Source organism: Bos javanicus, chromosome 3, assembly GCF_032452875.1.
Source record: "Bos javanicus breed banteng chromosome 3, ARS-OSU_banteng_1.0, whole genome shotgun sequence".
Taxonomy (NCBI): Eukaryota; Metazoa; Chordata; class Mammalia; order Artiodactyla; family Bovidae; genus Bos; species Bos javanicus.
This window is the reverse complement of record NC_083870.1, coordinates 84,976,926-85,265,283: the sequence shown is the minus strand read 5'-3', so window position 1 is coordinate 85,265,283 and position 288,358 is coordinate 84,976,926. Positions and strand designations below refer to the sequence as shown.

General features: G+C 40.5%; 1 long non-coding RNA gene across 1 annotated transcript; it reads right to left on the bottom strand.

The window, feature by feature from the left end:
* Positions 1 to 66,066: 66,066 nt before the first annotated feature.
* Positions 66,067 to 230,707, bottom strand: LOC133244508 (uncharacterized). Its single transcript, XR_009735427.1, has 3 exons — positions 230,327 to 230,707; positions 82,560 to 82,639; positions 66,067 to 66,956 (listed from the first exon to the last, which is right to left on the bottom strand). It is a non-coding gene; the product is annotated as an uncharacterized LOC133244508 (long non-coding RNA).
* Positions 230,708 to 288,358: the final 57,651 nt, after the last annotated feature.

Genomic DNA, 288,358 nt, shown 5'->3' with positions numbered 1-288,358 from the left:
ATTGAGGGATAGGGCTTCAAGGTATGACTTTGGTGGTGAGGAGTAGACATAAGCATTCAGTCCATAGCACACAGGTTTTACCTAAGGACTTTTCTTCCACAGGTGTATTCTTTTACTGTTCATGGAAATCAGACATGGCTTTAGAGTCCACTTAATATATTTTAGCCTGGTTTAAAACTTTTGAAAGAAGTTTTCTCTACTGCTCCTGCAGGACTAACACCTGCCTTCTCTTTGCATCTGCTAGAACTTTCCTCTCCAATAGCACTTAGCTCATTATCACTTTTCTGTTTCCCTTAGGAAAAGTAGATGTTTCTCTGGGTCAAAACACCACTTCTTTTCAATTTTACATAACCAGACTATTGAGGATTCTCAATATGGTGTGGTAAAAACATGCATATGTTTTAGCTTTTTTGTCATTAATACTTTCAACCCAATTTTGACAGATCACCCTTTCTGATTTCCTTACAGATATCTTGGGCAGATTTATTTCTAGTTATTTTTCATAACTGAGAGCACAGTTTAAAATTTTAATCTCAAGATTGATTGGAAACCCATCTCTTTCCTTTTCTCCAACTAAGCTTTGGGCTCTGACCCTTGCTTATCAGTGTTAGAGTCAGAGATAGGCTGGGTTATGAGATTCATGCAGGCAATGACATAGATCCAAGCAGGACATAGAATGCTCAACTCTGGAGAGCTGGATTCATACAATATACCATAGGACCTTCTCCTTGTGTTGTCCAGTACACAATCTGCACAACCATAGAAGAAGCCCTGAATACACAGTCTTCTACCCCCTTGTCTAGGTCCAGTTATCCCAGAATTTGATATGGACTGAAAGAAGAATAGGAGAATCAGGGGTCATCTTATAAAACATGTCATATTATCAGTAAAGGGAAGTCATCTTTGACCTTGCCCTGATTTTGTTCTGTTCATCATCTCCTGGTGATTTTCATAAATAACAATAACAACTCTAACAAATAATAACTGTAATTATAATGATGTACTACCTAATGCTTCTTGAGTATTCATTACCATACTACATAAATTCTAAAATACATTCTTTCATATTCCAAAATTTCTGAAATAGCAATGTAATTTACAATTGATGATGCATCATAGTTTAATTGTCAGAATTCTTCTTTCTTTGTGGTACATAAAGGAATACAGAATGTACAAGACAGTTCTAAGCACTTGTCTTAATTCATCTGATACAATAATACTGTGAGATTAGCTATGATTATCATAGCTATGATTACTATCATTCTATTTTACTGGCATGAACTCTGTGATGATGAGATTAAGAAAGCTACCCAAAGTCCCACCTACTAAGGATTTAGAGTTGTTGTTGTGTTTAGAGAATGAATACCCCACATTGGATGCTGGACCTACACAGCTGTGTGACCTTAAGAGATACATTCTCACAACATCTGAGCCTCAGTTTTCATTTCTGTAAAGAAGAGATAATAATGAATACTTCCCCAAAAGTACTATCATTAGGATCACAATACCAATACAATGAGTGCATTCTGTCCTCTTCTTTCTTTGCCCTTTCCAGTTCAGCACTATTGATAATATCCTAAGTAAAACTCTCAGCTCTCTTCTTTCCTTTTGTATTTCCTATCTTACTTACTTTCATCACAGTTGCTGAGTCACCCACACCAAAATCTTGGATGTGACCTTTGAGTCAGCCTTCCCATTTATCCACCATTTCCAATTACTACTAAGTCCTCTGTACACTTAGCCTTCTATTGGGCTGCAACTCACAGGCTTGACTGCCTTGTGGTTGCCTGGCCTTGAGACTGAAGAGCCTGGAGACAGCAGCAGTGACATCAGTGGTTTATGGGACAGGGGGATCTTACATACTTGAAGAAAAGTCCTGGAGCAACACCCCACTGTGTGCAGCAGACAGCATGAAGGACGTGCCAGCAGTCTTTGCTCCTTGGGGGAGACTAAGCCTACAATTTATAGGAGGATTTGACATCAGGTGGGCTTCCCAGTTGCCAGAGACTAATTAAGTCCTATAATTAAGAGGATTGGATAGTCATGTGAGTGAAGCAGGGCCTGGTGAAGCAACCGATGTACAGAGAGAGAGAGAGAGAGAGAGAGAGAGAGAGAGAATAGCCATCTTGAAGAGCCTGACCATATACTTTTAAAATATTTTATATTTCCACTAACTTTAGCCTAGTTTAGGCCACCATTACCCCTTAGATTATTATAATATCTTATCAGCAAATAACTCATATCTCTGCTTTTGGCCCTAAGTCCCTCCAATCTATTTTCTATACTAATGTCATAAATCTGCCCATGTCATTCTGTCACTGAAAATGTTTCATGGCCACCTACTAACATTCAGCAGGCCACCTGCTGAATGCTTGCTACCTGCCTAACAACAAATCTGTTAGGTAGGTATTGTTATTATTCCTATTATGCAAATGAGAAAGTTGAAGCACAGGAAGGGTAACAACTTAGCAAGTTACCAATATTTGAAATGATTTTGTCTTTCTCAAGAGAATTATACATCCCTGTATACAATATTTTCCCTACTTGACCGCCTTTATTTAAATTTCAATAAAACTTACGTTTCAATAGTGCTAAACTGCTTTCCTGAACATTTAATGCTCTATCTTGACTCAGTCTTTGTTCATGCTATTTCTGTGACTGAAATTCACTTTCCAGGCAAGTCATCTTCCTTTTCCTAGTTAACTCCTCTAATCCCACAAGAGGATTAATTCTTCCTGCTTAGTGTTCTAATATCCCCATTAAATACATTTGTCATTGTATTTGCTATGATATATAGATGATCGATAATAGATATATAGACATATATGTACATTTATGTACCCCTCTCTCACCCAACATAGATTAATGATAATGATCATATAATAATACTAATAAGACTATTCTGCTAGTAATAATGTGTATTAAGTGAATGGATGATACAGCCTAGAAGTATGCATGTGTTAATTCCCAGTAAGGTTATCTTTAACCAGTGAGATAAAGGAAATTGGAATGAGCCAAGAAAATAGTCTCACTCCTTCTCATTTCTTCGGAAATGCTCTGAGGCCTCAGATCTTTGTATAGCCTGATGGGAAATGTTTCATGAGACCAAGTAAAGCCAAGTGCTGATAGTTGAAGTTCATATTTGTGGCATTTGTAATGGATAATGAGTAATATAGCACTTTGCCTTGTTTTCCAACTTCCAGAATATGGAATATGCATTGAATCAAAACACAGTTTATGGTACTGTGTCTATAACTGTTAGAGTTCAAGAGTCAGCTATCAAGAACTGGATGTAGATGTGGCCTCTTTTAACTCCAGTGGTTCACTAACAGAATTGTGCTTCTTGCCCTCACAACTTTGTTCCTAGGAATAGGGAACATATCCACCAAGGAAGTCAATGAGGATTCCACTGAACAGGAAAACCTGTGACTGTGACTTGGCTACTTTAGGCACATCCTTCCAGTGGACTAACAGGAGAAAGAAAAAAAAAATGTTACAACAAGGTAAGGTCAGCAGGGAAAACAGTATGTGTAAGTAAAGAAATCCACTAAAGATACTTTTAATAATTGCTGTAAGTTTATATTACAGCAAGTAATAATTGCTGATGGGCAATGGCAGCAACCCCAACCCAATAAGAGTTAGGCAATTAAGGGCTCCTTCCCATCAGGGATGAAGGTCTGTGTTTCTCCACCAGGAAACTAACCAGACTGACTAAAATACTGGCCAACAGTGATTGGAAAGTCTAGGATGGTAAAGGATGGAGCTACATTTCTCAAGATCAATCCCTAGTAAGAACCTACACATGGCAGAATTTTTCACATCTTTCATCTCACTTAGTGCTGCAAATTGACTAGTGATACAGGAACATTACTACACATCTATTCCATAGAGAACTAAACTGAAACCAAGAGAGATAGAATGGAATCTCAGAATGGATATCGATTTACCTTCAACTGGAAAACAATATTAAGCAAATTATTTAATACATCTGAATCTTTTAAATGGTGCTAATTAATGGTAAATGTCCTAACTTTCTTGATGCCAGGGTAAAAATAAACTATTCTAGAAGTGCCATTTTCCATATATTGATGAGGAAATTCAGATTCAAAATATACCATTTAATGGGACCATGTAGGGTCAATGTCCTACAAATTGAATAGCACACAGTTGAATAAGACTCTTAATCAACCACCTGCACAATTTATGCTACACTTGGGTAAAAGTGGAGAAGAGATCTCAGGTATTCTCATTCTAGTCCACTGTGTTCTCACAGAACAAGTCCAGTGGCAGCAGATAGGAAGAAATTGTGAAAGGCATGTTTTAAAGGACTTGTGTATCCTGACATCTTTCAAAAAAGCCCACAGAGTAAAGGAGAGAAACAGTTTACCAATGTGAACACAAAGTTGTCTGTATTGATACTAAGGAGGTACTTGGTACTCCTCCAAGGTCTTTTATTTATTTTGGTGGTTAGTTTGTAAGGTTAATTCTATATGCCAAATAAAAGAGAAAGGTGTGTGCAGACAATACTTTCAAAGCTAGAAAAGCATTTGGGTGGTTAAGAATAAGGTCAAAGGAAAAATAATAATAGTGAAAAACAACACAATTAACATTAACAACAACAGAAACTGTCCATTTACTAAGTAAAGGACTCAGGTTAGTAACATACAATAGAATTCTGTGTAAAAGACATAGAGGTAACTCTTACGCACATGCCCAGACTCTTGCACTTCTAAGAACCTTTCCTTCCTTAAGACTATTACAGATGGTTGGGCATGGACTGAAGGAACATGCTCTTAAAGCATAAAATGTGGAATATAATATTTACAGAGTTCGGAGAAGGCGATGACACCCCACTCCAGTACTCTTGCCTGGAGAATCCCATGGACGGAGGAGCCTGGTAGGCTGCAGTCCATGGGGTCGCAAAGAGTCGGACACAACTGAGCGACTTCACTTTCACTTTTCATTTTCACGCACTGAAGAAGGAAATGGCAACCCACTCCAATGTTCTTCCCTGGAGAATCCAAAGGACGGGGGAGCCTGGTGGGCTGCCATCTGTGGGGTTGCACAGAGTCAGACACGACTGAAGCGACTTAGCAGCAGAGTTAGGTCTTATAATGTTTCATCAAAGGAGATGTTGAGAGGGGACTGGAGTTCAAGGAATACTATGTATCCTCTGTAGATTTCACTGGCCCACATAGGTACACAGCTAGAATTCTAAAAAGTAAAGCAACTTGAACAAAACCACAAAAGTTAGATTTCCTAAAGCAGGTTAGATCCCATTAGGCTCAAGCTTATATATGGGAAGTATGCCTGGAAGTGTTGCTTTTGGTAAAATTACAAGAGGGCTTTTAAGGCTTTGCAGGCATTTGTAAATCTTCAGGAGGCTATGAGAAATTAATATTCTTGACAAATTAAATAGCATGATGTGAAATATCCTTTAGAAAAATTAATCTTGCCTGTGTGTAGAAGGAATTGGACTGCAAGATGCAAATAAACAGGACAAGCAGTTAAAAGATGATAATATAGTGCAAACTATATTACAGTCCAGTCGAATGTATAGTATAGACTCAGTAGAATTATTCTACTCTTAGTTCTCAGATTGTGTTATGGAAACCTGGGGTAGCCAGATAAGAGACCTCTAAATAAAAAGTAGATTTCCTTCACTTTCACTGAAGATCTCATAGTAACAGGAAAAGATAAAGAATTCTAGATAACAGCATCTCTGGGAAAAGAAGGTGGGAACACAAACCTTTGTGACAGAGATTGTTGGATGTCATCTAATAAACATTTCTACCTTTTTTCACTGTAAAATAATCTTATTATTTGAGATGTCAATGAACCAAGCTATAAGATTGCCTTCTTGCAGCTGAGTGCGGTAAAGTTGAAAAGATCTAGATAATGAAAAGTGAGTAGAAAGCAGGAAAGCTGCTTAAGGAAGCTAACTCAGCTGAAACTGAGTCCATTTTACCTGTACTACTTTCTCCTGCTGCCAGCCTGGAATGCAGATGTGATTATTACTCCAGCAGCTATTTTGGACAATCAGCTGACCTTGAGAATGAAAGCCATATGATGTAGAAAATACCTGGCCCTGAATATCTTTTGCATGAGAGATAAACTCCACTCTTAAGTCATTATTGTTTGGTATTTCCTATTATGTACAGCTGAACCCAATCTTAACTGATAATGCAAATTTGCAAAAATAAACCTTGGGAACCTTGGATTTGGACACAAGTCCTTTAAAAGCAATGACTAGGGGACCATCATGTTAAAGAATTCCAGGGATAATATCTAGCCTAACTCCCACCTCCTACAGGGCCCCAGCTATGAAATCTACTCCAAATAGCCTCCCTCAAGATGATATTGTTTTCAATTCTGTTTTCTAAAAATCTTAAAAACATACCCTTGGCTTCCCACTACCGTTGCAGGTCAGGAAGCAACAGTTAGAACTGGACATGGAACAACAGACTGGTTCCAAATAGGAAAAGGAGTACATCAAGGCTGTATATTGTCACCCTGCTTATTTAACTTATATGCAGAGTACATCATGAGAAACACTGGACTGGATGAAGCACAAGCTGGAATCAAGATTGCCAGGAAAAATAACCTCAGATATGCAGATGACACCACCCTTATGGCAGAAAGTGAAGAGGAACTAAAAACCCTCTTGATGAAAGTGAAAGAAGACAGTGAAAAAGTTGGCTTAAAGTTCAACATTCAGAATACGAAGATCATGGCATCTGGTCCCATCACTTCATGGGAAATAGATGGGGAAACAGTGGAAACAGTGTCAGACTTTATTTTTCTGGGCTCCAAAATCACTGCAGATGGTGACTGCATGAAATTAAAAGACACTTACTCCTTGGAAGGAAAGTTATGACCAACCTAGATAGCATATTCAAAAGCAGAGACATTACTTTGCCAACAAAGGTCCGTCTAGTCAAGGCTATGGTTTTTCCTGTGGTCATGTATGGATGTGAGAGTTGGACTGTGAAGAAGGCTGAGCACTGAAGAATTGATGCTTTTGAACTGTGGTGTTGGAGAAGACTCTTGAGAGTCCCTTGGACTGCAAGGAGATCCAACCAGTCCATTCTGAAGGAGATCAGCCCTGGGATTTCTTTGGAAGGAATGATGCTAAAGCTGAAACTCCAGTCCTTTGGCCACCTCATGTGAAGAGTTGACTCATTGGAAAAGACTCTGATGCTGGGAGGGATTGGGGGCAGGAGGAGAAGGGGACGACAATGGATGAGACGGCTGGATGGCATCACTGACTCGATGGACATGAGTCTGAGTGATCTCTGGGAGCTGGTGATGGACAGGGAGGCCTGGCGTGCTTTGATTCACGGGATCGCAAAGAGTCGGACACGACTGAGCGACTGAACTGAACTGAACTGAACCGTTGCTTTAATTCAGTTTCTCATCTTGTATATATTGAAATATCGCCACAACTTTCTAATTTGTTTCCTATCTTCATTTGCTAACCCCATATCCTATACCATTGCCTACTCTCTTAACTCCAGCTGCTGTAACAAAGTCCCATAGACTGGGTACTTATAAACAGCAAACATTTATTTTTCACAGTCTAGAAGCTGCTGCTGCTGCTGCTAAGTCACTTCAGTCGTGTCTGACTATGTGTGACCCCATAGACGGCAGCCCACCAGGCTCCCCCGTCCCTTGGATTCTTCAGGCAAGAACACTGGAGTGGGTTGCCGTTTCCTTCTCCAATGCATGAAAGTGAAAAGTGGAAGTGAAGTTGCGCAGTCGTGTACGACTCTTCGCGACCCCATGGACTGCAGCCTACCAGGCTCCTCTGTCCATGGGATTTCCAAGCAAGAGTTACTCCAAAAGCTACCAGCAGATCGAATGTCTGATAAAGGCCACTTCCTGGATCATAGATGGCAACTTTTCGCTATGTCTCTGTATGGTAGAGAAGACAAAATATCTCTCTGGACCCTCTTTGATCAGGCAATGATCTCATTCATGAGGGTTCCACCCTTATGACCTAGCCACCTCCCAAAGACCCCACCCTCTAATCTCATTACCATAATATCATATAGATTTGGGGGGAATGCAGACATTACAACACACACCCACTTTCCATGCTGCCAACAAAGTGCCATGTCTAAATCCAAATAAAATCACATTATTCTCTTACTTTAAAAGTTTAAAGTCTTCTGACTGACTGGCAGAGTCCTTTCCTACTTCAAACTTTCTCTCCATAATCTGTTCCACATACTCCATTTCCATCTGCATGTCTTCTTAAGGTCCTGAATAGGCCACACAATGCTTCATGTCTTCTTGTCATCCCACTGGAATGTGCTATCATCTCTCATCCACCTTACTTGCTCTGATCCATATTTAAAGACTATAGTGAATACATATGGCAGTAATGATCAAACCTTTTGATCTCAGAATCAGTCTAATCAAATGTTATTGAGGACCACAAAGTCATTTGCTTGTGTCAGTTGTATACATTAATACCATTTAGAAATTTTAAATGAGAACAATTTCAAATATCTATGTATTAACATATTTACAAATAATATATGCTAATATATAAAATCGGAGAAGGCAATGGCACCCCACTCCAGTACTCTTGCCTGGAAAATCCCATGGATGGAGGAGCCTGGTAGGCTGCAGTCCATGGGGTCGCTAAGAGTCGGATACGACTGAGTGACTTCCCTTTCACTTTTCACTTTCATGCATTGGAGGAGGAAATGGCAACCCACTCCAGTGTTCTTGCCTGGAGAATCCCAGGGACAGGGGAGCCTGGTGGGCTTCCGTCTATGGGGTCGCACAGAGTCAGATACGACTGAAGTGACTTAGCGGCAGCAGCAGCAGCAGCAATATATAAAATAGTTTGTGAAAAAAAACTACATTTTCAAAAAATTAATAAGATGAGTGGCATTATTTTACATTTCTGAAAATTTCTCTAATGTCTAGCTTAATAGAAGACTTTTCTGGCTTAAACGATTTTTCACATCTTTTTTTTCCACATTTTTCACATCTATAGTCAATCTATTTTGATACACTATTTTGACCGAAGTATGTAAAAATTTGGATAATTTTATGGATTTTATTCTTTGAATCTAAGCGAACAGTTAATTAGTGATATCTTAAAGGTTAAGCTGCAATGTAGAATCTGAAAACATACAAATAAATTTTCTATACTCTGTTACACTGACATCTATTGGTCAACCCTGTATGGATTTTTATCAATGATCTTTGTAGCATTGGGCTTCCTTGGTGGCTCAGAGGGTAAAGCATCTGCCTGCAGTGCGGGAGACTGGAGTTCAATCCCTGGGTCAGGAAGATCCCCTGGAGAAGGAAATGGCAACCCACTCCAGTATTCTTGTCTGGACAGTCCCATGGATGGAGGAGCCTGGTAGGCTACAATCCACAGGATCGCAAGAGTCGGACACGACTGAGCAACTTCACTTTTGTAGCATCAGTGCATGAGTCATTTTAAAAATATTAGTTTAGTCATGTAGATCCTCCAAATGTTGATATGTTGACTCTATAATATTAATAAGTCATATTTGTTACTCTCCCCTCATATTCCATCAGAGAAACAGTTAAGTATTATAAACCATCAAGTTCACAATAGTAGATACAAGCTTTCTAAAATTCTGATTTTTATTTGAAAGCTCTAATTTCATCATTGGTAACAAGTACTGTAGTTGTTTCCCTTGAAATAGCAGCCTTACTTTGTTCATGAATATGTCTTCCAAAAGCACCAGTTTTAATAGTCATAATTTTTCTGTAAGTTACTCTACGAAGTAAAAACTGCATTCCATGAAAAAAGGCAGCTAGTTCAGCTTGCAACTCAAACAACTGTGCAACTACTTTTCCTCAAGGCAGACATTTTACTACAGTATGCAGTGAAATAACTTTATGGCAGAACTAATTTGGTACATCGATATTAAAAAGCATGTAAACAGGATTAATATTTAATGAAATCAATAGTTTTACTGTTTATTCAAGGGCATTCTAAATTAAACTGGCCTCTGTAGCTGTGAGTACAATGTAAAGAATACAATGACGACTTGAAAGTGTTGGTGCTTTGATTCATACTGAGGTGCTTGCAGTTTTGCTGCTTTTGTAACATTACACTGCTTTTGTAATATCAGTGCAAATGTCAAGATAGCGGGAAAAAGGTAAAAAGCATTTTAGGATTACAAAGAAAGTAGTTTTAACCTCATGGATCTTCTAAAATGGCCTCAAAACCCGTGTCCCCTGAACCACACTTTGAGAACCATTCGTCTATAGAATCTGATCCTACTTCCCCTATTTTGGAAACTGACTCTTGCAAGTCCTCTGATATAGTTTCTGTGGATGTTGCCTATTTCTAAGTAACTATCTTAGAGATACATCCAATTGGCTGAGAAGTACACCAATGAATTCCTCTCTAAAATTCTGGACAGAGAACTTTGGAATGTGGACAGTTCATTAAAGCAGCTTCTTTCCAGTGTCTGAAGATGTAAGATGTAAAATTTTGAAGTGTCAGTGATACTACTCCCCGTCAAAGACACCAGGAAACAGAGACAGCCAGTCTGAAGCAAGAGCAAAACAGAGATTAGAAGGAAGAGACATCTTGCTGCTGCTGCTGCTAAGTCGCTTCAGTTGTGTCCGACTCTGTGCGACCCCATAGACGGCAGCCCACCAGGCTCCCCTGTCCCTGGGATTCTCCAGGCAAGAATACTGGAGTGGGTTGCCATTTCCTCCTCCAATGCATGAAAGTGAAAAGTGAAATTGAAGTCGCTCGGTCGTTTCCGACTCCCAGCAACCCCATGGACTGCAGCCCACCAAGCTCCTCCATCCATGGGATTTTCCAGGCAAGAGTATTGGAGTGGGGTGCCATTGCCTTCTCCAGAGACATCTTATTAATGTTCAAATAAATGGATCCAAGTTTACATAATCATGTTGCTATACTTGATTGTGATAAGATCTTTATTAAAAGCGCCTTTGAGATAAAATCATTTATATAGGTTTTCTATCATTTGCAATTCAAAGCATCTGAAAATAAAATTCTCCTCAAGGGACTCCTCATCTGTGAAGCCCCCTAGCTCCATTCTTTAATCAGAATTGATAGCCCACCTTTGAGACAACATTAGGCCTACCACTCACCTCTGGCACAGCCTCTGCCTTACTGCAATCACACACACTCTAAGGCTTTCTCACCTGGAAGTCTCCCCAATATATCACAAACTCTTCGAAAGCAGTGAAAGAATAGAACCATTGTTTTAAACTTTAGCAAATTAAATGTATGAATGGATATAGGTAGGGGAAGAAGAAGGAATGAAGAAGAAAAAAAGCTATTGACATAGACATAAAACCTTGCTCTATTCCTTTCTGGGTAAGTCATTTAATGTTTCTGTGCCTTCATCCACTCATGCTAGACTGAGTGAATTAGGTGAGAATCGTTTTTAAAATTTACTTTTAATTGGAGAATAATTGCTTTACAATATTGTATTTTGTGTTGGTTTCTCCCATATATCAATATGAATCAGCCATAGGTGTACATATGTCTCCTCCCTCTTGAACAGCCCTCTCACCTCTAATCCCAACCGCCCTGCACACACCCCCCCCCACCCCAACCCCCAGCTCCAGGTTGTCACAGAGCACCAGATTTGAGCTCCCTGAGTCATACAGCACATTCCCACTGGCTATTGTATGTATGGTATGGAATGTGTTTTCGTGATACTCTCTCAATTCATCCCACTCTCTCTTTCCCAGACTTACTCACAAGTGGGTTCTCTAAGTCTGGGTCTCCATTGTGAAAGTTGCTCAGTCATGTCCGACTCTTTGCAGCCCCATGGTATATACAGTCCATGGAATTCTTCAGGCCAAAATACTGGAGTAGGTAGCCAGCCGTTCCCTTCTCCAGGGGATCTTCCCAACCCAGGGACCGAACCCAGGTCTCCCGAATTGCAGGCAGATTCTTTACCAGCTGAGCCACCAGGAAAGCCCAAGAATACTGGAGTGCGTAGCCTATCCCTTCTCCAACGGATCTTCCTGATCCAAGAATTGAACCAGGGTCTCCTGCATTGCAGGCAGATTCTTTACTAGCTAAGCTACCAGGGAAGCCTTGCTGCCCTGCAAATAGGTTCATCAACACCATCTTTCTACATTATATATATATATATATATATATATATATGCATTAATATATAATATTTGTTCTTCTTTTTCTGACTTTATTCACTCCATACAATAGACTCTAGGTTCATCCTAGGTGTGACTCTTAAAATGCCTTTAGTAAGTAAAATTTTCCGAAGAAACTCCATCCTTGCCAGTTCACTTAGAAACAGAAACCATATCTATAGTATTTCTCTAGGAATAAGATGAAGTTTATTAAACTTTCCATTTTGTAGATTTGAGGCCTCCAAAGAGAACCACCTACCTTCTCCCACCTTCATTCCATTTTAAGAAACTTGAAAATTAAGTCCCCCACACTATCAAGTATAAATTTTATAACTCTTCAACAAATCTTTTAATTTCTATTTTGTCATCTGTTCCTGATCTGTAACTTACCATCTTATGAGTTCTCTGAGACAATTGTTTGACCAATGTGTTCACATTGCCAATGTGAAATGAAAATATCTCCTGCCATATTAATAAACAAGAAATGTCACAGCCTTTGGTGATTTCTGGCCATGAATGAGGGCTCCATAAACTGCAAAACAGTGATGCTGCCACCCCCCAAGGAGATTGCTGAGGAGCTCTGGGGAACTGAGAAGCAAGGTGGACAAGGAAAGAGGATTGGCCCCAGAGCTGAAGTGCGTATAAAAGGAATGAATTCAGCGAGTCCAGAGGCTTGTATCTTCCCATAAATAGAATGGCAAATTCCTTAACTTGCTACATGATCTTTAATATTCAGACTGCCTGCTCCATGTGTTGCAAACTTGTATATAGCCTGACTTCCCCTCCTGCCTACCTGGAATGGTTTTCTCAGAGCAATCACTGCAGATGGTGACTACAGTCATGAAATTAAAAGACGCTTGCTCCTTGGAAGAAAAGCTATGACAAACCTAGACAGCATATTAAAAAGCAGAGACTATTTTGCTGACAAAGGTCCATATAGTCAAAGCTGTGGTTTTCCCAGTGGTCATGCACAGAAGTGAGAGTTGGACTAGACCATAAAGAAAGCTGAGTGCCAAAGAATTGGTGCTTTTGAACTGTGGTGTTGGAGAAGACTCTTGAGAGTCCCTTGGACTGCAAGGATATCCATCTAGTCCATCCTAAAGGAAATCAACCCTGAATATTCATTGGAAGGATGATGGTGAAGCTGAAGCTCCAATACTTTGGCCATCTGATGCAAAGAGCCAACTCATTGAAAAGGACCCGGGCCACCTGATGCAAAGAGCCAACTCATTGAAAAGGACCCGGATGCTGGGAAATATAGAAGGCAGGAGGAGAAGAGAATAACAGAGGATGAGATGGTTGGATGGCATCACTGACTCAATGGACATGAGTTTGAGCAAGCTGTGGGAGATGGTGAATGACAGAGAAGCCTGGTGTGCTGCAGTCCATGGGGTCGCAAAAAGCTGGACACGACTGAGGGACTAACACACACACGATGAGGTAAGCTAAGGCTTTTATTTTAAGCTCTTTTTTCCTAGGTGTTTCTCTCCTAGAAATACCATGTACTTCGGTTTATTCTCAGGAAGTTCAAATTGAAATAGCATTTATCTCTGACCTGAACTGAGAGAAGTCACAAGACTGGCCTAAATTCACACAGCTAGTAACCACTGCCTGGAGAAGGCAATGGCACCCCACTCCAGTACTCTTGCCTGGAAAATCCCATGGACGGAGAAGCCTGGTGGGCTACAGTCCATGGGGTCACTAAGAGTTGGGTACGACTGAGCGACTTCACTTTCACTTTTCACTTTCAAGCATTGGAGAAGGAAATGGCAACCCACTCCAGTGTTCTTGCCTGGAGAATCCCAGGGACAGGGGAGCCTGGTGGGCTGCCTTCTACGGGGTCACACAGAGTCGGACATGACTGAAGCGACTTAGCAGCAGCAGCAACCACTGCCTAAAAGCTCAATGGAACTTCCTGACTCTAAACCCTGCTCTCTCCCGACGTGTGGTCAATTCCACTCAGACAAAGGGCCCAAAGCTTTTAGTTCAAATAAAAGACAAGGATTTTATTCCATCTGTGGGTATTTAAGGAAATGAATTTTGTAAAGAACTGAAAAAGAGCTGAAAAACAATGGTGAGCATTTAAAGATATTACAATTTGACTGAAGCTAATGGCAAGGAGATAGGAAAGAGTAGGGTGTGGATTTCTGTCACTGCCCTAACACTAGCTTGGTGACTTGAGCAGATTAAGCAAAACAGACAATTTCATCGTGTATAAAATGAAAAAAAAAAATCTTATCTTACAGAGAAAGAGAACAAACTCATTTTCTGAGCCTACCCATAGTCTTGACAAGCATTATCATACTTAATTTTTACGTCTTCTACTTATCTGCTTAGTAGGCATTATAATGCATTTTTTTTCCTAACAAAGAATTTGGATTTGCAAAATTAAATTTTCCCAACATCACAGAATTAACACCTGTGATTCCCACCACCACTGGTCTATAGGCCTTAAATGAAGGTTGTGAGATAAAATAGCCTAAGAAATGAGAATAAATGTGTGACACTGTCCAAAATCTGGTACCTTTGGGTACATCAGCAGAACCATCCCTGAATGTCAAATCAGGAAATTTACTCTTATTTCACCACTTACATTCAATTGTGACAACCTCACTTCATGTCTCCAAGCCTCAGTTTTCTCACCAGAAAAATGGGGCAAATGAATCACAGTCCTAGATTCCTGCCTTACGGAGCAGTGATGAGGCCTCAGCAAGATCACAGTGATAAAATGCTTTGTGTTCCATAGAGCCCTATACAAACGTGTGCTATTATTATTATTATTATTGCTATTATGATTATTATTACACCATGTTCTTTGGGCAAGACATTTATGTTAAACTGACACAGCACATAATTGGAGTGCTCAAGTTAAATAAATGAAGTCAGCTGTCTGACTCCTTTAAGATAAATGATGTTATTACAACATAATTGTATAACCCCATATAGCTTACAGCAGCAAAAGGATGTGTATTTCACATGCCCTCCTATAATTACATCCCCATTATAATTTTGCAGTTAGTTGCGATGAGCTCTGGTCATGAAAACATGCCAATTTTGTATGGGATTGAAGTCTGCCTAATTTTAGCAAATTGAGAGTCACACAAAAGAAAAGAGATAAATACTATGTTGTTATTTTTCATTAGAGAATTGCTATATTAAGAGGCTGCGATCCAGCTGTGTTTGTTTAAATAAAAGTGTGATTTGAATACCTCCTACAGCTAATGTTCCTGCCAATGAATAAAAGATAAAATGTGGCTCCCCTCTCGTTGGATGGGAGTCTCTGCATTCTAGCTGACTTGGAGATTTATTGTTCCACACAAGGAAGTTGAAAGCGTGGAGGGCAGACCACACGCAGGGGCCTTTTGTGTATTGTTTCAAGCCATACCACTAATAGATTTCTTCCACTGAGGCTCCCAGCAATTCAGCTGTGCTCAAATGCTCCACTTATCTGTGAAAAAATAATAATAAAATAGTAATTATGCCTCAATGGCAAATGCAGCCCAGCTCGATGCCACAAGGAAGAAAGTAAACAGGAACAAATACCATTCAGAGAAGGAATGCTGTATTGAAGTCATTGTGATAATGGATTTATGCCTTCTTTATTTCTTCCAAGCAGACGCTCTCACTTACAGCTCAGCGCCTCTGTCTCCCAGTGTCCACCCAAAACTAACAATATTCTCCTGAAATTCACTGCCTTGCAAGTTGGCCAACCCAGAATGAAAGACCAGAGGTGAGATCGAAGATGGAGCTACAATGTAGTTAAAGTTAATTTTAAAATATCTGCAATGATGTTCTAGAGGTCTGGCATACCAGGATATGGACAACATGAAAGTCTGCCATCAGGTAGACCACAGTCTAACGATGCATGTAAAATATATACATATTCTCCAAGCCATTAAGTGTGACCTTTTCAAAACCCTGTTATCTGAATACTTGCTCTTGACCACTCAATTCTTGCCCACCATTTCCTCTCATATAGCTATATCAGATCTCCCCTCCCACCTCCTCAAACACACACACACAGCATTCTGTATTTTATCTTCAGGCTTTTTCAGGCATTAACTATCCCTTCTATCTGACTTGACTTTCCTCCTTTAGTCATGTAGTTAACTTATCTTCATAATTTGGTTCAAACTTTAGCTCCCAGAAGTTTTCCCTTCAAAAAACTCACCCGCCATGAGGATGCTCCAAATGCGGGATAAACATACCTCCTCTCTGTAGCAGGAACACCTGTGCTAACCTCACACACTGGTGCCCAGCTGAGGAGATTGAGCTAGGGAGACATATATCATGTGTTCCCTATCTCCATCCTGGGTGGAGTGGGGAAGGGGAGGAGGGGGAAGGGAGGATAGCTCTTCTCTTTTTTGTTCCTTCTCCTTCCCACCACTCCACACCATCCACCAGAACCATAGCCATCATGAGTAACTCTTACCGATAGGAATGCATTTTTCACATGTGTTGAGCTGGAATAAAAATAAGAGAACTATATTTGTATTGAAATATTCTGTTCACTTATCTGCCTCTTTTCCAAGTCTTTGAGGAGGATCTTTTTGTCCCTGTATCCTAAGGCATTACAGTGACTAAAGCTTTATAGACATATAGTAAATGATAGATGGAAGAGTGAATAGATAAATAATCAAATAAACATCGGAGGAAAAGGTGACTGGTAACAGGGGCCACAGCCTCCAGGCTGCAGACTGGTACCTCTTATCAGATTGCTGGCTGCATTAGATTAGAATTAAAGTGCACAAAAAACATAATTCGTATGAATCATCCTGAAACCATCCCCTCCAACTCCCTGGTCTGTAGAAAAATAATTTTTCATGAAATCGGTCCCCTGGTACCAAAAAGGTTGGGAACCGCTGACTGGTAACATGAAAAGTGAGGACAAAATGCAATGAGAACCAAAATTAGGCACAGATCATTTGCAGCTGGGAAAACTGGAGGACTCTTATGGAGAATGTGGCTGTTGAGCTAAGACTTCAAAAACCTTGTGATAAAGGACAGGGCATTCCAAGCATAAAGAACAATAAAAGTGACTATTTAACAAACCTACAGTATCCACAGGGTGTAGTTACAATACCCAAATGGTGTAGTTACTTCCAAAGTAAAAACTCTGAAAGGCTACACACCCTTCCAATAATAACCCATATCTGAATTTTTTTTGGAATGGTCTTCCAGGTCCACCTAATAGGCACTGAACTAAATCTAATTCAGATTGCTTTGTTTTTTTTTTTTTTTTTTTAACCCAAATCTGGACTGCCTAGCTTAATTTCCCACTTCACTGTTTCTTCAAAAGTTGAATATATGTGATTCACATAAACAGCATGTGCTCAATATATTGAATGAAGTCAGTGAAGTAACAAACTCAGAACTGCCACCACTGGGGACAATAAAAGTGTCACGTTACTTCGTCATAGTCACCAGTTCACAGAGAAGAATTGCCTCGGTGAAAAAGGAAAAAGCACACCAGTTATTGACTGCTTAACCCTGTGCATATTATATAACCTAGCTAAGCTTCAATTTCCTCTTTTGCAAAATAACATTAACAATAGTTGCTTTGTAAAGATATTGTTAGGATCAAGTCTGACTTTAAATTACATGATATTGCTATTTTGTAGGTAAAAGATCAGCAATTTAATGTGATTCAAACCAATGTAACTGTGATTAGAAATATAGTAAATGCTCAATTTAGGTTAAGAGTGAATCTTCATTCTGTGTAAACGATGAATGCCTATTTAAACCTTAGTTATATCATTTAATAGCAGCAAAAAAGTAAGTCACCACTGTCCTAACCACAGTTTCCTTATCTGGAGTTTATGTTATTTCCCTTGTAGATATAAAAATAAAAGAAATTAAAGATAGCTGATACAAAGCAGTCACTCAACCAATAGAAACCTAGATGATTGCAAAAGACCAAGATCTATGAAAAGATAACAGTGTTCCAGAAAAGCATAATGGGGAGAAAATTTATTCAAGGGTAGGTTATATACATAGGTATTCTGGTCTCATGTTGAAATATTCTTTATTGAAATCCTATGACCTTGCATGTAATTCTAAAGAACTGTTGTGTTGGAGCTGACTTAATTAAGGCTCAGTAGAGAACTGAGCAGGTGGTTGCCAGAAGCCACTGGGAGTCTGGTTTATACTGTCTGAGTCCATTTAAATAACCAGAATGCTCAAAGTCTAAAAAAAATCTATTCAAACAGTAACCGTCATGATCAAATTAAAACTACATGCTTTGTGTGTGTGTAAAAATATGGCGTGGGGATCAAAATTAGATGTGAAATACTCAGAGGGATCTTATTAACAGCAGAAGTTTCTGACCTAGAAGCACATAAAGAATGTATTCATTCATACCATCAGAAGTTATTATTATCTGAAATAATAATAAACTAAGTTATGACAGCCTGCAAAAGTGCTGGGCAGACATGGTTTTTATCAAGTGTGTAATGCTAATAGCCATCCAACAAGGTAATTATTTGAGTTAAAGTTTAGAATATCTGAGAAGCGGTGCATAGGGATTGTAAGGGAATAGTAGTGTCCTCAGGGGAATGCTTCATCGATGTTCAGAATGTGTGCTTGGAGACTTCCGTCTCACACACAGAGTTTAGAGGGTATATCTTAATGTTGTGCTGAAAATAATCACCAAATCTCAAAAGGTTTCTTCATTTAGAATTTGGACCGGCCATTATGTGAGATATCCTCAAGGGAATATCTTGGAATGTGTTCTGTTTTAAAAGGAAAAGAAAAAAGGAAAGAGACATTCTGAACTACCTTCTGAAGCATTCAAACAAGGAGAAGCAAGAGACTTCTCTCAAAACCAGGACTTGAAAGCCAGCTACCATGTGCATTTGGCACCGAGTGACCATAGAGGGTGAGGATCTAAGGCTGCAGGCTTGGGGGTTACCTACCTCCAGGTCTGGGGGCAGGTTTTGCCATTCTAAGTCCTGGGACAAATCATCAAATCTCTCTAAGCTTTAGTGTCTTCATCTGCTAAGGTGGCTAATAATCTGTTTCTCATGGGAAGTAAGTAGCTCATAACCTCAGAGACAAGTCACCCAGTAACAAGTGGAGTCTAATGTGTGTCTTCGGGTTTGCTCGGCTTCTCAAGCAAGATTTGGGGCTGCAAGAGGACAAATGTCAGGGTCCTTAATGACATGGTAGGTGCCCAAAATTTTTCCAAAAACTCTATGCTGGGATCTAGGAGGTAAAGGGTAAGCTTCATGTGTGGGCTCTGAGACGTTAAGGTGCAGAAGCTGGCTGAGCCAAGAAGAGACTGAACTCTTTCTCAGCCTGAGGTCCTCTTGGAATGCCCGAGGCTGCATCCTGGCCCTGGGGAGACTGTGGCACTGGACAGACTAATCAAATCCAGGCTGTTGTGTGTTTACTGCAGCATTGTGGGAAAAAATGATAGGTTTTCTACTATCGGAAATCTGAAACTAATTCAGTATAAGATTTTGGTCATTTGAGAAAGAACTTGAATGAGAACCAGGAGAAGTTGAACATGAACATGTCTTTTCAATGTCCTTGACAGATGCCAAAAGAAAAGTTAAGTAACATGTAGCATACAATGTTTCCTAAATTGTTCCCAGAACGATTTGAGACATTTATAGGGGTTCCACCAAAAAATAGTGTTCTGTAGTCAGACAAGTCTAGAAAATGCTACATGCTGTGTTTACATCTGAGAAGGCAATGGCACCCCACTCCAGTACTCCTGCCTGGAAAATCCCATGGATGGAGGAGCCTGGAAGGCTGCAGTCCATGGGGTCGCTAAGAGTCGACATGACCGAGCGACTTCACTTTCACTTTTCGCTTTCATGCATTGGAGAAGGAAATGGCAACCCACTCCAGTGTTCTTGCCTGGAGAATCCCAGGGACAGGGGAGCCTGGTGGGCTGCCGTCTCTGGGGTCACACAGAGTCGGACACGACTGAAGTGTTTACATCTGTCCTGAATAATAGTAATTCACAATAGTAAATCAAATGCTTTGAGAAAGCCTATAATAACAAATATACTTTTAAAAATTTGTTCATTACCTTTGGGTATTGTTCTCTTTGTTTTCTTTTGAAAATATAACACCTATGAGTACCTCTCAAAACATCAGTGTTCTTATGAATTCAAATTGGGAAGTACAGAGGCTGCAAGAATGATACTGTCAAACAATTGTTTCTGTGGATATCTTCCAGGGACTGACTAATCCCTGCCTACAGGATGATGCCTTCCATGAGGTACCCTTTCCATTTTCTTCACTGGAGCACTCAGCTCAGCATTCAGGCACAATTTCTGGAAAGCCTTCTTTATTTTTTCTACCAGTAGAAGTTAGGAAGCTTCAGTTGTACTCCTGCAGCCCCTAAGCTTAGCCCAGTGTGACAGTGGCCGTAGCCACTTGTCCCTGAGTACCTTGAGATCAGACAAACTCTTGTACCCCCGCAACTAACCAAATACTCACCGTGCCCTGATTAACGTCCTACAAATGACTCTTCATCTTTACTAAGCTGAACTTTGATGTTTGAGCAAGGCTTCTGTGCTCAGTCTGAAAGTCAAAGTAATTTCAAGTCTTTCTCTACCAAGGCAATTCCTTATCCCTGGTTTGGTGGCCTGTACAGAATTAGAGAGTCTTGAAGAAAAGGGAAGCTAGAAATGTAGCTTCTTGGCTGACAAATAAAAGGCTCTTCTGTGGTGTAATAGCCAACAACAAAAAGCTTTATTCTAGAAGATTTGATATTAATAGTATGTTCAGAATGTATCTGGGTCATTTCAATCTCACCACCACTATTCTAGTTCCAGTGTTTGATATCTCCCATCAGCGATATTACAATGATGCCTACACAACTCTCTCATCTTCCATTCACCTTATACAAGATTCATCATTTTCTTTATTAACAATAGGTATCACTCTGACTCAGTGGTAAAGAATCAACCTGTAAATGCAGGAGAGGCAAGAGACTCGGGGTCAGGAAGATCTCCTGAAAAGGAAACGGCAACTCACTTCAGTATTTCTTGCCTGGAAAATTTCATGGACAGAGGAGCCTGGTGGGCTATAGTCTATAGGGTCACAAAGAGTCAGACACAACTGAGAGACTGCAAATGCATGCATGGCTTCTGCAGAAAACCATGCATTTTCACCTATGCAATATTAGGTAGATTGCAGTTTTTAGGTAGATGACAGTTTTTTCCTACTCTCCCCAAAATATTTCATCAAACCTCATGAACCTATCCAGTCATTCAAGATCATCGAAAATATGGGGCAGATTTTCATATAGATTGAAAAACTGGGATTGATAGTTTGGGCATTTACATTATCAAGTGTTTGACTTAGTTCTGAATGTATTTACTGTTATAGATAACAAATGATATATGTTTTAATTTTTTACTAAGCTGTAAAACAAATCCAAATGTTTTGTATTGCACAGGTATTACATCTTTTAAACTCAAATATAGCGATTTCTTCTATATGATTCACTCAGATACACTCTGTTCTGCATTCCCCTTAAATATCTCTTCCTTGACTATGTTTTAATTGATTATAGCACATACTAAGTCACTTTACGCATGTCCGACTCTTTGAGATCCTATCAACCATAGCCTGCCAGGCTCCTCTGTCCATGGGACTCTCCAGGCAAGAATACTAGAGTGGGCCGCCGTTTCCTCCTCCAGGGGATCTTTCCGACCCAGAGATCAAACCCAGTCTCTGAAGTCCCCTACATTGACAGGCAGGCTCTTTACCACTAGCGCCACCTGGGAAGCCCTGTGTGCAGGCATCCACTTAAAAGTGTACAGTTTAATGAGTTTTGACAGATGTGAGTTTGACAAATGTGTACATCCAGAGAGACTTGGTAATAATGAAGAAATAGAATATTTGCATCCCTCAAAAAAACTGCCTAATGCTTTTTTATGGCCAATCTTATGAATCCTTTGTCCTTGGCAACTTCTGATCTGCTTTCTGCTATTATAGATTAATTTGAATTTTCTAAAATTCTATATAAATGAAATTATACAGTATATACTCTTTTGTGTCTAACTTCCTTCACTCAGAATAATGTTTTTGAAATTCATCTGTGTCATGCATTAAAAAGTATATCAATCTTTTTCATTGCTGAGTAATGTTCCTTGTGTGTGTATATATAATGAAATTGTTTATCTAATCCCCTGCTGATGGGCATTTAGGTTGTTTCCAGCCTGATTACCAATACAGCTGCTATAAACATCCCCTTACACAGCTTTCTGGGCACATGTGCTTTCATTTTCCATTTCTTTGGGGGTAAATAACTAGGAGTGGACATACTGGGTATGTATGGTTAGTGCATGTAGCATTTTCTAAGAAATTATCAAACTGTTTTCCAAAATAGTTGTAATATTATACTTCTCTCCAGCAGCCTACCAGATATTCAATTGTTCTGAATCCTAACCAACATTGGATCTTACAGTCTTTTTCATTTTAGGCATTCTAATAGAAGCATGCTGCTGCTGCTGCTAAGTCACTTCAGTCGTGTCCAACTCTGCGCGACCCCATAGACGGCAGCCCACCAGGCTCCCTCGTCCCTGGGATTCCCTAGCCAAGAACACTGGAGTGGGTTGCCATTTCCTTCTCCAATGCATGAAAGTGAAAAGTGAAAGCAAAGTCGCTCAGTCGTGTCTGACCCCCAGCGACCCCACGGACCGCAGCCCACCAGGCTCCCCCATCCGTGGGACCCTCCAGGCAAGAGTACTGGAGTGAGGTAGTGGTATCTTATTTTGGTTTTAAATTGCATTTTCCTGATGACTAATGATGAAGCTTGGGGCTGGTGCACTGGGATGACCCAGAGGGATGGTATGGGGAGGGAGGTAGGAGGGGGTTCAGGATTGGGAACACATGTACACCCGTGGCGGATTCATGTTGATGTATGGCAAAACAAATACAATATTGTAAAGTAATCAACTTCTAATTAAAATAAATAAATTTAATTAAAAAAAGAATCTTATCATATGCTTATTAGCAATTAATACATCTTCCTTGATGAAATGATGAAGTATATGTTTAAATCTTTTCCCCATGTTTAGTTGGATTGTCTTCCTGTTATTAAGCTGTAGTTTATTATATATACTGCATGCCAAGTCTTTTAACATATATATATATATATATATATATATCTTTTTTCCCAATTTGTGACTTGCTTTTTCATTTTCTTAACATTTTCTTCAAAAAGCAGTGATTTTTAATTTTGATTAAACCTCACATCCTTTTTTTTCCTCTTACTGTTTTAAATGTGGGAGGTATTAGTTAAGAAATCTTTTCCTACCTTGAATTTGCAAAAATTTTCTCTACTTTTACTTCTTAAAGTGCTAGCTATTACATTTAGGTCTTTGAGTTAATTTTTGTGTATATCCATGTTCGTCAAGGCTGTATATTGTCACCCTGTTTATTTAACTTATATGCAGAGTACATCATGAGAAATGCTGGACTGGAAGAAGCACAAGCTGGAATCAAGATTGCCGGGAGAAATATCAATAACCTCAGATATGCAGATGACACCACCCTTATGGCAGAAAGTGAAGAGGAACTCAAAAGCTTCTTGATGAAAGTGAAAGTGGAGAGTGAAAAAGTTGGCTTAAAGCTCAACATTCAGAAAACGAAGATCATGGCATCCAGTCCCATCACTTCATGGGAAATAGATGGGGAAACAGTGGAAACAGTGTCAGACTTTATTTTTCTGGGCTCCAAAATCACTGCAGATGGTGACTGCAGCCATGAAATTAGAAGACGCTTACTCCTTGGAAGGAAAGTTATGACCAACCTAGATAGCATATTCAAAAGCAGAGACATTACTTTGCCAACAAAGGTCCGTCTAGTCAAGGCTATGGTTTTTCCTGTGGTCATGTATGGATGTGAGAGTTGGACTGTGAAGAAGGCTGAGCGCCGAAGAATTGATGCTTTTGAACTGTGGTGTTGGAGAAGACTCCTGAGAGTCCCTTGGACTGCAAGGAGATCCAACCAGTCCATTCTGAAGGAGATCAGCCCTGGGATTTCTTTGGAAGGACTGATGCTAAAGCTGAAACTCCAGTATTTTGGCCACCTTATATGAAGAGTTGACTCATTGGAAAAGACTCTGATGCTGGGAGGGATTGGGGGCAGGAGGAGAAAGGGATGACAGAGGATGAGATGGCTGGATGGCATCACTGACTCGATGGACGTGAGTCTGGGTGAACTCCTGGAGTTGGTGGTGGACAGGGAGGCCTGGCGTGCTGCGATTCATGGGGTCGCAAAGAGTCGGACACGACTGAGCGACTGATCTAATCTGTTCTGATGTGTGTCAAGTCACTTCAATCATGTCTGACTCTTTGCAACACTGTGGACAATAGTCTGCAAGGCTTCTCTGTCCAATTTTTGGGTAAAGTATGAGTTAAAAACCAAATTTTTTTCTATCTAGATTTCTAGTTCCTCCAACACAATCTGCAAAAATGACCACCATTTCCCCAGCGGATTGCTTTAGGATATTTGTCAAAAATTAATTGACGTATTAAGGTAGGTCTATTTCTGGATACTATTCTGTCTTCCTTATACCAACCAATACCGCACTGTCTAGATTACAATAGCTTTATAGCAAGCTTTGACATTAGGAGTGTAAGTACTCCAATTTTGTTCATTTTCAAAATTGTTTTGGCTAGCTTAGATCCCTTTACATATTCATATAAATGGTAGATTTATATTACCAACTGCTAGATTTTTAAAAATCTGCTTATATTTTGGTTGATATTGAGTGACATTGCTAGGTCATTTTTAGTAGAATTGATATCTTTCAAAACTTTAAAATTGTGTTCCATTGTCTTCTCATTGGATTTCTGATGAGAAATATCCTGTCATTTTAAAATCTGTTTCTCTGTCTCTTTTTTTTAAATTTGGTTGCTTTAAAATTTTTCTCTATATAACTGGTATTGAACAACATAATTAGATGTTCCTTGGTGTGATTTTTTTTCATTTTCTTTTTGCATTTGAGGTTCATAAATCTTCCTGATTTTGTGAGTTTATAATATTTATCAAACTGGAGCAGTTTCAGTGATTATTTCTTCAAGTATTTTCAATTTCTCCTCTCTTCTGTGCTTCAAGGAACCCTTGATATTCATTTTGTCTATATTTGGCTACTTGATGTTGACTCAGTTTTTTGATGTTCCCTTCACTTTTTAAAAAAAAAATTCTTCCTGTGTTTCATTTTTGTTAGTTTCTATTTCTATGTGTCAAGTTCACTGATCTTTTCTTGTATAGTATCTAATCTACCAATAACCCCATTAAATGTGTTTTTTACCTTGGACATTGTGATTTTTATCTCTAGAACTTTGATTTGGGCCTCTATATATCTTCCATGTCTATACTTACTTTTTTTGAACATATAGAATATGTTATAATGGTTTTAACATCAGCTCAGTTCAGTTCAGTCACTCAGTCATGTCCAACTCTTTGTGACCCCATGGACTGCAGCAAGCCAGGCTTTGCTATCCATCACCAACATGATGTCTGCTAATTCTGCTTCTTTGGTAGCTCTGGATCAGTATCAACTGATTGATCTTCTTTGCCTCATTATGAGTCCACTTTTCTCCTTTGTTATATGCCTGCTATTTTTTAAATTTAATGCCAGATATTGAATTTATCTTATTTTGTGCTGGATACTTTTTTGTATTCCCACAAAGTTGTGAGTTTTCTTCTTCGATGCCATTAATGGGACACAGTTTGATCCCTTCAGATCATGCTTTTAAGATTTACTAGGGAGGGTCAGAGCATTGCCTAGTATGAAGCTGTTTATTCTCCACTACCGAGGCTAGTTCTTTGGGTGCTCTACCCAGATTCCTGTGATTCATGAGGCTTTCCTGACTGCCTGGTAGAAACAGGCACTATCCCCAGTCCTGCATGGGCACTCGTCTCTGTATACTTTCAGGTGGGTCTTTGAACATCCTCAGATACTGTTCCTACAAGTATGAGCTGATTTCTCTGTTGAAGACTCGAGGAGAATCTTCTACAGATCTCTGGAGTTCTCTCTCTGTACAGCTCTCTCCTCCCCAGTAGTTTGACCTGAAAACCTGTCATGGTATCCTCAGACTGTCAGCCCTATCTCCCCAACTCAAGGTGTCCTTGATTCCTGTCCCCTGTTTCAGGGCCTGAAAAACCCCTCAAGGCAGCAAGATGGGAAGATTATAGGTCCAACTTAATTTTTCCCCATCTTTCTTAAAATTCATTGAGTTTTTTTTGTTTTTTTTTTTTCTTTTTTGCAGGGAGAGGTGGTGTTTGTTTCTTGGTAGTTTCAGATGGGAGAGTAAATCTAGTTTCTGTTACTCCATCTTGGGAAGAAGTAGAGTCTATATTTGTTCATTTTTAAAACACTTTTCCTCTTTACAGTTATATTTGGATATTTCAAGTCCATTGGAATTTTGTTCTCGGTTTTCCAATCTGCTCTTTAATTTCATACTTCTATCCTTCCAAACTCTTAGCCCTGTATCTTGAACTCAGTGAGAATGTTATGTTCTGTGTAGAATCCCCTTCCCCACATGCAGCCCAGGAAGTTCCTCCAGATAAAGCCATCAGGACGTTACAGAACTCACATTTTTTCCCTTTTCTAAGAGGTTACTGTTCTGCAGTGTTTGTTGTTCAATGTGTGAAAAATTATTTTATGTATATTGTCCAGTTCTCTGATCATTTTCAGTGGAAAAGTAAACCTATTCTCGTGACTGGTAATAGAAGTATTCTTTGGGTTTTCTCTCACTTAAAGATGTCACCCCATTATCTTCCAGTGTGCATGGTTTCTGAAGTCTGCTATAATTCTTATTTTTTTATTCCATGTTGAATGTGACTGTTTTTCTCTGGCTAACTGCATGATTTTCTCATTTTTCTTTGTTTTAAAAGTTTGAATATGACATGCCAAGGTGAATTCTTTTAGGCTGGAAGATTGTTTCCTTTTGATTATCCTGTTTGGTTGACAATGGGGATTGGTCTGCCAGAGAGATTATTTTTCAGTGTTTACTCCACCCTCAAATTTGATTTTCTCTTCACACTGCACCTCAGAGAGGGTATATCTCTTGCACATTACTTGCTACTCACTGCTTTTAAGTCTAATGGTTTAGGATGTGGGTCTTCTAAAGACCCTTTTCTTCTAAACCTCACATTTAGATAAGCATTGTGTTTGGGTATGGACTTCTCACTAATATTGAGCCCAGCACATATTCTTGTTTCTCTACCCTTTGGATTTTAATCAGTATACTACCAAAAATCTTTTTGATAAAATACAAGCACTATTACTTTCTAGCTGTGTGACCTTAGGCAAGCACATCATTTCTCTGAACTTCAGGCTTTTTATTATATAAAGTGGAGATAACAAAATCAAGGAGATTAAAATTTTTTCCAAAGATTAACAGATGCTCAAAATCACTAATAATTAGGGAGATGCAAATCAAAACTACAGTAAGATATGACCTAACACCTATTAGAATGGCTATTATCAAAAAGATAGAAAATTACAAGAGTTTGTGAGGATATGGAGAAAAAGGAACCCTTGTGTACTGTTGGTAGAAATGTAAACTGATGTAGCCACTATGGAAAATACTATGAACATTCCTCAAAAATTAAAAATAGGGCCACTATATGATCCAGCAACTTCTCTTCTAGGTATTTATCCAAAGGAAATAAAAACAGTAACTCAAAAAGATGTTTGCTGCTGCTGTTGCTAAGTTGCTTTAGTCATGTCCGACTCTGTGTGACCCCATAGACAGCAGCCTACCAGCCTCCTCTGCCCCTGGGATTCTCCAGGCAAGAATACTGGAGTAGGTTGCCATTTCCTTCTCCAATGCACGCATGCATGCTAAGTCGCTTTAGTCGCGCCTGACTCTGAGCGACTCCATGGACAGCAGCCCACCAGGCTCCTCTGTCCACAGGGTTCTCCAGGCTGGAGTGGGTTAAAAAGATGTTTACACTCCCACATTCACTGCAGCATTATTCACAGTAGCCAACACATGCAAGCAACTTAAATATCCATTGATGAATGAATCAATAAAGAAAAGATTATATATATATATATATATATATATATATATATATATAATTCAGCCATATAAAAGAAGAAACTCTTGCCATTTGCAATGACATGAATGGTCCTTGAAGGCATTATGCTAAGTGAAATAAATCAGAGAAAGATAAACACCATATGACCTCATAATGGAATCTAAAAATTAAAAAAAATAAAAATAAAAGAACTCATAGATAGAATAGATTGATGATTACCAGAGATAGAGGTTGAAGAATGAACAAAATGAGTTAAGGTAGTCCAAAATTACAAGCTTTCAGCTTCCAGTTGTAAAAATTAGTCTTGGAGATTCAATGTACAAGCATGTAGTTAGTAATACTATATTTTTGAAGGTTGCTAAGAGAGCAAATCTTAAAATTTTTCATGACAAGAGAAATACTTGAAACTATGTGTGGAGATGGATAATAGACAGTGTAGTGACCGTTGTACAATATATTCAAATGTTGAATCATTATGTTATACCTGAGAATAATAAAATATTATATAGCAATTATATCTAAATTTAAAAAATAGAAAAAAAAGAATGGATACTAAAAAATACCTAAAGTGAAACAACATGAAATCTCTATGTTTATAATATGGTAGTTGTTTCACATATATTTTTCTGATAAACTTAATAATTAATAATAACACAAAAGTGGGTGAATTGCAACTTTTATTAACACACCTGGAATTTAGCATTTCTATTTCAAAATCAGCTTCTGGAAAAATCCCATTTCCTCAGTTGCTATCCAAAAGGAAGATAAAAAATGAGATGTTCATCATTCAGATATAAGAATGTGTAAGAACACAAAAGGTTAAAAAAAGCAATATGTCAAATAATTGTCAAAGGAAATGGAGTTGCGAGGAGCCCTCTGAGCATGAAGTAACTCCCGGATCTGTAAATAGTGTTCAGAGAAATAGAGTAACTAGGAGACACAGGGAGATAACATGTTGGACTAGCGACACCCCCAGATGTCTGACCATGCCAGGTTTAAACCCCAAATCTTCCATTTTTAGGATGTGGCAATTTGGATGAATTAATTTCTTTAAACCTCAGTGTCTTTATCTGCAACAAGGCAATAATTGTGCTTTCCTTACAAATGTGTCATAAGGATTAAGAAGGAGAAATGAGATAATATACATGAAAGATCCTGAGATATAAGAGGAGTTCACTCTGTTTATTTACAAAACACATTTACTTAGAAAAAAGAAGCCTATCAGGAAACAGCAAAAGGAGCCAAAGGCAGCATGAGCCAAAACTCAGAAATCTAAGAGAGAGATGCCAAACCAGAAACCCAAATACCAAGATTAGGAAGCAAGGGTGACAGTTAGATAGCACAGTACCACTCTATAGGAGCAGAATTAGCCAAATTTGGGTTAATGAAGACAATGTGTCTGAAGGGGGTGAAGAGGGGAGTCTACAAGGAATTCTAGTCTAGGTCACCTCTAAGGAGCCTTCCATCACTTGTATTTTATTTTATTATTTGACTGTGCTGGGTCTTTGTTGCTGCCACGAGCTTTCTCAGTTGTGGTGAACAGGGGCTACTCATCGTGGTATGCTGACGGTGGCTTCTCTTGTGGAACAGGGGCTCTAGAGCCCAGGCTCAGTAGTTGTGGTGAATTGGCTTAGTTGCCCCACAGTATGTGGGATCTTAGTTCCCCAACCAGGGGTAGAATTCATGTCCCCTGACTTGGCAGGTAGATTCTCAACCATTGGACCACCAGGGAAGTCCCCCAATACTTGTATTTTAGAATTCTATGCTTTGCTTAAACAGTTTTTTTCACTAGCTCCCATTTCTAGCCTGGGAGGCAGCATAGTAGCATAGTTCATTCCTGGATCTTAGCAAACCCTCCTTCAACACCTCAGCATTGTGAGTTTGGGCAAATTCTTATATTGGACTTTTGCCATTCTTTTTAGATACTTATTATCTTAACTCCTTTCATACATTTGGGATCTTTTCTACCTTACAAGTATTGCTTAGAGCATAGCCTAATTCTCAGCATAGAAGCTAAAGAAGTTGGGTGCTTGCTTCTTTAGTCTCCTCAGCAGACAATATTTGAGCATTTGAATTGGCACATCAGCAGCATTCTCCATGGGCTTTGAATTAGAAGCTCATAGCCCAAAGATTCAGAGTCATAGAGAAGCTTCACCTTTAAAGGTTACCATTGAAAAATAACACTCCAGGTCTAACATTGGTCTCTAGTGTCCGCTGATTACTAGCTCTATGCCAGTAGCAGCAATATTTTCCTTCATGATTTGGTTTTATAGAGTTGATTTTAGGTTGTGTTGTTGGGAGTATCTTCTGAACCTGGCTTTTCAATCATCCCATCCATTCTTTTAGTAAATTCCTTTTGTTTAAATCAGACATATCAGTACTGAGACTAATACATTCTCTTTAGCATCAGTTACCTCATCTATAAAATGGAGAAAATAGCAATTTCTGCTTATAGGAAACTGTAATGATTCAACTAAAGGAGGCACAGAAAATGTTTACAGGTGTTCCTGAAATATCTGTTTTTCCTAATAAATGTTTGCCATTATTATTTAGTGTTTTATTTTTACATGAAAATTTTGAAAACACTATATCATTGAAAGCTCTCAACCACACTTGAAAAAGATACAACTTTTACTAATTTATGAACACATATCCATTAACATTAGGCATATAGAATGAACAAAGCCAGATGTTCTGAGAAAATCACTAGGCAAAATTACCATTAAGATGGGATGAGATCAGTACAAGAAAGAGTGTAAGTGAGAATAGGGCTCCAAGTTCTCATGGAGATCAATAGGTTTACCAGTTCCAGGAAGGATGAGATGTGTGTCAGTTCAGTTCAGTTGCTCAGTCATGTCCAACTCTTTACAACCCCATGGACTGCAACACGCCAGGCCTCCCTGTCCATCACCAACTTCTTCTGGAGTTTACTCAAACTTATGTCCATTGAGTCGGTGATGCCATCCAACCATCTCATCCTCTGTCAGCCCCTTCTCCTCCTGCCTTCTATCTTTCCCATCATCAGGGTCTTTCCAAATGAGTCAGTTCTTCACATCAGGTGGCCAAAGTATTGGAGTTTCAACTTCAACATCAGTCCTTCCAATGAATATTCAGCACTGTTTTCCTTTAGGATAGGATAGACTGGTTGGATCTCCTTGCAGTCCAAGGGACTCTCAAGAGTCTTCTCCAACACCACAGTTCAAAAGCATCAATTCTTTGGTGCTCAGCTTTCTTTATAGTCCAACTTTCACATCCATACATGATTACTGGAAAAACCATAGCCTTGACTAGATGGAACTTTGTTGGCAAAGTAATGTCTCTGCTTTTTAAAATGCTGCCTAGGTTGGTCATAACTTTCCTTCCAAGGAGCAAGTGTCTTTTAATTTCATGGCTGTAGTCACCATCTGCAGTGATTTTGGAGCCCAAAAATAAAGTCTGTCACTATTTCCACTGTTTCCCCATCTATTTCCCATGAAGTAATGGGATTGGATGTCATGATCTTAGTTTTCTGAATGTTGAGTTTTAACCCAACATTTTCACTCTCCTCTTTCACTTTCATCAAGAGGCTTTTTATTTCTTCTTTGCTTTCTGCCATAAGGGTGGTGTCATCTGCATATCTGAGGTTATTGATATTTCTCCTGGCAATCTTGATTCCAGCTTGTGCTTCATCCAGTCCAGTGTTTCTCATGATGTACTCTGCATATAAGTTAAATAAGCAGGGTGACAATATACAGCCTTGACGTACTCCTTTTCCTATTTGGAATCAGTCTGTTGTTCCATGTCCAGTTCTAACTGTTGCTTCCTGACCTGCATACAGATTTCTCAGGAGGCAGGTCAGGTGGTTTGGTATTCCCATCTCTTCAAGAATTTTCCACAGTTGATTGTGATCCACACAGTCAAAGGTGTGTGTAAGCAATACTAAAAAGAAAAGAGTAATGAAGTTGGAAAAAAATAAAGTTTGGTCAAAGCACCAAAAGAAAATTGTATTTCAAGAAAGGAGGGTCAGTTATTCTCTGGAAAATTCTAATCCCCCTGCTGAAGGAGGAAGAAGCACACAACATTCAAGATTAAAAACAGGGTGGAAGGAATATGGACAACATAATTTGTTAAAGGAGGGAAATAGGGTTTTGTTAATGCAGGAATGAACAGAAACATCTTGTTCAGTAGTTTCTAGGTAGAGTATCCCACAGTTCAGTATAGAGTGTCTGACGGGATGTAACAAGGCCAGGAGGGGGCTAGACCTGACATATAAGATGGTATCCAATCTCATGCAATATCATGGGAAGAACACAGCTATGGGAATCCCCAGTTAGGTTGTTATCCTTGAAGTCAAAGTAAAGTCTTATTCAGAATCCTGGTTACCAGACCTTTCAGAATATGATACTACTCGTTATTTTTTTGTATCAGGGACTGCATCCAATTTAAAACATGAGACCTAAAAAGAGATGTTTGATCACTAGCCAAGCTGAGTTAAGCCAGAGCGAGCATACAGCATAGAACTCGAGCAAAAAAGAGAAATCCAGTGTAAAATAAATAGCAACAAAGCAACTAAAGGTACAGGGTCAAGATCTATAGGCAAGTTAGGCGAGAGCGAGCGCTTCAATGTCGACAGCCAGTCCCCAGACACACTGTGTGAGAGAATAATGGAATCAACGTGCGAGGAGAATGAGGCTCCTAATTGCTGGGAGAGACTGTGTTCACGAGCCTGCAGAGAAGCCATCTCAGGGATCCGGGCTGAGGGGGCTGGAAGAAGGAAGGGAGAGAAAGAGGAAAGGAAACCTTACCTGCCAGGGCTCTTGGCCTCCTTAATCAATAGATATTGATGAGGCCAAACAAGAAATTAATGCAAGGCTTTATTTGGTCTCCTGCTATAGTAGGAGGGAGTGAAAACAAGTAACAGTTTTCCCTGCTAGCTTTCTCGCTCCTCAGGCAAGGCAAGCTGGTTCTACATGGGATGAGTGTAGGGGTGGGTCCAGGAGTCGGCCGGAGGGGTGGCTTTGGTGGTTTACCCGCCTGTTTGGTGGTCGTGTGTGCAGGGGGGCATGTGCTGTACCCTGCTTTTGCTCCCAACCCCCTTCTTTTGCTCCTGGCTCTTTAGAAGTGACAGCTGGGTTATTGGTCTTTTTGTATCTTGTCCATAATTTACCCCAACTGCAGGAGCACATAGTTATTTATAGTTCATTATAGTTTCTTCCTATTTTGTTGCTCAAGGAGATGTTTGTCCAGGTGACAGTGCTGCAGCAAAGGTCCCAGCCTGTCTCAGGAAGAAGAAGCAGGTAAGAGAGAGAAAGAAACCATGGAGAGTAGGAGAACTGGAAGAAAATGTAGGGGGAAAGGAAGAAAACAGAAAGGAAATAAAAGTGGAAACTGGAAGTGTGGAAGAGACTGACAGAAAATGAGGCAAAGATCTATATCTTAAAGCAGAAGACATGACTGAATTATTGGGAGAGAGAGGATGCAACAAATGTTTGAAATGTAGGTGAAATATAACTTAATTGTCTGAGATCACCCACCACACATGCAGGGTGGGGGAGATCAGGTTGTAACTGCCATAGTACCGAAGAGTTACGTTTCTGCATTTATAAACAGACATCTTTTGGCAAGTGAATCAAAAAGGCCTCCACAAGACATGCGATTCTGGGCTTCAATCCATTCACTCTGTGAATTAATTGACTTTATTTGAACTCTACTGTTTTCAGTTGGAGAATTCACTGTGAACATGTTGTACATCTCTCAGATATCAAATAGCAAATGTACTGCAGCCAGATACTGAAACAGAGCCAGAAATTGTTCATTAATCAGAAAGAGGTTTCTCCATGATTAGGAAAGACAACCAAGAGGTAAATAAATAAAATAAACAGCTAAACTCTTTAAAATGTCTTAAATTTCACTTTTCACTTGGGAAGCAGAAGCTCCACTGGAAACCAAGTAATTGTACTCACTAGGGAAAGGAGTGGTAAATGACATCTGCTTTCGAAATAACATTTGTTCCTAAAACCTTATTTATAATCAGTTCTTCATATCTTACTCAAAATCATCATTTGCCAGCACTAGATTCACAAATTCAATTGTTTCCTTCTTTTACAGCATAAAAAACTACGTTTTAATCTTTTACAGCATATAAACATTTATTTGATTTGACAAGTCCATGGAGTGTATGTTCTCATTAATTTATAAATTTAGTACATTTTAAAAGGTTAAAGCACATAGTGTTCTAGCCAGAATTTATGGGTGCTTTCAAAAGATAATTACTCTTCTTTTCCTAAACAAACAAATTAGATAGATGATAATAGATTAGATGATAAACAGATAAAACAAGGTTCACAGACTCCCATGAGAGCCTGGGTGAAAAATTGGGCTGGGAAATAGCCACAGCCAAAGGCCAACCACAGGTCTGTTCTGATATACCTGGCACTACTAGTGGCATTGTGATCATTCTAAGTATTTCCTCTGCCTGTTTTATTTTCTTAAATTCAAGATCTCCTCACTGTGTTTTCATCTCCCTAATCCCTGAAAACTAGCAGGGATTAGAAGATACCCTACCAAAATATACAAACAGCTCATACAACTCAATAACAAAAAACAAGGAACCCAATCAAAAAACGGGCAGAAGAACTAAATAGACATTTCTCCAAAAGAAGATATACAGATGGCCAATAGGCACATGAAAAGATGCTTAAAATCACTAATTGTTAGAGAAATGCAAATCAAAACTACAATGAGGTATCTCCTCACATGGGTCAGAATGGCCATCGTTAAAAAGTCTACAAATAACAAATGCTGGATAGGATGTGGAGAAAAAGGAACCATTCTACATTTTGGCGGAAATGTAAATCGGTATAGCCACTATGGAAAACAGTATGAAGGAAAATAGTTTTTTAATTAAAAAAGTAAAAATAGACTTGCCATATGACCCAACAATCCCACACCAGGGCATATATCCAGAGAAAACTCTAATTCAAAAAGATCCATGAACCCCAATATTCACAGCAGCATTATATGCAGTAGTCAAGACATGGAAGCAACCTAAATGTCCACGTACAATTGAGTAGATAAGCAAGATGTGGTGCATATATACAGTGGAATAGTACTTAGTAATGAAAGGAGTGAAATGATGCCATCTGCAGCAACATAGATGGACTGAGATTTGTCCTACTAGGTGAAGCACGTCAGAGAGAGAGACAAATACAACATGATATCACCTGTATGTGAAATCTAAAATATAACACAGATAAACTGATTTACAGAAACAGGCTCACAGATATAGAAAAAAATGTATGGTAACCAAAGAGAAGGAGGGTTGGGGAGAGATAAATTAGGAGATCGATTGGGATTAGCATACATGAACTACTATGTATAAAATAGATAACAAAATTATACTGTGTAGCACAGGGAACTACAGAAAGAAAAACCAATACAGTATACTAACGCATATATATGGAATTTAGAAAGATGGTAACAATAACCCTGTATCAGTTCAGTTCAGTCGCTCAGTCGTGTCCGACTCTTCGCGACCCCATGAATCGCAGCACGCCAGGCCTCCCTGTCCATCACCAACTCCCGGAGTTCACCCAGACTCACGTCCATCGAGTCAGTGATGCCATCCAGCCATCTCATCCTCTGTCATGCCCTTCTCCTCCTGCCCCCAATCCCTCCCAGCATCAGAGTCTTTTGCAATGAGTCAACTCTTTGCATGAGGTGGCCAAAATACTGGAGTTTCAGCTTTAGCATCAGTCCTTCCAAAGAAATCCCAGGGCTGATCTTCAGAATGGACTGGTTGGATCTCCTTGCAGTCCAAGGACTCTCAAGAGTCTTCTCCAACACCACCAAGTTCAAAAGCATCAATTCTTTGGCGCTCAGCCTTCTTCACAGTCCAACTCTCACATCCATACATGACCACAGGAAAAACCACAGCCTTGACTAGACGAAACTTTGTTGGCAAAGTAATGTCTCTGCTTTTGAATATGCTATTTAGGTTGGTCATAACTTTCCTTCCAAGGAGTAAGCGTCTTTTAATTTCATGGCTGCAGTCACCATCTGTAGTGATTTTGGAGCCCAGAAAAATAAAGTCTGACACTGTTTCCACTGTTTCCCCATCTATTTCCCATGAAGTAATGGGACCAGATGCCATGATCTTCGTTTTCTGAATGTTGAGCTTTAAGCCAACTTTTCACTCTCCACTTTCACTTTCATCAAGAGGCTTTTTAGTTCCTCTTCACATTCTGCCATAAGGGTGGTGTCATCTGCATATCTGAGGTTATTGATATTTCTCCTGGCAATCTTGATTCCAGCTTGTGCTTCTTCCAGTCCAGCATTTCTCCTGATGTACTCTGCATATAAGTTAAATAAGCAGGGTGACAATATACAGCCTTGACGTACTCCTTTTCCTATTTGGAACCAGTCTGTTGTTCCATGTCCAGTTCTAACTGTTGCTTCCTGACCTGCATATAGGTTTCTCAAGAGGCAGATCAGGTGATCTGGTATTCCCATCTCTTTCAGAATATTCCACAGTTTATTGTGATCCACACAGTCAAAGGCTTTGACATAGTCAATAAAGCAGAATTAGATGTTTTTCTGGAACTCTCTTGCTTTTTCGATGATCCAGCGGATGTTGGCAATTTGATCTCTGGTTCCTCTGCCTTTTCTAAAACCAGCTTGAACATCAGGAAGTTCACAGTTCACGTACTGCTGAAGCCTGGCTTGGAGAATTTTGAGCATTACTTTACTAGTGTGTGAGATGAATGCAATTGTGCGGCAGTTTGAGCATTCTTTGGCATTGCCTTTCTTTGGGATTGGAATGAAAACTGACCTTTTCCAGTCCTGTGGCCACTGCTGAGTTTTCCAAATTTGCTGGCATATTGAGTGCAGCACTTTCACAGCATCATCTTTCAGAATTTGAAATAGCTCAACTGGAATTCCATCACCTCCACTAGCTTTGTTCGTAGTGATGCTTTCTAAGGCCCACTTGACTTCACATTCCAGGATGTCTGGCTCTAGGTCAGTGATCACACCATCATGATTATCTGGGTTGTGAAGATCTTTTTTGTACAGTTCTTCTGTGTATTCTTGCCATCTCTTCTTAATATCTTCTGTTTCTGTTAGGTCCATACCATTTCTGTCCTTTATTGAGCCCATCTTTGCATGAAATGTTCCCTTGGTATCTCTAATTTTCTTGAAGAGATCTCTAGTCTTTCCCATTCTGTTGTTGTTTTCCTCTATTTCTTTGCATTGATTGCTGAAGAAGGCTTTCTTATCTCTTCTTGCTATTCTTTGGAACTCTGCATTCAGATGCTTATATCTTTCCTTTTCTCCTTTGCTTTTCACTTCTCTTCATTTCACAGCTATTTTTAAGGCCTCCCCAGACAGCCATTTTGCTTTTTTGCATTTCTTTTCCATGGGGATGGTCTTGCTCCCTGTCTCCTGTACAATATCACAAACCTCATTCCACAGTTCATCAGGCACTCCATCTGTCAGATCTAGGCCCTTAAATCTATTTCTCACTTCCACTGTATAATCATAAGGGATTTGATTTAGGTCATACCTGTATGGTCTAGTGGTTTTCCCTACTTTCTTCAATTTAAGTCTGAATTTGGCAATAAGGAGTTCATGATCTGAGCCACAGTCAGCTCCTGGTCTTGTTTTTTGAGACAGCAAAGAGACACTGATGTATAGAATAGTCTTTTGGACTCTGTGGGAGAGGGAGAGGGTGGGATGATTTGGGAGAATGGCATTGAAACATGTATAATATCATATATGAAACGAGTCACCAGTTCAGCTTCAATGCACAATACTGGATGCTTGGGGCTGGTGCACTGGAACGACCCAGAAGGATGGTATGGGGAGGGAGGAGGGAAGAGGGTTCAGGATGGGGAACACGTGTATACCTGTGGCGGATTCATGTTGATATATGGCAAAACCAATACAATATTGTAAAGTTAAAAAATAAAATTAAAAAATGGTTATTAGTACTATTTAGCTCTATGTGTACCTTGTCTTCTATGCTTGTATTTGCTTAACATAAGTTAATTTTTGAGATGAAATTTTTTTACCTCCTCATTTAGTAGTATGTTATGAGTACTTTCCTATTTTAATAAAATTTCTTTCACATGGTTTTTAGTTGCACTGTAGCATTTTTGTGAGTGCACATATTATAAATTATTTGACTAATCTGGCCTTTGACATATAAGTTGTTGCCAGTTTCCTTTCAATAAGAAAAGGTTCTAATATGAACATCCTTGAAAATACGTCTTTGTGTATATTTTTGACTGTTTCCTTTATATATTCTAAATATTAATTCTTTGTTCTTTATTGTGTTGCATGTATTATTCTTGTGTCTATGGTTTGTTTATGGTGTTTTTTTAAGTTTTAAAATTTTAGTGCATTCAAATATATCCATTTTTTTCTTTTATGAATTGTAATATTTTAGTTTAGTTTTAGTTCTTATCCTTTGTGACATTTTTCTTCTAAGAGTGTCAAAGTTTTCTTTTTTAATAAATGTTTTCAACCACCTGGAAAAAAAAATACATATATATATCAATATCTTATAATAAACCATAATGGAAAAGAAAAACTTTGCTGTGCACCAGGAAATAACACAACATTGTAAATCAACTAAACTTCAGTAAAATAATATTTTTTAATACACTCTGGGGAAAAAAAGCACATGACCAATATGAACTAATGTAAATAGCTTTACACTGATTGAATAAAGACTACATTTTTGTTTTTCAACATGCTTGAAATGTTCACAGAATTCAGACAAATATTGAATGCCCAGTAGGAAGCAGAGAATAGAAATTAAACAAATTAGGTCTTCTAATTGCCATACTGTAATGTCATAGTTAAATAAAAAGATAACTTTGAAATTTCATATATCTAACAATTAAATAATACTACTAAATAATCCATGGGTTAAAATTACAGCAGAAGGAAACTGTTACAATTTAGAGTTGAAAAATAATAAAAGAACTATATGACAAATTTTGTGAGATACAATTATAGCAGTATTTAAAAGGAAAATTTTAGTTCTGAATAAATTCATTATAAAATAAAGAAGACTGAAAACAAATAAAAGAATCATTCAACAGTAAGCTTAAAAAAAAAATTACAACTGAATAGCGGGGAAAAAAATCGATTAAAAAATGGGCGAAGAACTTGAATAGACATTTCTCCAAAGATGACATACGAGTGGCCAATGGATATATAACAAGATACTCAACATAACCTATCATCAGGAAGATGCAAATAAAAGACACAATAAAATATTACTTTACCATTCTTAGGGTGGCCATTATTAAAAGGAAAGAGAAGAAAGAAAAAAGAGAGGAAAAATATAACAAATTTGGACATGGATTGTAAAAATTGAAACCTTTGTGCACTGTTGATGGGAATATAAAATGTTTCAGTCAGTACGGAAAATAGTACAGGGTTTCTATAAAAAATTAAAATAGAACTACAATATGATCCAGCAATCTCATTTCTGGGTATTTACCCATAAGAATTGAAAACACTATCTTGAAGAGATATTTGTACCTCCATGCCCATTGCAGCACTGCTTACAATAGCCAAGGGTAGAAACAATGTAAATATCCTTTAGGATGAATGAATAAGAAAAATGTAATATAAACACACAATGAAATGTTATTCAGCCTTAACAGAGAAGGAAGTTCTGTCATACACTACAACACTGTAGACCTTATACTAAGTGAAAAAAGTCAATCACAAAAGACAAGTGCTATATAATTCCACTTAAATGAGGTGTCTAAACTAGTCACTCATAGAAGCAGTAAATACAGTGGTGGTTGCCAGGGGCTAGGGAGAGAGGGAACTGGGGAGTTGCTGCTCAATGAGTATAGAATCTTAGTCATGCAAGATGAAAAAGTTCTAGAAATCTGCTGTACAAGAATATGCAAATACATATCATATATGCATATAGCTAACAGTACTATACTATAAGTTTAAAAATATGTTAAGAGGATAAATGCTATGTTACCTGGATTTTTGTTGCAGAATTACAAAAAAAGAAAAGTTAGAAAAAGAATATTAAGATAAACACAAAGAAACAAAAAAATAATAATAAAGAACAGAAATAGATGAAAAAGAAAAAAACAGATAAATAGCACTGCATTTTTTAAAAAATATCAATAATATAAATAAATCTCTAGCAAAGACAAACTGACATAGAAGAAAATACATATACAGGCACATGTACAGACACACACAGAGAGAGAAGGAAAAAAGAGAAATAGAGATATAACAGATGTTTTTATAAAACAATAATACTTCTGAGAACCTATATAAAATGTATGTGTTTCCAGAAAAATATAGAATGCTAAAACTGGTACCTAAAATTATAAATTTTAATGAATCAGTAAATATTTTTAAAAATGAAATGGTAACCAAAAACCTCTGTTTACCTAAATAGCCACAGTATAGACAGATTTTCAGATGAAATAAACCAAATTTTTAAGAAATAAATATTCCAATCTTAAACAAGTACTTTTATGAATAGAAAAATAAAACAGTAAAACAACTCTATTCATTTTAGGAAACTAATACATACTTGTTACCAAATTCACATATCAACATGAGAAAATAAAATACTAGTCAATTTCATTTTTCGTTTTCTCTTTTTAAATACATTTAAAAAAATTTTTTTACACTATTGTGTTGATTCCTGACACACAACGGTGCAAATAAGCCATGATTATACATACATTCCCTTCCTCCCTAGCCTCCAGCCATAATTATACATACATCCCCTCCCTCCCCTCCCCCCATCTCATCCCTCCAGGTCATCACAGAACACCATTCTAGGCTCCCTATGGTACACAGCAACTTCTTACCAGCTGTAAGCTGTATCCATCTTACACCTGATAAAGCTAGGAACAATGTTTGCACAAAAAGCAGCATGGAAATGTTTTTAGAAACTTTATTTATAATTGCCCAAACTTGGAAGCAACCAAGATGTCCTTCAATAGATGAATGGTAACCAAATTGTGCCAATTCATAAAATGGAACACAAGACAGTGATAGAAAAGAATTAAGCTATTAATTCATGCAACAACACCCATGAATCTTACGTGCATACTGTTATATGAAAGGAGTCAGTTCAAAAGATTACATACTCTATAATTTCATTTATATGACATTTCAGAAAAGGCAAAATGATAGAGAACAGATGAGGGAGTTGTAGAGGAAAAGCGTTAATTAGGGGAAGCACCAGGATTTTTAGGGCAATGATACTTTTGTGTGTGATACTATGGTAGTAGATTCCTGCCACCAGGAGTTGTCAATACTCATAGACCTTAACTGCAATGAAAGTAAACTAAATATAACTTCAGTTCAGTTCAGTTCAGTTCAGTCGCTCAGTCATGTCCAACTCTTTGCAACCCCTGAATCACAGCACGCTAGGCCTCCCTGTCCATCACCAACTCCCGAAGTTCACTCAAACTCATGTCCATTAAGTCAGAGATGCCATCCAGCCATCTCATCCTCTGTCATGCCCTTCTCCTCCTGCCCCCAATCCCTCCCAGCATCAGAGTCTTTTCCAATGAGTCAACTCTTCGCATGAGGTGGCCAAAGTACTGGAGTTTCAGCTTTAGCATCATTCCTTCCAAAGAAATCCCAGGGCTGATCTCCTTCAGAATGGACTGATTGGATCTCCTTGCAGTCCAAGGGACTCTCAAGAGTCTTCTCCAACACCACAGTTCAAAAGCATCAATTCTTCGGCGCTCAGCCTTCTTCACAGTCCAACTCTCACATCCATACATGACCACTGGAAAAACCATAGCCTTGACTAGACAGACCTTTGTTGGCAAAGTAATGTCTCTGCTTTTGAATATGCTATTTAGGTTGGTCATAACTTTCCTTCCAAGGAGTAAGCGTCTTTTAATTTCATGGCTGAAGTCACCATCTTCAGTGATTTTGGAGCCCCCAAAAATAAAGTCTGACACTGTTCCCACTGTTTCCCCATCTATTTGCCATGAAGTGATGGGACCAGATGCCATGATCTTCGTTTTCTGAATGTTGAGCTTTAAGCCAACTTTTTCCACTCTCCTCTTTCACTTTCATCAAGAGGCTTTTTAGTTCCTCTTCACATTCTGCCATAAGGATGGTGTCATCTATATATCTGAGGTTATTGATATTTCTCCCGAAAATCTTGATTCCAGCTTGTGCTTCTTCCAGCCCAGCACTTCTCAGGATATACTCTGCATATAAGTTAAATAAGCAGGGTGACAATGTACAGCCTTGATGAACTCCTTTTCCTATTTGGAATCAGTCTGTTGTTCCATGTCCAGTTCTAACTGTTGCTTCCTGACCTGTATATAGGTTTCTCAAGAGGCAGATCAGGTGGTCTGGTATTCCCATGTCTTTCAGAATTTTCCACAGTTTATTGTGATCCACACAGCCAAAGGCTTTGGCATAGTCAATAAAGCAGAATTAGATGTTTTTCTGGAACTCTCTTGCTTTTTCCATGATCCAGCTGAGTTGGCAATTTGATCTCTGGTTCCTCTGCCTTTTCTAAAACCAGCTTGAACATCAGGAAGTTCATGGTTCACGTACTGCTGAAGCCTGGCTTGGAGAATTTTGAGCATTACTTTACTAGTGTGTGAGATGAGTGCAATTGTGTGGTAGTTTGCACATTCTTTGGCATTTCCTTTCTTTGGGATTGGAATGAAAACTGACCTTTTCCAGTCCTGTGGCCACTGCTGAGTTTTCCAAATTTGCTGGCATATTGAGTGCAGCACTTTCACAGCATCATCTTTCAGAATTTGAAATAGCTCAACTGGAATTCCATCACCTCCACTAGCTTTGTTCGTAGTGATGCTTTCTAAGGCCCACTTGACTTCACATTCCAGGATGTCTGGCTCTAGGTCAGTGATCACACCATCGTGATTATCTGGGTCGTGAAGCTCTTTTTTGTATAGTTCTTCTGTGTATTCTTGCCATCTCTTCTTAATATCTTCTGTTTCTGTTAGGTCCATACCATTTCTGTCCTTTATCGAGTCCATCTTTGCATGAAATGTTCCCTTGGTATCTCTAATTTTCTTGAAGAGATCTCTAGTCTTTCCCATTCTGTTGTTTTCTTCTATTTCTTTGCATTGATCGCTGAAGAAGGCTTTCTTATCTCTTCTTGCTATTCTTTGGAACTCTGCATTCAGATGCTTATATCTTTCCTTTGCTCCTTTGCTTTTCACTTCTCTTCTTTTCACAGCTATTTGTAAGGCCTCCCCAGACAGCCATTTTGCTTTTTTACTAGTTTGTAAATATATCCATTTAAAACACAGACTGTATGTATGTTTTCAAGGGTTTACAAGCACTTACTTTATTCCAGGCACTAATTTTATGCTGTATTATATATCAACTAATTTAATCACCCAATAATGAGACATAAATTAGGAAACTGAAGAATGGAGATGCTAAACAGCTTGCTAAGGTCACACTGGTAGAGTGAGGGATGGAACTGAGGTTCCAATGCCTCCATTCTTAAACAGTGTGTGATGTTGCCTCTTGTGTGGCAGGGGATTCAGAAGGGCATATATCAAATACACCATTTGTGTGATAACTTGGAGAGGGAGGAAAAACAGTAGGGTAGGGAAAGAGAATGAAGGGAGAGAGTACAAAAATTAACAGAAGGAAAAAGGGCACCTACAAAGTCTGATGATGAGAGTCAACCAGACTGAGGAGGATGATTAGCTAAACCTGTGCATCTGTTGATTAAAAAAAAAAAAAAAAAGTGCTGACATTAGCCAGAAAATTCTGATTACTCTTCAATCTTAGGTAACTAAACATTTTAGATACATATTTTTCTTGGGTGGTTTTTTTTTTTTTTTTGGTTTGTTTTTTTGTTTTACTAAATCAGCAACTTTGTAGACCAGAAATGTCTAGCCCAACAGATCATGAGTACCTGCCTAGAACATCTGAAGGACAGCTCACAGATCCTTTAACTCTGGAGAACTCCTCACCACTTGCTTGAAGTATAGCACCAACCCAAACATTTCTGATCCGTCCTTGAATTTATTAACTAGAACTTCTGTTGAAGCTGAAACTCCAATACTTTGGCCACCTGATGCAAAGAGATGACTCATTTGAAAAGATCCTGATGCTGGGAAAGATTGAGGGCAGGAGGAGAAGGGGACGACAGAGGATGAGATGGTTCGATGGCATCACTGACTCAATGGACATGGGTTTGGGTAAACTCCGGGAGTTGGTGATAGACAGGGAGGCCTGGCGTGCTGCAGTCCATGGGGTTGCAGAGTCAGACATGACTGAGCAACTGAACTGAACTGAACTGAAAATCAGTTTATTATCTCGCACCTAGCCTATCTCCTACCTAGAATATACATCTATTTCCCAAACCCTTCTTTCTTCTACTCTGTTTTGCCCCTCTGCTCCATATGTCATGTGCCTAACCATACTGATACCAACTGATATTTATCCATCTACCTGTCCATGCATGTATTCAGTCAATAGACTCTTAGCCCTTGCTATGTGTCATGCACTGTACCAGGCACCAAAGATACAGGAACAAGTTGGACATGAATCCTGAGGACAAGAGCTCACATTTCAAGAAGGAAGACCAACATACAAATAAATGAGTGCAGTAAAATGAAATCCAACTTGTGAAATAATGTATGTAACTCTATAAATGGCTCAGCATCTTGCATAACATAGAGCTTAGAGTTCAATAAATAATATATGCTTGCCTATTTGCAATTTCTTTAATGTCCTTTTTGTGAGTGTGTGATTTTCTTTCTGAGTAAATGACTCCCTACACATTTTCTTTCAGAGGTCCTCAGGCTGTGACTGTGGCTCTGCTGCTATTCATATGTATGTGCATAATAGAAAATATATCAGGTTTGCACTTAGCATCGGAAAGAAAAACCTGGGACTTGCTCAACTGCAAATTTTCCTCCTTGCCTGCCCATTTTTCAGAACTCTTCTTCTCTAGATCTTTTGTATGGTATAAAAAGACATACTGCTTTTAAATCCCAACAGCTTAATTTACACAACAACTGTTTCTTTAAATAAAAATTATTAGTTACCATTATAAAAGGTATGAATTATTGAAACTTTTGACAACAAATCAAATATTATTTGAAGCCTCCATAAAGGTAAAAGAGGCCAGATGTTGTCTCTATTAGTCTGTAAGTGCTGCCATAACAAAATACCACAGACTAGGTAGCTTAAACAACATACATTAATTTTTTCACAGTTCTTGAGGCTAGAAATTCAAGATCAAGGTGCTGGCAGTGTTGTTTTCTCTTGAGGGCTCTCTTTAATTTTCAGATAAATGCCTTCTCACTGTGTCTTGACATGGCATTTTCTCTGTGTATGCTTCTAGTGTCTTCCACTTCTCATTAGGAAACCAGTCCCTACTGAATTTAACTTCATCCTGATGATCTCATTTAGTCTTAACTATCTCCTGAAAGATCCTATCTCAAAATCTAATTACATTGGAGATTAAAACTTCAAAAGATGAATTTAAGAGGAGAACACAATTCAGGCCACAACATCATACTTAGAAGCACAATACCTATCACAGAACACTGGATTGAGCTCCCTCTTTTACAGCAAATTCTCACGTGCTACCTGTTTTACATATGGTAATGCACACGTTTCCATGCTATTTTCTCAGTTCGTCCAATCTTTCTTTTCCCCACTGCGTCCATAAGTCTGTTCTCTATGTCTGCGTCTCTACTGCTGCACTACAAATAGGTTCATCGGTACCATCTTTTTGAGTCCATCTGTATCTGCTGCCGCTGCTAAGTCACTTCAGTCGTGTCCAACTCCTAGTGACCCCATAGACGGCAGCCCACCAGGCTCCCCTGTCCCTGGGATTCTCCAGGCAAGAACACTGGAGTGGGTTGCCATTTCCTTCTCCGATGCATGAAAGTGAAAAGTGAAAGGGAAGTCGCTCAGTCGTGTCCAACTCTCAGTGACCCCATGGACTGTAGCCTACCAGGCTCCTCCGTCCATGGGATTTTCCAGGCAAGAGTACTAGAGTGGGTTGCCATTGCCTTCTCCATATGTATATGCATTAATATACAATATTTTTCTCTTTCTGACTTCACTTTTATAATAGGCTCTAGGTTCATCCATCTCATTAGGTGGAAAAACTCAAATGTGTTCTTTTTTATAGCAGAATAGTTTGTTCTATGCTTCTCAATACTGTACAGTTATAATCTTTGATAATTATTAGTTACTCAAGAACAGAAAAGAAAAAAAAAAAGAGTTGAACTCCTAAAAACAAAAAGGTGGCTGTGAGAGGTGTGAGGAGGGATATGGGGATATACTGTTCAAAGGGTAAATACTATCATTTGTAAGATGAATAAACTGAGAATTCAGTATAAATTAAAAAAAGAAGAAGCAGCAGTAAGATACTTTTATTCCAAGGAGCCCATCACTGTGTCTGCTAAACTGGTTGATGTGAAATCTATAGCTCTACCACAAAAGCAAAGGTGATTGTTAGAAAGTAACATCATCAAAATGGCAAAAGAGGAATTTTCTACCATCTCACCCACAAAGAACCTTGGTTCCGACAACTGTCCATGGAAAAGAGTGTCTTTAGACAGTATAGTAGTCCAGCAGAGAAACTCTAGCACAAAACTGGGGAAAAAATGATACTGGACATACTGAAGAGGGCAAGAGAAACAATTCCACTTTACCTGCATCACCCTCAACTAAAGGTGGTAGAGTTTAGTACCAAAGAAACATGATAACTTTCTAATATATTTAGTTGCTCAGTCATGTCCAACTCTTTGCCATCACATGGACTGCAGCCCACCAGGCTCCTCTGTCCATGGGGATTCTCCAGGCAAGAATCCTGGAGTGGGTTGCCATGCCCTCCTCCAGGGGGTCTTCCCAACCCAGGGATCAAACCCAAGTCTCCCACATTGTAGGCAGATTCTTTACCATCTGAGCCACCAGGGATGCCCAACTTTCTAATAACTGACCTCAAAAAAGCCAGTTAGGCTCTTAATTTCTCCCACAAAAGAAAGTAAGAGAATGTCAGTGAGCACCTGGCTTCCTCAGCTGTAAAAGATGCTGCCAAAAATACCCACTTGTCTCTTGCCCCACTTAGAATATTGTGTGCTGCACAACTAAGGGGTGGAGAACCACTGGGAGAACAACAGCCACACCTCTCAGAGGACATCAAAGGGATGTAGATCTGGGTAATTGCAAAGCAGACTCCATCAAGAAGCCTAAACTCCCCCAATGTTCCGTGTGTCTCATCCACCACCTACCACACCCCCACCACATGGTTGGCTCCTGATGCAGGTCCTTGAGGAGAACAAGAGTAAGCCTTTGCAAGCAGCCTGTGAGTGTGTATAAAAAGCTAGCCAAATTCCCCAAGATTGGGAGAAAGTCTACAAATTTGAGCACTGAGCACCACTCTAGGGAAACAAATGGGAGGGAGCCCATCAGCTCCTGAGCTGGTTCTGCAGGATCAAGAGAACATACACAATCCTAAGAATTCCTTCACAAGAGGGAATAAGAAGTATGGAGTAGGCATATTGGAAAGGTTTGAAGGGTGGCTCAGAGGTTAAAGTGTCTGCCTAGAATGCGGGAGACCAGGGTTCGATCCCTGGGTTGGGAAGATCCCCTGGAGAAGGAAATGACAACCCACTCCAGTACTGTTGCCTGGAGAATCCCATGGAGGGAGGAGCCTGGTAGGCTACAGTCCATGGGGTCGCAAAGAGTCCAACACGACTGAGCTACTTCACTTCACTTCACTTCACTTCAGAATCCCCAACAGGGCTCATGGAAGATATTTCCCTCCTGACACCAGTCTATAAAGACTGGAGGAGGTGACTCTGTTTTCAATGTAAAGAAAACAATGCATGACTTCAAGAAGCATGAAAATTCAAGGGAACATGACACACTAAAAGTACACGTTAACTTTCCAGTAACCGACCTCAAAGAAAGGGAGATCTGCCATTTGCCCAATAGTTGTTTTATGAAAGCTCAGTGAGCTAAGAAAATGCAGAAATACCATTCAACAAAATCAAGTAAACAATACACAAATAAAATTAGATGTTTAACTTAGAGGTAGAAATTATTACCAAAAAAATAAAAAATAAATCACAGAATTTCTGGAGCTAAAGAATAAAACGTATAAACTGAAAAATCAACATCAGATGTGATTAACCACACACACACCAAAAAATGATAAGGTAGAAGATAATTTGAAATTATCTTACCAAAAGAGATGAAAGAAAAAAATAATTAAAATGAGTGGGAAAAAAAAGCCTATGTAAACTGTGGGATATCATGAAAAGATATAATTTACGTATTTATTAAGTCTGAGGAGAATGGGGAAAAGGAAGGTAAATAGAGAGAGGAGTAATGTTTATTTAAAGAAATAATGGCTGAAAACTAAACAAATCTAGGGAAAGACTTGATATCCAAATTAATGAAATTCATAGATTTCTAAACATATTCAATTCAAAGAAATCCTCTCTAAGACATATTATAATAAAACTGTCAAATCAAAGATGAAAAGAGAATTTTTAAAGCAGCAAGAGAAAAAAACTTCTCCAATACAAAAAAACCCCCATAAGACTGGTTTATCAGCAGAAACATTGCAAGCCAGGAAAAAGTAGGATGATTTATTCAAAATGCTGAAAGGAAGGAAAAAGTGTCCAACAAAGAATACTTTACCCAGAAAAGCTATTTTTCAGAAATGAAGGAGAAATAAAGACTTTCTCAGATAAACAAAATCTGAAGAAATTTATCAAGAAATATTCAGGCTGAAATGAAAGAATGCTAATTAGTAACATGAAAACATAAGAAAATATAAAACACAATGATAAAATGAGTGTACAGTCAAATTCAGATTATTTTAATAGAGTAATATGGTGAGATATTAATCACTTACCTCTAGTATAAAATTAGAAGGCAAAGTATTAAAAATAACTATAGCTACAATAACTTTTTGATGCACATGTAAATTGTGATATCAAAAACATAAAATGTGGAAAGGGGAGTAAAATGATAAGGTTTTTGTATGTGATCAAAGTTAAAGTGAAATTAAGTCAATAAAGTGAAGTATCAAGAGAATATCTTCCTTAATTTCATTAACTTAGACAGCTCGAGAGCAATTTTACCTTTGTTCACTTGTCACCAAACCAATCTGGTATTAAACAGTTTCACAAGAATAGTTCGATTTGATGATATTTTCAGTTTTGTATTTGGTATCAGCTTAAAATGACTTACATCTTTGAGATGTTTTATGTAAGTCTCTTGCTAACTACAAAGCAAAAATTTATAGCAGATACACAAGAGATTAAGATTAGAAATCAAAGCAAACTATTACAGAGAATCATCAGTTCAAAAAGGAAGGAATAAGGGGCTACAAAACAGCCAGAAAAGAATTAGTAAAATCTCACCGCAACTCCTCACTTGATAATAAGTACTTTAAATAATTACATTAAATAATCCATTTAACTGTAAATGTATTAAATTCTCCAATAAAAAGACACAGAGTGTCTAAATAGATAAAATATAAGATCCAACTATATGCTGCCTACAAGACACCCACTTAACCTTTAAACTTAGAGTGAAGGGATGTAAAAACAATATTCCATTCAAATAGAAACCAAAAGAGAGTAGGAGTATCTATATTTATCATAAAAATAAATTTTGAGTCAAAAATTATAAAGGGGAAATAAGGTCATTATGTAATGCAAAAGGGGTCAATTCATCAAGAGAATAAACAGTTGTAAATATATATTTATCCACATCAAAGCACCTAAGTATATTAAGCAAATGCTAACAGATTTTCACCAATTTCATAAAAAAAAAATGAGGAGAAACACTCTCAAACTCATTTTATGAGTCTAGTATTATCCTGATATAAAAGCCAATATCCCTGATAAATATAGATGCAAAAATTCTCAACAAATACTAGCAACAGATTCAACAGCAACCATATGTAAAATAGATAGCCAGTGGGAATTTGCTGCATGACTCAGGGAGCTCAAACTGGTGCTCTATAACAACACAGAAGAGTGTGATGGCGTGGGAGGTGGAGGAGATTCAAAAGGGAGGGGCCATGTGTATACCAATGGCTGATTCATGTTGATATATGGCAGAAGCCAACACAATATTGTAAAGCAGTTATCCTTCAATTAAAACTAAATAAATTGAAAGAAAAAAAAAGATCATACACCATGATCAAGTAAAATTTATCCCTGAGATGCAAAGATGGTTTGATATCTGCAAATCAATAAATGTGATACACCACATTGACAGAATGAAATATTAAAATGTATGATCAAAAAAAAAATGTATGATCATCTCAATAGATGCATGAAGAGCATCTGACAAAATTTAACATCCTTTCATGATAAAAATTCTCAATAAATTGTGTACAAAAGGAACATACCTCAACAAAATAAGGACCAAATATGAAACAAGCCCACAGCTAATGTCATACTCATAATTGAAAGATTAAAAAATTTTCCTCTAAGATCAGGAATAAGACAAGGATGTCTACTTTAAATGGATAAAATATAAGATCCTATTATATGCTGCCCATAAGACACCTAGTATTCAACAAAGTACTAGAAGTTCCAGTGAGAGCAATTGGTCAAGAAAAAGAAATTAAAACATACAAATTGGAAAGAAAGATGTAAAATTGTCTATATTTGCAGATACATGATCTTATACAGATAAAAAACAACAACAACAAAAAACCACACCTGTTAGAACCAATAAAACGTTGAGTAAAGTTACAGGATATGAAACAAAAGTCAGCTGTGTTTCTATACCCTATCAACAAACTATCTGAAAAAGAAAGAAAATAATCCTGTTTATAGTCGTATCAAAAACAATAAAAGGAATAAATTGAATCCAGGATATTAAAGATTTGTAATCTAAAAACTCTTAAGACTGTGGTGAAAGAAATTTATGAATAAGAAGATATAAATAAATGGAAAGATCCATGTTAATGGATCAGAAGAATTAATATTGTTAAGGTGTCATATTACCCAAAGTCATCCAAAGATTCAGTTGAATCCCTACCAAAATTCCAATGGCATTTTTCACAGAAATAGAACAAACAATCCTAAAATTCATAGGGAGCAACAAAAGACCTGAAATAACTAAATTAATCCTGAGAGAGAATAATAGAGATGAAGACATTGCAATCTGTATTTTAAACTATAACACAAAAACTGCAGTATTGAAAACAGCATTTAATGGCATAGAAAAACAGACACATAGACCAATGGAACAGAATCAATAACCCAGAAATAAACCCAAACTTACATGTTCAACTTACATTTTTAAAGGGAGACAAGAAGACTGAATGAGGAAAGGGTAGTCTCTTCAATAAATTGTGCTGGGAAAATTAGGTATTCAGGCAGGAGAAAAACTAAAAAATGAAGCTGGACCCTTATTTTATACCAAACACAAAAATTAATTCAAATGGATTAAAGACTTAAATGGAAGACATGAAACTGTAGAACTTTTGAAGGAAGCATAGGAAAAGAGCTCCTTGACAACGGTCTTGGCAATGGGTTTTTTGGCTATGACACCAAAAGCAAAAGCAATGAAAGTAAAACAGGACATAGAACTAAAAAGCTTCTGCCTAGCCAAAGAAACAAACAAGGAAAACAATAATAAGGTAACTTGTGCAATGAGAGAAAATATTTGGAAACCACGTATCTGATGAAGGATTTCATTCAATTCCCATAGAAAAACACAAATAATCTGATTAAAAACTGGGCAGAGGACCTAAATAGACATTTTTCCAAAGAAGACACCTAAATTGCCAACAGGTACATGAAAAGATTTCAGCATAACGAATTATCAGGGAAATGCAAATTAAAGCCAGAATAAGCTATCATCTCACACCAGTTAAAATGGCTATAATCAAAATGACAATAGATAAATGTTGGCAAGAATGTGGACGCACTGTTGGAAGGAATACAAACTTGGAGAAATACACTATGGAAACAATATGGAGGTTCCTCAACAAATCAAATGTTGGACTACTGTATGTTCCCACTTCTGGGAATATATACAAAGGAACTTAAATCATTATCTCAAAAAGACATCTGTATCCCCAAATTCACTCCAGCATTTTCACAATAGTCAAGACAAGGAAGCAACCTTAGTTTCCATCAGTAAATGAATGGATATATATATACCACATTTTCTTTATCCATTCATTTACTGATAGAAACTAAGGTTGCTTCCTACTTTGGCCACCTCATGCGAAGAGTTGACTCATTGGAAAAGACTCTGATGCTGGGAGGGATTGGGGGCAAGAGGAGAAGGGGACGACAGAGGATGAGATGGCTGGATGGCATCACTGACTCGATGGATGTAAGTCTCAGTGAACTCCAGGAGTTGGTGTTGGACAGGGAGGCCTGGTGTGCTGCGATTCATGGGGTCGCAGAGTCGGACACGACTGAGCGACTGATCTGATCTGATATATATATATATATATATATAATGGAGTTCAGCCATAAAAAAGAATGCAATCTTGCCCCTTGAAACATGGATGGAATTTAAAGGCATTATGCCAAGTGAAATAAGTCAGAGAAAAATAAATACTGTGTAATATCACTTATACATGAAATCTAAAAACTTCAAATTTATAGAAACAGAGAGTAAAATGATGGTTGCCAAGGAATGGATTGTGGGGGAAGTAGTGGGATTTTGGTCTCAAAATATAAACTTTAAGTTATAAGATAAATAAGTTTTGGGGATCCAGTGGACAGCATAGTAACCACAGTAAACAATACTATATAATATACTTGAAAGTTGCTGAGAAAGTGGATCTTAATTTTTCTTACTCCCCCACAAAACAGTAATCATGTGAGTTGATGGTTGTGTTAACTAATGTTATTGGGGAAGTCATTTAGTAATGCATATGTATATGAAATAAATGTGTGTGTCTTAAAGTTACAGAATGTTATATGTCAGTTATACATCAATAAAGCTGCAGTGGGGAGAGGCAATTGTTAAAGAAACTTTATTTTCTCCATCTCCTCCTGCTGAATTATGAAGGATCTAGCATTTATTGTGTTTATTCTTTAATTTATCCATTAACATAAAACAGAAGCTGAACTAATGTTTTGACAGCAAGGACATTGATATTGAAGTTTGACCCAAGCTTCAGTGGTGACTCTGATAACTTGTCAGCTGTATGATCTTGGGCCAATTATTTAATGTTTTGGAACTTCAGGATGCTCCTCTTTAAAAATAGGAAGAACAATGCATACTGTATAGGGTTAAAGTGTTAGGGAAAAGTACGTAAATAAATCATACAGTATATTAGTTTCATACAGATAGTATTATCACAAACTTAGTAATTTTAAACAACATGCATTTATTCTCTTACAGTTCTGGAAGTCAGAAATCAGATGAATATTACAGGACTAAAATCAAAATGTTGGCAGGACTATTTCCTTCTGGATATTCCAGGAGTTAATCCATTCCTTGCCTTTACTAGCTTCTAGAGGTTGCTGATATTCCTTTGCTCATGGCTGCTTACATCTTCAAAGTCGGCAGAGCAGCATCTTCCCTACTTTCTGACTTTCTTCCTGCCTCTTATAAGGACCCATGTAATTCCATTATCCTCACCTATATAATCTTGGAAATCTCCCTATCTCAAAACCCTTAATTTAATCACACTTGCAAAGTCACTTTTGCTATATTCAGAAGTTCCAGGAATTAGAACATGGCCACCTAATGGGCCATTATTCAACGTATCACACCTGGCTTATTGTAAATTTGAGTACAAAATTGTTGGTTTTGCCTGCATAGCATATCCTTTGCTCTCTTCCTTATCCTGCTCTGGTGATAGAATTTTGTATCCATGCTCTTTGCCATGTGTCTAAAGAAAAAGAATGATATTCTTCAGCCTTTGGTACAGGTCATTTACTTTGGTAAATGAAATGTTTTGAAATAAATATAATGTGAGCAAAGGCTTTGAATGTGCTTGTTTGGCTTGGCTTTGTCTTGAGAAGGGGATGCCCTGGATAACTCCTGGTCCCACAGGAGAAGACATGTGGCTTATACTTAATCCGTAGACTAAGTACAGCTTCTCTAGCCAACTTGTTAGTAAAAATAAAATATTTGATGTGGTAAGCCCCTGAGATTATGATGACCTCTTCTATCTAGGACTATCGCAACAACAGTTGACCAATGAAATATCCTAAGTTAGATTCCCCAGAAATAGATCATGAACCAAGGATGCTGTCAAAAGTATGAAAAAATAAACCACGGACTGGAAGAAAACATTTGCAAAATACGTATCTAATAAAGGACTGTTGTCAGAAATGCACAAACTATATACAAAGAAGATATAAAGAATAGACATAAAACCTAATAATGAGAAAATAAACAACCTAATTAAAAATAGACCAAAGACCTTAAAAGACACCTCACCAAAGAAAACAAGCAGATGGCAAATAAGCATATGTAACATTCCACATTATGGTTTATCAGAAAAGGGCAAATTAAAACAACAGTGAAATACCAGTACACAGCTATTACCATGTCCAAAATTCAGAACACTGACTTCACCAAATGTTGGTGAGGATGTGGAACAACAAGAGCTCTCATTCCTTGCTGGTGGGGGTGCAAAATGGTACAGCCACTTCGGAAAACTGGTGGTTCTTATAAAACTGAACATACTCTGATCAAACGATCCAGTAATCACACTCTTTGGTATTTATCCAAAGGAGTTGAAGTATGTCCATGTAAACACCTGCACATGGATGTTGATAGCAGCTTTTATCATAACTGGATTTGCAAGATGTCCATTAGTAGGTGACTGGATAAATAAACTATGTTACATACAGACAATGGAATATTATTCAGCACTAAAAAGAGATAAGCTATCAAGCCATGAAAAGAGATGAGGGAACCCTAAGCACATATTATTAAGTAACGGAAAGCAATTCTAAAAAGGCTACATTCTATATGATTTGAACAATATGGCATCCAGCTAAATGTGAGACTGTGGAAACAGAAAAAAGATAAAAATATCAGTGGCTACTAGGGGTTAGGAGGGAGGGAGTGATAAATAGATAAAGCCCAAAGGATTCTTGGAGAAGTGAAACTACCCTGTATGGTTCTGTGATGATGGATACATGTCACTGTAAATTTCTCCCAATTCATAAAATGTACCACTCAAGAGTAAACTATGAAAACTATGGACTCTGGGTGATAATGATGTTCAATATAGGTTGATCAGTTTTAACAGATGTACTACTCTGGTGGGCAATGCTGACAATGGGGGAAGCTATGCATGTGTTGGGGCAAGGGATATACGGGAAAACTCTGTACCAATTCTCAATTTGGCTATAAACTTAAAATTGCTCTAAAAATAAAGATTATTTTAACAAAAACTTTAAAAATTACCATATGATAATATTTATAGCTATTTCCCAAGCTATTCTAATAAGTAAGATTTTTCTATATCAGTAATCATAACTTTTTTCAACCCACATTTTCCTTACCTATGCATGCGAGGGTAAGGAGTAACAGTATCTCTCTTCCAAACTAGCACACCCTCTAGGTTCACTCAGATTATCAGTGGGAAAGGGTAAGTGTGTTCACTGGCATTACATTCCAAGTAGGATGCTCAATTTTATACAGATATTAACTTGTTTGATCATTAAAACTACCTTATGAAGAAACATTATTATCCTTGTTTAGCAAAGGAGAAATATTACTGCAGAAAGTGCATGGATTTGGAGGTGAAACGAACTAAAATCATATAAATTACTGGCTATGAACTTGAACCCAGTAATTTAACAGCTCTGTAGGAACTGACTAAAATGATGTCTCCATCAGCCTGGCACATGGTACATACTTTTTAAACAGTGATCCCACGTTCTCCCAGAGAGCAGTGGGACTGTGATTTGACTCCACTTCTGTCTGACTTTAAAATCCATGCTCTTTGCCCTTTGTAAGCCTTCCTGAAATAGAAAGCCATCTTGTGTAGATTTGGCGCATGTGTTTTTGTGCAGTGCAGAGCTGGAAAAGGATTATGATCCCCAGCGACCTTAAAAATGAAGTACTTAACTATTGATTTATTTTTATTTAATATGACTTCCTGAAAAAACCTCTGGTCTACTGAAGATTCAATTGAAATTATTAGCCTATAGGCATTTATGGATACATGACATATGCAGCTCTAATAAAAACAGATTAACCCCTCTCTTTCATAGTTTACACTGCATCAAGCACTGAAAACTAAGTCTGATGTAATAGATCTCTTTTGTGGTTTTAATCATAACAATTGTACCAAATGGCTTTTTTTGGTGCATGTGATAACATCATAATGGAAAACTAAATCGATAGCATATTTCTCAATCTAATTATATGCCTTGCATTTCTAAACCAGTTTTAATGAAATACAGTAAGCGGTAGCGTGGAAATTAGAAGAGGCTAAAAAAAAAAAAAGCAGTTGCAAATAATACTGTCAGTGACAGGAATAGTATGAAATCTGCTAGTCTATGCGAACAATGCCTTCTCACTACAATTGCACAAAAGACAAAAAGAGGCAAACGGATCATCCAAACAAATCATTATTTTCAGAAACAAGCATGTTTTACAGAATAAGCCTAGGATACAGCAATTCAAAAATAGATAAGGAGCATCAGAAACTGCAAAACTCATCTACACACAAACCTCACCTGGGTATCACAGCAGGATCATCAATCTATAATCACACTAGCACGCTCATAAAAATTTTAAATGGCTTCTTTCCCTATGCAGACCCCTGGAAAAGGACATGGCAAACCACTCCAATATTCTTGCCTGGAGAATCCCCATCGACAGAGGAGCCTGGTGGGCTACAGTCCGTGGGGTCGCAAAGAGGCGGACTTTACTGAGCAATTAAGCACAGTTCCCTAGGTAGAAGAGTAACTCATGATCATTACACAAGTTCTGGAAAATATTAAAAGACACAAAGAAAAAGCATACTTTAACCTAAAATCTACACCCAGAGATAACTCTGGTTAAAAATTTGACTAATCTCCATTGTTTTCTCTCCTACATATATGTTACGTATTTGAAATGAACAATAATTCAGATAGCTCAAAGTAATAAGGTAGATAACCCATAAATAGTTCCTAATATAAAAATATGTACTTTTATAGGCACTTTATTAGTTTCCTAGGGTGTCATAAAAAAGGAGCATGGATTCGGTGGCTTAAATAACAGAAATTTCTTTTCTCACAGTTCTGGAGTCTAGGAGGCTTGATTTTTCCTAAAATCAAGGTGAATGGAGGATTGATTTCTTTTGAAACCTCTCCCCTTGGGTTGTAGATAATGATCTCTCTGTCTTCATATAGTCTTTCCTCTATGTATGACTGTGTCCATATTTCCTCTTTTTATAATGAGACCAGTCATATTGGACTTTACCAACAAAAGTCCAACTTTATCTACAAAGGTCCAAGTTTTTTACCAACTTTAACAACAAAGGTCCATCTAGTCAAAGCTATGGTTTTTCCAGTGGTCATGTATGGATCTGAGAGTTGGACTATAAAGAAAGCTGAGTGCCAAAGAAGGGATGCTTTTGAACTGTGGTGTTAGAGAAGACTCTTGAGAGCCCCTTGGACTGCAAGGAAATCCAACCAGTACATCCTAAAGGAGATCTGTCCTGAATGTTCACTGGAAGGACTGATGCTGAAGCTGAAACTCCAATCCTTTGGCCACCTGATGCAAAGAACTGACTCATTTGAAAAGACCCTGATGCTGGGAAAGATTGAAGGCAGGAGGAGAAGGGGCCAACAGAGGATGAGATGGTTGGATGACATCACCAACACGATGGACATGAATTTGAGTAGACTCTGGGAGTTGATGATGGACAGGGAAGACTGGTATGCTGAAGTCCATGGGGTTGCAAAGAGTCGGACACGACTGAGTGACTGAAATGACTGACTAGCGACCTCATTTTAAATTAGTTGCCTCTTCAAGACACAATCTCCAAATGCAGTCCCATTCTAAAGGGTTAGGGTTTCAACATATGGATTTTGAAGGGTCACAATTCAGCTCATAACAGGTGCTAAGTGTGGCATACAAATACATCATACACCTAATAAAAGCATAATATCTTACAGGCCCTGCAGCCTCTCTAGAAACATAAAGATCAGTAAAGATCAGTGTCCTGAAGGAGCTTAAGTTAGCAAGCAAAGGAAGGACTATTTAGTGAATGTCATTGGGAATTGATTGATATTCTGGGGAGAATATATAAAGGCTCTCCTGACAGCCTATACCAAAAGAAATGACATATTTAGTAAAATGACAAAGCTTCCCTCGTGGCTGAGCTGGTGAAGAACACACCTGTCCATGCAGGAGATACAAGAGACCTGAGTTCGATCCCTGGGTTGGGAAGATCCCCTGGAGGAGGAAATAGCAACCTGTTCCAGTATTCTTGCCTGGAGAATCCCATGGACAGAGGGGCCTGGCAGGCTACAGCCCATGGGTTCACAAAGAATCAGACATGACTGAGTGTACACATACATGCATACAGACACACACACACAGTAAAATAAGTGTTAAGAGAAATAGGGGGAAAAAAAGAAGAGGAGGAGGAAAGCCAGAGAAAGGGGAAGAGAATGGAGAAGAAAAAAAGCAGAAAATGGAAATGAGTTGTATCTATCTTCCCTATGACACAATGGTGTATTTGTTTTAAATCCATTCATTTAATAGATATTAGTTGACCATCCACCACATACCAGGCGTTAGACTAGGCACAGGAATAAACCAGGGTTTTTGTTGTTCATACACATTGGAAGGAGCCCCTCAGATTGTTTATAATGTAAATGCAAGTTTACATTTTCTTTACCTTCCTGTCTGATACTGGCTTTGCATCAACATCACAAGCTGTATGCAGTCAATATGTTCCTGCATAAGTTGTTTCCGAGACTTTCTGTAAATCAGATCTTATTAGAAATGCACAAAGAGAGCCGGCTGTTCAAAGGCACCCCAGAGAGACCCCTGTGATAAGAAGAAGCATCCTTATGTAAAGGGAGGTTCCAGGGCTGTGTCAGTCCCAACTGTCATACCTGTGTCCTGGCTCGCAGGTTATGCCTGAGCGCTCATCTGTGTTTGCACTGTCTGTCCTTCTGCCTTGGATTACAAACCCCTTGAGGTAGCCCACCACATCTGTTCCCCTTATTGCATCCAGTGTCACAGTGAAACATGCACAGAGAGATCTTAGTGATGCTCTCAGTTGCTGATAACGGATGCAGAAACAGATCTCAGCCGATAGCATCCATGGGGCTACGTTGAGGAAATATCCCACATGGCCTATTTCTAAACAGTAAAGCCCCACATTAAATGCATGGCAAGGCATTGCCAAGTGTAAGAAGCAAGACCTGGGATCCCTTAGTCCTGTTCATGTCCCAGAAACAGAGAAAGGAAATTATTTGCGGAGATAACAAAAGAGACTATGAGAGTTGGAGACCCCTTGAGGGCACTCTGAGAAGCTCAATCTGAGCTGTATTGGGTTGTTCACCAGCCGGTGCCTTTGATGAGCACAGACTTTTCCATGAAGCACAGAGTGACAGTTGCTGTCCTCCCCAATGAGAACCATCTCAGATTAGTAGTACATCGCATGGCAGCTTGCTCCTAGAATCTAATTATCAACTCAGAAGAAATGCCTAAGTCCTTGCCTTCTACCTTGGGTTCAGAGAAATATTTCAGCCAAAAGTTGTTTTTCTAATAAGTAGTTTTACAGTGCCATTGCCAATAAATAAGTGCTATAATTTCTGGTTGACAATTCAGTCAAATTGTAGCAACCCTCAATTAAAGTCAATATTCACAAATACAAACATGTCCCAAGAACTATACTAATATCGATGAATCTTCTTTAAGGGGAAAATGTATAGTTCTCTGGTATGATTCAATCATTTTAATTCTTTGACCAATTTTATATTTACTCATATTTTCCATCTTTTTTTCTATATTACTTCAATGATTTTCATGAGTATCCACCATGTTCCATGTATATTTTATAATAGAATTTGTAGTTATTTAACTTTCTCATCCATACTAAATTGAATGATCATAATAACTTCTGCCATGGGAAGTTTTCTTGAGGGGTTATTATTTCCATAAAGTCTAATTTTCTTAATTTTGCATTTATAAATTTTGCCTAAATTATTTTATTTACCCATTAATATCTTGATAACATCTTTACATTAGCAAGTTTCCGTCTGTGATGGCTTTGGGGGTTATTTTTCTGGAAACTATTATCTTCCCAGTTAATGTTTACATTTGCACTTTTACCTATTTTTCTACCTGTAACATAGTTAATCCTATCAGTCCTGAATGTTCATTGGAAGGACTGATGCTGAAGTTGAAATTTCAGTACTTTGGCCACCTGATGTGAAGAACTGACTCACTGGAAAAGACCCTGATTGAAGGTGGGAGGAGAAGGGGATGAAAGAGGATGAGATGATTGAATGGTGTCACTAACTCGATGGACATGAGTTTGAGTAAGCTGCAGGATCTGGTGTTGCACAGGGAAACCTGGTGTGCTGCAGTCCATGGGGTCACAGAGTCAGACACGACTGAGCAACTGAACTGAACCGAACATATTTAATCATACAAAGTCTTAGTCATTGCTAATTTTCTGCTAAGTTCTTATTACTTCTAAAATTAAGATTCCATATAAATTAGATGTAAAATAATGTATCTTTATTCCTTTGTAAAGGCAAATAGGAAACAAAAGGAGGTGAAATATCTGTGAAGCCAATACAACGTGGCAAAAATTTCCAGCTTCATTCAAATACAAGCACCCCTGGAAAGGGCAACACCATTTATAGCTGGAATATGGAAAAAGTGATTCACATCTCATGCTTTCCTGAAAGATGGGAATGGAGGTTTTCCCTTTCCCAGCTGCCTGCAGCTGAGGTGCTGACACATAACCTGCTCTCCATCTGTCGCTTTCCCTTTCCAAGGCTCTGACTCTACAGCTGGAGAAACAAAGCAGCAGGAATGGGAAATTTGTTTCTTTGCAGCGCAGCTGTGGCAGCAGAGACAAACAGGGTCCTGGAATTATCACGAGAGCCTTGGATGCCATGCTAAGGGCTTGGGCTTTCAGTTCAGTTCAGTCTCTCAGTCGAGTCTGACTCTTTGCCACACCATGGACCGCAGCACGCCACGCCTCCCTGTCCATCACCAACTCCCGGAGTTCACTCAGACTCACGTCCATCGAGTCAGTGATGCCATCCAACCATGTCATCCTTTGTTGGCCCCTTCTACTCCTGATTTCAGTCTTTCCCAGCATCAGGGTCTTTTCAAATGAGTCAGTTTCTTCACATCAGGTAGCCAAAGGATTGGAGTTTCAGCTTCAATATCTGTCCTTCCAATGAACACTCAGGACTGATCTCCTTTAGGATGGACTGGTTAGATCTCCTTGCAGTCCAAGGGGCTCTCAAGAGTCTTCTCCAACACCGCAGTTCAAAAGCATCAATTCTTGGGTGCTCAGCTTTCTTTATAGTCCAACTCTTACATCCATACACGACCACTGGAAAAACCGTAGCATTGACTAGATGGACATTTGTTAGCAAAGTAATATCTCTGCTTTTTAATATGCTGTCTAGGTTGGTCATGACTTTCCTTCCAAGGAGTAAGCGTCTTTTAATTTCATGGCTACAATCACCATCTGCAGTGATTTTGGAGCCCAGAAAAATAAAGACAGCCACTGTTTCTACCATTTCCCCATCTGTTTGCCATGAAGTGATGGGACTGGATGCCATGATCTTAGTTTTCTGAATGTTGAGCTTTAAGCCAATTTTTTCACTCTCCTCTTTCACTTTCATCAAGAGGCTCTTTAGTTCTTCCTCATATTCTGCCATAAGGGTGGTGTCATCTGCATATCTGAGGTTATTGATATTTCTCCTGGCAATCTTGATTCCAGCTTGTGCTTCATCTAGCCCAGCATTTCTCATGATGTACTCTGCATATAAGTTAAATAAGCAGGGTGACAATATACAGCCTTGACTTACTTCTTTTCCTATTTGGAACCAGTCTGTTGTTCCATGTCCAGTTCTAACTGTTGCTTCCTGACCTGCATACAGATTTCTCAAGAGGCAGCTCAGGTGGTCTGATATTCCCATCTCTTTCAGAATTTTCCACAGTTTATTGTGATCCACACAGTCAAAGGCTTTGGCATCGTCAATAAAGCAGAAATGTTTTTCTGGAACTCTCTTGCTTTTTCGATGATTCAGCAGATGTTGGCAATTTGATCTCTGGTTCCTCTGCCTTTTCTAAAACCAGCTTGAACATTTGGAAGTTCACAGTTGATGTATTGTTGAAGCCTGGCTTGGAGAATTTTGAGCATGACTTTACTAGTGTGTGAGATGAGTGCAATTGCGCGGTAGTTTGAGCATTCTCTGGCATTGCCTTTCTTTGGGATTGGAATGATAACTGACCTTTTCCAGTCCTGTGGCTACTACTGAGTTTTCCAAATTTGCTGGCATATGAATGCAGCACTTTCACAGCATCATCTTTCAGGATTTGAAATAGTTCAACTGGAATTCCATCTCCTCCACTAGCTTTGTTCATAGTGATACTTCCTAAGGCCCACTTGACTTTACATTCCAGAATGTTGGCTCTAGGTGAGTGATCACAGCATCGTGATTTTCTGGGTCATGAAGATATTTTTTGTACAGTTCTGTGTATTCTTGCCTCCTCTTCTTAATATCTTCTGCTTCTTTTAGGTCTATACCATTTCTGTCCTTTATTGTCCTGTGGAAATGGAGAGACATGGAGAGCTCTATCTGGGGAATCATATGCTCACCTCTGAGATTTAGAGAGATGACTAGGGCAGCACGTCATATAAAATGGATTGAAGATAACAAGTCTGGAGACAGACTTTTGGAGGGCTAGTTCTGCACCAGTGGTCAGCATCTTCCCAGTCCAAGACACTGGGTGCCAACACTGCTTCCCTAGTCCTTAATGGCATAGTTCTTGCCCATCTTTGCATCTGCCCAATAATCTCACCTTCTCCATTGGGTACCTCTCTATGCTCCAAACAAATCACTCCATGTCCCCCACATCTGTATTCCTATGTTCTATTCTCATGATTCAAGAAATCCTTTACTCTCGTTCTCTACCTGACAGATTCAGTTCCAGTTCTAGAGGTTAGTATTTCTAAACAGATTGAGCTTCTCCCTGAAAAAGGTAATGAAGAAATTATATAATGCCTCTTTAGGAATGAATTTCTCAAACTTTTCCTTCATTAATAAGAGGAATGAGTGCTTGAATTTGTGAGTGAGTGAGGAAAGGTTGGAGAGAGAGAAAATGAATCCATTTTAATAGTCTATCTTCTGAATTTTCTATAAAAATATATTACTCTCATAATTTGAAAAAATAAATATATTAAACATTTTCACCCCAGTATTCTGATAATTATATTCATTTTTTTCAGGCAGCTCAAATATCCCAATATAGGTAGGCTTGCATACTCTTAGCCTACATGAGGCTTTTTATCTTAGTCTGGATTCCTTAAGTCTCAGATCCAGATAAAAGCTTTCTTAGAAAGGTTTATTAGAAAGTACTGTCTTGAGGAAGCAGAAGAGGGGAAAAGGGAAGTGGGGATGGGAAGAAAGAAAGTCAAGTGTGAGGAAGGCATTACTGTTCCCAACCCCGTCCCTGGTCTTTGGAGAGATCCTATGGAAGTATTTCCTCTCCATGCAAGCCAGATACGGAGGAAAAGAGAGAATGATCCCACTGGTGCAGTTCATCTCACAGGGGCAACTATCTCAGAAGTACAACTTGCATTACCCAGCCCCTTGGCAACCTCAAGGAAGCCAGCTCCCAGCAGTAGCTGGGTTGTGAGTCACTGGACAGTGGAAGGAGCCCACTGGGGGAGCTGAGCCACAGCGAGCCAGCACATAAGCATCACTCAGAAGCTCAGAGCTCTGTGTTGTTCCCTATCTCCACAGCAACAAGGAAGCCACAAAACAGGAGCTGTCGCGTTAACATGAGAGGCTGGAAACAGGTGGAGTACCATGACAACCTAGCCCTGCCACCAAGGTGGCCACAGAACTGGAAATCAATGCTTCCTTCTTCAGCTTTTAAGAATACAGTTGTGGCAGGTGATTCTCCTAGAGGGCCATCAGTAGCATCAAGCAGAAAACCATATGGAGTGATTACAAACTGGGTTCAGTAGAACACTGATGAAAATAGAAAAGATTAAATAGCAGCTTTACAAATTGTTGGTTTTGTGAACTAGGCAAGTTTTGAAAATTGACTGATTAGTGCAGGCCAGGCTGTTACTGTAGGAGAAAAGCCCCCAAATCTCAGGTATTTCCTGCCCTCTGTGGCCCCCACCAACCTCCACATGCAGCTTCCCAAATCACTTCCCTTGTTTCCCATAAGCCAGTGGTCAGAGGAAAAAGCATGGACGGTCTCACACAGGGGTCTTAAAAGGCAAGCCTAGGAAGGGGTACACACTTCTCTCATTCCATTGGCCGGAACTCCATCAGATTGCCATTCTTATCAGCAAGTGAGATGAGGAAGTGTTGGCTGGCTCATGCCCATGAATAAGAGGAAACAAGTTCAGTGAAAGCTACTTTGTTTCTGCCAGAAGTGCCTACTTGGTCCCAGGCTTTGGGTCATGCACTGAAAAGAAAGCAGTTACAACACAGATGTGGCCTCCCTTGGGAAGCCAAAAGTATGAAGAAAAATCAAGAGCTTCAACAACTAATCATGAACACATGTATTTAAACAATACCATTGCAAATGTGATGAGAGCAGAGGATGCAAGGGGTAAATTTAACAATTTATTATGACATAGGTAACAAGGAACTAGGCGCATAAAAATCAACCAAGTTAAGCTAGAAAGATGTGTATGTATGTCTATGTGTGTGTGTGTCCCTGACAGAGATATTCACAGGAGGCATTCCAGGGTGCAGCAATAACCTATGTCAGGGTTATTCTTTGGTGGAATAACCCCATTTGCTGCATTACTGAGTTAGCAAATAAGAGTGCCCAGTATGTGCCAGAAAGTGTTAGTTGTTCAGGAATGTCCAACTCTTTGCGACCCCATGGACTGTAGCCCACCAGGCTCCTCTGTCCATGAAATTCTCCAGGCAAGAATACTGGAGTGGCTTGCCATTTCCTTCTCCATGGGATGTATTCTGCAAGTCTCTGTAGAGATAAGGCAAAACCCCACAGTCTACTGCCATTGCCTCGGATAACTTATTTTGATCCATCAAGAACAAGACCTCACAAATAATCTCATAAATAATCTATGTTTGGCATGATTTAAAATGTGAAATAGGCCTTTTTAGACACTAAGTAATGCTCCTCCTTCCATTTCTTAAACCAACGATTAAGCCCACAGCCAGGATGTCAGTCCACCACTTCACTCAAAGGCCCAGGTTTACCCTACTGAGAACAGGCTGAAGATTTAAATATCTGCCATCCTCAGGGCCCCTTTTAAGGAAATCACTCCAAGCACATCGTGCATGACATTTCAATGATAGCCACAGTGCTACCCTGCTACCCTCCTCAGACTGCTTGGATCAGGGCTCAGAGCATGAGCTCAGAGCCTCAAAGCTAAAGTGGCAAAAAACTTCTCAATTTTTTCCATTTACAGTCATGGTAGTTTTAATAGTAAGAGTAGTATCAATATTTTATAGTAAGAATTGATATCAAACTTAACCAATTAGACTTTCTCTCTTAGTATGATAAAAGCTAGATTCCTATTTCTTGGGATTTCCCCAGTGGCTCAGTGGTATAGAATCCACTTGTCAAGGCAGCAGACATGGGTTCGATCCCTGGATTGGGAAGATCCCCTGGAAAAGGAAATGGCAACCTTGTCCAGTACTCCTACCTGGAAAATTCCAGGACAGAGAAGCCTGGCAGATTATTGTCCATGGGGTCACAAAAGAGTCAGACACAACTTAGTGACTAAACAACAATCATTTATTTGAGAATAAAATTTAGAGACTGTGCACTGTTTTAAAAAAAAAAACAAAAAACAAAAACAAGCCTTTTACACAACGAGGCCTCTTATATTGTTCTGGGTGGGTAATAATTTACAAAAATAAAAAAGGATATGATTAGGAATAGAAATTTTGTAGCTGTGGTCTAATGAGACAAGTCTACAAGCAGGACCTGAACATAAACAGAGCAAGTGAGGCTTTCCCTGCAGGAAGGAGGGCTGGCAGTTTCCAAGATGTCTAGTAATCTAGTTTTGCATTTTGGGTTGGTTCCTGCTCTGTGCTCTAATCCCTGGAGCCATCCTTAAATTTTTAGTAAAAGTCTGTTGCATATAACTTCCTTGTGTCAGTGATGCTTTCTAGAATGAAGGAGAAAACTCCCATCAATGAATGAGACAGATGGGAGAGAGGCAGCAGGACAGCCACAAGAGACAAAAATGTGAGCTGGTCGATCAAGAAGCCGAAATTCACAGCAAGAGGCTCCAAGAGATCATTGGGTGAGTGTCATGAATCCTCTTCAATCTTCTTGAGGGCACTGGATTGCCCATTACAGAGGGAAGTGCTGCTCCAGGTCACTGTATCTGGTCATAAAAGTAAAAAGTAGCCTGCAGAAGGCCAATACACAGGGTCTATCAAGGTCAACATCACAGGCTTCTATTCAGGTCCGGCTGATATCAAACCTGCATGTTTTCATACAGCTGTGAAGAAGGATACTGATTACTCGGCTTCATAATAACACTTAAGTTCTTTGAGCAACCAAATAAGCAGACAGAAATATGTTGCCTCTGTTCTCCTCATCTTCTTATTTCCAAATGTATATGCTATTGGTTGCTTATAGGTTGTCGTTTCTTTTTTCTGTAAAGAAATGAAAAAAATGCATCTTAAAAGCAGCCATGAAGCTTTTCTGTAATAACCTAGAAATCTATCAGTTTTATAGACAACCCGACTGATAACATATTGTCCAACATTGTTGTTTCCTATTCTTTTCTTCCTTTTTTTTTCTGTCTTTTGGGTTTTTTTTTTCTTTTTGCTCCCTGAAAATAGCACAATATGGAGTGATGTTTTAATTTATTATTATGAGAGGGACAGCAACTGGTTTTTAATGGTTACAGAATGGTGACTCGCAGCCCTGGCCCAGCTGCTGTCACCAGCGTGCCGCAGCAGACTCACAGCATCTTGTCTCCAGCACACATCAGTGCTCCCGCCGGCTGCCTCCCTCCCTCCCAGTGGACGGGCCACCACCTGCTGCTGGCACAGTGCCGGCCCTTTGGGGAACAAATGTTCTCTGGCTGCTGGGTGACAGGACAGGGCAGACGCCGGATTTCAAGGAAACCAGGGAAATGCGCCCTGGGGCTTGTTGCCCCTACTCGTCCACCCATCTGCCTTCCCTGGCTGGCACAGATCTCCCTAATCAGGGCCATAGGAGAATGGGCTTTTTCAGACCGTGATCTAGATGGCTCTGTCTCCTTTTCCCTACCGGTCTCCCTTTGGGCTATAAAGGCCATTTATTTATTCAGGCCACAAGCATTTTCCGAGCCTCTGTCCCATGCCAGGCAATTTGCTAAGTGCTAAGAATATAGACCTGAACAACTCAATCTCTCACCTTGAGAAGGTCATAGTTTAGTGGGGTAGACAAGACATACAAACCAATAAATTACAATACAGCACTGAGAGCGTAGGAGCAGAGTTAAAAATCAAGTGCACAAAAGAAGCAGCATTAAAGTATCACACAGGCATGAAGCTTGTGGACTTGGGAGACTTAGCCTCGGGGAAATCCAGCTGCCTGTTTGCTTTTGGACAGTTCATTTAAGGTCTTTAAGGCCCAGTGATTCATTGGTATAAGGTTATGTGAAATACTGCAGTGAAGCACTGTAACAGGGCGTGTGATAAACACTCAATAAATCTGGACCACTGTTACCCAGCACACTTTGTATTCAAATACCTCTCCCAGAGCTGTAGGGTTCCAGCCACTGCATCCAGGCAGGAGTTTTGGAAGCAGAGAAGGGATGAGGGGACAGGAGGGCAGCTAGTGGACTTCAAAGCTTAGAGCTGAAGAAGATTCCCAATGAGCCATGTCCAGGGACTGAAGCTGGAGTACAAAGCCAAGTGACAAATCAGATCTGCCTGGACTATCAGGCAGGAGGGGCTATAGTGAAAGAAACTAAATCCAGGGCAACAGGACAGAAATTGGAGGTATCAGGCAAAACCCAATCAGAAGAGAGAACACAATGCAGAGTGACAGTCTGGAGTACCGGAGTCTGGAAAAGGCTGGAAAACTCTACTCAGCTGAGATGGTGTTTGATCTTGGTCTTAAAAGATGAGGAGGAAATTGCAAGGAAGAGAGGCAAGGGAAGGGATGTCCTGAGAGGCATGTCTTGAAAGGGGAAAGAGCGTGGGCAAATGCACATTGATGTCCAAAGTGAAGAGTGAGAAAATCAAGGAGCTGGGACCTTGAGTGCCTAGAACACAGTGAGAGGAGGTGAGGCTGGAGACTGTCAGGTGCTGAGGCACGAAAGGCCTGGAGTGCCAGGCCAGGGAAACTAGTCTCATCCTGGAGGCCCACACGGGTGCCTGTCAGAGTCACCAGTCCAGCTCTGACAAGCTGCCAATGCACGGGGCAATTCTCAGTTAATTGGTCTTGAGTAAGACATGGTCATGAGTGTTTTTAACATCTCCCCAGGTGATTCCTGGAGAAGGCAATGGCACCCCACTCCAGTGCTCTTGCCTGGAAAATCCCATGGATGGAGGAGCCTGGTAGGCTGCAGTCCATGGGGTCGCAAAGAGTTGGACACGACTGAGCGATTTCACTTTCACTTTTCACTTTCATGCATGGGAGAAGGAAATGGCAACCCACTCCAGTGTTCTGGCCTGGAGAATCCCAGGGACGGCAGAGCCTGGTGGGCTGCCTTCTATCAGGTCGCACAGAGTCGGACACGGCTGAAGTGACTTAGCAGCTTAGCAGGTGATTCCAGTGTGCCTCCAGGGCTGCAAATCACTGCTGCAGGCAATCAGAAGTCAATGGAGAGACTCTTTTCACTTTTGAATGCTATGAAGCTAAAAGATTCATTTAATTTCAACCAACATTATCAACAGCGACTGGGTGCCAGTCCCTTGCTAACCTTGCAAATATGGAGATGCAGAGGTCAGGGTCCACTGCTCTGTTTGGCTCTTTGTAGTTTATGAATCACATTCACCTTCACTGTCTTATCTGGCCTGGGCATGGAGAGAGAATGTGGTTGCTGCCCTTCAGGGGAAGCAGTGTGCATAATCCACTCGGTCATTGTGGGCCCTACCCTGAGGTCTGGCACTGGGCCGCAGTGGGGAAAATGAATTGAGCAATCTTTTCTAGAGCAAAATCAATAGCTTCAGAACAGCCAGCCACACCAGCAGCTGGGGCGGGTGGGTGGGAGGAGGGGGTCGCGGGGGAGACGGGGAAGGAGCTCCAGGGAGAAAACAAGGACACTGCAAGGAGAGGACAGGAGAAAAAGAGGCGTTGTGGAGGGAGGAAGGAAAGGAGGGCCAAGGGGAGTGGGTTAGGGGGATAAGAGGTGGTTCACGAGAGAATTTAGGCAAAACCACTGTAACCCTCTTGTCTTACGCTCTCTCCACTGCTCAGAACCCTGAGTGTAGAGATAGGTATGTGCGATGAGAGGAAGAAACTGGCACATTGCAAGTTCCTGTCCCTGTGCTGAGTATTTCGAATATATTCATACAAGGTAATACTTGCTAATCACTAATTCCACAAATGAGAAGACAGAAATCCTAAAGGTCACTAGACTACCAAGCTCATATGTGATGGAGTCATTTATCCCCTTAGAGGCATAAAAGAGAAAAGGATGGGGGAGCTGCTCTGTAAGAAGAGACACTTCAGAAATCACTCTTTTTTTCCGCCCTCAGCCCACCTAGCTTCCACAGATCTTCAGTCTACTTGGAAACTTGTCCATTACAGTTGTACAAAGCAGATGAAAAAGAAAAGGAAACCTCCCAGGCAATTGCACAGAACACTTTCTTAGGATTGTCAGGCACGCATCATCCTGAGAGGCCGTGGGAGAGACAATGGCTTTCCCTGCTGAGGCTGAAAGGCCTGCAGGAAGGGGAATGAGCTCACTGCTGCCCACTAGAGTGAAAAAGCCTCTCTGGAAAACAGCCGTGCTGGAAAATCACCTGCCCAGTGATCAGGCCTCTAGGGACTGCTTAGATATATGCCCAACTCATACTAGGTCAGCAAAGGGAGAATTTATTGGAAGGATAATGGGGTTATTTCACATGGATGGAAGTGTTGGACCAAATGGCAGGAACGTGTGCTTGTAGCTGGGCCGTGGGGCAGCTGGACTCAGGGATATGAACCAGAAGGAAGTGTCTCCTCTCTTTTCTGTACCTCCCTGGTTTTGCACTGTTAGTTTCCTTGTAAATCACTGCAGACTGCCTTCTGCTGCAAGGTGAAAAACACAGCCACCAACAGGTCCTACCTCCAGAGAAGTAAGTTTATAACTTGAAAAAAGTTCCAGGGGAAGGCGTATATGGAGAATTCTGCTTGGTTGAGAGTGGGGTGGTGCCTACCCCTTTACCAAACAACTGTGTCTACAGGAAAAGCGTTATGTTCAATGGTATGGCAACCCCAACTAGATCCCTGTGAAAAGAGGGGAGTACCACCAGAAGAAGGGAGAGGACTTAGGATTTTACACTCTATCTCACCAACAGAAATAAGACCCCTCAACAAAGGCAGAGAGAGATTTTGACAATGGGAAGATTTGCAACACATAGGGTGCCTGCGTGATCAGCTGTTTCAGTCATGTCCAACTGAGACCCCATGGACCATAGCCCACCAGGCTCCTCTGTCCGTGGGACTTTTTCTGGCAAGAATACTGGAGTGGGTTGCTGTCTCTTCCTCCAGGGGATCTCTCCCTGACCTAGGGATCAATCCCTCATCTCCTGTACTTCAGGCAGATCCTTTACTGCTGAGCCACCAGGGAAGCCCTTTCGACACATTATTTACATGCAAGAACAATTTATATGCAAGCCTGAGAGGTGGATAAGATCCCCCATCACTAGTCCTTAAAGTTCTCACAGTAACAGTGTGGCAGATCATCATGCTCCTTTCCTTACTAGACACACAGTCAGGGTGTATTTCCCACATTACTTGTGGTTAGCAATGGTCATGTGATTGACTTATAACTACTGGAAAATGGTGTGTCATTTCCAGACCTGCTCCATTAAAATGTTCTCATGCAATCCTCTGTGTGCTTCTCCCCTTTCAGCTGAATGGAACTGAGATGGCCCCCCAGGTAACTGGGAGGCCATGTGTTTAAAATTGTAGAACCACAGATGGAAGGAGCCTGGCTCCCTGAATCACGGCTTAAAGAGACCCACTAACCGCAAGCACACATGATGGGCTCTCAGATTAGGGGGAAAAAACACTTATATAGTGTTAAGCATTAAATTTTGGAGGTTTACTTATTACACATGTTATATCTGCCTTCATTAATAAAGTTAGTAAACATTGCATTAACTGGAATTAACTACTCTGAGTCCTGGCTCTGTGGTAAACTTGCTAGATGACTTAGAGAAAATCACTTTATCTCTCCAAGTCTTCCTATCCATTATACCACCATTGCAGGATTTTTCGATAATGAATAGAGATAATGCATATGAACAAATGTGAATGCTAAATTACAACTTCAGGATGGAATATTACGAACTTGTCTCTATATTGCCATTTCTCAAGTATGCTAAGATTTAATTTTAGTGGTTTAAAGAGCTTTCAAGTTTCTCATTGAAAGTCTCCTATTTAATAAAGGAGGCAATATAGGCTATAAGAATATAATTTTTCTGTAGAACTCAATAAAGTTATTTTCACTTTGGATTTTTTAAAATAAGTGGCACTTAAACATTTTTTATTTCCTGAATTAATCAGCATTAGAAGATGAATAGCTTTTCACCACTGATATTACGAAGTTTCACTTATATCTTCTTGAAGAAATCAAGAATGAATTGGAGGAAAAAAAGAGAACTTTTGCCCTTAGTAACTCATAGTTCTGAGCCTTGAACCTGGAACCTCTGTTCCAAGTTGTCCTGCCTCCCCATCACCTTTGGAGGGGGGTTTAATTACTTAAATAATCTTTTATTTTATTTATTTTTAAAGAACTTTTTTTTTTGGTTTTTTTTGTTTGTTTGTTTTGTTTTTTTTTTAATTAATTTTATTTTATTTTTAAACTTTACATAATTGTATTAGTTTTGCCAAATATCAAAATGAATCCACCACAGGTATACATGTGTTCCCCATCCTGAATTTTCTATTGCAGTATAAGCAGTTAGCAAAGGGCTTCTCAGTGGCTCAGACAGTATAGAATCCACCTGCAACACAGGAGACCTGGCTTCAATCCTTGGGTCAGGGAGATCCCCTGGAGAAAGGAAAGGCTATCCACTCCAGTATTCTTGCCTGGAGAACTCCATGGACAGAGGAGCCTGGTAGTCTACAATCCATGAGGTTGAAAAGAATCGGACATAACTGAGCAATTAACACTTTCACTTTTCACTTTCATAAGCCATGACAAATGTGATAGTTTCAGGTGGACAGCAAAGGGACTCAGCCACACATATACATGTATCTGTTCTCCCCCAGACTCCTCTCCCATCCAGACTGCAAATAACATTGAGCAGAGTTCCCTGTGCAACACAACAGGTCCTTGTTGGCTTGATTCCCCTCTATTGGGCATAGCTATTTCATATCTGCCACTGTGATTACATAGGCTCCCAAGAAACTATGCAGAATAACCCAGTCTCAATCGACCTTTCCTTTTGCCCACACCAGAATGCTCTGAATAAAGATTCATGCATCCTGTTACATCAGTGGTTTTCCAACTGTGCTCTTGCAAGCTCCCTAGGAGCCATTTGTGTTTGAGTTTTGGATGAGTCTCTGTTGCTCCTCTAACCAAAGCAGCACTGATCTTACCTGTTTAACATACTGAGCTTTAGATAAGATTTTCTTTGAAAAAAGAGCTCCCTCATTTAATAAAAAAAACAAGGTTGAAAGCCACTAAATCAAAACTGAACTTGGGTGTTATAACATATGATGGCAAACAAAGCAGATTTATTTTCTAATGCTGTCTGCTACTTATGACTTGGGGTGACTATTTTTCGCTTTTAGGCCTCATTTTCTTTGTCTGTAAAATGGAAAGTGTAATGCCATCAGAGCTTAGTTTTCTTCCTATTTTGCATTAGAAGATCCACTGGTCAAGGTCATTCGGGGTGTCCACTCAGTATTGCAGATGGAGACAGGGAAGGTAGGATGGACTCCTCTCACAGAAAGGAGGAATGAAGGCCCCAAGAGGGAGGTTTTAACTTTATTTTTAAAAAATATTTGTTGAGCTACAACTGTGTCAGTTCAGTTCAGTTCAGTCGCTCAGTCGTGTCCAACTCTTTGCGACCCCATGAATCGCAGCACACCAGGCCTCCCTGTCCATCACCAACTCCCGGAGTTCACCCAGACTCACATCCATCGAGTCAGTGATGCCATCCAGCCATCTCATCCTCTGTTGTCCCCTTCTCCTCCTGCCCCCAATCCCTCCCAGCATCAGAGTCTTTTCCAAGGAGTCAACACTTCACATGAGGTGGCCAAAGTACTGGAGTTTCAGCTTTAGCATCAGTCCTTCCAAAGAAATCCCAAGGCTGATCTCCTTCAGAATGGACTGGTTGGATCTCCTTGCAGTCCAAGGGACTCTCAAGAATCTTCTCCAACACCACAGTTCAGAAGCATCAATTCTTCGGCGCTCAGCCTTCTTCACAGTCCAACTCTCACATCCATACACGACCACAGGAAAAACCATAGCCTTGACTAGATGGACCTTTGTTGGCAAAGTAATGTCTCTGCTTTTGAATATGCTATCTAGGTTGGTCATAACTTTCCTTCCAAGGAGTAAGCGTCTTTTAATTTCATGACTGCAGTCACCATCTGCAGTGATTTTGGAGCCCAAAAAAATAAAGTCTGACACTGTTTCCACTGTTTCCCCATCTATTTCCCATGAAGTGATGGGACCAGAAGACATGATCTTCGTTTTCTGAATGTTGAGTTTTAAGCCAACTTTTTCACTGTCCTCTTTCACTTTCATCAAGAGGCTTTTGAGATCCTCTTCACTTTCTGCCATAAGGGTGGTGTCATCTGCATATCTGAGGTTATTGATATTTCTCCCGGAAATCTTGATTTCAGCTTGTGCTTCTTCCAGCCCAGCGTTTCTCATGATGTACTCTGCATATAAGTTAAATAAGCAGGGTGACAATATACAGCGTTGACATACTCCTTTTCCTATTTGGAACCAGTCTGTTGTTCCATGTCCAGTTCTAACTGTTGCTTCCTTACCTGCATACAGATTTCTCAAGAGGCAGGTCAGGTGGTCTGGTATTCCCATCTCTTTCAGAATTTTCCACAGTTTATTGTGATCCACACAGTCAAAGGCTTTGGCATAGTCAATAAAGCAGAAATAGATATTTTTCTGGAACTCTCTTGCTTTTTCGATGATCCAGCGGATGCTGGCAATTTGATCTCTGGTTCCTCTGCCTTTTCTAAAACCAGCTTGAACATTAGGAATTTCACAGTTCACGTATTGCTGAAGCCTGGCTTGGAGAATTTTGAGCATTACTTTACTCGCGTGTGAGATGAGTGCAATTGTGCGGTAGTTTGAGCATTCTCTGGCATTGCCTTTCTTTGGGATTGGAATGAAATGTACAAGTGGAATGTACAACTGTGTACAGCTGTGCAAAGCAGTGAGAGTCCAATGAACCAAGTAGTTGCGGTGCTTACGGTGCCAAATCTGACACTGGTAGACGTCAGCACCAAGGAGTAAGGGGGCTGTCAGAGAGAAAGAGAAGGGTGCCAGGAGAAGAGCAAATGGCTCCCTGTTAGGGGGCTCCCCCCAAATTCAATAGTTATCTTCTTCACAGAGTCTTAACTCCCTCTCACACTTTCAGCCATTCTTCTGAACCTTTAGTAAAGGCTAGAAAGAACCTAGTCCTTCCTCTAACCATTGATCTTCTCACTCATTTGTCATTTACACAGCATACACACCGAACATCTCCTTTCCCCAACACACAATGCAGAGCCTGAGGACCCAGAGATGAGTTCAATGTGATACCAGCCATCAGGATGCTCACAATCCAGTGGGGACGCATGAAAAACCCTGCAATGAATGTGCTGAGAGCTGGGATGGATGCATGCACGTGAGGATGGAGGGAGCATGGGTGGTCCTTCATGGCTCCTCAAAGGACTCTGCATCCCTCCTTCCTCCGCTCTCCCACCTCTCGAAGCTCACCTTATGCTGAATCACCTTATGATGCACCCCCTTGTGCTGAATCAACAAGATCAGGTACAGGCATCCCCAGTGAGGAAACAATGAGGGCACCAGAAGGTCACCACAAATAGGAAGCAACTATGCTGCTTTGTGATTTAAAGTACTAAATGGTACACTTATTTCCATTAACTGCAATAGAGTGGTGTTCTCATGGGTGAAAATAGTGGGATTTTCATAACATCACTTTGGTCTATCTGGTTACAGAACCTGCTAGGTTTCCTGAGTTTTGAATGTTCCTGTAACATTGAGGAATTCAGAATATTCTGTACTTTATCTTCCTAGCTCCCCTGCACCTGATCTTTTTTAGTTAGAGACAAAGTCCTTATTCTTTAGTCACTTAGTTAAGAAATATTTACTGAGCCCTAGTGCACGGCTGACACTGTGCTTTGTACAGACATGTAAATGAAAAGAAATGAGCCCTGATGCCAGAGACCTAACAGTCTCACAAGAAAACCAATCAGAGTGATTAAATTCAATACAATCAGTGTCACCTGGGAAGTGAGGTCAGTGGACACAGGGAGCACGAAAGAGGGATGCGCCGCCAGCGATGAACTTCTAGAAAAGCTTCCTAGAAGACAAAACCAACCTGGGTCGAGTGAAGAATCGTGGCTGATCAAGGAGAGTGGGGTTGGAAGGGTATCCAGACAGAAGGGACTTTGTCTCCCAAAGATGCTGTCCAAAACCAACGTGCTCATACTACTTAGAAACTCAGCATGCAGCATGTATTTTGGAGTCAGACAACTTTTCTCCCAATTTTTTTCTGTCTCTTCATCTATTTTGAGGCATGATTAAGAAGGTGAAATGAGAAAATGGATGATGCGTTTCAAATGGTATCTGACACCAACAAGTTTTCATCAACTTGGAGACATTGGAGAATATGTCTGGGTATGGTCAGAGAAGAGCCCCTGAGTGTGTGTCTTTGTAAGACTGAAGACTTGCCTTATCTAATATAATGAACTATCCATCTCCAATTTGTTCCCCCAGAACCACTCATGACCCCTTGTCACCAGCTTCGTGTCCTGGGAGACTGGCCTGTTTGGACTCTAACAGACAGCTCCCTTGCTGAGTTCTAGCTAGGGCCCACAACAAAGAACATCATAGATCAGACACAAGAGTCAGTTTATGCTCCCTCCTCTGCAGTCATCTTGGGCTGCCACACCCTTGGCAGAAGGGCACAACTCCTGCCAAGTGGCCCTCTCTCTCCATTTTCCATATCTCTAGATCCTGGTAGCAGCCCCCTCCTTTTATCCCTCACATACCAGGATAAAAACAGGCAGTTGCTACAAGCCCCAGGACCTATATTATCTTGTGGTTTCCATACAACAGACCCCCCCTCACCTTTGTAAATGAATCTTTGATTCAATTCTTCTATAATCACTCAGTTTGAGTACACTATCTATTCTTTCTGGAACTCTGAACTTGTCGGTCCTACAAGTTCAGTTCAGTTCAGTCGCTCAGTCGTGTCCGACTCTTTGCGACCCCATGAATCCTAGCACGCCAGGCCTCCCTGTCCATCACCAACTCCCGGAGTTCACCCAAACTCATGTCCATCGAGTCAATGATGCCATCCAGCCATCTCATCCTCTGTCGTCCCCTTCTCCTCCTGCCCCCAATCCCTCCCAGCATCAGAGTCTTTTCCAATGAGTCAAGGACCTCTAAATAAGTGTGTTGACATGGGAATTCATTTTTAGATGCAGGAATAATGAATATATTTTGTTAGGGCTATTTTGACAAGGACATATTGAGGCGCTAAACCAGCTCAGAGTTGCCTGAGAGAGGTGAGGAGGCTCTCTTTCCCCACTAAGCTGAGAAAATTGAGAACAATGTCCAAATTTTATTCATCTTTTAATCCGTAGCCCCAGTATCTAGCTTAGAGACTGAGATACAGAAGGTATGCTCAATATATGTGTGTTGAGTTGGTTTTCACAGAATTGTCAATGGTTGGAAAAGAGGAGGGAGATAAAAGTTATATAACCATACTCAGATGCATATATAAACCACACTTATGACTTTTCACATTTCAAAGGGCCTTCACTTTGTCATTCCAATCTTGATTAAAACACCATTCTTCTGGAGGTCCACAGGAAAAACCCTTCTTCACTGTGTGGGATCAGGACCCAGAACTGGAGATGGGATGGGCGCTCTGCCATTGAATCAAGAACCTCAGAGCCAGATAGAAGCTTAAAGGTCATATGACCCCAAGGTAACTGCTTTTTTTTAAACTCCCCTGACTTGGATGATTATATTGTGACCAGGCTTTCGGAGTACAGAACTGGGAGACTAGATGGGTATCTGATGAGGCAGAATCTCAGTGGATGAGGAGGTATCCCAAGCAGCTATGAAAGAAATAATATCCCAGCATTGGGAAATGCAAAAGCACAGAAAATTTGAGTGACCCACCAAAGTGTTAGTTGGTGAAAGAAGAGAGTGCCTGGGGAGAGGGGTGAGCTATGAGCCAAAAAGGAAGCAAGGCCCAGCTCTTCTACCTTCTTAGCAATGACCTTGGGAGAGTCACTTCCCCTCTCTGTGAAGTAAGGAAGTGGGAGGGCTACCTCATTTCTAAATGCCTTTCTCTTCCATAAATCAACACTTCTAAAAATGCCTCACATTTCTGCAGCTCTTCACAGCTCATAAAGTACATTACCTCATTTCATTCTGTAGAACTAAAGGCAAAACTTGGCAGAATGCAGAGTTGACCTTACACTTTTCTGATGACTTTTCAACTGGAAGGCAAAATTCAAGCAGCCCCATGTTCTCATCTCTGAACCAGTCTTTCCAGTAACCTGTCACCCCTTGCTCACCACACCACACACACACACATTTTGTCAAAGACAAAATAATTCTTCCTATGAGAGTTCCCACATTTAAATTTCAAAAGGAGTCAGCTACACAACCCCAACCCAAACTAAAATGGTGAAGAGTAAAGGTCACTTGTGGTGCCTGGAGAGTAGGCAAATCTTACTCCTACCCTAAAAGTCCTGAGAGATTTGGGAATTCACCTAACATTCTGGTCCACAGAGGTATCTCTAACTGGGGATATGTGAGTAGAACGGGGTTAGAGAGAACTTGGCTTCCTCAGTTTAGAATTCTAAACGGTGTAATTGATCCAAAAGGGCCTTAATCACCGAGGCTATGTGGTAATGGTAAAAACTGAAAAGTTTATTTTAGTCTAGATCCTAACACTGCCCAGATTGGTAACCTAGAACAAGGTGACTAACTTCTTTGAGATCTATTCTGGCATTAGAAAATTAAGATTTTGGTTAGATGGTCAATAAGATGCCATTCCATTTATTGGTTATTCAACCATTGCACGTTGGTTGAACATTTACCCTATGGCAGATATGGTGAAAGACACTGGAATAAAATTGTGTTTATGTCAACTAAAATTAAATGTGAGAAAGACAGAGAGGAGTTCACATTATGGTTGGGAAGATAGATGTGCAAACAAATAAATGCACTATGCAATAATCATCATCTATAGAGGGGAAATGCAAGAGGAGGAATTCTTTCTGGTGGAAGGTCAGAGAGTCTTCAGAGAAAAATAAATGCTTAAGTTGGATCTAAAGGTGACTAAAGCTGAGGGGCTCTTCCCCCAACAGGGAGCAGAACGAATGAAGACAGGCTTCAGGAAACAGACTTAGTTGGTAATGTTTAGAAACCTGGATGATGAGAAAGGGCAATGGCTCCTGGAGATGCAGGCAGGAGCCAGGCTATGCAGAGCCAAGTCAGCCTGGGTGAGATGACCAAAAGTCACTCAGAGCTGTAGACAGGGGAGAAAAATGATTAGCTCTGCATTCAGTAAATGTCACTCTGGTTACCCTAGGGACTATAGCCAGGAGGAGCCCAGACCTGTGGGCAGGAGCTCAAGGATCACTATATGATGCCAGAGGAGTTAGAGTCAATGAAGGCAGCCTCCATGGAGATGAAGAGGAATGTGTGAAGTTAACAGCCTTTCAGGGAATGTGATGTGTGATTTATTTACTTAACAAACATTTACATAGCATTTACTATGTGCCAAGCCCTATTCTAAGCCCTCAAAAATATTATCTTGTTTAATCATCACATCAAAACTACAATGTTAGAATTATTATCCTATTCTATGCAATGGATGAGATGAATATGACACAGACAGGATAAGTCTTTTACCCAAGGCCCACATCCCATGAATGAATAGTTTTCCCCTTGAGTCTAGGTTTTAAACCACTAACTAATACCAGTAATAGAGCTTAGCTGCATAGTGGATGGATGGTCATGCCATTTACATCCTAACAGAAGAAAGAACAGATATTGGGAGAAAGACCGTGTTTGTTTCAGAGCATGTTATCAAGGCACCTGTGACATCATGGTGGAAAAGCCAATCAACGAGATGGGCAGGTGGGTGTGGGAAGAAAGAAGAGAGTTCTAGGCTGGAGATCTAGTTTTGGAAGTCGTTTGTTGGCAGTGGTGGCAATGGTCACCAATGGGCGACAGGGACGGTCCACCGCTATCACTAGTGTGGCCCATGTGACGTGGAAGGTGGCCTCCTCAAGTGCACAGCTGGTTCTGGTTGCATGTCAAGAACTAGTCTCCATTTCCTATGGAATGTTTCTTATTCTGCTAGTTGTGAACTAACTATTGTCTAAGGATACGGTTATTTTCACCCAAGAGTCATATTTGAAAGTATTCCAAAACACACAAAAGTATGAGCTGCTAAGAGAAAACAGGACTTTGATCTAGAATCTATACTAAGAACTCAAGGCAGATGAAACCTCTAGTAAGATCTGATTTCATAAAGTCCTTCTCTGTAATCCTGTTGTTTAATATTTAAAACCTACACGTAATAATTGGTACAAAACATAAGCACTATAATTCGGTCAAGCCAGTTCTATATTTACATTTCTTTTATTAAAAATTTAGTGAAAATGAATAATTGAAGAAACACCAGAGCTTAAAGACTTTTGCAGTGACAAGTTAAAGGTTGAACTCTGGCCTACTGAATAATGACTATATCCATTTAAAAACTAGGGTATATTGCTTTCAGAGTTCAAAGAATTCTAATATAATTTAATGGAAAGCAAAGACAACACTCACTGACTGCAGGCAAATCACTTCATTCTCATGCTGCTCAGTTTACTCTTCAGTCATCAGAAAGAAATATATTAAGCTTTTTAATATGTGTCAGGCACTGGACTATATGCTTTCTTTCCAGTCTCATTAACATAGCAGAAAGTGAAGAGGAACTAAAGAGCCTCTTGATGAGCCCGAAAGAGGAGAGTGAAAAAGCTGGTTTGAAACTCAACATTCAAAAAACTAAGATCATGGTATCTGGTGCCATCACTTCATGGCAAATAGAAGGGGAAGAAGTGGAAACAGTGGCAGATTTTATTTTCTTGGGCTTCAAAATCACTGTGGACAGTGACTGCAGCCGTAAAATAAAAAGATGCTTGCTTCTTGGAAGGAATGCTATGACAAACCTAGACAGCATATTAAAGAGCATAGATATCACCTTGCCATAAAAGGTCTGTCTAGTCAAAGCTATGGTTTTTCCAATAGTCATATACAAATATGAGAGTTGAACCATAAAGAAGGCAGAGCGCTGAAGAATTGATGCTCTCGAATTGTGGTGCTGGAGAAGACTCTTGAGAGTCCCTTGGACTGCAAGAAGATCAAACCAGTCAAACCTAAAGGAAATCAACCCTGAATACTCACTGGAAGGACTGATGTTGAAGCTAAAGCTCCAATACTTTGGCCACCTGATGTGAAGAGCCAATTCATTGGAAAAAATCCTGATGCTGGGAAAGATTGAAGGCAAAGGAGAAGGGGGTGACAGAAAATGAGATGGCTGGATGGCATCACTGACTCTATGGACATGAGTTTCAGCAAACTCCAGCAGATAGTGAAGGACAGGGAAGCCTGGTGTGCTGCAGTTCACGGGGTCGCCGAGAGTTGGACACAGCTTAGTGGCTGAAAAACAACAAGATCTCACAACTGCCAGGCAAAGGCAAAATGATTGTCCTCATTTTTTGGATGATGAAACCATAGTTCAGAGAGGGAAATTTACTTCCTCAAGCTCACTCAGTGAATAAATGACAAAAGTTAGGGCCCCGTGAACCAAGTCCACATTCACTTTAGGCAGTAATCAAAGTCTCAAACTCTATGGCCAGGTTATTTTCTTGATATTAACACTATCTCCTGCTCTCTGGAAGGCCTGCCAACTATTCTTCAACTACCCAATCTTTTCCATCCTTCTAGACATCTGGACATCTCAGGACCCACCTCCCCACCAACTCCAGCCCATACAGTTCCTGGTTTTGTTCCTTCCTGGTTTGACTGACTCATTTACATCATTCCCATTGTCATCTGGGACCCTGGGCTTCCCATGGGTAAGTCCTGCCTTTCCCACATCACTGTAATCCCTTTCAGCCTGAACTTACCAGTCCCTTGCATTGTGGGTCTCATGACTTGTTTAATAAATTATCCCAAATTAACTAAAAAGTGGTTGTTGGGGGGTCTCTGGGGGAGACCACTGTGTGTAGCACCTTCTTCTCTTCCTGAGTCTTGAACACATTGAGAAATAAGCAAAATAGTGGCATTGTGAAAGTAGCTCAGTCATATCTGACTCTTTGCAACCCCGTGGACTGTATAGTTCATGGAATTCTCCATGCCATAATACTGGAGCGGGTATCCTTTCCCTTCTCCAGGGGATCTTGCCAACCCCGGGATCGAACCCAGGTCTGCCCCATTGCAGGCAGATTCTTTACCAGCTGAGCCACAAGGGAAGCCCAAAATAGTGGCAGATGACAGTCAAAAGTTCAAGTTCAGTGCCTGAACTGATAGATAGGAGGATCAAACTGGCTTTCCTAGCACTGAAAACAAAAACCCTGGCAGCATAGCTTCAGTTATAACTCATTAACTGTGGGAGGCAGGCTTAGGTGACACTCATAGTGTGGTTAAGCAGAAGAGAAATTAACTGGGAAAAAAGGGGAGAACTCCCAGCTATTCTTACATAGTTTTTTCATAACATCTTGACATCTCTCCCAGGATATCGCAATTCCATAAGAAAAGGGACTAAGAATATAAATAGGTCAAAGTGTAAGGAAAAGATGTTCCCTTCTAACGGTGTTTAATAACTCACCAACTTTCCATGCAGTCTACATTTATTGAGTTGAAAAGAATGAAGAGTGACAGCATTGTTTATAAGACCTCTGTGAGTATCTGAAAAACATAAAGGACTCAGTCATGGTCATAATAATAACAATAGTAATTATTTTTATTATATTGATCACTTACTATTTTTAGAAATTATGCTATACTTCAAATTGCTGTAATTACTGTATGTTCAATCCCCATTGTACAGATGAGGCTTACCAAAATTAAATTTCCAAGGTCACAGATCAACTAAATGGTACAGTCAAGACTTAAATCCAATTTTTCTAACTCTACAGGTTCTGAATGAAGATAGCCTATAAGTAGCCATTACTACTGCTGCATACAAAATAAATAATTCTAAGACATCTGACCTTTGTGTATAATTCTCACATGCATAGCACATCAACTCTCTTCAAATATGGTTTACAGAGGTTATGTTTTTCTTCTTAATGTCTGACGAAGTGATTATCAACATCAATGACAAATATATACACAGGCTGAATAAAGGCAGTTATTGTATCATTTAAGTGTGATATCCTTGAAGTCCAAAGACCCAGTCTTAAAAGCCAGCTTAGAAACTTAGCAGCCACAGAGGGCTATTTTGAATAAATTACTTAACATACTAAATCTATTTTAAAAACAGATTAAACCTACCATAATGTTGTTATGAAGACTAAAATAGATGGTCTACATAAAATGCGCAGCACAAAGTCTGACATACAGTAAATACACAAGAAATTACTACTAAGAGGAAGGCAAACTGTGAGGTGATAGAGAATGAGGCAGAGAAGGAACAATAGCCAAACTCTGTCTCTGTGGTCTGTTTACAGGATGAGAATTGAGGGAGGAAAAGGAGGGAGGTGGAAGGAAGCAGAAGCTAAAGCAAGAACCTGTCAGTGTAAACTGTTTACACAGTACTGAGGGCATTGTAATTGCAGGAACCATGTGTTATTGGCTGTCTCACCAGTAACTAGCAGAGTGTATAACTCAGAGCAGGAACCCCATTAAACATATGAGAGGCAAGACCAGCCAGTCTCAAGATCATCCCAGACCCACTGTATTTATCAACTTCTCTGCTCCTGAGACCCTCCCTGACTCTCCATCTGACCTAAATTATGGGACCTTTTTTTTCACCAACGACATCAGAGAAGAAGAATACAGTCCTCTCCCCTGTCATCACTGCCTAAAGTATTTTGGAGCGCCCAGTGATCACTACATGCAGGATGCTTACAATTTCTGGACCTCAGCTTCCTCAACTGTAAAACAAAGGGTGGCCAATAGGGGTTCCTCAAGGATTTTGGTAGGAATATAATAATCAAAGCATTTAAACTGTTTGGCAAATTCATGGTCCTTCCTTACACACTCGTGCATCCTTCACAATAATCCTATAAGGTGGAAAGTAGGGCTTGTGTAGAGGGGCAAGCACTTATTGTTTAGTTAATGTGTCCCAACCCTTCCTACTGTGTTGTTGCTGTTCAAGGATTCAGTCATGTCTGACTCTTTGTAACCTCATGGACTGTAGCACACCAGGCTTCGGTGTCCTTCACTATCTCCTGGAGTATGCTCAGACTTATGCCCATTGAGTCAATGATGCCATCCAACCTTCTCACCCTCTATCATCCCCTGCTTCTCCTGCCCTCAATCTTTCCCAGCATCAGAATCTTTGCCAGTGAGTCACTATGCATCAGGTGGCCAAAGTATTGGAGCTTCAGCTTCAGTATCAGTACTTAGCATAATCTGTTTTGTGACTGTTGAGTTTAAGTTAACCCACAGTACTTTTTCTGTTTGCAAACAATATAGATGCTTAAGCATATGTATTTTAAAATCTCTTGAAGGAATGATGTTAATTTCCTGACTTGATATTGTATTTCATGGTTATACCATTTTCAATGTCTTTTTTTGAATTTGGCCCACAGCCCTGTCAGTCATGACTTAGTAACTGAACAACAACAGCTTATCACGATGAAGCAGAGCAGGCACAACGGTCACCACTTTGCAGATGAAGAAACACTCCAGAGTGATTGCAGGTCCTGCCTTCACCACTTGCTTAACTGCAAACCTGGGGCCAAACCCAATTCCCTTGATACAGAATCCCAGATTCTGTCCAATCTCTCACACTAGGGGGAAAGAAGTGATGAACACGGCAGTACCTCCAGAAGGGGACCATAGTGAGGGCACCTCTCTGGCACCACAAAATTACTCAACAGTGAGGACAACCTAACAGATGAAATCTTCAGCTTCCTGTAATAGTGAAGGGGAGATGCCATTAGTCCCATCTTACAGTGACAGCCCTCCCTTCCCACTCCTGTGGAAGTGGGGAGACTTCCACAGACTCAGAGATCTCAGAGATGAAGATCTCGGTTACGCTGGTGAACAGAACATGAGCTCCCCAGTCCTGGGGTCTCCAGCTGCACTGCTAGGGTCTGCTGGGGAGGAGGAGAAGTCTCAGCCTGACTCACCATCTCAGTGTCTTTTACCTCTCTGTGGACTGAGCTTCTGCCTCAGATTTCCATTCAGAAAGTTTTTGCCATGAATAATAAACAAATAGTTTGAAAATCACAAATCTTGTCCATGCTCTCAATTGATATTCTAATCTTTACAGCATCTGCAAGAATGTGTCCGAAGAATCTGACATTCCCCACTGATGGGAACATGGCAACTTCGGGAAGCAGTTCATGTCATCTTCAGCTGTTCGTTATTTCTTCTCTGTGTTAAGCAGTGATCAGTCCTGCCATGAAGCTTATTGCCCTTTGGTCTCAAGTTAGGGTGATATTCAAAATATTAACAACCTGCCGGGCTGACACAGTGCCTGCCATCTGTGTATCAGCCCTGGTCCAAGTCAAGCCCTAAGGCCATACAGAACAGGTGTAATTGCTTATCTGCAGGAGGCCCTTTTAGTAAGGTGAGTGGGGCTGGAGGGAGGTGGGGCACCTCAGTTCAAGGCACCTCATGATTGGCTGGGATTCCCATGACATTCCCTTTCCATGAGCATTCCTTGCTCTGAGCTGCTTTTTAGACTCCAGGAAAATCTGAAGAAATATATTTTGATCTTCACTAATGCTGATGTCACCAGCAGAGAGAGATCTAGTGTGATAAGGGGGAAGAACATGATGGTTTACTCATTCATTCAACAATTATCTACCCTATCTATTTATTGTACTTAATGTTATGCAAGACCCTTTGCCAGGTGCTGGAGATACACATGTATATTAAACAGATATGCCTTCATCCTCCAAGACACTTAAAGTTTACAGGCAAATATTTAGAGTATAATAAAATTGCTTTTGAACTCTAGCTTCACAAACTACAAGACAGTGACTTAACCTCCCTCCGTTTGCTTATTCATTTGTAAAATAGTAATGCCTATCTCATAGGATCATTGTGGTTTTAAGATGAGGTAACAAACTTAAAGACTCTAGCACTTTATAAACGGTGGTAGTTTTTCCTTTTATTTTTATCAATGTCACTTAAAAGCCTCTATTACAGTGGATAGCTTATGTTATGGTTTCAGAAGTGCTGGTTTCCTTCTTTTATATTTAATTCTTATTATTACTAAAATTTTATAGTAAATCTTAGGTTACATCTATATAAAGTATATATGAGTATGTGCACATCCTTGTAACCATAATACAGTTCAATACAAAGAACACTTCCAAGACTGAAAATTTCCCTCACAACCCTTCCCAATCAATATCCACTACCCCTCTCCAAAGATAAACACTTTCAGACTGCTATCACCGCCCATTAGTTTTGTTTATTCTTGACCTTTACTAAATGGAACTATGAAATAGTGTACAGTCTTCTAAACCAACTTTCTTCCATTCATTATCATGTCTAGAGATTTGTCCATATTATTATGTACAGCAATATGTCACTTTTTTTTATTACTGTGTACTTTTCCATCACATAAATTCACTCATCTTTTCCACTGCCATTAGACATTTGAGTTATTTGATTTGGCTATAATGAATAAAACTGCTATAAAAACATTCTTGTACCTGTCTTTTGGTGCACATGTGCATTCACTTTTTTGGAATATCTATCTAGGGGGTCTTAAAGGAAACATATGTTTATCCTTAGTATATTCTGCCAGTCATTTTTCCAACTTATCTATACCAATTCTCATTTTTAGCAGCAATGTGTAAGAGGTTGACATTGTCACCAACATTTTTTATTACTCACTTTAGCCAATTAGATGGATGTGTGCTGAAATACTATTGTGATTTTCATTTGCATTTTGCTGGTAAGTAATGATGTTGAATAACTTTGCAAATGGTTATTGACCATTTGTCTGTCCTTCTTATGAAATAACTGTTCAAGTCTCTAGCTCATTTTGAAATTGTGATATTTTTCTTTTGTTGTTTGGTTGACCTATAAGAACTGGTTGTGTCTTCTGGATGTAAATCATTTCTATAGAATTCTATCCAAGTGTGTGACTTGAATATTCACTGTCTTAATGGGCTTTTAATATACATAAATTCTTAATTTTAATAAATTTCAACTTATTAATCTTTTCTATTATGATATATACCTTTTATCTTAAATATTTTACTGATCTTCCTTAGAGTTTTAAGTGAAGAGCTTATACACAATTTTTAAACTCTTGGTCCTAGAATAAGTGTCCAACCCTCATTCTAGACTTTTAAAAGAAACTATCAATAAACTTTATAGATAGCATGATGGAAGCAGAACTTCACTAGACTCAAGAAAAAGTAGTTATTTCCATAAGCCCTTTGACTACTTCATTCAGTCAAAATACTAAAGAGTAGTTTAGCATAATAATTCAAAGCAGGAATCTATGCTTTGTTATGTGAGTTTAATGTCTAATTTTTATTTTCCTAGAACTTGAGTTTTGGTTTACATTAAATTGCAAAGAGCACTATTTAACTAGAACTGGATGATAGCAATGCTATTTGATCATCAAGTTTTCTCTCCTCCAGACTGAGCAATCATCAATCCTTCAACTGCATTAAGGGCACCCACCAAGCTGACTGCTCTTCTCTAGGGTGGTTTAGTCGCTCAGTCATGTCCAACTCCTGCGACCCTATGGACTGTCACCTGCCAGGCCTCTCCGTCCATGGGATTCTCCAGGCAAGAACACTGGTTTGCCATTTCCTTCTCCAACTCTTCAGTGGGTACCTTGCAAATTTTAATGTCCTTAAAATGAGTTGCTCAAAAGTGACTTCAACAATGCAGGTAGGTTTGCTCCTTGATTGATGTAAATTTGGCTCACTTCAGGATGTATTTGTCTTTTCAGAAATATTATATTAAATGTTTCAGAAATATATATAAATATTTTGGTTTATATTAAACCCAAGTTTAGTTAAACTCTTAGCCCGTTGTTCTCTGACTTTAGTGTACATGTACATGTAAAAATCACCTGGATGCTTGTTAGATTTCTGGATCTCAACTTAAAGATCCAAATTCTATCATGTGGCTCCAAAAATCTGCATTTTCTAACAATCTCCCCCATCACCAATAATTCTAGTTTGGGTGATTTGGGGGCTGTAACTTTGAGAAATGCTGCTTTAAATCTTTCTCACAGATTTTTAGTCAAGTCTTATCTCCTAATGGTGTTTTTTGTGCATTTGGATTTGAGGGTTCAAGTTCATAACTTTGCATCGATTCCTCTTAAATTCACCAGTGAGAAATTGTGGTGAAGAAAACACAAAGCATGGGCTTTGGAGATAAGAAGACTTGTATTCAAAACCTCCTCTGCAAATGCTGGCCTGAGTTTCAATTCCCTCAACTGTAGAATAAAAGAACACATTCTACCTGTGTTGTTGCAACCATCAGATAATCTACTTGCTGTAGCTACATGGTGTGGGGCTTACCAAAGGTGTTCCATTTATATTGTCTCTTAAGCACATTCCCTTACTAGTCCAGCATATGGACACCTTGGGGAAAACATATTACTACCCAATTAATTAATTCTTCTTTCCAGCCTCCTGTCATTGAAAATTTTGTTGACATTTTACCTCTATCTTCCTCTCAGTCAGCGATACCCAACCAGATGTGCATATGAAATTCCTCTGGGAGCATTTAAAAGTGCCAGATCCCTGGAATAAAAACCTCCAGAGGTCAAGCCTGGGAAAGAATTGGCTTCAAAAGCTCCCCAGATTATTTTTTATATACACCCTGATTAAAGAATCACTAATCTAAATAACTGATCATACTGTGGTTTACTATATGTCAAAGCCATAAAATGTGCTGACCTTTTGAGCCATCAAGACTCACTCCTAGAAATGGATGCTGAGGAAATAATCATAGATGAGGAAAAAGACTGGATTACAAGGATGCTTAATACAGATCTCTTTGTAAGTAGAATAAGAAGGAGGAACAGGAAAAAGAGATGGCAGAGGATTGAAGAAGTTGAAGGAGAAGGAGCAGTGAAAGGAAAGAAATTTATTGCCCAAAAGCGGGCCACCAGACACCCCCAAAAAGTGAATAAAATGTGGCACTCCTTCCTGCTCAGTATCACACAGCCCAAAAACAGACTGCTGCATTTTTTAATAGTGATTTTTCTGGGCTTCCCAGGTGGCTCAATAGTAAAGAATCCACCTGCCAATACAAGAGACACAAGAGACATGGGTTCAGAAAAGGCAATACTTTCTAGTATTCTTGCCTGGAAAATTCCAAGGACAGAGGGGCCTGGTTGGCTACAGTCCATTGGGTCGCTAAGAGTCAGACATGACTGAGCACTGAGTGCATTAGACACAGAATCTAATGTGCTACATATGAGAGATATAATCATATTTTTTCTTATTTAAAGCATAACTATGGGGGAAACACAATAAAACATTGGTAATAATTTTAACAGTAAGATTATAGTTTATTTTATGTTAAAATATTTTCTAATTTTTTCTATAAAAACATTCTTCTTAAATAAAACTTTAAAAATAAATATTATTTTTCCTGATAGGCTTTACATTAAAACAGTGAATACATACTGCCATAGACTCTCCAAGTCAATGTTGTTGTTGTTTAGTGGCTAAGTCCTGTCTGACTCTTTGCAACCCCATGGACCATAGCCCACCAGGCTTCTCTGTCCATGAGATTTCCCAGTCAAGAATACTGGAGTGGGTTTCCATTTCCTACTCCAGGGGATCTTCCCAGACCAGGGACCAAATCTGCATCTCCTGCATTGGTAGTCAGATTTTTTACTGCTGACCCACTAGGAAAGCCCCTCAAGGTCAATATTCCTCCATTAATCAGAATTATTTGGCTACCCTCATTTCATCTAAGGAGATTATCTGTTTATTGAGAACAGGCTAAGTACCAGTGCTATGTTAGGAGGTCTTATGGACATTATTTCAGATGATCTTCAAAACAGTCTCATGTAGTGTATACTATTATTATTCCCATTTTACAGATGAGAAAAATGAGACCTAGGTATATTAAGTAACTTGAAAAGAAAAATGTTAGTCACTCAGTCATATCTGACTTTTCGCGACCCCATGGACTGTAGCCCACCAGGCTCCTCTGTCAATGGGATTTCCCAGGCAAGAATACTGGAGTGGGTAGCCATTCCCTTCTTCAGGGTATCTTCCCAACCCAGGGATCAAACTCAGGTCTCTTGCATTGCAGGCAGATTCTTTACTGCCTGAGCAATCCAAGGTCAAAAGCAACCAATGGGAGAAATGGGGTAGAGGGTACATGAGATAGAGCTGTTTTCTCAGACAACTGGGGGTGAACCTACAAGTATCTCAAAATAAAAAGTTTAATTTTTTTTAAAGACAAGTGATTGGCAGAGCAGGGATTCGCATGCGACCCTGAGCGACTCCAGCTCCTCTACTTCTCCAGTCACACGAGCACTAAACTGGTCCCACTTTGCTGTCCTCTGATCTCTCCTTCTGCACCTTGTCCGCTAAGATACTGAGTAACGTTTTGCAACTTTGTGAAAGTCCACCCCATTATGCTTTGCAGTGTGACTGCTTACTCCATTTGCGAAGGCCTTTTGCTGGATCTGCTGGAAGCAGCAGAGGGCTAGCCTATGGGTTTTGGTGCCAAGAAGGAGCAGAATAAAGGAGGTAAGAGTCAATGGGCATTTTGCCTGACTAAGGACTCTGGGATTGGACCCTCAATAGATATGCAAATTGAATTCTGTGTAATTTGTGCTTTTCAATAACCTCAGCATGTGTTGGATGTGTACAAAAAGAACTGTAAAATAAAATTGCAGACAAAAGGGGGAGTCAGAACATAGAAAGGGGAAGAATCGGTTTATTCCACAAGCCAAACAAAGGGTCATAATAAATTCGCCAGCCATTAGTTTTTTGGTTGCATGGAACAAAGAGCTTGAAATGAAATGGGGGGGAATCACAGTTAACTGTTACGCGGCTGGCCTGCTTCCATTTGGCTGACCAAATAGATCACGGGATGAGCCCAGGAGCTGCCTAGGGGCATTTGCACCTCTATGGGACAGCCCCCACCAGTTTGCAACCCAGCTGTGGCTCTTCCATATGGTCACATGCCATTGGGGCAATTTTTCCTTAGGAAAAGCAGGTAATAAAAAGATCCAGTTGTGTTTTAATCAGTCATCAGTTCATCCATAGTTAGATGCTTCCAAAAGAATTATAAAACATACAGGGGGTGAAAAAAGAAATACAGAGATGCAAAGTTAAAAAGAGAGAGAGAGAAAGAGAGAAACATGCAGAAAAAAACTGAAAGAGAAGCAGGAAAGAAAAGAATAGAGGTAACTGACAGAGAAAGTTGATAATAATGATCAGAGACACTGTTGCCAGTGCTGCCTTTGGCACCAGCAGTGCCATCATTTTTTAGTATTGTTATGGCCTCAAACCTAAGGGCAGCGTTCCCCCAAGAACAGAGCTCTGCCAGCTCTGCACACACCTCCCAGGAGCCCTCTGAAGATCGCTATGAAACTGTTGTCTTGGCTGAGCATGTCTTAATCACTGAGCTTCCCACCTTAGTTCTTAGCTATTTGAGCATCCTTCCAATAGGCTCCAAGGTCCTTGACAATGAAGTCTAGAGATCAGATACATATTCTAAATGACAAGCATCAGACCAGACCCATTTTAGATACTTAAACAATATTTAAAAAGTGAATGAGTGTGTTTTAAATGGATGAATGGATAGATGGATGGATGGGTGTATGGATAGATGGATGGATACCAGACACCCTAATACTCACATGAGCCCAGTAGGTTAGCTGTTATTAATCTCATTTTACAAATAAGGAAAGTAACATCCAGGGAAATCTGAATCTATCTGATTCTTTATCCTGTAAAACAGCAAAGAGTTCTCAGACATATTGAGAAACAGAGGGGTACAAAGGTTAGGAGAGGTTTAGGGAACAAATGAATAGGGGAAAAGGAAGGAAACGGGAAGAAGAAAGATGAGGGAGAAGTTGGTGCAGAGCAAAAAGGGGTCCTGCTTGATGCCCTCAAAACAGAGGACAGGGCTTTAGCTTTGTTTGAAAAATGAGTAATAAAGTCTGGGGTGAGCATAAGCCAGGACTGGATGACATCATATTAGCACAGAATCAGGAGTTTAAGGGAGACTCCTAAATCCTATTTGGCTCTGACAGCAGGTGGACTGGGGTTGGGGATTTGCGAACTGGCCAAGGTCATCTGTGGTAGCCCTAATGCAAAGTGAATGTCAACAGAGATTTTATAATAAACACAAGTGCTCAGAGATTCTGGTGTCCACATTCACAAGAGGAAGATAGGAAGCCAGTTTTGCTTGAGTGAGGCTGGATCAACCTTGCTCTTAAAGACCTAGGTCCCATGGACCCTGCTTGCCATAATTTTCAGAGTAATATGATTTTTGACAAATTCATTAGGCAATAAGACATGACAGACTGTAAATTGCTCTGCTGTTAATTTGCGTCCACTATATTGTTAGGCACCCAGCCAAAGCTTGGTCCTATCTGAAAGCAGAGATATAAATTGCTGTTGTGTAACCACAATCTGGAAAGCTTTGTAAGGATCAGAGAATGATCAAATCCAAGACTCCTCAATGCTGAATGAGAATTCAGCCCCTTACTCGGGCCTCAACTTCCCCTGAGTGCCCACTCTGGTACAGCCATGTTCCCTGAAGAGAGCTTATCAGAGCATTGGGAATATAGACAGCTTTCTTTCTATAAAGGGATAGGCTCTGCACCAAAGGTAAAACATCATTATTTACAGAGTACAGGAAGAGAAGTGATCAGTTCTACCACAGAGATTAGATGAGAAGGTCATAGAAGGTTCCAGAAAGATGATTTTTGAATTAGGTCCTAAAATAAACACAGACATTCCTCAAATGGAAAAGGATGGAAGTTCTTTGCAAGAAAATCTCACAGAGGCATGAAAGTAAGATATATTCAACGAGTCTGAGCAATTTGGTGTGACTTTAACCCAGGTTGCATGAGGGAGAATCATAAGCAAGTTATATGGCAAGAGAGGAAGTTTGGGTCAAAGTGAGAAGTCTTAAACTTCATACTAAGAAAGAAACTGAAGTCGCTCAGTCATGTCTGACTCTTTGCTACCCCATGGACTGCAGCTTACCAGGCACCTCCGTCCATGGAATTTTCCAGGCAAGAGTACTGGAGTGGGTTGCCATTTCCTTCTCCAGGGGATCTTCCCGACCTAGGGATCAAACCCAGATCTCCCGTACTAAAGGCAGATGCTTTACTGTCTGAGCCACCAGGGAAGCCCTCATACTAAAGGTCTAGGAGTTTATTCAAGTCATCTTCTCTGCATTATCCCATTCCCACTACCTAATTCAGGCTGTTATTGTCACATTTAAAAATTGAAGGCTTCCATTGAGAGTGACTGTCTGGAATCATTAGTTTTTAAGAATATAAACCCTGAGGCTGGTACTCTATGTTGATAATTTTTAAGCAACAAACAATACTAAAAAGAACAATAGCTAGTATATATCAATTGTCAGTCACAGTCATTCCTGGATTGGAGCGCTGGATCAGAACACAATCTCTCAAAAGCTACTTTTAGTGGAGAGGTTTTCCAGGCCAATTTCCTCCTAATCCAAAAAAATACGTTTAGATCTCTTCCTTTCTCTATCGGCATCTAGGGAAGGATGAGACAAGCCTTGGTTTTGGAAAAACACGAATCCCCAGGTCACCAGCTCTGTTCCCTATTTATTCAACAGAGTCCTTTCCATACACCCCCAGACTGAGTTAACAGATTCAACACCATGGACTTGATTCCACTTTAAGTTTTAACAGGACTTAAGGAAAGGAAAATAAAGGGGAAGAAACTAGAAGACTGACTTTCCAACCTGTGGCAGCAGAATTGAGGGAAATAGACTATGAAAAGAACCAGGAGGCTAGGGTTTTACTCCACCTTCTCACTCAACAGCCCTGTGGACTTCAGCAAAGGTGGCCTCACCTGTCTGGGCTACAGGGAATTAAAAGGAAATCATGCATATGGAAACATCTGGCACAGAGTAGGCCCTCAGAAGATGCTTATGGAATCTGAATCTACAGTACAGAACCTGAGAAATACATAGCATTCATATGGGAGATGTCAGATATATCGGGAAAGGGCCTTAGACCCAAGGAATAAGCTCAATGAAATCATCAGCATGATGTGTTGGTATTGTGGGGTGATTTTTAGTACTTTGTCCAGTTATTTTCAGTCCCTTGAGGCCTTTATCAGTTTCCACGCTATCCCAATGCTGTTCGTAAAGTTGGCACGCTTTATGAGTCTTCATCAACCTGCACACAGTGAGACAGGTCCCAGGAGGTGGAGGAAAGTTCTGTTTCTTGTGAAACTAGCTATGTGTGAAACACATGGAGTCCTTGGGGATTCCTGACATGATTTAGACGTTCTTTGCCTGCCCACTGCAAGAGGCTTTATACGGGAAAGGCATCCTGTCCTCTCACTAACTAATGAAAAGCAGACAAGGAACGATAGAAAGAATGCTGGTCTTGATCTCAGGAGGCCTCACTCTGGAAGCGCAGCTCTGTCACCTGGGAGACCTTGGGCAAATTAACTTTTCTGAGCCTCAGTTTGCCTGCCTAAAAGGTAAATAATAGAACTTACTATTTGGGATTTTTTCTGGACTCAGATGATATAATTTATGTGCAAGCACTTTGCAAATTGTAAAGTGCCAACAACTGTGTGTTAGAACTCTCATCATTGTTATTTATGGTGATGGAGCATATAGGCTTTGCAGCCAGTTAAACCTTTCAGTCTTCATGTCCCCATAACCCCTTAGCTACTGTCTCTATCATTCTGGAAAACATAATTCATTTCCAAAAAATTCAAATGGGGTGATTCTAGTGAACCCGTATTTAGAAAGGTGTAGGGAGAGCTAAGGGAGTAAACAAAGGATGATGAAGTACCAAGAGGCCAGCAAGAGCTGGAAGCAGTCACTCCCCACTTACAGATGAAAGAAAGAGCAACAGTTTCTGCCAGAGCTAAGAGATGAGGACTGAAGCCCTAAAGGAGGAAGGCCTGGCTGGAGGGTTGCAGCTATTGCCAGATTTGGGGCACCAATACAGGAGAGACTTCTCTCCTTTTGGTCACCAGTCTCCCATTGGTTAAACCTACTCAGAAGGCAACCAGCAACAGTTCCCAAATAATGCAATCCACAAGGTCAAACTCTCAAAGATTCAAGTCTTTGTGGCCATCTACTATCTCCTATACCCTACTCTTCATAGTGTTTTGTATGTGACATCTAGATAGCACAGCTGGTAATTATGAACTGGATTCTGAATCAAGGTCTGTATTCAAATCTTGGCTCTGTCATTTGCTATATGATCTTATGGAGATTTGTTTAACCCATCAGAACCTCAATTTTCTCATCTGTACAAGAGGCCTTATGAGAGTGCCAATTTCAGGGGATAGTGAGAGTATTAAATTCACAAACTGGTAAGGCACTTTCCAAGGTACATATTAAGCATTCTACAAATATTAAAGATATTGCTGTTTAACTTTCTACAGACCTTTTTTTTTTTTTTTTTTACTATCCCCCCCTCTCTCCCAAACCTCTTCACTAGAAACCCTTCTCCATGGAAACCTTACCCTTTTGCATCTTTAACCTGTTTAATAATGCTACAATTTTTTATCCTAACTGAAACATGGATCTCCCTGGTATACTTTTCTAATTTGTTTGACTTATTGGCAATATCTGTATTTTGATCACTCATTCCTCCTAGGAAAGCCTTCCTCCCTTGGCTTTGGTGTTACTATCTCCAGATTTTCATCTTGATTGGATGGACCATGTCCTAAACTGAATTTATTTTCTTTCCCAAAAAACACACTCCTCTCCTCTTAACTTAATTAATAACACCCACATTATCCAATTGCTTAAACCTGTATGCTTCACCTCTTTCTTACTCCTTATATCCAATAAATCATCAGATCAGATCGGTCGCTCAGTCGTGTCCGACTCTTTGTAACCCTATGAATCACAGCACGCCAGGACTCCCTGTCCATCACCACCTCCAGGAGTTCACTCAGACTCACGTCCATCGAGTCAGTGATGCCATCCAGCCATCTCATCCTCTGTCGTCCCCTTCTCCTCTTGCCCCCAATCCCTCCCAGCATCAGTCTTTTCCAATGAGTCAACTCTTCGCATGAGGTGGCCAAAGTACTGGAGTTATAGAGCTCCATATATTAAGCCTCTAAAATGTCTCTAGAATCTATCTTCTCTTCTCCATCCCTAAGAGTACCATATTCATGAGTCGTTATCATCTCTTGCCACTTTATTGCAATAATTTCCTATGTGGCCTCATTGCCTTTTGTCTTTCTTTCTCTACCCATTCTTCACACTGTAGTCAGAAAGCTTATTCTATAAACAATACTTTCTCATGCCCTCACCCTTATTAAAACTCCCTTAGTGATTTTTCCACTGCCCATATTAGAAAGCCCACTCTTGTAATTTCTAGCAAGACCCTCTAGACCTAAACCCTGAATACTCATCTAGAGACACTCTTTTCTCTCACTCAACTGCGATCGTAACAAATGAGTTGCAAATCCCTCAGTTCTCAAGCTTCTCTCTCCTCTGGGTGGTATACATGCTGGCCAGGACCCTCCATGCCCAAGTGGCCCCTGAATAATTCTCACTTGCCCTTTGTATCCCAGCTTGGATGCCACTTTCTCTAGTAACCATTCCTGACCCTGAAATTCCAATTTAGCGGCCCGCCTAGGTGTGCCACCATGACTTAGGAATGCTGTTCTAGGTAGGCAGTTCTTCATACACACTGTTTAACCTTTGCGTTCAGTACCTGGCACTTTTGAATAAGGGAAGTTTCAGCATGACAATATCGTCACTGCTCAAAAAAAGTTCTTTTGCATTTTCCATAACATCTTATGGAAAAGCCCAAATGAAGTTTTTGGCTAACCCAATACACCACTCTAACCCATTGATTGAGAAATTGTATGGGGCCTGAAGTAGTATGGTGTAAATAGAAAAATGTTTCTATCGAGACATCCATGTTGTTATTTTTAAACAAATATTAAACATCGTACTATGTGCAAGCCCAGTGCTAGATTCTGATGAAACTGCAACAAACAAGACACATTTCCTGTCATCAAAACCTCACCAGTTAGTGGGGTAAACAGACAGGTAAACATATATCTACAATTTGGTATGATAACTTCTTGGACATAGGAAAACATAATAAGTATTTTTGAGCACTTTTAATAATAGCAATCGCCTATATGGTTATTGTGAGGATTGAATGAATTCATGCATAGGAGGCACTTACAGCAGTACCAAGCACAAGTGGTTCTTATGCATTTATTCACTCAATCCTCACCTCAACCATGGGACATGAGTACTATTATTAAAGCCCATGTCACAGATGAGAAAACTAGGGCACAAAACAGATAAGCAACTTAGCACGGAGCCGGCATGCTTTCCTGACAGTACTTGGCTCTAAACCTGGCCGTCAGATTCCAGAGCCCAGAGGATTTAATCCTGTCTGGGGGCAAACACCCAAAGAGCTGTGGGAACAAAGAAGAAGGGAATCTAGTCCAGCCTGGGTTCCAAGAATGGCACACATTTCCTGTCTGGCTTACATAATTCGATCTCCATTGAGGCTTATACTAAAATGAATACTCAGCTCTGACCTCCAGTGCCTTCACCCCAAAGCAGAGCTGTGCATGAAACCGACACAGTGGATTTTGTATCAGTTCATCATGTTATTAGTCAGTTATGCCTTGGGAAGCTGACAAAGGAGCAGATGTTAGGAATATTATACGTAGTATAACTATAATAATGATGTGCAGTTGTCAAAAGCATCTATTTTCTTTGTTAAAAAGAAGAGCATTTTATGTGGGAAATTTCTTACAGAGTCAGTTTTTCAGCCGAGGGCAAGAGGAGAGAGTAAATATGAAAAGCCCAAGAAAAAGGTAGATGGAAGCGGAGAATGAATGTTTAGTCTATGTCTAATAGTCTGCAAAGAACATGTGCAATTTGGGAAGATTATAGGGGGAACTGCCAGAGCCAGGCAAACTCTAAGGTATGTACACTACGCATTAGTAAAGGATCATCCAGCGCTCACTGAGCCACATTTCCCTTCTGTTTGCCCAAGTGGAATGGCACACAGAAGAAAAGAAAGGGCAACGTATCTGGTAAGCACCTACTATGTGTCAGGTGCAACCTTCCCCTTACAGTTATCAGTTAATCCTCAGGAAATTATACAAGAGAAATATTTTTATCTCCTTCTTGCAACTGAGCGATTGAGGCTTGAAAATTTGCCCAAATTGTGCCTATAAATTGCACAGTCAAAATGAAAATCCACTCCTGACTACCAGTAAAGCCCTTTCAACTCTTACTGCTCCCCGACCCTGAAAATTTTTAGGACTCTTTGATCATGCCTCACATAACCTTTAGGTTGGCACTTCCAAGGTCCATGAGGGAAGGGACTGTCATTGAATCCCAAGTACTACATTTAAAGTATCTAAACTACAATGGATGTTCAATAATTTTTTAAATTCTTTAATAGACTTTATTTTTGGCATAGTTAGAGGTACACAGCAATATAGAGAGGCAGGTAAAGAGATTTCACATATATCTCCTGCCCCACACCCCCACAGGCTCTCTCACCATCAACAACCTGCACGGGAATGGTACATTTGTTACAACCAGTGAACAAACATTGTTACAACCTAAAGTCTGCAGTTTACATTAGGATCCACTCATGGTGTGGTACAGTCTACAGGTTTTGGCAAACATATAATGACATGTATCCACCATGATAGCATCATACAAAATAGTTCCACTGCCCTAAAAGTCTTATTTTTCATCCTATTAATGCCTCCCTAGCCCTTAACCCTTGCAACCATTGATTTCTACACTGTATCCATAGTTTTGCCTTTTCCAGAATATCACATAGTTGGAATCACCCAGTATATAGCCTTTTTTGCCTTTTTTTACTTGACAGTATACATGTAAGTTTCCTCCATGCATGTTTACAGCATGATACCTCAATTATTTAGTGTTGAATAATATTACATTATCTGGGAATACCACAGTTTACTTATCCATTCAACTACTGAAGGACATCTTAGTTGCTTCCAAGTTTTGGCAATTATGAATCAAGCTGCTATAAATATCTGTGGGCAGGCTTTCCTGTAGACATGAATTTTCAACTTTTTTAATTAAACTCCAAAGAGTATGATTGCCAGATCATGTGGTAAGAGCATGTTTAATTTTGTAAGGAACTGCAAAACTGTCCTCCAAGATGACTGTACCATTTGCATTCTCACCAGCAATGAATGAGAGTTCCCATTGCTCCACATCCTCATCAGCATTTTGTGTTGTCAGTGTTTCAAATTTTGCCCATTTTGAACTGTGGTGTTGGAGAAGACTCTTGAGAGTCCCTTGGACTGCAAGGAGATCCAACCAGTCCATTCTAAATGAAATCAGCCCTGGGTGTTCTTTGGAAGGAATGATGCTAAAGCTGAAACTTCAGTACTTTGGCCACCTCATACGAAGAGATGACTCATTGGAAAAGACTCTGATGCTGGGAGGGATTGGGGGCAGGAGGAGAAGGGCATGACAGAGGATGAGATGGCTGGATGGCACCACTGACCTGATGGACGTGAGTCTCAGTGAACTCCGGGAGTTGGTGATGGACAGGGAGGTCTGGCATGCTGCGATTCATGGAGTTGCAAAGAGTCAGACACAACTGAGCGACTGAACTGAACTGAACTGAATATGCTACTGGAGATCAGTGGAGAAATAACTCCAGAAAGAATGAAGGGACAGAGCAAAAGCAAAAACAACACCCAGTTGTGGATGTGACTGGTGATAGAAGCAAGATCTGATGCTGCAAAGAGCAATATTGCATAGGAACCTGGAATGTTAGGTCCATGAATCAAGGTAAATTGGAAGTGGTCAAATAGATGGCAAGAGTAAACATTGACATTCTAGGAATCAGCGAACTAAAATGGACTGGAATGGGTGAATTTACCTCAGATGACCATTATATCTACTACTGTGGACAGGAATCCATTAGAAGAAATGGAGTAGCCATCATGGTCAACAAAAGAGTCTGAAATGCAGTACTTGGATGCAATCTCAAAGATGACAGAATGATCTCTGTGCGTTTCCAAGGCAAACCATTTAATATCATGGTAATCCAAGTCTATGCCCCAACCAGTAATGCTGAAAGCTGAAGTTGAACGGTTCTATGAAGACCCAAAAGATGTCCTTTTCATTATAGGGGACTGGAATGTAAAAGTGGGAAGTCAAGAAACACCTGGAGTAACAGGCAAATTTGGCCTAGGAATACAGAATGAAGCAGTTCAAAGGCCAATAGAGTTCTGTCAAGAAAATGCACTGGTCATAGCAAACACCCTCTCCCAACAACACAAGAAAAGACTCTACACATGGACATCACCAGATGGCCAAAACTGAAATCAGATTGACTATATTCTTTGCAGCCAAAGATAGAGAAGTTCTATACAGTCAGCAAAAAAAAGACCAGGAGCTGACTGTGGCTCAAATCATGAACTTCTTATTGCCAAATTCAGACTGAAATTGAAGAAAGTAGGGGAAACCACTAGACCTTTCAGGTATGACCTAAATCAAATCCCTTATGATTATTCAGTGGAAGTGAGAAATAGATTTAAGGGCCTAGATCTGATAGATAGAGTGCCTGATAGACTATGGACGGAGGTTTGTGACACTGTACAGGAGACAGGAATCAAGACCATCCCCAAGAAAAAGAAATACAAAAAAGCAAAATGTCTGTCTGAGGAGCCCTTACAAATATCTGTGAAAAGAAGAAAAGCGAAAAGCAAAGAAGAAAAGTAAAGATACACCCATTTGAATTCAGAGTTCCAAAGAATAGCAAGGAGAAATAGGAAAGCCTTCCTCAGCAATCAATGTAAAGAAATAGGAGGAAATAATAGAATGGGAAAGACTAGAGATCTCTTCAAGAAAATTAGAAATACCAAGGGAACATTTCATGCAAAGATAGGCTAATAAAGGACAGGAATGGTATGGACCTAACAGAAGAAGATGATATTAAGAAGAGGTGGCAAGAATACACGGAAGAACTATACAAAAAAGATCTTCATGACACAGATAATCATGATGGTGTGACCACAAACCTAGAGCCAGACATCCTGGAATGTGACATCAAGTGGGCCTTAGGAAGCATCACTATGAACAAAGCTAATGGAGGTGATGGAATTCCAGTTGAGTTCTTTCAAATCCTGAAAGATGTTGCTGTGAAAGTGCTGCACTCAATATGTCAGCAGATTTGGAAAACGCAGCAGTGGTCACAGGGCTGGAAAAGGTCAGTTTTCCAATCCCAAAGAAAGGCAATGCAAAGAATGCTCAAACTGCTGCACAATTGCACTCACAATTTTAATAAGCTCAGTTCAGTTCAGTCACTCAGTCGTGTCCGACTCTTTGCAACCCCATGAATGGCAGCACACCAGGCCTCCCTGTCCATCACCAACTCCCGGAGTTCACTGAGACTCACGTCCATCGAGTCCGTGATGCCATCCAGCCATTTCAACCTCTGTCGTCCCCTTCTCCTCCTGCCCCCAGTCCCTCCCAGCATCAGAGTCTTTTCCAACGAGTCATCTCTTTGTATGAGGTGGCCAAAGTACTGGACTTTCAGCTTTAGCATAATTCCTTCCAAAGAACACCCAGGGCTGATCTCCTTCAGAATGGACTGGTTGGATCTCCTTGCAGTCCAAGAGACTCTCAAGAGTCTTCTCCAACGCTACAGTTCAAAAGCATCAATTCTTCGGTGCTCAGCTTTCTTCACAGTCCAACTCTCACATCCATACATGACCACTGGAAAAACCATAGCCTTGACTACACAGACCTTTGTTAGCAAAGTAATGTCTCTGCTTTTGAATATGCTATCTAGGTTGGTCATAACTTTCCTTCCAAGGAGTAAGCGTCTTTTAATTTCATGACTACAGTCACAATCTGCAGTGATTTTGGAGCCCAAAAAAATAAAGTCTGACACTATTTCCACTCTTTCTCTATCTATTTCCCATGAAGTGATGGGACCAGAAGACATGATCTTCGTTTTCTGAATGCTGAGTTTTAAGCCAACTTTTTCACTCTCCTCTTTCACCTTCATCAAGAGGCTTTTTGTTCCTCTTCACTTTCTGCCATAAGGGTGGTGTCATCTGCATATCTGACGTGATTGATATTTCTCCTGGCAATCTTGATTCCAGCTTGTGCTTCTTCCAGCCCAGCGTTTCTCATGATGTACTCTGTATATAAGTTAAATAAGCAGGGTGACAATATACAGCCTTGACGTACTCCTTTTCCTATTTGGAACCAGTCTGTTGTTCCATGTCCAGTTCTAACTGTTGCTTCCTGACCTGCATATAGGTTTCTCAAGAGGCAGATCAGGTGGTCTGGTATTCCCATCTCTTTCAGAATTTCCCACAGTTTCTTGTGATCCACACAGTCAAAGGCTTTGGCATAGTCAATAAAGCAGAAATAGATGTTTTTCTGGAACTCTCTTGCTTTTTCAATGATCCAGCAGATGCTGGCAATTTGGTCTCTGGTTCCTCTGCCTTTTCTAAAACCAGCTTGAACATCAGGAAGTTCACGGTTCACGTATTGCTGAAGCCTGGCTTGGAGAATTTTGAGCATTACTTTACTAGTGTGTGAGATGAGTACGATTGTGCGGTAGTTTGATCATTCTTTGGCATTGTCTTTCTTTGGGATTGGAATGTAAACTGACCTTTTCCAGTCCTGCGGCCACTGCTGAGTTTTCCAAATTTGCTGACATATTGAGTGTAGCACTTTCACAGCATCATCTTTCAGGATTTGAAAGAGCTCAACTGGAATTCTATCACCTCCACTAGCTTTGTTCGTAGTGATGCTTCCTAAGGCCCACTTGACTTCCATTCCAGGATATCTGGCTCTAGGTGAGTGATCACACCATCATAATTATCTGGGTCGTGAAGCTCTTTTTTGTACTGTTCCCCTGTGTATTTTTGCCATCTCTTCTTAATATCTTCTGCCTCTGTTAGGTCCATACAATTTCTGTCCTTTGTTCATTTCCAAGGCAAACCATTCAATATTAGAGTAATCCAAGTCTATGCCCCAACCAGTAACACTGAAGAAGCTGAAGTTGAATGGTTCTATGAAGACCTAAAAGACCTTTAAGAACTAACATCCCAAAAAAGATGTCCTTTTCATTATAGGGGACTGGAATGCAAAAGTATGAAGTCAAGAAACACCTGGAGTAACAGGCAAATTTGGCCTTGGAATAGGGAATGAAGCAGGGCAAAGACTAATAGAATTTTACCAAGAAAATGCACTGGTCATAGCAAACACCCTCTTCCAACAACACAAGAGAAGACTCTACACATGGACGTCACCAGATGGTCGAAATCAAATTGATTATATTCTTTGCAGCCAAAGAAGGAGAAACTCTATACAGTCAAAAAAAAAAAAAAAAATGAGACCAGGAGCTGACTGTGGCTCAGATCATGAACTTCTTATTGCCAAATTCAGACTGAAATTGAAGAAAGTAGGGAAAACCACTAGACCATTCAGGTATGACCTAAATCAAATCCCTTATGATTATACAGTGGAAGTGAGAAATAGATTTAAGGGACTAGATCTAATAGATAGAGTGCCTGATGAGCTATGGACTAAGGTTTGTGACATTGTACAGGAGACAGGGATCAAGACCATCCCAATGGAAAAGAAATGCAAAACAGCAAAATGGCTGTCTGGGGAGGCCTTACAAATATCTGTGAAAAGAAGAAAAGCGAAAAGCAAAGGAGAAAAGGAAAGATATAAGCATTTGAATGCAGAGTTCCAAAGAATAGCAAGAAGAAATAAGAAAGCCTTCTTCAGTGATCAATGCAAAGAAATAGAGGAAAACAACAGAATTTGGAAGACTAGAGATCTCTTCAAGAAAATTAGAAATACCAAGGGAACATTTCATGCAAAGATGGACTCGATAAAGGACAGAATGGTATGGACTTGACAGAATTCTAGTAAAGTAATGCTCAAAATTCTCCAAGCCAGACTTCAGCAATACATGAACCGTGAACTTCCAGATGTTCAAGCTGGTTTTAGAAAAGGCAGAGGAACCAGAGATCAAATTGCCAACATCCACTGGATCATTGAAAAAGCAAGAGAGTTCCAGAAAAACATCTATTTCTGCTTTATTGACTATGCCAAAGCCTTTGACTGTGTGGATCACAATTAACTGTGGAAAATTCTGAAAAAGATCAGAATACCAGACCACCTGATCTGCCTCTTGAGAAATCTGTATGCAGGTCAGGAAGCAACAGGTAGAACTGAACATGGAACAACAGACTGGTTCCAAATAGGAAAAGGAGTACATCAAGGATGTATATTGACACCCTGCTTATTTAACTTAAATGCAGAGTACATCATGAGAAACGCTGGACTGGAAGAAGCACAAGCTGGAATCAAGATTGCCAGGAGAAATATCAATCACCTCAGATATGCAAATGACACCACTCTTATGGCAGAAAGTGAAGAAGAACTAAAGAACCTCTTGATGAAAGTGAAAGAGGAGAGTGAAAAAGTTGGCCTAAAACTCAACATTCAGAAAACTAAGATCATGACATCTGGTCCCATCACTTCATGGGAAATAGATGGGGAAACAGTGGAAACAGTGGCTGTCTTTATTTTGGGGGGCTCTAAAATCACTGCAGATGGTGCCCGCAGCCGTGGAATTAAAAGACGCTTACTCCTTGGCAGGAAAGTTATGACCAACATGGACAGCATATTGAAAAGCAGAGACATTACTTTGCCAACAAAGTTCTGTCTAGTTAAGGCTATGGTTTTTCTAGTAGTCATGTATGCATGTGAGAGTTGAAAGCTGAGCACCGAAGAATTGATGCTTTTGAACTGTGGTGTTTGAGAAGACTCTTGAGAGTCCCTTGGACTGCAAAGAGGTCCAACCACTCCATTTTAAAGGAGATCAGTCCTGAGTGTTCATTGGAAGAACTGATGCTGAAGCTGGCCACCTCATGCAAAGAGCTGACTCATTTGAAAAGACCCTGATGCTGGGAATGATTGAAGACAGGAGGAGAAGGGTCAAAAGAGGATGAGACGGTCGGAGTTCCACCCACGCGAAGGATATGAGTTTGGGTAATCTCTGGGAGTTGGTGATGGACAGAGAGGACTGGCATGTTGTAGTCCGTGGGATCACAAAGAGTTAGACAAGACTGAGCGAATGAACTGAACTGAATGGATGTACAGTCAATAAATGTGGTGGCTCAGCTAGTAAAGAATCTGCCTGCAAAGCAGGAGACCCAAGTTCAATCTCTGGATTGGGAAGATGCCCTGGAGAAGGGAATGGCAACTCACTCCAGTATTCTTGCCTGGAAAGTTCCATGGATGGAGGAGCTTGGTGGGGAACAGTTCATGGAGTCACAAAGAGTCAGACACAACTGAGCGACTAACACTTTCCCTTTTTTTCTTCTAAAAGATGTTTTTTAATAAAAATACTTAGTCCTAAATCAAGATGAAATAGAGTTAGGAATCATTAAGAAAGTAGAGCTGTGACATTGCTGTTTATATTATCACTTTTAGATGACTGGGAGTGAAAGGAGAGCCTCCACAGTCAAACCCTAAGCTGTCACTGTCACATCACCTGCACTCTTCTGGGCAAATGGTGCTGCCTGCTCCAGTTAAGCAGTCTGCTGAGTGTGTGTGTCCACTGCAGCTGAGAGTCACAGAAACGCACTTTGCAATCTTGGTCTAAGATCCCTCTCATGTTAGTGAGTCTCTCAGTCATGTCTGATTCTTTACAACCCCATGGACTAGAGCCCTCTCATGGCTATATTTTATTCTTTTCTAGCTACTATGTTTTTCTCCCCAAATTTGAGATGTAAATATTCATGTCTCTTTTATTATCATAGATAATTGCTCTGGAGCCTGTTGCCATTATTAGAAGAAAAAACAATACCTTCACATTGACATTCCCTTTCTGCTGCTGCTGCTAAGTCACTTCAGTCACGTCTGACTCTGTGTGACCCCATAGACGGCAACCCACCAGGCTCACTGTCCCTGGGACTCTCCAGGCAAGAACACTGGACTGGGTTGCCATCTCCTTCTCCAATGCATAAAAGTGAAAGTGAAGTCACTCAGTCGTGTCTGACTCTTCGCGACCCCGTGGACTGCAGCCTACCAGGCTCCTCCGTCCATGGGATTTTCCAGGCAAGAATACTGGAGTGGGCTGCCATAATAAGCCCCATATTGAACCTACAATAATTTAGGCTGACACACACATAAATAGAACAATGTCAAATTGTGAAATAAATCCAAATGCGTAGAGGAATTTAGATTAAGTGGTATTTCAGTTCTGGGAAAACTTTATCAGTGAATACACAGAACTAATGTGATAGGTACAATTTGAAAAAAGTATTAGATCCTATTTCATATCTCACACAAATATTAATTCTAGAAGTATGAAAGCTTTCAATAATGTAAAAGGAAACTGAAAAAAAAAGCTAAGGAAAAATGTATGATTTATCTGAACACTCTTAGAGTAGGGAAGCTTTTTTAAAGAATAACACAAAACCTTGAAACTTTAAACAAATCAATAAGCTTGACCATATAATATTAATAGAACAGTCTTATGGACTCTGTGGGAGAGGGAGAGGGTGGGAAGATTTGGGAGAATGGCATTGAAACATGTGAAATGTCATGTATGAAACGAGATGCCAGTCCAGGTTCAGTGCACGATGCTGGATGCTTGGGGCTGGTGCGCTGGGACGGCCCAGGGGGATGGTATGGGGAGGGGGGAGGGAGGAGGGTTTAGGATGGGGAGCACGTGTATACCTGAAATTTTTTTAATTTTAAAAATTAAAAATAAAAAAAAAAGAAGGAAAAAAAATAAATAAAATAAAATATTTATGAATGATTAAAAAGTAGAAGACAGATGAAATATTTGGGGAAAATATGTTCACAATCCATATCACATCAAAGAGATATTTTTCCTAATACATAAAAAAGTATCTGAAGAGTAATAAGGAAAATATCACTAATCTAACTGAAAATTATCAAATTATATGTACATAGTTTACAGGAAAATACAAGTGTGTTTTTAAAATAATAAATAATATTCAATGTTGCTCATCATGAGAAGATATACTGAGAAGGCACTTTTCTCTTAAAAATTGGCAATGATCCATATTTTGAAAATATGCTTAGATGGTGAAGGAAGCTAACGCTCTTGGATATTGTGAGTGGGATATTTTTGTACTTTCCTACAAATGTACGGTGGGCTTCCCAGGTGGCGCATTGGTAAAGAATTCAGCTGCCAATGCAGGAGACGTCAGAGACGGGGTTTGATCCCTGAGTTGAGAAGATCCCCTAGAGGAGGAAATGGCAACCCACTCCAGCATTCTTGCCTGGAAAATTCCATGGACAGAGGAGCCTCATGGACTACCATCCATGGGGTCACAAGTAGTCAGACATGACTGAGCACACACAAACACACAGATGTACAGGAGGACAAATGGGGAGCACCTTTCCATACGTACCCTGTGACCTAACCATTTCACTTCCTTGTGTTCATCAGACAGATACACCTGCACATTTGCTTGTGCTGATATTATTGCAAATTCCATCTACATCAGAACAGAGTAGTTAACTAAAGCATGGTGCATTCTAAAAGAGGATGAGAAAAAAAACCTATGTCCTTTATCTTTATGAGATACAATCATCAGGATACGTTTCCATATTTAAAAAAAAAATACAAAACTATGAGTGCAACAGTCAGAAACCAAATAGCACACAGGATATGATTCCATCCATATGACCTTCAAGACCAGAAGAAACTAATAGATGGTGATAAAAATGAATAATAACCTCAGCAGAGACTGGGAAGAGACACAGGGAAGTGCTAGGGTGCTAGAAATACATAGTTTGATACAGATGGTGATTCCCTGGGTAAATGTTGGAAGAAAAATCCACAATGTACACATTTCTGCACTTTACTTTACATGCTTTACCTTAGTTTACAAAAATATAAACAAGATGCAGAACACTACATATAACATTTTATACTTTGCACAAAATAAGCAAAAGAGAAAAAATAAAAAGGTCTCTACATGGATTTGTTTAAACTTGCCTAGGATGTTTCCAGAAGACCACACAAGAAACTGATCGCATTCGCTACACCTGAAGAGTGGTTCCAGGTGACTAAGGGTAGAGGTGAGAGGGAAAGCCCTCACATGTATCTTATGCTGCTGCTGCTGCTGCTGCTAAGTCACTTCAGTCGTGTCTGACTCTGTGCGACCCCAGAGACGGCAGCCCACCAGGCTCCCCCATCCCTGAGATTCTCCAGGCAAGAACACTGGAGTGGGTACTTTTGCAAATTAAAGCATGTGAATATGTTACCTTACCATAATCATACATTGAATTAAAAATTTTAAAATACAGCACTTGGAATTATCCAAGACTCGGGGAGCTTACTCAATCCTCCTTACAAATGCAGCCTGGCAGGACACTGATGGGGCTACGGTCAGCCCTCTGCTGACACGGTCTCTCCTGCCACAGAGTGTCACTACTGCAGGCTCGGCCTGTAAGACCTGGCAGACACTGGTCCATCGCCAGCCCCCATCACCTCCCAGGGCAGGCGTCATCACAACTGCTTAGACTCTTAGGTTGAGTAAGATCACATGCCCAGGTGCCCCACTTTATTCATTTATTGTAAAATATTTACAAGTGCCCATTAAGTATCCACTGTATGGTCCACACAAAGGGGACACAGTAGCTCATATTTGTGCTCGAGGAAGACAGATAACAAGCAAATGAACAAAATATCTAGAGAGAACAAGTCAGATGGCAATATGCACAAGGAAGAGAAACAAGTCAAGGTGGAGGGAGAAAATTTCAAGGTGGAGGTAGTGAGGGAGAGTCATGGCTATTTCAAGGGTGGCTGACAGAAGGCCTCACAGGTGAAGTGGTACCTTGGATCAGAATGAAACAAGAAGACAAGCATGGAGAATATATGAAGATATAAAAGTTGAGGCAGAGGAAACAGCAAATCCAAAAGCCTTGAAATCAGAGCCTGCCTGCCATAGCTGAGAAACATCACAGAGGCCAGCATGGCCACAGCTCCAGGGACAAATCTGGAAGAGAAGAAATAAGGAAGGAAAGGGAAGCAGGGCCCAGATCACACAGGGCCTTGGAGGCCATGTAAAGACTTCCACTCCTACTCTTCACAACATGGGAAACCAGTAGAGGGTTTGGGGAAGAATCAAGAGATTATTTTTGACCTGTTACATGGAAATGTCAGGATGGATACAAGTCTGGGCTTTACAAAGGAGAAAGAGTCTGGGTATATGAATCTGGGAGTCACTGAGCTTTATTTTGCTCCAATTCAATTACTCTTTGGGGTCTTTTGGGTCTTCGATGTCCTTTCTCATCAGTACCTCTTGGTCAGGCCCATCCTAGACTATTTTATTTCAATCAGGTTCCCCACCTTCTTCTCATCATGTGAAGCAAGTGCTTGGGTATTTTACTCTTCCGTCTCAGTAGGCAAACTGATCTCTCCCCACCTTGGATCCTCCAAAGGATCCAAGAGGCATAGCTTTTGCCAAGTCACACACATGTGCTCACATGCATTCAAGTGCCACATATGTTCTTCTGCCAGGGCCATAGATGCATACTCTCCTTAAGTTTTACATTTCCTTAATCAAGAGGGGCCATTTAATTGAATCTCCTCTGAAATAAAAAGAGCTACTATGTCCACTTGTACAGGTACCTTAATATCACTGAAAGCTTTTCATGATGCCTTACTAAGGCTCCCATGACTTTTCTATGACCTTCACTAACTTTGTAGACTTCTAAAACATTTTTCAATCTTTGTCTATTCTCCCTCACTAACATCTGGATTATCCATCAGCTCTTGTTTAAAAATATATGCCACCCAACCTTTAAATCCCTGGAATCAAGGCACAGACTTCTCACTAGTGAATGACCATGAGAAAGTCACTTCATTTCTATAAGCTTCAGTTTCCTTACTTTATAATGAACTCCTGTCTCTAAGAACAGAATAATTATTTAGTTTATATTTTTCTGTAGTTTGCTACTTAAATTAATGAGGATAAAGATGATGATACTTGTATAGTGATCCCCTAGTGAACTAGGGGATCTTCATACTCTTTGCAGGACAAGGAGGAAAAAATTTACAAGTGAAGATGAGACATGTGAACAGAATTCCTAGTGTACATCAGTATAAAGAATATATGTATTATGATTTTTATTATTATCCTGAATTGGCTATTAATTAACTGTGTGAGCTTGGGAAATTTTACATATTCTCCCTGAGACACTGATTGCTAATCTGTGAAATGCAGGCAAAAATAGTTCTATTCCTGAAGTTGCTGTAAGGAATATTTAAATATATAAATTTCTTACTTAAATAAGAAATATTTAAATAAGTCTAAGTACTGTGTCTGAAATCTTGACAGTGACAGAACGCTTCATAAACTCGATGATACCATCCTTATTACCATCGGGGAGAAGGGTCAGCTGGAGCAGGACAGATAGAAGATCCAGGGACGAACTGAGCACCAGGTGAGGGCAAACCAAAATTCTGGTACAAAGAGTCCTCAGTTTTTAGAAGTTATGCAGAAGAAGACAGAAGCAGTGGAGATTCAAACCTGAAATAGCAATAGTTCACTCTGGGCAAACTAGAAACAAATGTGTACTGAGTTTGTCTGTTCCTATGGATGGAGAAGCCTGGTGGGCTGTAGTCCATGGGGTCACAGAGAGTCGGACATGACTGAGTGACTTCACTTCTCACTTTGGTTCGTTCCAGGTGGGTAGTAGAACATAATGATCAAGAGGTTGGATTTTGTACAAAAACAGGCATGGTTTCCATCTTGACTCTGGAACACTGGCTCTGGAAACTCCATTCCCCAAATCTCAATTCCAGATCCACAGAGAAAAGATAAAAGTGATAGAATTTGGCCACCCATGGATCCCAGTGACATCATCCTCATTGAAGTACCCATAGAGGTCTCTTGAGACACACAGCACCATAAGGAAAAGAACTCAGAGCCTGAAGACAGATCTGGCTTGAATCCTAACTTAGATATTTACTGTGTGATTTTGGATAAGTTTTTTGATCTTTCCAAGCCTGAGTTTCCTCAGTTATAAACTGGAGAAACTAACCACTTCTAACTGAAATACAGCAAGCAAAACACTATTGCAATGATGGGCATACAGTATGTACTCAAAGTGGTGATTACTATTATCACTATGATAGCTCTTTACCAGGAACTGTACCTCATGTTGGGATTCAATGTGGACAAGAATATATTTCATACTATGTACAACATGACACCTTTCAGCTATTTAAAGACAGGTGCCTTGTTCCTCCATGCCATATCGACTCCTGTCTTCTCTGGTTTCTTAGCTATTTCTCACAGCACAAGATTTCCCCATGCAATCCTCTCCTCTCTGGCCTTCGCTTGCTTTGCTTGATGAGTGTTTTGTTTTTGTTTTTGTCAACGCCCATTCGGAATATGGTACCCACAATGGAGACACCATCCAGCCATGGAATTCCACTATCAACCTGAGGATCACAGGAGGAGAATTTGGCTTTTGCGCTAACCCTCTACTTTAGCTAATTAAGCCACACATTTCTGTCAGTTTTTCTATTTTTACAGTCATGGTGAAATGACTCTAAATGACAGTCACAATGAAAACTGCAATGGAGCTACCGAACTCATGAGCTTAGCAAGAGTACCTGAGAAAGTCTTCAGTCATTTTAAACAAACTTACAGGTAAAGAAGGGGCTTCCCTGATAGCTCAGTGGGTAAATAATCCAGGTGCAATTGCAGGAGACACAGGTTCTATCCCTGGGTCGGGAAGATCCCTTGGAGGAGGGAATGGAAATCCATTTCAGTATTCTTGCCTGAGGAATCCCACAGACAGGGAGCCTGTTGGGCTATAGTCCGTGGGGTCGAAAAGAGTCAGACAGGACTGAGTAACTGAGTGCACACACAAGTGTAAAGAAGCATATATCCTATATGAAGATTCAAAGTAAAATCAGAATGAATCTACTTTAGCTCTTATCCTTTAAATAGTAAGAGTGGCCCTAATTTAGTACCACTGAGAAGATGAGTATTTCAATCTAGCTGGGAGAAAGCAAAACCTTTAACATTACTAAGAATAGAAGAAATACTTAACTAAGAAATCAGCTTTGAGTGTATTTTAAAAGTAGACTCCCTAGTAAAGTTGATAAGATCTTTATTATTAATGTCAAATATCCTTTATCCCAGCTCATAAATCCTCCCAGAGAAATGGAATAGAATAGAGGTAGAACAGATTTATACCCTCCTCCTAAGGCAGAGTCTTCTATTGGTGCCTCCAGGTAACCTAAAGGGTCAGCAAAAGCTACAGCTTTAAGACAGTCAACAGGTAGTTCCTGCAATCTTGGAATGTAAACAACACCTTTTCAAATTAGGAAAAAAAAAAAAAAAAGAGTCCTAAAATATAGATCCTAGTCTCCAAACATTCATGAGGACACATTTCTACTCATTGATTTATGTGCCTAGGCCTGAGTGTCAGAGGCCTGAGAAATCACAGCTGGATGAAAGAGATGAGCTTTGCATGAACGTCATATTTTGTTTTATAAAAGGAGCTCAAGCATCATAGTTTGAATGGCTCGGCACCTCTTTAATCAAACCAGGGCTTCTCAGGCCAGGGCTTTGAAAGTGAGCTAATTAGCAATGTGCCAGAGACTTACCTGGTTAATCAAATGATTAATCACTCTGTAGATTTCATTTCTCTTATTTCCTGGCTGTCTTTGGCTCTTCTATTTGGGTTTTTTTTTTTTTTGTATTTTGGGGGAGAATTAGCATTTTAATAGCTGGCAGTCACCATTCAGAGTAAAAAAAATGGCATTGTCCCATTTTAACCATTTTTTATACAAATAAAAATGAGACAGAGGGGATTCTTTCCCAGGAGTAGAAAAAGAATAGTCTTCGACTATGGCTTGACCACAAAATGTTAAACCATTTCTGAGGAAACATGGTGTTTAGGTAGAAGAGAATTTGAAGCACTGTGGAAGGTTTGAGCAATTCTTTACACGGGCAGTCTTGTCTGGAGAATTACATGACCACCATTCATGTAATGATTTAATGATATTCTTAAAGTTTAGATATCTAAACCATTAAGGAGCTCATTATTGTTTTCAAAGTTAATATTATAATGGCCCAATTTCAATTCAATGTCTTAAAATAGTTGTCAGTCATAAAAAGATGTAAATAGCTAAGAACTATAAGAAATTCACCAATTACCAGCAATTCCCTCATTACGTCACTCCAGTCACCCTGAAAATCAGCCTCCCCACTCAGTCCATATGACCCTTCAGCCCATCTCCCATGACCTGGTGGAACCATGTGAAAGCATCCTCTGATGACCCCAATGATGTTTCAAATGGATGACAATAACATCATTATACATTTGTTAACAACAATTCCTTGTGTTTGAATTTCCATTTAATTTTCTTCCATTGCCACATGTGTCAAATTTCCATGAGAAGTACAGAGAATATGATCCAATAAATATTTTCCTTTTTTAAAGGCCAGTGTAAGTGGATCTTGAAGGTAGATGCGAATGGCCCAAAAGGATAATGGGCCTCCATCTGGTTAGGCTGGTGCTTCTCAGCTCTTCTAGAAAGAGCCTCATGTCTATGTGACATTTTCAATCTGCATTCTTTGCCCCTTTAAATGTCCTAATCTTTTGCCACAATGAACCACTGTTTCTTATGGAAGATGGTCAAACACTTCAGAGTAGGTGTGTAAGTAATATGTGTGTGGTATGTATTTGTGTGTGTGTGTGTGTGTGGTATGTATTTCAGTCAAGAGAGAGCTGACAACTGTAACATTAGTAGGTGTAATGTTATTACCAAGCATTACTAGGTGCACTAAAAAGCAAACATAAATTTTAAGAAATGGAATATTCCTGTAACTTTAGAGCAAAATGGAGAAAACATGGAAGGAATGAGAATCCAACTGGAGGGATCAGATTTCTTTCATTGTTTCTTTATTAACTATTGCCCCCAAAATAATCAGATCTTCTAGAAGTCTATAATACAGGTAAAAGTTAGTTCCTGAGACAAAAGCTTTGATTATTGAGAAGACTCATAAAATGAAGGATTCTTCAACAAAAGTCTCTAATTTAAAGGACTCTTTGATGACTGGAAAACAGAATCATCAAAAGAGAATTCAAGATAAAGACTAAGTTTTCACCTTATTCCCTGGACAGTTAGCCCATCCAAACAGAGGACCTAGTTGAGGTAATGCTACCACTTCCAGTTCCGGGTGTATTCCAAAGCCAGGAGTAACCCAAGAAATGCTGACAATCAGATCAAAGTTTTAGTTTCCCCTCCTTCAGTTTTACTCATTTCCAATCAGTTATCAAGTAGCCTCCAAAATGATCTTTCTAAAACACAATCTAACCTGTCTTTACAATTGGTTCAAACTGCCTTGGACAGTTTACAAGGTTGTACATGATCTTCCCCATCACCCTCTTCAGCCTTGTCTCCATAATTCCTCCATGCACTCTCTCTGCTTCTGGATCATATTGACCTGAATAACCAAACATTTTGTGACTTTTCCCACCATTAGGCCAGCACTAACCGCTTTCATGACTTCTTCAAGTAACTTCTGGACGCCTATAGGGAGGTCTCAGTCCTGAACAAACCCACCCATGCAGAGTTAACCCACCCAAGGCTGATCCGTGTTCATTGCTGCTCTGTGCCATCCAACCAAGCTCTAGACCCAGGTCAATGGCTGTTTTACCTCCGCTCTGCCAAGGCTCAAATCTCAATGACCAAGAAACTTCAACATGCCAAAGTTTCAGTACAATTTCATGGTCAAACAGAAAATATTTCTATTCCCTTTGTATAAATCTCCAGGAATGAAGGGATGAGAGGTGGTACCAAAATGTTTAAACACAGAGATTTAAACAAAGTTGTCGTTTCTATTTTTATATATGGTCGCTCTGTGCTCCCAAGACAGCCTTTGCAAGATAGGAGACAAATCCAAATGACAAATACTGTTCTGTATTCAGAACTCTCTCTCTCTCTGACCTGTGAAGGAAGAGCTTTAGATGGGATTCCTTCTTGGTAAAGGATATTTTTTTTTTTCCTAGAGAATCTCCCATGCCTCCCTAAAACCTGAGGTCACTAGATTGGTTCTCCAGACATGCTGAGATGTGTCTGTCTGGATCCCACAAGTGGAAACATGATTTATTTCACAGGAGAATTCTCAATATCCCCTAAAAGAGAGTTCCATCAGGTCTCAATCTGCAGTTTTCCAGACACCCTCAGACATGTCTAGATCCATGGGTAGACATGGCTAGTGCTCAGGCCGAGACACAGCTACACCTTAATTTATGGGTGAGGTGGGAGAAAAAGTATCTGTGGAAAAGGACGTATTTGAGCCATATTTTGAAAGCAGAGAAGGATTTATGGAAACACTGCAACAAATGATTCATGAAGAGAAAGCAGAACCATTATAGAGGCCAAATATCAAAATAATCCACTTTAAACAAATTTTGCTCAGCTATCCAGAGAAGGACATACTGACATTCCTTGAGATCATACCGACTCACAGTGACAACTCAATAAATATTGTTGAATGAATAAATGAATTAATGAGTAAATTGTTTCATTTACTTTAAGCAAATTAAATTTGGCTCTGAGCCCCTACTTGCCACAGGCAGGGAGGATTCCATTTCAGTCAGTTTTGAGGGTGATTTCCTTCCCTGCCTAGGGTTTTGAAAACAGTCTTGGCAGTATATATGGTATCCACAGAATGAGGGACTGCTACATGGTGTTCACTCTCCTTACAATTACATGCATCCTGTACACGGCATTGCCAGGCAGACAGTCCTCTATCATTTGGCAGGTGGTGGTGCTTCAGGTGGGCTCAGAGATGCTTCCCCAGCAGAGCTCTCCAACCAACACAAGCCCAGCCACAAACCTGCTTCAAAAGCCTCAGTGTTAGCGATCCTCTCAGCCGTCTTCCCTTATTTGGTGCTTCATCCATATAGATCATGGATTTCTGTCACTCACAGAAGCACCCCAAGTGCTAACTAACCCTATCTCAATCAGAAAAGGGACACCTGCCCTTTCCCTTCTAAATAAACCCCCTTTTGTTTCCTTGAATCACAGCACCAGTCTCTATTCATGAGTTCATAAGCCCAAATAGAATAATGAGTGCTTCATAATTTCTGCTTTCAACCCTGACATATAAAAACTGTTAACAATCTCTTAGACAAGGAACGGGCTTCCCAGGTAGCACTAGTAGTAAAGAACCCTCCTGTCAATGCAGGAGAGGTAAGAGACGTGGGTTTGATCCCTGGGTTGGGAAGACCCCCTGGAGGAGGGCATGGCAACCCCCTGTAGTATTCTTGCCTGGAGAAACCCGTGGGCAGAGGAGCCTGGTGGGCTACAGTTGATAGGGTCGCAAAGAGTCTGACATGACTGAAGCAACTTAGTAGGCAAACAAGGAATGCAAATTCAGATCAGAGCTTGGGCTCTTATATAAGGGACCTTGCTCTTTCAAGTCTGGAGAGATAATAGCCAGAAAAAAATACCAAAATCATGTTGCAGTGTAGTATTTTCCCCCCAGGATCATTCTAGTGCCCATGATACTGTGGAATTATGTCTTGCAAAGAACTCTGAATCCAGAGTCAGAAGACTCCACCCTCTGGACTCACTGCAGCTCATCATGGCTCCATTATCTCTTGTGTAAAAATTGTCCCATTGACTTCCCTAAACCATATGAAGATCAAGTGAAACAGGAATTCTTCAAATCCTGAGAGCTGGACAAAGAGTGCTTACTAGAGCGGATCAGGTCAAAAGTCAGCAGAAACCTAGATTAGTTGCGCCTGCTCCCCTGTGACTCTGAAAAAAAAAAAAAAAAGTCCTCAGAGTTGAAGTGACCCTCGTGGCCTCAGAACAGGTGGCCTCTCTTCTCACAGGCGAGTTTTGCTGTTTCATAATCCTGGAGGGAGAACGAGCCCTAGCGGCAATGCACAAGAAACACCAGCCAGAAATGCGATCCTTGGCCCGCTGCGGAGCAGGAAAGCAGGTCTATCACCTGTGCGATGTTTACTGTGGGCCCCGAGGCCTGAAAGGCAGCTTTGTTCAGCCCCCAGGTGAGCTGCAAGAGGAGGGTGCCTCTCCAGCCACCGCCACCAAGACTTGCACAAAGCTCTCATTCAGCGGTCCCGTCCTGGCCGTGCCCTCTGATGCTGCCTCTGACTTACTGGGTTCCCTGGACAGAGATAATTTCCCTGGCTGCACCCCCCCACGGCTGACCCTGCTACTGCATAATGCCACTCCGAGGGCACGGGTAGAATATTACATTCCAGAGAGAAAAGGCAATGCTCTGGCTGAAAAGACCCGGCTGCAGTGGAGGACACTCCCCGTTCACCACAGTGCTCCCAGTGTCCCAGCAGACAATAGGCCTCTGTGCAGCCCCCTCTCCTAATGCAAGGACTGCTTACATGTTTTCATCTTTGGAAACTTCAAACTGCTCAGTCCCCAGGAGCAGCTGTACAAGGGAGCGTCTGTCTAGGATGGAAGGGGAGAAGAAGAGGTGAGATTTATCCTTTCAAAATAATCTCCCAGCCAGGTTTATTTATTCCCAGGGGTAATGCCAGGTTTTTGCCAGTTTATTCTCTCATTCACTTAAACAGTCAATATCTATAGATCATCTACAATGTGCTAGGCATCTTGCTAAGATGTCTTACTAGAAATGCCTTGCCCTAAAGAGAAAAATTAAATAAGACTGCCCTGCCCTTAAGCAGATGGTGTCCAAGGGTCTGAAAAAAAAAGCACTTTGTGTATTGATTTTTGTGTTGGGCATCCTTTTTCCCACTTTGTGCAGTACCTGACCTTTGATCTTCATTCTGTCCTGGCTCCTGAATCCCTTCTAATTTATCATCCTGTGAAAAATAAAAGTCAAAATGGGTTTCCCAGGCAGTCGCTTACTAGTGGGAATGCAAAAACAGCATAATCCCTGTGGAGGACAATTTGTCAATACATAGTAAAACTGCATATGTATTTACTCTTCTACCCAAAATATCATCTCTAAGAATTCACCCTGAACATAAATCTCTAATAATACAAAACTACACATACATAAGATTATTCAGTGCAGTTATCATTTTTATTTGCAAAACACTGGAAAATACCTATATGTCCAAATATAAAGGACTGGTTCAATAAACCATAGTGTTACACAATGGAATACTATGCTGTTGTAAAAAAATGACAATCACTATGTATTGAAGGAATGATTTATAGGGAGTACTATTAATTGACAAAATCAGGATGCAAAATAACATATATAGCATGTTAGCTTTTATGCCAAATAAAAAGAGGAAATAAGAAAACATACAAATCTCTGCTTATTTTTACCCCCCCGCCAAAAAAGGATAAAAAAGAAAACAACTAAGCTGGATACCTATAGGATTAAGGAAACAGAGATGAAGGGAGGTGAGAGAGTGAATTCTTCTAAGTGTAATTTTTTATATAGTTTTGACTTTTAGATACTATAATAGAGGCTTAAAAATGTAAAGGATCACTATCTTGTAACAACCTATAATCAAAAAGAATATATATATGTATATTTATAAAACTGAATCTCTTTGCAGTACACCTGAAACTAACACAACATTGTAAATAAACTATACTTCAAGTTTTTAAATGCTGTAAAGGATATTATTGGGTCAATTGACAAAGTTGGAATAAGGACAATAAATTATATCAAAGTGTTTTTTTCAGTGTTTACTGAAGTTGATAACCATGTTGTGGTTATGTAAGGAAATACCATTGTCCCTAGAAAATAGATACTGCTATGTTTAGGGTAAAGTCTATAATATATGCAACTTACTTTCCAATGGTTCAGAAAAATATTATACATATATATATATGTATGTATGTTTACACTGTGTGTGTGTCCATATGTAAGCACGAAGGTAAAGAGAGGAAATGATAAAGCAAATGGAGCAGAATGTCAACAATAGAAGAATCTTGTTAAAGGGCATATGACTATCCTTGTACTATTCTTATTCTTACAATTTTTCTTTATGCTTGAAGTGATTTCGGGTTAAAATTTGTTGCTGTTATTGAGTGGGATTTCTAATGATGACATTTCATAAGAGAAATGTGAACATGATTGTCTCAGACTGTCTCCTCCTCCAGCGACTGTCTGCACTTCTGGGTGCAGCAACTTCTTGGCCCACCCATGTGTTCTTCCTAAAGTCATTCTCCCACGAGTCTGGCAAGTAATGATGTATCCTAGGTGTACTCTGCACTGTATCAGGAAGACTGTAATAAAAGGAAATTAAATGGTATAGTTGATCAGGCTTGGACCTGAGTCATCTTGGGTCATTTTGAATAAGAATAGCTACCACCTATGACTTCCCAGGTGGCGCTAGTGGTAAAGAATCTACCTGCCAATGCGGGAGATGCAAGAGACACTGGTTCACTCCCTGGGTTGGGAAGATCCCCTGGAGTAGGAAATGGTACCCCACTCCAATATTCTTGCCTGGAAAATTCCATGGGCATAGGAACTTGGGGATCTACATTCCATGGGCCCACAAAGAATCAGACACGACTGTGTGACTGAGCGCACACACACACACACACACACACCACTTATGTATCAGAACTATGCCAAGAACTTTATGGATATTGTCTCATTTGATCCTCACAATAACACTGGGGAGGGAGCAATAATGTCCTTGAGAAAGAAACTGATATATACTGTGAGATGTAGCAATGTCATGACTAGAATTCTGACGGTCTGGTCTCAAAGCCCATGTTCCTTAACTTCCAGGATTTAATACCTGCCCCAAATATAGAAAGACCAGGTCCGCCTGTCAACTCTTAACACTCTCCAGGTCTTGGTCTGATGCTACATCCTCTATAAAGCCCTGCTGGAACCCCAGGAGGCACTGATACTATTTTTCCCATTCTCCCATCTCAGTTGGTAACCACCACTAAAAAAAGAAAAAAAAAGAGAGAGAGAGAGAAGAAGAAGAAGAAAATTGATAATGTTGTATTATTGTTTTTGCATGTCTGTTTTACTTTTTGGATTTTGACTTCTTTGAGAACAGAAACTATATCTTTTCTTCTTTATATTCCCAGTATCTCTCACAGGTTCTAGTTCATGATAGATATTCTCAATGTTATTGAAGCTGTATTGGATTTTGTTGAGTATCTATTGAGCCTTTAAAACAGCTCTATTGTGCTCACATTTTATTCACATAGAAACTGAGGCTTAAACTTGAGCCTTGAGTCAACAGCTTGATATGATCTCCTGCTAAGGCAAATATGATCTTGAACCTCATTAACAGAAGAATCATATGTAGAAAGAGAAAATGGATGACCTAATCTACTGCAGATAATCAGGCCAAACACAGAGAAAAAGACTTCTACACCTACCTGAAGGCAGATGTAGTCAAACTGGATGAAGCCTGAGAGCAAGATGAGAATAGATGGTACTCAAAGACAGCATTGTCTCAGTGGATACCAAAGGAACTAGGGTTCATAACAACTCAGGGGAGATTTAGATGTTTCCAAACACCTTAGTGCATTCAGTTTTTCTAATTGAACACCAAGAGATGAACTTCAGCTGATGGCTAGTTGTCACTGGGAGAAGGATTAGTGTTCTAAAATATAAAAGAATATTATTTTTTTTGTTCAGCAATATAAAGATGGAGTGAACTGCTTCAGATAATAGGGAGCTCCCCGTCTCTAGAAGTATGCAAGCAATGATTGAATACCACTGGTTAGGAATGTTTTAGAGGGTATTTGAGTGCAAACAAGTGAAAATACAGGTATAAATTAGTAGTGTCTATATGCAGGTCCTTCAGCCAATCTAAAGACATCCCTGGCCCACCAAAAAATAAGCAAATAGTAAAGACAAAGTAGGACTTCCCTAGATAGCATGTTCAAAAGCTGAGACATTACTTTGCCAACAAAGGTCCATCTAGTCAAGGCTATGGTTTTTCCTGTGGTCATGTATGGATGTGAGAGTTGGACTGTGAAGAAAGCTGAGCGCCAAAGAATTGATGCTTTTGAACTGTGGTGTTGGAGAAGACTCTTGAGAGTCCCTTGGACTGCAAGGAGATCCAACCAGTCCATCCTAAAGGAGATCTGTCCTGGGTGTTCTTGGGAAGGAGTGGTACTAAAACTGAAACTCCAGTACTTTGGCCACCTCATGTGAAGAGTTGACTAATTGGAAAAGACTCTGATGCTGGGAGGGATTGGGGGCAGGAGGAGAAGGGGACGACAGAGGATGAGATGGTTGGATGGCATCACCGACTCGGTGGACGTGAATTTGAGTGAACTCCGGGAGTTGGTGATGGACAGGGAGGCCTGGCGTGCTGCAATTCATGAGGTCGCAAAGAGTCGGACACGACTGAGCAACTGAACTGAACTGAACTGAGGACTTCCCTGGTGGCTCAGATGGTAAAGCATCTGTCTACAATGTGGGAGATGCAGGTTTGATCCCTGGGTCAGGAAGATCCCTTGGAGAAGGAAATGGCACCCCACTCCAGTACTATTGCCTGGAAAATCCCATGGAAGGAGGAGCCGGGTAGGCTACAGTGCATGGGGTTGCAAAGAGTCAGACACAACTGAGCAACTTCACTTCAAAGACAAAATAGTAAGTTTTCACAAAGCTAAATTAATTCAATTTAAACAATAACTCAATTATAAAATTACATCTTTTGGTGTTGAAGTTTCATTATTTTTCTATAAAATGAGGATGATAGATGGTTTTTACAGTGCCTGACTTGGCAAAAAAAAATTAGCAAGTTGAGAAACCTGCGGTGGTGCCAAAATACTTTTTGAAATTATAGTGAACCATGGAAATTCAAAAGTCTATCAGCTAATGGACCAGACAACCTCTGAGGTCTCTTCCACCCCCAGGAACAAATGGCTCCACCTCTCACAGACTTGAACCCTGAGTGTCACCATCTAGGTCCAGTACAAACTCACTGGCTTTGGAGTCAGACATGCTGGGCTTCACACCAAGGTTTAGCTAATCACTAGTCAAGGAACTTTCAGCAAGTTGCTTAATATCTTTGAACCTCAGTTTGCTCATCTATTGATACAAATAAGGATTAAAAATAATGTCCTTCACTGTAGGATTTTGGGCATTGGGGTCCAAAACCACACTTAGGCTTGTGTGGCATATAACACAAACAGCCACAATTCTTTTCACTTCTTCAACTAAGAGGCAGAACTTACTTTTCCATCCTTTGTATTTGTATTGGCCTTGTGTTACTTTGGCCAAAAGACTGTAGCAGAAGCAATAGTCTAAGTTGGGGCTGCAAGTGTCTGCTCATGTCTGGTTTTGGTCTTGGAACATCTGCCCTGTGCCATGTGAATAAGCCAGGCTGGCCTGCTAGTTAATGAGGTCCAGTCACTCTCACTTCTCTGCTTGACAGTCAGCCAACGGCCAGAAAAGGCTATTGAGAGAGGCCATTCATCTGGCCTGCCCTCTATCTGACCACAGATGCAGGAGTAAACCCAGTTGACACCAACCAAGCCTGACCCAGATCTTCAAAACACCCAACTAACCCCTTGACTCATGAGGAATAATAAATGATAGTTCTTGGAAGCCACACTGTTTCATAGGGGTTGTTATTCAGCAAAAGCTAACTGAAAAACCAGAGTTAATATTTTCTAGTTAAGTGACCTTGAGCAAGCTATTTTCAGTGTTTTAGTTTTAATACTCTCATCTGTAAAACAGATGAACAAGTCCTACTTCATAAGTTTATTGTGCGACTTAAGTGATATTATATAATTAAAATATTTGTTCCTGGTACATGTTAAATATTCCATTCATTATAGATTAAGATTAGTGATAGTAGAAGTAGCAATATGCTTCCTCCCTACCCTACACTCCACATAGATTCCAGTCCCAAGAACATGCGAACAGAGGTTATTTGTTTGAAATAACTGTTCATCCTATGACTAATAAGATGTCTTATGCAAAATGCACTCAGTTGGGCTTTGATTGATTTTATATTCCTGACTCACCCTCTGAACTATTCAGTTACGCAACGTAGGTGCTGCTGCTGCTGCTGCTGCTACTGCTGCCAAGTCGCTTCAGTCGTGTTCAACTCTGTGCGACCCCATAGATGGCAGCCCACCAGGCTCCGCTGTCCCTGGGATTCTCCAGGCAAGAACACTGGAGTGGGTTGCCATTTCCTTCTCCAATGTATGAAAGTGAAAAGTGAAAGTGAAGTCACTCAGTCGTGTCTGACTCTTAGCGACCCCAAGGACTGCAGCCTACCAGGCTCCTCCATCCATGGGATTTTCCAGGCAAGAGTACTGGAGTGGGGTGCCGTTGCCTTCTCTGAAAGTAGGTGCTAGGATGTTAATTACTCAGTTGTGTACAACTCTTTGTGACCCCATGGATTGTACCTACCAGGCTCCTCTGTCCATGGAATTCTCCAGACTAGAATACTGGAATGTGTAGCCATTCCCTTCTCCAGGGGATCTTCCAGGCCCAGGGATTGAACCTAGATCTCCTGCACTACAGGCAGATTCTTGACTATCTGAGCCACCACAGAAGGCCAAAAGGTAAAATTTTCATCAAACTGTTCAGAGCTGACAGCATCACTGTTCCCAGAGTCAAACAACCCAATAGGGCAAAGAGGGTAGGAATGGGTACAGCTAACTCATTTCGCAGGGTCACAGGGCACCATGCATTCTCCCAAGGGAAAATATTATTACAAATAATATTCACACCAAGCATTTTCATTTGCATATATAGTGATGAGTAAACCAAGTCCAAGATGGTTCAGCGACTCTCCCATGATCACGTTGCCAATAATAAGCAGAGGCAAGGGGCCACGTGGTCAGATGCATCCAGATCTGTTGATCTTTGTTCGTAGGATTTGCTCTCTGGCTTTGAGATCATCTAAGAAACCTCTCACAGAGACCCCCCTCTTCACCCTCACATCTACTGCCTTCTTAGTGGGTCACACCCAAGTGAAGCCTACTGTCTCTCACCTGTGCATTTACAGTAGGGTTTGTCTCACCACCTCTAGTCTCAGCCACTGACAACAGCCACCAGTCCCTGCCAGAACCAACCCCCATGACACACAGATCTGATTACAGTAAAGTTCTGCCTTTCAGAATTGGAATTCCCTGACTTTCCTTCACCTACATGATAACATCAAAACTCTGGTCTCAGAGAAGCAGAGCTTTATCTACCTCATCAACCACAGATTCCAACTTTCCTCCCTCCAGGCCATCCTAACGTTCTCCCAGCTCCCACGGCCCACCGTGATTTTCCTTGCCGCCACTTCACTGCACATCCTGTCGTTCTCTTCTGAGCTCTCACCCAAGGGCCTGAGTTCCTGACAAACTCCAACTTGATCTTCAAATCTTCCTTCAAAAGCCAAATCCTTTGTAAAATCTTCCCTGAAGCCTCCACAGATTTAGATCATCTTCTCCCAACATCCCTCCCCTCACCCAGTTAAACAAAACTCACACTGTATTTTGTGCTTGTGTGTCTTCTCTATTAGAATCACAAACCAGGCATCAACCACAATTAGTGAGATTTTGTGTTTGTACCGTGCTAATAAAAAGGGTTATTACAGTGGCCTCTGCTGTTTAGTTTAGTGGGCAAGAGATGAAGGCAGAAACCAAGTTAGACATTGCTAATCAGTTATCAGACTTGGAGGGTCTCTAATAAATACCTCATTTTTAGATACAATGAACTGCTCAAAGCAAGCAGCTATATCCTGAACTGAGGAAACACTGGGCTATGAAACAAGAGAGATGACATGGAAAACCTTAATGGTATAAGTAGCAAAACCTGCAGGAAGATTTAGAAAAATCATTTAATTCAGTTTTCAGGGGTGCCAAGGACAGAATGCATTTTCCTTGTGAGTAAGGAAGAGGAAATTTTGTGAAAAACAAGATCTTTCCAGAGCAGGTGTTAAAGAAATTAAATCTCACAGAGGATGGACCAAGGCCAGAATTATGATTCTCATGGTAAACAAGGAAAAGGTATTCAGCTGGGCCAAGAGCAGAAAAGGATTGGAAAGAGACAGTGACATAGAGAAGGCAAAGGGGGCCTCCAGCGTGCAGCCATGCTGTCTATTAGCAAAAGGTTTATCCTACCAGGTCTCAGGCAAGTTTCCAGGGAACACCTAAATGCTAGAAACATGGACTGTTTTTAAGTCATTCTGCAAAGAAATAGTACCATCATTTGGTTGTCTGGATCATAGAACCATAAAGATAATTTAATTACTACCCTTCAAGCATAAAGATGAGAGCGTTCTCAAGTGCATTAAAAACTTAGAAACACAAAACCTATGAGCCTTTGGTGAAAAAGGTGCCCGATAACAAAATATTGCAAATCAAAGATGCCTCAAAATAAAAGAATTTCGCAAAGGCAAATCCATGGTGAAAAGGCTAGTAGTAAGCGCTAAATGGATTTGAGTATTGAATTAAGATCAGACAACTGGGAATTATGTTTATAAATTAGATATTAATATTATGAATTCCAACAATGTAAAATAATTTCACTAAGGAAAAATGGAAGGCATGAGGAAGGGCTGTGAAGACATAGATGACCCACAAGTCTTATATTTCAAAAAAGGCACTTATAGATAAGGCCCAATTTGGAGCATCTAATTTAAAAGCAATTTTTCCTCATCCCATTAATGTATTTCATAATGTTTTTCTTAAGTTTGGAAGGATTTCTTTTAAGAATAAATATCCTGTTAAGTAATAGTCTGAGGTTTAGCAATTCCTTGTTTTTTCTTCCATTAGATTTAAGAAAAAAAAAACATACTCTCTATTAAAAATGATGTGCATTTTAATGACCACACTTTTATATAATTATTTATGCCACATCTCTTTGTTCACAAAAAGAAATGTAGAAAATAATATTAAATACACTTTCAAACTTACAATGAATAATATGCGGGTGGAGAAATTTGTGGAAAAATTTACTTCCTTCTATGAACTTTCCAATACTGCTTGATTTTTGTGTTATTTACCATATTTGCAAATGTAATAAAGAAATTATTCTTTAAAATAAACACACAAGGACTAAAATTGATTTCAGTTCTCATGCCACTCTGTTGGTTGATAGTAATTGCCTGGAGCACCACATTAAGAAGGATTTTTGAGCTGCATTAAATATCAGCAGAAAACAATACTCTGATTAATCAGTGAATCTGCCATGGATGGCTCTCAGGAAGCAGTGATGCCACATAGAATGTGTAGTCAGCATTTCAAAAGACTAATAAAAATGAGAGTAGTATTTTGTGTATAACAACTGAAGTCAAATAAGGACAGACACACCATTCACTCAATAAAGTGGACTAAGCAAAGACCTACAGATGCTAAATAGCTTACACGCAGTAGAAATACAGTTTATAGGCAAACATTAAAAAAGGGCAAATGATAATGGGCAATTTATTTTACTAGTCTCTCTAGTTAGTGCATATTTGAAATCTCCAATAATATTTAAATATTTAAAATATTTTAAAAACAAAAAATAGAACAGAATTAATATAGAAGCCTCTGTCATTAAAATAACTAGTAGTCCTATGCTGATCCATAAACTACATGAATAAGTCCATTATTTAGAGATGTGTTTTCAATGAAATTCCAATTTGAGGTCTAATAATTAATTATCAACATTCATAATGTATATAAATTATTGTGATCAATTGAGAACTATGAATAATTACAGTGGTGACTAAATCCAGAGGAGAAATTATTAAACCTAAATCAGCATGGTAACAGATTTTTAAATTATATTTCAAAGGAGAAACAAGGAAAGAGTACATTTAAATGGTTTCAGCATCTCTTCACCTTCCAGATGCTTCCTGAACCCTCTGTGTGTCAGGTTCTGTGCTGGTTGCTGGGGTTAGAAATATGAATGCAGCTCCATTGTCATTAGGAAGGGAAACATAAGGCAGAAGAGGGCAAGACTGTCACTTAGGTGAAGGGAACCAGGAGAGGGTGGGCATGTGGGAGCTGCTGGCAGGTGGAAGTTTGAAAAAGTAGAGAGAAAGCAGCAAGTGCTGCTGGCAGATCACCAGGCGTTTCATTGGGACAGTAAAGCAAAATTCTTTGTTCCCCAGTAATCTTGGATTGATTACTTGCAAAGGACTAGGATTAAGTTTGCCAGGTGGCACTAGTGGTAAAGAACATGCTTGCCAATGCAGGAGACACAAGAGATGTGGGTTCAATTCCCTGGGTCAGGAAGATCCCCTGGAGCAGGAAATGGCAACCCACCCCAGTATTCTTGCCTGGAAAATCCCATGGACAGAGGAGCCAGGTGGACTACAGTCCATGGAGTCACAAAGAGTTGGACATGACTGAAGCGACTTAACACAACACACACTTGATTAAGTTACATGTTTCCTACGCACACTCTGGGGAGTAATGGACACAGTAGCAGGGGGAAGGGTTGGGGGCCAGGGGGATCTGTAAACTCGCTTAAATGTCCACATCTAGAAAATCAAATGCACAAGGCAGAAGCTGGGGGATTTCTGGCAGGAAAACTTGGGGCCAGAGAGGAGAGCTGGTGTGGTGGACAACCCCAGCTGTAGGTACACTCCTCTGAATTTGCTTGGACGGAACTTGCTGGGACCCAGGATGAAAGGAGGCTAGAGATCTGCCTAGCAACACTATGTTTATGCAATGGTCCCAAGGATGTGCAGGGAATAATATGGGGGAATAAACACCCTTTCTGAAGTGAAGGTGCCAGAGAACAAGAGCAGCACCAGTGATGGGAAGCCCCAAGCTTGGGAACGGGCCTGCCGAGGCTGAGCCCAGCCAAGTGATACCCAGGTTCTGCAGACTGTGTGCTGACGTGGGACACAAGCCTGGCGGGCCCCAGATTCCCCAGCTCCCCCACTAATCACAGCTCTCCTCAGCTTCTGCATTGTTTTCACAGCTGTTCAGTTGCTGCTGCTCAGTCAGGGGACAGACAGGCTGACTCCAAATCACAGAGCAGAGAATAATACTCACGCCAAAGAGAGGATGCACAAAACATGATTTTTATTGGTGGGGTTGGGGCAAGGGAGTAGCAGGGAGATGGAAAAATACAAACTCTTAACCCTTTTAATGACTGATCAAACAAGAATTTTTGTTCTGAGAGCGACAAGACTGTACTCAGAATTAAAATTATTTGGCAATTCCAAAATGTGTGAAGGACTGGCTTTTTCAACTTGAGATCATATTTGCCCATAAAAATAACATTAGAAATGGCAAAATTTTGTCCAGGCCAGATCACAAAATCTCATCTAATCCTCAACATATTCAGTTATACTCACCAACTTGATCAGAGAGCAGAGAGAAGGCAGAAACTTAATTATCGAAATAAAAGCCGTAGCTTACATCATGGATTGCTCACTATGAATGTCCTTCTTACCTTTCTTCTCCTAGTTCCTTCCTACTCATCCTTTAAGACTTAGGTCATGGGCACTTTTTCCAGAAAGCCTTACTGATGCATGCATGCACATACACACAATCCAGACAATGTGTATATAATTTCACAACACCCACACTCTGAATCTATGAAGTAGGTATAATTGTCTCACTTTACAGATGAGAAAACTGAGGCATGAAGCAGTTAGTAACTTGCCCAAAGTTGTAGAACTGTTAAGAGATATGCCCATGATTGTAAAAGAGACATCTGACTCTCAGATCAAGGTTTTTACTTACCATGTTATGCTTTCAATACCTCTATATTAGTTTCCTGTGACTGCTGTAATAAATTACCTCAAAACACAGTAATTTACAACAATGTGAGGACTTCCTGGTGATCCAGTCGCTAAAACTCCAAGCTCCAAATGCAGGGGGCCCAGGTTCGATCCCTGGTCAAGGAACTAGATTCCACATGCAGCAGCCAAGAGTTCACGTGCTGCAACTGAAATGATTCCACATACCACACCTAACTGACAGACCCCACATGCTGCAACCAAGACCTGGGGCAGCCAAATAAAAAAAAAATTTTTTTAAGAAACCATAAAGTTAATTACAGCCTACAGGTCATAAGTCTGAATCAAATTTCAATAAGCTAAAATCGAGTTGTGATAGGCTTGCATTTCTTCCAGAGTCTGGCTCTAAGGGAGAATCCATTTTCTTGCCTTTTGCAGATTCTAAAGGCTGCTGACAACATTCCTTGGCTTGTGGCCCCTTCCTCCATCTTCAAAGCCAGTATCACAGCATGTTCTCACTCCCTCTGCTTCCATCCTTACATCTTGATTCTCTTATAAAGATCCCTATGGCTACATTCAAGGCCCACCCAGATAATCCAGGATAATCTATCAATTTCAAGCCTCTTAATTTAATCACATCTGCAAAGTCCCTCTGGCCGTGTAAGGTAATATATTCACAGGTTCTAGGAATTAAGAAGTCCACATCTTTGGGGTCCATAGCTCCATCTCCTGCAATACCTAATAATATATGCATATTTCACTCAGTATTTCCATCATGGTGTGTCATATGTACTTATTTATGTTCTGTTTCATTACAAGTTGTTTGAGGACAGGGACTATCTGTTTACTCATCTTTAAGTCATTTCATTAAAAAACACTAAGTAGGCTCTCATAAATGTTTGTTGTGACTGACAAATGAATAATGAAAAAATACTATGAAGAGATTTAAACATGATAATGACTTGAGTTCATTTTTTTGAATAACATACATGTCTTTTATAAGAAAAAATGGTGAGCAGAACCGAATACATGCTGACCTTCAGTAATGACCATAAAGTGGACTGAGTTCTTTGTCCTTACACATCATGCCATTCGGGGCCTCCTTCCTTCGTTTGTTCTATTTCCCTACCTTGAATGTCCTTCTTACCTTTCTTTTCCTAGTTCCTTCCTACTCATCCTTTAAGACTTAGGTCATGGGCACTTTTTCCAGAAAGCCTTACTGATGCATGCATGCACACCCACACACACACACACACACAACACACACTGGTATGCTGGAAGTGTCTGAAATAGCTCACTAGAGTTGATTGTGCATATTTTTCTCAATTTCTTAGCATGTTATCATGTTGATAGCCATGGCAGGAGTTAATTACACTATGGAAATTGGCCTTAATGGGAGAAGCCTATGATCTGGGCTGGACATTTCCAGAATCCTTTTTCCACGCAAGCATCAGATCGAAGCAGTCATTTCCATGTTCCTTTCACTCAGCCCCATCCTGACCCTGAGATGCCTGTGGAGGTAGAACCCTACTTCTTCAGTGAGAGGAGGCCCCAGACTATCAAACCTCACTACCCATAGTGAAGAGCGATTCCCAAAGAAGAAAAATACCCAAGAGCTTGTGACCTCTTTCTCCCCTTCCATGCCTAAGAAGTTCCAACCACAAAAGTTTTTGAGTAAAATTTCCAAAAATAAATCAGTGAAAAGCAAAAATCATCATTTCAACCAGTTTCTTGTTTTGAATAAATCATCTGCTCGCAGCCACTAGTGCCAAGGCTACTTCATCTATTCAGTACTGGGAGCTCAGGATTTTTAAAATAATACAGGATCCAAAACAAAGAACAAAAACTGCAAATCAAAATAATGTTGAACTAAGTAGCTATATAAATGTAACATTTTTTTCAGCCACTATATTACAATTATACTCTTAATTATAGGAAACAAGGAATGTGATTGCATCTTAATATGTTTGCAATGATCTTGGATAAGACCTCCCAAAGAAGGACTGCCCAAAATAGTAGAGCATCTCTGCCTAGTTCCATGGCTCACGGTGTGTCCTTGACTAAAATTGGAGCTCCTCTCCTCTTAAAGACTGGGGAAGGGAAGGAGAAGAAGGAACAATCCTTCAGTACTTCTAGAGGGCACAGGTGGGGCACTACTCCTATCACTCACCCAGACTGCTTTCCATCCCTTCCCCTGCAGACACGGGGATGGAACATGAAATCAGACATCACAGGACCAGACAGCCCTGGATAACTCCTCAAGAGACCTATTCCATCTTATTTCTATTGTGTGATTTCCAGTCTGTTTGAGCAGAACTGCCCTACACTCTGCACTGTGGGCTGATCTTTCTGTTTCCATCTTCCTTGGTCTCTGTCTGGGTTCCCCTTTCCACTGCAAGAATTCCAGGTGATTACAATCTTCATTAATTTCTGATGAGTAATTTCTTAGGCATCTCCAGAAAGATGCCTAGGAAACTTAGGCATCTCCAGAAAGAGGGACACCCATCTCCAGGAGCCAAGTGATGGACAAATACTGAGACCCCACTATATACATACAATAGTCACACACACATAATGTAATACCATGTGCCAAGCACTGTTCTAAACGTGTTCAAGTTTATCAATAACTCTATTATTATGCTTATTTTTCAGGAGAGAAACCTGCAGCACAGAGAGTAAATCGCCTGCCCAAGTTCCCACGGGCAAAAGTGACAGATGTCTTAATCACTACACTGTCCCACAAGCCCACCCAGGTTGGAAGAACCTAAGATCAGTAACAACTGGAGCAGCTGCCTAGGAACAAACACTTGTCTGAGGATGGAAGATGAAACCAGACATCACAGAACCACACAGCCCTGGATAACTCCTTGAGAGAGAAACCTATTCCATCTTATTTCCATTATGTGATTTCCAGTCTCTTTGAGCAGCTCAGCTTGTTCTCTAGCTGCTTTGTCTCAGCACATTCCAAATAAAGCAGGCAGAGTCACTTTGGAGGCTTAATCACACATGGCTGTGTTTGGCTAACCAATTACAGTTTTGGGTAAGTCTCATCTCCCCAGTGAGATTTGAAGAGAAGTCCTTGAAGGCATGGCATCGATCCTACCATAGTCAGAGAACACACCTGTGGTTTCTCGTTTCATAGGCTTAAATTTCTACTCTCCATGTTCCAGGTGGGTCGCCATGGACAAAATTCATCTCCCCAGGTTTCAATCTGGGGTTCAATCTTCAACTGTAAAATTGGGGTAATAAAGGTATCAAACTATAGGCCTGCCCAAAACGTTACAAAAGAATACTTCATGAAAGAGGCTTAGCCCTTTGACTGACAAATAATAACTATTCATTACTATTAGCAAAAACTAAACAGCTGTAAAAAGTGTATGAAACTCTACCTGGTACTTTACATACATTATCTCATTTAATCCCCCAAGCGGTGCTTCAAGAGAGGCAAGAGTATTAAAATGTTACAGGAAAGTAAGTTCAGATTTAGAGAAGCTTAGAAAATTACCTAACCATATGGTTTATAAAACATGGACCTGGATTTGGAGCCCATCATTTTTTTAGAAAGAATGTAACTTCTCAGTCAGAGAGCCAGCACAGGCATGGCACAAGTGACATCATCTATTTGGTGTTTATTGATTGAATAAATGATTCCTGATAAAAGTTGGATTTAAATAGAGTTGGTGTTATTCCTACATTTGATTTCTCTGATTTAAGAATTTTATTTTAAAATCTAAGTCCATGACCAGAGGTTTCATGTTAATTCACTAAAATTTATAATAACAATAATTAAAGATAAAAAGCTCTCTATGTGCAAAAAAAAAATTGAGCTAAGTAAGAGTCAGGAGGAGTTTTCACATCAACCTTACTTGAGCCAGGGGGATTGGGGAGGGGAGAAAATATACGTGCAAGTGATATCACGTTATTTCCAGAGCTATAATTCATGGAACAGATTGTATTTACAATATTTGTTTGAAAGAAGCCTATAGTAAGTTATACCCTAGGGACTAGTCACTGCAACTAACTCGTCAAACACAACCAGGGCAAGGAGTTGGAGGCTCCTGATATAATCTGTATATTTATAAGAGGCTTTGCTTCAAAAAGGTAGCTCCAACCCCGGATCCCAAGACCTTTATTTGAACTCTTGGCGGAGGCATAATTGACAGAGAGAATTAAAGGGGATATGAAGACCTGGGACTGAACTTTTTCAATAGTCTCAGCTCAGCTCACATTGCTCACAATATTAGAGGCTGCCGAGATGATATTAAATGATGCCGCACTGACAGAGATTAACAGAGTATGCAATTAGATTTAAATGCTGTAATTGGAACATGCTGTTAAGTGCCTACCATCAGTCGTGGGTCTCCCCTTATGGCAAGCGAGTCTCTCCTTGGGTTGCTCTGTAAATTTAACACTGTCCTCACCAGCCACAAATTCTCTGCCACTTATGCAGAGAATGAATGGGACTGACATTATGATGAAATTGTCGTCTATTATGCTGCACACCTCTGTGCTACCTTTCAGTTTTGAAATGCTTTCAAATCCAGTTAGATTTGTCAAGCTTTAAAGCAGCCTATGAGGATAGGAGGGCTTCCCTGGTGGCTCAGATAGTAAAGAATCTGCCTGCAATGCAGGAGACCTTGATTCTATCCTTGGGTCAGGAAGATCCCCCAGAGAAGGGAATGGTTACCCACTCCAGTATTCTTGCCTGGAGAATTCCATGGATAGAGGAGTCTGGTGGGCCACAGTCCATGGGGTCACAAAGAGTCAGACATAACTGGATGACTCACACACACACACACACACACACACACCCATGCACATACATATCAGGATAGGAGGACAGATGTCACAGGGATGTGGTCAATGATTGATACTGCTAAAAAGAACTTCCCAGGGTCTACTAACCTACTCTGTGGATAAATCATGAATCTAAACTAGATCTTTTGACTCCAAGTTCTGTGTGCTTTCCATGATGGCATTTTTTCCTCCATAGGTTGTGATTTGAAATTCATTTTGCCTCCAGTAGCCACGTATAGATGTGAGAGCTGAACCATAAAGAAGACTGAGCACCAATGAATCAATGCTTTTTAATTGTAGTACTGGAGAAGACTCTTGAGAGTCCCTTGGACAGTGAGGAGTTCAAACCAATCAATCCTAAAGGAAATCAACCCTGAATATTCATTGGAAGGATTGATGTTGAAGCTCCAGCACTTTGGCTATCTGATGCAAAGAGCCAACTCATGAGAAAAGATCCTGATGCTGGGAAAGATTGAAGGCAAAAGAAGGGGGCGGGCAGCAGAGGATGAGATGGTTAGACAGTATTACCAATTTAAGGGACAAGAATTTGAGCAAACTCCAAGAGGTAGTGGAGGACAGAAGAGCCTGGTGTGCTGCAGTCCATGAGTTTGCAAAGAGTCAGACACAATTTAACAACTGAACAATAACAGGAGATGAAGGACCTCAGGCCCGCAGTAGGACAGGTTACCACATTCTGATATCTGTTACCCTCAGGAAATGGCAACCCACTCCAGTGTTCTTTCCTGGAGAATCCCAGGGACGACGGAGCCTGGTGTGCTGCCGTCAATGGGGTCGCACAGAGTTGGACACGACTGAAGCGACTTAGCAGCAGCAGCAGCAGCAGCACACCCATAAGCTTCCACCAAAAATATGACCTCTATTAACCACTGACAATACCACAGAATGAGGTGTGTCAAGACATCAATAAGCACCATATAAAAAAGAAAAAAAAGAAGATTTTAAAATTTCATTGAGTATTTCTGCATGATTCAGTTTGCCCATCTACAAAGTATGGAAATAAAAATGACACTTTACATTTGCCAAGCTAATCACTGTATGCCAGGCTTTTAAAAGATGCTCTATATGCACTAACTTTTGGATTTTAAAAGTTGGTTTTCAAACTCTTCATTTAGTAACAGGATTCCCAAATGATACTATAAAGGTTATTGAAAAGTGAGGAGATTCGTTGGATGGGTCTCTGAGTCTGGCTCTCCCAACTTCATTCAGAAAAAGAAACTGAAAATTTGTGACTTGTTCATTAATCTATCTTGTAGGCATTTGGTTTCTTAAAATAATTTTTATATTTTTAATTTTATAAATATTAATTTTATATTTTTATATTATACATGATTCAAAATTCAAATAGTAAAAAAAAATGTGACAAATAAAAAATCTTTCTCCTGTTCAAATCCTACAGTTACCCAGTTGACCTCTCTTCAAATGAAAAAGCCAAACAAGAACAGAAAAATGTATAACTGTCATTAAGTCATCTGTGTCCTTTCAGATATATTTCAATTAAAATAGGAACAAATATGAATATTTATTCTTTTTTTCCATTGCTGCTGCTAAGTCACTTCAGTCGTGTTCGACTCTGTGTGACCCCATAGACGGCAGCCCACCAGGCTCCCCTGTCACTCCCATGCTATACACACTGTTCTACACCTTGATTTTCACTCAAAAATGTAACTTGGAGATCTTTGCATATCAGTTCTTTAAAAGCTTCAGCTGAACAATTCCATTTAACCAGCCTTCTGTTAGTGAATATTTAGGTGACTTCCAATTCTTTGCCATGAAGAATAATACTGCTTATGTCAATTTTCACATAGGAAAACATATCCATAGTATAATTTTCTGGAAGTGGGATTGTAGGGTCAACGAATAGATGTGCTTGTAATTTTGTTTGATATTAATATAAACTATACCAATTTACTTCCCTCCAGCAGCATATAAAGTGTTTCCACCCAGTCTTGGCAACATACGGTATCATCAAATGTTTGAATGTTTGCCAGTTTGGTAGATGAAAATGGTATATGAAAACATTTTAAATTTTCTTATTATGCAAAAAGTCAATTGACTCTTTTATAGAGTCTTTAGTTTGGGATTTCCCTTTTCTCTAATCTGTTACACATATCCTTTGCTCATTTTCCCAGTGGCTTGATGATTTTTCTATATTGATGTGAAAGACCTATTTATATATTAAAGATATTAGCCGTTCATCTGAAAAAAGTTACAGATATTTGCCAAGGGTCATTTGTCTTTTGACTCTGCTTTGACCATTTTTGCAAACAGAATTTTTAAATACATGAAATGAGGTTTTTTTCTCTTCTGGCTTTTTCATTTTGTATAATAATTGAAGTGATTTTTCCATTTCTAGATAATAAAATAACTCTCACGTGTCTTCATGTACTATTTTTATGATTTCATAATTTACTTTAAAATTTTTGACCCATTTGGAATTTATCTTCATGCACAGTATGAATGTGAATCCAATTATATTCCGAATGGCTGCCCGGTTAATACTGTATGTGCGTGCTAAGTTGTTTCAGTGTGTCTGACTATTTGTGACCCCATGGAATGTAGTCTGTCAGGTTCCTCTGTCCATGGGGTTTTCCAGGCTAGAATACCAGAGTGGGTTGCCATGCCCTCCTCCAGGGGATCTTCTCGACCCAGGGATGGAACCCTCTCTCTTAGTCTCCTGCATTGGCAGGTGAGTTCTTTACCACTACCGCCACCTGGGAAGCCCCACTGCTGTATGGACTGGTCTGTCTCTTTTCCTCTCCACACATATACACACTCTCTCTCTCTCTAATTTGAATTGCTAACTTCGATATTTGAAATCCATATATCTTTAGATATTGTATTATTTTCCATGGGTTTTTATTTACTAGCCAATACCTCACTGATTTGTTAAAGATTTATGATTCACTTTAAGATTTTCTAAAACAAGTGCTCCCTCATTGTTCTGTGTTTTACGACTATTCTGATTTCTCTTTCCATAAGAACTTTACAAATTATTTTGTTATTTTTAATAAAATTATATTCAATATAAATTAATGTACAAAACCATTAAAATATTGTAAAGTAACTAGCCTCCAATTAAAATAAATAAGTTGTTTTTTAAATTAATGTACAAAATTTGTCTATTTAAAGATTAACTCTCCCTATCCCTGTGGTCATGTATGGATGTGAGAGTTGGACTGTGAAGAAGGCTGAGTGCTGAAGAATTGATGCTTTTGAAGTGTGGTGTTGGAGAAGACTCTTGAGAGTCCCTTGGACTGCAAGGAGATCCAACTAGTCCATTCTGAAGGAGATCAGCCCTGGGATTTCTTTGGAAGGAATGATGATGCTAAAGCTGAAACTCCAGTACTTTGGCCACCTCATGCGAAGAGCTGACTCATTGTAAAAGACCCTGAGGCTGGGAGGGATTGGAGTCAGGAGGAGAAGGGCATGACAGAGGATGAGATGGCTGGATGGCATCACTGACTCAACGGACGTGAGTCTGAGTGAACTCCGGGAGTTGGTGATGGACAGGGAGGCCTGCCGTGCTGTGATTCACGGGGTCACAAAGAGTCGGACACGACTGAGCGACTGAACTGAACTGAACTGAACTGAACTGATCCAAGAACTTAGTATATGCCCTTCTATTTGTTCAGCTGTTCTTTTATGGAATTTCAGAAGCATATGTGTGTTTGTTGTGTACATGTAGACAAGCAGGTGCTTGCTTTCATACATGTATATAATGTATTACATATGCATATATAATTTGTATATATGTAAAAGATATGGGACCAGTGATGGGGCCAGATGCCATGATCTTTGTTTTCTGAATGTCCCATCACTTCATGGCAAACAGATGGGGAAACAATGGAAACAGTGTCAGACTTTATTTGGGGGGGCTCCAAAATCACTGCAGATGGTGATTACAGCCATGAAATTAAAAGACACTTATTTCTTGGAAGGAAAGTTATGACCAACCTAGATAGCATGTTGAAAAGCAGAGATATGACTTTGCCAACAAAGGTCTGTCTAGTCAAGGCTATGGTTTTTCCAGTGGTCATGTATGGATGTGAGAGTTGGACTGTGAAGAAAGCTGAGCACTGAAGAATTGATGCTTTTGAAGTGTGGTGTTGGAGAAGACTCTTGAGAGTCCCTTGGACTGCAAGGAGATCCAACCAGTCCATCCTAAAGGAGATCAGTCCTGGGTATTCATTGGAAGGACTGATGCTGAAGCTGAAACTCCAATACTTTGGCCACCTCATGTGAAGAGTTGACTCATTGGAAAAGACCCTGATGATGGGAGGGATTGGGGGCAGGAGGAGAAGGGGATGACAGAGGATGAGATGGCTGGATGGCATCACCGACTCGATGCACATGAGTTTGAGTGAACTCCGGGAGTTGGTGATGGACAGGGAGGCTTGGCATGCTGCAATTCATGGGGTCACAAAGAGTCGGACATGACTGAGAGACTGAACTGAAAAGATATGGGATGTTGCACACTACTCAGTTGCCTTTCATTATCTCTGGAATAAAATTATAGAAATTACATGTCATTACATCCATTAATATGAAGCATTTTATTAATTCATCTTTATATTCCTGGAGTAACTCTTCTTCCTCATGGTGTAGTACTCTTTAATATGCTGCTGGGTTCTGCTAGCTAATGTTTTACTTGGAACTTTTGCACCTTCACTACAAGGATGTTTTAAAGCATGGAAACATTGACTAAGATCCTGTTCGATTCTAATATCCATTAAGTAAAACCCAAGAAACTGTATGAGAACAACCAAGTATCACACAGCCTGGTACTGGCTACAAGAGCAAAAAGAAATTAAAAGAATTCTTTTCCACTCTCTGTGCTTAGTAGAGTGTCCAGCACAAAAGCAGTGCACAAACAATGTTTGTTTTAACAGTAAATAAATGAATAAATATCTATTAAACATTAGAAAGCACATGACACAGCACAGGTTATATGGGCTAGATAGAGCATGAACTTTGGACTCAAGCATGCCTGCAATCTATCTAATGTCAGCTTCACTGCCTTGGTTGATAGATGTTAGACACAAATGACTCATTTCCCTCATCTTAAAACACAAAGAATAATATGCAGCATGCAGTTTGTGGTAAACATTAAGTGACATATTCTATGTAATTAGCAAGCATATCTCTTGGTGAAGAGCAGATTTTTCAAAAAATTACTTTTTCTTCCTACTCTTTTATCTTCTTCCCTTATTAAGAACATACACTCTAATATAGGGAATAAAGCAAGACACATACCCACACCCAACCACACACACACACCCCAGAGTGGGGGAAAAGCCTAGGGCTACAGTAGGAACATTGAGTTGTGAGACAGAAATGAGTTCTAACACAGTCATTCCCTAAATATGCACCCATGGACACGTAATCCAAATCAGTAAATCTTAGTTTCCTTGTCTGTAAAATGGGAATCATAATACTATTTCATACAGTTCATGTGAAGACTGCGACAATACACTTGAAGCATCTGGTACAAATCATCAATGGTTCCCTGGTGTCCTTGCTCCTTCCTGAGAGATGCTCACTGACAGCTGATGAAGGGATTACCTACTGTCTGCCAAGAATTCTCCTCTTCAGTCAGACTCCCTTCTGCAGAGTGGGGAATTCCAACTGGCTGATCAAGAGACGTGACAACAGGAAGCCCCATATACACCACTTTCTTCCCTGACCTCCAACTCTCCTAGCCACAGAGACCCCTCACTGCAGTCCTTAATCATATGCTGACATATATGGTTACCTGTTGGCATGTTAGGTTCTACTCACCAAATCGCCCTGTCTCTTGCTGTTCTTTTACCTCTCGAAGAAGCTCTCACTGGATTGAACCCAAGCAATTAAATGCTGTAAACCATGTGATTTTAGGAACAGAAGGTTAAGGAAAGGTGTGATGTGTGAGTTGTCTTGGCTGTAGTTGATTAACTTCTTTGAAAACTCCACCAAAAGATTCTACTTCACACCAAAAAACATTTACCAGAAGGTTCCCTCCCACCCTAGGGCCTTTACATGGCTCTTCTTTCTCCCTAGAACACTCTTCCCCACTCCCTCTCTTTGTTGTTTTTTGTTTGTTTGGTTGGTTGGTTGGTTTGGTTTTTCAGTCCCACTCCTTCGATGCTGGAGAATCTCAGATCACTAACCTCTTCTTTTAGGAAGTCTTTCCTAATCCCCCAGGCTAGACAAGTATCCCTGACAATATACCATTATAGCTCTCTACTCTCTTCCTTTACTGCTCTTATCACTTATTGAAAAATAAGCATCTTTATCACCCACTGTCTATAAAATCCAAAAGGCCAGAAGCAAGTCTAATTTTTGCACATGTTATTATCAATAGCACATGGTCCAGAGTTGGCTTTTAATGATGTTTATTGAATTAATTAGTTAATGGATTAGCCACTGCTAAGTGCTTCTCAGGGAGACTATATTTTTACACTCTATATATTATTGGATCTCTACCTCTGCTCAATCTTAAAATAACTCCAGTCTTTTGTCCCCCTTTATCAGATATCTTACCTTGATGGCAGACAGTTTATCACTAACCATCTCCTACTGACCCACTACTTGAAGGAATCTGTCTTTCCCTTTTCTCCCAGGCAAACAGTCCGCCCCATTCCTCTTCCAACCAGCCAGGTATGCACCCCAGATGCACACACAGATACATAGTACTAAGAGTTCCCTCGGCAAACAGCAAGCTACTAATTTACTAGTGATTTGAGCGCTGTCTACACTTAAGGGTACTGTGCATTAGACACTGATAAATCTTCGAGTTCTGTGCCAGGCCCAGGCCAGATGCAGTCCTCCCCTGAGCCCTGTGCTGTATCACAACAGGGGCTCATCTCCACAGCCTGCAACTCCCACGAGAGGTTCTGAGGGGACTGAAGAGGCAAGAGAAGAGGGGAAGCCAGAGCATCCCACACCCCTTCTGTATGCTCAAGAGCCACATCACTTCCACAGATACAGATCCCATCTTGTAGACCAGTCATCATCAAATTCTCCCAGTGAAACCCAGCCCTAGGCTCCAGAAACCCTCCTGTGTCCTGGCCGCTGTAAGCTGGTAGGGTTAGGGGCCTCTTGCTGCTGCAGATCTGTGTCTTGCCTTCTGTGCCTGCTGGCTCCCCATCTTTTCTATCACATGTGTAGCCAGTTCCCTCAAACTTGTTTTATTTTCCCAGTTGGACTGAAACAAGTGAAGATGACAACAGAAAGCTAGGACAACTGCTCCCTACATTTCCGTTTCACTCTATGATTGTCATTTCCACCTTAGGATGCAGGCACCAAGTGTTAACACATTCTCTGCCTTATCACACCAACCCCCAAAGTACTTTCTACATATTTAAACTTCGATTAATATTGTTGAATGAATGAATGAATTGAACTTTGGGGACTGTAATATCTTAAATATTTAAAGCCTCTATTATATCACAAAGTTGTTATACATTAATTAGAATCAGTATTAACCCTCCTTAATAACAAATGAATCTGGAAGTAATATAATTAATTCAAAATTACGTAAGCAATCAAGGTGTGCTTACTCTTCCATCAATCAAGGCATAACTACTTAGCCATGAGAAAGTTCAAAAGGGGTTTGTATAGCCTTTTATGGGGCTTACAAAGCATGTGTAACTCAAGTTATCAGCAGAGCATTGTCAAAAGCACTAGACAATTAAGGCTGCTTAAACGTCAGGCATGAAAGAAGTCTATTTCTTCTCAGATACTGTTATAATTTTCTTAACAGAATTTCTTGAAGAGATGACCAGATTTTGTATTTGGGTGTAATTTCACACTCACATGCATTTCTACCACCACCCCAATAGCAACAAAAACAAAAATAAAACAACCAGTTAGATATTAGGTGGATAGATAGATATATGATAGATTGATTGACTGATTGATAGATGGGTAAATAATACATAGATATGTACATGGAGATAAGAGGGAACAAAGAAAGAAAGAGTAGCTTCATAACATAGCCTATGTTCCCTTGCCAAAGCAGAGCTAGGAAAAGGGTTTCTGTGTAAATAATTTGTTTAAGAGGTTCTTATGGGCTGGATTATGTTCCCCCATAATCCACAAAGAGTTGGACATAATTTAGCAACTGAACAACAATGAAATTCTCATGTTAAAGTCCTAAACCCCAGTACCTCAGATTGTGCTACAGTTGGAGACAGGGCCATTAAAATTATGTGAAGTCATGTGAATGGGTCTTATTACATTATTGCTAGTCTCCACAGAATAAAAAAGATTGAGATGCAGACAGCTCAGAGGAAAGACCATGTGAAGACAGAGTGAGAAGACAGCTGTCTACAAACTTAGGAGAAAGGGTTCTGATCAAATCAACATGGCCAACACCATAATCTTGGACTCCTGGCCTCCAGATCTACAAGAAAATTAATTTCTGCTGTTTAAGCCACCCAATCTGTGGTATTTCTCACTGCAACTCTATAGAACTAATAGGGAGCAGAAGTGAAGCTCAAGTATAGATGAGGGGATATGGAAAAAGCAACGCATATTCCCAATTCCAGTATCCATTCTTGACTTCTATGGCTTCAGATCTCCTTGTCATCATACATTTACGCATTCAACAAACACTTATTGACAAACCAATTAACTACTGTGCCTAGCCTTGCAGATTCAAGAGAATGAGAAGGCAGCCCCTGCACCCAGAGTGGGAACTTAGCTACAATATCCAGTTATAATCCTGTAGGCTCTGCCCTCAAGGCACTTCAAGTAGCAATGTGCCTCTTACATCAGACCCCATGAAATTCATTGACTCCCAACTCTAGCACACCATACTCAGTCTGGTTGCATGATCACCCTTCCAGAATTCTCCAGTATCCAATTTTTTAGATTTCTTCCACATTATATTTCTAGAATTATCGTTTTTTAAATTAACTTTTATTAGAGTATAGTTGACTTACAATGTTGTGTTAATATCTATGGTACAGAAAAGCAAATCAGTTATACATACATGTGTGTGTGTGTGAGTGTTCAGTTGCTCAGTCATGTCTGACTCTTTGCGACCCCATGGACTGAAGCCCACCAGGCTCCTCTGTCAATGGGATCTCTAGGCACGAATACTGGAGTGGGTTGCCATTTCCTACTCCAATACAGATCCACTCTTTTTAAGATTTTGTTCTCATATAGGTCATACAGAGTATTGAGTAGAATTCTCTGTACTATAAAGTAGGTTCTTATTCGTTATCTATTTTATATATAGCAGTGTGTATATGTCCCCAATTTCCCAATTTTTCCCTCTCCTCTCTTTCTCTAAACATAAATTTGTTTTAGGATTTTCTTGAATGCTATTTAAAGATCTAAATAATGTATTATCATAAATAGTACCCATATCACCCACACTGCTACAATTTTTTACTTTTTTTTCCTTTTGGCTTCACCATGAGGCATGTGGGATCTTAGTTCTTGGACCAGGGATCAAACCTGTGCCCCCTGTATTGGAAGAGGAGAGTGCTGACCACTGGACCAACAGGGAGGTCCCCACACTGCTACACTTTAACAGCATCATGCAGCAATAGGAAGGCTCTGTCATTTTCACTTTTCAGTATTGTGTCTATGTGTTAGAGATCTAACTTTCAGAGCAAATCTTTAACCAGAAATAATGACTCCAATGTGAGCAAGAAGGTGGATAATATAACATGAGACATTTTTGCTAGTATTGACAGCAGTTGTGTGTTCTATCACCTTTGGGAAAGGTCACTGGCACCAGGCATGTCAGAGTCAGAACAAAGGGGTTATATGTGTCCTGACTGAGCCCAGCCCTATGTTTTACAAATGAAAATCTACAACCAGAGGAGCATTGCAGAAACAGCCTACATTCAAGGTCACCCAGATCTGGGTCCAAATACCTACTTAGTCATTAACTCCCTGTGAGACCTCAGCCAAGTCACTTCACCTCTCTGAGCCCAGGTGCTTCATCTATAAGACAGAAATAACATCTAACTCATAGATTTACCATCAGCTTTGTGATGAGGTCTTTCCTACCTGGGTCATGGTAACTAAAATGGTAATTTCAGCTCCCCAACACTCCTTCTCTCTCTTCCCTGATTGTATTTTCTTGTCTTCAGTCCTTATCATCATCTGATACACCATATATTTCTACAACTGTATCTCTCTTTTCACTTAAATTTTACCAAGCAGATGTTGTGCAGCTGCTAAGTCACATCTGACTCTATGCAACCCCATGGACTGCAGCACACCAGGATTCCCTGTCCTTCACTATCTCCCAGAGTTTGCTCAAATTCATGTCCATTGAGTTGGTGATATCTTCCAACCATCTCATCCTCTGTCTCCTGGAGGAGGAAATGGCAAACCACTCCAGTATCCTTGCCATGAAAACCCCATGAACAGTATGAAAATGTTACCACTACTAGACAATAAATTCTGAAAGGACAAAGATTCTTGATTCTTTCATTTAATGTTGTACCCTCTGTACATAGTAGAAACTCAATAAGTATTTGTTGAATGAATGAGTGAATGAATCACTGAGACTCTTTATACTGTGCACCTGAAATTAACACATTGTAAATCAACTATACTCAAATAAAAATCAAAGGAAAGAGAGATGCATTAAATGTTTCATGAAGCAAAGGGGCACAGTCTAGCTAAAAGAGCTGTAAGAATGATATCAGCGCCAAATAGAGACATGACCAACAAGCTGTAGCTTTTTCCCAAAGGGAAAAGATTTGGCTGTGACTTGACCACAAAGTGCTTTTTAAACAACAGCATCAATTATTCTGGGTATCTTCTCCCCAGCATCCTAAATTTCTCACAAGTACTCAGTTGGCTAGCAGGCAGCCTTTCTTAATAGAAACCTCTGACCCTTGAGGAGTGGTTTCTCTTGCTCAGAGCACTCTCAGATATACATTCTTTGCAGCAAAAGACTCATTCTACCACTTCTAGCTTGTGTGTTGGGAAAGAGACAAAGCTTACAACTAGAGCATGTCTCAAAGTGAAATGAGGCCCGCAAAGGAGAGAAAAAGTGCAATGACATATTGAGAGTAAAGCCAAAAAAAATATGTTCCTGTTCCTGTTAATATGACCTCACTTTTAACCCTCAGGCCAATTCAGCCCGGGATGCAACATGGGGCCCACAGAGAAGGTGAGGAGAAAAAGAGATGCTTTCCAGCCCCATACACTGGCTGACTAAAGACTGGCAGTCAGTGGGGTCACAGAATTTGTGGGCCAATGCTCTTCACAAACCAACAGCAGATGAACAAGTGTTTCTCTGGTAACTAGATGAATCAATGAAATATGTATTTGTTCTCATTCATAAATATTTATGAAGCACCTCCATTGCACCAGGGTCTATGGTGGGCACCAGGGTTACAAAGATGAATGAGACTCACAGAGGGGCTTGGGCTGCACCAGTGACTCTCAAACATTTTTGAGTCTTGTCATCTTCCTTCAAAAGAACAAAAGCCCAATATGCAATACAGTTTCAAGCTGAGCTGCTCCAAATTGAAACAGGCTGTGTGTGGAGGGGGAGGGCAGGGCAGGGAGGATGGGCTCTTCTTCAGTGGGATATCTGAGGAAGTTCCATGGCTTCCCAGAGCATGTTTGAAAACATTGGCATGGATGGAGGTTCAGGTGCCTCTGTGACAGAGATGCAAGGTTTCTGTGATTCAGACACCAAGCTCATTATGAAAGAGGGGGACTCTGAGGGATCAAAGACAAAGAGACAGTTCAGATCTCAGAGTGTCCTCCTTGGAGGATGCTTATAGGGTTCCTCGGAAGCCAAGAGTTTGTTTGCAGGCAAGAGACGATAGTTACGTACATTTGCTACTCAGCATGCATCTTGTATAGGATAAAATTGCTTCCTCTTGTACTCTTGTACTTCTAGGTACTCGCTTTCCCAGACGGCACAGGTAGGAACCAGAACCTAGGAACAAGAGTAGATATGTCCTCTTCCCTTTCCTTTCCTTCCTTTCTGTTTCCTCCTATCCTCTTATCCTCTCCTCTCTTCTCCCCTCCACCCCCTTACTCTTTCCTCCTCTCTTTTCTTCCCCTCTCCTTAGTGGCATCTCAGTCTAAGGTGCAAGATCAGACCCTTACATAGTTGAGCAGTGTTGGGGCTCCCATAACACTTTCCTTATCCACTAGAGAAGGGATAGGCTACCCAGTCCAGTATTCATGGGCTTCGTTTGTGACTCAGCTGGTAAAGAATCCACTTGCAATATGGGAGACCTGGGTTTGATCCCTGAGCTGGAGAAGGGAAAGGCTACTCACTCCAGTATTCTGGCCTAGAGAATCCATGGACTGCATAATCCATGGGATCGCAAAGAGTGATCACACAACTGAGTGACTTTCACTGTCAGGCTGAAAGCTTCCCTTCAAACCTTCTCTGTGGCCCCCCACACTTCTGTTGGCACAAGGAAGTTGAGTGGGAGACAGGGACCCTTCTCTTTCAGAAGCTTCCCTCGAGTCATACCAGGAAACTGCTTAAAATGAGGCTGCCAATGGAAAAACGGCTAAAGAGTTTCCAACAGTTTCATGTGGCAATAGTTCTGAATTCTCTCTCTTTCAATACACAGATCTAAAAAAATAAAAGGACTTCCTACCCTTGAACCTCTGTATTTATATTTTGGGACATGTCAGCCAAAGACAGTGGCTTCTTCCAGCCCAGAACTCTAGGCATTCTAGGAGTCAGATGTTCTGAGAAGACATTTTTCATTTGGGAAACTCCTTAAAAAGGAATCCAGGTGGCCTTCAGCCTGATCGCCAAGTTGTTGACAAATCACCAGTGATTCTTATATTTCCTGGACACCAATCCATATTGCTTTAACAGGATTTCATTGCATTGAACTTGATATTCCCTCCAAAACCATCAATCTAGTCTCAGCTACTTCTGTTGGTCAGAATAAACCTTGTAGCTATACTTAGAGAGGTCCAGAGAGAGGAAAATATTCTCCTGTGTTAATTAAACAAATATTGACCAGGAAATAAGGTCCTAGTTAGAGAATTAGGAGTTAGGAAATCAGAGTTCTTATGCTGGACTCGCCAATTTCCAGTTTTGTGAACTTGGTGATCCTCCTCTGTGAAATGAGGACAATATATTTCATGGGATTTTTGTAGTGATTAAATAAGAATGAGAGAGCAAGGGGGGACATACCTCTCAAAAAAGTTTAGCTACTATTGTTATTTCTTTATCTTCATTGTTATTATAGAGTCAGAAGCAAATGTGACCAGAGACCCTGGTGAAAGCATGTGCATGGAAATAAGGGGAGTTGTGATGATGGGGAACAAAGAGCACTTTGAATTCCCTGGATCCTGCTTTCCACCAGGCATAAGATCGTGGATAATCTATTTCACCTTCTGAAACTCCATTTTCTGACCTGTAGCACAGGGATTAAGTTGTGGGGATTAAATGATATGATGAATATAAAAGCCACGAGTGGAATTCCCTGTTGGTCCAGTGGTTAAAAATTCACCTACTAATGAAGGGGATATGGGTTCCATCCTTGTGGATATGGGTCCACCAAGATCCCACATGTTGCAGAGCAATTAAGCCTGTGTACCACAACTGCTGAGCCTGAGCACCTACAACCTGTACCCCACAACAAGAGAAGCCACAGCAGTGAGAAGCCTGTGCACCTCAATGAAGAGTAGCCCCCACTTGCTGCAACTAGAGAAAGCCCACGTACAGCAAGGAAGAACCAGTGCAGCCAAAAATGAATAAATAAAAGCCATGAGTACAGTGCCTAGTTTACAGTATGACCTCAATCAATGTTAATTTCCTTCCATTTGCCCCTTTTGTCAAATAAGTGAGACGCTTTTTCACCTACAGAGAAGTAAATCAAGGGTCAGCCAGTGGACCAAATAAGCCCATCATTTGTTTTTATAAGTAAAGTTTTATTGGAACACAGCCATGCCCATTTGTTTACTCTTGCCTATGACTGCTTAGTTGCTACAGAGACCATATCTGGCCCTAACAGAAAAAAATTATTGACTCCTAACCTAAGCTATTCAAGTCCAAAATCCGTGTTTACAGCTTTGGAGCAGAGCTCTATTGTCATATATGACCAGACCAGAATACAAATTTTCTATTTGTATATTCAGTTCCTCAGTCCCCTTTCTGAGCATTCTCTCACCTGTAAGAGGTTGATCAATTCAAGAAAGACTAGAAAAACCAGATCTTCCTGATAAGGAATTATCCAGTTGTCTCCATAGTCAATTGTATCCCAAGATCTTCCTGACCTTTAATTGCTGAGTCATCTTGCTGCAGAGAGAAATGCTGCACAGAACCATTTATAACCCTGAATAGAACATAATAAGCCAACATTATAACTATGACAAAGCAAAAACAATGAATAGTCCCTTTAAGATGGTTGGAACCAGAGACTCCAATTGTGGGATATGGGCAAAAAGAATAAATCCTATAGGCCATAACCGTTGGCCTTAGAGGGTCTAGTCACTTTTTCTTTCAGATGATGTAGAGTCTGCTCTATTTTGCTTGTTTCATTGACCTATGTTAGCAAGTATACCACCATGACTAGTCAACAAAAAATCTAGAGTAATGCTATTGTTCATTGCTACTCATGCCAACAAGTTGAGACTGATCCATATCAGTCTAGGGCAAGAATAGTACCATTAATAATCTTTTCTAGAGTTACTGATATGCTCTTTGCAGGTTTTTTTCCCCCCATTTGTAGGATTTGCACAATTGGGAACATTGCTCTGATTGTTCACATAAACAATGATTAATTCCCCAAGCTGAGTACCTGTGTAATCAAGGGTAGCCTCTTCTGAAGCTCACACCTAAGTTGAAATTTCCAGCTTTGGTGATTTATAGAATTAGGGTGCCTGTGTAGTGACAAGTTTTGGCATGCTATTCCTAAAGTGCATGAAATATTAGTCTGAGAGAAAGAGAACCAGGAAATCCTAGCCATATGGGTCATGATAGGGGCACAAGGACATCCAGGGGAAAAAGTTGTTCATGACATGAGGTCACGGCCTTACTTGAGCTGGGTTACTTGTATCTTTTTTAGCCTCTTCCAGTTGTGAGTATTTATTAGACCATTCACTCTAAGAAAGTTGTTGAATTCAAATTTGTATTATCTAAATTCTGATCAATAGATTGTAATAAATTATCCTTTTGCTAGGAAAGAAGGACACATAGTGAAGTCACTGGTTGGTTTATTGAAGGGTCCCTGTCCATGCAAAGGTCTTGTTTGAGGAGATTGGAATTGCTCTAAAGTTTTTATCATGGGAGTCTGGTGGTTAATGGCACATCCAAATGTTGTACAGTGGGAGATAGAGCTATTATTTAGGATAATCTAAGAATGGTATTACAATGAATATGTTCTAACCTAACAATTATCATAAAGGGGAACGATAAAAGAAAAGGAGCCATTATAAATCAGGACTCTATAGAAAATGATAGGCAAGTGATTATAAATAAGCAGATGAAAAATAAAACCAGAATTACACAGAGATGTTGGTCCAGTATCTTGGGTGCAAGCTATCCATAATCTGATGTCATCAGATTGTTCTAAAGATCCTGAGTCAGATATTTACTTCCAAAGATCAGCTATTATGAGAGAATCCATGAAAACTCTTTTTGAGACTTTATATTTGAGTAACTTCCCAATTGTGTGGAATTCTGTGTTGCTTGTTTAGTTGTGAAACGAGGACCCAAGAAATGTTCCACCATATTTGTTGTTAAAGCACCTTTCAATCAAGCTCAAATGCAGTTGTTTTTGTTTTTGTTTTTCTTAAGTCTTTTCCAAGGTATAAAATTTCCTGTTTGAAAATCATGAAAAGGTTGTTTAGGTAGATTTTCTGGGAAAAAGGCCTTAAGCAATGGGAAAGAACTAGGGATAGTACAGGAGTCCCTTGCAATATTTTGCCATGTCTTTGTGCAACAGGAAAGAGTCTAGTAGTAGAGATAAAATCTCGTAATATATAAGCCTTCCACTGACCAGTTCTTAAGAAAATAACTGATGCAACCCAAAGGCAGTGAACTATATGGCCATAAGGGCTGATGGAAATATCTTTGGCCAAGTATTAGTGAATTTTTTTAATAATTATGCTGATTATTATTATTACTACATATATATTATAATCAATGTAATTATATCAAAGTATAGTTGTTTCTGAACTGTGGTGTTGGAGAAGACTCTTGAGAGTCCCTTGGACTGCAAGGAGATCCAACCAGTCCATTCTGAAGGAGATCAGCCCTGGGATTTCTTTAGAGGGAATGATGCTAAAGCTGAAACTCCAGTACTTTGGCCACCTCATGCGAAGGGTTGACTCATTGGAAAAGACTCTGATGCTGGGAGGGATTGGGGGCAGGAGGAGAAGGGGACAACAGAGGATGAGATGGCTGGATGGCATCACTGACTCGATGGACATGAGTCTGAGTGAACTCTCGGAGTTGGTGATAGACAGGGAGGCCCGGTGTGCTGCGATTCATGGGGTCGCAAAGAGTCGGACAGGACTGAGAGACTGATCTGATCTGATCTGATCTGATAGTTGTTTCACAATATTGTACTAATTTCATGTGTACAACATAGTGATTCAATATGCTTAGAGATTATACTCCATTTAAAGAGATTATAAAATGTTGATTATATTCCTTGTGCTGTACAATATATCCTTGTAGCACTTTTATTTTATACACAGTAGCTTGTGCCTCTTAATCCTCAACCCCTATCTTGCCCCTCCTCCTTCTTTCTCCTCACTGGTAACTACTAGTTTGTTTTCTATATCCATGAGTCTGTTTCTTTTTATTATATTCATTCATTTTATTTTTTTTAGGTTCACCCTATAAGTGATAATGTACAGTATTGTCTTTCTCTGTATTATTTCACTTAGCACAATATCCTCCAAGTCTACCCATGTTTTTGCAAATGGCAACATTTCATCCTTTTTTATAGCTGAGTAGTATTCCATCATGTGTATACACACACACATATATATATATCACATCTTCTTTATCCATTATTCTGTTGATGAACACACTTATATTGCTTCCGTATCTTGGCTATTGTAAATAATGCTGCTTTGATCATTGGATTTGATTTGATTTAGGTCATACCTGAATGGTCTGGTGGTTTTCCCTACTTTCTTCAATTTAAGTCTGAATTTGGCAATAAGGAGTTCATGGTCTGAGCCACAGTCAGCTCCTGGTCTTATTTTTGCTGACTGTATAGAGCTTTTCCATCTTTGGCTGCAAAGAATATAATCAATCTGATTTCAGTGTTGACTCTGGTGATGTCCATGTATAGAGTCTTCTCTTGTGTTGTTGGAAGAGGGTGTTTGTGATGACCAGTGCATTTTCTTGGCAAAACTCTATTAGTTTTTGCCCTGCTTCATTCCGTATTCCAAGGCCAAATTTGCCTGTTACTCCAGGTGTTTCTTGACTTCCTACTTTTGCATTCCAGTCACCTATAATGAAAAGGACATCTTTTTTGGCTGTTAGTTCTAAAAGGTCTTGTAGGTCTTCATAGAACCATTCAACTTCAGCTTCTTCAGTGTTACTGGTTGGGACATAGACTTGGATTACCATGATATTTAATGGTTTGCCTTAGAAACGAACAGAGATCATTCTGTCCATTTTGAGATTGCATTCAAGTACTGCATTTCAGACTCGTTTGTTGACCATGATGGCTACTCCATTTCTTCTGAGTGATTCCTGCCCACAGTAGTAGATATAATGGTCATCTGAGTTAAATTCACCCATTCCAGTTCATTTCAGTTCGCTGATTCCTACAATGTCGACATTTACTCTTGCCATCTCTTGTTTGACCACTTCCAATTTGCCTTGATTCATGGACCTGACATTCCAGGTTCCTATGCAATATTGCTCTTTACAGCATTGGACCTTGCCTCCATCACCAGTCACATCCACAGCTGGGTATTCTTTTTGCTTTGGCTCCATCCCTTCATTCTCTCTGAGGTTATTTCTCCACTGATCTCCAGTAGCATATTGGGCACCTACTGACGTGGGGAGTTTCTCTTTCAGTATCCTATCATTTTGCCTTTTCATACTGTTCATGGGGTTCTCAAGGCAAGAATACTGAAGTGGTTTGCCATTCCCTTCTCCAGTGGACCTAAATCAAATCCCTTATGATTATCCAGTGGAAGTGAGAAATAGATTTAAGGGCCTAGATCTGATAGAGTGCCTGATGAACTATAGAATGAGGTTTGTGACATTGTACAGGAGACAGGGATCAAGACCATCCCCAAGAAAAAGAAATGCAAAAAAGCAAAATGGCTGTCTGGGGAGGCCTTATAAATAGCTATGAAAAGAAGAGAAGTGAACAGCAAAAGAGAAAAGGAAAGATATAAACATCTGAATGCAGAGTTCCAAAGAATAGCAAGAAGAGATAAGAAAGCCTTCTTCAGCGATCAATGCAAAGAAATAGAGGAAAACAACAGAATGGGAAAGACTAGAGATCTCTTCAAGAAAATCAGAGATACCAAAGGAACATTTCATGCAAAGATGGGCTCGATAAAGGACAGAAATGGTATGGACCTAACAGAGGCAGAAAATATTAAGAAGAGACGGCAAGAATACACAGAACTGTACAAAAAAGATTTTCATGACCCAGATAATCACGATGGTGTGATCACTGACCTAGAGCCAGACATCCTGGAATGTGAAGTCAAGTGGGCCTTAGAAAGCATCACTATGAACAAAGCTAGTGGAGGTGATGGAAATCCAGTTGGGCTATTCCAAATCCTGAAAGATGATGCTGTGAAAGTGCTGCACTCAATATGCCAGCAAATGTGGAAAACTCAGCAGTGGCCACAGGACTGGAAGAGGTCAGTTTTCATTCCAATCCCAAAGAAAGGCAATGCCAAAGAATGCTCAAACTCCTACATAATTGCACTCATCTCACATGCTAGTAAAGTAATGCTCAAAATTCTCTAAGCCAGGCTTCAGCAATACGTGAACCATGAACTTCCTGATGTTCATGCTGGTTTTAGAAAAGGCAGAGGAACCAGAGATCAAATTGCCAACATCTGCTGGATCATGGAAAAAGCAAGAGAGTTCCAGAAAAACATCTATTTCTGCTTTGACTATGCCAAAGCCTTGTCTGTGTGGATCACAATAAACTGTGGAAAATTCTGAAAGAGATGGGAATACAAGACCACCTGATCTGCCTCTTGAGAAATTTGTATGCAGGTCAGGAAGCAACAGTTAGAACTGGACATGGAACAACAGACTGGTTCCAAATAGGAAAAGGAGTACGTCAAGGCTGTATATTGTCACCCTGTTTATTTAACTTATATGCAGAGTACATCATGAGAAACGCTGGACTGGAAGAAACACAAGCTGGAATCAAGATTGCCGGGAGAAATATCAATAACCTCATATATGCAGATGACACCACCCTTATGGCAGAAAGTGAAAAGGAACTCAAAAGCCTCTTGATGAAAGTGAAAGTGGAGAGTGAAAAAGTTGCCTTAAAGCTCAACATTCAGAAAACTAAGATCATGGCATCCGGTCCCATCACTTCATGGGAAATAGATGGGGAAACAGTGGAAACAGTGTCAGACTTTATTTTGGAGGCTCCAAAATCACTGCAGATGGTGACTGCAGCCATGAAATTAAAAGATGCTTACTCCTTGGAAGGAAAGTTATAGCCAACCTAGATAGCATATTCAAAAGCAGAGACATTACTTTGCCAACAAAGGTTCGTCTAGTCAAGGCTATGGTTTTTCCTGTGGTCATGTATGGATGTGAGAGTTGGACTGTGAAGAAAGCTGAGCGCCGAAGAATTGATGCTTTTGAAGTGTGGTGTTGGAGAAGACTCTTGAGAGTCCCTTGGACTGCAAGGAGATCCAACCAGTCCATTCTGAAGGAGATCAGCCCTGGGTGTTCTTTGGAAGTACTGATGCTAAAGCTGAAACTCCAGTACTTTGGCCACCTCATGCGAAGAGTTGACTCATTGGAAAAGACTCTGATGCTGGGAGGGATTGGGGGCAGGAGGAGAAGGGGAAGACAGAGGATGAGATGGCTGGATGGCATCACGGACTCGATGGACGTGAGTCTGAGTGAACTCCAGGAGTTGGTGATGGACAGGAAGGCCTGGCATGCTGGGATTCATGGGGTCGCAAAGAGTCAGACACGACTGAGTGACTGATCTGATCTGATCTGATGATCATTGGGGTGCACATATCTTTTCAAATTAATATTTTCATGTTCTTTAGCTATATACCCAGGAGTGGAAGCCTGGGTCATATGGTAGTTCTTTTTTTTTTTTTTTTTTGAGGAATGTATACGCTGCTTTCTATAGTGAGTGTGCCAATTTATATTCCCACCAAGAGTGTGCTAGGGGTTCCCTTTTCTCCACATCATAGCCAACACTTGTTATCTGTGGTCTTTTTGATGATAGCCATTTCGTCAGGTGTAAGAAGGTATCTCGCTGTGGTTTTGATTTGCATTTCTCTGATGGTTAGCGATGTTGAGCATTTTTTCATGTGCCTGTTGGCCGTCTGTAGTCTTCTTTGGAAAAATGTCTATTCAGGTCTTCTAATTTAAGGATGCCACTGGTTCCTTTAATCTTTGCAGAAGATTTGGACATAAGGGAAGAATGTTTTGTGAGTTTTTGATAACACCTTATAGAGTTTTTTTTTTTAATCATGTTTCCCATAAATTGTGTGTCTCAATCAGCTAATATAAAATAAAAGTTGATATACCTCAGCTAGGAAACAAAAAGTCATGCAGTTTTTTAGCAACTGTAAGAGCTATAGTTTTTGGCAAGGAAATAATCAACATCACACAACCTGAAAACAGACATACAGTAACTAAAACATATTTAAACCTCATGGAGGGGGGAAGCTGGATAAAATCCCACTCTTTTCAAATGAGCCTCAACTTCTATAATGGCTGTCTTTCTAGGAAGTATGTGTAGCATCTAAAAGTTTCTTAACATGTCCATTTATGATAAAGGTTCCAGAGGAGGTGAGAAATTCTTGTTTCCAAAGAATCTCAAAGGTGTATATTAGTTATATTAGTTCAAAACATACTTGCTATCTGGATATATATTTACCCTCCCATCTTTGGCTAGTTTTCAAGCTCTGATAAACACCATAATTTCAGCCATCTAGGCTGATGTTGCCTCAGGTAGAGAGGTATACTCTGAAGGATAGTTTAAGTTACTGATACCACATTCTGCTTGATAACCACCAGTTTCTGCTTTAAGTATGATCCATCATGAAATAATAATAGAACAAAGTTCTCAATGGCAGTCTTATAAATTTGAGTGAACCAAATTTCTGAAGCAAGAAGGAATATGTTTTAGTCAAGAGTCCAAGAGTTGTAACTAAAGGCTAGGAGACAGAGAATCTAAGTTATTTGAAACAACCATCACCTTTGTGGTATCGTTACTCCAGTGAAGAGATTGATCAAAGGTGGCAGAGCTTAATGTAGAAAAAGTAGCATGCATTTCTACCAAGAATTAGTGAGGTTGCTCATTTATATTTATAATTAATTTACCTTGCATGTTCAATAAGACTACGGCAAAATATGGGCACTTTTTCACTCCTTGGAGCACCCTCACTGACCTGAACTGCGGAATTTTTCTCTACCTTGTGTTTTCTTTTCCAAGATGGGACCATCTTTTTTTAAACTGATCTTTCTGTTTACAGTTTCTACAGGCATCTTTGTCGATACATGGCCTGTTAGGAAGTGGGCCCCCCAACTTTTTGGTCATCAGGGCCACACATTTATTTGTGTTCCTGTCTCATTTTTGTTTTAGAGTCCTTTCAAAATCTTCTCTCAGGTGCTGTAGTTCAGATAAAAGGCCTCTCCCCCATTCTAATTTGGGTTTCCTTTTTAGGTTTCCAATGAAAGGACTTCTGTTATGTCAGCGCCTTTTTAACTCCCAAATATTATCAGAAGTTTTTTTCTAGTCTATTGCAAAATCTCATATAGTTTCATCTTTTCTGTTTGCCTGATTAAATTATGATCCAATCTATATGTATTGGAAATGTTTCACATATGGCTTTTAGGATACTGCCCTACTTTCCAGGCCTTTCTTTGAATCTCAGATTTATTTTGGAAAGAGGGAACCTGTAGATCCCTTTATGGCTCTGTCCAGTTCATTTTGCCACCAGGATTAGCATCTAAGTTTCCAATCATTATGTGTAAAAGTTGACTGTAGGTCAGATAACCCTGGGTTGTATGCACTCAAAACTCCTAAATTCTTCTATGAGCAGTTGCTAGTCATGTCTAGGTTAAGGGAAATCTTTAATTATAGTTCTTAATTCAGCTTGTGTTCATGGCTTCAATTCTACTATAGCCTGCATATCTGGTTCATGGATAAGATGGATGTCAGAGTTGTATTGTCATATATGGTCTTGCCATTGTTCATATATTCAGTCTCTCAGTCTTTTAAATTTTCCAGTTAATTTTCTACTAATTGTCCCTAACTCTGTGTTTATAGTTGCACAAATTTGGCACAATCTAAATATCTAACACTAGGGAATTATTGGTGGCTGTTTAAAGCTGAGCGCTGAAGAATTGATGTTATGACCAACCTAAATAGCGTATTGAAAAGCAGAGACATTACTTTGCCAACAAAGGTCTGGCTAGTCAAGGCTATGGTTTTTCCAGTGGTCATGTATGGATGTGAGAGTTGGACTGTGAAGAAGGCTGAGCGCCAAAGAATTGATGCTTTTGAAGTGTGGTGTTGGAGAAGACTCTTGAGAGTCCCTTGGACTGCAAGGAGATCCAACCAGTCCATTCTGAAGGAGATCAGCCCTGGGATTTCTTTAGAGGGAATGATGCTAGAGCTGAAACTCCAGTACTTTGGCCACCTTATGCAAAGAGTTGACTCATTGGAAAAGACTCTGATGCTGGGAGGGATTGGGGGCAGGAGGAGAAGGGGACGACAGAGGATGAGATGGCTGGATGGCATCACCAACTCAATGGACGTGAGTTTGAGTGAACTCCGGGAGTTGGTGATGGACAGGGAGGCCTGGTGTGCTGCGATTCATGGGGTCGCAAAAATTCGGACACAATTGAGCTACTGAACTGAACTGAGACCAAGTTATACTGTGTCTTTAGCAACACAAGTCTGTGGAAAAGTAAGAAAGATAGAAATAAAGCGGTATGAGGATAGGGAATGATGTATGATAGCAGAGGCTAGTATTCTGAAGTCATTTAATCTTCATGATATCTTTTTTTTTTTTTAATTGGAGGCTAATTACTTTACAATATTGTGGTGGTTTTTGCCATACATTCACATGAATCAGCCATGGGTGTACATGTGTTCCCCATCCTGATCCTCCCTCCCACCTCCCTCCCCATCGCATCCCTCTGGGTCATCCCAGTGCACCAGCCCTGAGCACCCTGTCTCACGCATCAAACCTGGACTGGTTTTCTATTTCACATATGATAATATACATGTTTCAATGCTATTCTCTCAAATCATCCCACCCTCACCTTCTCCCACACAGTCCAAAAGTCTGTTCTTTACATCTGTGTCTCTTTTGCTGTCTTGCATATAGGGTCATAGTTACCATCTTTCTAAATTCCATATATATGCATTAATATACTGTATTTGGTGTTTTTCTTTCTGACTTACTTCACTCTGTATAATAGGCTCCAGTTTCATCCACCTCATTAGAACTGACTCAAATGTATTCTTTATAATGGCTGAGTAATACTCCATTGTGTATATGTACCACAGCTTTCTTATCCATTCATCTGCTGATGGACATCTAGGTTGCTTCCATGTCCTGGCTATTATAAACAGTGCTGCGATGAACACTGGGGTACACGTATCTCTCAATTCTGGTTTCCTTGGTGTGTATGCCCAGCAGTGGGATTGCTAGGTCATATGGCAGTTCTATTTCCAGTTTTTTAAGGAATCTCCACACTGTTCTTCATAGTGGCTGTACCAGTTTGCATTCCCACCAACAGTGTAAGAGGGTTCCCTTTTCTCCACACCCTCTCCAGCATTTATTGCTTGTAGACTTTTGGATAGCAGCCATTTTGACTGGCATGAGATGGTACCTCATAGTGGTTTTGATTTGCATTTCTCTGATAATGAGTGATGTTGAGCATCTTTTCATGTGTTTGTTAACTATCTATATGTCTTCTTTGGAGAAATATCTGTTTAGTTCTTTGGCCCATTTTTTGATTGGGTTGCTTATTTTTCTGGAATTAAGCTGCAGGAGTTGCTTGTATATTTTTGAGATTAATTCTTTGTCAGTTGCTTCATTTGCTATTATTTTCTCCCATTCTGAAGGCTGTCTTTTCACCTTGCTTATAGTTTCCTTCATTATGCAAAAGCTTTGAAGTTTAATTTGCTTTTATTTTTTGTTTATTTTTGCTTTTATTTCCAATATTCTGGGAGGTGGGTGATAGAGGATCCTGCTATGATTTGCGTCAGAGAGTGTTTTACCTATGGTTTCCTCTAGGAGTTTTATTGTTTCTGATCTTACATTTAGATCTTTAATCCATTTTGAGTTTATTTTTCTGTATGGTGTTAGAAAGTGTTCTAGTTTCATTCTTTTACAAATAGTTGACCAGTTGTCCCAGCACCACTTATTAAAGAGATTGTCTTTTCTCCATTGTATACTCTTGCCTCCTTTGTCAAAGATAAGGTGTCCATAGGTATGTGGATTTATCTCTGGGCTTTCTATTTTGTTCCATTGATCTATGTTTCTGTCTTTCGGCCATACCATACTGTCTTGATGACTGTTGCTTTGCAGTATAGCCTGAAGTCAGGCAGATGATTCCTCCAGTTCCATTCTTCTTTCTCGAGATTGCTTTGGCTATTCAAGGTTTTTTGTATTTCCATACAAATTGTGAAATTATTTATTCTAGTTCTCTGAAAAATACCTTTGGTAGCTTGATAGGGATTGCATTGAATCTATAGATTGCTTTGGGTAGTAGTATACCCATTTTCACTATATTGACTGTTCCGATCCATGAACATGGTATATTTCTCCATCTATTTATGTCATCTTTGATTTCTTTCATCAGTGTTTTATCAGATCAGATCAGTCGCTCAGTCATGTCCGACTCTTTGCGACCCCATGAATCACAGCACACCAGGCCTCCCTGTCCATCACCAACTCCCGGAGTTCACTGAGACTCACATCCATGGAGTCAGTGATACCATCCAGCCATCTCATCCTCTGTCGTCCCCTTCTCCTCCTGCCCCCAATCCCTCCCAGCATCAGAGTCTTTTCCAATGAGTCAACTCTTTGCATGAGGTGGCCAAAGTACTGGAGTTTCAGCTTTAGCATCAGTACTTCCAAAGAAATCCCAGGGCTGATCTCCTTCAGAATGGACTGGTTGGATCTCCTTGCAGTCCAAGGGACTCTCAAGAGTCTTCTCCAACACCACACTTCAAAAGCATCAATTCTTCGGCGCTCAGCCTTCTTCACAGTCCAACTCTCACATGCATACATGACCACAAGAAAAACCATAGCCTTGACTAGCCGGACCTTTGTTGGCCAAATAGTGTCTCTGCTTTTGAATATGCTATCTAGGTTGGTCATAACTTTCCTTCCAAGGAGTAAGCGTCTTTTAATTTCATGGCTGCAGTCACCATCTGTAGTGATTTTGGAGCCCAGAAAAATAAAGTCTCACACTGTTTCCACTGTTTCCCCATCTATTTCCCATGAAGTGGTGGGACCGGATGCCGTGATCTTCGTTTTCTGAATGTTGAGCTTTAAGCCAACTTTTTCACTCTCCTCTTTCACCTTCATCAAGAGGCTTTTGAGTTCCTCTTCACTTTCTGCCATAAGGGTGGTGTCATCTGCATATCTGAGGTGATTGATATTTCTCCCAGCAATCTTGATTCCAGCTTGTGTTTCTTCCAGTCCAGCGTTTCTCATGATGTACTCTGCATATAAGTTAAATAAACAGGGTGACAATATACAGCCCTGACGAACTCCTTTTCCTATTTGGAACCAGTCTGTTGTTCCATGTCCACAGTGTTTTATAGTTTTCTATATATAGGTCTTTTGTTTATTTAGGTAGATTTATTCCTAGGTATTTTATTCTTTTCATCGCAATGGTGAATGGAATTGTTTCCTTAATTTCTCTGTTTTCTCATTGTTAGTGCATAGGAATGCAAGGGATTTCTGTGTGTTAATTTTATATCCTGCAACTTTACTATATTCATTGATTATCTCTCTTAATTTTTTGGTGGAGTCTTTAGGGTTTTCTATGTAGAAGATCACGTCATCTGCAAACAGTGAGAGTTTTATTTCTTCTTTTCCAATCTTTTTCCTTTTATTTCTTTTTCTGCTCTGATTGCTGTGGCAAAAACTTCCAAAACTATGCTGAATAGTAGTGGTAAGAGTGGGCATCCTTGTCTTGTTCCTGACTTTAAGGGAAATGCTTTCAATTTTTCACTATTGAGGATAATGTTTGCTGCAGGTTTATCATATATGGCTTTTATTATGTTGAGGTATGTTCCTTCTATGCCTGCTTTCTGGAGGGTTTTTATCATAAATGGATGTTGAATTTTGCCAAAGGCTTTCTCTGCATCTATTGAGATAATCATGTGGTTTTTATCTTTCAATTTATTAATGTGGTGTATCACATTGATTTGTGAATATTGAAGAATTCTTACATCACTGGGATAAAGCCCACTTGGTCATGGTGTATGATCTTTTTAATATGTTGTTGGAGTCTGTTTGCTAGAATTTTGTTAAGGACTTTTACATCTATGTTCATCAGTGATATTGGCCTGTAGTTTTCTTTTTTTGTGCATCTTTGTCTGGTTTTGGTACTATGGTGATGGTGGCTTCATAGAATGAGTTTGGAAGTTTACCTTCCTCTGAAATTTTCTGGAAGAGTTTGAGCAGGATAGGTGTTAGCTCTTCTCTAAATTTTTGGTAGAATTCAGCTGTGAAGCCATATGGTCTTGGGCTTTTGTTTGTTGGAAGATTTCAGATTACAGTTTCAATTTCTGTGCTTGTGATGGGTCTGTTAAGATTTAATATTTCTTCCTGGTTCAGTTTTGGAAAGTTATACTTTTCTAAGAATTTGTCCATTTCTTCCAAGTTGTCCATTTTATTGGCATATAGTTGCTGATAGTAGTCTCTTATGATCCTTTGTATTTCTGTGTTGTCTGTTGTGATTTCTCCATTTTCATTTCTAATTTTGTTGATTTGATTTCTTCATAATATCTTAGAGGATACATCTTTATCTGCATTCTAAGATGAGGAAACTGAAACAGGGAGGTCAAGTGATTTACCCCATTATGCAGCTAGCGGGGCTTCCCAGGTGGCCCAGATTCTTAGTGGTAAAGAATCTGCCTGCCAATGCAGAAGATGTAGGAGATTCAGATTCAATCCCTGAGTTGGGAAAATCCCATGCAGTAGGAAATGGCAACCTGGTATTCGTGCTGGGGAAATTCCAGAGAAGCCTGGTAGGCTACTGTCCATGTGGTTGCAAAGAGTTGGACACGACTGAATGACTGAGCATGCACGATGCAGCTAGTAAGTGGCAAAGCAGTATTTAAGTCTAGGCTGGCCACATCCTTAAGACCATGTTTTTATCTAATTTAGCTAGGGAAACGATAGCTCGAGGCAGCCAGAGCTGGACACTAGCATGGTTAAGACAACTGGATTTGGAGTCAGCCAGATGTGAGTTCAAATCCCAGTTCCAGCACATACTGGCTGGAGTATGAACTCTAACAAATTCATTAACCCACTTAGTTTTGAGTTCCCCACAAAAAATGGGGGACTACACCCAGAGCCAGGTAAAATCTCTTAATCCCTCTAGGCAGATAGCCATGATACTACATCAAAACATTAATGAAGGTGAAATGAGGTAAGAGAAAAATGTACTTTCCAGAACCTCTTTCACAAAGAGTGAAATATGTGGCAAGAAGGAATATTTTAATCAATTGTTGGCTATGGAGGAGGCTGTGGGGAGGCAATATTAAATAGTTGCTAAGCTGCTTTCTAAAGACAGGTGTGTCTGGTTAACAGAAGGACTTTTGTTTAGAAGAATTATTTATGAAATCTTGGGTTAGAGCTTAATTATTTTGTAAAAGGGGAATGGCTTGCATGGTTAACAGGAATCCCCTTTATCTACTTCATTCATCTTTCCTTTAACCACCCTATAACTACTAGACATTTAAAGATGATCATTTTGAAAGGACACAGATCATTCAATTACCACAATGCCCATGTGTTTTGTTCCAGCCCAGCTAAGGTTTAGCTCATAGAAATGTTGTAAAAATTAAGTGATATTAGGTGGAACCACATAATTGCCAGTATTTAACTGTTTTGACCTACAAAAAAAAAAATAGTATTTCTGTGTGGTTCAACCTAGTATAAGGTATTGCAAATACTTTTACCCAGGATTTGGCCCAACATAATTCCTTGGTAAATGGCAACTAGTTTCATCATAATTGCCAAGAAGAGGCCAGCTAACTCAGGCATGCTTCTGGAAGGCAACATTTAAGATACAATCTAATGAATGAGAGATTCTCAAATTCTGGTGAATACTAGCTTCATGGTTTGGAACTTCAGTCCACTGGAAGCAGAATGTCTGTCCATGAGGTGTCTGACACAGGACACAGCTCTTAGAAAGCAATCCTAGCAAGAATGAGAAGGATTGTCAAAGTTTTTCAACCAGCAGATAGGACTGTGTCTACATGTCTTCAGGAAACAGGAATGAACACAGGGAAACTGAGGCAGAAGTCCAGACCTTGGACAAGAACAACTTGAAAAGAAAAAAGAGGAATGTTAAAAGAATGTTTTGATTTCTCTTTCTGTCCTCCTTCCTAAAATATTTTTCACAATAAAATAGTTCAGATGTAAGTTTCAAGGAGAGACACTCGGGAGTCAGAAAATCCTACCTGTACCTTGGAGATATACAATACACTTTTGTTGAATAACCTTTATTTGACAAATGTTTGTTCAGGGCTAAAAGTTAGTTAGTATTAGTCACTCATTCATGTCTGACTCTTTGAGACACCATGAACTGTAGCCTGCCAGGCGCCTCTGTCCATGGAATTCTCCAGGTAAGAAAACTGGAGTGGGTTGCTATTCCCTTCTCTAGGAGATCTTCTCAATCCAGGGATGGAACCCAGGACTCCTGAGTTACAGACAGATTTTTTTTACCATCTAAGCCAACAGGAAAACCCTAATAAATGCACATTAAAGCCCTACAAGTCTTACAATAAAGAGCATGTTTGATTTTATTGAACCCTGAATTTTTCAAATATTTAATAAGATAATCTTTTCTTCATTAAATGCTTAATACTCTATGGAGCCCAACTTTTCAAAAGATGCTTCAGGAAGTATATCCCTGGATTATAAATTTCTTGAATAGATATTCTATATAAAGCTTTATATCCTCTCTACTTACCAGAAGAATTGGCCTAGAGTTGAATTTAATTTATCCAAAGATGGGGTAAAGTGTGAAATAAGAAGATATTCTCCAACTGAAGACAGGAAGATGCCTTGGTGGACTGGGCTTTGCTAACATTGGCTAGATATTTTTAAATGAATGTGTAGCATGTGCTTTCCTACTGGCCATTTCACTGAACCCTCATGACCACCCTAGCAGGTAGGTAGTGTCAATCCCTGTTAAGAGTAAAGAAAACAGAACTCAGACAATTACGGTTACTTACCCAAGTCACATGTTTCTTGGGTCAGAAACACCATACAGAGCCTGGTCTTCAGTTTCCAAATCCAGATGCCCATATCCACTTCACATTAAGAGCGTAAAACCTCTGAACAGGGAGTTATTCACCCAAACTAAGGAAAAAAGTCTTAAATTGGTATATATGAAATCTAGATACAAGTATCCCGAAGCACTGATTGTTCAGACATAGTATGGCAATAGCAGGTTAGGTCTTGAGATGGGCAGAGGCATTCACTACAACCGAGGAAACTTGTTTTCTCCATTGTCTAAGTGCCCTTGGACCTCAGACCAACCTCATATTTCTTGGAAGCGTGTATTCCTCTGAGAGCCCAGGAAGGCGTGTGGTCCAGTAAATGCAATTAGCAGTCTCACCACTCCGTCTCCTCATCTGTTGTCTCTGGGAGTACAGACATCAGAAAGCTCACATTTTCAAAAACACTCCCACTGACCAGAGTTGCCAGCTGATTTTAAGTGGGTCTGAGGTGACTATGTAGGGAGCCCTAGGGGAAAATCCCATGGATGGAGGAGCCTGGTAGGCTATGGTCCATGGGGTCGCTAAGAGTCGAACACGACTAAGCGACTTCCCTTTCATTTTTCACTTTCATGCATTGGAGAAGGAAATGGCAACCCACTCCAGTGTTCTTGCCTGGAGAATCCCAGGGACAGGGGAGCCTGGTGGGCTTCCATCTATGGGGTTGCACAGAGTCGGACACGACTGAAGCGACTTAGCAGCAGCAGCAGCAGGGGTATATGAAAAAATTGTACTGAGTGTCTCTAGGAACAAAACTCAATTCTAGGCAGAGACACACAGAAATGATTGAAAGAAAGAAACAATTAGCCAGAGAGATCATGTAAGATAAAGGAGAGATTCCAGCAAGTTATTTAACCTCATCCTCAATGTGGGATTGATAATAATATGATGATATACAAATTTACATCTTATGACTTCAGGCTTTTATATTTAAATGCCATCCCCAAATTTGCTCTCAAACGATTCATGGGGCCCCTGAATCAATATAATCAAAGCTGAACTTAGGGCTATCTCCTCCAATTTTGCAACTTCTCCAATATTTGTATTTTTGTAAAAAGTTCCCAGAAATTCCATCCTAACAATTCTAGAAAACTGAAGGTCTTAAATATTAATATGGAAAACACATCAAAACACCTTCTCAGTTCTGTGAACTCCAAACTGAAGACAGTGTTATCCCTTTTTAGCCACCAATGGCAGAGGAGTGAAGACAAGTTTATAAGTTTAGTGTTTCTGGTTTTTATTTTTTGGCCACATCACAGAGCATGCTGAATCTTAGTTCCCCAACCAGGGATGGAGCCAGTACCCACTGCAGTGGAAGCATGGATTTTTAACCACTGGATTACCAGGAAAGTCCCTATATTTTTAGTATTTCTTGCACTTGATTGCCTGACCTCTCAGCAGACAGGCACACCTGGTCTCTGTGACTGGGTCTGGGACTCTGTAACACTTACTGCAATGGTCAGGCCACATCCCAAGAAATAGCCTGATTTTGAGGGGCAACTCCCTCTGAGAATAACTACAGCAGTGAACAGGACCAATGCAGGCCTCAGCTCAGAACTCTTATGTTTTCTCTGCAGGCTGACAGTAATCAGGACTGATCTCTTGAATGTATTTCAAGTTCCTGGGAATTCATGGCTCAATTACAGTAGTGACTCTGAGTTGAGAAGAAATACCTCATTGCAGTAAATGGAACTGGGACACAGAAATATTTCAGTGATGCCTCCATAAGGAGTGGAAGTCATCATATGGTATTAGCAGATGGTGCCCTTGAATATCTCCCTCACTGGACTGTGAGCTCCTGGAGGCCAGAAGCAACATCTAAACACGCCTGTTGTCCTCACAGAGCCCAACACTGTCTGCGTGCAGAACATGTGCGCTGAATTACTTGACACACTATGCTTCCTGTGGACAGCCACGAATTTTCCATTTCTTCCACTTCCATTATAAGATCAAGAGACACGTTGAATCAAGGTTCTTGGGTTTCAGTCCACAGTTTTCAGTAATTAGATTTCAATTTGTATCTTTTATGAAATAGCTAGTTGGGGGAATTCCTTGGAGGTCCAGTGCTGAGGACTCTGTACTTCCATTTCCAGAGGCCCAGGTTAGATCCCTGGTCAGGGAACTAGGATCCTGCAAACCGCACAATGAGACCAAAAAATAGAAAAAAGAAATAGCTAGTTTGAACTGATTGTGGTAGTTTACCAAGGTTGTAATGAATGAGTGTAAGGCTTACCTGTTGTTTAGCAACCATTCTGTAAGATTTTAATCTTAAAAAAAGTAATACGGCATTGTGGTCCATCTGGGTTGAAAGAATGGATTTACTCTTTGGGTGGCTATGCCAGCATTAGCATGAAAGGAGAAGTGCTGAAGTGCTGTGAGCTGAACTGTATGGAAACTGTACTTTTCCCATTGGTGCTACAACTCCATAACACATGGCAGGTGTATTGGAGGGTCGAAGCCACAACAACAGGGATGGCGGATGCAGAGGCAGCATTTAGGGCTGAGTTCTGATGGAGGTGTCTCTTGCATGGTACTGGAATCAATTTGGTCTTGCCATCTCTTGTTTGCAGGGCTTGGGCACGTGTTTTCTATTTGAATTTTCATAGCTATCCCACAGGCTCACATACCACACAGAAGAAATACAGGCGTGTTAAGTCTGTGGGTTGAGGGTTTTTTTAAGTAAAATCCAAATGAATGGGAAATAGATGTTGGAGAAAAATCATAAAAGGCATGACCGCCTGAGATATTTACTCTCTCCATGGATGGTACAATCCCATTCCAGGGAAGTTTCTAGGGGCTGGAAAGTGTTACAGAGTGGAGGCAAAATGTTACAGGGTGAAGGAAAAATCCTATAAACAAGGACTTTTGTCTGTATCTTCCATCCAAACTACTGGCATCTTTAAGATGCTGCACCTGTCTCTATATGAGGCACCAGTTAAATGGGTAGTGTTGGTGGCTCCTTTCACCCATGACTTCCTATCTCCCTTCACCTTTTTACTCGCACCGTGTTTTTACCAAACATGTTTTCATAGCCTAGAAAACAGGCTACTTGGAAGATAGATTGCTCTGCTTCTCCCAACTGGGTACCTTGCTTCTGGCTGCCCTGGGTAACCCAGCCTTGCTCTGCAACCCTGGACCTCTTTGCTACCCTGTGGGAAGGACCCCTATCAATCTCATTCTTTGATAGGGGGAAAGCCCTGACCCACCCTTGAACTCTTGAAGCTGCATTCCAATAACATGGCACCGAAATGTTTGAGGGCAAGAAAAATCAATGGATAGTAAATTAAAATAAAAGAAAATATCTGGGAAGGGCCATAAAAATGATGAAGGACACATCAAGAGCTAAGCATACATTGAATGGCTTTCTAAAATTACAAATCCCTCCCAGAAAACAACACGGCATAATCACGCCCATTACAGTCACCAAAGTTTTATGTTGACCAACTTTAATAACCTGGAGCCTTTCTCACCCTCTGGGAGGCATAAAACATTTCCATATCTGAATAAAGGAACAAAAAATGAAGTGAGAGCCTGAGTGAATTATCTATAGGAGCAATCCACAGAGATAGTGTAAAAATAAAAATTACTTCATTAGAGTTGAACCTAGCCTGTCCTACAAATCAATCAAAGAAGGTAAAGAAACACTGAACAGATCCAAGGAAGAAGGGGATGTTGGAAGAAGAATTGCTGAGAAAATCATCAACCTTTGGAATTACCACAGATTCTCCCTCCAAAACAGGAAAACATGTGCAACCGAGTTCAATTTCCTTCACAAACACCAACTGAGAACCTTTTCTTCAGGCATTCCATTCAAGAAGAAGTCAAAGTACAACTCCTGAGTTTGATGAGCTGAAAGTCAGTTAGACGTGGTGGTGGTGCTTTAGTCGCTAAGTTGTGTCTGACTCTTGCAACCCCATGGACTGTAGGCCACCAGGCTCCTCTGTCCATGGGGTTTCCCAGGCAAGAATACTGGCATGTCTTGCCATTTCCTTCTCCAGGGATCTTCCCAACCCAGAGATCGAACCCAGGTCTCCTGCATCATAGGCAGATTCTTTACTGACTGAGCCACTAGGGAGGCCTCGATTAGGTAAACAGAGTCAATAATTTTAACATGATGTGAGAATAATCAAATGCTAGAGGACCCACTTCATGGGTACCTAGCCCAACTTGAATGCCCAAAGGTTTCCTAATGACACATTTGAATTAAGCCTGGAAGGCTGAGAATCATTGAGATAGGACTGAAGCTATTCAAAAGATGTTCATTAGTCCCTCATCATTTTACAAAATACTCAATCCAGTGCACACATTCTGTGTCATGAAGACTTGGACATCTCCATAATGAGTTTGCAATCTAGTCACAGAGAAAAGACTTCTAAAGGTACATGGAAAAGTTACAGTCACTTCTCCAATATGGTAGATATAGGCTAGACATGGTGCTTTCAACTGTATGAGTTCAGTTTACTGCTGATAAAAGAGAAGAAACAGAAGATGTAATTTTCATCAAAACTCTCTCAGCATCAGTGAGTTAGAAGTGGGCTGCTACAAAGCTAGTGAATCTAACCCTCTTTGAGAAAACTGACCTTGATCAGTTAAGATCACATGACCAAGAAGTGACAAACAAGACTGAGTTCCTTGAAAGTACATTCAGATGAGTATTTCCAGTACTTAGAATATAGTTGTTGCTGCTGCTGCTGCTGCTGCTAAGTCGCTTCAGTCGTGTCCAACTCTGTGCGACCCCATAGATGGCAGCCCACCAGGCTCCGCCGTCCCTGGGATTCTCCAGGCAAGAACACTGGAGTGGGTTGCCATTTCCTTCTCCAATGCATGAAAGTGAAAAGTGAAAGTGAAGTCGCTCTGTCGTGTCCGACTCTTAGCAACCCCATGGACTGCAGCCTACCAGGCTCCTCTGTCCATGGGATTTTCCAGGCAAGAGTACTGGAGTGGGGTGCCATTGCCTTCTCTGTAGAATATAGTTAGTGCTCAGTAAATATTTGTAGGCTTAATCAACATCCTTCTCTGAAGGACTATCTTAGGACAATCCTAAAGCACTACACAGTACTTCCAGAGCAGCAACTAAAGATGAAGATATGACAGACATCAATGCAAGACAAAAAAAGACTTTGTCTCTTAAATGAGCCACATGTAGAGTCAGATTTCAGAGACCAAATAAAGCAGTCAATGTTTAATGATATGACATAGTTAAGAACTATCTTCTTGGACACTGTGAACTTCATCTCAACAAATCTTTTTCAAATACCTACCCTGTGCCAAGCATTTGATTCCTCTCTGAAACACAAAGGTTACTAAACCCACCCTTGATCTCAGGACTCCACTATCTAGAGAAGAAAGTGCATCCACTTGGGACATTTTGCCGGTTTCCTAGAAGTAAACTTGAAATGCTAAGTGACCGAATGAGAGGAGCAATTTGATTCTAACTTCGGTGGATCTTGGAAGGATTCGTGGAAATGAAAATATTTCATCTTGGCCTTGAATTATGACTAAGTCTTCAGCAGGAGACAGGGATATTCTAGGTAAAGAGAGTAAGGTGAAAAATAAGACAGAAGCAAGACCATATTGTTCATATTTTAGGATTAGTGAGAAGTCTGGTACAGCAAACCCAAGAGGAATGCCTCCTGTAAGGAGAGGTGGCCCAGAGCCTGAGCTATAATGGAACATGTGTTTACCCAGAGCTATTAAAAAAAAAAAAAATCCAGGTGAATAGAAGATGAAGCTGAGTCAAGTAGAGCTGAAGCCCCAGTGGCAGGACCCCATCTGCCTTTCATCCTTTACCACTTCTGTCCAAATCAGCCTAACTTGCAACTGTGGTCACCTAGAATGCTCCAGCTGCTACAACCCACTCTGCCTGCATGCTAGGCAGGCTAGAGTGGTAGAGAATTTATATATCTTCTCTCCTCCTTCCCCAAGCAATGATTAATGGTGTATAAACACCCTCTTCACTCCCCATATATAGAAACACTGGAGGACGTGCAGCCTAGCAGAATTAGGCTCCAGCTGCCCACAATTTAAACTTGTTGCATAATAATTCTCTACCAGCTTTCTTCTCTAGCCTGTCTTCACTCCCTTGCTGAGGTTTTGTAGGATCACCCTCAAAATACACCATTTACATCTGACTTAGTCTCATGGTCTTCTTCTGAGAGGAAGCCAAACTGAGACACTATCAGGAAATTATCATTAATGATAGACTAAGTCATTATCAAGAAAATAAAACCAGTGGTCAGCTTAGATGATCAGGAAAATGCTATAAAAAGAAACAGAGGAGATAAGCCAATAAATAGGAAAGTGAAAGAAAGTACAAGATATGGGCTAAAGAAAGTAATAAGTAGGGGCACAGCCAGGCAAGAAGTTCAAAACTAAGTCAATAAAAATGAGTTTTATGTGCCAGTTGCCTGATTTAAGGGCAAGTCTAACAGATTGATGGATACTTAATCATTTTGATTTGGACTTCTTTGAAAAACTAATGAAAGCTTTGGACTCACTTTCCAGGAAAAAAAAAAAGTATATGCAAACAATACTGCTTGGAGCTTCAGTGGATTCCCAAACCCCGGATTAAGAAACCTGATTAAAGGCTGTATGTGAGGCTGGACTCAGAGGGCCTGGATTGCCTGCAGAGGGCTTCAGCATATATTCCATAGGCAATGGGGAGCCAGCAAAGCTTTTTACTATCAGAGGCCCCAAGTGGTTATAGTTTTCCATTCTAAATGGAACCCAAGAAATCTGGATGCTTTTAACAGATTGAAAGATAGATTGGAAAAAAAGTGCATAGATAATTGAGCTCCTTGTTGGCCAAAAACATTTTCAACCAGATGCAACTGTAGAGCTTCAAAGGCTGCTGACTGCAGAATCCAGATGCACCTCCATGGACGTCATGGGGAGTCACTTCCACAGCCAAATGTTTTGGCCTCAAGAATTCCTGGAGCAGGATAGATGCTGAATGGAGCTGGAGACAAGCTCAGGGCAAACACAACACAGTCTCTATGACCACATATAAGGAGTCTGGGTTAGAAAGGCCCCTTTTGCAGAGTAGATAGGGCAGGTGTGGGGTATGAATAGAGATAGATGAGAGACAGAGGGGCTGAGAAAAAAAGAATCCACTTGGAGGGATAAACAAAGCTGGGAGGAGAAAGCAGAGAACATATGGAGAAGGACCTATCAGGATTATAATTGTCAGTAATGGAGGATGGTTTGAGAACAAATGAGACATCTATGGCCGTGAGAAGGAAGAATGAGAGTAATAGACTCTGAAGGATCTGGGTACTAACGGGGATGAAGAAAAGTGATGATTTTTTCCTCTTTTAAATACACGAGTTCATGGAATGACTCTCATTTTAAGTATTCATCAAATGGAGAAGCTATATTCAACATCACAGCCATAATCTTACAAGTAAGGTGTTATCCCCATGTCACAGGTAAGTAGACTGAGGCTAGAACTTGCACAAGCCCACCTAATGAGTAATGGCAGAGCCAAGGTTTGAACCCAGGCCTGTCTCACTTAGAGTCACACATACTAGTTTCTGCTTCCCTTGTCCCAGAGCCCAGATTTGTAGACTTAACGTGACTGAAGTGAACACGAATTACATGACTTAGGCACCAAAGCAAAAATGAAGAGTTCTCTATGCCTAAGTTTTTATGGAATAGGCTGATGGGGTAGGAAGAGGTTGCTGGCCACCATGATCTTCTACACTAGGACCTCCAAACCTTCACTATCCACAGCACTGTGGTACTCTCACCCTGCTCAGGCACAGAAGGACCTGTGGGGAAATGGGAGGTGTGCTTCAGGCAGAAGGGCCTCAGACTAGGTCATCTAGATTGATGTCCTCTAGTTTCTGGAGAAGCCAGTGGTGTGGCAGAAAGAGCATGGATGCTGAGCCAGGAGATGAAGTTCTGAATCCTGCTCCACCATCCATTACCTCACCCATTAACCCACTGAATCTCTCACAGCCTCTGATTCTTCATTGGTAAAAACCAAACCACCTGTTTTTCAGGGCAAATGCAATGATCATGGAAAATAATGGATGTGTTATGTCTAACACTATGCCTGGCACACAAACAAGCTCTCAGAAGCTAACAGTCTTGCAATCCAACATCTTTTATTGTACTCTCCTTTTCTGTTTGAAACCCTTCCTTTGGGTGTTTACTACAAACCCCCCACCAAGACCTGTTAGCACCCTGGTTAGCTCTTCCCCTTATTTCACCTCAATACACAAATACTTAGTATCTAGTATAATAGCAAAATTAATGTGCTTGGAATGTGCAATTTGCAAAACTCTCCCACTTCTGTCATAGCGTCTATCTTTACCATGGACCTAGGAAGCAAACAAATGGTAATAATTACCCTTTGTTTACTATGTTGGAAAGAGGCTCAGAGAATAGGTGTGATGTGTCCCAACCACACAGCAAATATCAGAGCACGTATGGATCAGGCAGCTTAAATAAACAGAGCCATGAAATACATAGATGCTGACTTAGTTGACTCTAGTCATTAAAACAAAATTCTTTACCAACTGAGACACAAAGGGACCCCAAGAATACTGGAGTGGGTAGCCTATCCCTTCTCCAACGGATCTTCCCACCCAGGGAATCTAACTGGGGCTTCCTGCATTGCACGGGGATTCTTTACCAACTGAGTTATCAGGGAAGCCCTGACTCTAGTCATTATAACAAAATACTAGAGACTAGATGACTTCAACAATAGGAATTTTGCCCAATAATGCAAAAATCACACCGCTGACCAATTCTATTTCTAGTGAGGACTCTTCCTTGCTGTGTTCCTATGTGGCAGAGGGGGAGAGAGAGAGCATGTGCTCTCTGATGTCTCTTTTTATAAGGACACTATGACCTCTTTAACTTCACCCTGTCTCCAAACACAGTCACATTGGAGATTGGGACTTCAACATCTGAACCTGAAGGAGAGGGCAACACAAACAGTTAGTTCCTTGGACAATTTACTTGCCTTCTTTGCTTCATCTTAAAAAACAGTTTGGGATAGCTGTGTTTAAGACATCTTCCTAATCTGATATTCAGATTCTACTCTAACTCCAAGTAAGGATTGAAAGTGAAAGTGAAGTCGTGTCCAACTCTTTGTGACCCCATGGACTGTAGCCTACCAGGTTCCTCCGTCCATGGGATTTTCCAGGCAAGAATACTGGAGTGGGTTGCCATTTCCTTCTCCAAGTAAGGATTACCCAGCATTAATTTTTACTGGTTCACAATCTCTTCATACTGCCTTATAGGCAAGAGTGTTGCATTTTCACTTTCAGTGAGTTTTCCTGAAAGAGCATTCATTCAGTCAACAAACATTTGATGAGCATCCACTGTATGTCAGTCACAATACTAGATGGTGAGGCTATATCTTTAAATGAGAAAAAAATCTCTTCCTTCCTATATAGAGACAGAGAAAGAGAAAGTTTCAAGGTGTCAGTTAAAATGCTTTCAACCACAATACTGGGAATACAAACCTTAATTGAAGGTATGAGTTTATACCGATAGAGGTTTTATTGTCTCATATGACAAGACGCCCAAGGTAGGTGTTATGGTCTGAATGCTTGTATGTCACCAAAATTCATGTGTTGAAATCTTAACCCCCAAATGATGACAGTAAGTGGGGTCTTTGAGAAGCACTTAAGTCTGAAGGATAGAGTGAATGGATTAGTGCCATTACATAAAAGACTCCAGAGACACTCTAGTTCATTCCACAATGTGAGGGACATAGCAAGAAAGTAAAGTTGCTAGTCGTGTCTGACTCTTTGTGACCCCATGGACTGTAGCCTACCAGATTCCTCCAATGGAAAGTCCATGGGATTTCCAAGGCAAGAGTACTGGAGTGGGTTTCCATTTCCTTCTCCAAAGGATCTTCCCAACCCAGGGATCGAACCTGGGTCTCCCACATTGCAGGCAGATATTTTACCATCTGAACCACAAGGGAAGACCGCATAGCAAGAAAGCACCAGCCAAACAAGCGGGACCTAATTAAACTTAAAAGCTCTTGCACAGCAAAGAAAACTATAAACAAGGTGAAAAGACAACCCTCAGAATGGGAGAAAATGATAGCAAATGAAACAACTGACAAAGAATTAATTTCCAAAATATATAAGCAGCTCATAGAAGTCAATACCAGAAAAACAAACAACCCAATCAAAAAGTGGGGAAAAGACCTAAACAGACATTTCTCCAAAGAAGACATACAGATGGCTAACAAAAACATGAAGAGATGCTCAGCATCACTCATTATTAGAGAAATGCTAACCAAAACTACAATGAGTTATCACCTCACACCAGTCAGAATGGCCATCAATAAGAAGTATACAAACAATAAATGCTGAAGAGGGTGTGGAGAAACAGGAACCCTCTTGCCCTGTTGGTGGGAATGTAAATTGATACAGCCATTACAGAAGATGGTATGGAGATTCCTTAAAAAAAAAAAAATAAAATAACTAGGAATAAAACCACCATATGACCCAGCAATCTCACCGCTAGGCATATACCCTGAGGAAACCAAAATTGAAAATGACGCACGTATCCCAGTGTTCATTGCAGCACTATTTGCAGTAGCTAGAACATGGAAGCAACCTAGATGTCCATCAACAGATGAATGGATAAAGAAGCTGTGGTACATATACACAAGGGAATATTACCCAGCCATAAAAAGGAACGAATTTGTCAGTTCTAATGAGGTGGATGAACCTAGAGCCTAGGGTGAAGTAAGTCAGAAAGAGAAAGATAAATATCATATACTAACACATATATATAGAATCTATAAAGATGGTACTGATGAATTTATTTACAGGGCAGCATTGGAAAAACAGATTTATGGACATGTTCCGAGGGAAGTAGTGGGTGAGATGTATGGAGAGAGTAACTTGGAAATTTACATTAGCATGTGTAAAATATATAGCCAATGGGAATTTGCTGTATGACTCACGGAACTCAAACAGGGGATCTGTAACAACCTAGAGGCGTGGAATGGGGAGGGAAATGTGAGCGAGGTTGAAGCGGGAGAGGACATATGTATACCTATGGCTGATTTATGTTGATATTTGGTAAAAAAAAACAACAAAATTCTGTAAACCAATTATCCTTCAATTAAAAAATAAATAAATTTTAAAAAACAAAGAAAGCACCAGCTATGAAAGAGGCCCTCACCAAACATGACCATGCTGGAGCCTTAATCTTGGACTTCCCAGCCATAAGAACTGTAGCAATACATATCTGTTATCTACAAACTACCATGGTAAGCTTACCAGCAAGCCTGGTAAGGCAGTTGTGTTTTGTTAAAGCTGTCCAACCAAGCTAGGACAGAACTCTTCCAAGAATGGTTTATGCAATGGCTCAATACTGGTATGAACACTCAGCTTCTTTCCATTCCCAGCAAACTGGAATTGCCACAGGCTAGCTCTTTACATAGACAAAACATGGTCACCATAGTTCTAGGAACCCACATGTAGGGCAAAATCATGTAGCAGAGGAAGCAGAGACATAGCTTCTGGCAAATTCCTGTTAGTGAAGAACATTTTTCCAGAAGCCCTCGGGAGACTTCCCCTCTCAGCCATTCGTCATCACTGTAATATGGCCCTCCCTAAGGGACATATTGGGTTTCCCTGGTGGCTCAGATGGTAAAGAATCTGCCTGCAATGTGGGAGACCTGGGTTCGATCCCTAAGTCAGGAAGATCCCCTGGAGAAAGGAACAGCTACCCACTCCAGTATTATGGCCTGGAGAATTCCATGGATTGTATAGTCCATGGGGTTGCAAAGAGTTGGATACAACTGAGCAACTTTCAAGGGACATATTAGAAAGCAGAATAGAGCTGCCAGGAATAGACAATTATGACTTACTCCTAGAGTTAGAGTGGATCACTTCTCCTGAGTCACATGGGAAAGAAGCAGGCAGCTGACCCAATCCGTGTGTTACAACAAGGAGTAGGGGGTGGCACCCAACAATCCTAAATTACACAATTTACTGCTTTAAGGAATATAATAGAAGCAAGCCTGAGATACCAAGGGAGCACATAGGACTGGCTCCTCGGGCAGCCTGCCTGATCATGCGCTGAAAAAAGAAAGTGCAGTATTTTACAAGCTAGACTTTCAGATGGGGTTTGAGGCAGAACCAGAAATGCCATTGCCTTGGGATGAAGTGGTGATATTTACAGACCCTCGTGTGCCTCTGGCAGCAGTTGACACCAGCAGGATATGACTAGTCCCTTACAGCAGAGTCCAAACAAGGGCTCAGGGCCCTTTAGACTAACTACCTTAAGGGAGCTTCGGGCCCATAAGAGACAGGCAAAGGTCAAATCTCTAAGATGAGACCAGAATGAGGGTTGAATGTGCTATGATTTAACCGATGTGGGTTTTGTTGTCAGACAGCCTTGAGTTAAACGTAAGCTCTATTATTTATTAGAAAAATTGTATAAACTCTTTGGATCTCAGTCTCCTTGTCTGTAAAATGGGGATACCTACTTGGCTGGTAAGGATTAGATATAATGTGTATAAACAGTAACAAAATGCCTGGCACATAGTAAATGGTAGCTATGATCATCACTAGAAGAAAATACAAGTGGGAATAGATCAGAAGCAAACAAAATGAGGATGAACAAACCCTAGGAAACAGAAATTCAAACAGAGCTCAAGTTTTAAATTTAGATACCATTTTCATAGTTTTTATTTTTTACAATCAGCAAAACCTCTCCTCACCTGTTGTCTCACTGGATCTTCTCAGTCAAGTTATTATTAGGGCTAGCCCATTTTACAGGTCAAAAAACTGATATTCAGCAAGGCTTCATCTATGACATGCTTTGTTCATCTCTGATATCATGACAAAAGAAAGCCCCTTGGAGTGTATTTTCTCAGGAAACTCAGGCTTCAAGAAAGACATCTGCAGATTAAAAACTCAGAAACAGTGGGACCCTGAGACTAACCCACTAGTGAATCACTAGCTCTGAGTGTCCTTAAAGGTCTCCTCGGAGAGCAGTGTTGCTTCAACTTTATGAGGCATCAGAATCTTCTAAAGGGCTTGTTAAACAACAGATTGCTGGGCAGGACCCCAGAGGACTCAATTCAGCGTGTCTGGGGTAGGACCTGATCATTTGCATGTCTAACAAATTTCCAGATGATGCAAAAGCTAATGCTTTGGGACTACATCTTGAGAATTCCTGGCCCAGAAAATGGACCCTAGAATTTAGATCAGGGCTCTCAAATGTAAATGTGCATAAGAATTACCTGAATAGCCTGAACATGTAGTCCCCACTTCCTCCCATGAGGCAGTTCAGATCCATAGTGGGGACTCTGATGAAGGAGGTGAACTCAGCCCTATTGAAGAGAAGCTGAGTGGTCAATTCTGTCAAGCTCTTTTTGATGTACACCCCTAATTATGTGTATTTATTTACATATAAATTATTTACATCTACTGCTATAATAATATATCATCCTATTTAATATTTTTAAATCTCAAATTTTAAAAAGTTACAAAAAATATACATAAATGTTCAGCTTTCTTCCTGCACCCAAGTGGATTGCCTGGCACTCCTGCTTTAGGGACCACCCAAAGCACCAAGTGCTATTCAATGTGTGTTCTACAAAGTGGCAGCATCTGTATCACCTGGGATCTTATCAGATGCCCAAGTTCACAGTCCCTGCCCCATCATGCATGGAGTCAGAATCTCTAGGGCTGGGGCGATTGTATTTTAACCGGCTCCCTGCATGATTCTATAGACAATAAATCTTTGAGAATCACTGATGGTTAAGTACACAGATGGAGGCAGAGTGGCCTCGGCTCTGAGACGATAACTAATGGGGGCAAAAGCACAATCACAACATACAGCTCAACTGGGGCAAGTTCCTAAACTTCAAGATACTAGAATTCCCCCTGGAATTAACTTTTTTTAGTGAATGATTTTGAGTCAACAATGATCACATTATTATTCAGAGGTCTAGTGTTATTATGATGCTATTTTCTTACCTTGACACTGTCAAAGAAAAGCACTGGTTTTTTTGTGTGTGAATTTCAAGAAAATCTACCTGGTCAGAGGAATCAACTCTCCCAGTCTGCCCAAGGCTGAGGGTATTCTCGGGACACAAGACTTCTTATGTCAGGAAAGGCCTGAGAAAATCAAGACAGGTCTGTCACCAACCCTAGACTCCATTTGATGATTTTAAGAAATCAACTTCTTTACTCTTGACACCTACAGAACCTCTGCATAAGGTGGGTGTGGACAGGGCAAAGAACTGTAGACTTGAAGACCTGAGTCTCGCAGCCTCACTCAGAGCAAGTCAGATAATTTGTGAACCTCTGTTCATCATCTGCGAAATACAGACCCAAATCACTGCCTCCCACACCGCACAAACAGATTGTCAAGACTGAGAAAGCTGATGTTATGAAGACACCTTATGCATTACAAAATAGTCCAGAAATAAAAGGGACAGCTGCTCGACATCTTGGAAAGAGAGCAGGCTTTGGGACAGGCAGATCCTAGTTACAACCTAGCACCACACCGGGCACATGATTTTCTCTCTCTGAGATGATTCCCATCTGTAAAATGGGAATTCAAATTACTGATACCTCTCTCCTAGAATATTGAGGAAACTGAAAGGGATGGTGGTCGCTAAGCGCCTGGCCTATTTGGAGCTCCAAAGTATTAATTCTTTTCCCCATGATTATAAGACAGTCAAAGACTTAATGATAGTTTTTTTGCAGTTAATGCAATGAATAGCATCATTATGCTTGCTTCCTGAAGTGAAAAGCCACAATAACACTCCTCCCTGCTCCCAGGGCCCGTTTGATGTGGCAGGGGGTGGGAAAGGATGTTACTTCCACTTGGTATAACCAAGCCAGTTCCTAGTCACAGAGGAGTGGACTGAACACAGGCTTAGGGAGGCCTGAGGCTGACATTAACAATGACCTTTGCATATGGGAATGCCAAATACATAACTTCTGAACCTGTTTAGCCATTTCTTCAGTAAATAATACCAAATGTGAATAGATTTTTTTTTCACATCATTTAAAAAAAAAAAAAAAGAAGTACAAATGCAGCCCATCCTTGCAGAGGGGAAAAGTGCCATTCATTGAATGTCTCTTTTCATGCAGGGCTTTTGTAACATTTCATTTCTAAAGATTCCATGCACTCATCAAGCCTTCACTCAGCCAGATATCTTGTGTTTTGAGCATCTACTTTGTGCCAGGTTTGGCCCATAATAAATATGAATAGTTTGTGCTTGGCAGGAAGCTCACAGATACAAATAAACACAGAGTTACAATCCACGGTGGAAAAAAAAGTATTAATAGAGGTAAGTCTGATGGATGACAAAAAGAAGGTTTAGAAGCCCCACCTGGGGAAGTGTTGGAAATGAGCCACATTCTGTAAATTAAGCATGCACATGGGATTGACAGAAATTATCCCCTGGTGGCCATTGTCTTTGACTTGGCACATGGCCTCTTCCAGGGACCCTGAGAATAAATGGTGGCCAGTGGGATCTGAGCACAAGCACTGTATGTGACATCCAGGCTCTACCTTTAAAGGGAAAGTCGTGTTCACCCTACTCCCTTTCCACTTTCCTTCTGGATGGAATCCAGGCATGGTAGTGAGCTGTCTTGGACCATGTAATTGAGAACATCAACTAAGAATGTCAGAGCATCAAGAGGCAGAACAGAGTTAAAGGACCCAGATGGCAGAGACTAGAAAGGTGAAGGGCAAGAAATCTTTCATAGGATGTTTTCAGGAAGCTTATGGCTGAAAAGAGAGCTGTGAAAGACTCAGATAAATCAGACAGGCCTGGCCGCCTGCTCAGACCATTGCGTGCAGTCATAGTCTTTGGAGATCTCAACTGTCTGTCATGAAAAACCTTACTTCACAACTCAGTTCAGGTCCTTCAAAACACAGATGCCAACATGGGATTAGAAGTGCAAGAGATTTATTGAGGATGGTGTTGGTTAAATATAAAAGGAGGAGGAGAAGCAGCAGACAATGCTGTGATGCAGATCTGATGCCTGTGAGAGGAGGAGAGACTGAAGGATTGGATAGCAAGAGCCTCAGACTGTGCCTCAGTTCTGAGAAAATCTCCAGCAGCCCAACAAGAGTTTCATTGCAAAGACTGCTCATAGAGAAATCCTAGGAAGGGCAGAAATGACATTTTGCTTCATCCCTGACAACAATAACTTCCTTTAGCTTCCCAACTGACTCAGAGAAAATCCAGGTTGGAAGGTGCCTTAGAGATAATTTAGGCAGCATTGTCCAAAAGGATTTTCTGCAGTGATGGAGATCTTCCATATCATCCTTGGCCAATATCGTAGCTACTAACCACATGTACCTAGCAACCACTTGGAATGTGACTAGTGTGACTAAAGAACTGGACTTTTCATTCAATTAATTTAAATTTAAAGTAATCGTTTGTGGCTACCCTATTAGACAGTAAAGATCTAAAATCCAAGGTTTTAAAGGAAGAAAAGGAGGCAAAACAGAACATGTCCAAACACAAGAGTAGTTAAGGGTAGACCTAGGACTTGAACCCCGTCTATTTAAGTATGTGAGTGCATGCATGCTCAGTCAATTCAGTTGTGTCTGATTCTTTGCGACTGTACCAATTGCAGCCTACCAGGCTCCTCTGTCCATGAGATTCTTCAGGCAAAAATACTGGCGTATGTTACCAGGTCCTCCTCCTGGGAATCTTCCTGACCCAGGAATTGAACCCACATCTCCTGCATTGAAGACAGATTCTTTACCCACTCAGCCACCTGGGAAGCCCCAATTTTTAAGTACAGCTTTCTCTAAACCAACCCCTTCTGAGTCAGGATACAGAACATAGTACTTCTATTTAGAAACTTGGGCCTTCACTTACAAGTTGTCTCACAAATTTAAGGGGTCTGATTTTTCTTCAAGTACTTAGCAGTTAGTTTCATGTGAAAATATGTCTCATTTTTATGACCAATTGCTTAGTCCTTCCTCTCTGCTCTTGTCTATGTGTTTGGACATGGCTTCTCTCTCTGTTTGCTGCTTTAAAGTCTTCTGCTCTCCTTTACTTCCAAACTCAGGTGTTCCTCTAGTATCATTTAGCCTCTCAAGGCCTGTCCCCCAGCACTGTCCCCAAGAATAGTGCCTTTGGGAGTTGAAAGTTCCTCTGCCTGGCCATGACTACAGCCTTCGTGTTAATCCAGCTAAAGCTCCTGCCGAGCCCAAGGTCTCAGATCCCCTCCTGGGCCTTTCCCTCCTCCCTGATCTAATCCCACTCCATCACCTGCAGCCCAGATGGGGAGACCACAAATCCCCAGGAATGCATTCCTAGCAGAGGACACGTGATTGCTCCAAGGCTTACCATTCATTCCAAGACTTGGAATCTGGCCGCCTCAGAGAGTACACACTTCCTTTGGGCCCAATATGGGAGAGCACTTTTCCTACATCATTCTAAACGCAGAGACCTTCACTGCAGCCAGACATCTCAAAACAAAAAATAAAAAGAAAGCACTTTTAGCACCCCCACAAATCTCTGTCATCCTCCTCACTCTGAATTCCCCTTCTTTTGAATAAAATGATGGTCACTTGTAAAAACCCCAGTAGACATTCTTCCCGTGTGCATTCTCTCCTTCTTTCCCTTGGATTGCTTCAGTTACAAACTCTTATTGTATCCAGACCTCTCGGTGCTTCGTTTTACACAGCAGCATCCCCTGCCATTCCAACACTCACTTCTCTTTATCTAAAAATGAGCTTCAGAATTGGTAAGTAAGGCCATCAGGCAATAGAAAATGGAAACAATAAGCTGGTCAGAGAAGTTTAGGATTTTATTTCTAAGTATGTACTGGGTCTTCCTTTAACACAGAGCTTGGCAACTTTTTATTTGAGACTTTCTGGGTCTTTTGGACACTGGGTGTGACATTACAGGTCCACTTCCATGAGATAGAGAACATTAAATATGGGGTAACAATAGAATTTGATCACTCAAATCAGAACAATTTTGTAAGTGAAAGTATTAACAATTGTGCTGAGATAAAGAAGTAAATAAGGATCTTTTCTGGCAAACCAGTATGTGGTCAGCTTAATCTTTGTTGACACACTCATCCATCTTATCCTCCAGTTGTCAGGGAGGTGTGGAGAGATGGGGACTAACAGAGCTGTTCACCATCGAGGTATTGAGTCCTGAATGCTGGCCACGGACAGCATCCTGTAAGGAAAACCACGATGCAAGGAAACAAAAAAGTAAGTCAAGCCAGAACCTTGGGAAAACCTGGGGTATCAACACTAAGGCTGAGGAAAGCATTCAGAAAAATCTAAGCACATTGAAAGACATGAGAGTATGCCTCCTACGTCATGACTTCAGTCACCTGCTGGTCTGTGAGGATGGTGTGAGCATAAGTATGGGAGACTGAGCTGCCAGAAATCTCATGGCTGCCTAGATGCTGTTACTAATGTTTTCCAGAGTCATTCAGTTCCAAAATGAGGCAGCGTGTATTATAAATGAAACAGGCACCTGGAAAAAAGGCCCTTAACCTTTGCTGGTACACAGAGGGTCCCCGAGGTTAGACATCATTTATCCGCGAATGTAGAAGGCAAATAGCCATAGCAAATGTAGGGCCATTTTTTATCTTTCTAGTTTCGCTGAATAAGCCTTTTGAGATTCTGTTGGTATTAATATATATGGCCCTACTTCGAGGGCAGGAGAGAGGGAGCATTCTAAACTACAAAAGTAAATAAATAACACCAATACATCTTCAACACCCTAGATTTCCATCTCAAGCTACCTGCACTTAAGAGGAAAATAGAATTCTTTTTAAACATTTAAATATGACTTTAGACAGTTACTTAGAAGAGAAAAAAGATATGACCCTCAGAAGCCAGACTCAATCCCAAGGACATTCTTTCTGTGGTCCAATGCCTTTCTTTCATTAGATATTTAAGAAGGAAGACCACTGGAGAAACATCCTTACACAACACCGAGGCTACAAAGAGTGATAAAACTATGTCCAGAGACAGAACTAAAACCACAGAGACAGACACTATCAGAGGGGTGATTAAATTTAGTTCTCTTGACTTACACGTGGTTTGATACAGATACCCTGGCAATTTGGTAGGATATAGTCAGTCATGAGGCTTTGATGTCAGACCCAAATTTCTATCTTGGTTCCATTTATTCTAACTCTAATGCTTCAAATAAGGCCTTCTATAAAGAGTGTCTGAATATCTATTTTATGACATGGTTATCAAAAGAAAAATGCAATTATATTGATAAATTGCCAAGTATATGTTGCCTCAGATTCAGTAGGTCCCAGCATAGTTAGCTCCATTCCCCATTTCTCTGGCTGAGATAACCGCTACCCCTTTGATTGTTAGTCAGTTCAAATAACATGAGTTTTCAATACCCACAATCTATTTATAGGAAAATATACAGTAATTCTCAAATTCCTTTGACGTAAGAATCACCTGACCAAGAGAACGAGAAGACCAGTCACAATCCAGGAAAAAAATATTGCTAAAGACGTATCTAATACCTTTATATACTTGATCCAAAATATACAAAGAACTCTTAAAATGCAACAATAAGAAACTGAACAACTTAATTTAAAAATGGATCCAAGATGTTAATAGATACCTCAGCAAAGAAGATACACAGATGGCACATAACCATATGAAAAAGTGTTTCACACACTATGTTATAAAGAAAACTCACATTACACAGATGTAGAGAACAAACTGGTCATTACCAGTGGGTAGAGGGAAGGTGGTTGGTGCAATATAGGGGTAGGAGAATAAGAGGGACAGACTACTGGGTATAAAATAAGCTACAAAGATCTATTGTACAACATGGGGAATAAGCACTATTTTATAATGATTATAAATGGAGTGTAACCTGCAAAAATTATGAATCATATAGTGCACACTTGGAATATATAATTTTGTACAGTGACTCTACTTCAATTTTGAAAAAAGAAAGCTTAAAAAATCACAAAAATATTTTACTTCATCAAATTTCTACCCACTTTCAAACAATCTGAACTAATTACAAGCATAATTGTTTCTGGAACTTTCTTGAAAATAAGATAGTATACATTTAAAAAACACACAGACACACAAAGTTTATAGCAGAGAAATAAAGACAGTTCACAGGTTTGAAAGAAGGATCAACTACTCAGGAAGCCATATTTCACACTGTTCTCCAGTAACATTGCAGACGTGTTAAAAGAGAGCATATAAATATTATCAGAAAATAATTTCCTCTAAAGAATAGTTCTAATATAAGGAACTGCTGCTACTGCTAAGTCACTTCAGTCATGTCCAACTCTGTGCAGCCCCATAGACAGCAGCCCACCAGGCTCCCCCATCCCTGGGATTCTCCAGGCAAGAACACTGGAGTAGGCTGCCATCTCCTTCTCCAACACATCTAACTGAAAAGTGAAAGTGAAGTTGCTCAGTCATGTCCGACCCTCAGCGACCCCCTGGACTGCAGCCTTCCAGGCTCCTCCATCCATGGGATTTTCCAGGCAAGAGTATTGGAGTGGGGTGCCATTGCCTTCTCCGAATATAAGGAACATAACAAATCAATTATCCTCTGCCAATATTTCTTAGGGGAGTATTTTAATTTGTGGTTGATTTTTTTCATATGTGTATAAGCATCTTAAAAACAGTAACAGTTTTTTGAGGAAAATTTAAATAAGCTTTGCTTTACAAATAGCTTAAAAATTCTGTCAACTATAGCTTGAAGGTTTACTACAATATGGATAAAATCATTGTGGAGACTTGCACAGAGGTATGCTGCAGCATGCTCCTCGGTATCAGCTTTGCCCTTATTCTGACAATAAAAGGTTGTTTGTCCAGTCAGAAAAAAAGAAGAAAATATAGATTAAAACAACAATCAGATACCACTACACATACTAGAACAGCCAAAATCCAGAGCATGAACAACACCAGATGCTGGCGAGGATACGGAGCAACAGGAACAATATCCATTGCTGGTGGAAATGCAAAATAGCACAGTTTTCAAGGGCAGTTTGATGGTTCCTTATAAACCTAATATGCTCTTATTACAATACAGCAATCATGTTCCTTTTTATTTATCCAAAGGAGTTGAAATATACGTTCACACAAAAGCCAGCCTATCAGAATTTATAGCAGCTTTATTCATAATTGTCAAAACTTGGATTTGGCAAGAAGTCCTTCAATAGGTGAATAAATAAAGTATGGTACATCCAGACAATGGACTATTATTCTGCATTTTAAAAAATGAACTATCAAACCATGAAAAGACATGGAGGAAACTTAAACACACAGTACTAATCTGAGAGAGTACATATTATATGATTCCAATTCTATGACATTCTGGAAAAAAACAAAACTATGGAGACGGTAAAAAGACAGTGATCAACAGGGATTGGGGAGCAGGGGAGGGATGAACAGATGAAGCACAGAGGATTTTTAGGGTGATAAAATACTCTGCATGATACCATTAGGATCCACACATATCATTATACATGTCCAAACTCAAAGAATGTACAAAATCAAGAATAAACTTTAATGTAAATTAAGGACTTTCAGGATTATAATGTGTTGATTAGGCTTATCAATTGTTTGCCATTGTGTTGAGAGATATTGATAACGGGGAAGGCCCTGCATGTGGGGGGTGGCAATAATACGAGAAATCTATGTACCTTGCTCTCAATTTTGCTGTAAACCTCAGATTGCTCTTAAAAAATTACCTCGATGAAAAAAATTTACCTGTGACGTTAGTTAGAAATGCAGATTCAGCAGAATTTAAGTGCAGCCCCGGAATTTGTATTTTAATATGCAGTCCCTTCTCACTTCCACTCTCATCTTCTTACTCCAAGACTCACATGCAATTGGACTACAGACCACACTTAGAAAAGTGATAATAGAGAGAAAAATGATTTCCCTCTCTCTTTTACCAGGCTTCAGCAATATGTGAACCATGAACTTCCTGATGTTCAAGCTGGTTTTAGAAAAGGCAGAGGAACCAGAGATCAAATTGCCAACATCCGCTGGATCATAGAAAAAGAAAGAGAGTTCCAGAAAAACATCTATTTCTGCTTTATTGACTATGCCAAAGCCTTTGACTGTGTGAATCACAATAAACTGTGGGAAATTCTGAAAGAGATGGGAATACCAGACCACCTAACCTGCCTCTTGAGAAATCTGTATGCAGGTCAGGAAGCAACAGTTAGAACTGGACATGGAACAACAGACTGGTTTCAAATAGGAAAAGGATTACATCAAGGCTGTATATTGTCACCCTGCTTATTTAACTTATATGAAGAGTACATCACGAGAAACGCTGGACTGGAAGAAACACAAGCTGGAATCAAGATTGCCGCGAGAAATATCAATCACCTCAGATATGCAGATGACACCACCCTTATGGCGGAAAGTGAAGAGGAACTCAAAAGCCTCTTGATGAGAGTGAAAGAGGAAAGCGAAAAAGTTGCCTTAAAGCTCAACATTCAGAAAACGAAGATCATGGCATCCGGTCCCACCACTTCATGGGAAATAGATGGGGAAACAGTGGAAACAGTGTCAGACTTTATTTTTCTGGGCTCCAAAATCACTACAGATGGTGACTGCAGCCATGAAATTAAAAGACGATTACTCCTTGGAAGGAAAGTTATGACCAACCTAGATTGCATATTCAAAAGCAGAGACATTACTTTGCCAACAAAGGTTCGTCTAGTCAAGGCTATGGTTTTTCCTGTGGTCATGTATGGATGTGAGAGTTGGACTGTGAAGAAAGCTGAGTGCCAAAGAATTGATGCTTTTGAACTGTGGTGTTGGAGAAGACTCTTGAGAGTCCCTTGGACTGCAAGGAGATCCAACCAGTCCATTCTGAAGGAGATCAGCCCTGGGATTTCTTTGGAAGGAATGATGCTAAAGCTGAAGCTCTAGTACTTTGGCCACCTCATGCAAAGAGTTGACTCATTGGAAAAGACTGATGCTGGGAGGGATTGGGTGCAGGAGGAGAAGGGGAAGACAGAGGATGAGATGGCTGGATGGCATCACTGACTCAATGGACGTGAGTCTGAGTGAACTCCAGGAGTTGGTGATGGACAGGGAGGCCTGGCGTGCTGCGATTCATGGGGTCGCAAAGAGTTGGACACTACTGAGCAACTGATCTGATCTGATTAGTTACATAATCATTTTTATCTCTATTAGTTATAATACCTTTCTGTGATTCAGATTAAAATATGAAGAAAATTCAAACTATAAATTTAGGAATCTCTCATCCCAAGAGACTAGAGAAGGCAATGGCAACCCACTCCAGTACTCTTGCCTGGAGAATCCCATGCACGGAGGAGCCTGGTAGGTTGCAGTCCATGGGGTCATGAAGAGTCGGAGACGACTGAAGTGACTTAGCAGCAGCAGCAGCATCCCAAGAGACACTAATTCAGTGAGTGGAGTCTTACACCTGTATTTTAATAGGTTCACTGTTAACTCTGACGCTTAACTAGGTTTAAGAACCACTGCTTTTTGTATGCTGCAGGATTGTGGTCCTATCCATTCTGATTTCAATTCTCATGGCTAATTTTGCATCAAGTCATTTAAAGCCATTCCACACTGGACTTGTTTTCCTACAAGAGAGGAAGGATTTTGCTATCTAACATTCCAATCAGAGGCTTTCATGCATAAGGCATTGCTCACAGGTGTTCATAATGATTGCTTTCCACAGCCAGTTGGAATGTGAAGCCTGTCTTCATTTTAGTTTGTTTGCTTTTAAATATACACAATGCATAGGTAATAGCAAAGTTCTTAAACACAAAGATGTTAATTTCATCATGGAGGAAAGATGGACAAAAAGAGACACAGTGGCATTTACAGCTTGCAATTTGGCTTTTTGAGATTGTGAAGAGTAGTAGAATGGACATTCTTTAAATAAGCATAATAGCTACTGTGTCCATTTCATGCCAAGACAATTAAATGTAGTTTTCCCTCCCAGGATCCAAGATGAAGTGCATCCTTGAAGACAAACAAAGACTCTAAAGTCTGCTTCACATAAATGTCTATGTTATCCCCTCACATATTCTCAACCTGCGGGCCTTCATTGGTCTCTACAAATAAATTATAGTCAGATGCTATCTATATGTATATTTATAATACATATAAAATATTTAATATATATATAAATTATATAATATGCATACATGCAAACACACATACACATATATAGCACCTGACCCATAATTGCTGCTACTGCTGCTGCTAAGTCGCTTCAGTCGTGTCCGACTCTGTGCGACCCCATAGATGGCAGCCCACCAGGCTTCGCTGTCCCTGGGATTCTCCAGGCAAGAACACTGGAGTGGGTTGCCATTTCCTTCTCCAATGCATGAAAGTGAAAAGTGAAAGGGAAGTCGCTCAGTCGTGTCTGACTCTTCTCAACCCCATGGACTACAGCCTACCAGGCTCCTCCATCCATGGGATTTTCCAGGCAAGACTACTAGAGTGGGGTGCCATTGCCTTAACATCCATGAAATGCCAGCAACTTTTCTTTTGAAATATACTAGAAACAAACAAAATTGTAGTGTAAAAAGTACTGTGAAAGATGTGAAACATACTCAGGCAAGATGCTATAAAAATAATGATGATGAACATTTATCACAATGCTGCCTCAGGCCATCCCCATAGGTCTGGATCTTCTTCACTCCTGATATAAATGCCCAGCTGTTTCTTCTCCTGAGTTTTGAATGATAGCCAGGTTCTTTTCACATCTATCAAACAAGTCCTACCAGTGCCTACCCAAACTCCATCCATCCTACTACATCACCAGTTGGTTGGAAAGGGAAGGAACTTCCGTTTATTATGAATTTTGCATTTCAGGTACTATAATTGCCTATTCATTGATTTAATTACCGATGTTTATTGAGCACCTACTATGTGCCAAACACAGTTGGGAGGTTCCTGCAAGTGAGCAAGCGTCTGTCTTCAGAGTCTCATAACGTGTGTCACATGCATTATCTCATTCACTCCCACGAATAAGTCCTTAGACAGTGCTCTTATTACCATCCCCATATGATGGATAAGAAAATGAGGCTAAAGTTAGGTAACTTGCTGTCTCACACAGCTACATGATGAAGTTGGATTTAAAAATACAGTTGACTCCAGAGCCCATATGAAGTTTCTCTTTTTCAATATTTGTCCTACTTTGCCTGCTTTTTAATACAAACTAACATACAACTCAGTTCTTACTATTGCAAAGTCAAGGAAAGACTTGCTGAGTGCATGCGTGCATGGACAGTGAAAAGTGAAAGTGAAGTTGCTCAGTCGTGTCCGACTCTTCGAGACCCCACGGACTGTAGCCTACCAGGCTCCTCCCTCCATGGGATTCTCCAGGCAAGAGTACTGGAGTGGGTTGCCATTTCCTTCTCCAGGGGATCTTCCCGACCTAGGGATCGAACCCAGGTCTCCTGCATTTCAGGCAGACACTTTAACCTCTGAGCCACCAGGGCATGCTTAGTCACTAAGACATGTCTGACTCTTTGTGACCCCATGGATGCATCAGGCTCCTCTGTTCATGGGATTTCTCAGGCAAGAATACTGGAGTGACTTGTCATTTCCTCCTCTAAGGGCTATTCCCAAGCCAGGGAATGGCTTCTGCATCTCCTGCATCTCCTGCATTCACAGGCAGATTCTTTACCACTGAGCCACTTGGGAAGCCCCAACTTATGAGAGCATGCAATAAAATGTAAGCAAAAGTTAGAACAGAACATGCCTGACCATTCCCAGCTAGTTCTTTTCAGTGCAGTGGGAGCAGCTCCATGATCTGTCTCACCTCCTTGGCCAAGAGCAAAGAAGATGTACCAAAGTGAGCAAATACCTTGGGAGCTTGCCAAGATGATAGGGACCGGCCAGTGGCTAAATAACTACTTTCTTTAAGTAGTCTTCCAAATTTGTCTTTTCTGTAATTGCTAAGTGTGCAAAATTCTATACATCTTCAACCTACTAATAAGTTATCTACTAAGATATTTAAGGCTATAAAATTTATTATTCAAAAACTGTCATTAGCACATTACTAGAATCTCCCATGGATGGAACTTCTATTTTCTACTAAGAAAAATGACTTCATCAAAATGCTTCCCTATGTTGCACAGTTTCCACTGTAACTCAAGCAGGTCATCGCAATGCTTGCAATTTATAGGAAGGAAATTTTGTGACTTTACATCACCAGCACTGCTTTGATCATGGTTTTATTTCTGCCATTCTTGCTTTGTAATGACCATTTACTGCTATTTTAGCAGCACTATCAATCTCACTTGTGGGTTGTTTGGTTAACCTTGCAGAATATAATGATAGATATGTATGTATTTTGTTACCTACTATCTAATGCTAGACTTTGACATGCATGCATTATGTTTCGAATATGAATCACTCACACTTCATTAATAAAGCAGATGGATCCATAACTGCAATTTCTTTCAACATATGGTAACACTTGATTGGTATTGCCTGTGAATTTGAGCCATTCAAATGGTTTCTGATTTGGCTAAATAAACTCCACCTGAATCAACTATTGGGCACACATCTATATACTCTCAGTTCAGTTCAGTTCAGTCGCTCAGTCATGTCCAACTCTTTGCGACCCTATGAATCGCAGCATGCCAGGCCTCCCTGTCCATCACCATCTCCCAGAGTTCACTCAAACTCATGTCCATCGAGTCAGTGATGCCATCCAGCCATCTCATCCTCTGTCGTCCCCTTCTCCTCCTGCCCCCAATCCCTCCAAGCATCAGAGTCTTTTCCAATGAGTCAACTCTTCGCATGAGGTGGCCAAAGTACTGGAGTTTCAGCTTTAGCATCATTCCTTCCAAAGAAATCCCAGGGCTGATCTCTTTCAGAATAGACTGGTTGGATCTCCTTGCAGTCCAAGGGACTCTCAAGAGTCTTCTCCAACACCACACTTCAAAAGCATCAATTCTTCGGCACTTAGCTTTCTTCACATCCATACATGACCACAGGAAAAACCATAGCCTTGACTAGACGAACCTTTGTTGGCAAAGTAATGTCTCTGCTTTTGAATATGCTATCTAGGTTGGTCATAACTTTCCTTCCAAGGAGTAAGCATCTTTTAATTTCATGGCTGCAGTCACCATCTGCAGTGATTTTGGAACCCTAAAAACTAAAGTCTGACACTGTTTTCAATGTTTCCCCATCTATTTCCCATGAAGTGGTAGGACCAGATGCCATGATCTTCGTTTTCTGAATGTTGAGCTTTAAGCCAATTTTTTCACTCTCCTCTTTCACTTTCATCAAGAGGCTTTTTAGTTCCTCTTCACTTTCTGCCATAATAAAAATGACCCAAATTTTGAACTAGCAGAAAAAGATTTTAAACAGCTATTAAAAGTGTGCCAATTAATGTAAAATAAAATGTGACCACAATGAACAAAGAATAGAAAATCTTAGAAAATTTATAGAAAATATTTTAAAAGATTTAGGAAATCCTAGAAAGGAAAATAAAATATCTGAAAATTTTAAATTCATAGTATGGACTTAATGGCAGATTGGAGAACGTAGTCAACCTGCTAACTTGAAGACAGAGAAATAGAAAACATCTAATCTGAAAAAGAAAGAGTTAAAAGGAAAAAAAAAAAAAAAAGGCAAAGCCTTGAGCACCTATGGGACAATACCAGACTGTTTAACACAGATGAATTACAGTTTTAGGATGAAACAACACAAGCAGAAAAAGATTTGGGAAAAAAATGACAAAAATTTCCCCAACTTTCATGAAATACATAAATTTACAAATTCAAGAAATGTAATGAATGACAAGAAAAATAAAATGAAGAAAAATCACACCTGCTGATAATGAAAGATGAAATCATCTTGAAAGCTACCAAAGAAAAAGATACTTGGCATACTAGAGAAGAGCGGTTCAGATGATAATGGAGAAATAAGGCCAGAAGACAGTGTACCAACCTCTAAAAAGTGCTCAAAGAAATTGACAACCCAGAATTCTAACCTAGCAAAAATATTTTTGAAGGCAAGAATAAAGATGAAATAATGATATATCTGGATAAAAGAAAACTAAAAGATTGTGTAAGGATCATACACTGAAACCAAGTGTATTTATTCCAGGGATGAAAGGATAGTTCAATACCTGAAAATCATGATACACCATTCAAACAAAACAAAGGACAAAAATATCTCAATAGATGCAGGAAATGCATTTGACACAATTCAACATTTATGATAAGAACTCTCAAAGTCAGTATAGAGGGAACATACCTTAATGCATGAAAGCCGCACTGACAAACCCACAGCAAATACTCAGTGAAAAGCTGAAAGATTTTCCTCTAAGATCAGACGGAAGACGAGGATGCCACTCTTATTTTCATTTAGCATAGTATTGAAATCTCCAGCCACATCAAATCAGGCAAGAAAGGGTGAAAGGCATCCAATGAAAAGTATGTAAAATTCATTATTTGCAGGTGATGTGATATTATACAGAGCAAATGCTAAAAATTGAAAAAAGAGAAAAACTAATAAGTAAATTCAGTAAAGTTGAAAGATACAAAAAAAAAAAAAAAAGACATTATCCCCCCAAAATGCTTTAAACCAAAGGCAAGCAATAACATGAAAACTCAGATCTTCGGAACAATGAAGATCACTGGAAATATTAAATTCCTGGATAAATATAAAATATTATTTTCCTCTTAATTTCTTTTTCTATAACAGTTTAAAGCAAAAATTATAATATTATCTTGTGAGAATTACACAATACACAAGAAAACCATCATATCAGATAATCACAGTGGGAAGTATAGACTGATATAGTTGCAGTGTTTTTACATTTTGCATGAAGTGGCAAAATATTAAAATTAAGAAGTATATCTTAAGCCTTAGAGCAGCCATTAGAAAGATAATGCAGAGAGTTATAACTAAGAAACCAGGAAATAACTAGAATTCTAAAATAATCATCAAAGAATCCAAAAGAAAAGAACAGAGGAACAAAATATCAGAGGAAATAAATGAAAAACAAACAATAAAGCTTAATGTAATTATTAAAGTATCTTGGAATCACTGGGCATTGTCCTCTAGCAATTAAAGCATTCATACTTCCGTTTACATGCAGCGGACAAACCAATACTGTTTTGTAAAATCACTCATTCAATAAATATTTACTGAGTTCATTCTATGTGCAGTGCATTAATGTTATGTGCCTGGTACACAGTGATAAAAAAGATTTTGTCTTTTTTATAAAAGTAATAGGAAATCAGGAAAGGTATTTGAGCAGGGAAGTAACATGATAAGATTTGCATTTGTAAAGCTCTCTGTGTGAGGAACTGGGTGGAGGAGGTGGGCGGTGGGGAATGCAAGAGGAAGAGGACAGGGGGCTGTTGCTTGATTCAGGGGAGAGGTAGAGATGGCTTGGAAATGGCTAACAACACTAAACTTGGAGAACCTCCTCTGAAATTAAAAGATCTAAAAATATGTTAGAAAAAAATGTACAGGACATGGTGATGAATTGTTTATAAGCAGTGAAGAGAAGGGTGATTTCATAGAGCATTTCTAGCTTTCTTTTGTGGAAAGCCACTTGAGGAGGGTGCCATTTGCTGAAGTTAGGGGACAATGGTAAAAGTGAAGACCAGGAGTTCATTCAGGGATATTTTAAGTTTGAGTGACACTAAAGCAGCCAACTGGAGATTTCAATTAGGGAATTTATGTTGTATTCAATGCAGTATCCAGTACTCAATACGGTGTACATTTCAAAATAAAAATTCAGCACATATTTGTTAATTGACCAGCTTGGAATAAGAAGAAAAATATTAATAATAATAATTTATTAAGCATTGACTCTTCCAAGCATTCTGAGAGGCATTTTGTCTGAGACATCTCATTTAACAGTTCAACTTTGGTGATTCCAACTTTACCGATTAGGAAACACTCAAGAAGCTTAAGTAAGAAAACAATGAAATTGTAGAATCAAAGTTAAAACTCAGATCCGCCTGGTCACAAGTCACTTGCCAAGTCTTTGTTCTTACTCACAACCTCCTGATCACCCACCACAATGTAACATTTATTTTATGGAAAATAACTCAGCTTCTTCCTCTGTATCTTAGAAAAACTCTCCCTCTCTTTTCCCCATAATCATGTATTTTCTCACTCAGGCATGGATACTTTGGAATGAAATTTGATGATTTCTACTTTGCCTCTACCAGAGATTAAGAAAAGAGAGTCTGCTGCCTTCTCTACCTGCACTTTGCTGGAGAAAAATTAAAATAGAAAAATGGAAATACTCCCAGTGCTCCAAGATCACGGATGCACTCATTTCATGTGTATTCTTCAAAAATTTCAAGGAAGCTGAAATCTAATTTAATCTATTACATGATTGTTCTAAATGACTTAACCACATCAAAGCATCCGTGGACTCACACTCTGGGAAGGGACATTGTAAAATGGTTTTCAAACATATAATGCAGTCTCTCAGGTGCTTGAGACAGGGATGCCCATCTCTGAATATAAAGATTCCCTTACACTTCTGAGATCAAAACAACAGAGCCATTATTTGAGAGGCCGGATGAAATACCAGAGCCATTTCTTATTAGCTTCAGTCATTAAAGAGAATTTAGTAGCCTGGCTATTTATGCTTTTTTTTTTTTTTCCCCTTCCTTTAAAAAAAGGCAATCTTAATGGAATGAAAGGGCGGAAGATTTTGAAGATCAAGATTAAGGGTAAATTTCCTACTAATTACATTGTTTTCTGCTTTCAGAAAAGAAAACCCAAACCAGTTTTCCAGTTCCCCTCTCTATCTCATGCTAAACAGTTCAAGAACAACAATAAAAAAAAGAGATGTCAAGCATATTGCCCTTCGCTTAGAGTGAGGAAAATTACTACCATACTACTGTTACTGCTATGAGTACTAGAGAAAAACATCCATCTATCCTCTGGAACATCAGATATGTTTTCCCATAGCAACAATACTGTGAACAAAATTTGGATCCCCAGCAGGAAGCTTAAAAGCCAAGTCAAGCCATGACGCTGATGTAAAAACGCTGCTACATCTAAGCACTTAGACAAGATCCTATGAATCTCATAAACATCAGAATTGCATCTCCTGTCCCCTTCTCTCTTGATAACAACTATTTTGAAAGACATATAATAGTGGACATTCAACCTTTGTGTAAAGAAGACAATATCTGACAGGGTAGAATAGCTTAATATTGAATAGCATAGACCCTAGAACTAGATTAGCTAGGTTTGACTTTTGTCTCCCAACACTACCTAGGTCTGAACATTGAACAAGCTACTTCTTTTATTCTGTGCCTCAGTTTTCGTATCTATACAATGGGAATTTAAGGAGTATCCTTACCGGGCTTCCCTGGTAGTCCAGTGGTTAAGAATCCATCCTGCCATGCAGAGGACACTGGTTTGATCCCTAGTTCTGGAAGATTCCACATGCCATGGGGCAACTAAGCTCATGGGTCACAACAACTGAGCCCATGTGCTACAATCACTGAAACCTAAGTACCCTGAACCTGTGCTCTTCAACAAGAGAAACCACCTCAGTGAGAAGCCCACACACCACAAGAAAGACCTAGTGCAGCCAAAAATAAATAAATACATTTTTAAAAGATAAATTTTAAAAGTTAGAGCCAGATTTCTAAGCCAGCTCAAGCTCTACCACAAGTCTATGGATATATTGATCTTGGCCTTGGAAATCCTGGTGGATGTAGTTAGTTAGAGGAAGTAAAGACAGCTGACCATGTGCAGTCAGAATCATAACAACCTGAAGCATCACAGAAACTGGGGCATCAAAACCCGGGACGGCTGGGACCCAAAAGCAAGTTGCGTGTGGAGACATTTTCCAGAAATCAACTGTTCAAGAGCTAAGAGGGTGTTCTCCTCACAGGCTTGACACTTTCCAGTTTCCCTTCTCCTTCAGAGACGGATGCTAAAAGAAACAGAGCAAAGACAGACAAGAAACAAGACTCTTCCAAGGCCTGAAAAACAGGTCTAGTGCACTGAGGTCTCCTCTGAGACAAGGTAGGAAAGGATAGGCTGGCCCTCTTGATTCCTGTGAGCCTCCCACAGTGCCCAAATTTCTCGATTATTTTGAAAACGTAGGAGGATTATTAGGAAGGTTCCTTTAAGGAGTTATAGAATCCCAAACCGGAAAAGGGATTGGCCTTTTAGAGCACTTACCATGCGTCAGGCACTGGGTTCTCACCTTGAGTTCTCCCAGCAACCTGGTAATTATTGTCCTCACATTACAGCTGAGACTCAGAGTGGGTTAAGTAATGCCAGGGTCATAGGGCCAGGACAGGACACACTGGCTCCTAGCCTACCCAACCCACAAGCAGAGATCTTACTCAGTCATTGTCCACTAACTACCCCCGATGTGATCTCCTCCAACATTCATCACCCTGTGAAGTAGCCTGGAGAGCATCCCCAGTGAGTGGCTTTGCAGTGTCCACTTAAATACTAGCTACAAAAGGAATCTCACGATTTCCTTTTTTATTGTGGCAAAATGCACATAAAATTTGCCATTTTAACGACATTAAAACCTGCAATTCAGTAGCATTTAGTGCGTTCTCAAGGCTGCACCACCATTGCCACGATCTAGTTCAAGAAAATTTGAATCATCCAAAAGGAAGCCCCCTTACCTATTCTCTATCCCCGCTTCCCCATTGCCACTAATTAGCTGTCTCTGTGATCTTCCTATTCTGGATAATTCATATCGATGGAATCACACAAAATGAGCATTTGTGTCTGGCTTCTTTCACTCAGTGTAATATTTTTAAGGTTCATCCATGTATTAGCATCTATCAGTACTTTATTTCCTTTTATGGCTGAATAATATTCCAATGTAATGGATATTCCACATCTTATTTATCCGTTCATCAGTTGCTGGCCATTTCTGTCACTGCTTTTGGCTATCTGGAATAATTTTTTGAACATCTGTTTTAATTATTGGGGGTATATATCTAGGGGCAGAATTACTACTTCATATGTGAATTTTGTCTAACTTAGTGAGGAACCATTGAAGTGTTTCCATAATGGCTATACTAGTTTACATTCACATCAGCAATCTATGAAGTTTCCAGTTTCTCCACATTCTCATCAAGGCTTGTTATTTTCTGTTGTTTTTAACTATAGCCATCTCAGTGGGTGTGAAGAGGTAACCTGTTGTGCTTTTGATTTGCATTCCCCTTATAATTAGTGACACTGAGCATCTTTTCATGTGCTTATTGGCCATCTATATATTTTCTTAGATAAATGTCTATTCAAGTAATCTGCCTACTTTTTAACTAGATGGTTTGTCTTTTTGTTGTTGAATTGAAAGAAGTTTTTTTTTTTTATATTATGGATACTAGCTTATAGGTGAATACATGATTTGTAAATATTTTTCCCCACTCTGTTTTTTCACTCTTTTGATGGTGCCCTTTGATGAATTTAAGCTTTTGATTTTGATGAAACCTAACATTTATTTTTTCTTTTGTTGTCTGTGCTGCTGTTGTCATGTCTGTCAAACCACTGCCAAAATCAAGATTAGTCCTGCATTTTCTTCTAAGAGTTTTATACTTTTAGTTCTTATAATTATGTCTTTTATCCACTTTGAATTAATTTTTGTACATGATATGAGGTAAGGGTCCAAATTCATTCTTTTGCAGATGAGTAGGGCTTCCCCAGTGGCTCAGTGGGTAAGGAAACTGCAATGCAGGAGACACAGGAGACAAGGGTTTGATCACTGGGGTCGGGAAGATCGCCTGGAAGAAGAAATGGCAACCCACTCCAGTATTCTTGCCCAAAAAGTCTCATGGACAGAGGAACCTGGCAGGCTTCAGTCCATAGCATCACACACAGTAGGACATGACTGGAGTGACTTAGCATGCACTCACATCAGCCGTCACATATCCCCACTCACTTGTTAGAAAATTCTTCTTCACCTTGTGTTGAAATATACTTCATGTTACCACTAACCTCTGATCTCACTTCTGCCCTCTGGAGTCATAATTACCTACAGCGACATGATCGGGAAACTTGTTAAGCTCTCATTACTTTCCAGGAATATTCTAAGTGTTTTACTACTATTATTTATCAGAGTATGTCCTCCAACACTATAGACACTCTCATTATCCCCAGTTTATAGATGAGGAAACTGTGGCATGGAGAGGTTAAGTAACCAGCTCACTCACAGTTACATAGCAGATCCAGGATGCAAACCCAGAGAGTTCAACACTCCAGCTCACAATCTCAACCTGCAGAGTGGTTGAGCAAATGTTCATTGAGCGTCTCTGGGTCAGGCAACTGTGTTAAGAGCTATAAGTACAAAGTTAACTGGGCCCCCTCCCTGCCTTCATGAAGTTCGTATATTACTGGAGAAAACACTCATCAATATTAAGTCTCCTCTGGGGAATGTTGTAATGCAGGAATACCAAAGATAGATATTCTTCCTGGGAAAGTAGAAAACCTCACTAAGTTCACAAAAACCCTTGCCTCTCACCACTCCACTCCCCCATCCAGTCTAAGTCATGTTCATGGTACCATTCCTGATATAAATACCCTCATCCTTGAACAGAAACTAAGATTCTCTGGACCGCTGATGCTCTCCTTAGCTTCACATGGCCCCACATTGACCTGGAATATAAAGAAGGATCATTCTCCAATATCGGAGTTTCAACTCATCCATGAGTGTTCACGTTACCATTCCCAAAATGATCCTCCACCCATTTCCCATAGTACTTGAAATCTCTTCAATTATTAATTCTTCCATTGGTAAAGGTGTTTACTTTTCCAAAGACCAAATATCTATATCTCTAGAAGTAAGAAAGTAGAGAACTACATTTATGAAGGACCTATCGCATACTAGGCATTTTATATAGACTATCTGCCAGAAGAGCACAGTGAGGTAAGCATTATTAGCCCCATTTGACACAGGCAGAAACTGAGACTCAGAGTGTAGAGAATGAAGTGGCAGGTTAATATTTAAGCCCAGGACTGTCTAACCTCCCTGCAGAAATCCCTTTGGTAGCTTCTCTGAAAAGAGAACATTTAGTTTATGCTAAACCACTTTCTGGGACTAAGAGCTCATAATCCACATTTGACCCATCATGGAGTGTCTCTGGTTGTTAGAAAGTGTCTGCTTCTAACAACGAAAGCAATCCAGAAATGAAATGGGCTGCTTCAGGAGGGGCAGTGATATTCTCATCTCAGGACTTTCTCAGCTGTCAAAAGGTCTTTGTTTCAAATGGAGATTCTCAGTCCCCACTTAGCCAACTCATTCCCAAATGCAACATAGCAAAGATGACAAACCACTAGAGCCAATCTGAGTGCCTATATCATCCCCTAAAAGCTAAAAGGACAAAACGGTAAAAAAAAAAAAAAAAAAAAAGCTATGTTTACATTGCCACTTTTCTCACAGGCAAGGGCATTGCAGGCAGTGGAGAGTGAGAGCAAAATTAAGCTATAAAGAAATAATTGACAGTGTTTCCTTAATCGTGGTCTGGATCTGCTGATCCAGCCAAAAGCGAGGGGGCAGAGGTGATCTTTGCTATGCCACATTGAATAATGCAATCATATTTTTGATACCAAACTACATTTAACTGCCATATAAATCCTGCCTGCCTCCATACCACACCTCATTATCTCAAGAAATGTACAACCTCTGGAAAGTCAAATGTGGTGAGACCTGTGCCCCTGAAGCTGAAACGGAGACACAAAGCTGAGGGGCAGACGCTTGCTGCACAGCAGTCCATCTTCCTGCCCGCACACCAGGAGCTTCACTAAGGTATCCTTGGTGCTAACTTGCTCTGGGACATTAAGCAAAATATCCCACCTTTCTGGGATTCGGTATTTCATCATTAAAATGGGAGTAGGTGGAATCATTATTCCCACTTTGCAAATAACAAAGGTCGGGTACAGAGAAGTTAGAAAATTGCTCAAGGTCAAAGTCAAATATCTCAGTTCAGTTTAGTTGCTCAGTTGTGTCCGACTCTTTGTGACCCCATGAACTGCAGGACATCAGGCTTCCCTGTTCATCACCAACTCCCAGAGCTTGCTCAAACTCATGTCCATCGAGTCAGTGATGCAATCCAACCATCTCATCCTCTGTCATCCCCTTCTCCTCCTGCCTTCAATCTTTCCCAGCATCAGGGTGTTTTCCAATGAGTCAGCTTTTGCATCAGGTGGCCAAAGTATTGGAGCTTCAGCTTCAGCATCCAATGACTATTCAGGGTTGATTTCCTTTAGGATTGATTGGTTTGATCTCCTTGCTATTCAAGGAGTCAAATATCTAGTCAAAGGGAATCCGGACATCAAGCGCAAATGTGTCTGTCTTGACTTATAAATACACTCTTCCATAAATGAGAAATCTCTAACACTGTGACTCAGTGGAACTTCACTGGAACCATGAGTGTCAAAAACCCTTAACGGTAGCTTCCACCATTTGGAGCTTATTGTCAACATCTGAAATGCCCAGATTCCCAAAGGAGGAAAAAATGCATGAAATAAGCACAGTGTTTAGTGTTCAAGCTTGACTTAGAGGTATGAAGTGGGAATAGCAGAAATGATTGGTGTAGAGAAGTGGGGAGAGTTCTTTCTCAATCCCTTTGGAAGGCAAAAGGAGGAGGATGCCACTCTGCCTGGCTTGGGAAGAAGCAAAGAGCACACTGGGTCATTTTTGCCCTGTTTCCAGCTACATGAATTGAAAAGCCAAGTCCAGGTTCAATGCATCATTCTTGAGGCCGGGAACAAAATCCCTCTTTGTTCCCCAGTGAAACTTATCTCTGAAGAGCTGCACAACTTCCTGTGAGATATAGCCCTGCAGATGTGCCATGGGAGACCCGCCTGGCTGTGCTGCCATCACTCAAAGTGCAAGAATGGGCACTTTGTACTGCTGGACTGAAAATGACACTCTCTGCTCTGATCCCCATTGGGGTTCCCAAGTGGACAAAACTTCCTGCTAAGGGGAGGGGCTGTGGGTAGTGGATGTGCGTGTGATTTTGTTTTGCTCCTTTTTGAATTTGTTTAGTTATTTATAGAGCCAAAGGAAAAAGCAAGGGGGCAGAGTGTAGCACAGTGTTTTGCAAACTGTATTCCATGGAACCCTTCCAAGGGTTGGAGACCCTGAAGGCTGGAAGTAGAGGACAGGATGGGTGGAAGAGCAGGCAAAGCTCCAGAATATTATATCTGCCTCCTTCTCCCCCAGCTAACACCACCAACAATAACAATCACAGCAGTTCTACTTCTAACAATTTAATGTAGGAGGCTAGATATGATTTTATTTCAACAAAGACTTTTATAGTTTAAAAAGTGTTTGAAAAGCACAATGGCTATAGATAAATTTTATTTTCAATTTTGCTAAAATGTAGCTCTGTGATGTTGAATAGTTATTTTGAACTCTGGTCTCAGTCTCTTTATCTATAGAACAAGGAAAAGCATCAAGTCTCCTAGTAAACTCTAGGTAAAAGGAGGAATTACCAAAAAATTCTTTCTGACACAGTTTTATGCAAGAGAAAATGAAAAGAGAAGGAAACTCTCTCTGTAAGATGGTTTAATTTTCAATTAATACAGGGCAAGAAGCTCTTCCTGACTTTCCTATTATGGGCCCAGAATTAAATGAGTACCAACAGACTGTACATAGTACACAGAAAGCTACTGTTGGTGCTACTAAAATTAATGGGTTACCTGAACATCTTTATAAGAGACACTGGAGAAGGCACTGGCGACCCACTCCAGTACTCTTGCCTGGAAAACCCCATGGGCGGAGGAGCCTGGTAGGCTGCAGTCCATGGAGTCGTTGAGAGTCAGACACGACTGAGCGACTTCACTTTCACTTTTCACTTTCATGCATTGGAGACGGAAATGGCAACCCACTCCAGTGTTCTTGCCTGGAGACTCCCAGGGACGGGAGCCTGGTGGGCTGCAGTCTATGGGGTTGCACAGAGCCAGACACGACTGATGTGACTTAGCATTAGTAGCAGCAGCATAAGGGACATTAATTTTTCTCTGGTTGGAAACATGAGTTACACTAAATTGATGTCTAGATAATAAAAAAAGGGGGAAAAGACAATGCAGTTGGACAAAAAGAAAAGGGGGAAATCAAAATTTTCTCATTGAGTATGCAGGTAGGAACTATTGATGGCATAAGATAGGAAGGATTTTATGCTGGATTGTTCAACTGTCAACTTGGTTAAACTGGGAACTTGGTTTCCCAGAATTCCCCTCCATATATGATTCTGAGTTAGCATCAGCCAAGTAGAAGATATTAAGAAGAGATGGCAAGAATACACAGAAGAACTGTACAAAAAAGATCTTCATGACCCAGATAATCACCATGGTGTGATCACTGACCTAGAGCCAGAGATCCTGGAATGTGAAGTCAAGTGGGCCTTAGAAAGCATCACTACGAACAAAGCTAGTTGAGGTGATAGAATTCCAGTTGAGCTCTTTCAAATCCTGAAAGATGATGCTGTGAAGGTGCTGCACTCAATATGCCAGCAAATTTGGAAAACTCAGCAGTGGCCACAGGACTGGAAAAGGTCAGTTTTCATTCCAATCCCAAAGAAAGGCAATGCCAAAGAATGCTCAAACGACTGCACAATTGTACTCATTTCACATGCTAGGAAAGTAATGCCCAAAATTCTCCAAGCCAGGCTTCAGCAATATGTGAACAGTGAACTTCCTGATGTTCAAGCTGGTTTTAGAAAAGGCAGAGGAACCAGAGATCAAATTGCCAACATCCGCTGGATCATGGAAAAGGCAAGAGAGTTCCAGAAAAACATCTATTTCTGCTTTATTGACTATGCCAAAGCCTTTGACTGTGTGGATCGTAAGAAACTGTGGAAAATTCTGAAAGAGATGGGAATACCAGACCACCTGACCTGCCTCTTGAGAAACCTGTATGCAGGTCAGGAAGCAACAGTTAGAACTGGACATGGAACAACAGACTGATTCCAAATAGGAAAAGGAGTACGTCAAGGCTGTATATCGTCACCCTGCTTATTTAACTTATATGCAGAGTACATCATGAGAAATGCTGGACTGGAAGAAACACAAACTGGAATCAAGATTGCCAGGAGAAATACCAATAACCTCAGATATGCAGATGACACCACCCTTATGGCAGAAAGTGAAGAGGAACTAAAAAGCCTCTTGATGAAGGTGAAAGTGGAGAGTGAAAAAGTTGGCTTAAAGCTCAACATTCAGAAAACGAAGATCATGGCATCCGGTCCCATCACTTCATGGGAAATAGATGGGGAAACAGTGGAAACAGTGTCAGACTTTATTTTTCTGGGCTCCAAAATCACTGCAGATGGTGATTGCAGCCATGAAATTAAAAGACGCTTACTTCTTGGAAGGAAGGTTATGACGAACCTAGATAGCATATTCAAAAGCAGAGACATTACTTTGCCAACAAAGTTTCGTCTAGTCAAGGCTATGGTTTTTCCTGTAGTCATGTATAGATGTGAGAGTTGGACTGTGAAGAAGGCTGAGCGCCTTGGTGTTGGAGAAGACTCTTGAGAGTCCCTTGGACTGCAAGGAGATCCAACCAGTCCATTCTGAAGGAGATCAGCCCTGGGATTTCTTTGGAAGGAATGATGCTAAAGCTGAAATTCCAGTACTTTGGCCACCTCATGCGAAGAGTTGACCCATTGGAAAAGACTCTGATGCTGGGAGGGATTGGGGGCAGGAGGAGAAGAGGACGACAGAGGATGAGATGGCTGGATGGCATCACTGACTCAATAGACGTGAGTCTGGGTGAACTCCAGGAGTTGGTGATGGACACGGAGGCCTGGCGTGCTGTGATTCATGGGGTTGCAAAGAGTCGGACACGACTGAGCTACTGAACTGAACTGAAAAGAGGAAGCTGTGTGAGATTTGAGGAGCAGAAGTAGAAGAGTGGCCATCACCCTCTGAAGGTCTTATTGTGATCAGTGACAAACATAGAGGTTCCCAGTGGTTCCAGCGTGTCCTCACTTCTCTACATATGCAGCTCTTCTTCTGGACCTTGGGCTCTGCTAAACAATAGCTTGTCCCAGGGTCACCACCAGACAGTTAACGGCAGTAGATATGCAAAGACAACTTCTAATTGATTTCATTCCTCACAAGTTGCTCCCTTGAGGTCTCACTCCAGCAGTCATGCATGACTTCTCAGGTACCCCTGGGAAGCTCCAAGTTGTTCTTTTGTATCAACACTTAAAAAAGATTGGTTAGCAACATATTTCTCAGATACTCCAACCCTCTGTTGGCCCATCACTTCATTAGCTCCTTCCACAATTGTATCAGGTCTAATTCCTCTACTCCATTTCTTATCTGAACAGTCACAGGAACTCTGCTTCCCTGACTGATCCTTAAGGCATACAGAAAATTCTGATTGGAAGTCAAAAGCTACCACAGTATAAAATCTACAATATATAGCATTTTCTTTGAGATAGCAGCAAGCAGAGGTTGGAAGAGCAACTAGGACAATGTTTGCAGAGGCTAAAAGATCAGTGAGTAAATCTGAGGCCAGATAAAGGGCAATCAGTATTATATGGCGGTGAAACAACCGACAAGGCTGTCACTTACGGTGATTTGGAAGACAGAAAATGTACTGGATAACCTTGTTGATCCGCCTAAAACATTTCCAAGCAGGATGTTGAAAGTGTCAATTGTCATCTTTTATCTGCATACAAGTTGCAGGAAGAGAAATATGAGCTAAAAAGAAAAATGACCCATTTTCAAGCAGAATTGTTAAAACTACATATGCAAATCAGACTGTTATAAGCAGAACACCTGTGTGTGTGTGATACATATGCAATTTAGGATTTGCTGAATTAGAAAATAAAGTTAATTTTTTTATTCCTTAGTCTCTGTAGCCAGCAAAAACTTCTTAAATTAAGAATTAGTCTCTGAGTAATGATTAAATTAAACATGTGACCATAAGAAGCTATGTTAAGACCTCAGGAAATTTTAAATTAGTGACTAATGGATTTTCTAAGTAAAGAGGACTCAAAAGTCTTAAGCGTGTTACCCGTAATAGTCTGACTTGCAGATTGAGAAGTATTTCTCAAAAGAAAGGTATTTCTCAAAAAGATATGGATTTTAGACATGAACTAAACCCGAGGGAGATACATGGAAACCCACAAAATTTTTAAAGAAACTTGTACTAACAAAAGCACTGCCGAATTGGACAAAAAAAAGAGTATAAACCATTCAAAGTGAAAAAATTCCTCTGGGTACCAAACTTTGTCTGGGCAGAAAGTAGGTTGACAATGCACTCAGTTGTAAACACAAGCCAGTTCTTATCAAAAAAAAAGAAGAAGAAGAAGGAGGAGGAGGAGGAGAAAGATCTCAGAGAGTTCTACCAAAACAGAAGATAATAAAAAGCAAAGGAGAACAGTGGGTTAGAAAATTATATACAGGACGGGTTCAAAACTGAACCTTTGTCAGTGAACATGCTCCATCAATAGAGTAGGGGACTCTGAGAGTATGTGCTCTGCTGGATTCTGAATTTCTATGAAAATTCTTTACTATTCCTGCAAGCCTCCCCTTTGTGAATATGTCTTTTAAAGCTATCCTTTCTCTATCTCATCATTGTATCCTGTATGTGTGAGAGATAGATATCTTGTCTTCTCAGTTAATAGTTCTCTGAATCAGGAGCAGCTACCCCTAAGAAGCTACATTAGAGGAATTTCATCTCCACCTAGATCTGATGGATCTGCAATAGTGAGATAATGTACTTCAGGACTTTGCCATAGTGAAATGAGACTTTGGGGGTCAGCCCTGGGATTTCTTTGGAAGGAATGATGCTAAAGCTGAAACTCCAGTACTTTGGCCACCTCATGCGAAGAGTTGACTCATTGGAAAAGACTCTGATGCTGGGAGGGATTGAGGGCAGGAGGAGAAGGGGACAACAGAGCATCACTGACTCGATGGACATGAGTCTCAGTGAACTCCGGGAGTTGGTGATGGACAGGGAGGCCTGGCATGCTGCGATTCATGAGGTCACAAAGAGTCGGACACAACTGAGCAACTGAACTGAACTGAACTGATCCCATAATGAGAGGATAAATGTATTTTGTATGTGGGACCAATGTAAATAAGTATGCCCAGAGGATAAACTGGGGTGGGAGTAAAAGGGGTAAAAATGACTATGAATTCCTTTGAAGTTCCTATCATGAAGGCCAAGAATCAACTTCCTCACTTTTTTCAACTGGGGTGGCCCAGTGACTTGCTTTGACAATTGAAAGCAAGAGAGGTAATATTATATGGTTTCTTAGTGCTTCTACTCTCACCCTTGTGCATGTACCATTTCCATTCTTATTCTCTTGGTCTTTCTCATTGACACTTATGAAAAAGCCCAGGGTAGTCTCCTTGGGGACGAAACACCGCTTGATGAGAGTGACCATGCAGAAGTAGACAAGGTCAGTCATCCCAACTGCTGTAGCCATGCCAGTTGTGTCCCAGTTAAATCCTATATATATAAGTGAGGCCATCTAGGCCAGCCACCCTCTAGAAAACAAACCAACCAACTTTATATGCATGAGTGAGCCCAATATTGTATGGATTCAGTTCAGTCGCTCAGTCATGTCCGACTCTTTGCGACCCCATGAATCACAGCATGCCAGGCCTCCCTGTCCATCACCAACTCCCGGAGTTCACTCAGACTCAGGTCCATCGAGTCAGTGATGCCATCCAGCCACCTCATCCTCTGTCGTCCCCTTCTCCTCCTGCCCCCAATCCCTCCCAGCATCAGAGTCTTTTCCAATGAGTCAACTCTTCACATCAGGTGGCCAAAGTACTGGAGTTTCAGCTTTAGCATCATTCCTTCCAAAGAAATCCCAGGGCTGATCTCCTTCAGAGTGGACTGGTTGGATCTCCTTGCAGTCCAAGGGACTCTCAAGAGTCTTCAACATCGCAGTTCAAAAGCATCAGTTCTTCAGCGTTCAGCCTTCTTCACAGTCCAACTCTCACATCCATACATGACCACTGGAAAAACCATAGCCTTGACTAGACGAACCTTTGTTGGCAAAGTAATGTCTCTGCTTTTGAATATGCTATCTATCCCAGCCCAAATTTCCAGTCTACAGAATCACAAATAAATAATGACTAACTGTGTAGGTATCTTGTCGTGAAGTAATAGAAAGCTGAGGTGGTTTCAAAGGGAAACAAAATCTGGAATCGGTTCTTTGGAGTCCAGGGACCAGGACAAGGCAAGAAAGTTATCCAGAATGTAAATATGAAGAAGACATTCACTCTCAGGGTTGTGCAAGTACCCCTTAAATTTTTCACCCTATACATTTCCCTCCCCTAACTTAAGACCTTAGTTCTCCTGACTAGATCCAAAGGCATCAATGACCCAGTTGCTAGTGGTAAAAGAAATACTGCTCATCCACAGCATGAAGTGGAAAAATCTTTTCCTAAATTATCATCTTGTAGCACCTAGAATCAAGTGCCCATATACGAGAAGTCTTTGAATGGCCAACTAGCTGCTGTCGTAGAGTATTTTAGTAAAAAATAGTGAGTTGGTGGTTGTTGTTTAGTTACTAAGTCATGTCTGATTCTTTTGTGACATCATGTACTGTAGCCCACCAGGCTCCTCTGTCCAGGGAATTTTCCAGGCTAGAATATTGAAATGGGTTGCCATTTCCTTTTTTTTTTTTTTTGCCATTTCCTTCTCCAGGGGACCTTCCCAACCCAGGGATTGAACCCACGACTCCTGTAATGCAGGCAGATTCTTTACCACTGAGCCACCTGGGAAGCCCAATGAGTTGGTAGGTTGTTCCTAAGAGTAAAGGAGAACATGAGGAGAAAATGAACTTAATGCTTTAAACTCCCAGCTCAAAGTTTGATTAAGGAACCAGAAATCTTCTATGGCTACATTAAAAGATACCACTATCTCTTGTAGCCACAAGTGGAGATTTCAGAAAACCAAACCAAAAATCTAATTCTAAAGGTAGCTGAATTATAACACAAAATGTATCACAAACTCATAGGGTCCTGTGTTAAAGTTTAGGTACTAAATGGGAAAGGATAAGACCCCTTGAAATAGAGACAATGTATATGAGAATATTTCAGTGAACCTGAGGGCCTTAAACTCCAATTCCTCTGAGCATTCTTTGCCAATAAAAACAATACTTCCTTCTTAATAGTTTTAGGGAAAGATGGTGAAAAGACTGGAAAGCATCCAAGAATATGGGTAGAAATAGGATTGCTTTGCCTAGGAAAGAATACACAAGCAGGTACATGAGATGTGACTTTAATTATATGAGAAGCTAGCTTTGTAGGAAGTTTAGATTTGCTTCACCTAGACTATAGGAACAAATCAAGAACAAGTTGGTAGACATGGTGTGTATACTACTATTTCCATGTTAGAATTCCTTTCTGGAATCTTTTGATAAAATTATGCTTTTCTAAATGCCAAGAAAACCTGTCAAGAAATTAGGAAAATTAAAAATTCAAGAAATCCTTCCACAATGTGTATGTATATCAAATCATTGCAATGTACACTAAGTATCTCACAGTTTTGTTAATTATACCTCAATAAAGCTGGAAAAACTCAGATTGCTTCAAAATAATGTTATCACAACAGCTTAGTATCTCCAGCTACACCATACATTTTCCCTTTGCCCCTTTATACCCATTCTCCACTCTTATCCATTCTGCTCTGCACCCTGGAACACTGTCTTGTATGGACTACATGAAAGATTTTTATGTCCTCCAGATTTCAGAAAGTTTGGCCAATAGTGCACTATAGAGGGGCTTCCCTGGTAGCTTAGCTCAGCTGGTAAAGAATCTGCCTGCAATGCAGGAGACCTCGGTTCAATTCCTGGGTTGGGATTATCACCCGGAGAAGGGATAATCTACCCACTCCAGTATTCTTGGGCTTCCCTGGTAGCTCAGACAGTAAAGAATCTGCCTGCAATGTAGGAGACCTGGGTTCGATCCCTGGGTTGGGGAGATCCCCTGGAGGAGGGCACGGCAACCCACTCCACTATTCTTGCCTGGAGACTCCCCATGGACAGAGGAGACTGGCAGGCTACAATCCATGGGGTCGCAATGAGTTGGACACGACTGAGCAACTAAGCACAGCACAGCTACGGAAGAGGGCTTCCCTGGTGGCTTAGTGGTAAAGAATCTGTCTGCCAATGCAGGAGACATGAGTTCCATCCCTGGGTCAAGAAGATCCTCTGGAGAAGGAAATGGCAACCCACTCCAGTATTCTTGCCTAGGAAGTCCCATGGACAGAGGAACCTAGTGAGCTACAGTCCATGTGATTGCAAAGAACTGGACATTACTTAGTGACTAAACAACAGCAAGACTGTGGAAGGAAGAGAGAGGAAAGAGAATATGTGCAAGGTATTCATTCAGCTGGCTTCCTCCCTCAAAGGTCAGACTGAATTGTCTGTGTCCACGACCAGACAAAGTGGTTTCTTCTACTTGACTCTGTCTGACTGTATACAACTGCTCCTTCTCATCACTTTGACTGAGGGAGACAGCTCTTCCACTCTTACTAGCCTCAGGATACTGAAGTATCTCTAATAGTACTTTTGTTAAAAGTTCCTTTGTAAATAGACCTTCTGTGAATCACCTTATTCAAATGTCTCATTTATTTGCTGTTGGGCCACTGGTTTATAGACCAGTGGAAAGAGAACTTCTCTTTCTCAATAATTCTAGCAAAACTCACAAGGCTGATGCTCATTGGCTTCCATGCCATAGCTTTAGTTAAGTGGTCACTAATAATTGTGGCCATAGAAATGCAGCATTTTGATTAACCAGACCTTTTTCATGTATCTATCCCTAGGAGTAAGGTCAGTCCCACTGGAATCATGTAGAGTCAGAGTTTGAGTGAGATAGTTCCCAAATAAAAATCTGAGTAAGCATGGATTTAAAAAAAAAAAAAAAAAGATCTGATATCTACAAAACTAGGCAAATTCCAAATCCCACCTCACCTATAAAATGATAAAAATGGATTATCTAAATTGAGTAAATGGACTAGATTCTTCTTTGAGTTTTCTCATATCCTTAAAATTTATGGATCTAACTCAAACAATGTACATTGGTAAAACTGAACAAATTCAGTTCTATTTCCTGCTCTACCAACAAATATCTACATGGCCTTGAACAAGTCACCTCTTTTCTAGGCTTCTATTTCTTTATCTGTAAAAGGAAAAGGTTGGACTAAATGATCTCCTGGGTATGCTCTAGATGTAAAACCTCTGAGTCTATGATTGTCTCTGAAATTCCAAGTTCTGTTAGGGTTCTTGGATTGTAAACATCACAAATAAGTTCAGTATAACATCAGACTCTGCCCCAACACCCAGATAAAAGGAATATATTAAAGGTATGAAAAAACAGAGAGTCCTAGGCAAACATTAAAAACAAAACTTTAGAAATATCAAAAACCATAGATTTTCTGTGAATCTAAGCAGAAGTGTTGTCTCTTTTAAGCTTACACAATGAGTCAGCTCCACTTTTCATCTCTCCATCCCACTCAGTATTCAAATTCCCAAGCATAAGACCAGAAATGGATTAGTGTGAACTGCCTTCTCACCTTCTGTCTGGGGATGGCAGAGTACCTTGCTGACTTTCCCAACAGGACAATACATCATGGGAGGATAATGACTCCCAGAAGGTAGAAAAGGTAATGAGCAAGCAAAAATTACTGATACCCTTTATACAAGTCAGCAATAGCATCAGAAGCTGGGTACAAATTTCCTTTGCTCGTATTTCCAATATAGCTCTATGTGGCGGCTCAGCGGTAAAGAATCTGCCTCCAATGCAGGAGACACAGGTTTGATCCCTGGGTTGGGAAGACCCCTGGGTCAGGAAGATCCCCTGGAGAAGGAAACAGCAACCCAATCCAGTATTCTTGCTTAAAAAATCCCATTGACAAAGGAGCGTACAGTCCATGGGGTCACAAAAGAGTCAGACATGACTTAACAACTAAACAACAACAAACTCCTTTCAAATTTTCTTGGAATTATATGCATCATGCCTAAGTCACAGTCGCAGAATCTTCAAACAAACAAACAAACAAAACAGTTTAACCTCCAAAATTCAAATGAATTCGTTAGGTCACCAAAAGATCTGGAGATTAGAAATAACAATTTTAAAATGAGATTCTCTTTTCAAGAACATTGTAAAGCAAAGGCCAATAACTTGGTTTTGTTTTCATTAGACTCTATTATTTTTAAGCCGTGGGCAAATGCTTACAAAATGAGATATTACTTGAATATATGAATGCAAAATCAAGAACTCCAGCATAAAAGGTGAATAATTTATAACTGTACAAAATGAACCCAACCCTCCTCCTGTCACTACTGTCAGTGTGTAAAGAAACCAAAAGCCATGTAATTTCACAGTAATTATCCAATTCCTAACTTGAGGCTTCAATATCAGCATTGAAAATTATGTATCAGTTGTACTTGGAATTGTAAGTTTTATAGTGGGATGAAATTACCATGAATTAGCAACTTGTTGTCATCTTTAAAGAGAATTTTAATATTTAGTTTTGAAACGGACATATTATAAGGTTCTACATATGCATTATCAAGACGCATCATATGTGCATGTGCCTTATATTTATAGTTCTGTGTTTGTGTGAATCCTGGATCTATTTACCTTGCACTCGTAAACACTTGCAAAGATTGAAAAGTGTTAGTCACTCAGTCATTTCCAACTCTGCAACCCCATGACTAGAGCCTGCCAGGCTCCTCCGTCCATGGAATTCTCCAGGCTACACTGGAGTGGGTAACCATCTCTTCTCCAGTAGATCTTCTCAACCCAGAGACTGAACCCAGGTCTTCTGTATTGCAGGCAGATTCTTTACCATCTGAGCCACCAGGGAAGCCCTCACAAAGATTATGTTTTTCTATTTCAGGAATGATTCATTTTTCTAAATGTGCTTACTCTGCACAGTTGAGCTAAATAAACTGTAGGAAAAAATGTAAGGAATTACTATTACTCTCTACATCCCAGTCCTGAAAGCTGTCGGTATCTAGCTGGCAGGTAGGCCCTACTGAGGCTTCACAGGGCCTGAAGCAGAACTGGCACACAAGGTACTCAACAAATGAGTTATGAAGAGATGAATGGTTGAATGAATATCAAAATGGTCCACATGAGTGTGTGAATAGCATTAAGATTCCTTTTCCAAGAAAGGGAACATCAAGTGACTTAGCTTAGCAAAGATGATCTAAGGTCTTCCCAAGAGGCGCTAGTGGTAAAGAACCCACCTGCCAAAGCAGGAGACATTGGAGACAAGGGTTTGATTCCTGGGTTGGGAAGATCCCCTGGAGGAGGGGATGGCAACCCCCTCCAGTATTCTTGCCTAGGAAATCCCATGAACAGAGAAGGGGCTACAGTCCATAGGATCACAGAGTTGGACACGACTAAAGTGACTTCGCATGCATGCAAAGGAGATATAGAAACAAGAGATATATTTCCAAGCTATGGTCTAGTCCAGGCCCCTGTCATAGCAGTGAATTTTGGCTTAAGCTGTTTGTCCTTATAACGAACATTGTGCCTGATCCAACACCTCACCGTGGCATGGAAGTAGAAGAAATCGGATAAAATGGAAAACCCTATCAATACAGGCAGGATCCTTCCCAAAATCCTGGACTTTCACCTTCACTCTAAAGACACCTCAAACTGAAAGAAAAAGAGTTTGTGTTCCTCCAGTTCCTCACTACCTCTGCAAAATGGAATCTGTCCACCTTCCCTAAGGAAAGCACAGTCACCAAGAGCAAGCATTTCCAGAAAACCCGCCATGGGCAAACACTGCTTGTGATGTGACATAGAGATGGACACAGCATTGTTCCTGCTCTCGTTGATGGGTATACATGTGTTAAAATTAGAGGAAATTACAGAAGCAGCAGTCACTAAAAGGTAGGGCAATGAAAGCAAGGTCTGCAGACAAAATTAGACATTAGCTGGATGGGATGTTCCTGGTGGTCCACTGGTTGAGAATCCACCTTCTAATGCAAAGGACATGGGTTCAATCCCTGGTCAAGGAACTGAGGTCCCACATGTTGCAGGGCAACTAAGTCCCTGTACCACAACTACTGAGCCTGTGCTCTCTGGAGCCTCCATGCCACAGCTAGAGAGAAGTACATGTGCCACATTGAAAGGTCCCGCATCCTGCAACTAAGCCCCGACATAGCTAAAAACAAATAAATAAAACTTTTTAAAGTTACTAGCTGGATGATAAAGGTTGAGATGGTTTGTAAAAGCAGCAGAAAGGGTAACTGTGCAATCTACAAGAACCACAGTAGAATGGGTATGGACACTGAACACCAAGAATATCAGTGTCACTTGAGAGACAGAAGCAGGGACATGATTGGAAATCAAATTCTTCACTTTTTCCTTTCAGCCAATTGTTTCTGTTTTTGGCTACTCATTAAAATAATCTGAGAAGCTTTACCAAAAAAACGGGCATTTTATGGACCCTATCTCTGGAGATTGATTTAATTGGTCTGGGGTGAGGCCCAAGTACATTTGTTTGTTTTATTGTTTTTTTAAGCTCTCTTGGTGATTCTAATGTACATCAGGGTTGAAAACCACTGTTTAGATCATCAGGATCCACCAGTATTATGCAACTGACATCGTTAAAAGAGGGCTGTAAATACTTAACAAATATTTTGCAATCTAAGTCCCAAATCATTGGATGTAATGCAAATAATATTTTATAAACCTTAATTAATAGTCATTTAATTCCTCACTTTGTAGTATTCTCCTGGAAGGCTTAACAATGAAATTTGTTGCCATATGAAGAAGTGAGCTATCATCTCAAACAGTGGTTCCATTTGAAAAAATATTGTGCTCAAATCTCATGGACATAGACATGCAAAAAAGTTTTTCTTTGAGACCTGAAAGGTGTTAGTCATAAAAGAAGATATATAGGGTTAAAGGTTTGTGTCAGCCACTCAACAACAGATCCTAAGAAACAAAGGTGCCCATGTGCTCTTGAATAAATCTCTTTTCTTGGTTTGCTTGTAATACGCACAGCCCTCCAATGCAAATCCCAGAGAGGAAACCCCTGTGGTTTGACTCTAGATGTGGCACTTTAGTACCTATTCAGGAAATATCAGAGCTCATTGGCTAGGCAATAGTGAAGTAAAGGCCCTTGAGTGGGAGGATTATGGAAATAAGGGGACCAGAGGTAGGAGAGTCAAGGAATAGGAAGTGTGTGCTTTTGTGCATGAGAGTGCTATATAAGCAACTTTTCTTTTCTCACTATTTAAGAGGTATGAGAGAGTGACATCAGCATGATGGTGGAAGAGGAAGCCCCAGACCTTGTTCCCTGACTTAACAATATATAAAAGGCTTTTATCCTTTTATAAACAATATCCAAAAGGCTTTTATAGGTATTCCTATAAATTAGAAAGTTGCGGTATTTCAAGCAAAGCATTCTCAAAAGCAAGAATAGCTACATTGAAATGGGTAAGAAAAGGCATTTTATTTCAACCACATCACCTCCTTCCCCAAGTTGGCGCAGGTTGCAATCAAGAGGAAAAGTCTAACTCATGGATTCTCTCTTGGGATAGAAAGAGAAGAGTGGAATATATGTCCAACACTCCAGCTTTGGGAGGGCAGCTACCTGAGAAACTGTTTCTGTCTCACCTGATGTGAGGTGATGATTAGGAACCAGAATATCTTGAGTATCTGGGCATCACAGAGAACCAAAGAGAGCTCAGCAGTTTATGACAACATCACAGAATTTGTAACACCATGAAAGAAATGAGCATAACTCATCAGGATCAGAGGGAAACACTCTTGTGGCTTCTTTCTTGAGAGGGAAAGAAAAGTGTGGAATGTGCATCCAGCATTCAGATTTTCAAGGGGCTCACAGAGGGATTGGCTTCTTTTTTGCCTGACTCAAGAGCACTTGTGGAACTGGCATACCCTGGACACCTGGGGACCACAGAGAACAAAAGAGAATCAGTGATTTTTGGCAGCACCAGAGAACTTGTGATACCATAGACAGACACCAGAGGAACAAAGAGACTACAAGTTCCGGGGAAAAAGTTGATAAACCTCTCTAATTGGCAACCCCAGGAAAGGTTTGAGAGGCCCCCAGAATCTCTAGCCATGTTGGTTAGTGAAGATCTTTCCTGTACAAAGCCAGACTATAAAGAGTGAGAGAGGCAACTGTGTTTTCAAATATGTAAAGCTCAACACAAACCTAGACAGCGTATTAAAAAGCAGAGACATCACTTTGCCAAAAAGCTTTGATGTCAAAGCTATGGATTTTCCAGTAGTCATGTATGGATGTGAGAGTTGGATCAAAACGAAGGCTAAGCACTAAAGAACTGATACTTTTGACTTGTGGTGCTGGAGAAGACTCTTGAGAGTCCCTTGGACAGCAGGGAGATCAAGCCAGTCAATCCTAATGGAAATCAACCCTCAATATTCATTGCAAGGACTGATGCTGAAGCTCCAATGTTTTGGCCACCTGATGCAAAGAGCCAACTCATTGAAAAAGACCCTGATGCTGGGAAAGATTGAGGGCCAGAGGAGAAGGGGGCAGCAAAAGATGAGATGGTTAGATAAAATCAACGACTCAATGGACATAAGTTTGAGCAAACTCCAAAAGATAGTGCAGGACAGGGAAGCCTGGCATGCTGCAGTTCATGGGATCACAAAGAGTCAGACACAGCTTCATGATTGAACGACAAAGCTCAACACAATGCATGTGAAGAAACACAGAAACAAGGCCCAATCAAAGGAATAAAGTCTCCAGAAACCAGCCTACAGAAACAGAAGTATACAAATTACCTGACAAAAATCTTCAAATATCCATCAAAAAGATGCTCAGTGAGCTCAGGAAAATTTATTCATGAACAAAATGAGAATATCAAAAGAAAGAGAGAAAATATAAATAAAAACAAAAAGAAATTCTGAAGTTGAAGAATACAATAACTTAATAGAAAAATCCACTAGAGGGGTTCAATGTCAGCCTTGACTGAGAAGAAGGAGTCAGTGAACTTGAAGACAAGTCATTTGAAATTATCCTGTCAGATGAGCAAAACATAAAAGGATAAAAAAGAATGAAGAAAGCTTAAGGGGTTTATGGGACACCACTGAGTGGAACGATATATGTATTATAGAAGTCTCAGAGAGGAAGAGAAGAAAAAAAAGAAGAAATAATGGCTTAAAAACTTCCCAATCTAGGGAAAGAAACAGACACCTGAATTTAAGAAGTGCACCTGATCTCAACTAGGATCAATCCAAAGAAATTCACAGAGACACATTACAATCAAATTGTCAAAATCAAGGACAAAGACATAATTTTGAAAGCAGCAAGAGAAAACTGCAAGGAAGCCTTCCTAAGACTATCAGCAAATTTCAAAGAAGAAATTTTAAAGACCAGAAGGAATGGAATGATATATTTAAATTACTGAAAGAAAAAAAAAATCCAACCAAGAATACTATATTCAGGAAAATTCTCTCTCAAAAAAGAAAAGTCAAGAGTTTCCCAGATAAATAATATCTGAAGTAGTTAATCACCACTAGACCTGTCTTTACAAGAAATGCTAAGTGGAGTCCTTTAAAAAGATTGCTATACAGTAACATCATGGTAATCCACTCCAGTACTATTGCCTGGAGAATCCCATGGACAGAGGAGCCTGGTAGGCTACAGTCCATGGGGTCGCAGAGTTGGACATGACTAAGCGACTTCACATCACATTCAACATCAAACTATATGAAACTATAAAGCTCTCTGGTAAATGTATAGACAAATACAGAATATTGTAATGCTGTAATGGTGGTATTAAATCACTTTTAATATATACTGAAGGAGCTAAAAGACAAAAGTATAAAAATATGACTATAAAAATATGTTAATGGATAGATATGCTACATTAAAAAGATGTTACTTGTAACATAAATAGCACAAGGGGTGAGCAAAAGAATAGAATTTTCATTTGTGAATGAAATTAAGTTGTTATCAACTTAAAATAGCCTGTTTTACATAAATCCCATGATAACCACAAAGAAAATATCTATAGAAGATACACAAAAGAAAATAAATATGAATCACTACATACTGTTATTGAGACCTCTCTCTATCTTTCAGCCCAATCTCCAGGTACCCCTGATCTCATCTAAGTTATCTTCATTTTATAGATAAAGAACCTGAGGCTCTGGGAAGAAAAGGGACTCAGCCAGAAATATTCAGAGAGATAGTGGCACAGCCCTGGGTAGATTCCATATCTCCTGGTTCCCAGCTTGGTGTTCCTGTTAAATTTCTTGTGAATAACCTGGGAAATATGCTATGCTATGCTATGCTAAGTCACTTCAGTCATGTCCAACTCTGTGTGACCCATAGACGGCAGCCACCAGGCTCCCCCGTTCCTGGGATTCTCCGGGCAAGAACACTGGAGTGGGTTGCCATTTCCTTCTCCAATGTATGAAAGTGAAAAGTGAAAGCGAAGTCACTCAGTTGTGTCTGACTCTTAGCGACCCCATGGACTGCAGCCTACCAGTCTCCTCCAGCCATGGAATTTTCCAGGCAAGAGTACTAGAGTGGGGTGCCATTGCCTTCTCCGAACCTGGGAAATATCCAGCTAAGCAAAGAGGCAACAGAGAAGCAATCAGTTGTTGGGGGGTGGGGTGGGAGCAAGGAGGGCGGTCATTAAAACTAATCAGCAATAGACACAGATCTCCAATTTTAACAGGTTTTTATGCACATTTGTTTCCATTATGGAAATAGTATCCATTCATTACAGGAACTTTTGAAATCACAGACAAGCAGAAAAAGGAGAAAAATTATAATTCCACCAATTATATACATGACCATTAACACTTGAATGTGTGCTCTTTCTGTCTTTTAATGAATAGATTGTTGAATTTTCACTGAACTACACTCGTTCTGTATGTTCATCTTGTATCCTGCTTGTTTACAGCATTATAAGCATTTTCCATTTGCAAACATTTTCTTTCATAGCTACATAATATACTTGAGAGTAGCTGTGCCATGCTGAATGTTTTTTCTAACTTCACTATTTCAAATGACACTAAAATGAACATGTATCTGTGTATATGATAGTTGTTCCACATTTACCAAGCACTTATCTACCTTGACAGTGTACCAAGGTGAAATGATAACATTAAGGAATTTAAGGATTTTTAAATGTTTTGGTACATAGTTCCACATCACTTATAATACGTATTTTCTTGTTGTTGTTCAGTCACCCAGTCATGTCCGACTCTTCATGACCCCATAGACTGTAGCACACCAGGCATAAAAAGATGTATTTTCTTATTTTTGCACAATTATACAAACATTGTTTTCGAACTCTAGAAATATAAAGAACCCAGATATACGCAACTACTGAATATCCTGGCATATTCCTTTCCAATCTTTTTGAAAGTGTATATATATACACACATAATTACCAAATTGAGATCATTATGCTTAGGTTTGGTCTTTGGCAAAATAGTTTATGAGCTTATTTCCATGTCAAGAAATAATACTTACAGACCAAACAGATTTTATTAATCACAGCATTTTATCCCAGTCATACAGGCATACTCTCGTTCATCCACTCCCAGTACAGCAATACCCGTATCCCCAGACCCAAGTAACAGAGCACAGGCAGGGCCGCCCCTAATAGGATAATTCTCAAGGAGTCACCCTGGTTGTAGTTCTCTTGAGAAGCCTCTGAAAGACTGACTCTAGAACGGGTATAGGAAGTTGCAACAAATATTTCCATAAATTAGCACTTCTGCAGAACTCAGAGTGATATTCCAACATGCCGATCACCAGGAACCACTGTAGGTCCTGAAACTCGGTAGCTTGCTTTCATCAGAAGACGTTCACAAAATCACAGCAGTTAAGGCAGAAACTTTGGCATCAGAACATTCCAGGCCCAAGTCATGACTCTGCCTCCTACTGTCTATGTTGTTTAATTTACATAACTTCTCTAAACCTCAGTCTCCTCATATGCAAAATTGAGTGACAATGCTCGCTAACTCATAGGTTGAAATGATGATCAGACAAGACAAAGCAACATGGTATAGTAGGCGCTCAATCAATTTCAGCTATAATTATTCTTTTTTGAGAAATTCTGGCAACACTTGTCTCTGATCCCTCACAGCTTTGTCTTCTCACTCACAAATAGGACTTTCTTTTTCCTCACTTATCTACTAACATACAATGCCTTTTATCTGATAATTCCCAAAGCAGATATTCTGGCAATGAATATGGCATTTCACAATGTTATCATATTTGTCTTATCACAAATGCTATTAATAGCTCAAAATATTGAAACTGTCATTAATTATTTTTAATAAATAACTTTACTTCAGGCTTACTAGCACCTGGAGCTTATATGACAGTATCTTCTTCAATCTTTACAAGCCTGTAAAGTGTTTTTATGACCATTTTTCAAGTGGGCAAACTAACATAGAGGCAATTTAAGAAATCCGTTGAAGGTCACACTTAGATGTTGAAGACTCAGGATTTGAATCCAAGCCTGTTGGACTTCAAACCCTAAGCCCCATTCACTTGGCCAGGGGTCAGCAAACTTTTTTCTGTAAAGAGCCACATAGTAAATATTTCAGATTTACAGACTATATGGTCTCCATCATAACTACCCTCCTCTACCAGTGTAGCATGGGAGCAGCCACAAACAGCACAGAACCTTTTTGATGCTGACATTTTAATTTCATATCATTTCTGACCAAGTGCTCAGATGGGAGAGCGTCTTTGAGATGAAAATATAGGGACTAAGAAACATCAGTTTTTCATTTCATTGCTTCCCACTTTCCTCACCCAAATTCTCTTCTCTGGTGGTCCAAGACTCCAGGGAGATGTCAACACATTATTCTACCAAGAAGCTCCTTGGAGGTACAGTGATCTGATTGCATGGGTTTAGTGTCAGTCTGCAAGTAGCTCTTTCATTCATTTCCTGAACCTTTGTATATGACCAGAAAGATGCCAGTCACTGGAGAGAAAGCCAAGAAATGCCCACCATTGTTCTCATTGCCTTGGCTTCCTTTCCCTGCCCGCTGTTACATCTCCACGGGAGAAGGTGCTCCTACATGTGTCCTTGCAAGAGCTTGTCTCTGATCCCTCACAGATTTATCTTCTCACTCACAAATATGACTTTTTCTTTCTGTATTTATCTATTAACGGACAATCCTTTGTAAATTGGTAATTCCCAAAGCAATCATTCTGGTAATGAATATGACAGTTCACAATGTTCTCTTAAAGACATGTAGCTGTCTTGAAAAGAAGAGGTGTACTGGGTATATTCTGTTCAAATAATGCATGAAGCCTTCTCCCTGCCATTTGGGAAATAAATAAAAGCTATGGCCTGGGACTCATGAACTCCAGGCCCAAGTCTGCCACTAACTTGGCAGGTGTCCTTAAGAAAGCCATTTGACTTCTCTAAGTTCAGTTAGCTCCTGTGGCATACCATCCAGATACCCTGAAGCTACTGGGAACATTGGAAGTTGACAATTCTCAGTTAAAAGCCCCTCTGGACTTTGTCTTGGCTGAAATATTCGTGTAGCCCAAAGCTGCACTTAATGATTGGTTGGTCATTGCAAGAGTACAAAGGTCTGGTCCCCTTGATCAATTTGGTACAATTCTGCAGGGAGATCCCAGCTTCTGGGTTCCCTGTATAATTAGCTACATCTTTGCTGGAACTGCATGGATTTTTAACTCCTCCCTCTGCCCAGGTCTCCTTTTCCTTTCCTGCAGGTGTTGATCTTGAAAGCCTCCCCAATAAAATTCTTGCACATAAATCTCCACTAAGCCTTACCGAAGATTCAAAGTTTGCTACCCACCTGGGACACTCGTCCTTCCCTTTCCCATCAACCCAATAAGCAGGCTGTGCTAAATGCCTCCATTTCTGTCCATAAACAGGAACAAAGCATGGTGGCCCAACTGCCAGGTGTATAATATAATCAGCAGAGGCAGCAGTGGCTGGGTCTCATGTGCCTCTGAATCCAGCTGTAATTCTGAATTACAGAATCCAGGACACAGCTCTTCAAATGCTATGAAACAAGTGGTTCAGTGGCAACAGAGGCACTGAATATTAGGACCTCTGGGTTGGAGCCCTGTCTCTGCCACTAACTTGCTGCGTGACTCCAGGTGATTCTCTCTGCTGGGTCTCATTTTCTTAATCTACCAAATAAGAGGCATTGTCATTCCCTTAACTTTAAACAAATTTATGCCATCTCTGCTTTGAAAAGAAAAAAAGTTATTTTTTGGAAAAATCAGTCTCTCATTAAATATCATACAAAAGCACACACTAAGTGCCTAATTGTTCATGACACTGTCTGGTGCCTTATGCAGGGCTGGTTCTCAGAACCCTGTGGCCTGAGCTGAATGATGTGAATAAAGAGTCACAACCCTGCCAAAGAGGCAGCTTCCCTGGATTCAATGTGCTGCTCAACCACAAAGGAGAAACCTGCTGGAGGTTCAGTCTTCAATACATGAGATTGTCATGTATTCAGGGGATAATTAGAAAGGAATGGAAACTAATGGACGTAGGGTACCTGCTAAGTTCCTTTCACTGACTTTCATCTTTTTACAAAGTTAATTTCATTCCAGCAATATTACCTGAAAGTAAGCCATTGCCCTCTCCACGTTACAGATGAAGCCTACAGAGAACGCACGACAAACCAGGGTCATGCATGGAGAATGTAGAAGAATGACGGTAGAAGCCACCATAGTTTCACTGCACTGTAACAGAGGTGCCTGCTCCATTGTCTCCTCCACTAGAGTTGGGAGACTCCTTGATGGCAGGTCCCACATTTCTCTTATTTGTATCCTGACCAACTAGCAGGTGGTAAGCATTTGTTGTTACTAAACTCATATGTATGACATTCATTAATTAAGGCCTCCTGACTTCTTTTGCTATCATTATCATACCAGCACACAATCAGTCTTGCTTCTTTACCTCAAAATTTCTATAGAAATGATCAATCTTGAGACAAAAGATCAATCCCGACTCACAAGAATGTAACTTATTACAGTCTGCCAACTTACACGGGGACACCAGTCACTTGTCCACTTGAGGACTCCATGGCTGGCTAACCAGTCTCCGCTCTGTTTACTTGCGTGAGACTGGCTCACTTGGGCCAGCCAAGCAAGGGCTTCCATTGATTTTTACTAAAAAGCCATTATGCTTCTGAAAGCTGTTGCATTTTAAGATGGTTTAAATGCATCCATCTTGGCATTTTTAACCATGCCCACAAAAAGCATCCTAAAGATACTTGATCATTCAATTAGACTAAATGAGGCCAATGTATATGCTGCTGCCGCAGAGGTTATCATGCTTAATAAAACATACTTTATAAACCCCATGAAGGCTATAATTAAATTTACAAGAAGCCTTCCGCACAACTTGAACAAAGGGTGCTGAATGGTGTGTGTGTGTGTGTGTGTCTGTGGGTGTGTGTTTTGTGAGTGCGTGTGTGTATTGTAAAGTCCTGTTCCATAAGGATTATAGCTCCCCTGCTGTTTGGAAAAGATAATTTCACTTGTAACACTAATAACTTGAGCAGGGGAGAAGCTGGCCTGGTGAATGGAATGCACTTCACTGCACATCTTGGCTCAGCTAGAAATCGGAAACAGATGGTCCTTGCGGCTGGTTTCCCACTCGAGCCCGCTCACTGCCAGCCTGTGGTCTTCAGTGAGCTGCTGCTGGCAGTCTGTGACTTGAACATAGTAGGACAGTGGCAAAAGAAATCAAATCTTTTCCAATGAGCAGCAAGTTATAATGAAATTTGACAGATCTGACATTCTATACCCAACATCTAGTTGGAATATATTAACCTTTTAGTTTTCTTAAGCGCCTTGCATAGAAGTTGTGAATATACTTATTAGAGGGTTGTGTTGTGTGCATGTTTTTCCTTTCCTTTTTTTTTTTTTTTTCCTTTTTAACAGGGGGCAGAGGGTTTAGTCCAATCTTGGGTGGCAGCTGGTTGACAGAAAATGCAGAGAAAATAAAAGAGAATTTCTAAATGGCAGTGAAGAACAAGAACTGCCACTAAACCCAGTTCTTCACAGGGCACAGGCGGGTGAGTTTCTGCTGAAAAATATTATCAATATTTTTCTTGAGCAAAAAAAATGCATATCCTAGATCAAAAATCTGGACAATCTCTGGGCATATTATTAAAATGGATGGGGCTGTCTGGACCCCCTGGCACTTTCTTCAATTCTGCCCTTCTCAGCTTTGCGGCATTTGCTTCTGCCATACGGTGAGAAAACCATGCCAGGTGACTTGGGACACTGTTTTATTTTGGTTTTTTTTAAGTCCCCACACTCATGCCTAGTAATATGAGTACCTGTGCAAAAGACTTTGATACTTTCATCATAAAGGGCTAAATCTCCCACCAGAGACTTTGGCATTTTTCTAGGCTTCAGCAGAACTAGACTGTCTATCCTTTTGTGTAGATTCTTCCTCTGGTTCCAAAGCTTATATCTGAGTGACATTTTTATTTTCAGTGTTAGACAGTGATGTCCTGAACATCATTTTAGGATTTTCCACCTGATTAAAGTTAGAAAAGACCTTCCTTGGCTATAGATAATCTCTCTTTCATACAAGCTTTTTTTCAAGTCTTAGATACCCATTGCCCTAAACTGAACTTCAGTTTCAGCAACAGGGTACATTTCTAATTTCATTATTTTCAAACATTTGGAGAGTTGTTTCATTAAGCTCAACAACCAATGATACAAAAGAAATTTTTTAAAATCTTCTGAGAGCTAGCTAACTAGAACAGGAAAAGCATGGGCTTTCTTGTCAAGTAAGTCCCAGGCTGTCTCAGCTCTTCAAACTTTCGTATGTGTCATTAGGCAAGGCTCTTACCTTTTGGATCTTGACCTGCAAATTGAAAATAATACTAACCTTCTAGGCTGTTGTAGAGCTTAAATGGTATATCACACCTGAAAGGACCTCAACAAGCACTTACCAGGTGCTGAGTGCTTTCATGGTTTGGAGGCAGCACCAGCCTGGTGAAGCTCTGGAGTCATAATTTCTAGCCTTGAATACTTCTTCCATCTCTAGCTCCAGGACCCAAAACAAGTTGCTTCAACTCTTAGAGCCTGTTTTCTTGCTTTTAAAATAGGGTTAGTAATAGATCCAACCTCATAGGACCTATCTGAAAAGAAAAATCTTACAACGGTGCCTAGCTAAGAGGAAGCACTCAATGTTAGCTATTGCATGCAAAATCAAGTTGCTCTTCTCCTAAGTTTCAAATTTCTAATAGCTCTAGAAACAAAGCTTCAAAGGGAAAAAAAACAAGGTAGTTGCCAACATTGCAAAAGTTTCTACTAAATGACTGAATGAATGAATAAATGAATGACCTGTGTTCATTAAAGACAAATAAGAGTATAATCTGTCTCTGCGAGTACCAGTGGATGATACAGATAAGGAAGGCAACAGGAATTCAAAGGTGCTAGACATCACTGCAGACTGGGGTCTTGAAGAAGGGTGTTAACTAGTAAAGGCAGATGTACTAGAATGGTCAGTAGTTCAAACCAAGGTAAATGAAAGGGCTCTTAAAATATGAGATGAATGCAAATTTCAAATCAGCTAATGTTCTGTGCCTTTTTACCATCTTTCTCTCACTATTTAAGGTGCCCCTACTGTTTGTCCATCATAGAGTTTGACCTCATAGCTACTGAGATAAACAAGACACGGGCCCTGCCCTCAAGCATCTCAAGGTTCAGGAGGGAAGGCGGACTGGGAGGCAGATGGCTCCAGAAAAGGGTGCTAAGAGCTGAATGGAGCAAGGCACAGATTTTTATGGAAGCACAGAGTGAAGGGACCTAACCCAGTCTCACAGGGCAGAACCAGAAGCAGAAAGAAAGGGGTTTCCCTCCACAAAGGATAATAGTAACAAAACATCAATAACAAAGTAATAATTTTGCTTGAAAACTTGTTACATATCAGGAACTATTGACTTTATGCATATTTTGCGACTAACTTTATATATGTGTGTGTGTGTGTGTGTGTGTGTGTGTGTGTATGTATGTATGTATGTATTTAATAACAATTGCTATCTTCATTTTTCTGATCAGGACTCAGAGAATCAGAGATGTTAAGTAACCTGGGAGTGGTCACACAGTAACTAACCAAGCCAGCATATGGGCAATTGGGCTTCAGAAACTGTCTTTCCAATGACTCTGCTATCCAGCCTCTGAAAATCATTAATATTCCATTTCATGTTGACTTTTAGCAGCATACAACAAAAACCAAAAACTCGCCTTGGTATTGCACACCTGTTGGCAGTGAAGTCTTCAAAGTCTTTACCCAGATGCCCTGCAGTAAACACACAGATGGGAATGCCCCAGTCCCTCAGTCCAGGTTCTTCCATTCAACCAAGGCAGGTGGGTAGCTGATTTGGTAGCATTGGCCACAGACCGCCAGAAAGAGGCTGGAAAGTGACTTATTCTTTGCCCCGGGGGGCTCTTGTTATGAGAAAACGATTCCTGTTCTAATGTTCCCCCATAGTCAGGCCATACTCCTCATCCATGCCCAGCAGTTTAACCCACCATTTGACTTCATAGCTAAGGGGATTCCTACTTCTTAGAAAACACGTTCCAAGGAAGTAAGAAAGTTCCAATCCGGATGGGCTCATTTCTTGACAAGAGTGCTGTTTTTGCCTCAGATTCATTCATGTGCAGTAGGAAGAAGTATTCAAATGACAAGAGTTAAATTCAAAACATGTAGCCACTTTCTGTTAAATTTTTTTCTGACTGAAAGCAAACCATTTAGATGTTTGTTTCCAAAAAGGCATCTGTCAGCAATCAAAGGGGAAAAATGCATAAAGCAAATGCAATTGTTTGGAGTAGCATTTCCTGGATCATGTTAAATGCTTGAATTGCTCCCCATTATGCTCACCAAATAATTTTATTTCCCACAATAATTGCAATATTTAACATGTTTTATTTAATCTTGTTTTAAGGCTATTAACAACAGGCCACACTGTGAAAAGATTGATTGCTATATGGGAAAGGACAGTTTCCACCAGCCTCTTAGAGAACAATGATAAAGTTAAATGCACCTAATTGTTTTGGATTTAAAACACTATTATCCAATAATATTTCTCATTTCTTTGTTCAAAACTACTTTGCCATCCCCTGTAAAATCCTCCCGGGTATTCCACCATTCACAGAGTGAAATCTGGACTCCAGTTTACCTTATGCCCCATTCATTCATAAACAATGTGTGTGCGTGGGGTGTTCTGAGTCCCAGAAATGCAGCTACTCAGATCAGAGACACCTTCAACTTCAGAGTCTGCTGCGGGACAAATTTAGAAATTGTACCCACGAACCTGGACCCACGAATCCAAAATACCCTCGTGCCTTTGTGCTCTAGAAGAAGGCTGAGCAGACTCTAAAGCAAGGGAACTTTGGTTTTGTCTGCTTATCAGAGGCAAGCTGGAAAGGATGAGATGGAACAAGAGGTTGATTCAAAGGCAGAATGCTACTTCATTTCTTTTCTTTTTTCCCTTTTATTTCTGTTTATGCTATTTTACATTTATACAGAATTTTCAACTCTTTTCCTATTTTGTTCTCCAAATGGTAAGCTGAAGAAAGACCAGGTCATTTTAACGATGTTGCAGTTATACAAGGCAACAAACTGTTTTGACTGGCAAGGTCCATTTGCTGTGGACACCTAAAGTAACTTAGTGTTTCCTGTACTACCAACTCTCTTTCTCAACAGAGAGGTGACACCAAAATAATAAAGACCACAAAATGCTTCTAAAAGTAATGGCAATATCCATATTTGATGATCATTTCCAATACCACCTCCTACCCTCATTTGGAGAAATCCCATTAAATGAGGGATGAGAAAGGGGGAAAATGCCATATTTACTATATTTGTGGTTCATTCTGCAAGAAGCAGTCTGTAGATCGTGCTTTAAATGCTAAAACATTTCAGGTGCAATTGGATAAAATTTGCTTTGCTGGAATTATGTTTGTCAAAGCAGCCATTTTGCTGATGCTAAGTGGTTAAAATAACACCAACTAAGGAAGAGGTCAGAAATAGGAAAACAAAAGCCACCAAAATTTCACCTCTTTGGAACTGATACTGTGCCTGAATAAGTTCATCTAAATATTATTCAGTTGAAAACGTGACTAGAAAAAAATCTGTTGGATAGTTTGGCTGTAATTGCACAACTTTTCAAATAATCACAGTTCAGTTACCCTGAAAAATACCGGAGATAAATTCTCCCATGCTCCGGAGTGCCTATACAGGAGACCTGGGGTATAAAGAATTATAATATCACTGCTAGTTTCTCAGAGATGAGCAAATCATTTGTATTTAGGAAAAAAAATGGGATGTGTTTGGTACATGATTCTTATAAAGGTATTTCTGCAGTTCCTAATTTCACACAGTTAGCAAGAATAAAATAAAACAAATCCAAGACATCCTTTCTATTTCTTTCTCCCATCTTAGTCCTAAAGTCAAATGACTTGAAATTCAGCAGTTTCTTGGAGGTCTCAGTTAAATTAAAAAAAATTATTTTTACAGCCATTCTTATTGGTAGGTCCGTGTGGTGGTTTATTTTTCCTGCTAAAGAAAGGATGTGTGGCTAAAAATCCCTGCGAAGAAGATGGCTTGGTTACAGTAAGGAAATCAGATGCAATTTTCCCTGAATAAGGACGTCCTCAGTCAAGTTTAGCCTGAATTGTGTTAACCTGGGTTGAAAATAACTGAATCACTTTATTAACAAACAATGGAAAAGCCCAGAATTAACTTTTGTTTATAAAAAGGTACACCCAAAGATAGACATAGTACCTAACCTGGATGAGAACTTGTGAAATATCAGTAATGTATTTGCTCCTAGAAAAACACACACGTAAATACAACAGCAGCAGAACCCAAAAGCAAGGGACCTGAATGTTGTCCTCTCCTGTTTCTGTTCCTTCACAACCAAATCAACTGATGAATCATTTTTAAAAAATAAGGTAAGTAAGGAAAAATATTTTTTCCCAGACTTTTTTTTTATTCCTTGGAAAACCTGTTCAGCTGTCCACAGATTTAGTTTTAGACTTTTTGCTTTGCTTCCAACAAGATGTGTAAGACAAGAAAACTGAACTAAACACTTTTTTAAATGCACAGCTCACGTTCTTGAGAAAAGTGGCTGTGAAAAACAGATACTGAATCAGACTTAAAGTCGAAGAAGAGGGGGGTGTAGAAAGAAAAAAAAAAAGCCCAAAACATCGCATGATAGTCTCTAAGCAGTTCCATCTGTCAAGCAGAAATTTTAGGCTAATAGCCTGTGGCGATCCCTCCGCAGTCCACTACCTGCCTTTGTCCTATTAAATCTCTTTATTCTCCTTAAAAAAAAAAAAAAAAAGAGGGGGGATTGGTTGTTGGAAGGAAAGGAAAAACCTTGCAGACCAAAATCATCTGAGTGATGAAGCCCTAATTTTAACCGCCTCGCTTTGATGTGTAGCAGTGGGTTCTTGTTTTTTAAAAAGGAGAGAGAAGACAGTGCTAGGAGCAGAAGAGTTTTCATCTCCACTTCACCTTGCCACTGGGTCTGTGAGAGATTGGTTCATTGTCAAGGAGATTTTTTTTTTTACCCATGATTCCATATGGTATGGACCGGACTACATGTTGCCCCACATGCCACTGCAAATGTTTTCTCAATTAGGTGTCTTATCTCCCGTGAGTTAGCATCAGATGAAGCTTGCTGACAGCGTAATGGCAGGGAAAGCTTCCGACGGCTCCATCAAATGGCAGCTCTGCTACGACATCTCGGCCAGAACTTGGTGGATGGTGAGTTGGCAGCCGGGGCTGCTTTTTTTTTTTTTCCCTTTTCTATTTTCCCTCCCTCTTTGACAAAATGTCCCAGACCTCACATTCATCAAATTCACATTTGATTTTTTTCACACTCTTCAGTGAGGCAGCCTCACACTGCTCCCTCCTGCCATCCTCTCTCTGCCACTCTGAGACTTGAGTTCCCAGGAAGGCTTGTCCTGCTTTTCCACAGGACAGTGAATGGGAGTTGTTGTGTTTCAGTTTTTTTGCTTGTTTATTTGTTTTTATTTTTTATAAGAGAATATCAGAAGTTTTAAGGTAGAGGTGGATATTTTAGCCAAGTCGACCTTGGGGTTTAAAAAAAAAGAGAGAAAGACATTTATCCTGGCCCTCAGGTTTTAGTCCCTCTGTCTAGCTTTACATCCTCTTTACTTTTGTTTTCAGGGACTCTGGGGTGTGTGGTTTTTCCATGACTGTGGTATTTTTTGAGGACGCATGTTGGGTGCTGGGAGAAGCTAACCCTGGGTGAGTTCGGCTGTTTGCCCCATTAATTGGATGGCCTGAAGTTACCTGTGGGAGACCTCTGGGTCCCCACTCCCTGTTTTCCATCTGGGACCCACAGCCCTCATTTAACTTTCCCCCATTTGTTTATGTCAAAGCAGGTCTTCAGTCTCTCAGAGACTCTAGCGCTGAGTGGGAAAGACTCGCACACCCTATCTTTTCAAAATCCTGGGTCCAAATAAAGTTTTAGTAAAAGTTCCACCCTGCAGCCACAGAATGAGTTAACTCACATGTCACGGTCAAGCAGGCCAGACAACCTTTGACATCCTGGATCTATAAGAGGTAGAACAAGTTGGGAGGATGCACAATAGCTTATTGTCACGGGAGATGCAACTTCGGTGCAGAAGAAAGTCCTCAAATCATTACCGCCCTCGTTAGGGTGGTGTCCGTTAAGGATTAATTCGTTAGCAGCGCATTTCTAGTTTTCCGTAATTATTATTCTTGCGGCAAGCGTGAATTCTTCCAGGGAGTGAAAAAAAAGTTTGCTGCCAGGACAATGAATGTATTATCCGTTCCTAACTGGACCGTGAACTTCAGCTCATTTCACATAGATATCAGTTTAAGAAAAAAAATGAGAGGGAGAGAGAGAGGAAGAGAGTGGTGTTGGAGGAAGCTGGCGAATGGAATTACAAGACGGGACAAGTTGGTTTCATTGTATGCTCTCCGGGAAGAGTCCTCCTTTCCTCTTCCTGGACCAGGGGTGGTATCATTTTGGCATGTTTTAGGAATTCTGAGGACTGAGAGACTATTAAAAGTGAGCTTCTGCAGGATTCTATTCGGCTGCTTCTTGGGGTGCAGCAGGATGTGCATTCTAAGGACTCTTGAGTTAAGGTGGTTGTGGGTATGTGTTTGAACTTGCAATTTCTTAACTAGACCTTAGGAACTTTACCAGTGATTTCAGGACAGTGTTACTCGCGGCTTTTGGTTAATTAGACTAGCAGTAGGCTATTCACTTCCATCCTGAACTTTTATTCAGGGCACTTGTTTTCCCATAAGAGTTTCTGCCAGCAAGAACAAGGTTTGCTTGTATGCAGTGATGTTGTCTATTGCTTTCGCCTTATACAGCTTGTTAAACACTAGAAATGAACATACTGATTGGTTTAGCTATTATTTTCTAAGCTAAGTTGTAAGTTTAAAAAAAAAAAGACTGCACGCTGATGTCATATTCTGGGTGACATTCTACTTCCTTGTATTTCAAGAGTTCATAGATTTTATAGACTGTTACTTTTTATGGCAAATTGTGTCATCTTTTTTTTCTTTCTTGCAAAGATCACCAAATGCTCCTCTTTTTGTAACTCGGAAAACTGTCATTTCTTTTATGTAAAGTTTACTTGGAGGTTGCTTTTCATTTAAAATTATTTTACAGATGTTTTACCGCCGGGAATATAAAATATAAAAGTGGTGGAAACATTTAGCAATGCAGTCGACTAAAAATAAACAATGCTGTAAGCTCACATGCTGCTGTTTAGGCTGTATACTACAGGAAGTTTCTCCACTTCAGTCCTTGTAGATCTTTGCTTTGAAAAGGAGTGAGAAATCAGAGTGCTCTTTAAAGAACTTGTAGAAGCTACCATAGAGAATAAATCGATTTTTATTTCCCTCAAAGGTGACCACAGACCACAGGGTTTTAGATCTGCCTATTCCAAATAATTCTAATGTAAACTTCCCATTACTGATGGGAAATTGAGGACTTTGGTGTCGGGAGGGAGAGGATTAATTAAAATTAAAACAAATTTTGCATTTTCTCTTAGCTCTTATCTTTCCTTGAATAGCATTCACTTCCTCTCCCTCCACACCCCTTCGTCACCCCAAACAATTTTTCCCAACTCAAAAAAAAAAAAAAAGAAATTTTTAGACATGCCCCTAGCTGATATGCTTCTTTAACCAAAGAATAGTACAAGATCTGAGTTTCGCACTAAAGGCAAATAAAGCTTTAAAATTACCTCATGCGTCATCTGGCTGCACAGACTCCAGGCTGCATAGTGGGAACCTCCGGCTTGGTCCTCCCAGCATACAAAGGCAACTCAGTGAATGCCCCCTCCGCCCGTGGAGGCTCGGCCTCAGCTGCCAGCACCGGGATATGCAATTTTGCTTTTTAATGAATCGTAAACAATTTGTATGGCAAATGAGTTTGTTTGTTTTAGTTTGGGGGCATATGTTGGACCAGGTTGTAGACATCCATTACCTACTCCAAATTTTGGGGGTGAGAATGGAGAGAGAGCCTCGGATCATTTTTATTTTCCTAAATAATAAAGACCCTACTAGAATGAAAGAAACCAGTTAATCAAAGACTGAGAGTAACAACCTCTCTCATCTTTCCTCTCTCTCCCTCTCCATCCCCACCCCCTCTCCTAATGTACCCTGGCTTACAGTGGGGTTTTAACTTCACTTTTTGATAACTAATTGGAGAGCAGTTGACTAAATTAATCAGGGGCTTTTTGAAGTACAAATTTTAGCTTTGTCTTTATAAAGCTACTTTTGTCTGAGAAACAAGTGTTTTAAAATGAGAAATACTGAGAAATGCCTTTTCTGTCTTCTATCACTTTTTTTTTTTGCTGAAGCTAATGTCTTGAAGGACATAGGGTATAAGAAATGCTAAATACACTTTCGTTATCAAAATGAAATAAGAAACGGGTCTTGATATGCAAAAGTCAAATGAAAACTTTTATTCCAACCCAAGAAGTTGTAAACAACTTAGAAGTTAACAAGCGACCAGGGTTCAAGCATGTACATTTTAACAGTAATTACCTTTGGCGCTGCCACTTATGAGAAATCTTTTGATATCTGAGTCACTTCTCTAATGCTTTAATCATGCAAATCAAGACATAGATATTACGTATCAACTTAATCTAGCTATGTTGTGACATCTCTACTTGAAACCTTCCGGTATAAAACTCCGGAAAACCCTTGTGAAATTTTCCTTCACTCCAAATGATATGAAATGCCCTGAATGTCTGTATATGCTTCAAAATATAATTCTAACCAGTGGAGTTACCTTCATTCTACCTACTTGGCATTAAAGTAAAGCCAGAATAAACCTTCTCCTCTTCCTAATGATTAGCTGATAACAATATACTATAGGATTATTTTTATGTGAACTACAAATTTGTCTTGCTTCTATGATCAAATTTAAAAACTCACAGTGACTATTAAATGAAGGCTGTTAAATCATGCTGCATCTCCCTCACCCCGTCCTAGTTTCCCAAGCACTTATTTTGGAAGTATTCTCTTTAGAAATTGCCATACAATTTTTCAGTCAAGAACTATCTAAATTTTTACATCTCAGATTTTGTGTGCCATGAAAATGCTTGAGCAGGAATGATATGCTATGCCTTATAATGTAAATGCCTTTAAAAATATACATTTATGCATATATAGACAGATAGGAATAGATAAATTAGCAAGGTACTTCTATGAAATACTGTCTTTCTGTGCTCAACAATTTAAAAAAACTCTCAACTCCAGCCTACTTTTCAAATGATTGGCAGTCCTAACCGCTGCAGACACAAAAACTCATATTTCATACAAACCTTTTGTTGTTATTTGCTTAGCTTCACATCTTATTTTGTATTTATTGTTTCAATTTTTGAACTGTTATTTCTTAATGAAACAACTTTTGTTAGATATTGGCTTCCATATTCCTAAGAAGACATTGCTTAATGAAAATTTTTCTGTGCATCTGCTTTAGCTCGTTCATGATGGCGGGTAAAATAACTTGGAATTCACTACAATACCCATAAAATGAAAAGAATTACAATCAGAGAATTCCAAAAATAATAAATCTTTATCTGCTCAGCATCCAGTATTTTATCAAAAGAAAGTGTTCATGATAAACAGATCTACACACATTTATTTCAAGCATTTACACACTCCATGTGAACTTGTTTTTAAATATACAGTTGCCTTATTTTTATCAATCATTATAAAGATGTGCAACTCTATTAATTAATCTAAGAAAATGCATTAATTTCAAAGGTCTCTGTACACCGCAAAACTATTTTCTCACAGTATTAACAATAATCAATTGAATGAAGTAGATATTTTTCTCCCACATACACTAAGAAATTATCCTTATCATTTTCTTTTTGGTTAGCCTTACACAACATTTTTCAAAGTACCATTTACTATACTTAGAAACAGATACATTAAGCTAGGTTCCTATTTTTTTCTTTAAATCAAATTATGATCCAAACATACTTCATCCAGAAATGTGATTGGTTACTTAAGTTAGCCTATGTACTTCTACTATCTTTTTTAAAATCTTGATTTCCTGTTATTACACTCATATTTCTCCTGTGAACTTTAAACAGTAAAATAAGTGCTTTGTCCTTACTTATTTTCTAGTTGATTTTCCTTCACCTGTCCCAAATATTGTCAGGAATGTTTCTAATTTAAAACCAAAAGAATCAGGGGCTGATTAGAAGACAGGAAATTGGAGGATTAAACTGTCTGGTTGAACTTCCTTTACTTATCAGCACTCAGTAATTCACACTGGATTACAAACTCAACAGGACAATTTTTACAATGCATTGTTCCTTCTGGATGTTTACATGTACACAGTGTCTCCGAGGGAGTGTGTATGCGCATATGTGTGTGTATGTACATGTGCACGCTCTCTGTGTCTGTGTGTGCATTCACGAGCATGAGAGAAAAGAGTCAGCAGCTGGTAGTTATAAGTAGACGCTTTTAAGAGGAACAGTTTTAAACCAAAGGGGCTTATACTAGTGGTATGAAAGTTCATTCAAAGACTATAATCCCGGGATATTCTCAAAACTTTCTTATTAAAACAGTTCTGTGAATCCAAGAAAATAAGGAGATACTACAAAGGAGAAAGCGAGATGCACTATTTGAGAAGTGAAAAGTAGTTGGTGGTCCCTTATGCACTTCATCTCTCCATAGTTCTGCTCCAAAATCCCAACACCCGTATGATGAGTGAGTAGGGAAGGTGAGAGAGTTCATCTAAGAGGCTTCCCAAGCCCTCTTGAGATCCCCTTGGCACCAGCTGAGAAAGGACTCTCTCTTACTGGGATAGCAGGTCTGAACGTTTCAGGTGATCTTATACTGTGAAACGAGTGTTTGGCAGGGAAGTAAATAACAAACCAGTGCAAGTAGGTTAGGATTCATCTCATGCCATTAGGTCATTAAAATTTGAAAATAAATAAAAAATAAACCACCGCCCTTGATTTTTACCATGTCTTATATATTTGCAGAGCTATCTTCTAGAAACCATGCTAAGAATTCTTTTTCCTGACTCCACTCTGCTCACCAGTCTCGTCCTCAATAAATAGTTGTGGGTGTGGCTTAAGAGAGCTCCAGAATAATATTTAACAGTTTTTCCCTGCTTCTAATTGAAATGGTGCATTCTACTGAGACAAATAGACGGAAAAAAAATGTGGAATGTGTGATCTGGCAAAATGAATTGGTCAGTTGCACTGGTAGGTCTGGGGGTTCAAACTCGGGAGCTTGTTCTGGTGGTCGTTCATTCATTCGCCAAATATGTACTGAGCCCTGACTGAGAGCCTGGGACAGAGGGGGCTAGGAAGTCAGCTGCTGCTTCTGTCAGATGCCATCATTTAAGCTTTAAAGGTTCTCAGATGCCAACCTCTCTTACCTAATTGAAAATTTCATCCCAACAGCTAGCATTTATTGAATACAAACTGTCTACTAGACTCTCTCCTAGATGCTTCAGGTATATATTTTTTTCATTTAATCCTCATCATAAATATGAGGTACTATTGCCTCATTTTACATAGAAAGGAGCCAAGACTTAGGCCAAGTGGCACACTGCCCAAGGATGGCCACACACCCAGGATGAGCTGCTCAGACCACATGCCCACTGGCTTCAACTTGGATCAAACTTGTCATGAAAAGGTTGATTCTTTTAGCACTAGAAGATGTTTCAGAGCTTTATAGCATTGGGATCATGCATCCATTTGTATAATGGTATTGTGGGAGCACAAGTCTGCTAAGAAAATAGAGACACAGAAATTACAACGTGTTAAAAAGCAAGACAGGACACTGGTCTTGTGATGCCCAGTCTCTGTTCTGGAAGAGTCGTACAAAAAAAAAGTTTCTATGCGACATAAACTTGTCACCAACTAACAAACTCATAAGAGACATGAGAGAGTCTGATGCAAAGAATATACCCAGTCTTATTAAAATACACCTTTTCATCAGAAGATAGATGGCTCAGGGAAAAACCCAGAGTGTTTAAGTTCTTGCTGAATATTAGGGACATTTTTTTCTCTAAGAAATATAATTTGTATTTAGCAAATATTTCACTTGTAGTTTTAAACGGAGCATACCATTTTAAAAAGACCATCCTTCCAAAGACAGGTTCCTGGAGCTTCTCTTTCTCTCTAATATGCTGAAATAGCAAAATAGAACAGTATTGCTTTTTAATATTTTTCCTTGCCCCGTGAATCGCCACTTAAAGGTTTATTCCACCATACTTTTCTGTAAGGGAAAATACAATGCAGGATATATACTGCCTAATGGAAAAGATCTTAATATACTCCCTATAAGTAAACATCTATTTTCCAGACAACTGCTGACCATAAGAAATATGTCTCAGCCAGAACTCTTTAGTGGTGCCACATGTTAGACAGATTTTTCTATTCTTCGTAATCCAAATTTCTTTTGTGATCCTTGATGCACACATGCTATCACTGGCTGTTTGAAATGGATGATAATTGGGAATAATGACTGGGTCAGAGGTGGGGATATATGCTGGGCAAAGCAGTCCTCCACCAGGTCACAATGCTGCAGGCTGGGGTGGGGGTGGTGGGGGTGGGCAGTGCTCGTAGCAGGGCCTTCATGCCTGTGAACTGAATCAGACATTCAATTAATGCAGCTGACCCTTCTCACCTCAGTAGGCACCACATCGCATGCACCATCTCCCCACATGACCTAGGTGTTAACAAAGTCTATACCCATATATCGTCTGAGAATGCTCTTCCCAGGATGGTCCCATCTGCCTCCCTAACCCCTAAATCGTCCTCAGCCACCCTCTCCCCCTGCTCAGAGATGCACGACTCTAGTCCTGCTGATGAAACGCCTTAGCAGCTGGGTTTGATAAGCTCCCTTCACATGTTGAAAAACGAAACATTGTGGGCTAAATAATTGATTTCACCCATTCATTTAAGAATCAATTAAAATCATCACAAATTGTTTTGTTGTGTTTTAAGAAAAACATCAACCTCGATTCTCATTTTTCTGTGTATGTGAGAAACGACTTAGTAACAGTTGAATGAAGCCTTAGTAACAGGTGCTAAAGTCTGGTCTCCCTCCTGGTGATGAGGAGGAATCCTAGAACACTTGTAACCATTACCCAACACTGAGTACAAGTTGATAGAGTATTATCTGTAGAACTGCCTAAGGAAGAAAAGAACTGAAGGGGAATTACTATAGGAGGTGTTGATGTAATTTCCCAATTGAAAACTCCAGAAATGAGAAACCTTCTTGCAGGGGGCCACATACACAAATATCTTCAGAGCAGGTCAGCCACAATGACGATGTGATGAACTGGTAGGAACAGTGGGCTCTATGAGAAACTGGAGAGTGATACCTACTTACCACTAAGCAACAGTGAAAACTCCACCACATTCACCACACAAAACTCATCCGCTACCCTGGGGGTCTAAAACGATTGAGTGCAGACCGTGGATCAGGAGATAGAGTGGGATTCCAGCATCAAAGAGTTTCACTCCACAAAAAGCGAGGAACTGAAAGGCTAATACCCCTGGGGGAAAGATCATAGCAACGTAAACTGCATAAACTACACTGCAGGTTCAACTCTTCACATCTGATGCTTTTCCCCTGGCAGGCTTTTGTGGGTGGGAGAAGGGAGGCAGAGGATCCTTCTGCCTTTTGGTAAGTATCCAAAATAGGGGGTGGGGCCCTCAAGAAGGAAAAGCAGTTGGCAGAAAGGGGAGCAAGGAGATATGGGAGGATGTGGAAAGCATGCAGTGATGGGAGCTCGGGGTAGCACCAGACACGCTTGCTGAGCCTCATCTTCCCACCCCAGTTCCCTTTACTCTAGCCCCAGGTTTCTCAAAGTGGCCTTAGCACCCCTAGCCTTTTGTGGAGCATTCTAGCAAAGGATACTTCAGTGGCACACAGCGAGGTACTCATGCCTTTCTCTCCACCCAGCAAATTCTACCCTCCTGAAGGTCCAGGATGAATGAAGCCTTCCCAGGTTCCCCAGAGGCAAAATGAGGCACTTCCCCACTGCCTCCTGGCCCCACAGCCTATTGCTCACAGTATCAAGACTCTGATGAAATTGTGTTGGTGTTATTCTGTTTACTATCCTGCTCCACTATGTTACTTGCTCCATGAGAATGAAGTCTAGGTCTCTGTTCTTTTTATCTCCAGTCACAGAGATAAAAAGCCTGTGGCAAGTACCTGCAAGAAAGTGGTTCTGTGCTGCTCAGTCAGCAGTTGGAGAAGTGAGAGCAGTCAGAACTAGGGGGCCTTCCCTGACTCTGCTTCTATCTCCCTGAATGCCGGAGGTCATTCAGCAATGTTGCCTGGCTGTGTTTTTGTGGAGATTTTTCACTGCTGTGTGTTCACTGCTTGTTCTGCGTGGGGACTGGACCCAGCAAGCACACTGCACACGTGTGAGCTAATCCTCAAAACCTGGAAATAGAGACACAGGCGTGGAGAACAAATGTATGGAAACCAAGGGGGAAAGGGATGAACTGGGAGACTGGGATTGACATATACACACCACTGTGTATAAAATAGGTAACTAGTGAGAAATTCCCAGGTTGCATTAGTGGTAAAGAACCCACCTGCCACTACAGGAGACGCAAGAGACTCAGGTTCCAGCCCTGGGTTGGGAAGATCCCCTGGAGTAGGAAATGGTAAAAGCCACCCCAGGATTCTCGTCTGGAAAATTAAATGGACTGAGGAGCCTGGAGGGCTACAGTCCATGGTGCCACAAAGAGTCAGACACCATGGAGAGACTGAGCACAAAGCAAAGCAGTGAGAATCCACAGGAGAGCACACTCTGCTCATTGCTCTGTGGTGACCTAAATGGGAAACAAATCCAAAAAAGTGGGGATATATGTATACATATAGCTGATACACTTTGCTGTCCAGTGGAAACAAACACAGCATTGTAAAGTGACTGTACTCCAATATGTATGTTTCAAAAACCTTTCTGTGACACCGATATCATTATCTGCCCTCCACCAATGAGGAAACCAAGCAGAGGTGAAGAGCCAGCTAAGTAGTTGGAGAAATTCTCAAGCTGTGTCTTTCACTCCTGTACGGTACTAACACCAAGATACCCAGCACTGCCACACTGTGACTCCGTCTCAAAAGAAAAAGACTGTGATCAGTAAATGGGGACAGAGTTTCACTCCGTTTTACAAAGGACAAGGGGAAGTCCCAGACTCTAAAGCTTCCCCTGAAGTCAAAATCACAAAAGAGTGGGTCAAGATCTGGGGTCTCTAGTGATCTTTCCACTAAATACCCATGGTGGTTAATCATAGTATATGGTATTGTGTAATTAAAAGCAAACAAGTGTTTTCCACCCCCTCTGAGGATTACAGGAGATTTTCATTGTTTTTCTTTCTGCTTGTCTGTATTTCTTTTTATTTTTCTATAATGAGCATATATTTTTATTTATAAAAATGATATTTAACAAAATCATACTCCCTAACAATATTAATCCTGTTCCCTTGATCTCATGCAACAGAAGTAGCACCAGCTGCAAACATGCATGGGCATCATAGGACCTTGGACTCTGAGGATGTGCATATTTTCAAAGTTGAGTGATGTCCATTTATTCATTAACTTCCATATTTAACTTCTATATTTAAGATTTCCTTTCCTAAATGTAGCATAGCAATCAGGAACACAGATTTCAGATTCAGGTGGACCTGAGTGAATCTTGGCCTTGCTTTGGATGGACGGTATGACTATGGACAGTGACAGAAAAATTTCGAATCGGGTTCTTGAAACTTGAAAATATAATCATCATCATAGTGCTGATGTGAGGTTTAAATGAAACAAGGCATATACACAAGCCAGAAACCTGGGAGGCATTCTAACACCTTCCTCTTGTTTATTCCATTTACCTAACTTAAAATTAATCTCATTGAATTCACCTCCTAAATAGTTCCCAAATTCATCTCCACCACCCCCCTGCAGTCTAAGCTACCATCATGTCTGGCCAGTATTGCCGCAGTAGCCTCCTAACTGGTCCCATTGCATGCATGTTTGCCTCCTGCAATTTATTCTTAACACTTAAGGGAAAGGATCTTTTCAAACACCAGTAATCTGTGATTTCAATGGATTACACTTTCTTTTAGATAAAGTCCTTAAAAAGGCCTGCATAGGGTTGCCTCTCTAAGCTTGTCTGGGGCCATTCTTCTTCTCTCTGAACATATTCCAGCTAGTTAGTTAACTCACTTTTAGCTCTTTGAAATGCCCAAAATGTCACATCCTATAAACAGCCTTCTCTTTTCTCTAGAATGTATTCTCTTGTAGTTAACATTTCCACACCTACTGTTCTCAATACAAACATGGCTTTTTCAGGAAGACTTCCCCGTCTCTAGATGGTATCAGAGTACTCTCCTGATGGGTTCTCAGAGCACCCTAGACTTTCCAGCTGGGCACTTAGCACTGCTGGCACTACATATATAGTCATATATGTAGGTGATTATTTTATTACTTTCTGTTTCTCCCCAAAGACTATAAGCTCCATGAAGAATAATGCTTTGTTCATGTATGTATTCTTGCATTCAGAACAGCACCAGGCACAGAGTGGGTGGTAAGTCAGAACTTCATTTAATGAGCAAATGGATGGTGCAGTGCCTAAGATAGGAAGCACTGAGAGAGTCTTAATTATTATCATAATCAATATTTTACACATACAGATAGGTGTTTAACCCTGGAGAAGGAAATGGCAACCTGCTTCAGTATTCTTGCCTGGAGAATCCCCATGGACAGAGGAGCCTGGTGGGCTAAAGTGCATGGGGTCGCAAGAGTTGGACATGACTTAGTGACTAAACTACCACCAGAGGTGTTTAAAAGTAGTTATAATGTCCTGTGGCTTCCCTGATGGCTCAGATGGTAAAGAATCTGCTAGCAATGCAGGAGATTCCTGGATTGGGAACATCCTTTGGAGAAGGGAATGTGACAACCCACTCCAATATTCTTGGAGAATTCCATGGACAGAAGAGCCTGGCAGGCTACAGCCTATGAGGTCACAAGAGTCGAACACGACTGAGCAACTAATATGTCCTTTAAAGAAAATTCATTAAAGAAATGGAGACTTAAGAGTTGAGAGCCTCAACTTGGGCTTGATTCCTGGCTTTGTCATGAGCACATGTATACCTGTGATGGATTCATTTTGATGTTTGGCAAAACTAATACAATTATGTAAAGTTTAAAAATAAAATAAAATTAAAAAAAAAAAAAAAAAAGAATGAAACTTGGCCATGTGATTTCACATCTTTGATGGTGTGCGTCTGTGCTAAGTCACTTCAGTCCTGTCAGATTCTGTGCAAACCTGTGGACTGTAGCCCACCGGGCTCCTCTGTCCACGGGATTCTCCAGGCAAGAACACTGGAGTGGGTTGCTGTGCCTTCCTCCCAGGGATCTTCCCGACCCAGGGATCTTAAGTCTCCTGCATTGGTAGGTGGATTCTTTGCCACTAGCACCATCTAGGAAGCCCGTCTTTGATTGTTGAGAGTTAAATGAGATAATACCACTGATGTGATTAGTATGGTGCTTGGCATATGGCAAATATTTAGCAAATGGTTTATTATTATTATCATTATTATAGATAATTCCCAATCTTCCTCTAATAGTCTATATGGACTTTAGAAAGCCTCTTAACCTCTCTGGTTATTAGCTTCATCATCTTTGGAATAATAATGTCATTCTCACATGGTTCACAGGGCTCTTTGGGGAATAAAATAAATCAGCAGGTGGAAAAGTCTCTCTAAAGATTATGAAGTGCAAAAGATATGTAAGACACCACTATTGACAAATCTAAGAAACACAGGTTCTAAATAAACACATTCAGCCAAAATTTTCATTTCTTTTTATAAATCTTCTAAGAGTGAGGTTCAACACTCCCTCAACAGTGACTTCAAGTAGTTGATAACTAAATGTACGTTAAGTATAGAGACCATATAGTTTAGGAACATACTTTGTAGAGAATGCCTGTATCAAATCCCTCTTACACAACTTTCCATCAGTGTGACCACAGGCAAATTGCCTAGTCTGTTCATCTGAAAAGCGGGACAAATGCCAATACCTGTGTCATGGATTGCTATAAGGATTAAATTTCATAAATCGTCTAAATCATCAAGAACCATGCCTGGACACAGGTTATACACGTAATACACACATTCAACCATCATTAAGGTTGTAATTATTTTTGTTGTTACTACTATCATCATTATCATGTTGGCTATCACTTTTTAAGAGATCGATACTCAAGGTTGTGGGAAGATACTAATAGCAAGGCAGTCAAACAGCATCTAACAGACTTGTTCTTCCAAGATGGTACCTTTGGATTTAGAGGCAAAGAAATTGCTCCCCTAACGTGTTGGATTAATCTGCCCTAGCAACTCAGTTTGGGCAACACAAGGACCATGCGGCTTAGACACCTCGGAAACAGGATGTTTGAAATATGAAAGAACATCCTGCTAACAATAGCCTCATCCCATGCTGTGGACATCACACATTTTGTGATAAAATTTCATGCAAACAAATGTGCTCCCCTTCTCAAGATGTAATTCCATTTCCCAAGATATTTAGTGAGATATCTTAAATGATGTCACTTAACTTCATGCTGAGTTACAAGCATGCTTTCTACACTTGAAACTGTCACATGTTCAATTCAGTGTAACAACCTTTATGCAACAATTTCTGTGGAATATGTGGAATAAGAGGTCACTGAAGGGACCTCTTATTCCCTTGGGAGAGAGAACCATGGCCTGTGTATGACTAACTCACGAGTTTTATCTATTACAATAGGGTGCAGTGAAAAAAAAAACAGTAACTGTATATTTATTCAAGAAAAAATGTATTTGGACATTACAAGAGTATAGTCAGTGTTAATTTAAAAATATAATAATAGATAACATGTTATTGAATACATTCCTGTGCCAGGCCCTCTACCAACCACTTTACTTGCCTAGCCCTATGTAATATTCCCATTTTACAGATTATAAACTGAAATGTTAAGTTACTTCAGTTCAGTTCAGTCACTCAGTCGCGTCCGACTCTTTGCGACCCCATGGACTGCAGCACGCCAAGCCTCCCTGTCCATCAGCAACTCCCAGAGTTTACTCAAAGTCATGTCCATTGAGTCAGTGTTGCCATCCAACCATCTCATCCTCTGTCATCCCCTTCTCTGCCTTCAATCTTTCCCAACATCAAGGTCTTTTCAAATGAGTCAGTTCTTCACATCAGGTGGCCAAAGTATTGGATTTACCTAAATTTAATTCCAAAAGTCAGGAGGTGACCTGGGATTTGAATGCTAGTCCAAAACTCATGTTCTTAACCACCTGGATATACTATCTAATTTAATGTGCTGTTACACTAGTGTTTGCTATTTATACTTTGCATTAACTATTAATCTTATTTAATATTTTTCTATGTGGGGAATAATAACCACAAAGCTGGCACTGAGATCCAGGGTTCATGGTTGCAGCACTAAAGACCTTCTGGAAAATCTAATAATCAAGCCCCTTTAAGTATCCTCTTGGTGGTGAGTCATTGGAAAGAACTAGAAATCTCTGGTTTTAAAAGTCTTCTATCTAGGTGTCCCTAATGCAATCCTTGCCAATGTTCAATACCTAAGATAAGAAAGAAGACAAGACTTCTTAAAAAATACTGACAACTGGTACTAAGAAATTTCCCACTGGTATTTCTGGTAGGAAGTTCCACTAACCACACATCTATGATGTTGAATAGAAACATATAATTAGTGACTCCTGACTGCTTGTATCAAAAATAAAAGTCCCACAAGCACATGACAATAGATAGATTTTGTCACTTTCCACACTTCTTTCTACTCATTCAGAAACATGAATTATACAACTCATGGAGATAGCTGTTCCTTTTTTGCCATTAGTATGTCTATACTGATTGAGATACTGTAACTACTGCAAAATAATTGAGTAGGGGTAGCAGGGAAGCTGGCACTGATACAGTGCATCCTTAGAAGTGTGGTCCCATTAGTAAAACCCAAAAGACAGGAAAAAGAATGGAGAAAGCTGCAGTGTCCTTGCATGCTGGGAATTGTAGTTCTACATCTTTCATCTGCTCTGAATATTAGGGAGTCAGTCATTGGGACAAGAAGAAATTCTTGTCACAGATCAGCAAAATAGCAGAAGGAAGCTAATACACTGGAAGTAAGGCCAAGACATCAATCTGATATACAATTACAGACCTGGGAAGAGGATTTCAGCAGAATCCAACTGGAGAGCAAGTGGTGTGCCTTGAGCAATACGTGTACCATTTATGTAAGAAAAAAACAGATCCAGCTAGGCCTCTTCCTATTTGAAGACAGACAAAAATTTTTTAAAAGAAAAACATACAAAATAGAAAGCATTACATACTGTTGGGCAAGAGCAAAGGGAGTCTCATAAGAAAAAATCTGAAAACTATAAAGGATAGAAACAGAAAAAAATGGAATATCTGCTCTCTTAAGAATACAGTGGAAAGTCATAAAGAAAATATGTGATGAAAAGAATTGGAGGATAAATTTTTAAAAGAGATTGACAAAATCATGTAGTAATTTAAGAAAATTAGCAGTGTTAAGTCTGCTGCAAGGCAAAATTAATACTGTGAAATTGATCCTGTAATTTCAAAGTCAAACTCTGAATAACTTTCCCAGACGTACACAAATCACACAAAATGTAAAATTCATGACCGAGAATGACACCTATCCCAGAGACTGAAGACCCAAGTCAAAGATTACAAAGCTATTATCAAAGAAAAGAAAGCAATTGAACAGGAAGCAGTAATCAAAGATACAACAGAAAAAAAGAAGAAAAATAGCCTTCTGAACTAGAGACATTTATAGACTGAGGCAAGTTTACTACATTCCAAGAAAAGATCAATAAGAAAGCCCCACCTGGCTCACCTGTTATTCAGGATGGGAAAAAAAATTATAAAATCAGGTGGGAGAGGAATAAGAATTCACTAAATGCCTAATATCACATAGAAGAAATTCTATATTCTGTTTAGAATTCAAATTATGGACTCATAATTAGAAAAATATAAACCAAATTTGGGCTTTTGGAAATTAAAAGTTAGGTTGAAAAGAGAATAGACGTCTTTCCAATGACTAAGGAAACAAAAAGTAGACACAACATTCCATATCTTCAAGCCTCCAAAGCAAAAGAAATAGCAAAAACTCAAAAAGAGAAGAAATTATGTAGAGAAGAATGACAGAAGTTAACAAAGCCATCTATACAACAGTAAATATATGTGGCTAAATCCAACTGTTAGAAAACAAAGATTCTCAGATTGGAGTAAAAAAGTTAAATCCAAATATCTACTGCCTCTAAGAGACATACCTAAGACGAAAATGTCCATGTTAATATAAAAGGAACATGTATGACTGAGTCTCTTTGCTATTCACCGGCAACACTCACATTATTAATCGGCTAGGAGTGCGTGCTAAGTCGCTTCAATCATGTTCAACTCTTTGTGACCCCATAGGCTGTAGCCCGCCGGGCTTCTCTGTCCATGGAATTCTCCAGGCAAGAGTACTGGAGTGGGTTTCCATTTCCCCCTCCAAGGGATCTTCCCGACCCAGGGACTGAGCCCATGCCTCTTGCATCTCCTGCACTGCCAGGTGGATCCTTTACCACGGCACCACCTGGGAAGCCCAATGCAAAGTAAGAAGTTCAAAGAAAATAAAAATAAAAGGAAAATCAAAGAGTCATTAAATACAATGAAAGTAAAAATAGGAGAAGTGGTATTAATTTCTGGAAAAGTAGGCTTCAAGGGAAAAATAGATTACCTGCTCATGTTTACAAGCTGGAAAATAGTGCAATGAGTCTACGGTAGTAATTAATCCCTTTATGCAGCAATTATCCTAATATCAAATGATATAAAGCAAAAATGCTCAAAAAATTAAGGAGAAAGTGACGATAACACAATTTGTATATGTAATCTTAACCCAGATATATCCACTTTTTCTAGTTCAATTAGACAAGCCAGAAATAATAATATGGAGAATTTAAATAAATACAATTAATAATAGTAAGTCTACTAAATAATATTGACCTCTTACAAACACAATGTATTATGTATAATGACACTAGAAAATAATCTCAAAGAATAGTAAATATCAGGGCTTCTCAGGTGGCTCAGTGGTAAAGAATCCGATACCAAGCAGGAGACAGAGGTTTGATCCTTAGGTCAGGAAGATCCCCTGGTGGAGGAAATGGTAACCCACTCTAGTATTCTTGCCAGGGAGATCTCATGGACAGAGCAGCCTGGCAGACTACAGTCCATGGGGTTGCAAAGAGTCAGATACAAATTGGCATGTAAACAGAAGCAGCAGAAGCTTCATATAGAAAGAAAGAATCTCAATAATTAATGCATATATTAAATGATTGTTTAAAAAAAATAGTCAACATCATACTTAATGGCAAAACAAGAAGCATTCCAACTAAAATCAGTAACAAGGTAAAAAGGCCCCAAGCTATCATTATTTTTTAATGTCATCCTGGAAGTTCTAAACAGTTCAAAAGATATGAAAGAAATATAAAGTATAACTACTGAAGGAAGATAAGAGCAATGTTATTTTCAGGTGACTTGATTAAATACTTAGAAAATCCAAAAGAACCAAATGAAAAACTGTTGCAATTAATAAGATAGATTACTGAAGTAATGGCCACAAACTAATTATATACAACAATGTCCGTCTAGTCAAGGCTACGTTTTCCAGTGGTCATGTATGGATGTGAGAGTTGGACTCTGAAGAAGGCTGAGCACTGACAAATTGATGCTTTTGAACTGTGGTGTTGGAGAAGACTCTTGAGAGTCCCTTGGACTGCAAGGAGATCCAAGCAGTCCATTGTAAAGGAGATCAGCCCTGGGTGTTCTTTGGAAGGACTGATGCTGAAGCTGAAACTCCAATACTTTGGCCACTTCATGTGAAGAGTTGACTCGTTGGAAAAGACTGTGATGCTGGGAGGGATTGGGGGCAGGAGGAGAAGGGGACAACAGAGGATGAGATGGCCAGATGGCATCACCAACTCGATGGACATGAGTCTGGGTGAACTCCGGGAGTTGGTGATGGACAGGGAGGCCTGGCGTGCTGCGATTCATGGGGTCGCAAAGAGTCAGACACAACTGAGCAACTGAACTGAACTGATGGCAGATAAAAGATATAATGGCAAATGACTCCATTCCCAATAGTAACAAAAACAAACTCATAAAACACCTAGACGTAACCCCAACAAGTAGTACATACAACCTAGATAAATAAACCATAAATAATTACTGAGAAGATTTAAATAAATGTATCCCCAGTGTGGGGCTATAACAACACTATGTCCTAAAATTGCAAATGTAACAGTTTTCTCCCAAATTAATTTTTAGGATTAATGCCATTCATGTCAAAATCCTAAGGTTATGTAGAAGTTTGTAGCTAGATTAACTACAGCACTTACACAAACATACTTCCTTTGCTTCTTACCAATTTTTTTTCCCTCATATTTTTCACCATTTACTTAGTATCTGTGTATATCCCTACTAAAATAGAAGCTTTAGAAAGTCAGGATCATAGTCTCCTTGACTGCTATATCTCCTATATCTAGAAAAGTGCCAGGTGCACAGTAGATGCTTAATAAATATTTATAGAACAAATGAACTTTGTAAATGATTATGATATGCCAGTTACGTTCTAGGAGGGGAACACAAACAAGGGAACAGATCATTACACTTCAATGCAGTAACTGGAATGATAGAAGTTTGCACAGGATGCTTAAAGAAAGAAGCAGCAGCCAAAAACCCAGTCTGGAGACTGTCAGAGGATACTTGAAGAAGACAGGGATCTGAACTTAGTCACAAAAGCCAAATAGAAATTCACCAGACAGAAGTGGAAACGTGGTAGAGAAGTAAACAGAACCTGTAGAAGCACCGAGATGAGAGAAGAGAGGAAAAAGCATCCAGTGTGTCTAAAGCAAGAATTTAAGGGCTTGCTGAGAGACAAGCTGATGGGGTAGAGGACAGAGAATGTTAAGGAAATACTCTTCACTTTCTATTAGTATTTAAGGAGTGAGTGAGTGAAGTCGCTCAGTCGTGTCCGACTCTTTGCAACCCCATGGACTGTAGCCCACAAGGCTCCTCCATCCATGGAATTTTCTAGGCAAGAGTACTGGAGTGGGTTGCCATTTCCTTCTCCAGGGGATCTTCCCAACCCAGGGATCGAATCCAGGTCTTCTGCAATGTGGGCAGATGCTTTACCGTCTGAGACACCAGGGAAGTTTTATTACAAGTTTCTGTGCTCCATCTCCCTGTACTCTTTAGTCTTTAAACCAACCAGTCAATTGTAAGGTCTCTAAGGAAAGAAACAAAGGGTGAGTAATTTTTTTTAATGAACATTCTTTTCCACCCAGCCTTCCCATTTAAAAATGTATTTGCATACTCTCGTTTCTCTTCAGATCACATAAATCTTTCACATTTTACTAACAATGTATTTGCCTTGCAAGTTCAACCCTTAAAACACTAACTTCCTTTTTTTTCTAAAAAGAAGTGTACATTCCAGGGTTGGAAAGGGTTAAGCATAGAGAACTTTAATATTATTTATGGGCCTTTTGCTTTTCCTGAACCAAATTGTTCCCTATGGTTGATGTTATGGGCATTTGTCAAATCTGCAAAAATATCTCAGTCAATCAGTATTTTCTGAGAAGAGGTGGTGTACTTGATTTTATTTTCTAGTTAGCTGAGACTTGACCCTTTAAGTTCCACTCTGGAGGCTAAGGTTTCTTGTAAAATATAATAGCATACTTTTGTACTTCAATAAAGCATTATGCTGAATCTTTATTTAATGCCTGAGGATTTACAGAGCTCACAGGCATTGTTCTGAGCATAAGTTTATGACCTTAAGTTTAGAAGCAGGAGGAATTTTGCATTATTGCACACTATACCCAACATTTTGAAATACACGAACCTCCACTCTTTCAAACGTAGGTATGATTATCCCCATTTTCCAGACAAAAGAACTGAGGCTTCAAAAAGTTAATAAATTGTTCCATGTCATAAAAGTACCCCAAGATGGTCCCAAATCCCATGGTCTTTTCTTTGAACCTGAACTGGGACAAACCCCTCTAAAATTGATTCTATCAGCACACCTGAGAGTTAGGGATCTCCATCAACAACCACCCTGATGCTTTGAATTCAGACCAGGCAGGAGCAAGCAGGCATGCTTTGAGATGTCTTCCCTGTTCATTTCGATATACCAAGTAAAGCTTTTGAAAAAAAATCTCTGATTTCAATTTCTATCCTTATGGCTGCCTATTATCCTATTATAATAATTAGAAAGCAAGAGAAAATTGCACATTTCCAGTTAATTTAGGGCAGAATATTCAGGTGTTTATTTTGCTTTTGAATGAGTTCTCTTGTTACAACAGGTCCTGTGGATTAAATGGAGTCTGCAGTGAGCTAACTTGAAATAAGATTCACAAATATGAATTTAAGTTACATGATCTCTATAAAGCTTATCTCACCTACTCAGACTGCTGTAACTCTTCTCTCCCCTCAGCATGTGAGGGTATGTGCCATAATACAGGGGTGGACAAAGTGATCATTCACTTCTTCCTTCCCTCCTTTATGTATTGAGTTCCTGTGATAGGTTTGGTATCAGTAAGGACAATAGATCTCTGACTACCACATCATGCTCCTTTCTGAATATTGTTCCTTCCCTTTACCATTGTCTGCAAGGATAAGAGAATGTGCCATGCCTCTCCTGAGCATCAGAGTTCTGAGGAGTTGAAGGTGTCCAAAACTCCCCCCTCCTAAAAAGGTGGGGAAATTATTCTATTTGAACTTCTTGTCTCCCTACCTCTTTTTCTTTCGAGTCTCATAGATGTAAAAACTAAATAATCTGCCCTTTTATCTTGTTCATGTTATTTTCTCACTCATCACACACAGGTGGGGTAGGAGTCACCTACACACTATAATCCGAGGTGCAGAATCTAAATTCTTTCTATTTCAAGCTATTACATGGCTGAAATGCCATCCAAGGCCCCATGTGTCTCTCTCCTTGTGAGTGAATTAGCTTACCGGATCATCAACCTTCTTTCTTGGGTCCCCGTGGAGTCCCAGGGTTGACTGAGCAAACATGAATGTCTGGGTTGGTTCACTCATTTCCCACTCATCAAGGAAGAAAAAAGAAGATTAAAAGAAAAAGGGAAAAGCTATTGGAAAACAGAGATATACGGCTCCAAATTAACTATTTCACTTTTCAAAGACCCACTCATAGATTCTGTTATCTAAAGCACTTTAAATATTACAGAATATTCTTCTTGTCTTCCAGTCCTTGGCATATGTGTTAGGTAACCAGCCAGCACCTTTCAATCTGGTGCCTGCTAACTCTGGTGACTTTTGTTTCACCTAATCTTAACTTGACTTGTTCTCTCCCAGGATTCCCTGTAACTTTATAAGGAAGCATTCACTGAACTCCCTAAAAAAAAAAAAAATTGTTTTTCCCCTTTGGAGATGAAATCAACATAGATCACCCAATGTGAGTGATTTATGTCTCCAGCAACTACCTCCAAAGAGCATAGAGAGATAGCACAGTTGTTCTCACTAACCTTCAAAAATCATTTCAAGATGAATTCTGGGTTACTTTAGCAGCATCTTTGTCTGGTGCAGATCCACTATATAAGACCTCTAGCAGCATATTAAAAAGCATAAACATTACTTGGCTGACAAAGGTTCATTTAGTCAAAGCTATGGTTTTTCCAGTGGTCATGTATGGATGTGAGAGTTGGACCATAAAGAAAACTGTGTGCTGAAGAATTAATGCTTTTGAACTGTGGTGTTGGAGAAGACTCTTGAGAATCCCTTGGACTGCAAGGAGATCTAACCAGTCCATCCTAAAGGAAATCAATCCTGAATATTCCTTGGAAGGACTGATGCTGAAGCTGAAGCTCCAATACTTTGGCCACCTGATGTGAAGAACTGACTCATTGAAAAAGACCCTGATGCTGGGAGAGACTGAAGGTAGGAGGAAAAGTGGACTACATTAGATAAGATTGTTGGATGGCACCACCAACTCAATGGACATGAGTTTGAGCAAGCTCCAAGAGATGGTGAAGGACAGGGAAGCCTGGTGTGCTGCAGTCCATGGGATCACAAAGAGTCAGACATGACTGAGCAACTGAACAAATACAATAACAAAATTTGGAGCTTAGATTGATCATTTCAGTGGTACCTTCTACCTTCCATCCTGTAGAATCTATGACACTTTTTCATGGAAATGAAGGTTTCTCATGAAAGTGTTACCCATCATTTTTCACCACTCTAATAAAAACCCTCTCCCCTATTCCTGTGTTACTGTGGTAACTCAGAACATGATGAAGCCGCCTACTGGAAAAGCTTCAGAGAGAAACTTTATAATCACTTCCAAGTGGATGAGAGAAAGAGGCTGCCTGGGATTATTATCAGTCGTGATAATAATGGAAGCTGTAGGTCTTTTTGTTCCTTATCATGCTTATGCCTATAGTGTTGATCTTCTGAAATTACAAACATTTTCTGTGACAATTCGCTTCCACCCAGCACATGTGGTATCTGGCTAGAAACTGTAAATTGATGCTCCCCACTCTAGTGTGACTCGGGGAAGAGGATCGGGGAATAGAGGGAGCAGTGGAACTGTGGCTACAGAGACAGACACGGCTGAGACATTTAGAATGCATGTTCCCCTAATAGGAAACAGAGCAGACTGTGATAGACGGGGATGAGAGTGGCAGCTCCTTGGGAGCTGGGGGCATGGGGGAGGCTTAGTGCCCAGCTACCAAAGGCTCAGAACTCTAGCAAGGAGGCCCAGAAGAATGCAACAGGAGTGAGGTTGTCTGATAAGATAGTGATAGAAAACCATGAGATAAAGGCAGTCTGGCCTGCAGCAGGCAGTCTAGAAGGCAGGCAAGGAGTCACCTGACACGGAAGCAAAGGGTGACAGAAGCCAGGCAACCAGAGAGCTCAGTACGGGAGGAGGGGCTGTGAGGTGCTGGGTGGCGTGGAGGGGGCGGGTAGGAGCACCGTTGCCTTGCCAGGTTTTGATCAAGATGTACATCTTTTACTTAAGGGGAAACCACCGAGGCATTCAGCCCTCCAAGCTAGTGTCTGGTTGGCTACGATGTATTTAACCTTACAGGTGGACAGATTCTCCCGAAGGAATTTGGCACAGGAAGTATTGCTGTTTATATTAAGGCGTTGATATAGAAAAAGAGATCAGAAGGAATTCCAGCCAGCTTCTGGTCTCATAGAACCTTATGCAGTTAACTAAAAGCTTTCCTAACTTTCATAGAGTCATTCAACAAGAAATTATGGAAAACCTACTGTATTCTAACCTGGCATGGAAAGGCCACATACTGAGGACATGTACTGAGGAATAAGATGCAGGCCCTGGTCTTAAGGAACTTCCAGCAATTTCCTCGTGTGTAGACTATGCAAAATTTCTGCCTTGCTTCCTTCTGCTTGCTTCCTTAGGTTTATTGTAGGAATCCTAATGTCAATAGTGGATGTGAAAACAAATTTCAATGTAAAATATTGAAAGCAAAACAAACAGAAAGAGATTAATATCATTTTCCATATAATTTAAAGTTCTAATAATTTAGTTAGGATGGATAAACAACAAGGTCCTATTTATAACACAGGGAGCTATGTTCAATAGCCTGTGATAAAAAATAATAGAGAAGAATATGAAAAGAATATATGTATAACTGAGTCCTTTTGCTATACAGTAGAAATTGGCATAATATTGTAAATCAACTACACTTGAATAAAATTTTAAAATAGAAAATATAGTTCTAACAGTTTAGGTCTGAGGTAACCAAAGTTCAATTATGCACCTTTGTTTCTAGATTCCTATGTTTTCTAGGTCCATGTCTTCAAAAAAATCATTAGGCATCTGGTTCTGATGTCCTATATTAATGTCCTCACTGTGACTAGTGAGGAACTAGCCTAAGGGCAATGTCCTTTAAGTCAACCTGGGATAAAAGGTATTTTTCTGCCTGGCATGGAAAGATGGTAAAAGTGAGAGGCAGTGTAAAAAGGAACCACCTCTCTAACCCAGACTTTGTGCTCCATACTGCAGACCTGCTCGAATTCAAAAGGTGTTCAAAGCAGAGATGTGGGACTCGTAGCCCTGTGTCCCAGAGGGTGAGACCAACCACCAGGCTCAGGAAGCACCATACTCTCGGGGCTGAGCGCGTGCACATGCTTCTTCCTCTCCAGGAGCTGGCCACGGGGCCCTCAGCATCCTCACGCATAACCTGCTTCCACTATGATGGTGGACACTGGCAATTGATTAAAGCCTCCTGAAAGGTTAGCCCTGTCCCACACTTACAATTATTTTCACACTTGCAGCCCACTGCCCACTGACCTTGATAAGAGGGTTTTTAATTGTGGTAAAATATACTTGATATATATATATATCATGAAAATGATCATCTTAACCTTTTTTGAGTGTGCAATTCAGCAACATTAAATATATTCACACTGTTGTGCAATCATCAGCACTATCCACCTCCAACCTTTCCAAATATAAAGCCTATGTGATCCAGCAATTCCACTCCTGTTTGTTTAGCCAAAGAAAACAAAAACACTAATTCAAATAGATACCTGCAGCCCAGTATGCATAGCTGCATTATTTACAATAGCCACGCTGTGGAAGCAACCTTAGTGTCCATCAGTAGAGAATGAGGAGGCTGGCACCATGCCTGGGAAAACTAGCCACTATTTTAAAAGTTGCCACCAATAATCTATTGACAGGTCAACGTCATTTCAGAGAACCTAGAGTCATTTCATTTGTTTATTCATTCAAAAAACTTTCACTGGGCATGTCCTTGCAACCAGCACTGTCCTGGCCACTAAGAAGACTAAGGCAATTGTGATATAGTCCCTGAGGCTTTTGGAGGGTTTGGTGAAAGTTGACATGAGATTAATCCAGAGGAACAAAGGTAACCTCAGATAGCCATGAACTGTGCATAATTTCGCAGCACAGAGCTCTTCACGAAGAAATGATTTGATAAGTCACTCATATTTATGACCTCATTCTCTTCCTATTTTAATTAGGTCATAGTAATCCACATAAATAATATTTTGTCTTCGGACAGTGTAAGCAATAATTAAGAGCATGGACTTTAGAGACAAAGAAACCTACTGCCCAAAAGCATTTCCTGTGTGACTATGAGGAAGTGAGTTAAACTCTCTAAGCCCCTGTTTTCTCACAACTTTTAAAGGGTGTGTGTAAGCTTATCGTGCTTAGCACGGTGCGTGGTGTGTAACAAACACTCAACAATGTTAGGTATTATTAATAGAGAAATTCACTCTTTTACTCCTTTGTTTTTAATTCTTTAAATTTTTGTTTTTGTTTTTGGCAGAGGAAGGAAGGAGGGAGGTTTGATCCACGTTTATTTTTTAATCTTATGGCTATATGTGATCCACCTGAAAAAGGACTTCCTGGGCCCCCCTTGAGTGCCTCTGTGTATGTCATACCAGGCAAGGTCTCATCAAGAATATTAAGAACAGTCTGTCCCACAGACATATATTTTCATAAATGTGATTTCAGCAAAATGAATGTTTCCCTCTTTGATGCAGACCTGAAAACATCAGGATTTTTTTTATATAATTTCTAAAAACATTTTTTTCCCAAGAATCTACTGTGTCAAATTAGAAAAGGTGTGACTTTCCAGTTTCTAAATTGAAGCCCTACTTCAGAAGATGTGAACCTGGCAGAAAGTGACTGATTCTTAAGGAAACCCCTAAGCTGGGACCAGCTCACTGACTTGAGAACGGACAGACTATCAATGGGCAGCCTGCTCCCTACGTGTGTTGACTTGGACCTCAGGTTCCTATGCAGCGACACTTAGGTTAAAATTTAGCAGCTGAAAGCTTAATCAGAAACTTTGCCCTGGGTAACTCTGCTGTGAAACATACCTGTCTGTGTTGGATTCAAAGTTCAGGCTGCTTCAGAAAGCTGTCCAAGTCCACTTCCCCAACTACATAGTCCAGGAGTTTGGATCATAGAGGAAACTCCTTGTCAGTTTTGATTCTAAGCTGCCCACCTTTTATACTCTTGGTTGTAAAAATATCCAATTCAAGAACTCACTTCCCTGGCTTGTCACTTTCAGCTGTGAGTGTTCCAAGCTCTATCCAAAAGAGATACAGAGAAGAAAGTTTGAGATCATTATTCTTAGTGATGACAGTTATATTTGGCAGTTTCAAGAAAGAAAAGAAATCCAGGACAGGGAAGCAAATCTTTTTCCAATGCCAGCACTGAACCTTCAGAGCCTTTAAGTGCTACAATTCACTTGTATTGTCACTAAAAATTTTTAAAGTGGAGGGGATGGGGGGAATGTGCCTCCCCTTCCATAAAGAGTACCAGCACCTTGAGTTCAATCAACTAAAGTCAGAGAACAGTCTCCATTTGTAAAATGGTAATACTAATACCCACCACCTGCTTCCCAGGGCTGGTATACGGGTTTGTGTTCATTTCTGAGAGGGGCTTGAGATCCTTGAGTGAAAGGTGTGATGCACAGTATTATAATTCTCACCACAGGGTAACATATGGAGAGGGAAAGAAAGTGTATAGATACGTATGTTTCTGTTTAAACTCTGTGTGCAATGCTGACTTTTATCTTATTTTGCCTTTAAGCTAAACTGCATGGGTCACATTTAGAGCATATGTTGTTATCATTTGCCTTTTTTTAGCTCAAGAAAATTGAGTGAATAACGGGTATTGTTTTCCTATTTGCCATGGTTAGAATGGTTGCACGTTTCAAAATCTCTGACTCGACACACAAAACAGCAGAGTCTCTTATTATGATGCCCAGGGTGAGGGGTTTCATTGTGTGTTTCTCCCAGTCTACCATCCATGAATATTATAGATCCCATTTTGAGTATTATGAAATTGGCCAAGTATTACTTTACAAGTGAAAAAATCTTTTCAGCCTCCTTGATGAAAAGAACGGACAATTAAACCATCTCCCTGTTGGTTACCCACATGCCTCTCACTCACAGCGCCTTAATTGGTCTAATATGCCTTTCCCTTTTTGCTCTTTTCCTATAATGAGCTCTCATGTTAGTGATCTTGTATTTTAAACCCTTACGGAGGACCCAGCAGTGTGTTAGGACAGAACCTACACTTCTGCAGAAAGCCTCTTTTTCAATTTGATTTTAATTAGAAACCAGGTGGTACAAACCCAAAAGTTTGGTGGTGTTCCTCGGATGTAAGATGTGAAATGGTTTTTAAGTAACACTGTATTAGTCATGAGGCAGCAATGGAGTAATGTTGACATGACTTGAAAGTAGCATTGTTGAGTAAATGAATATGTGAGAAGCACTTGCTAAACTAAATGAGTTTTGCAGTTGTATGCACATTTGTGTAATCCTGTTTATTGATGCCTGAAACAATTTGCAAAATAGAAACAAATCCACGAAGAAGAAATATGTTTGGAATTATTTGTTTATATGACAATTTTAAAAAAACACACAGGAATCCAACTGCCACATTTCATGCACTAAATATACCATATGTGGAAGCTTCCCCTCAGAAAATTCGACAGCAACCTTTACCATCTGATGCAGAACAATAAGGAACAAACTTACGTCTTTGACTTGCTTTCTCAACTGTTTTAAACACAAGAGTTAGTTCTGTAGATTTTTTTTTAGCCAAACAGAGTATCAGGATACCTAAACTATTGTCTTTTGTATTCAAAGGCTAATGAAGAAAAACAGTTTCTCCTGGTGCAGAATGAATAAGAGTAATTACTCTGATAGGAAAAAAAAAACTATATATATATATACACACACACAGTTGCACATTTTCCTAGGGGTAAAAAAATCCATGTTTTTAAGGAAATGCGTTAAAGTTTACAATGGGCCAGGCACTGTTCTTGAGTATTATCACAAATATTAATGTATTTAAACTTTATTACACTTCCTTGATTACTGTGATGATGCCCAGTTGACATGAGGCAACTGAGGCACAGAGCAGTTCAGTAACTTGTTCAAAGTTACACAACCAATAAGCAAGAGAGCCAGGATTCAAAGGTAGCCTAGCTCCAGCATCATGCTGAACTACCACACTGCTGCCTCTCCACAGAGTAAACACTCTATATGTTAGGGAGGTTTTTTTTTTTTTTTTTTCTTTAGAAGATTCAGGTTCTCTGTTTAATTTGTATCTAGACACCAGCATTTATGGAGCTCAGATACTAGCCCAGTCCATCTGGGCCTGCTGGCTGTCCGAGCACCCAAGGGACTCTGCCTCTCACACTCATTTCTCCAGGCCTCTGCTTTTGTGGGCGAACACTTGTTGCTGTCTGACTCACTTAAGAAGTACATGCTGCCTCAGCCCTGCCAGCTGCGATCTCAGACTGGATCACTTCTCCAGATTTGAGGTTAATCAACTGTAAATTCCATTAGCTTCATACAGAGTGAAAATAAAGAACAGACGGCTTCACATGGGAGCCCGGACTGAGGTGCAGCTCCTCAGGTCTGGCCGGCAGGTATCCGTTTTTCCCCCTGGCCTCAGAGCAACAGTGGCTTCCACAGGAAGACAGATCAAAGAAGGGCTGTTCCAGAATGCCTCAACCGCTGGAAGGGCTCTCAGAGAGTCCCCCCGTACACCACTGACTCCCTTATTTTCTGGAAAGAGGTCAAATTTGAAACCCCGGCTCATTATTTTCCTGCCTTTGTGAGAGCGTTTCCTAGAGACGCTGGGGGGTATGCTACTGTGGTGGGTATGCCATGCTGACAACTGATTCTTCTGCCCACTAGACACGATGGACAAGGGCGAGGTTCAAAAAGGCTGCCATGACTTTGAGGTGGTCCTCACTTGAGGCCGTGGGCTTCTTTTCATACGTCCTCATGTAGAATGGCTTGAAAACACAAAATAAAAGCCGTTTTTCCAAAGATCGCTGATGTTTTTCAAAAAAGAACAAAAGTGAGCTTGCTAGGACATATTCAGATACAAGTTGTTAGTTTCTCATTAATCTAAGTTGACGAAACAGAAGCTTTGCTGGTTCAATAAAAGAAGTATTCCATGGCAGCGTTGAATAAAGTTAGCAATTTTCTTTAAAAATGCATACTTCTATTCGGCTCCTTGTGAGAAGCTTCCCCGTGATCAGGTGAGAGTTCAATTTCCATTTGACTTTTTAAATGCCATATGGTCCCTGTCTACAAGCTTTTCACTTTCCCTGATACCCTGCCCCACTCCATTGACTGAGTGACTGTTTTGCTTTTAGTATTTTTCCTTGTTTAATTATTCACCTCTTCCTACCCCAGATTAAGGCAAATATTGTCACCATTAAAACAGACGCAAAAACGCAATAACCCCGTGGCTGGGAACTTATAAGCCAACCAACCCTCATCACAAATGGCCCCTTTCTAATCAGAGTTTGTGGAGGAATGAAAGATGCAATTGTCTGGAAGGGATGAATATGGGATCCATGCTGGCTCGGGGGTCAAAGGTCATTGCATGCAAAGGTCCCTTTCTCTCTGGCACAGCTCCCTTTGTATAGCATAGTTTGGCAGCTATCTCCTTGCACTTCGGCTACCTGCCAGTGCAGCTGGTACTGTGTCTTGTGCAGACAACAAAGCGTCACTCAGCAACCAGCAGCTCTGCATGGGGCCGCTTTTCTCAGATGACAAAGAAAGATGGGCTATACATTCTACCATCGCTGCCCATTAAAAGGACTCTTAAATTGCATTACTACAAGTTATTGTTAATTATGTAGTAGTCACTGGAGCTGGAGGATCTTTCTGGGGAGGGTGATGGGGCTGTATGCTGGGGAAGATGGAATTGGGGGAGGGGTGGTGGTGGAAAGAAGGGGTACGGGGTACGGAGGGAGGGGCGGAAGGAGTGGGAGGGGAAAACAACCCATCAAACCCTGGTGGCATGAATAGGGTAAGCCCTTGGTCCTGACACCCGGCTCAGATGGTTAGTAGTTGCTGAGGGAGAAGGAATCAATCGGCTGAAAGAATGTCTGATACAGGCAGTTTGGAAATTGTTCTGCCCACCCTCCATTCAAAAAGCTACACCAGAGGTTCCCAGCATTTTCATTTAAGAATAATTTTAAGCAATTTATCACTTGACTGTAATGCATTCGCTCTGGGCTGAAATCAATAAGTCCTGCAATGTAGAGATAAGGCCTGTTTGAAGGTTGAGGGAAGAGGGCCAGAGGTTGCCTATTGTCAAATAGCCAGAAAATTAAAATTAAAGTGATATGTTTACCCCATTTGGCCATCTGGGGTAGAAACACAGCTCCATTGGTGTTGCCCAGGTTTTTTTTTTTTTTTTGAGGGTGGATTCTGGGAGATATTTTTCCTGCAAGGGTCTAGTTCCATCCGCACTGTTTTAGAAATCACATCACTATAGCCATGTGCCCCCAAACTAGAAAGAGCTTCTCACTTCTTCTGCTGAATTCCCTTGGAACATATCGAGTGGGCATTTGTTTTCTCTCACACTGTCTTCCTAATGCTTCCTGAGGCAGTGACTAAGGTTTTGAGATCTGGTAAGAGTCGGACATGACTGAAGTGACTTAGCACGCACACAGAGTTCGTTTGCTTGTCCCTCCCCAAGGAATAAAAACACACACATTTTCTAAAAAAGGTTGAACATGGGGCTTTATCAGTCTTCTTTGGCTTATTTTGAGGGTTTTGGCCACTGAAATGAGATGACGCTGCTCTCGAAATGTCTGGCAAGTTTCGCATGATGTGTACCAAACTCTAGCAGGGAGAGGATCCCAATTTGGTGTAATTTCATTGCAACAACACCACAGCACTGCCTCTCACTCCTCCCCATCCCCCACGCTCCTCTTTCACCCCCCTTCCCCGCACCCTCCCCTGCTCTGCACCCCAGCCCCCTCCTGCCAATCCTCTTCAGATTAAAAGAAAATCCAAGGGAAACAGGACACAATGGGGGCAGATGAAAGTCCACAGTCTTTAGTTTCTATCTTTCCTTCTTGTGTCTAATTTTCCGCTTCTTGGTTGTTCTGATCTCAGCTATTTGCAATAGTTATATATAATTTAACATTATACAAAAGTATTGTCATATCAAACATAGTGAAATGGATTCCAAAAACACCATCTGGTATTTGGGAATGCACTGTGAGTTGGGAACGTGAGAAGAGATATTCTTTGCCACTTTGCTTGGGACCCAGCCATTAGCAGTGTAATTGCCAAGAAAAGGTGACAGGCTCCAGGCTTAAAACAAGTGGGTTCCTCCCCCCCAACACTCTCGCCTGTTAACTCTTGTGAGTCCTAAACCATAATAGAAAGGACTCTGAGGACAGAGCAACTTAGAACAACAACAACCAAAGAACAACAATAAGCAGAAAAAAGGACTATGGAATCTGATTTTAAAAAATAGGAAGAAAATAGCCCACTGCATTATTATTGTTGTTGTTTTATGAAGACTGTGAAGTTGGACAAAATAAAATGAGTCAGATACAAGGAGGGTGGGGACCGGGGATGGGTTAATTGTGCTTTAAAATTCTGGGGGTTTTCAGTGGATTTGCATGATGAGAGTTTTAGTCCAAAGCTTGTTTCAAAATCCTCATTAGTTTCCTCTAATCCACCTAAAATTATGAAGACCTAGATTGTGAAGGTCGTCTGTGACGATTCAAACCTATTTAATTTCATGGAGGTTGGCACCCATTTCTCTATAGGAAAAAGAAAATGAATAGCTTGGGACTGTCTTCTGTGTCTACAGTTTCGGGAACGGCCACAGGAGAGAAACAAAGAAAGGCAGACTGCACACTTTCACAGACCTGTACTTTGTTTCACCAGTTTGAGAACTGTTAAAAATAAATAAATAAAGCATTCCTGAGTAACAGGGGAAAGGAGTTATCCTGTCGGATGGAAATTAGAAAAAGGACTTTTTCGCAGGAGATAAAAATAAGCGAACAGCAGGAAAAAAAAAAAAAATCAACCACTTAAACCTCTCCTAGCTATGTTCAATCTGGCATTCGCAACCTGGGTCTGTCTCTGTTTCCAACTACAAAAATAGTTTACAAGGGTCACAGACTTTTTTTTTTCCACACAGTGTGTCAGAAGTTGGGATGTGCGACCCAGAACTGCCACTCCATTACACAGAATAAAATGATATCTGGTGGGTGGATGGAGAGACTGCCAAAGAAGACACAGTGAAAGCTAACCCTCTCAGTCTAGCTCCTGTTTTTAAATATTTATATCTCTGGCAGACTTTTTTGGGGTAGAGGAAACTGAAAGCTCTTTTGCTATCTGTCATTTCACCCAGGAAGAGGAGGGAGTCTCTCCACTTGATTTTCCTCGAGTTTGGCACCGGGAACAGGCGATGGCATTTCTTCAGGGCGGTGAATTTCTCTTTGTGGAAAAATCGGCCTGGACCAAAGATTTTTACAAGAGCCAACAGCCGCTTTCCATACCCGCCTGGGGCCAGGCCAAGTTCCCATTAGCACTGCTGTTACAGCTCAGGCCTGCTCGCAATCAGCCAGTGCTGCCTTCCTCAGGGCCTCTTAGGAAAACCTAGGAGGGAAGCCGGCCTGGACCTGGGAAGGCAGGCAGTGGAGAGCACTAGAAAGGGCATTTTTGCTCCCCGTCTGGCCTCGATCGTTAACTCACCTTGTCATCATCAGTTTCCCTGTTCCCAGCCCCACATCCTGACTTCCCGCTTCAAAGAGTCAGGAACCAAGGTCAGTTGACTGCAGCTTCTTTTCTGTATTAATGTCACCTCTGCCTCCGCCATCAGTTCAGGGCCAGGAACCTTCCAAGAATCTTGTAACATTGTGAGACAGCCTTGCAGTGTGTATACCAAGGGGTAAGCGAGAGGTCTTTAGAGCCAGAGAGACCTGCATCTTAATCATGGCTTTGCCACCTGCTAGCTGTGGGACCACAGACTCTACCACAAAACACAGTGTTGTTGCTGAGTCACTAAGTCATGTTCAACTCTTTGTGACCCCATGGATTATAGCACACCAGGCTTCCCTGTCCTTCACCATCTCCTGGAGTTAGCTCACACTCATGTCCATTGAGTACATGATACCATCCAACCATCTTACCCTGTCGCCTCCTTCTCCTCCTGCCTTCGATCTTTCCCAGTATCAATGTCTTTACTGATGGGTCAGTTCTTCACATCAGGTGGCCAAAGTATTGGAGCTTCAACTTCAGCATCAGTCCTTCCAACGAATATTTAGGGCTGATTTCCTTTAGGATTGACTGGTTTGATCTCCTTGCTGTCCAAGAGACTCTCAAGAATCGTCTCCAGCACCACAGTTTGAAAGCATCAATTCTTTGGTGCTCAGCCTTCTTTATGGTCCAACTCTCACATCTGTATGTGACTACTGGGAAAAAAATGTGACTACTGGAAAAGCCATAACTTTGACTATAGAGACCTTTGTCAGCAAAGCGATGTCTCTGCTTTTTAATAAGCCATCTAGGTCTGTCAAAAAACAGAGTAGCTCATTTCTAACAGGAATGTTGTATGGAATATGTGACACAGTTTTTATAGGATCTTGGACATGACTGGTCACTGAGGTAAAAGCCAGTAGCCTAACGTTATTATTAACACAATCAAGAAACACACACAGTTGCATCAGGAAGCCTTTAATTCTTCACTTTCTTGTGTCAAGTCTTGTGTTAAGTGCTCAAAGGCAGAGACAGAAAAGACAGCCTCAGTAAGTTCTCCATCAGAAGACACTGCTTCATTAACTACAATAGCTTTAACTTTCTCTATTCACATCTTTTAATCTCCTGTATTTGTGAGATTTTTCTACAGCATCTTTTGGCAATAACAGTAACTACAATTATAATAATAGTGGCCTTCTACTCAACCTTTGCAATGTACCAGGCTGTTTACATACACTTGCTCATTTCATTCTTTAGGTCTACACTCTTAACATGATTACAAAAGGAAAAACGGGGGAAATGAGAAAACTAAGTAACCTGCATGGGAACACACAGCTGGTAATATGCTAGAGTTGATGAAAAACAGGAATAATATCCTTTTGTTTTCTTGATAAAAGTGATCTTGATTCAAGTTTCTAAGAATCCATTCCAATTCTTATGGTGACTCATTTGTGATTTGCTTCAGACAAAGGCAAAATGAGCCATACGGCTCATGCAAATTATTTATTCATCAAATATTATTAAGCATCTACCCTAGAATTTGGATATTCTGGTGGAAACAAAAATAATTCAACATGAATTCTTCCCTCAAGTGGAATAAAGTCCAGAAGAGTAAAGAAGGCCTGTGTATAAGAAACTGTGATATGCAGTGAAAGAGTGGTATGTTCCGTTATGGAGTTTCAGGAGATGGTGTTGGCATGTGCCATGCTAGGTTTCTTCAGTCATGTCCAGCTCTTTGCAACCCTATGGACTGTAGCCCACCAGGCTCCTCTTTCCTTGGGGATTCTCCAGGTGAGAATATGGGAGTGGGTTGCCATGCTGTCCTCCGGGGGTTCTTCCCAACCTGCATCTCTTGCCTTTCCTGCATTGTCAGGCAGGTTCTTTCAGGAAATGGGGTATCTGAACTCTATGACCTCCAGCTACAACTGGACTGGAATAGACAATCAGGAAGAGTGTGAGCTCAGGTGATGTACAAAATAATGATGAAATGTGCTCCAGGAAGAGAGAAGTGTATGAGCAGAAACCCAGAGGTAAGAGTGGGTCAGATGTGTGCTGGCAAGAGTTCAAGGAAATAGACCCAGGAAAAGTGCACTGTGGCTTGCGGGCCCTCAGCAGTCAAAGCACAGAGTCCTAATCACTGGACCATGAGGGAATCCCCAGGATAAGCTTCTGAAGACACGAACCTGGATAGTACAGACTGAGAGGGGAAGATAGACATCAGAAGAAGTGATACATTGCCAAATGTTACACGCAAATGTGTTGTTTAAGAAGTGTTCCTTGATGAGGACTACATATGCTGTTACTTAATAAATATTCCTGATGAGGAAGACATGTGCTTAGCTGATGAGGAAAAAACAGCAAACTATCACCCAGGGCTCAGCTTTTCTACTGGCTTCCATGCAACTATTCACTCTTGTAAGCATCCAAATGTTTATTAAGCAAATACTCTGCAACAGACTAGACACTAAAAATACAAAGATGAACAGAATATGGTCTTTTCCTTTCAGGCATTCACAATCCAGGGCCAGAGGCAAGCATGTAAGGGAGAAGCTCTAAAATGGTGTCAGGGGGCAGGGTGATATTGCAGAGCAACAGCCCGGAGAGCCAGCGGGTGAAGGGATGAATACTGCCCAGGGCAGTAAGGGAAAGGTTTATAGAAAAGGCAAGGTTAGGGTTCAGTGTTGAAATTCATATTCTTTCTTCAAATGAAGGCACTTTGTGAATCTCAAAAGCACTGCAAATATTCCTTACCATTTTCTTATCTTTCATAAGCACAACTTTGAGGTTAAGTCAGCCCAAGAGGAAACAAAAGCTTTATTATTGGAGCTGGAGGAACATCTTATAACAGCTTAAAAACATCTTAAACATATGGTCCACTGGCTTTTACAATGAATGGGTGCATATCTATATGAATATGCATATATGTGCATATCCTAAAAGATGATACTGTGAAAGTGTTGCATTCAATATGCCAATATTTGGAAAACTCAGCAGTGGCTACAGGACTGGAGAAGGTCAGTTTTCATTTCAATCCCAAAGAAAGGCAATGCCAAAGAATGCACAAACTACTGCACAATTGCACTCATCTCACACACAAGTAAAGTAATGCTCAAAATTCTCCAAGCCAGGCTTCAACAGTATGTGAACCATGAACTTCCAGATGTTCAAGCTGGATTTAGAAAAGTCAGAGGAACCAGAGATCAAATTGCCAACATCCATTGGATCACTGAAAAAGCAAGAGTCTCAGAAAAACATCTACTTCTGCTTTATTGACTATGCACCTTTGACTGTGTGGACCACAACAAACTCTGGAAAGTTCTTAAAGAGATGGGAATACCAGACCACCTGACCTGCCTCTCGGGAAATCTGTATGCAGGTCAGGAAGCAACATTTAGAACTGGACATCGAACAACGGACTGGTTCCAAATCAGGAAAGGAGTACATCAAGGCTGTATATTGTCACCCTGCTTATTTAACTTCTATGCAGAGTACATCATGAGAAATGCTGGGTTGTATGAAGCACAAGCTGGAATCAAGATTGCCAGGAGAAATATCAATAACCTCAGATATGCAGATGACACCACCCTTATGGCAGAAAGTAAAGAAGAACTAAAGAGTATCTTGATGAAAGTGAAAGAAGAGAGTGAAAAAGTTGGCTTAAAATTCAACATTTAGAAAACTAAGATCATGGCATCTGGTCTCATTACTTAATGGCAAATAGATGGGGAAATGGTGGAAACAGTGACAGACTTTATTTTAGGGGGCTCCAAAATCACTGCAGATGGTGACTGCAGCCATGAAATGAAAAGATTCTTGCTCCTTGGAAGAAAAGTTATGACCAACCTAGACAACATATTAAAAAGCAGAGACATTACTTTGCCAACAAAGGTCCATCTAGTCAAAGCTATGGTCTTTCCAGTAGTCATGTATGGATGTGAGAGTTGGACTATAAGCAAGCTGAGTGCCAAAGAATTGATGCTTTTGAACTGTGGTGTTGAAGAAGACTCTTGAGAGTCCCTTGGACTGCAAGGAGATCCAACCAGTCCATCCTAAAGGAAATCAGTCCAGAATATTTATTGGAAGGACTGATGCTGAAGCTGAAGCTCCAATACTTTGGCCACCTGATGCAAAGAACTGACTCATTGGAAAAGACCCTGATGCTGGGAAAGACTGAAGGCTGGAGGAGAAGGGGACGACAGAGGATGAGGTGGTTGGATGCCTACTCAATGGATGTTAGTTTGAGTAAACTCCGGGAGTTGGTGATGGACAGGGAGGCCTAGAGTGCTGCAGTCCATGGGGTCAGAGAGTCGGACATGACTGAGTGACTGAACTAAACTAATATGTGGGCTTCCCTGGTAGCTCAGACAGTAAAGCATCTGCCTACAATGTGGGAGACCTGGGTTCGATCCCTGGGTCAGGAAGATACCCTGATACCAGTAACCCAGTAATCCCTCACCTGGGCATATATCCAAAGAAAACCATAACTCCAAAAGATACACATGCACTCTAATGTTCATTGTGGCACTATTTACAATAGTCAGGACATGGAAGCAACCTAAATGTCCATCAACAGAGGAATACATAAAGGAAATGTGGTGCATATATATAATGGAATATTACTCAGCCATAAAAAGGAACAAAATTGTGCCATTTGCAGAGACATGGATGGACTTAGAGACTATTATACAGAGTAAAGTAAGCCAGAAGGAGAAAAACAAATATTATATAATATCATTTATATGTAGAATCTAGATAAATGGTAACAGATGAACTTATTTGCAAAGCAGAAATAGGGACACAGATGTAGAGAACAAATGTATGGATACCATGGGGAAATGGGGGGAGATGAGAGATTGAAATTGACATACATATATACACTGCTGCTGCTGCCGCTAAGTCGCTTCAGTCGTGTCCGACTCTGTGCAACCCCATAGACGACAGCCCACCAGGCTACCCCGTCCCTAGGATTTTCCAGGCACTGGAGAAGAACACTGGAGTTGGTTGCCATTTCCTTCTACACTTTCAATGAAAGTGAAAAGTGAAAGTGAAGTCGCTCAGTCGTGTCCGACTCCTAGTGACCCCATGGACTGCAGCCTACCAGGGTCCTCCTACTATGTATCAAATAGATAGCTAATGAGAACCTACTGTAGAGCACAAGAAACTCAATGCTCTGTGGTGACCTAAATGGGAAGGAAATACCAAAAAAGGGATATATATATATATACATATACATATACACACACATATGACTGATTCAGTTTGCTGTATGGCAGAAACTAACACAACATTGTAAAGCAACTGTACGCCAATAAAATTTGTTTTCAAAAAAGTTTGGCAAAGTTCAAAAAAAAATATTGGCTCTTCCATTTTCTATCATGATATACATTTTATTTTACTCCAAAGTGACCTATAAAATTAAGGAGACTGAGTTAACATAAAGAAAAATATTATATACCTAATAAAATAGCACAGGTGAGCATAGAAAAATTGTAAAGATAATAGATAAATGACTGCAGTTTGGCAAACTCTAATCTAATACAAGCCACTTGCCAATCCAAGTGGAGAAATGAAGAAACAAATAGCAATTCTTTAGCAAATGAGGTGAGAATTTAGTCCCTAAGTTGTGTCCAACACCTGTAGCCCCATGGACTGTACCCGCCAGGCTCCTCTTGTCCATGGGATTTCCCAAGCAAGAATACTGGGGTGGGTTATCATTTCCTCCTCCAGGGGATCTTCCTGACCCAGGGATCAAACCCCTGTCTCCTACATTGCAGGCGGATTCTTTACCAACTGAGCCACCAGGACTTGCCCTCATTTATCCTCATTCTTAATTCAGGAAGACTATCTTGTTCACACTGCAGGTGCAAGATCTGCACATGAGCCCTCAGGTCTGATGACTTTGTCAAGTAATAAGTGTAGCAAACCAAATGTTTAAGTGACAGTCTAAAGATAAGCCAAAGCCAAATAAATGCCTTTTTGTACAACTTCTTAGTGCTTCCCTAACTGCATCTGTGTATTTTTCAGTTGCTAAGTATGGAAAACAGCCTTAAAATATAAATATTATATACATATAAAGTATAAATGGTAATTAAAATGATTATAATTGAAAATCCCAAAGATAGTATTGTCTTCAGTCATGGCTTGATTCAGGAACTCACAGTTACCCCCATTTTTTCATTCTGCCTTTCTTGGAATCCTAAGGCAGAGAAATCTTTCCAACTTACTTCCCTATTATAGCAAAAAAAAAAAAAAAAGAGTTCCAGCATTCCCAAGAAAAACCTAAGAGTCATCTCTTTAGATCCATGTAGGTCCTATGGCCCATCCTTAAACCAAAACTGTGGTCAGAGAATGGAGACCCTGCTTGAATTAACCCAATCATGTCTTCTACACCTACAGTGCACCTTGGAACAACTGGGCTTTTTCATAGGCTATTAGAAGCTGTTAGGGGAACTTCCCTGGTGGTCCGGTGGTTAAGACTGTGTGCTTCCAATGCAGGGGGCACAGGTTTAATCCTTGATTGGGGAACTAGGATCTCACATGCCATGTGGTGTGCCCTGCCCCCATAAAAAAAAAAAGAAGAAGAAGAAGCTGTTAGGATTGAAGACAGGTGAGAATAAAGACTGGACAGGCAGCCCCCAATACCCACTGCAGTGGAGCAGAAGTAATAATGTTACTGTAATGGAAATCTTTAGATTTGATCTGGGAAAGACTCTGGATACTTTCAAGGGCATGTCGTATTCTTCAGAGGTATTTATGAAGTGTTCATATGCGAGGGGAAAAAAGCGGTGTACCGCCAGCCACCTCAGGCGTGCGTTCACGGCCAAGGTCCACAAGGATAACTGTGTGAATGTCTCCCTGCTTAATACCACTTGGGGAATACATTTCCCCACTACATTCCAGGCTGGGCCACTGTCCTACTTAAGAATGTACTTACTGGTGGTTATTTTTTAATAGGAGGGTGGCGGTGCAAAGATAATCCAGTCTGGAAGCCAAAAATAAAAGGAAGCCATAAGTTTCGATATTTGGAGTTGAGGTTTGGGGTAGAGGGAAATTAAATGGTTCTGTGAGGAAAAGAGTTGCCTTCCAATGAAGATGCTGGCTCCCTTCCTCGTATTCCTATTTGTTTAGGCTTCCCACAAAGCACACACTTTAACTCCCCGCTACCCCTGGAAAAGCAAGCTACCTCAAGAGTAAACATTCTGCAGTTAAAGTGCCCGTGGAAATAAGGTTATATTTTAACAGTAGCCAAAAGAATGCAGGTGAATGTCACCCAGCGTTTAGTAGAGTGAAGAAGGATCTGAGGAAGTCCTGAACATTTTCCAAAGCCTCCTGACAACATAACGTGTCAGTGGCCGCTTCTGACGTTTATAATTGGAAGACTGAGAAGCACATCAGTGAAAATGCATCAAGCGGTGGCTACTCACTTAAATGACTTCCTCTAACCTTCACATCAAGTCTGTAAGGCTGATTTAGCCCATTTCACAGATAAATAAACAGAGGCTCAATGAAACGAGATGAATGCTTCCCTATGGTTTTGACAGCACTCTGCAGCGTGACCTTGAGCCAGTCCCTTCTTTATCAGAAGCCTGCCTCCACCGTGAAATGAGGCCTTTGGCCCTAGAAATGCCTTCCCAGCTGCCTCCAGCCTCTCGGGCCTCAGACTGTTTGTGTTAAGCCCTTCTCTTCCAGTCTGTGAGGTCCAAATCCTGGACAGATGTCTCTCACCATATGCTGGGAGTGATTTAACAAGGCCAAATGGGCAGCCCCGTGGTTAGAGGCACTCTCCATTCCATACACGCGAGTGCTGCTGCCCGCCTGGCTGGCCCAGCCCTGCCCACTCCTTCTCCCCGTCTCCCTGTCTCCCCTTCTCCCAGGCAGCAGCCTGCAACTGCAGATGCCAAGCAGCAGAAGATATTTTTAAAGCTACAGCATCTGGCTCCTTGGCAGCCTCCACCCGCTGGTGGGCCGGGTGTTTTGGAGTTGCCTCTGGGCACTTCACGTGGTTTGGCATCTGATCCATTGTCTGGGCTGCCTTTTAGAGCCAGGCTTTTATTGTAAGGTAGAGGTGGGGGTGGGGGAGTTCCCCTGAAACCAACTTTTGATTATGACCTGGGTCGCCCCTCTCAGTGACATCAGTATGTCTCTGGATCTTTCGTGATGGCTTTTTTTTTTTTCCCTTTAAAAAACAGAAGTGATGAAAGAATGAAAGAAAAGAACACTTCCCCTCTGCCAGAGTGGGTTTGAATAGAAAGCTGTTCAGTAGCTGTGCAGCTGGCCAGACCTTGCCCACCGTGTCCCCATTCTGACTAGCTCAGAACACGGCTTTCTTGGCATTCAGACTTCCCTCCTGCTTGACTATTCCTCAAATATCTCCCAGGGGAGGTTGGCGGGGGGGTGCGGGGGGAGGTTCTTTTCTCTGTCTCTCTTTTTTCCCGTTTTTGCAGAAGACTCTGAAGCTTCCTGTCTATATCCAAATAACCATTCCCCAAAAAAGGAGAGGGAGAACAAAAGATACTGACACTTAATTCTCCCTGGCAAGCCATATTAAGTTTTTTCTTTTTCTTAGAAAGGTACTTTATAGGGAACACCAGCTCCCCTAGCCTGGAAACTCAGGCTTGGGGACTTGGCCCTGTTTCAGAACACCAGTTTGAAGATGACTTCGAGTGAGGATTTCAGGCCTGGTGACAAGAAATTACCTCAGTTGGGGGAACAGGCTCCTGTGCCATGGGATTGGGCAAGGCACCAGCCTGCCTCTCACCCCGCACTTGGCAAGAGCACTGAGTGTGGTCTTTTCTCCAGCCAGCAAGCACAGGGAGTCCACAGGCAGTGGCTACCAGGGGGTAGAGGCACCAGTGGCCAGGGGTGACACCTGGGGGCCCAGTCCACCTGGCCAGAGGGTTGTTTTTGAGTATTTATTGGACATGCTTGTCTTCTAGCCTCATTAGGCTGCATTGATACAAGACCTGGAACATCATCACCCTCACCAAATAGGAGTCGGTGGTAGCTGAGGGAAGGAGGGAAAGGGTATTTAGTATTCTCACCAAAAGCCTGTCTTCCTTTTTACCTATGTTGGCCCCATGAGGGTTTCATGTCAGACTGAACAGCAGAAAAGAGCTTAATAAAATTGGAGATGTTTGAACAGCAAGAGTTGCCCCACCCAGGCCCAGGCATTTCAGAATGTTGAATGGCTGCAGAAAATCCAATTAACACAAAGGCTGCCGGAACTCATTCATTCATTCAAAGTAGTTATTATCTTCTCTGTATCAGGCATTGTTCTGGGTCCAGCAGATACAGTAATAGAGAAGAGGGATGAGGGAGTGCTGGGTGAGGGAAGGATTCAATTTAAATGAGGTGGTCAGAAGAGCTGAGTCTGAAAAGTCGACATTTGAGTAAGATGCCAAGGGAGGTGAGTGATAAGCCAGTTGAGTGTCTGGAGAAAAAGAGAGAACGATCAGTGCAAAGGCCTAAGGTGAAGCATGCCATTGTAGCTAGAACAGAGTGAGTCAGAGGAGGATGGTAAGAGATGAGGTCAAAATGTTAAGGGAAATGGGAGAGACTGTAAACATGATCTATTTAAATAAGCTTCATTCAGTGAGACCATCCCAGTGTATCCAAGAAAAAGAACAAAATACAAGCGATGGCATTCTTGAAGAGTCAAGGGACAAACAAGCCTGATGGTCATAGGAGAATGGAGTTGACTTGTTCTTTGACTTGCCTTGGTTCTCCAAGCCTTGAGATGTGCTTTTGTAAATAAGACAAGACCACAGAAACTGAGGCTTCTACAGGGTAGAAAGATGAAGTTGACAACCTTACAGGAATGCAAAAGGCTAGACTCATACAAAGAAAGTTTGGGGCTTCTTTATGATTTAATACCCAAAACAATGCCTGCATCGTCTATTTCAGTGCCTGGCATTCCACCGTGTTTAGCTCTTTGGGTTCTGAATGCAGTAGATGGAGATGAGAGGGCACCAAAGGAAACCCTGCTGCTGCTGCTGCTGCTGCTGCTGCTGCTGCTGCTGTTGCTACTAAGTCGCTTCAGTCGTGTCCGACTCTGTGCGACCCCATAGACAGCAGCCCACCAGGCTCTGCCGTCCCTGGGATTCTCCAGGCAAGAATACTGGAGTGGGTTGCCATTGCCTTCTCCATTGTGTGAAAGTGAAAAGTGTGTCCGACTTGTAGCAACCCCACGGACTGCAGCCTACCAGGCTCCTCCGTCCATGGGATTTTCTAGGCAAGAGTACTGGAGTGGCTTGCCATTGCCTTCTCCAAAGGAAACCCTACCCATATCAAAAGGCTGGCAAGTGTTAGAATACATATCATCTTCTCCTTACTTGTTTTCTCAATTCTAAGGCCTCTTTTCCAGCATCTTATAAGCCCACACCCTTAGAAATGCCCATCAAGTACTATTTCACTTGGTTTTCTAAATTGGTCAGAGCTACTGTGTTCAAAGCTCTCATATTTAAAGCTTTTTAGGGAGGTACCAAGTGTCTCCTCTACCTTTACGATTGTTGTCTTAGAGGCTTGCTCCTTGGAAGAAAAGCTATACAAACCTCAAGAGTGTATTAAAAAGCAAAGACATCACTTTGCCAACAAAAGTCCCTATAGTTAAACCTTTGGTTTTTCCAGTATTCATGTACAGATGTGAGAAGCGGATCATAAAGAAGGTTGAATGCCAAAGAATTGATGCTTTCAAACTGTGGTGGTGGAGAAGACTCTTGAGAGTCCCTTGGACAGCAAGGAGACCAAACCAGTCAATCCTAAAGGAAATCAACCCTGAATATTTATTGGAAGGAATGATGCTTAAGCTCCAATGCTTTGGTCACCTGATGCAAAGAGCTGACTCATTGGAAAAGACCCTGATGCTGGAAAAGATTGATGACAAAAGGAGAAGAGGGCAGCAGAGGATGAGATGTTTAGATGGCACCATTGACCCAATGAACATGAGCTTGAGTAAACTCCAGGAGATAGTGAAGGACAGGGAAGCCTGGTGTTCTGCAATCCCCAGGGTCGCAAAGAATCAGACACAATTTAGCGACTGAACAACAACAACAAAAATGTGCTGCCGTGCAGCAAATCCAAGAAAAGGTACATTTCACTGAGTTTTGCATTAGGATGATAAGTCCTACTCTGTCACTTACCGGCTGTGTAACCTCTCTGGGCCTTGTCTTCTCATCCTACAATAAGAAAAATAAGTCCTGCCTAGTAGAGATTTTGTGTGGTTTAGATTTAATGGCTATAAAGTATCTGATGGATAGCAAGCAGAGAGATTCTAAGAGGGCCCACTTGTCAGCCCACCATCACTCAGAAGTGAAGTTCAATGCCTCTCTAGGGCAAGTTTCCACCTGGTTCTTTATTCTTTCTGGTTTTCACATATTGCTTTATTGCTAGGTTTCTGACAAGTATTCAAAATGTTATAAAATTATGATATCACTTTATATATGGAACGACCACAATATTTCATTTTGAGGCAGACTAAGATAGATAACATTAATTATTTTATCAACACTCTCTTTTTAATGTCCAATAAGCTCCTCTCAGGACTCACCATGAGCTGTTGGCCGCAGAGCTCACTAAAGGATACAAACTGTCCATGCTGTTAGTATGACTTACCTTCTCTACCACATGCCAGGGTTCAAAGTATGCTGTGATAAGTTTTTATAAATTCCTCATATGAGCATCAATTTTTCTACTATATTATCAGGATAAAATTGTGCTTGAGGGTAGACTGCTTTACCATAGCAGCTGTAGCCAGCTGTTTCCATGCTCTCCCTGGGAAGAAAGTATTTATTTGTTTATTTACTTACTTATTGCATATTTGGCACCAAAGGCAATATTTTCCAAAGTACATTGCAATGAACATCAGTTACATAGGAGTGATTCCAAGAAAGGGTTTTATGGTCGAACAAGTTTAACAAAGTGAATTACATAACTTGTTTTTTTGGTTTTTAAACTCTTTTCATAGTACTTTACTCTAGGATATTGAATATAGTCCCCTGTGCTGTGCAGTCAGAGAAGGCAATGGCAACATATCCATTCTATGCATAGTACTTTGTATCTGATAATCCCAAACTCCTAATTTATCCTTCCCCTATCCCTTTTCCCCTTTGGTAACCATAAATTTTAGAAAAGGCAGAGGAGCCAGAGATCAAATTGCCAACATCTACTGGATCATCGAAAAAACAAGAGAGTTCCAGAAAACATTATTTCTGCTTTATTGACTCTGGCAAAGGCTTTGACTGTGTGGATCACAATAAACTGTGGAAAGTTCTGAAAGAGATGGGAATACCAGACCACCTGACCTGCCTCTTGAGAAACCTGTATGCAGGTCAGGAAGCAACAGTTAGAACTGGACATGGAACAACACACTGGTTCCAAATAGGAAAAGGAGTACGTCAAGGCTGTATATTGTCACCCTGCTTATTTAACTTCTATGCAGAGTACATCATGAGAAACGCTGGGCTGGAAGAAGCACAAGCTGGAATCAAGATTGCTGGGAGAAATATCAATAACCTCAGATATGCAGATGACACCACCCTTATGGCAGAAAGTGAAGAGGAACTCAAAAGCCTCTTGATGAAAGTGAAAGAGAAGAGTGAAAAAGTTGGCTTAAAGCTCAACATTCAGAAAATGAAGATCATGTCATCTGGTCCCATCACTTCATGGGAAATAGATGGGGAAACAGTGGAAACAGTGTCAGACTTTATTTTTATGGGCTCCAAAATCACTGCAGATTGTGATTGCAGCCATGAAATTAAAAGAGCTTACTCCTTGGAAGGAAGTTATGACCAACCTAGATAGCATATTAAAAAGCAAAGATGTTACTTTGCCAACAAAGGTCTGTCTAGTCGAGGCTACGGTTTTTCCAGTGGTCATGTATGGACATAAGAGTTGGACTATGAAGAAGGCTGAGTGCTGAAGAATTGATGCTTTTGAAGTGTGGTGTTGGAGAAGACTCTTGAGAGTCCCTTGGACTGCAAGGAGATCCAACCAGTCCATTCTAAAGGAGATCAGTCCTGGGTGTTCTTCGGAAAGACTGTTGCTAAAGCTGAAACTCCAGTACTTTGGCCACATCATGCGAAGAGTTGACTCACTGAAAAAGACTCTGATGCTGGGAGGGATTGGGAGCAGGAGGAGAAGGGGATAACAGAGGATGAGATGGCTGGATGGCATCACCAACTCGATGCACATGAGTTAGGGTGAACTGCAGGAGTTGGTGATGGACAGGGAGGCCTGGCGTGCTGCAATTCATGGGGTTGCAAGGAATCGGACACGACTCAGTGACTGAACTGAACTGAACTGAAGGATAAATTTGTTTTCTCAGTCTGAGAGTCTGTTTCTGTTTTGTAAATAAGTTCATTTGTGTCATATATTAGATTCCACATATAAGTGACACCAGATAGTGTTAACTTTCTCTGTCTGACTTCACTTATAGTATGATAATCTCTAGATCCATCCATGTTGCTGCAAATGGCATGATTGATTTCTTTTTTATGGTTGAGTAGCATTCCATTGCGGAGAAGGCAATGGCACCCCACTCCAGTACTCTTGCCTGGAAAATCCCATGGGCAGAGAAGCCTGGTGGGCTGCAGTCCATGGGGTCTCGAAGAGTCAGACATGACTGAACGACTTCACTTTCGCTTTTCACTTTCATGCGTTGGAGAAGGAAATGGCAACCCACTCCAGTGTTCTTGCCTGGAGAATCCCAGGGACGGGGGAGCCTGATGGGCTGCCGTCTACGGGGTCACACCGAGTCGGACACAACTGAAGCAACTTAGCAGCAGCAGCAGCAGCAGCAAGCTTTTGAATCCAGCAAGTGGGATTGCTGGATCATATGGTAACTCTATTTTTCATTTTTTGAGGAACCTCCATACTATTCTCCATAGTGGTTGAACCACTTATATTCGCATCAGAGTGTAGGAAGGTTCCCTTTTGCCATACCCTCTTTAACATTTGTTATTTTTAGACTTTTTAATGATGGCCATTCATTAATGACTTTTTAATTATGGCCACTGTGAGGTGGTACCTTATTTGAGTTTTGATCTTTATTTCTCTGAATTAGGTAACTTGTTAAGTTCACAGTGGAGTTTTAGTTTGCAGGATCCTGAAGTTATAAAACCAGTAAGTCAAACAAGTAGGCCTTCAACAGTGAGTAATCCTAAAAGAAATTGTGGGTCTTTTATTTTCAATAATCCCTATAAATTTGTTTAGTGGGGGCAGTCATCATTCCCCTGTACTTAGATGAGAATTCAGCAATCCTATGACTTCTCTGAAATTGTTAGGCAGTGATTCAATTTAGAGATTTGAAAGTATCAGTTAATATGTCAGCCTTCTGGGCTGGTTCCTGAAGCCAGGTGACACGTCTCCCTGCATTGGGTGTGACAGGTTTTAGCTCTCTCTGTCTTTCTCCATCGTTTTCCTGATCTGGCTTCGTCCGATGCTGGCCCCTTTGTAGTTAGGACACAGGGTGGGATCAAATTTAGGGAGTATGGGTGCTAGAAAGAGAGTGTAGGAAAGTCCCTCTTAATAGGCACTTTCATAGGATGACTTTGGGATCTCTGGGCCTGGCAGGGGTTGAGAGACGCCTTGTTTTGTCATATGGACTTTCAAGTAGCTTCAGAGGGTCCCCAGCTAGGCACCCCCAGCTGCCTCTCCCTTGGTCCTCTGGTCCTTATCAGCCACTCATGCACATCACTGGTGTCCTTCCTATGAGAGCTTTCTCCCTTGCATGCTGCTCTTTGGAGCAGGACCCCTTTTTAAAAGACCTTGCAGGAAGCAGATGGAAAACTCAGATGGAGTCATCGAAGGGGAGTTTAACGAAGGGATTGTTTGCAATGGAGTGAACAGGGGAGGGTGAAACCAACAAGAGATGTGAAGTGACCTGAAATCGGCAAGAGTGGAGAACAGTAACCACCCTAATCATAAAAGAACGAGTGAAGGGAAAGCGGCAGAAAACAGCTACCTAATAGGAAACGTGGCCTCCCATAAGCCAGCGTTTTGCCAACCTACCACCCAGCAGGATGGTGCCCTGGGAATGGATACCCCGACCTCTCTTCTCATGTTCTCCGATCTCCCTTGATGCCTCCTACTGACCAAATCCAACCAGAAGTCAGAGGGTGAGGGAGCCATGTCGAGGTAGCTTGTAGAGGTCAACCTCCTAAGCCACAAAGCAGGGTACAAAAGGGTGGAAAGCAGACTTAAAGAGGCAAACATTCAAGATGGGGAACACATGTATACCTGTGGCGGATTCATTTCAATATATGGCAAAACCAATACAATATTGTAAAGTTAAAAAATTAAATTAAATTAAAAAAGAAAAAAAGAGGCAAACAGAAAGCCTCTTCATGACCTCAAGAAGTTCTTAACATGGGTTCCACGGCTTCATGGACTGGCCCACATCTCACTCAGCTTTTTTCTTGACTGCATTCTTTTTATTTTTATCTACTTTCGACTGCACCGGGTCCTCGTTGCTGCGCCCAGGCTTTCTTTAGTTGCAGAGAGCAGGGGCTTCTCTGTAGTTGTAGTGCATGGGCTTCTCATTGCGGTGGCTTCTCTTGTTGCAGAGTGTGGGCTCTAGGGCTCATGGGCTTGGTAGTTACGACTCACGGGCTCCAGAGCCCAAGCTCAGTAGTTGTGGCACACAGGCTTAGTTGCCCTGAAGCATGTGGAATCTTCCTGGACCAGGGGTTGAACCTGTGTCCCCCATATTGGCAGGCAGGTTCTTAACCACTAGACTACCATAGAAGTCCTGATCTCATTCTCCCTTAGTTGGCCGGCTCCAGCTGGTCCAGACATCTCTCCATTGCCCTAACCATGTATTTGTTCCCTCCCTACTGGAATGTTCTTTCTCCACCCTCCACTTAGGAAATCCTTTTTCATTCTTTACGACTCATTTTAAGCATCACTTACTCATGGAATCTTCCCTTTAAAGCCCTGTACTTCTACACATTGCTTTGTGTACTTGGTATTCATTCACTATTAATTGTGATATTTGACTTATTCATTTATTTGGCTGCATCAAGTCTTAGTTGGGCGTGCAGGATCTTCCATCACAGAGCACAAATTCTCTAGTTGTGGCTCACAGGCTCTGGAAAGCGTGGGCTCAGTTGCAATGTGGGTGCTTAGTTGCCCCGAGGCACTTGGGATCTTAGTTCCCCCATCAAGGATCGAACCTGCATCCCCTGCATTGCAAGGCAGATTCTTAACCACTGGACTACCAGGGAAGTCCCAGTTCACTGTTTTCAATGACAGTCATTTCCCTCTTTTCCTCTGGACACAAGCTCCTTGTGGGCAGGGGCTCCTTCTACCTGGAGGCTGACACATAGCAGTTCAGGAAGAGTTCATTGAGTGATGGGTGTCCTCCATCTGGGCCTCAGTTTCCTCAGTTAGAAAACAAGGGACTTAATGCAGAGGACATGAAAGGCTGCTTTGAGTTCTCAAGTTCCCCAAAATGTAAATGATATTCCCACAGGTGAGACCCTCTTGACTTCTCTGTCAAGAAATTTCTTCCAAGTTTATACATGAACCAGGGAATACAGTAGGGGGAGAAGGTTAGGAAATCTCAGATTACTTATGAGAGGGGGACAAAATAGCATTATGGTGAATGTATACAGTTTCTCAAGGAAATGAGCAATCTCTTCTTTGATGGAATATGTGAAAGCTACACTGGAAGGAATAATTAGATTAAATGGTGATGTAAACTGGAAAGGAAGCCTTACTTCCTGCACTACACCAAATGTCTTACAGGTGTCAGTGGGACCCACCAGCTTAGTAATTAGGGTGTTTTAACTGTCTCCACTTAACTAAGTGCAAATGAAAACGGGGTTTTCGCTGGGGGCCCTGGCACCAGGAGAACGTTCTGGTGAAACGGGCTTTGTTCCCCATTACTAGGATAAAATAAAAAACAGGATTTACGGTAAATGGATGTTGTAATGGTTTCTATTTTACCCCACATGGCCCAAGGCTCTGCTAGCATGTGCCCCAGAAGCCTTGTGACCCCAAAGAGAGTGTATCTGAGTGGGTCGCTGAGTGCAGAGCTGGAGCGAAGGCTCTGATTGAAGAGTCAGCAAAGTTCTGTCAAGACCTGGCTCTTCCACCAAGATGAGTGCAATCCTGGGAAAGCCAGCTAGACCTACCTGATGCACAAAGAGGACAGGATGACAACCCTGAGACACAGAGGTTTCTGATGGGAAAGGGAGGTAGCAGAGCAGGATGCAAACACTTCAGTTTTGGAGCCAGGCACCCTTACATTCCAGCCAGGACTCAGCCACTTACAACGTGGGTGACCTTAGGCAGGTGACTTACCTTCTCTGAGCCCCAGCTGCCTTGTATGAGAGCTTGAATACAATAAGACCCACAGCCTGTATAGCACAGGGAACTCTACTCAGTGCTCTGTGGTGACCTAAATGGGAAGGAAATCCAAAAAAAGAGGAGATATATGCATATGTATAGTGATTAACTTTGCTGTACAACAGAAACTAACACAACATTGTAAAGCAACTATACTCCAAAAAAATAATTTAAAAAAAAAATTTGCTAAAAAAAATCTTTCATAACCCCACAGATCTCAAATAAAAAAAATACCTAAGTCACAGGCCTACTGCCCAGTGGCTGGATAGGATCACTATAATATGGTCACAATAACAAAGCTCAAATAGCTGGACAGGTTGGCCCTTCCATTTCCAAAAATTCAGTCTTTTCATTCATTCATTCATTCATTCGGCAAATATGTACCATGTCCCTACTATGTTGTTGTACAGTCACTCAGTCCTGTCCAATTCTTTGTGACCCCATGAACTGCAGCACACCAGGTTTCCCTGTCCTTCACTATCTCCCAGAGTTTGCTCAAACTCACGCCCATTGAGTAGGTGATACCATCCAATCATCTCATCCTCTGTCACCCCCTTCTCCTCCCACCTTCAATCTTTCCTCAGCATCAAGGTCTTTTCCAATGAGTCTTCTTTGCATCAGATGGCCAAAGTATTGGAGCTTCAGCTTCAGCATCAGTCCTTCCAATGAATATTCAAGGTTGATTTCTTTTAGAATTGACTGGTTTGATCTCCTTGCTGTCCAAGGGACTCTCAAGAGTCTTCTCCAGCACCACAGTTCAAAAGTATCAATTCTTTGGAGCTCAGCCTTTTTTATTGTCCAGCTCTCACATATATACATGAATACTGGAAAAACCATAGCTTTGACTATATGGACCTTTGTCAGCAAAGTAATGTCTCTGCTTTTTAATACACTTTCTAGGTTTGTCATAGCTTTTCTTCCAAGGAGTAAGCATCTTTTAATTTCATGGCTGCAGTCACCACAATTTCTTGGAGCCCAAGAAAATAAAGTATGTCATTGTTTCCATTGTTCCCCATCTATTTATCATGAAGTGATGGGACCAGATGCCTACTATGTGCCTGGCCCAAATTATATAGTAGTCAGCAAGGCAGCCATGGTCCCTGCCCACATGAGCTTTACAGTCTACATGGGATAGGAGAGCACAGACTTCACATAAATAGAGGAGTTTGTGAAAGAAAATTCATAGTCCTGTGAGAGCAGTTAATGGGGAGTGTTATCTAGATGAAAGAGCTCAACGAAGACTGCCCTGAGGAAGTGACATTTAAGCTGTGACTTAAAGAATGAGTTGGTATAATCCAGGGCAAGATTATGCCAGACTATGGGAAGAGTTATGTCTGAAGGCTGAGAGGTGGGAAGGTGCTCGGAAATGAGACAGCCAGGATGGTTTTGTTAACAAGGGGAGGAAAGGTGCACGGTGAGGCGGGTGAGGTGAGCAGAGACCAGCTCAAATCGATTTAATTCTATACACAGGGGTGAAAAAACTTTCCCCAGATTGCTTTTATAGGGCAGAGTCCTGCCTGGGTCCTTGGCTTGATGGTTACCAAGACAACCTGGGAGAGCAAACAGTGCCTGGAATGGATGGAGACCTGTGTCCTAATCTCAGATTTGTCACCTAATCCTCACAAAGTATATCTGTAGCTTCATTTCTTTTTTTAATTGAAATATAGTTGATTTACTGTGTTGTTAGTTCTAGTATACAGCAACGTGATTCAGTTATTCATATATATATTCTTTTCCATATTCTTTTCCATTATGGTTTATTACAGGATATTTAATATAGTTCTCAGTACAACTTTGTTGTTTATCTATTTTATATATAGTAATTCATATCTGATAATTCCAAACTCCTAAATTATCCCTCAGGGGCTTCCCTGCTGACTCAGTAGTAAAGAATCTGCCTGTAATGCTGGAGCCTCAGGGAGACACAAGGGTCAGAAAGATCCCTTGGAGAAGGGCATGGCAACCCACTCCAGTATTCTTGCCTAAAGAATCCCAGGGACAGAGGAGCCTGATGGGCTACAGTCCATGGCAGAATCAGACACCACTGAGCAACAGAGCATGCATGCAAATTATCCCTCTCTGACCCTCTTTCCTCTTTAGTAATCAGAAATTTGTTTTCTATGTCTATGAGTCTGTTTCTATTTTTAAATAAGTTCATGTGTATCATATTTTAGATTCTACATATAAGCAATATCATGTTTGTCTTTCTCTGACCTACTTCCCTTAGTATGATCATCTCTAGTTCCAATCATGTTGCTGCAAATGGCAATATTTCATCCTTTTTATAACTGAGTAATATTCCATTGTATATATGCACATCTTCTTTATCCATCCATCTGTCGATGGACACTTGGTCGCTTCCATGTCTTGGCTCTTGTAAATAGTGATGCTATGAACATAGGAGTACATATATCATTTTGAATAATAGTTTTCTCTGGATATATGCTCAGGAGTGGGATTTCTGGGTTATATGTCAACTCCGATTTTAGTTTGTTAAGGAACTTCCATACTGTTTTTCCATAATGGCTAAAATAATTTACATTCCCATCAACAGTGTAGAAAGATTCCCTTTTCTCCACACCTTCTCCATTTAGCTTCATTTCTTGATGCCTCACTTTCCCTCCACAAACAAGATGCATTTGGGAAAATTCATCCAACCTAAAAATCTCAGATTCAAATTTTTAATTTCTTGCCAACTTCCTTGGGTGTCACAAACACCAGGACAGTCATTTCCAAAAACAACGGGAAGGAAGCATCTGTGCTCTCAATCCTGTCCCACTGCCATCCCTGGGAAGCCTCGGGAGAAGCGCTTAGGGAGGGGAAGCAGACAGCAAGGCCCCGTAGAGGATGCACTGTCAGTAAGGTAAACAGCTGTCAGGGACAGAATGACAGTGTTCAGGGCCCTTGCCAGCCTTTGGGGAGGAGAGAGAGGCTTTCTGCCATCCAGGAGTGGAGCCTGCAATGTGATCCCCCAGGGTGGAGCCTCTCTGAGGACAGCCGGAACAAAGAGGCCCTTAGATTTTCCACATGGGCTTGCTCTATTCTGTAATCATTTTAGCTTCCAGTCTACCAATCCTTAGATTAACCAAATCTCTAGCAATATTGGCTGGGTGGACACAGGCTAAGTCAGGTGGAAAGTTAAGGCAATTATCCAGATGAGTCAAATCTTTCAAAAGGGAGGAAAAAAAAGTACTAAATGGGAGGCCTGGCACAGCTTGGCTCCCTGTAAGCATCAGCCTCACCAGACCCCTGCTCAGCCCTCCAAGTCACTAGGGTGGAAGATCACGTTATTCCCAGGGATCAATTAGAATCTGAAACAAATGAACATCATTCCTCCAGCAAGGATTTGTGGAGAGTTGCAATGTTAACCCTACATCCAACCCTAGAGCAACAAAGTCATAGTTACCCTTTGTCTCTGAGAATCAGAGTTTATACCATCTCTAAGAATCAGAGTTTATACCTGGCAAATAAGACCAAGGGGCAAGCAGGAATCAGCAAACTATAAAATCGTCCATCTAACTACAATATGACCCTAATTTTTGTAGGGTTTAGAAAATTAAGCAGCTGGGCTAGACAAGGACAATTTGTAGAGATAGTAGACTTAAAGAAGGAGAAAAATTCTAGCACAAAGGGAGGAAGACAATCCCAATGGTGAATTAGATCAACAAAAGCAGGGAGGTAAGAAAGAACACAGAAAATTTGGGAGAAAGCAAGGAGCCACTACTAAGAAAGTACTAGAAGTATAAAAACTCAAAATCTAGTCCCGTTTGAAGTCCCAGCCAGAAGTGGACCTTGACAAATGTACCCTATTGTGGGTTTAATTGTGCCCCGCAAAACATATGTTGAAGTTCCAACCCCTTTGTGCATGTAAATGTGACTTATTTGTAAATAGAGCCCCTACTGATGTAATCAAGTTAAGCTATTGAGGTGGATCCTAATCCAATATGACTTGTATCCTTGTAAGAAGAAAAAGACACCTTATAAAGACAGAAGAGAACAGGCAGAACACTTTGTGAAGAGGGAGACAGCAATTAGAGTGATGCGCCTCCAGGACAGAGAACATCAAAGACGGCGCCAGGAGCCAGGAAGAGCCAAAGAAAGATCCTCCCCTACTTGTCTCAGAGGGATCAGGGCCCTGACAACACTTTGAGAAGTTTAGCCTCCAGAAGCATGAGGCAATACGTTGCTGTTGTTTTAAAAGCCACAGTTTGTGGTACTTGTTACGGCGCTTGTAAGACACTGACACACACTGACAAATACTCCTTTAGTCTTAGTGAAGGTGCAACTGTCCATCACAGGGACAATGTAAAGGTATATGAAACAACCCCTAGAAACGTGCTTTGCCCTCCCTAGAAGGAATTACATTGCCAGGTAAAGAGACTGTATCCCCACACCCTGAAGAATACTTGGCAGAAAAGAGGTAGCCACTCCTTTCTGAGGAGAATGGAGTGGACAGTTGAGATCATGGGTGAAAGTACAAGCTTTAGAATCAAGTTGGTCCAATTAAGCACCACTGTGCCTCCTACAGGAGAAGGCAATGGCACCCACTCCAGTACTCTTGCCTGGGAAATCCCATGGATGGAGGAGCCTGGTAGGCTGCAGTCCATGGGGTCGCGAAGAGTCAGACACAACTGAGCGACTTCATTTTCACTTTTCACTTTTCATGCATTGGAGAAGGAAATGGCAACCCATTCCAGTGTTCTTGCCTGGAGAATCCCAGGGACGGGGTAGCCTGGTGGGCTGCCATCTATGGGGTTGCACAGAGTCAGACATGACTGAAGCAACTTAGCAGCAGCAGTGCCTCCTACAATCTATGAAACCTTGGCCAAGTTCCCTCTCTGGGCCTCCATCTTTTCAGTTATAGAATGGAGATGATAAATGAACTTAGCCCCTAGAAGCAAGTGATTTTTTAAAAAAAATAATGAACACAAGGTTCTCATCACAGAGCCTGGCCCTACCTCCCTGGTCTCAAGCTTTGCCTGAGGGCCTCCCAAAGTCACACACTTCTTCCCACAACTGAGTTTTGTCCCTGCTACCTTCACAGGCTTCAGCCTCAACCAACCTCCATCCATCTCCCCTTTCTAGAATGCCTCTCAGCCCCAGGGCCCACTCCTGTCCCCTTGACTTCTTCCTCCTCTGAAGCCCTCTGACACATAACTGCCGTCGTCATCAGGAAACACCAAGAGACAACTTGTCTTTTATCTAGTATGTTCTGTCCTCCACCCTAGGTTGTTAATTCCATTAAAAGCCAGTTAAAAAGACAAAGAAAAGACACTTCCATTCTTCAGTGCTTACTCTAAGTCAGACTCTGTGCTGAGCACTTACTCCTCATCACTTTACTTCATTTCCCTTAATGCCATTTTCATGACACCTTGCTAATGTATATCTCTAAAATTTCTTTGTCTCTCCTGCTGGAATACACCTGCCACACAGTAGGTACTCAATAAACACTGTTCTAGACACTCAGACTTCACTTCATGTCTTCACTGAGTTAGCTAGAGAGAAAAGAGCCAGGGAAAAAGAAAGCAAGCCTTTTGAGTGTCTGGGAAATTGTTCAGTGCTTCAGCCTGCAAAAAGGGAAAGTACTTCTCCTTTGGAGGATGGCTAGGGAGCCCAGAAATTCGTTATGAGTCCCCACCTAGCACACATTGTTCCAACCAACCTTCCCTCACGCCAACCCCCACCAAGCTCACCATTAAGAAAATAAGCTCCTTATTGGGAACCTCTTCCCGACACGGCCATACCCCAGGACAGCCCATCAGGCTGTTGGGCCTTGTTAGTGCCCATGGCTGTGCACTGGTGTGTAACTGGATCCTGAGCCGTGTGCTAAATGCTCCATCTGGAGCTACTCTCTCTGAACACTGCTGAGGGCTGCTCCTTCATCCCCAAAGGTCCTCTGCAGAATGGCTCAGGTTTCCAAAACCTGCTCTTAATGAAGACAGCACCCATGGCCTGAGGCTGCTCACTCCTGCACAGGAGAACCAAACACAGAATGGCAGAGACCTGCCCTTGACCATGCCATTCTTCGTATGGGCACTCTGAGACCAAGCTTGTTCATTCTCTGTCTTCTGAAAGGTTTATTCAATAAACATTTATTGAACAGCAACTACATGCCAGACATTTTTCTGGTCCTGGGGTTAATGGCCAAGAACGAAACAGGAAAAAAAAATCCCTGCTTTGGGATTGTGTAGCTTATATTTTAGCAGAGGGAGACACAGAATAAATTTCATTTTGAAAATGTAAATTATAGAGATTTTGTGTATTAGTTCCTAGGGTTGTTATAACAGTGTATCACAACTTGGGCTGTGGGGACAACAAGCATGCATTGTCTCACCTGGAGGCTGGAAGTCTGAGATCAACATGTGTGCTGGGTGGGGCCCTTCCAAAGACTGCAAGGGAAGGGTGAGCTCCAGGCCTCTCTCCTTGGCTTCCCAGTGGCTGTCTGCTCCCTGTATCTCTTTGCATCATCTTTCTTCAATGTGTACCTCGATGTATACTGTTTATATTTTGCCTTTCTTAAGGACACTAGTCACGTTAGGTTAAGGCCTATTTGACCTCATTTTAACTTGATTACCTCTGTAAAGACCCCATTTCCAAATAAGGTCACCTTCTAAGAGACTAGGGGTTAGAACTTCAACATATGAATTTGGCCCATCAGATCGGATCAGATCAGTCGCTCAGTCGTGTCCGACTCTTTGCAACCCCATGAATCGCAGCACGCCAGGCCTCCCTGTCCATCACCAACTCCCGGAGTTCACCCAGACTCACGTCCATCGAGTCAGTGATGCCATCCAGCCATCTCATCCTCTGTCGTCCCCTTCTCCTCCTGCCCCCAACCCCTCCCAGCATCAGAGTCTTTTCCAATGAGTCAACTCTTCGCACGAGGTGGCCAAAGTATTGGAGTTTCAGCTTTAGCATCATTCCTTCCAAAGAAATCCCAGGGCTGATCTCCTTCAGAATGGACTGGTTGGATCTGCTTGCAGTCCAAGGGACTCTCAAGAGTCTTCTCCAACACCACAGTTCAAAAGCATCAATTCTTCGGCGCTCAGCCTTCTTCACAGTCCAACTCTCACATCCATACATAACCACAGGAAAAACCATAGCCTTGACTAGATGAACCTTTGTTGGCAAAGTAATATCTCTGCTTTTGAATATGCTATCTAGGTTGGTCATAACTTTCCTTCCAAGGAGTAAGTGTCTTTTAATTTCATGGCAGCAGTCACCATCTGCAGTGATTTTGGAGCCCAGAAAAATAAAGTCTGACACTGTTTCCACTGTTTCCCCATCTATTTCCCATGAAGTGATGGGACCGGATGCTATGATCTTCGTTTTCTGAATGTTGAGCTTTAAGCCAACTTTTTCACTCTCCACTTTCACTTTCATCAAGAGGCTTTTGAGTTCCTCTTCACTTTCTACCATAAGGGTGGTGTCATCTTCATATCTGAGGTTATTGATATTTCGATTCCAGTTTGTGTTTCTTCCAGTCCAGCGTTTCTCATGATGGCCCATAGGAATGTTAAAGTAATATTCTAACAGAATTACAACTACATAATAGAGCATGGCAAATAGGGGAAAAGATGAAACAGCTACATATTTTATTTTCTTGGGCTCCAAAATCACTGCAGACAGTGACTGCAGCCACAAAATTAAAAGATGCTTGATCCTTGGAAGAAAAGCTATGACAAACCTAGACAGCATATTAAAAAGCAGAGACATAACTTTGCCAACAGAGGTCTGTGTAGTCAAAGCTATAGTATTTCCAGTAGTCATGTACTGATGTGAGAGGTAGACCACAAGGAAGGCTGAGTGCCAAAGAATTGATGCTTTTGAATTGTGGTACTGGAGAAGACTCTTGAGAGTCTCTTGGACTGCAAGGAGATCCAGCCAGTGAATCTTAAAGGAAATCAACCCTGAATATTCATTGGAAGGACTGATGCTGAAGCTGAAGCTCCAATACTTTGGTCACCTAATGAGAAGAGCTGACTCATTAGAAAAGACCCTGATGCTGGGAAAGATTGAGAGCAAGAGGAGAAGGGGAAAAAACAGAGGATGAGATGGTTGGATGGCATCACCGACTCAGTGGACAAGAGTTTGAGTAAGCTCCAGAAGATGGTGAAGGAAAGGGAAGCCTGGTGTGCTGTAGTTCATGGGGTCTCAAAGAATCAGCCCCAACTGAGCAGCTGAACAACAACAATACAACTAATTAATACTGTAACTTAGTAATATGTTAAGTAAATAAGAAAAATAAATCAGGTAAGGGAGATCAGAGTGCTAGGACAAGAGCAGACAAAGGGGAGACTAGTAGGAGATGAGGTCAGATGGGAAAGGAGAGTGGGGAACGGGCAGACCAGGCACTAAAGCCATAGCATGAACGGAAGCTCAAGGGAGGTTAAGAAAGGTGCACAGTCTGGTTTTTCTGTGTGTGAAGCACTGTTCTCCTGGGAAGTTTGGTCTTGGATAAAGAAACTGACCCCTGATGGCTCAGCAGGTAAAGATTCTGCCTGCAATGCAGGAGACAAGGAAGACATGGGTTCAGTCCCTGAGTCAGGAGGATCCCCTGGAATAGGAAACAGCTACCCACTCCAGTATTCTTGCCTGGAGAATTCCAGGGACAGAGGGGCCTGGTGGGTTACAGTCCATGGGGCTGCAAAGAGTCGGACACTATGGAGCACGCACACACACGCGCACACACACACACACACACACACAAAGAAGCTCATCTTCACAGTAATGTTTCATGTCTGCAGCTTTTCCAGGGCTTGCCACATCTTTTCTGCATTGACCCTTTGTCCCGAGACCCTGGACGCCAGGGCACTAGTCCAGGATTTTATGATGCTGCATCTTCCTGAGTCCCAGAGACCCATTTCCTCAGAGTTTTTGGACCTTAGACTTTTTAAGCATCACAGGTCTTCTGCTGCACATATCACACTGGCCTCCACAGACCAAAGCATTTTAATGTACCCACCACAGGGCTCCCCTTGGCCTCACATGAAAAGTGAAAGTCACTCAATCATTTCTGACTCTTTGAGACCCCACAGAGTATGCAGTCCATGGAATTCTCCAGGCCAGAACACTGGAGTGGGTAACCTTTCCCTTCTCCAGGGGATCTTCCCAACCCAGGGATCGAACCCAGGTCTCCCACATTGCAGGCAGATTCTTTACCAGCTGAGCCACAAGAGAACCCCAAGAATACTAGAGTGGGTAGCCTATCCCTTCTCCAGCAGATCTTCCCAACCCAGGAATCGAACTGGGGTCTCCTGTATTGCAGGTGGATTCTTTACCAACTGAGCTATCAGGGAAACCCTGGCCTCACATATCATACTACAGATGTGGAGAGAAGCGAGCCAGCCTCTGAGCTAGCATCAGAAATAATAAATGCCTCCAAATTGTCTTCTTAGGGAACAGAAGTCTATAAAAACTTTTACTAACAAGACAATAAAAGGTGAAAATAGTTATGTTCCCAGATGTGGCCAAGTGGTGTGTCATTAGAGGCAATGGTGTTTGCCTCTGAGAGCCATCACCCACCTCCAGAGGAGTCTTGAAATTCCCTCACTTCTGGGCCTGCTGACTTTACCCCAACAGGTAGCCGTTTATCTTAAGATAAGCTGCTTATCTTATCCTAACTTGGATCAAAGGCCCATACAGTAGATGTGCCATGTACCAGGCATGTTATAAACATGTGCTCATTTAATCTTCACAGGTACTACTATAGATATTACTAGTCCCATTTTATAGATGCAAAAACTGAGCCTCAGAATGGTTATTTTGCAAAAGATCACACTTGTAAGCTAGTGAGTTAATGGAATTGGGTCTCAAATCCAGGTTTGGGTGATTTCAAAGCCTATTTCCCCCACCAATACATCTTGCCGCTTCCCAACAAATCCATTTGCAGAGTAAATGTCTGCCTCTGATATTGCTCTCATTTAATATGCAGGTAAAATTTTCCTTGTTTCCTTTCTCTCTCTATTTAAAAATCTTATCCCACTACAAAATTCTACTTTAAAAAAATTAAAATAGTATCCTATTATTTCTTCAATATCCATCTCCCATATAACTTATCTGTGAATCCTTTACTGGTCTCTAAGTCATGTCTGACTCTTTTGTGATCCCATGAATTGTAGTCCACCAGCTTGTTCTATTCAGGGGATTTTCCAGGCAAGAATATTGGAGTGGGTTGCCATTTCCTTCTCCAGAGGACTTCCCAACCAGGGATCGACCCCAAGGCTCCTGCTGCATCTCTTGCATTGCAGGCAGATTCTTTACTACTAAGCTACTGGGAAAGCCCTTTACTGAGAGCCCCATTCTCCTGACAAAAGCTTGACATGTTCTCTTTATACTTTGAAACACTAGTCAAGTAAATATGAATTCAGAATCAAATGGACTTGGGGTCATAGTCAACATCTGTGACACTGAGCAAGTTATTTACCTCCCCTGAATCTCACTTCCTTGTAAATACAATAGGGATTAAAATTCCTACTTCATATAGTTTTCATAAGGATTAAAAGAAATAATGTGTGTAAAGCAGCTGATCAATAGTAATTGCTCATTAAGTGCCCTCCCCCACTCTCTTATGACCCTCAGAACATTGCGCCTTACAGAAGAACTCTTAGCAGTTGCCTTTGACAGTATGGCCTGTGTCTTCCACGTTTTTGGAGGCACCATTGTAAAAGCCCATAGTTGGTGCTCTAGAAATGTTTATGGAATGAGTTTAAGTTGCAATTTACTGATCTTTCAAGAAAGAAAGAGAAAGTGAGAGGAAGGAAAGAGGGAGAGAGGGGAAAAATAGAAAGGAAAGAGAGAGGAAGGAG